Source organism: Macaca mulatta, chromosome 6 (genome assembly GCF_049350105.2).
Source record: "Macaca mulatta isolate MMU2019108-1 chromosome 6, T2T-MMU8v2.0, whole genome shotgun sequence".
Classification (NCBI taxonomy): domain Eukaryota; kingdom Metazoa; phylum Chordata; class Mammalia; order Primates; family Cercopithecidae; genus Macaca; species Macaca mulatta.
Window position 1 is genome coordinate 186,093,948 of NC_133411.1, and position 267,531 is coordinate 186,361,478.

Below are 267,531 nucleotides of genomic sequence, written 5' to 3' on the forward strand. Positions count from 1 at the left end.
TGATCTTAGCTCACTGCAACTTCCACCACCTGGGCTCAAGCGATTCTCCCACCTCAGCCTCCGGAGCAGCTGGGACTACAGATACACGCCACCACACCCAGCTAATTTTTTGTAGAGACGAGGTTTTGTTGCCCAGTCTGGTCTTCAACTCCTGGCCTCAAGTGATCCACCCGCCTCGGCCTCCCAAAGTGCTGGGATTATAGGCTTGAGCCACCACACCCAGTCCTTTTAGTATTTATTGAGCAACTACTGGGTACAAACTCTTTGTCATTCCTCCACTAGCAAGAGCAGTGCTTTCACAAGCTGCTTTTCAGCCTTTGTTTTCATCTGTAAAATAGGATACTATCTTCTCTTTGAAGGGCAACAAGGGGTAGGTGTGGGTGGGTGAGCTATAAACACTAATCCTCACCCAGGAGGAGGTGCAGCCACCTTTCTGGCCACTGGCTGGAGACCTTCCCCTTTCCCCATACTCCTCCTCCCACTCCCTGATCCAAGCACTGCCAGAACCCAGCATTCTCTCACTTTCTCTTCCTCTGTTTTGAATCAGTATGTTCAGAAGTGCTTGGCTTGATGCTGGGAGTGCATCCAACAAAATCAGATGCCTAGAGAAGGAGCAGGATTGGGGTGGGAGAGAGAAGACATAATTGGGTTGAGGAACCTAAGGGCATCCTGAAGGAGGTGCTCAGTGGGCAGTTGCTTTGTGTTGGGCCCAGGGCCAGGTTATACGTACTTTGAATATTTTATCTTCATAACTATCCCATTTGTGAGGCTCAAAGAGCATAAAGGACATTCCTGGTAAGTGGCCTAGCTGCAGTTTGAATTTGTATCCGTCTGACTCCAGGTCACGTAACCTTTTTTTTTTTTTTTTTTTTTTTTGAGATGGAGTCTCGCCCTGTAGCTCAGGCTGGAGTGCAATGGCGGGATCTCAGCTCAATGCAACCTACACCCCTCAGGTTCAAGCCATTCTCCTGCCTCAGCCTCCCTAGTAGCTGGGATTACAGGCGCGTGCCACCACGCCCGGCTAATCTTTTGTGTCTTTAGTAGAGACGGGGTTTCACCGTGTTGGCCAGGCTGGTCTCGAACCCCTGATCTCGTGATCCGCCCTTCTTGGCCTCCCAAAGTGCTGGGATTACAGGCGTGAGCCACTAAGCCCAGTCATAAACTCTCTTATACTTTTATTTATTTATTTATTGGAGCCAGAGTCTCACTCTGTCACCCAGGCTGGAGTGCAATGGCATGAACATGGCTCACTGCAGCCTCCACATCCTGGGCTCAAGCGATTCTCCCACCTCAGCCTGCCAAGTAGCTGGGACTATGGGTACGAATCATGCACCACCACGCCAGGATAATTTTTTTTTTTTTTGAGACGGAGTTTCGCCTTGTGGCCCAGGCTGGAGTGAAATGGCACGATCTCAGCTCACTGCAACCTCAGCCTCTTGGGCTCAAGTGATTCTCCTGCCTCAGCTGGGGTTTCACCATGTTGGTCAGGCTGGTCTCAAACTCCTGACCTCATGTGACCCACCCACCTTGGCCTCCCAAAGTGCTGGGATTACAGATGTGAGCCACAGCGCCTGGCCTACCTTTTGTATTTTTTATAGAGACAGGGTTTAGCCATATTGCCCAGGCTGGTCTTGAACTCCTGGGCTCAAGCGATCTGTCTGCCTCAGCCTCCCAAAGTGCTGGGACTAAAGGCGTGCACCACCGTACCTGGCCTCTTAAGCTTTTTAAAGCATTGTCTGGCACCAAAGGCTGTTTGTTCCTCAAACATCTTCAATCCTTTTTGGGAGGATTTGAGTTTTGTACAACTCATTTGGTCCGTTATTGAAACCACAATTCTGTCTGATGGAGACACAGGCTTGCAGAGGAGAGGAGGGGATAGATAGGCATCATGAAATGTTTCTGGAGCACTCACTCTGAGCCTCACAGTCTGGGCTTGGTCACTGGAGGTCTAGAGTATATACCCTTAGTCTTGTTGGAAGTGGCTCTCCAACTGGATGAGACCAGATTTAGAAGCCATTAGTTACTACTGGGACTCATTCAGGGAAAAATGGCTGCCTGTAGGAGTGGGAGGACTTCCGGAAGGAGGAGTCTTCTAAACAGAATGAATGGAGTTTGCCCAGGGGAAAAGGCAGAGTGACAGACGTGAGCATAGGCTGGACAGGATGTGGCTTGTCCTGGCACTGGGCAGTTGGGGGAAGTGAGAGCAGGAGGGCAGGGATTAGTGGTCACCATACGAAGCTTCAGAAGGAGGTTTAAGAAGAAGAAAACTTGGCCGGGCGCGGTGGCTCAAGCCTGTAATCCCAGCACTTTGGGAGGCCGAGACGGGCGGATCACGAGGTCAGGAGATCGAAACCATCCTGGCTAACACGGTGAAACCCCGTCTCTATTAAGAAATACAAAAAAAAAAACTAGCCGGGCGAGGTGGCGGGCGCCTGTAGTCCCAGCTACTCGGGAGGCTGAGGCCGGAGAATGGCGTGAACCCGGGAGGCGGAGCTTGCAGTGAGCTGAGATCCGGCCACTGCACTCCAGCCTGGGCGACAGAGCGAGACTCCGTCTCAAAAAAAAAAAAAAAAAAAAAAAAAAAAAAGAAGAAGAAAACTTAAAGGTGGATGCTTGAGTCCTTCGGGCTGGGGCTGGGGGTACAGGCTCAGGTTAGCGACAGAACCTGGTATTCGGGGCAGGAAGGAGACTTTGCTGGTGGGCTGCCTGGTCTCAGATGTGGCCAGGCCTCTCTTGATCTTAAGTTGAAAACTGATTCAATTCTGGGGAAATCCGTGGGTGGGGAGAGGAAGGAAACAGCTCCTAGACCCATCAGAAGGCACGGTTCTGGTGTTCACCAGCAACGTTCAGGATTAATTACGAAAGGCCTCCATGCCTCTCCCAAGACCTAACTGTTTAGTCAGAAGGCAGATGCTGTTCCTGTTCAGTGGGAACAAGGAGCTGGAACTAGGATGGGAGTTTGTCTCTGGTCAAGTCATGCTTCCTTTCTGGAAGATAGGGATAACAATAATGCCCATCTCAGAGGAATAAATGAGTGTCTTGCAGGGTAGCTGGAACAAAGGAGGATAAGCTACAACTGTTATTTATTTATTTATTTTTTTTTTTTGAGACAGAGTCTCGCTCTGTCGCCCAGGCTGGAGTGCTGTGGCCGGATCTCAGCTCACTGCAAGCTCCGCCTCCCGGGTTCCCACCATTCTCCTGCCTCAGCCTCCCGAGTAGCTGGGACTACAGGCGCCCGCCACCTCGCCCGGCTAGTTTTTTGTATTTTTTAGTAGAGACGGGGTTTCACCATGTTAGCCAGGATGGTCTCGATCTCCTGACCTCCTGATCCGCCCGTCTCGGCCTCCCAAAGTGCTGGGATTACAGGCTTGAGCCACCGCGCCCGGCCTACAACTGTTATTGTAACAACAGGCAGAGCCCTTGCTGGAGTTGTGTTTCTAGGGGAGGAACCAGTGTCTTCTGGACACAGAAGAGTGAGCTTTCTACTGCTCAGATGCAATCATGTCATTATTCTCCCTCCTCCCTCACCTTCCATGGCTGCTTACTGCCTTCCAGATAAAGCTTAAACTCTTTAACTTGACCAGCCAAGCCCTGCAGGGTGAGGCCCCTGTGTCTGCCTCATCCTTGGTTGAGCCTCTTTCTGCACTCACCACCTCCGCCCCGGGCACATGCACTGGCCATGCTTGGTGTGGTCAGTTCCTCTGAAGCCTGGTGTTTCTCTGGACTTGGCTGGAATCTCTGCCTCTTCCCCTTCTTGCCTGGCTATTCCTGCATATCCTCCAGGACTCTCTCTGGATGTTGCTTCCTCAAGGATACCCCTGAGTTGGTTTCAAGGGCCTTCTCAGCTTCTCCAGCAACCTTGGCTTCTCTCTCAGTACTCAGTTCTCTGCCTTGTTATTACCCGTCTGCTTTTTCCACAAGGCTGTGACAGGGAGCCCCCAAAATATTTATGGAATTAATGAATGAAAAGGGGCAGTTCTAAGAAAAAAAGAGATCGCTGTACATTGGCCAAATGTCCCAAGGTATCTATTATATCTCACCAGTTTACAGATGAGGAAACTCAGCCTAAGGTAGAGTCCCTCTGCCTGTCATTCAAATTCCTGGGCACCTGTGTGTGAGCACCATGCTGGGCTTTTCACAGGCAGTATTTGTAGGCTGGACAGGATGAAAGCAAGCACGTGAGACCCATCACACCAGGTGAGAGTTAAGGTGCTGACACCTTGCGTGAAGGCTTAGTCTCTTGGGCCTCAATTCTTTTTTTTTTTTTTTATTTTTGAGACGGAGTCTCGCTCTGTCACCCAGGCTGGAGTGCAGTGGCCGGATCTCAGCTCACTGCAAACTCCGCCTCCCGGGTTCACGAGATTCTTCTGCCTCAGCCTCCCAAGTAGCTGGGACTACAGGCGCCCGCCACCTCGCCTGGCTAGTTTTTTGTATTTTTTTAGTAGAGACTGGGTTTCACCGTGTTAGCCAGGATGGTCTCGATCTCCTGACCTCGTGATCTGCCCATCTCGGCCTCCCAAAGTGCTGGGATTACAGGCTTGAGCCACCGCGCCCGGCCGGGCCTCAATTCTTCATAGGGCTGGTGAAGGGTCATAGGAACGACTGTATGTGAAGTGCCTAGGATAGTGTCCAGTACATAGTACAGACCCAGCAAGTGTTTACTGATTCTTATCTCGGTCCTAAGGATGGGAGTCACAGGCCCAGAAAAGGTCCCTGGATTGAGACAACCAGCCAGAGGAGAGCTGAGTGTACATCCCAGGCCCCCACCCTACAGGGACACAGTCCTCCCCCTTCTGCCCCCACTCAAGGAGTCAGTGTCCTTGTGACAATCCATGGTGCTGTGGTTCTTCTCAACCTAGTGCTGGCACACATGAGATGCTTGGCTAGGGCCTGCTGGATGGGGAGGCTGGAGACGGGTCTGCTGTGGTTGAGGCCTCTGTGGCCAAGCTTTACTCTAAGAGGCAGGGAGGGTCCTCAGGGGTTACCCCAGAGAAATCTGAGAGGTTTTCCCTGGGGTCTTGGTCTTCTCCCCTAGACCTGTCAGCAAGCAGTTCATCCCCAGCAGCCAATCTCCTTTTGGCCCTCACTCTTCCAGAGGGCAGTGTTGTTCAGAGGTGAGCTTTGGAAGAAACTGTTGTCTCAACCCTATTTTCACACCTTAGCACCTTTATTTAACTGTCTTTTCCGGAGGCCAGGATCTCATCTTTTGTTTCCCCAGCACTCAGCACACTGCCTGGAATGCAGGAAATGGTTGCTGAATAAAGTGATGAATTACATTTCAGCACTCATCAAGTGCTCAGCCTATAACTAAGTCTAAGTGTAGGCTGCTAACACTTAGACCTTTACCTTACAGGATCTTCGCAGCCAGTGCTGTGCATTGGAAGTTGCAGATGGGGAAACTGAGGCTCAGGGCTGTTAAGTGACTTGTTTAAGGCAGCTCTCAGGCCCTCAGGATGGTTAGTGGCAAAGTAAAGGACTGGGAGGAGCATTGATGAATTGGGGCAATTGGCAGAGGAGTAATTGTCAGTCAAAATGATTGGCTCAAATTATTAGGTGTGAAGACGGAACCAGTCAGAGCTTCCCTGTTGAGTCGAATTGCCCAGATGGGATAAGCAGGGTGAGTGACCCTGGCAGAACAAAGGGCTGGCCCTTGTAGGTATAGACCGGACTTTTCTCTGGTTGGTCCCAGCACATAGACAACTGCCCACCTGACTTTGCACCTGGGAATCTTCAGGGTACCTCTGATTCTTCAACAGAAGGAGCCTCCCTGAGGTCACGGCCCTCTCATCACTCCCGTTCCAGTGGGCGCTTTCCCTCTAACAAAGCCCACTCGCCGTCTTGGCGGGGTCTGCATCCGGCACTGGCAGACATGTGCTAAGGGCCTGTTGACTTGGGAGCCTCCATCACTGGACTGTGGGCCTTGGAGAGCAAAAGGGTAAGAGCATCTCGAGCTCCACGCCCGCTGGGCCAGTCGCTGGGTGAAGGAAGGATGGAGTTTAGCTGGCCAGCACTGATGTCACACAGGGCAACGCCAAAAATGGCCTCCCAGGTGGGCTCAAAGTTAACAGAAGGCAGTGAGTAAACAGTCCATTGGGGCAATAACTATGCACATTTACTAAGCCATGGGAAGAACAGTAGTCACGTGGCCCTCGAGGGCGGCGCCCTCAGCTTGAGATGGAGTTAACTCCAAATCTAATCACAGAAGGCTTTCTGGAGGAGGCGGAATATTTATGGCGGCCGGATCCGGCTTTCTCTGAACAGCAAGAAGGCGCTTAGCGCCCTAGGGACTAGGTAACTTCTGAGGTGAGCTTCTTGGTGGGGATAAAGCCCAGGGGGCGACGGAGTCCGGGCTGGGGGAAGGGTCCGAGGAGCTGGAGTCGCAAGTTCAGGCCCAGCTCGGGCTCCCTGTCCTGCCCTTCCGCTGCCTTGGGGGATTGGACGCCACGCGGCCGCGCTAGGGTCGGTGCTGCGGGCCCGGTGCAGGATGCAGGCCGTGAGGCCCCAGGCCGAGGGCTGCGCCAGCCGGCTTGTCCCGGTCAGCCGGGCGGTCCCGTGTGCCGGCGCAGTTCCGCTGGGGTCCAGATGCCCGGCCCTCAGGGGCGAGGCGCGCGCTCCCCGGGGAACCGGGATGCGGAGCAGTCGGCCCGCGCTGGGCGGCGGTGGCACGAGAGGGCCATCTGCCTGGGTGCCGAGAACTGCAACGTCCGCGGTGCGAGGCGCGGCCCGTCCCGGCCCCCAGCCCGGCGCGCACGCACATACCCACGCCGGCCGGCGCCCGCTGCCCGAGCCCCCGTGCCAGGCCCAGACCCTGACTAGGCGCGGGAGGCGGTGCAGGGACTAGAGAACCCCCTCCCCGGGCGTTCCCCTCGCCCCGCCCGAGGCTGCGAGGACCCTTGGGCTCGGGGGTGGTGAGGGAGCTTCGTCCCGGCTGGGCCCGCGCTGGGGACTCGGCCTCCCTGGGCGGGGGCCGCACGGCTGCAGGCCGAGGTGCGGGCGCGCTGTCAGGCTGCAGCCCGGCTCCGTGCGGGGGTGGGCTCAGCGCTGGGGTCGCCTGGCTTCGTTCTCGCGCGGAGGCCGCGGCCGGGCGAGCAGTGCCCGGGCGGGTAACCCGACCCGGCTCCCCGGAGCCGCTCACCCCGCACGGCCGGGCAGGGGGAGGGAGAGGGATGGGGGGAGGGGGAAGGGAAGGGGTGGTGGGTGAGGGGCTGTGGGCACCGCAGGGCCGAGTCCCCGGCCCGTCTGCGCTGCTGTAGGGCGGCTGCCCGCGGCACCCGGGACGATCCAGCCTCTGCCTCGCGGGCGTCGAGCCTGAGACAGGAGGGAGCCCTGGGGCTGCACAGGCTTGGCTCAGGGAGGCAGACCCGAGCTGCTGCCTCCATTTTGTTTCCTGCTCAGCTTGGTCTGTGGTGGTGGTGGTGGTGTGGGTTTGGGGTGCGGCCGGGTAGGGGGGTTCACCTGCGGCCGCGTCTGCTCGGGGCCTGAGGCCTCGAAGACCCCAGCCCAAGCCCCCAGGTGAGCCCTGCGGCAGGAGGGGGGTTGCCTTGGCCTCGGGCCGAACCCAGCGGGCTGAGGGCAGGTGCCCAGTGGATGGGGAGCCTGGGCTGTAACCTAAGATGGAGGCCGGGACTGACGCGGGCCCGAGCGGGGCTGGTGGGGCGATCGGACAGGCCTCAGCCGGGCCAGGTGCCGCCTGGGTTGGGGTTCGAGACGCGTAGGGTGCGGGAACCGTGTGCGGCTCGAGGCCAGCGCTGTGCCCCGAGGTAGGTGAGGGGATCGGAATGCCACCCACGACGCCCGCAGGCCCCGACACTCCAAGGAGGCGCGCGAGGCCCCTGGGGAGCCCGCCTCAGGCCCCGCCCGGGCAGCCGGGCCGGCCCGTAGGCCCCGGCCGCGAGCGGGCGCGCAGGGGGAGGGGAGGGGGCGGCAGCGGCAGCTCCGCTGATTGGGCGGCGCGCTCGCAAGCCCGACTTCACCCGCCCTGAACCCCGAAGAGTGAGGCAAGGGAACGCGCGCGCTCGGTGGGGGAAGGGGTGCGCGCGCACTCGGGGCCCAGCCGCACGCGGGCCGGCGCGAGGCGCTCGGTCGCACGCGCCGCCGCGGGGGCGCGCGCGGTGGGGGTGTGAGGAGGAGGAGGCGGCGGCGGAATAGGCCGGGGCAGGTCGCGCTCGCTGCCTTCTCCCCTGAAGAGAGACGCGGGGGGAGGGGGGTGCGGCGAGCGGCCCCGCTCTCTCCCCACCGCTCCGCTCGCACCCCAGTGTAATGAGGGTCACCCCCTCCCCCCAGCTGGCCCGGGAGGGGGCGCGGGGCACGGTAACTAGTGCGCTGGGGTGGGCGGCGGGCAGGCGCGAGGAGGAGGGAGGGAGGAGGTGGCCGGGCCGGGAAGATGGTGGTGGCCGTGAGGTGAGGGGCTCCGAGGAGGGCCGGGCGCGGTGCGGGGTTGGTGGCCGGCGGCGCTGCAGCCGCCGGCCCCCTCCCCCTCTTCCATCACTACCAGCCGGGCTCGGGCCTAGCTGGCCGGGCTGCCGCGAACTTCCTCCCGGCGCGGCCCGTGCCCCGCCGGCCGCCCGCGAACACCTCGGCCTCAGCCTCCCCTCAGGTAGCAGGCTGCGGGGCGCGGGGCCGGCTGCCCTCCCGCAGCAAACTTCGCTTGCTGCTGAATATTGATGAGAGCGATCGGCTCGGCTGGGAGGTGCTGCCGCCGCTGCGGGAAGGAGCGCGGCCCGGGCAGGCGGCGGCGGCGTCGGCAGCAGCCATGTTTTTCAGGCTGTAGCAGCTGCTGCTGCCCTGACTGGGCTTCGCCGGCCGCCTCGGTTTCTCCTTCTGCCGCGTCCCGGCCTCTGGGCCCTGCAGCTGCGGACCCCAGCAGGCCTGCATTCAGGAAGGCGAGCTCTGGGGTGCACCCGCCTCGGCCGGCTCGCCTGCGGCCTGCGCACCGCCGCTGCAAAGGCTCCGGCGCTGGCTGGGCGCAGGGTGCAGCGCTATTGTGACCGCTGCGCCCGGGCCAGCCAGGAAGGGGGTTACCTTTTTGTGCGGGGTCCAGGAGCCCCCCTCGGACCCCGCAGCCTATTTGCCTTTGAGAGATCCAGTTGCTCGACCCCTGGCGAGGGAGGGGGAGGACGATTCCTGTTTGAGAATTGGGAATTTTGACTGGCAGAGGGGTTTTAATTTTAGTTCAGCCCAAGGTCCACCAGTCTGCAGAGGAGGAAAAAGAGACGGGCTGTTTCTATGGGCAGGATCGGCCCAGCTTCGGGAAAATGGAGTTTTCAGAGGCTCCCCGAGGCCATTTTTTCATCTCCAGTCGGGGGAACTTTTTCTGGCCATAGAAGTGCATCGGAGTGGCATAGAGGCCACTAGGCCTTGAAGTGGCTGCCATTTTGAAGAGTCGAGTCAGATGGCCTATTAACTCAGATTAATTGCTGTGCTTTTGGATTCCAGGTTGATGCCGGCCCAGGATGGATCAGACCTGTGAACTACCCAGAAGAAATTGTCTGCTGCCCTTTTCCAATCCAGTGAATTTAGATGCCCCTGAAGACAAGGACAGCCCTTTCGGTAATGGTCAATCCAATTTTTCTGAGCCACTTAATGGGTGTACTATGCAGTTATCGACTGTCAGTGGAACATCCCAAAATGCTTATGGACAAGATTCTCCATCTTGTTACATTCCACTGCGGAGACTACAGGATTTGGCCTCCATGATCAATGTAGAGTATTTAAATGGGTCTGCTGATGGATCAGAATCCTTTCAAGACCCTGAAAAAAGTGATTCAAGAGCTCAGACGCCAATTGTTTGCACTTCTCTGAGTCCTGGTGGTCCTACAGCACTTGCTATGAAACAGGAACTCTCTTGTAATAACTCCCCTGAACTCCAGGTAAAAGTAACAAAGACTATCAAGAATGGCTTTCTGCACTTTGAGAATTTTACTTGTGTGGACGATGCAGATGTAGATTCTGAAATGGACCCAGAACAGCCAGTCACAGAGGATGAGAGTATAGAGGAGATCTTTGAGGAAACTCAGACCAATGCCACCTGCAATTATGAGACTAAATCAGAGAATGGTGTAAAAGTGGCCATGGGAAGTGAACAAGACAGCACACCAGAGAGTAGACACGGTGCAGTCAAATCGCCATTCTTGCCATTAGCTCCTCAGACTGAAACACAGAAAAATAAGCAAAGAAATGAAGTGGACGGCAGCAATGAAAAAGCAGCCCTTCTCCCAGCCCCCTTTTCACTAGGAGATACAAACATTACAATAGAAGAGCAATTAAACTCAATAAATTTATCTTTTCAGGATGATCCAGATTCCAGTACCAGTACATTAGGAAACATGCTAGAATTACCTGGAACTTCATCATCATCTACTTCACAGGAATTGCCATTTGTAAGCAGTTTTTGGTACAACTTAAATATATACGTATATGTATATATACAGGCCACTTAAAGAGAAACTTGTAACAAATTTGTTTTTGGTTGCTTATCAGTTCACAGCTGAAATCCTATTGCTAATCATAAGCTTTTGGGCAGAATTTTACTTTGATTTTTAAATTCATCTCTGGTATGAGTTTGGTTATTTTAAGCTTTTTACAAATAACTCTTCATTGCGAGTAGGCTAATGCTTTTAAAGGCATTTGATTGAGTTCTGATTTAATTTCTCAAGATGGAGATATACATATGATTAAGAAAAAAAAGAAAAGATGGGTTTTGGCCTGCCAGCACCATGAATGCAGGTGAACCAATTTAGTGCTTGGAGTCCTGTTGCTGTATGTAGCAGATTATTTTTTACTTGATGACTTGACTCTTCAGGTTGAAGGGCATTTTGAACACAGATTAAAGTGACTAAGGTGAGGTTTTTTTGGACATTGTCAAAATCTAAATTAGGCTAGTTTTTCTGAACTATCTGTTGTGAAGGTATAGCATCCTGTGCTTTTGATGAGTGCCACCATCGGCTCTTTTTTTTTTTTTTTTTTTGAGATGGAGTCTCACTCTGTCGCCCAGGCTAGAGTGCAGTGGTTGCTCACTGCAACCTATACCTCTTGGGTTCAAGCGATTCTCCTACCTCACCCTCCCGAGTAACTGGGATTACTGGTACCCATCACCACACCTGGCTAATTTTTGTATCACCATTAGTTCTTGAACTTTTTCTAGTTTTGTTTTATTTTATTTTAACAGAACCGTAACTAAGACAAAGTTTTATATTAATTTATTGTTTAGAGACTGGCCTTGCCATGTTGCCCAGGCTGGCGTCGGAACTCCTGGGCTCATTCAATCCTCCTGCATCAGCTAGAACTACAGTAGTTTCAGATTTTGAAGTGTGTATGTGTATGTGTGATACATATTCTGTGTGTATAGAAATGGAGAGTATCTTATTTGAGTTGCTGTTTTCAGTAATGTTGTCAAGTATTGTTAGAGGGTGATAAATGATAACATTTCTTTTTATTTGAGCTTATGCAGAATTTCTTGACTTCTAGCTAAATGATCAGTTCACTTCTCTTAGCCTCAATTCTATTGCCTCTAAATTCCAAAAGTACTTGATTGCTATAAGATTCCTTCAGCTTTAAATATTAATATTTGATATTGATTTTGTTTCTGCCCAAACACATTGTTTGGTTACCGCCGGTAATGTACCAAAGATAAATTTTTTTTGGCCAAAAAATGTTTCAGAGATACCACATTAAGTTTTTATAAGAAAAACTTTTATGGTATGTTGTTATTCTGAGTTCATTAAACATTCACTTTACCTTATTCCCTGCTGTTCTTTAAAGTTACAGAGGGAGAATGTGGGTGTGTCACTTTTGTTTCTGTTGATTCTTATCTTAATTGTGCCTTAGTACTCCTTGGTTTCTTGGGCAATTGCAGATTTTGAAAAATTTGCTTTAGTGGTTATCTTGAGTCTGAATTGTCCTAGGGTGGGTAGGCTGTTTTGAAAACTTATTGGCAGCCCAGAAATCCTTTTTCTTGAGTTCACGTTGAAATTTATTTTATATATATCGTTTTGTCTTTGTTTTTGCACATAAATTTAAATCTGACAATGGAGATAGATGTTTCTCTAGAAGCATACAAATAGAATTGTAAACCTGTTTCTCATCAAAGATGTTAGTGGAGTATTGGTTCTATTAAACAAAAAAAAATGAAGGCTGGGCATGGTGGCCCAGGCCTGTAATCCCATCACTTTGGGAGGCTGAGGTGGGCAGATCACCTGATGTCGGGAGTTTGAGACCAGCCTGGCCAACATGGTGAAACTCTGTCTCTACAAAAATACAAAAATTAGCCGGGTGTGATGGTGGGCAACTGAAATCCCAGCTACTTGAGAGACTGAGGCATGAGAATCACTTGAACCCGGGAGGCAGAGGTTGCAGTGAGCTGAGATTGCACCATTGCACTCCATACTGGGCAACAAGAGCGAAACTCTGTCTCAAAAAAAAAAAAGACAATAAAAAAACTGAAAATATTGGAGCCTTTAGATAGTAGCTTACATGTCTGAAATGGGAGTTAGCAAATGCACAAATGTAGGAGTTTTTTTTTCGGGGAGAAATTGAAATTGCTCAAAGACTTTATGAGCTCGAAGAAGCAAGTATGTAAGTTTACTTATTTTTATTTTTTTGAGACAGAGTCTTGCTATCGCCCAGGCTGCAGTGTCGTGGTGCGATCTAGGCTCACTTCAACCGCCTCCTCCTGTGTTCAAGTGATTCTCCCGCCTCAGCCTCCCGAGTAGCTGGGACTACAGGTGTGCACCACCACACCCGACTAATTTTTGTGTTTTTATTGGAGACGAGGTTTCACCATGTTGGCCAGGCTGGTCTCGATCTCCTGACCTCAGGTGATCCACCCACCTTGGCCTCCCAAAGTGCTGGGATTACAGCCGTGAGCCACTGTACCCATCCCCTAATTTATTATTTTAGGAATTTGGTTCAGAGTTGTGATTGAAATCTATTGCATTTATTTTTGCCTTTGATATTTTTAGACTGAGGACTTTTTTTTTTTTTGGGACAAAGTTTCGCTCTTGTCACCCAGGCTGGAGTACAAGGCATGATCTTGGCTTACTGCAACCTCTGCCTTCTGGGTTCAAGTGATTCTCCTGCCTCAGCCTTCCCAGTAGCTGGGATTACAGGTGTGCACCACACACCCAGCTAATTTTTGTATTTTTAGTAGAGATGGGGTTTCACCATGTTGGCCCGGTCAACTCCTGACCTCAGGTGATCCACCCGCCTCAGCCTGGCAAAGTGCTGAGGTGTGAGCCATGGAACCCGTTCTTAGACTGAGGACTTAAAAAGTGAGGTCAGGGTGGGCGTGGTGGCTCACGCCTGTAATCCCAGCACTTTGGGAGGCTGAGGCAGGGAGATCACCTGAGATGAGGATTTCAAGACGAAGCACCGTCTCTACTAAAAATACAAAAAATTAGCTAGGCATACTGGCGGGAGCCTGTAATCTCAGCTACTCGGGAGGCTGAGGCAGGAGAATCGCTTGAACCCGGGAGGCTGAGGTTGCAGTGAGCCGAGATTGCCCCATTGCATTCCAGCCTGGGCGACAGGAGCGAAACTACCTCTCAAGGAAAAAAAAAGCCATCCTGGCCAACATGGTGAAACCTCGTCTCTACGAAAAATACAAAAGCTAGCCGGGTGTGGTGGCGGATGCCTGTAGTCCCAGCTGCTCGGGAGGTTGAGGCAGGAGGATCACTTGAACCTGGGAGGTGGAGGTTGCAGTGAGCTGAGATTGCGCCACTGCACTCCAACCTGGCGAGAGGGAGACTCTGTCTCAAAAAACAAAAAACAAAAAAACAGTCAATCTTAGAATGCAAAGTTAGGTAAGCAATAAGGCTTCAGAAAAGTGTAATTAAAAATAACTCTTCTATGTAGTCATATAATATTAACGTATTCAAGCTGTTCACAGTTGATTTAAGTTATTGATGCAGTAGGTATAATTACTATGCTGGGAATTTTAGAAAGTCCGTAGCAAATTGCTATTTGTCTCTTTTTGTCTGTAATCTTGGCTGGGTTTGGTGGCTAACACCTGTAATTCTAGCAAGTTGGGAAGCCAAGACGAAAGGATTGCTTAGGGCCCAGAGTTCGAGACTAGACTGGGCAACATACTGAGATCCTGTCTCTACACTCACTTGGATATGGTGGTATTCCTGTAGTCCCAGCTACCCAGGAGGCTGAGGCAGTAGTAGGATCGCTTGAGCCCAGAAGTTTGAGACTGCAGTGAGCCATGATCACGCCACTGCATTCCAGCCTAGGCAGCAGAGCAAGATCCTGTCAAAAAAAAAAAAAGGAGAAAATTCTCTTGGCAGTGGGTAAGAGTAGTTTTTAGGGTTGTAGATTTCCTGTCTAGAATTAGAGAAAGAAGGGTCATATTTTCAGTTATTTTGTGTATCTACCTCTAAGTGGACTGTTTGTCTCTTGTCAGTTTACCATCATGTGCTCTTATTTTCTCTGCATACAGTGAAGTGAAGTGATTGTCATTACAATTTGTAATTCTAAGCTGGTACTTTAATTGGGTTAATAATTTCTTTTTTTTTTTTTTTTTTTGGAGACGGAGTCTCGCTCTGTTGCCCAGGCTGGAGTGCAGTGGCCGGATCTCAGCTCACTGCAAGCTCCGCCTCCCGGGTTTACGCCATTCTCCTGTCTCAGCCGCCCGAGTAGCTGGGACTACAGGCGCCCGCCACCTCGCCTGGCTAGTTTTTTTGTATTTTTTAGTAGAGACGGGGTTTCACCGTGTTAGCCAGGATGGTCTCGATCTCCTGACCTCGTGATCCGCCCGTCTCGGCCTCCCAAAGTGCTGGGATTACAGGCTTGAGCCACTGCGCCTGGCCGATTTCTTTTTTTTTTTTTTGAGACGGGATCTTGCTCTGTTGCCCAGGCTGGAGTACAGTGGCTGGATCTCAGCTCACTGCAAGCTCCGCCTCCTGGGTTTTATGCCATTCTCCTGCCTCAACCTCCCAAGTAGCTGGGACTACAGGCGCCCGCCACATCGCCCGGCTAGTTTTTTGTATTTTTTAGTAGAGATGGGGTTTCACCGTGTTAGCCAGGATGGTCTCGATCTCCTGACCTTGTGATCCGCCCATCTCGGCCTCCCAAAGTGCTGGGATTACAGGCTTGAGCCACTGCGCCCGGCCTGGGTTGATATTTTCTAATTCTTCCCAGTGTACAAAGGCTTTGTGCTTTGTTGTTATTGTTGTTGAGACAGGCTTGGTGCTTTGGATGTGGAGAATTAAATGAGGGTGGCATTTTCAGAGGATACTTGTTGGAGATTGCTTGGGTAGGATGGATGTAGTCAGGTAATGGGGCCTAGAAATTCAGACTGAAGCATTTGGTGTTGATGTGAAGCATTTGGTGTTGAGAGATTTTAGCTGAGAAGTGATGTAATATCTATTTGGAAGACTTTGACTAGGGGAAATTAGAAGCAAGGTTAGGATGTAGGTGTCTGTTGCAATAGTAATTAAGACTTAAGAATCGGCCCAGTGGCATGTACTTGTAGTCCTAGCTACTCCGGAGGCCGAGGCAGGAGGATCGCTTGAGGCTGCAACGCGCTATGTATGATTGTGCCTGTGAATAGCCACTGCACTCCAGCCTTGGCAACATAACGAGATTCTCTTAAAAAAACAAAACAAAAAAACACAAAAAAAACCATGAGCACAGTCCAATACTCGAAAGAAGGGGTAAATCTAAAAGATTATTTCAAATGGAGAAAATTGGCAGCTCTTTTGGGGATACCTGACCTGGAGGCAGATTGGAGTCTGGATTTGAGGAATGGAGAGAGATGAGGGCAGATGATGTCTAAGGCTTATAGTTTTGCTGCCTGAGACAAAAATGATTCCTCAGAGGTTCCTTCCTCTTTTCTACCCATCATCCCACAATTTTCTATTCCCTCCTTAGGTATCTTGGAAGAAAACTGATCTTTCCACACCTGAGGTTCTGCACTCTATCCGACTGCCTCCTTGCTGGATGACCTTTTCTTGTTGGTTTGTTTTTGTTTTTTTGAGACAGAGTCTCGCTCTGCCACTCAGGCTGGAGTGCAGTGGGGTGATCTCGGCTCACTGCAACCTCCACCTCCCAGGTTCAAGCAATTCTCTGCCTCAGCCTCCGGAGTAGCTGGGATTACAGGCGCCCGCCACCACAACCGGCTAACTTTTGTATTTTTAGTAGAGATGGGGTTTCACCATCTTGGCCAGGCTGGTCTTGAACTCCTGACCTCGTGATCCACCCGCCTCGGCCTCCCAAAGTACTGGGATTACAGTCATGAGCCACTGCACCCAGCCTTTTTTTTTTTTTTTTTTTTTTTGAGACGGAGTCTTGCGCTGTGGCCTGGGCTGGAGTGCGGTGACCGGATCTCGGCTCACTGCAAGCTCCGCCTCCTGGGTTCACGCCATTCTCCTGCCTCAGCCTCCCGAGTAGCTGGGACTACAGGCGCCTGCCACCTCGCCCGGCTAGGTTTTTTTTTTGTATTTTTCAGTAGAGACGGGGTTTCACCGTGTTAGCCAGGATGGTCTCGATCTCCTGACCTCGTGATCCGCCGGTCTCGGCCTCCCAAAGTGCTGGGATTACAGGCTTGAGCCACCGCGCCCGGCCTTTTTTTTTTTTTTAAGATGGATTCTTGCTCTGTTGCCCAGGCTGGAGTGCAGTGGCGTGATCTCAGCTCACTGCAACCTCCACCTCCCGGGTTCAAGCGATTCTTGGTGCCTCAGCCTCCCAAGTAGCTGGGATTGCAGGCGCCCTCCACCATGCCTGGGTAATTTTTGTATTTTTGGTAGAGACAAGGTTTCACCATGTTGGCCAGGCTGGTCTCGAACCCCTGACCTCAAGTGGTCCACCTGCCTCAGCCTTTCAAAGTGCTGGAATTACAGGTGTGAGCCACCACGACCTGCATACCACTTTTAACATAGTCCTTTTTTGAGTGCTTATTCTCTTTTTCTTCCTCTTTCTCTGCAGTCTCATCCACTTTCATTGATTCTGCTGCTACTCTACTCTATAATACTCTATTCTGAACTGACTTCAAACCAAGAAATTCTAATTGTCAACTGAGCTGCTCCTCTACCTTGTGTCATATTCACCTAAAATGTAATATTATTTCCTTTTTTTTTTTTTCCTTTGGACAGGGTCTTTCTCTGTCACCTAGGCTGGAGTGCAGTGGTGCCATCTCGGCTCACTGCAACCTCTGCCTTCTGGGTTCAAGTGATTCTCCTGCCTCAGCCTCCTAAGTAGCTGGGACTACAGGCGCCCACCACCATGCCTGGCTAATTTTTATATTTTTAGTAGAGACAGGGCTTTGCCATGTTGGCAATGCTGGTCTCAAACTCCTGACCTCAAGTGATCTGCTTGCCTCCGCCTCCCAAAGTGCTGGGATAACAGGCATGAGCCACTGCGCCCAGCCTATTATTTTCATTTTGAACCCATCTCTTTTATTGCCAAATACGCATTTACTTCTGTGTTCATGATGACATCATTATCCTGTTCTTCTCAAAGCTGGAAACCTTGCAGTCACTTATTCATTTAAATGATTAAAATACAATTGAATACCTCTTGAGCCAGGCACTGCCAGTATAATAAAAAATAAAAAAATTTGAAAAAGGAAAGAGATAGTCTGCTTTTAAAGAACTTCACTGTGTGGCAAAAACTAGCGTAAACAATGACAATACAGAATACTAAGTGGTCTGGTAGGTGTTATGTATGCAATACTTTGAGAGTGTGAAGGAAGGCATGCCTAGAATAATCAGGGAGGACTTCACAGAGTGGTTATTTATAGTTTGAGCAGAGACATACCAGTAAGAGGGAATAGCATATGCAAGTGGCCAGAAATCCTTGGCTAGCTATCTGGGAAGAGTGGGGTTGTCAGCAGATAAAGGTATAAAGATAGGCTTATATGCCGTGCTGTATAGTTAAATGTTTTTACTATTACAAAATTTTACAGATGCCCTCAGTTTCTCCCTTTATTCATTTTTCTATGGCATCTTTATTGTTGGTCTTCATTTAGTCTTTCCTTCCAGTCTATCCTATATAAAATTACTTCCTGCTTCCAAAATGAGAAATATTGGGTCTCTACTTAAATTTATAACTTAAATGACGCACACCTAATTTTCTAAACAAATAAAGCCCAAATTCAGTGTCCTTTTTGATAGGATCCTGTCCTGACCTTTCCAAATCTTATGCTAGAGCCTTGTGTACCCTGAGTTCAGCCAAACTGAACTCTTTTTTTTTTTTTTTTGAGACGGAGTCTCGCTCTGTCACCCAGGCTGGAGTGCAGTGGCCGGATCTCAGCTCACTGCAAGCTCCGCCTCCCGGGTTCATGCCATTCTCCTGCCTCAGCCTCCCAAGTAGCTGGGACTACAGGCGTCCGCCACATCACCCGGCTAGTTTTTTGTATTTTTTAGTAGAGACGGGGTTTCACCATGTTAGCCAGGATGGTCTCGATCTCCTGACCTCGTGAGCCACCCGTCTCGGCCTCCCAAAGTGCTGAGATTACAGGCTTGAGCCACCGCGCCCGGCCCAAACTGAACTCTTAATGGTCCCTTGCTCCATACTCTCCCCTTGCTCATGCCTTTATTCTCCTGGTCTGATTCATCTTTGCATCTTAACAGCATATAGCATGGTGCCTTCTTTTTACTGGGGACATATCAAGTTAATGAATGAATCATGCTATTACAGAGGTACAGTTTGGGAAGGGGAGTGAGTACATTTTAGCTAGGAAGGTTATGAGCGGATGGTCAGCCTTCATCATTTTCAGTGGACCAAATTTCTAAAACTTTACAGGTTGGTTGGTTTTTCTTTTTTCATTTCCTCATGTACTCAATTTCTAAGGCTTTTTGAATTTGAGCATCTTAATATCTCATGCATTAATTTTTTTCTCCATTCTCAACTTTCACTCTCCTAATTAAGGATAATAATTTTTTTTTTTTTTGAGATGGTGTCTTGCTCTGTTGCACAGGTTGGAGGGCAGTGGTGCGATCTTGGCTCACTGCAATCTCCGTCTCCCGTGTTCAAACGATTTTGCTGCCTCAGCCTCCTGAGTAGCTGGGATTACAGGTGGGGTTTCACCATGTTGGTTAGGCTGGTCTTGAACTGCTGACCTTGTGATCCGCCTGCCTCAGCCTCCCAAAGTGCTGGGATTACAGGCGTGAGCCACTGCACCTGGCCAAGGATAATAAATTATAATGGTTTTAGGCTGGACATCTCTGACTGCATACTGCACTATCTGTTTGGTGGAAGAAGTCCCTTAATGTCTCTGAGGCCCATTTCCTCAGTTCTAAATTATGGCTAGTACCTTCCTCGGAGGGTTGTTGAGTCTACGATACGAGATAATTTTTTTTTTTTTTTTGAGACAGAGTCTCACTCTGGTGCCCAGGCTGGAGTGCAAAATGGCATGATCTTGGCTCACTGCAACCTCCACCTTCTGGGTTCAAGTTGATTCTCCTGCCTCAGCCTCCCAAGTAGCTTGGGTTATAGGCGTGCACCACCACACCGGGCTAATATTGTATTTTTAGTAGAGATGGGGTTTCACCATGTTCGGCCAGGCTGGTCGAACTCCTGACCTCAGGTGATCGACCCGCCTTGGCCTCCCAAAGTGCTAGGATTACACAGGCGTGAGCCATCCCTCCTGGCCATGACACAAGATAATTTATATGAAGTAATGCAGTGCTAGTCCTGAAGTAGGTACGCTGTAAGTGATGCCTACTGCTGCATGCCAAGAGCCAAATGTACATTTGAAAGAGTTGTGAATTTCAAGAAAGATATTTTTGAGTTTTTTTTTCTTTCTGAGACAGGGTCTCACACTTTCGCCCAGGCTAGAGTGCAGTGGCGTGATCTTGGCTCCTGGCTGGGCCGAAGTGATCCGCTGCCCTCAGCCTCCCAAGGTGTTGGGATTACGGGCATGAGCCATTGCATTTGGCTGAGTTTTTGTTTTTTTTCTCTATTTTTCCAAACTTATTTAATTAGTAAGATAAAGACATTAACTGCTGTTTACAGTTTCCATTTTTAATTAATAATCAGGAGCATTTGTATTTTTGTTTGATAATCAGAATAATTTAATTTGTGCAATAGGATCAATAGCTTTCTGTATTCCAGCTGTTAAGTGGTGTAGGATTATTACATTGTCGCTTTTTGCAGGTTGTCCTTTGTCCTAGATAGAAATGTTTTATTTCTTCTTCCTGGTTTTCAGGAGAGCCCATTGAAAGGAGATCCAATCTCTGAAATTTGTGGTAGGATAATAACAATTGAACAGTTATTTCTGAATCTAATTTAAATAATCTCAATTGTAGCCTTTTAAAGCAATTCCTATGAACCTTTTTGAATTTAGAAAAGTCATACTTGGCCGGGCGCGGTGGTTCACATCTATAATCCCAGCACTTTGGGAGGCCGAGGCAGGTGGATTATCTGAGGTCAGGAGTTCAAGACCAGCCTGGCCAACGTGGTGAAACCCTGTCTCTACTGAAAATACAAAAAAAAATTAGCCGGGTGTGGTGGCACGTGCCTGTAGTTCCAGCTACTCAGGAGACTGAGGCAGGAGGATCACTTGAATCCGGGAGACAGAGGTTGCAGTGAGCTGAGATTGTGCCACTGCACTCCAGTCTGGGTGACAGAGTGAGACTTTGTCTCAAAAAAAAGAAAAGGCAAACTTAGAAATGGAATATAAAAATCTCTTGATTTTTGTCACTTTTCATATGCTCCCTCATTTATACTCTTAATATTCTATTAGAAATTGTCTCTTCTCTCCATGCACCCCTTTTTTTCCCTTTTGGTTAATATGTTAAGACATCTTTTCATAGAAGCATGTAACAAGATTTTTTTTTTTGAGGACAGGGTCTTGTTCTGTTGCTCAGGCTGGAGTCCACAACTCACTGCAGCCTAGACCTCCTGTGTTAAAGTGATTCTCCTACTTCAGCCTCATGAGTAGTTGGGACTACAGAGCCATGCCACCACGCCTGCCTAATTAAAGAAAAAATTATTTGGTAGAGACAGGGTCTTGCTATGTTGCCCAGGCTGGTGTTGAATTTCTGGCTTCAAGCAATTCTGCTGTGCATTAGCCACCTCAGCCGCGAATATTTTCTTATTATGAAATTTTTATTTAGATAAATGTTGATTTGCATGCAGTTGTAACAAATTCCATATCCAGGCTGGGCGTGGTGGCTCACGTGTATAATCCCAGCACTTTGGGAGGCTGAGGCAGATCACCTGAGGTCGGGAGTTCGAGACCAGCCTGACCAACATGGAGAAACCCCGTCTCAACTAAAAATACACAATTAACTGGGCGTGGTGGCACGTGCCTGTAATCCCAGCTACTCGGGAGGCTGAGGCAGAAGAATCACTTGAACGCGGGAGATGGAGGTTGTGGTGAGCCAAGATGGTGCCATTGCACTCCAGCCTGGGCTATAAGAGCGAAACTCCATCTCAAAAAAAAAAAACCAAACCCCAAAATAAGGAAATTCCATGGCCTAGGCACAGTGACTCATGCCCGTAATCCCAGCGTTTTGGAAAGCTGAGGTTGGAGGATTGCTTGAGCGCGGGAGTTTGAGGCTACAGTGAAGTATGATTGTGCCACTGCACTCTACCCTAGGTGACAGAGTATGACCCTTTCTCTTACGAAAAAGAATATAGAGAGGTCCCTTGTATATTTTGCCTGGTTTTGCAATGGTAGCATTTTGCAAAAAATACCTAATACCACAGAACCAGAATATTGATGTTGATGTAATTCACCGATTTTTGTTTTTTTTTTTTGAGACGGAGTCTCCATCTGACACCCAGGCTGGAGTGCAGTGGCTCTATCTCGGGGTCACTGCAACCTCCACCTCCCGGGTTCAAGCAGTTCTCCTGCCTCAGCCTCCTGAGTAGCTGGTACTACAGGCGCATGCTATGATACCCGGGGTGTTTCACCGTGTTAGCCAGGGCGATCTCAATCTCCTGACCTCGTAATCCGCCTGCCTTGGCCTCCCAAAGTGTTGGAATTACAGGCTTGAGCCACCGCGTCCAGCCAGTCTTACTAAGGCATTGATGTTCATATAATTTATCCATCTTATTCAGATGTCCTTAAATTTTATTTTTTTCCTTAAAAGAAATGTGTATTTCTATCAGGACATATTCTGGATGTCCCCAGTTTTACTGGTAGTCTTTCATTGTGTGTATATTAAGTTCTTTATGTTTTTAGCACTTGTGTAGGTTAGTATATCCACGACTGCAGTCAAGTTTCTAAATGTTTGCCAGGTGCAGTGGCTCATGCCTGTAATCCCAGCACTTTCGGAGGCTGAGGCGGCTGGATCACCTGAGGTCGATAGTTTGAGACCAGTCTGGCCAACATGGTGAAACCCCGTGTCTAACTAAAAATTTAAAAAAAAAAAAAAAAAAATAGCTGGGTGTGGTGGTTCACGCCTATAATCCCAGCTACTCGGGAGGCTGAGGTTGGAGAATCGCTTGAACCCAGGAGGCAGAGGTTGCAGTGAGCTGAGATCACGCTGCTGCCCTCCAGCCTGGGTAACAGAATATGTCTCTGTCTCAAAAAAAAAAAAAAAAAAAAAAGTCGCTGAACAATTCTAATACCATAAGGATCCCTGCTGTTGCCAGCCTTTTTATAACTACATCCGTCTTCTTCTAGGCAACCCTTCCATCTCTTTTTTGTATGTGACAGTGTCTTGCTCTGCTGCCCGGGCTGGAGTGCAGTAGTTGCATCTCAGCTTACTGCAACCTCTGCATCCCAAGCTGAAGCGATCCTCCCACCTCAGCCTCCTGATTAGCTGGGACTACAGGCGCTTGCCACCATGGCCCGCTAATTTTTGTATGTTTTTGTAGAGATAGGGTTTTACCATGTTGCTCAAGCTGGTCTTAGAACTCATGAGTGCAAGCAATCTGCCTGACTTGGCCTCCCAAACTGCTGGGATTACAGGCAGGAGCCACCATGCCTGGCCTAGTCCCTCCATCTCTAGCCTTTGTCAACTACTAATCTTTATTTTTCTAAAGTTTTGTCTTTTCAAAAATGTTAGATAAATATGAATCATACAGTATGCAGCCTTTTGGGATTGTCTTTTTTTCCCTTAGCATAATTTCCAGGGGATTCAGCTAAGCTGTTGACTATATCAATACTTATTTATTTATTTATTTTTTTGAGATGGAGTTTCACTCTTGTGGACCAGGCTGGAGTGCAATGGCACGATCTTGGCTCACTGCAATCTCCGCCTCCCAGGTTCAAGCGATTCTCCTGCCTCAGCCTCCTGAGCAGCTGGGATTACAGGCCCCTGCCACCACACCCAGCTAATTTTCATATTTTTAGTAGAGACGGAGTTTCGCCATGTTGGCCAGGGTAGTCTTGAACTCCTGGCCTCAAGTGATCCACCTGCATTGGCCTCCCAAAGTGCTGGGATTACAGGTGTGAGCCACTGTGCCCGGCCCTAGTTTTTTCCTTTTTATCACTAAGTAATATTCCATGATACAAATATACCATGGTTTGGTTGACCATTCACCTGTTGGGGGACATCTGGGCCAATGCTACCTTTTGGTGATTAAGGTAAAAGTACTATTAACGTTCATTTATGGGGTTTTGTGTGACTATAAGTTTTCACTTCTCTGGGATAAATACCAGTAGAAAAATTGCAGGATTATATGGTAATGGCATGTTAAGTTTTTTTTTTTTTCTTTTCTTGAGAGGGAGTTTTGATCTTGTTGCCCGGGCTGGAGTGCAATGATGCGATCTTGGCTCACTCCAACCTCTGCCTCCTGGGTTCAACTGATTGTCCTTCCTCAGCCTCCCATGTAACTGGGATTATAGGCGTCCACCACCATGCTCAGCTCATTTTTGTATTTTTAGTAGAGATGGGGTTTCACCATGTTGGCCAGGCTGGTCCTGAACTCTTGACCCCAGGTGATCCACCCTCCTCGGCCTCCTAAAGTGCTGGGATTACAGGCATGAGCCACGGCGCATGGCCAATCTTCAGTTTTATAAGAAACTACCAAGCTGTTTTCCATAGTGTCTGTACCATTTACATTCTCACTATCAGTATATGAGTGTTCCAGTTTCTTTGTTTTTTTTTTTTTTTTTTTTTTTTTGAGACGGAGTCTCGCTCTGTCACCCAGGCTGGAGTGCAGTGGCCAGATCTCAGCTCACTGCAAGCTCCGCCTCCCGGGTTCCCGCCATTCTCCTGCCTCAGCCTCCCGAGTAGCTGGGACCACAGGCGCCGCCACCTCGCTCGGCTAATTTTTTGTGTTTTTAGTAGAGACGGGGTTTCGCCGTGTTAGCCAGGATGGTCTCGATCTCCTGACCTAGTGATCCGCCCGTCTCGGCCTCCCAAAGTGCTGGGATTACAGGCTTGAGCCACCGCGCCCGCCCTCCAGTTTCTTTTATTTTTTGTTTTTTGAGACGGAGTCTCGCCCTGTCACCCAGGCTGAAGTACAATGGCACGATCTCAGCTCACTGCAACCTCTGCTACCCAGCTTCAAGTGATTCTCCTGCCTCAGCCTCCCGAGTAGCTGGGATTACAGGCATGTGCCACCATGCTCGGCTAATTTTTTGTGTTTTTAGTAGAGATAGGGTTTCACCATGTTGGCCAGACTGGTCTGGAACTCCTGACCTCCGGTAATCCACCCGCTTTGGCCTCCCAAAGTACTGGGATTTCAGGCATGAGCCACCGCACCCGGCAGAGTGATTCAGTTTCTATGCATCCTCACCAGCATTTGGTGCTGTCACTACTTTAATTTTAGCCATTCATGTAGATATGTAGTAGTGTCTCATCTCATTGTGTGTTTTTTTTTTTTTGAGACGGAATATTGTTCTTGTTGCCCAGGCTGGAGTGCAGTGGTGCCGTCTCGGCTCACTGCAACCTCTACCTGCTGAGTTCAAGCAATTCTCCTGCCTCAGCCTCCGGAGTAGCTGGGATTATAGGTGTGTGTCACCATGCCTGGCTAATTTTTGTATTTTTTAGTAGAGATGGGATTTCATCATATAAACCAGGCTGTTCTCGAACTCCTGACCTCAGGTGATCCACCCACCTCGGCCTCCCAAAGTGCTGGGATTACAGTTTTGTATGGTGGATTCCATACAGAGAGAGTTTTTGATTTATTCTAGATTAGTAGTCCCTACCCTTTTTGGCACCAGGGACCAGTTTCCTGGGAAACAGTTTTTCCACAGGCGGGAGTGGGATGGTTTGGGGATGAAACTTTTCCACCTTAGATTACAGGCATTAGGTAGAATCTCATAAGGAGCGCGCAACCTAGATCCCTTGCATTCACAGTTCACAATAAAGTTCATGATCCTCTCAGAATCTTTTTTTTTTTTTTTTTTTTTTTTTTTTTTTTTTTTTTTTTTTTTTTGAGACGGAGTCTCGCTCTGTCGCCCAGGCTGGAGTGCTGTGGCCGGATCTCAGCTCACTGCAAGCTCCGCCTCCCGGGTTCCCGCCATTCTCCTGCCTCAGCCTCCCGAGTAGCTGGGACCACAGGCGCCGCCACCTCGCCCGGCTAATTTTTTGTGTTTTTAGTAGAGACGGGGTTTCGCCGTGTTAGCCAGGATGGTCTCGATCTCCTGACCTTGTGATCCGCCCGTCTCGGCCTCCCAAAGTGCTGGGATTACAGGCTTGAGCCACCGCGCCCGGCCGATCCTCTCAGAATCTAATGCCACCCGGATCTGACAGGAGTGGGATCTCAGGTGATAATGCTCCCTTGTCTGCTGTTCACCTCCTGTTATGCAACCCAGTTCCTAACAGACTCAGGACCAGTATCAGTCTGCGGCCTGGGCATTGGGGACCCCTGTTCTAGATGACCCACATTCTTTTAAATGCCTGTATACAAACCATACTTTCTTTCTTTCTTTTTTCTTTGAGACACTCTCACTTGTTGCCCAGGCTAGAGTGCAATTGCGTGATCTGGGAACACTGCAACCTCTGCCTCCCAGATTCAAGCGATTCTCCTACCTCAGCCTCCCAAGTAGTTCAGACTACAGGCGCGTCCCACAATGCCTGGCTAATTTTTTGTATTTGTATTTTTTTATTTTTATCTTATTTATTTATTTTTTGAGTTGGAGTCTCGCTCTGTCACCCAGGCTGGAATGCAATGGCACGATCTCGGCTTACTGCAACCTCTGCCTCCCGAGCTCAAGCGATTCTCTTGCCTCAGTATCCCGTGTAGCTGGGATTACAGTCACTCGCCACCGTAGCCAGCTTTTTTGTATTTTTAGTAGAGACAGAGTGTTACCATGTTGTCCATGCTGGTCTCGAACTCCTGAGTTAAGGCAATCCACCGCCTTGGCCTCCCAAAGTGCTGGGATTGCAGGTGTGAGCCACTGTACCCTCCCACAAACCATACTTTGAAAATGTTGCTTCCATTTTTAGATAATTTGTTAGGGAACCAATAAAATCATATGTACTTGTGATTTTCCCTTAGTAAATTGGAACAAATTTTAGTGTTTGTTGCTGTTATTAGGTGAAATTACTTTATTAATACCTCTAAAGTTCCTTTCATATCGCTAGTGACCTTATATGAAATACCATAATATTCTTTTAGCAATTGCTGGAAAGATAAAATCTATTTTGGAGAATGAAAAATTATATTTACATATTAAATTAAAAGTAATTACTGGTTATGTGATATTCCCTAACATACCAGAATGAGTCTGAAGGTAGTCTTTCTTTGAAAATTACGAGTCTTTATTTCCTGTGTTATCTCTGATTTCTCTTGATGCTGTAATTGGAGCTGTTGGGTCTCCCTGGTGAAAGTAGGTGATGTGCAAGTTGTGTCTGTACCCAGTGAAAATAACAGACGTTAATGCCACACTAATTTGTCATTGGAATTTTACATTCAAAAGCATTTCTTTTCTTTTTAAAAATATGATTGTAAATTCATAATTTATAGTTGTATATACCAAAGGCATTTCTTTCTTTCTTTTTTTTTTTTTTTTTTTTGAGACGGAGTCTCGCTCTGTCACCCAGGCTGGAGTGCAGTGGCCGGATCTCAGCTCACTGCAAGCTCCGCCTCCCAGGTTCACGCCATTCTCCTGCCTCAGCCTCCCAAGTAGCTGGGACTACAGGCGCCCGCCACCTCGCCCGGCTAGTTTTTTGTATTTCTTAATAGAGACGAGGTTTCACCGTGTTAGCCAGGATGGTCTCGGATCTCCTGACCTCGTGATCCGCCCGTCTCGGCCTCCCAAAGTGCTGGGATTACAGGCTTGAGCCACCGCGCCCGGCCTTACCAAAGGCATTTCTTTAACATTGTAGTTGGTTCAACTACAATGAAAATATGTTGTCTGTTTTTATAGTTAGTATATTGGGGAACAGCACTTCCATCATGTCACAATATATTAAGAATTGCCAGCAGGACATGGTGGCTCATGTCTGTAATCCCAGCACTTTGAGGCCTAGGCGGGAGAATCACCTGAAGTCAGGAGTTGGAGACCAGCCTGGCCAACATGGCAAAACCCCTATCTACTAAAAATGCAAAAATTAGCCAGGCGTGATGGCGGGTGCCTGTAGTCCCAGCTACTCGGGAGGCTGAGGCACAAGAATCCAGAATTGAACCCAGGAGACAGAGGTTGCAGTGAGCCAAGATTGTGCCATTTCTCTCCAGCCTGGACAACAGAGTGAGGCTCAGTCTTTTTTTATTTTTGAGATGGAGTTTCGTTCTATTTGCCCAGGCTGGAATGCAATGGCATGATCTCAGCTCACTGCAACCTCTGCCTCCCGGGTTCAAGCGATTCACCTACCTCAGCCTCCTGACTAGCTGGGATTACAGGCATGTGCCACCACGCCTGGCTAATTTTTGTATTTTTAGTAGAGATGGTCAGGCAGGTCTCGAACTCCCAACCTCTGGTGATCGGCCCGCTCCGGCCTCCCAAAGTGCTGGGATTACAGGCATGAGCCGCCGTGCCTGTCCTTATTTATTTTTTATTTTTTGAGACAGGGTCTCACTCTTTTGCCTAGGGTGGAGTGCAGTGATGCAGTCACAACTCACTGCAGCCTCAACCTCCCAGTCTCAAGCAATCCCCGCACCTCTGCCCCTCCGAGTAGGCTGGGACTATAGGTGTGTGCCACCATGCCCAGCTAATTTTTTCTTTCTTTTTTTTTTTTTTTTGAGACAGAGTTTCGCTCTGTTGCCCAGGCTGGAGTGCAGTGGCGTGATCTCAGCTCACTGAAAGCTCCGCCTCTCGGGTTCACACCATTCTCCTGCCTCAGCCTCCCAAGTAGCTGGGACTACAGGCACCCGCCACCACGCCCGGCTGATTTTTTGTATTTTAGTAGAGACAGGATTTCACCGTGTTAGCCAGGATGGTCTCAGTCTCCTGACCTCGTGATCCATCTGCCTCAGCCTCCTAAAAGGCTGGGGTAACAGGCATGATGAGCCTCTGCACCTGGCCATGCCCAGCTAATTTTTATTTTTATTTTTGTAGGGATGGGATCGCACTATGTTCCCTCGGCTAGTCTTTAACTCTGTTTCAAGTGGTCCTCCTGCCTTGGCCTCCCAAAGTGTTGGGATTACAGGCGTGAGCCACTGTGCCCAGCCAGGTTGTGTGTGTATGTATGTATGTAGGTCTGTATGTTTGTATATGCTTTTATTTATTTATTTGTTTATTTTTATTTTTCTTTTTTGAGACAGAGTCTCGCTCTGTCCCCCAGGCTGGAGTGCAGTGGCCCGATCTTTGCTCACTGCAAGCTCCGCCTCCCGGGTTCATGGCATTCTCCTGCCTCAGCCTCCTGAGTAGCTGAGACTACAGGCGCCCGCTACCACGCCCAGCTACTTTTTTTGTATTTTTAGTAGAGACGGGGTTTCACCGTGTTAGCCAGGATGGTCTCGATCTTCTGACCTCGTGATCCGCCTGCCTCGCCTCCCAAACTGCTGGGATTACAGGCATGAGCCACTGTGTGCGGCCTATATTTATTTTTTTGGAACAGAGTCTCGCTCCCTCATCCAGGCCGGAATGCAGTGGCATGATCTCAGCTCACTGCAACTTCTTCCTCCTGGGTTCAAGTGATTTTTTTTTTTTTTTGAAACAGAGTCTCACTCTGTTGCCAGGCTCACTGCAAGTTCCGGCTCCCGGGTTCACGCCATTCTTCTGCCTCAGCCTCCCGAGTAGCTGGGACTACAGGTGCCCGCCAGCAAGCCTGGCTAATTTTTTGTATTTTTAGTTAGCGATGGGGTTTCACCATGTTAGCCAGGATGGTCTTGATCTCCTGACCTCGTGATCCACCCGCCTGGGCTTCCCAAAGTGCTGGGATTACAGATGTGAGCACCGCGCCTGACCTTTTCTTTTCTTTTTTTTTTTGCAAGTGATTCTTGGGCCTCAGCCTCCCGATACAGGAGTGTGCCCTCAACGCCTGGCTAATATTTGTATTTTTAGTAGAGGCAGATTTCACCACATTGGACAGGCTGGTCTCAAACTCCTGGCCTCAAGTGATCCACACTCCTCAGCCTCCCAAAGTGCTGGGATAGCAGCTGTGAGCCACCATGGCCTGCCCAGGTTTTATATTTATTTATTTTTTCTTTTAAATTTTGTGTTTATTTAGGTTTTGTATGTAAAGTGCTTTTCTAACAGAGCTTTGGGGTAAAAGTGTTAGGGCAGGTAATTAAACCACTGAAATTCTTTGGAGGAGAAGATAATTATTAGAGTTGTAAGTGAAGTCTTGGTAGGTACCTTATCAATTTCATAGTAATGTCTGTGGAATTATTATTTTTTCCTTTTTTTAAAAATTATTTCTTGAGGATTAATTGCTGATAGTGGAATATGATTTTACATATAGTTGGCTCTTGATGTACTTATTTCTGGATGGCTTTCCAAAAGGATTTTGCCATTTTACACATAGTTCTAAATAGTGTATGAATTTAGCATTTGCCCCTCACATAGATAACACTGATTTTTTTTTTTTAAATTAAGTGGGTGCAAAATGCTACTATAGGATTGCTTTAACTAGTGCAGTTTTATTGTTGAAAATGATTTCTACTTGTTTACTGTTTGTATTTTTTTCTAGGAGTTTTGTGTCTATATTCTTTGCTGATGTATCTTTTTGGATTTAATGTTTTATACATATTAAACTTTCATCTCATTGGATATAAATATTTTCCCAATCTGGTTTTCATTTTAATTAATGATTTTCTGTAGTTGTATAATCAGTTTCATTTATTATATAGTTAGGTCTGTTTTCGAGTGATTTATTGATTCAAAGCTTATTGTGCTTCTAGATATTTGAAAACTAACTTTGGACTCCTGTAAAAATTTGAAGAACTCATATTTACTATAGTCTTACTGATTTAATAGGAGTTTTAATATCCAGTACTATGCTAATAATTTTATAGTGTTTTTACTACAATTTTATGAGAACTTAAGTTTTTAGAGCTGTGGATGGAATGTTTTCTGCTATATTGGTTATCTCTTCTGCGTAACAGACCCCTAAGTGTAGCAGGTTAGAGGAGTAAACATTGTTTATCTCACATTTTGTAAGGAATTATGGAGTGGCTTAGCTGGTGGTGCTGGCTCAGTCTCTCTAATGAATTTACAGTCAAGATGTCTGCCAGGGCTGCAGTCTCTGAAGGCTGTAGGATCCCTGTCCAAGATGGCTCACTCATATGGCTGCTCACTCTTTGTATGAGGCCTGTTCTTTCCCACTTGGACTTCTCCATAGGCCTGCTTACTTTATGGTAGCTGGCTTTTCCCAGAGTGAGCGATCCAAGAGAGAGGGACAGACCAAGCAGGAAGACGCAGTAACTTTTTATGATGTATTCTATTGACTGGCCACACATACCAAGCAGATAGGGAAGGGATTACACAAGGGCATGAATACCATCAGGCTGGGATAATTGGGGGCCAGCTTGGAATCTGGTTACCATATCCAACCAAATAAGAAATTAATAGTTTTAATTAAAGGAAAATGATTATATTAAATAAACGTTCGTTAATCAGTTTTTACTTTTAAGCTGAGTCAATAGTTTTTCAAATTGAATGATTAAAAAATACATGAAAAGTTAACCAGTGAAGTGGCCTCTGTGCCATGTTTGCTCAGGTAACGCCTCCAATTCTTGTGCTCCCCTGGAGACCACTTTTTTTAAGGGAAAGGTAGTGGACTGTGCATACTTGGTTTTCCTTTTTCACATAATGGTATATGTTGAAATCTTTCCATTTTAGAGCATAGCTTTCCCTTTTAAATTTTATTATTATTATTATTTTTGAGATGGAGTCTCCCTCTGTTGCCCTGTTTGGAATGTAATGGTGCAGTCTTGGCTCAGGGCAACCTCCTCCTCCTGGGTTCAAGCGATTCTCCTGCCTCAGCCACCTGAGTAGCTGGGATTATAGTCACCTGCCACTATGCCCGGCTAATTTTTGTATTTTTAGTAGAGACGGGATTTCATCAAGTTGGCCAGGCTAGTCTTGAACTCCTGACCTCAGGTTATCCACCCACCTCAGCCTCCCAAAGTGCTGGGATTATAGGCGTGAGCCACTGCGCCTGGCCTAATTTTTGTATTTTCAGTAGAAATTTTTGTATTTTGTATTTCTGTATTTCTCCATATTGGTCAGACTGGCTGAGCTCAGGTGATCCACCTGCCTGGGCCTCCCAAAGTGCTGGGATTACAGGGGTAAGCCACTAGGCCTGACCTAATTTTTGTATTTTGAGTAGAGATGGGATTTGACTATGTTGGCTAAGCTGGTCTCAAACTCCTAACCTCAGGTGATCTGCCTGCCTTGGCCTCTCAATGTGCTGGGATTATAGGCGTGAGCCACCGTACCTGGCTTTATTTATTTATTTATTTATTTTAACCTGGATAGTTTTCTTTTGCATGAATGTATAGACATTTTCCTATTCATACATTCTGAAAGTGAATAACTATATATATGCAATTTATTTTTATTTTTATTTATTTATTTGTTTATTTTTTGAGATGAGAGTCTTGCTCTGTCACCAAGGCTAGAGTGCAATGACACAATCTCGGTTCACTGCAACCTCTGCCTCCTGGGTTAAGCAATTCTCCTCCCGTAGCCTCCCTAGTAGCTGAGATTATAGGTGTCCGCTAATTTTTGTATTTTTACAAAATTCACTGAACTAATTTTTGTATTGTTGGTAGAGACAGGGTTTCACCATGTTGGCCAGGCTGGTCTTGAACTCCTGACCTTAGGTGATATGCCTGACTCACCCTCCCAAAGTGCTGGGATTACAGGTGTGAGCCACTGCATCTGGCCTGCATGGGGATTCTTTTTTTTTTTTTTTTTTTTTTTTTTTTGAGATGCTCTGTCGCCCAGGCTGGAGTGCAGTGGCACCATCTCGGCTCACTGCAAGCTCCGCCTCCCGGGTTCACGTCATTCTCCTGCCTCAGCCTCCCAAGTAGCTGGGACTACAGGCGCCTGCCACCACGCCCAGCTAATTTTTTGTATTTTTAGTAGAGACGGGGTTTCACCGTGTTAGCCAGGATGGTCTCGATCTCCTGACCTCGTGATCTGCCCGCCTCGGCCTCCCAAAGTGCTGGGATTACAGGCGTGAGCCACCGCTCCAGGCTGTCAATTTAGAATAATGTTTTAAGGCTCATTGATGTTGTTGTATGTATGCATACTTCATTTCATTTTACTGCTGAATATTGCTTTGTATTGATACCACTTTTTGTTTGTCTTTTCATCAGTTGACAGACATTTTGTTTCTTCCACTTTGTGGCTGTTACAGGCAATGCTACTGTGAACATTTGTATTAAAGTTTTAGTGTGAATGTATGTTTTCAGTTCTCTTGGGAAAATACCTAGAAGTGGTATTGTTGGGTCATATGGTAATTCTATGTTTAGCATTTTGAGGAACAGCCAGACTGTTTTACACAGTGGTTGCACTGTTTTACAGTCCTCCTACTTCAGCCTATGTGGGTTCTAATTTCTTTCTTTCTTTCTTTTTTTTTTTTTGAGAATGGAGTCTCCCTCTGTAACCCAGGCTGGAGTGCAGTGGCATGATCTTGGCTCACTGCAACCTCCACCTCTCGGGTTCAAGCAATTCTCCTGCCTTAGCCTCCCAAGTAGCTTGGACTACAGGCGCCCGCCACTACGCCCGGCTAATGTTTGTATTTTTGGTAGCGACAGGGTTTCACCATGTTGGCCAGGTTGGTCGTGGATTCCTGACCTCAGGTGATTTGCCCACCTCGGCCTCCCAAAGTGCCAGGATTACAGGCATGAACCACTGCGTCCGGCCGTGGGTTCTAAATTCTTAATATTCTCATCAACATTTGTTACTGTCTTTTTAATTTTAGCCTTAATTCTAGCTACTAGGGAGACTGAGGTGGTAGCATTGCTTGAGCACAGGAAGCTGAGGCTGTAGTGAGCCAAGATTGCACCACTGCACTCCAGGCTAGGTGATGGAGTGAGACTACATCTCAAAAAAAAAAAAAAAAAAAAGTAATGGCAAAAACAGGAATTATTTTGCACCAACCTAAATATTTAGGTCTTTAATACCTTTGAAAAATTTTTTATGTATAGTTTTGTGTGTGTGTGTGTGTGTGTGTGTATGTATGAGATGGAGTCTCACTCTGTCACCCAGGCAGGAGTACAGTGGTGCCATCTTGCCTTTCTGCAGCCTCCACCTCCTGGGTTCAAGTGATTCTTGTACCTCAGCCTCCCAAGTTGCTGGGATTACAGGCGCTCGCCACCATGCCCGGATTTTTTGTCTTAATTCATGAAAGATGAATTCAGTCTGCAGTTGTTCTTTTTCCCTTTTTCTTTCCTGTTTTTTTTGTTTGTTTGTTTTTGAGACAGAGTCTCACTCGGTTGCCCAGGCTGGAGTGCAGTGGCGGGATCTTAGCTCCCTGTAACCTGTCTCCCTGGTTCAAGTGATTCTGGTGTCTCAGCTTCCCAAGTAGCTAGGATTACAGGTGTGTGACACCACACCTGGTTAATTTTGTATTTTTAGTAGAGACGGGGTTTCACCGTATTGGTTAGACTGGTCTCAAAACTCTTGACCTCAGGTGAACCGCCCACCTAAGCTTTCCAAAGTGCTGAGATTACATACATAAGCCAGCAAGTCTGGCCTAAGTCTGAATTTTTTTTTTTTTTTTTTTGAGATGGAGTTTCCCTCTTGTTGCCCAGGCTGGAGTGCAATGGTGCAATCTCGGCTCACTGCAACCTCCGCCTCCCAGGTTCAAGCAATTCAGCTTCAGCCTCCCGAGTAGCTGGGATTACAGGCATGTACCACCACGCCTGACTGATTTTGTATTTTTATTAGAGACGGGGTTTCTCCATGTTGAGGCTGGTCTCCAACTCCTGACCTCAGGTGATCCACCTGCCTCAGCCTTCCAAAGTGCTGGGATTACAGGCGTGAGCCACTGCGCCCGGCCGAATTTTTTTTTTTTAAATGGATTCTCGCTCTATGGCCCAGGCTGGAATGCAGTGGTGTGATCTTAGCTCTCTTCAGCCTCTGCCTCCTGGCTCAAGCGATTCTCCTGCCTCAGCTTCCTGAGTACCTGGGACCACAGGCGTGCACCACCATGCCTGAATAATATTTTTGTATTTTTGTAGAGATGGAGTTTTGCCATGTTGGCCAGGCTGATCTCCTGACCTCAGGTGATGTGCCCACCTCCGCCTTCCCAAGTGCTGGGATTACAAGCATGAGCCACTGCACCTGGCTAAGTCTACAGTTTTCTTGTGATGTCTTTGTCTGGTGTTGGTATCAGGGTAATACTGTCTTCAAGATTACCCTTGAATGAGCTTTACTTCATTTTTTATGTGATTTTTTTTCTTTTAATTTTTCTTTTCTTTTGTTTTTTGTTTTTGAGACAGAGTCTCACTCTGTCAGACAGACTGGAATCCACGTTCTAGGCTCGCTGCAGCCTCTACCTCCCAGGTTTAAGAGACTCCTGCGTCAGCCTCTTGAGTAGCTGGGATTACAGGCACGTGCCACCACGCCCGGCTGATTTTTTTTGTATTTTTAGTAGTAACGGGCTTTCACCTTGTTGGCCAGGCTGGTCGCGATCTCCTGACTTCAAGTGACCTGCCTTCCTTAACCTACCAAAGTGTTGGAATTACAGGTGTGAGCCACTGTACTTGGCCTGCAATTACTTTTTAAGTTCTCAATTAATATGTCAAGGACTTTTTTTTTGTAATTTTGCGTTTTGAAAATTGCTAATGTTAACTGGGACAGTCCTTTCATTTATTTTTTTGTCACTCAGTTGTTTTTTTGAGTTGCCCACTATGTCCCAGGCACTGGTAAGATAGGAATATCATTGTCCCTGAGGCAGGGTAAGATGTGCTTCGTTGAGAGGAGCATGATCTAGGATTATAAGGACTGAAATAGCTGCTGCTTTGGGAGAATAAAAAGTTGAGTACAGGCCAGGCATGGTGCTGATGCCTGTAATCCCAGCACTTTAGGAGACTGAGGTGGGAGTCTAGCTTGAGCCCAGTAGTTTGAAACAAGCCTGGCGAACATATGGAGATCTGGCCTCTACAAAAAAAAAAAAAAAAAAAAAATTAGCTGAGTGGAGTGGCATGTGCCTGTGGTCCCAGCTACTTGGGTGGTTGAGGTGGGAAGATCACCTGAGCTCAGGAGTTCCAGGCTGCAGTGAGCTATGATTATGTACTCCAGACTGCGTGACAGAGTGAGATGCTGTCTCAAAAAAAAAAAATTAGTGTGGCATGATTCAGTGTGGCATGATTAGGCTGGGAGGGTGGGGGAGGAAGGGATAACATTGGAGCGGTAGGCAAGGTATAGATAGACCTTTCCCTATATTCTCCTATTTTTTTTAATTAATATTTTTTTCTGAATAGAGGTAGGGTCTCACTATTTTGCCCAGGCTGGGTCTCAAACTCCTGGGCTCAAGCAATCCTTCCATCCAGGCCTCTATTTTTTGTGCAAACGATGGAAATTATATTTTTTTCTTTTTTTTCTTTTTTTCTTTTTTTTTTTTTTGAGACGGAGTCTCGCTCTGTCGCCCAGGCTGGAGTGCAGTGGCGCGATCTCGGCTCACTGCAAGCTCCGCCTCCCGGGTTCACGCCATTCTCCTGCCTCAGCCTCCTGAGTAGCTGGGACTACAGGCGCCCACAACCGCGCCCGGCTAATTTTTTGTATTTTTAGTAGAGACGGGGTTTCACCGTGGTCTCGATCTCCTGACCTTGTGATCCGCCCGCCTCGGCCTCCCAAAGTGCTGGGATTACAGGCGTGAGCCACCGCGCCCGGCGAAATTATATTTTTTTCTACCTGAATTTTTCCTGTGAACATTGGGTTTTGTGTCTATGAACCTGTTTTCCGTTTCTTTCTTTCTTTTTTTTTTTTTTTTGGAGATAGAGTCCAGCCTGGAGTGCTGTGGCACAATCTTGGCACACTTGCAGCCTCTGCCTCCCGGGTTCAAGTGTTTATCTAGCTTCCTCCACGCCTGGCTAATATTTGTAATTTTAGTAGAGATGGGGTTTCACCACGTTGGCCAGCCAGGTTAGTCTCCAATTCTTGGTTTCTTTTTTTTTTTTTTTTTGAGACGGAGTCTCGCTCTGTCGCCCAGGCTGGAGTGCAGTGGCCGGATCTCAGCTCACTGCAAGCTCCGCCTCCCGGGTTTAGCCATTCTCCTGCCTCAGCCTCCCGAGTAGCTGGGAGTACAGGCACCCGCCACCTCACCCGGCTAGTTTTTTGTATTTTTTAGTAGAGACGGGGTTTCACCGTGTTAGCCAAGATGGTCTCGATCTCCTGACCTCGTGATCCGCCCGTCTCGGCCTCCCAAAGTGCTGGGATTACAGGCTTGAGCCACCGCGCCCAGCCTGAATTCTTGGTTTCAACAGATCCACCCGCCTCAACCTGCCAACGTGCTAAGATTGACAGGTGTGAGCCACTGTTCCAGGCACTTGTTTCTGTTTCTTAATTTTGACTGCTACTCAGTGGGAAAAAGCACAGATTAAATCTAATTGAGGCTGGGCTCTGTGGCTCACTCCTGTAATTTCAGCACTTTGGGAGGCTGAGATGGGCAGATCACCTGAGGTCCAGAGTTCGAGACTAGCCTGGCCGACATGGGGAACCCTAATCTCTACTAAAAACACAAAAATTAGCCGGGCATGGTGGCTTATGGCTGTAGTCCCAGCTACTTGGGAGGCTGAGGCATGAGAATTGCTTCAGCCTAGGAGGCAGAGGTTGCAGTGAGCTGAGATCATGATACTACGTGCCAGGTTGGGCAAGAGAGTGAGACTCGGTCTTAAATTAAAAAAAAAAAAAAATCTAGTTGAAAAATGTCATCAGGTCTTTCCAAATTTTTACTGGGAATTTGTTAAAATTAACCAGGCTGGAAGTCATTATAGTTTTATTGTTTGTTTGCTTTTTTTGAGATGGGGGGTCTCACTCCGTCACCTAGACTGGAGTTCAGTGGCAGGATCTCGGCTCACTGCAACCTCTGCATCCCAGATTCAAGCGATCCTCTCCCCTCTGCCTCCTAAGTAGCTGGAACCACAGCCGTGTGTCACCATGCCTGGTTAATTTTTGTATTTAGTAGAGACAGGGTTTTACCCTGTTGGCCAGGCTGGTCTCAAACTTCTGAGCTCAAGCGATCTGCCAGCCTTGGCCTCCCAAAGTGCTGGGATTACAGGCATGAGTCACCTTACCTTGCCCATTATAGCTTTTTTGAGGCTGGGTCTTACTTTGTTGTGCAGGCTGGACTGCAGTGGTGCAATCTCAGCTCACTGCCTCCTGGGCTCAAGCAGTCCTCCCATTTCAGCCTCCTGAGTAGCTGGCACAGGCGCTACCTCGCCCATCTAATTTTTGATTTTTTTAGAGATGGGGTTTTGCCATGTTTGCCCAGGCTGGTCTAGAATTCATGGGCTCAAGTGATCTACCTACCTCGCCCTCTCGATGTGCTGGGGTTACAGGCATGAGCCACTATGCTGAGCCATACCCAGCTTATTTATTTATTTATTTATTTATTTTGAGACGGAGTCTCACTCTGTCCCCCTTGCTGGAGTGCAGTGGCCGGATCTCAGCTCACTGCAAGCTCCGCCTCCCGGGATCAGGCCATTCTCCTGCCTCAGCCTCCCGAGTAGCTGGGACTACAGGCGCCCGCCACCTCGCCCGGCTAGTTTTTTTGTATTTTTTAGTAGAGACGGGGTTTCACTGTGTTAGCCAGGATGGTCTCGATCTCCTGACCTCGTGATCCACCCGTCTCGGCCTCCCAAAGTGCTGGGATTACAGGCTTGAGCCACCGCGCCCGGCCCCGGCTAATTTAAAAAAAAATTTTTCTGGAGACAAGGTCTCCCTATGTTGTCCAGGTTGGTCTCGAGCTCCTGGGATTATTGCTGGCCTTCAAAAGTAAATGTGAAACAATTAGTTAATTTCCCCCTCAGTTGACAAATGCCAAAAGTGATAAAGATGAATGAAACCTTTTTTTTTTTTTTTTTTTTTTTTGGAGACAGAGTTTCATTCTGTTGCCCAGTCTGGAGTGCAATGACGTGATCTCGGCTCATTGCAACCTCCACCTACTGAGTTCGAGTGATACTGCTGCCTCAGCCTTCTGACTAGCTGGGACAACAGGCACGCATCACCATGCCTGGCTAATTTTTGTATTTTTAGTAGAGACGGGGTTTCACTGTGTTGGCCAGGTTGATCTCGAACTCCTGACCTCAGGATCCACCCTCCTTGGCCCACCAAAGTGCTGGGATTATAGGCATGAGCCACTGCACCTGGCCGTGAAATGTCTTAAATAGAAAGGTAACTTGGGATTGTAGAAAGAATGTAGGCTTTGGAGTTGGACAGGCCTCCCTTTGAGACCATACTTGAGTCCCATGCTTGCCTTAGACGAAGAACTTCTCAACCTTAGTTTTTTTTTTTTTTTGAGACGGAGTCTCGCTCTGTCACCCAGGCTGGAGTACAGTGGCCGGATCTCAGCTCACTGCAAGCTCTGTCTCCCAGGTTTATGCCATTCTCCTGCCTCAGCCTCCCAAGTAGCTGGGACTACAGGCGCCCGCCACCTCGCCCGGCTAGTTTTTTTGTATTTTTAGTAGAGACGGGGTTTCACCGTGTTAGCCAGGATGGTCTCAATGTCCTGACCTCGTGATCCGCCCGTCTCGGCCTCCCAAAGTGCTGGGATTACAGGCTTGAGCCACCGCGCCCGGCTCAACCTTAGTTTTTAATCTATATGGTGTTTTGATAATGAATTCCTAGTTCCGTACATGGTACATGGTAGGTATCTGATGCTATCCATAATTTTCTTAGTTAGTATATTCAGTGCCACATGCCAGGCAGCCAGGATCTGTACTAAGCACCTAGTAAGTATTATCTCATTTAATCCTCAAAAGAACCCCACCTGAGTTGCTAGACACAGCCATTATTTCAGGGTTACACATTAGGAAATTGAAGCTTAGAGAGATTTAAGTGGTTGGCCAAGTGACGGTGCTGGTATTCCAACTAAAGGCCATCTGCTTTCAGAGCATTTACTTTGTTAGGCTACCTCTCCTGTTGCAAAGTACTAAGAACACAACTATATACTGTATTTTTAGTGGATTCTTGTCTTTTTGTAAATGGAAGGTTAAAATGAGAGGAATTTTTTTTGTTTGTGAGACATGGTCTCGCTCTGATGAGAGGTAGAAATTTGATTACTTGTATTTCTGGTCTGCATAAAAATTTGGCCTAAAAACGTCAATAGAAAGGCAAGTGTCATCTGCAAATCTGTCCCATCCTGTTCTTCACAGGACAATGTAACATTTTTTTTTTTTAATTTGAGGTGGAGTCTAGCTCTATTGCCCAGGCTGGGGTGCAATGGCGTGGTTTCAGCTCACTGCAACCTCTGCCTCCCGGGTTCATGCTATTCTTCTGCCTCAGCCTCCTGAGTAGCTGGGATTACAGATGCCTGCCACCATGCCCGGCTAATTTTTGTATTTTTAGTAGAGACGGGGTTTTACCAAGTTGGCCAGGCTGGTCTTTAACTCCTGACCTCAGGTGATCCGCTTGCCTTGGCCTCCCAAAGTGCTGGGATCACAGGCTTGAGCCACTGCGCCTGACCGGAAAATGTAACGTCTATCTAGTATGAGGATTTATTTCCTTGTCTGACTTCTGAGTTGTAATCGTTTATTAACAATCACGTTGTAAGTTTATCTATGAAGTAATAAAACATTCTTTCTATATATTATACTGGAAATGAATGCTTCATTCAAAAAATAGTCTTATCTTGGGAAGGTAGCCACTTTTTAAAAATTGAGGTAAAACGGCCGGGCATGGTGGCTCACGCCTATAATTCCAGCACTTTGGGAGGCTAAGGGCATGGTGGCAGGCGCCTGTAATCCCAGCTACTCGGGAAGCTGAGGCAAGAGAATCGCTTGAACCCGGGAGATGGAGGTTGCAGTGAGCCAAGATCCTGCCGTTGCATTGAAGCCTGGGTGAAAAGAGCGAAACTCCGTCTCATTAAAAAAAAAAAAAGTAAAATTTAAATAACTTAAGGCTGATTATATTGGCTTACACCTGTACTTCCAGCATTTTGGGAGACTAAGGCAGGAGGATCACTTGAACTCAGAAGTTTGAGACCAGCCTGGTCAACATAGGGAGACCTCATCTCTACAGAAAAAAAAAAAAAAAAAAAAAAAAAAAATATATATATATATATATATATATATAAATTTAAAAATTAAGTAAGTTACAGTTCACCATTGTAACCATTTTATTTTATCCTATTTATTTTGAGACAGGGTCTTGTTTTGTCACCCAGGCTGGAGTGCAGTGGTAGTATCACAGCTCACTGCAGCCTCCACCTTCCAGGTTCAAGTGATTCTTCTGCCTCAGCCTCTGTAGCTGGGATTACAGGCGCCCGCCACCGCACCCTGCTAATTTTTGTATTTTTATTAGAGACAAGGTTTCACTATGTTTGCCAGACTGGTCTTGAACTCCTGAGCTCAAGTGATCCGCCCATCTCGGTCTCCCAAAATGAGCCACTGTGCCTGTCCCTTAGTCTACTTTAAAATTCGATTTGCCTTTTTTTTTTTAAATTATAAGAATTCCATATATATTTTGGATATTAAATCCTTAACTAGGGATATGATTCACAAATTTTTTTTCCCCCATTGTGTTTCTGTAGGCTCTTTCACATTCTTTCTCTTCCCTTTTTGAGACAAGGTCTTATTCTGTTGCCCAGGCTGGAGTACAATGGTGTGATCATAGCTTACTGCAGCCTCGACTTGTCTGGGCTGAAGCAATCCTTACCTCCCACCTCAGCCTCCTAAGTAACCAGGCCTACAGGTGTATAGCACCATGCCTGGCAAATCGCTGTTGTTACAGTGATAGGCTCCCACTATGTTGCCCAGGCTGGGCTCAAGCAATCTTTTAGCCTTCTAGCCTTGGCCTCCCAAAATGGTGGGATTATGGGCATGATCCACTGCTCCCAGCACACATTCTTGACAATTTTCTTTGATTCAAAAAGTTTTACTGGCCGGGCGCGGTGGCTCAAGCCTGTAATCCCAGCACTTTGGGAGGCCGACACGGGCGGATCACAAGATCAGGAGATCGAGACCATCCTGGCTAACACGGTGAAACCCCGTCTCTACTAAGAAATACAAAAAACTAGCCGGGCAAGGTGGTGGACGCCTGTAGTCCCAGTCGGGAGGCTGAGGCAGGAGAATGGCCTGAACCCAGGAGGCGGAACTTGCAGTGAGCTGAGATCCGGCCACTGCACTCCAGCCTGGGCGACAGAGCGAGACTCCGTCTCAAAAAAAAAAAAAAAAAAAAGTTTTACTTTTAGGGCTGGGCATGGTGGCTCATGCCTATAATCCCAGCAGTGTGGGAGGCCAAGGTGGGTGGATCTCTTGAGCTCAGGAGTTCAAGACCACCTTGAGCAACATGGCAAAACCGTATTTCTACAGAAAATACAAAAATTAGCCAGGCGTGGTGGCATGCACTTGTAGTCTGAGCTACTGGGGAGGCTATGACAGGAGGATCGCTTGAATTGGACTGGAGGCTGTAGTGAGCGAAAATGGTACCACTTCACTCCAGCCTGGGTAACAGAGTGAGATACTGTCTCAAAAAAAAAAAGTTTTAGTTTTTTGGGGCAGGGGATTTTAACTTCACCTATTTTTTTGTTGTTGCTCAGTTTTGTTGTTCAATCTGTGAATCCTTTGCCAGATCTGAAGTTATGAACCCTTATCCCTAAATTTTCTTATAAAAATTTTGTAGTTTTAGCTCTTATATTTAGGCCATTGATACATTTTGAGTTACTTCCCCCACCTCGCCGAGATGGAGTCTCATTCTGTCACCCAGGTTGTAGTGGCCCCATCTCGGCTCACTGACATGGCTACTCCCTGGGTTCAAGCAATTCTCTTGCCTCAGCCTCCTGGGTAGCTGGGATTATAGTTGTGTGCCACCATGCCCAGCTAATTATTTTGTGTAATTTTAGTAGAGGCGGGGTTTCAGCATTTTGGCCGGGGTGGTCTTGAACACCTGACCTCAAGTGATCTGCCCATCTCGGCCTCCCAAAGTGCTGGGATTACAGGCGTGAGCCACTGTGCCAGACCTTGGGTTACTTTTTATATATTGAATGAGGCCAAAGTTTATTAGGTGATCCAGTTTTCTCAGTACCATGTGTTGAAGAGACTATTATTCTTTTTCCATTGCGTTCAAAATAGACTAATTTTTTAAATATTCCTTTGAAATACTGTTCTTTTTCCATTGACTGTTGTTTTTTCCTTGTCAAAAATTCATTGACTATAATATGGCCGGGTGTGGTGGCTCACGCCTGTAGTCCCCAGCACTTTGGGAGGCTGAGGTGGGGATCACCTGAGGTCAGGAGTTTGAGACCAGCCTGGCCAACATAGTGAAACCCATTTCTACTAAAAATACAAAATTAGCCGGGTATTGTGGCAGGCGCCTATAATCCCAGCTACTTGGGAGGCTGAGGCAGGAGAATTACTTGAACCCCAGAGGCGGAGGTTGTGGCGGGTCAAGATTGCGCCATTGCACTCCAGCCTGGGCAACAAGAGCAAAACTCCATCTCAAAAAAAAAAAAAAAAATTGAATATATTTGTGAAGCTTTATTTCTGAGGTTTTAATTTTATTCCGTTGGTCTATATTTCTACTCTTAGGCTACTAATACACAGTTTTTGATTACTGTAGCTGAATTCTGCTTCTGCGAGTTCTTCTGTCTTATTTTATTTTCCAGTGCAGATGGTCTCAGATTTACGATGGTTTTACTTAGAGTTTTTGAACTTCATGGTGGGCTTATCTGGACTTAACCCCACAGTAAGTCGAGCATCTGCAGTTAACAATGGTTCGACTTAAGATTTTTTTTTTTTTTTTTTGAGACTGAGTCTGGCTCTGTCGCCCAGGCTGGAGTGCAGTGGCCGGATCTCAGCTCACTGCAAGCTCCGCCTCCCGGGTTTACGCCATTCTCCTGCCTCAGCCTCCGGAGTAGCTGGGACCACAGGCGCCCGCCACCTCGCCCGGCTAGTTTTTTGTATTTTTTAGTAGAGACGGGGTTTCACCGTGTTAGCCAGGATGGTCTCGATCTCCTGACCTTGTGATCCGCCCGTCTCGGCCTCCCAAAGTGCTGGGATTACAGGCTTGAGCCACCGCGCCCGGCGACTTAAGATATTTTTGACTTATAATGGGTTAATCAGGATGTAACCCCATTGTGAGTTGAGGAGCATCTGTATTGTTTTGGCTGTTCAGGTTTCTTACCGTTGCATATGATTTTTACTTTTTGGTGGAGGTGTCCGGTATTGAATGAACCTAAGGCCTCATGCATAGAATTCCATATGAATTTGAGGTTAGCTTTTTCATTTCTCTAAATAGGCCATTGTAATTTTCATCAGGATTCCACTAAATCTTTAAATGATTTTAGGGAGTATTGCCATTTTAACAACACAGTATTAAAAATTCTAAGTAATGAGCTTGGGATGTCTTCCCATTTCTTTAGGTCTTTAATTTCCTTTCAACAATGTTTTGTAATTTTCACTGTATAAGACTTTTTCACAGCCTAGGTTAAATTTATTCATAGGTACAAACAGTTGTTAATTCCCACAGTTTTACTTAATGATTTTTTAACTTTATGGTAGGGTTTACTGGAGGATTGAATGCATTTTCAACTTAGGATATTTTTTACTTACGATGGGTTTGTTGGGACTTAGCCCTGTTGTAATTTGAGGAGCATCTATCTGTGTGTCTTTCTTTTGGATCCTGTTAAGTGGAAGTTTTGATGTTTGCTTTTTGGATTGTTCATTGCTTTTTTTGTTGTTTTTGGTTTTTTTTGGAGACAGTCTTACTCTGTTGCCCAGGCTGGAGTGCAATGGCATGATCTTGGCTCACTGCAACCTCTGCCTCCCGGGTTCAAGCGATTCTCCTGCCCCAGCCTCCCAAGTAGCTGGGATTACGGGTGCCCACCACCGTGCCCAGCTCATTTTTGTATTTTTAGTAGAGATGGGGCTTCACCATGTTGGTCAGGCTGGTCTCGAACTCCTGATCTCAGGTGATCCACCTGCCTTGGCCTCCCAAAGTGCTGGGATTGCAGGCGTGAGCCACCATGCCCAGCCAGTATGTTTATACCTATAGCATAAAAATCCATGCTTCAGGATTCGATGACTCTTGGAAAGCATTTTCTGCATCCTGCTAGTTGTGGAAGTGTTTTTCCTGCAAAACGTAGTTGAGTTGCTTGAAGAAGTGATAGTCGGTTGTGGAGAGGTCAGGTGAATATGGAGGATGAGGCAAAACTTCATAGCCTAATTTGTTCAACTTTTGAAGTGTTGGTTGTGTAACGTGTGGTTGGGCATTGTCATAAATAATTGGGCCCTTTTAGTTGACCAGTGCCATTGCAGGCACTGCAGTTTTCCTTGCATCTCATTGATTTGCTGAGAATACTTCTCAGATGCAGTGGTATTAGGAAAGCTGTAGTGGATCAGACCAGCAGCAGACCACCAAGCAGTAACCATGACTTTTTTTTGGTGCAAGTTTGGTTTGGGAAGTGCTTTGGAGCTGCTTCTTAGTCCATCCACTGAGCTGGTCATCGCTGGTTCTCGGATAAAATCCACTTTTCATTGCATGCCACAGTCCAATCGAGAAATGGTAAATGATGACTTTTTTTTAGTTTTTGCTCAGCTGATGAGGCACCCACTTACTGAGCTTTTTCACTTTTCCAATTTGCTTCAAATGCTGAACGACCGTAGAATGGTCGACGTTGAGCTCTTCGACAGCTTCTTGGGTAAGTTGTAATAGGATCAGCTTCGATGATTGTTCTCAATTGGTCGTTGTCAGCTTCCCACGGCCGGCTACTACTCCTCATCTTCGAGGGTCTCGCCTCCTTCGCAAAACTTCTTGAACTACCACTGCACTGTATGTGTGTGTAAAGTTCCTTGGGCAAACATGTTGACGTTGTGAATTGTCTCCACTACTTTACGACCCATTTTGAACATGAATAAGAAAATTGCTCAAATTTGCTTTTTGTCTAACATCATTTCCATAGTGTGAAATAAGCATAAAATAAACAGCAAGTAGTAAGTCTTTAGCAAAAATAACATAAAGCAAGATGTGCCCATTAAAATGATATATAACATAACCACGTTTATTTAAGTATGTATTCCAATATCAAATGGCAAATTCCAACAGTACAAAAACTACAATTACTTTTGTACCAGCCTAATAGTTTGCTTGGTGTTTTTATCATGAAAGGGTATTAGATTTTTAAAATGTTTTTTCTATCTGCTGAGGCGATCATGTATTACTTTGCTTTGTTGTATTATTGTGGTATATAATTGATTTTTTGTGTGTGTGGGGATCAGTATCCTTTTTGTTTTTGTAAAGTATGCATGATTTTATTTTATTTTTTTTTAGAGACGGAGTCTCGCTCTGTCGCCCAGGCTGGAGTGCAGTGGCGTGATCTCGGATCACTGCAAGCTCCGCCTCCTGGGTTCAAGCAATTCTCCTGCCTCAGCCTCTTGAGTAGCTGGGACTACAGGCGCCTGCCACCTTGCCCGGCTAGTTTTTTGTATTTTTTTAGTAGAGACAGGGTTTCACCGTGTTAGCCAGGATGGTATGCAACTACTAAGCTCAGGCAATCCGCCTGCCTCGGCTTCCTGAAGTGCTAGGATTACAGGCGTGGGCCACTACGCCCCGCCAACTTCATTTATTTTTTATTTTTTTTGGAAAGTGTACATGACTTCATATTATTCATCCATTTGGAATTGTACAGTTCAGTGCATTACATATATTCACAGTGTTATATAATCATTATTTTCTATACCAAAGTTTTTCAATATCTCCAACATAAACTATCCATTAAATAGTAATTCCTAATAGTTCCTTTTTCCTACTCCTTGGTAACCTGAATTCTTTCTCTCCCTTTGAATTTGCCTATTTTATTTTAGATAATTAATACAAATAGTATCATTTAATATTTATCTCTTTATATCTGGCTTATTTTACTTAACATAAAGTGGAGCCAATTTTAGCACATTTTTTGTCACTTCAAAATGAAACCTTCTTGCTTGATAATTTACCGTGTTGAAAAAAAAAAAGGAAACCGGGCCGGGCGTGGTGGCTCAGGCCTGTAATCCCAGTGCTTTGGGAGGCCGAGGTGGATGGATCACAAGGTCAAGAGATTGAGACCATCCCGGCCAACATCGTGAAACCCTGTCTCTACTAAAAATACAAAAATTAGTTGGGTGCGTTGGTGCGCGCCTGTAGTCCCAGCTACTCAGGAGGCTGAGAAAGGAGAATCGCTTGAGCCAAGGAGGTAGAGGTTGCAGTGAGCCAAGATCACGCCACTGCACTCCAGCCTGGCAATAGAGCGAGACTCCGTCTCAAAAGAAAAAAGGAAACCTTGTACCCTTTAGTTACCATCCTCCTACACCTTAACTTCCCTGCCTCTAAGTAACCATTATACTGTTGCCTGTCTCTCGATCTCTCTATTTGAGATTCATATGAATGGAATTATATAATATGTAGACTTTCGTTCCTGTGTTTTTCTATTAACATGATGTTTTGCAGGTTTATCCCTATTTTAGCATGTATCCGTGGTCACATAATACTTCATTGTATGGATATTTCACATTTTGTTTTCCATTCATCAGTTGATTGTCATCATCCCAAACAAAAACTCTGTACTTATTAAATGACTCTCCAATCCTCCCTTCATCTATTTTGGGCATTTTGTAGTAACTCTATTTGCCTATCCTAGGTATTTCATATAAGTGGATTCATGCAATATTTGCCTATTTGTGTCTGGTGTATTTCACTTAGCATAATGCTGTCAAGGTTTTTGTGTGTTGTAGTATGTATCAGGACTTAATTTTCATGGTTGAAGCTTCCATCATGTAAATAACACATTGTATTATCCATTTGTGATGGACATTTGAGTTTATTTCACCTTTTGGACAATGTAAATAATGTTGCTATGAACATGAGTGTGCAAATATCTGTTTGAATCTCTGCTTTCAGTTCTTTTTGGTATATGCCTAGCAGCAGAATAGCTGGGTTACATGTACATGGTAATTCCATACTTAACTCTTCGAGGAAGTTCACCCCTTCCTTTCTTAAGTCTTTGTTATAAACCTTTGAGGGTTTTCCTAGTTCATATAATTGCTTGTGATAGTTTTCCCCCTATTTATTGACTGTTTCTGGGGAGATGCAGGTCCTTGAAGTTCATGACGACTCCATTTCCTCTGATGTCACTATAAACACTTTGACTGTGGCAGCCTTTGCTAAAAATATTTTTGGATCCTGGATGTGGTGATTCATGCCTATAATCTAAGCACTTTGGGAGGCCAAGGTGGGAGAATTTCTTGAGGTGGGAGTTAGAGACACTTTTGGAGTTTATTTTTTTATAATTGTCTTTTTTTTTCATCTCAGTCTTAAAATTATTTCTTCAAAGACATAATTGTGCTTAGGCTTTGATGCTTTCATCAGGTAAAATGAAATAAAGACTGAATCTGGTGAATAAATAAAACTAGTAGATGACAGCTTGTAAGTGTGACTTTGAAGGAACATGAATGGTTTTTATCATGTTATATGTAGAAATGACTTCTTAGTGGTAATATATGGCAGGATTTGGCAAACTAGCCTGCAGTCCAAATATGACTAACAGCTGTTTTTGTACAACCAATGAGCCAACAATAGTTTTTACGTTTGTGAATTGCTGAGGCAAAATCAAAAGCAAAATATTTTGAGGCTGGGTGTAGTGGTTCACGTCTACAATCCCAGCATTTTGAGAGGTTGAGGTGGGAGGATGGCTTGGGCCTAGGACTTGGAGACCAGCCTAGGCAACATAGTGAGACCCTGTCTCTAAAAATTTTTTTTTTTTTTTTTTGAGACGGAGTCATGCTCTGTCACCCAGGCTGGAGTGCAGTGGCCGGATCTCAGCTCACTGCAAGCTCCTCCTCTCGGGTTCACGCCATTCTCCTGCCTCAGCCTCCCGAGTAGCTGGGACTACAGGCACCCGCCACTTCGCCCGGCTAGTTTTTTGTATTTTTTAGTAGAGACGGGGTTTCACCGTATTAGCCAGGATGGTCTCGATCTCCTGACCTCATGATCCGCCCGTCTCGGCCTCTCAAAGTGCTGGGATTACAGGCTTGAGCCACCGCGCCCAGCCAAAATTTTTTAAAAAATTAGCTGGGCATGGCAGCACACACCTTGTAGTCCCAGCTACTTGGGAGGCTGAGGTGGGAGGATCACTTGAGCCTGGTATGTTGAGGCTGCAGTGAGCTGAGATTGTGCCACTGTACTCTAGCCTGGACAACAGAGTGAGACCCTGTCTCAAAAAAAAAAAAGAATATTTTGTATCATGTTAGAATTATATGAAATTAAAACTTTAGTAACTATATGAAATCTATTGGAACGTGGCCACTCATATGTGTTGTCTGACTGCTTTTGTGCTGTGATGGGAGGATTGAGTAATTTCGAGTGTATGTCTTATATTGCAGAATCTAAAATATTTACTATCTGGCCTTTTTTTTTTTTTTTTTTTTGTGATGGAGTTTCACTCTTGTTGCCTAGGCTGGAGTGCAATGGCACGATCTCAGCTCACCGCAACCTCTGCCTTCCGGGTTCAAGCAATTCTCCTGCCTCAGCCTCCTGAGTAGCTGGGGTTACAGGCATGTGCCACCACACCTGGCTAATTTTGTATTTTTAGTGGAGGCGGGATTTCCCCATGTTGGTCAGGCTGGTCTCGAACTCCTGACCTAAGGTGATCTGCCCGCCTCGGCCTCCCAACGTGCCGGGATTACAGGCATGAGCCACTGCATCTGGCCTACTATCTGGCTCTCATACAGAAAAAAGTTTACTGACGTGTGTGATTGTCACAGGTTATTGATTGGTCTTCTGGGAACAATAGTTGTTCATATGTTTTCTAGTGTGACTGCCAAAATATTATTTCATAAGCACATCTAATATGTTAACTTGTAATGGATGAAGCAGTAATTTGGTAGTTAAATTAACATTAATACAACTCACTCTGGTTAGTGGGAAGGATATTTTAGTGATATTTTCATATTCACATTGTCCTGTTGGTCAGCATTCCTTTTTATTCTCCTCCTTGGTCGTCAGAAAAGAGGTTAAAAAGGCCGGGTAACGCCTGTAATCCCAGCACTTTGGGAGGCCAAGGTAGGCAGGCGACGAGGTCAAGAGATCGAGACCATCCTGGCCAACATGGTGAAACCCCGTCTCTATTAAAAATACAAAAATTAGCTGGACGTGGTGGTGCCCTAGCTACTTGGGATGCTGAGGCAAGACAATCGCTTAAACCCAGGAGGCGGAGGTTGCAGTGAACTGAGATCGCGCCACTGCATTCCAGCTCCGTCTCAAAAAAAAAAAAAAAAAAAAAAAAGAGGTTAAAAGATGTTTAGTGCTCTTGTAATACTGTTACTTTATTTACTTTATTTTATTTTATTTTTTTTTGAGATGGAGTGTCGCTCTGTCGTCCAGGCTGGAGTACAGTGGTTCAGTCTCAGGTCACTGCAACCTCTGCCTCCCAGGTTCAAGCGATTCTCCTGCGTCAGCCTCCCAAGTAACTGGGACTACATGCACCTGCCACCACGCCCAGCTAATTTTTGTATTTTTAGTAGAGATGGGGCTTTGCCATCTTGATCAGGCTGGGCTTAAACTCCTTACCTCAAGTGATCCTCCTGCCTTGGCCTGCCAGAGTGCTGGGATTACAAGCGTGAGCCACCACGCCGGCCTTATAATACTGTTATATAGCTTTTGAAATAGTATGTTACGATTAATTTTGTGTTCTGTAATCCTCACTAAACTGGGATTGTGTTGTCTTGTGTATTATTGGGGCCTACATAGTTCCTGGAAAGTAGGTGTACAATAAGTATTTTAGGAGAAGTGAGTGGTCTGTGAGATAAATACCTAAGTCATTTATTATATCTTGGTTTTCCTGCAGATAGGAAAGCTAAAGTTGTAATTTAGAGTTTTTTTTCTTTTTTTTTTTTTTTTGAGATGGAGTATTGCTCTGTTGCCCAGGCTTGGAGTACAGTGGCGTGATCTCAGCTCACTGCAAGCCCCCTCCTCCCGGGTTCACACCATTCTCCTGCCTCAGCCTCCTGAGTAGCTGGGACTACAGGCTCCCACCACCACACCTGGCTAAATTTTTGTATTTTGTTTAGTAGAGACAGGGTTTCACCGTGTTAGCCAGGATGGTCTCGATCTCCTGACCTCATGATCCGCCCGCCTCGGCCTCCCCAAAGTGCTTGGATTACAGGCATGAGCCACCGCGCCCAGCCTTTTTTTTTTTTTTTTTAAAGGATTACTTGCTGGAGACTGAATTACTGCAAAAATTATTATTTTTTTGCTGGGCGCGGTGGCTCACGCCTGTAATCCCAGCATTTTGGGAGGCCGAAGCGGGTGGATCACCTGAGGTCCGGTGTTCAAGACCAGCCTGACCAACATGGAGAAACCCCATCTCTACTAAAAATACAAAATTAACTGGGGTGGTGGTGCATGCCTGTAATCCCAGCTACTCGGGAGGCTGAGGCAGGAGAATTGCTTGAACCCAGGAGATGGAGGTTGTGGTGAGCTGAGATCACGCCACTGCACTCCAGCCTGGGCAACAAAAGTGAAACTCTGTCTCAAAAAAAAAAAAAAAAGAAAAAAATTTTTTAGTTTTTTTTGAGCGCACGCCACTGCACTCCAGCCTTGGCAACAGAGCAAGACTGTCTCAAAAAAATAAAAAAATTAAAATAATAATTTAAAAAATTTTTTTAAGTAATTTTTTTTTTTTTTTTTGAGACGGAGTCTCTCTCTGTCACCCAAGCTGGAATGCAGTGGTGCAATCTCCACTCACTGCAAGCTCCGCCTCCCGGGTTCTTGCCATTCTCCTGCCTCAGCCTCCCGTGTAGCTGGGACTACAGACGCCCGCCACCACGCCCGGCTAATTTTTGTATTTTTAGTAGAGACGGGGTTTCACCATGTTAGCCAGGATGGTCTCGATCTCCTGACCTCGTGATTCGCCTGTCTCAGCCTCCCAAAGTGCTGGGATTACAGGCGTGAGCCACCGCACCCAGCTAAATAATTTTTAAAACAATCATTTTTAAAAACATACTTTTAAAAAAATCATTTTTTAAAATTAAAAAAATTTTTTTGAGCCGGAATCTTGCTCTTTTGCCCAGGCTGGAGTGCAGTGACGCGATCTTGGCTGACCGCAACCTCTGCCTCCCGGGTTCAAACAATTTTCTTGCCTCAGCCTCCCAAGTAGCTGGGATTACAGGTGCACGCCACCATGCCCAGCTAATTTTTATAGTTTTAGTAGATGGGGTTTCGCCATGTTGGCGAGGCTGGTCTCAAAATCCTGACCTCAGGTGATCCCATCGCCTCGGCCTCCCCAAGTGTTGGGATTACAGGTGTGAGCCACTGCGCCTGGCCAGAAAATGGTTATATAATCAATGCACCATTGCCCAAAATACTTATCTGACTTTTTTTTTTTCAACACGGAGTCTTGCTCTTGTCACCCAGACTGGAGTGCAAAGGCGTGATCTCGGCTCACTGCAACCCCTGTCTCCTGGGTTCAAGCGATTCTTCTGCCTCAGCTGCCTGAGTAGCTGGGATTACAGGCGCCCACTACAATGTCTGGCTAAGTTTTCTTTGTATTTTTGGTAGAGATGGGGTTTCACCATGTTGACCAGGCTGGTATGAAACTCCTGAGCTCAGGTAATCTGCCCACCTTGGCCTTCCAAAGTGCTGGGATGACAGGTAGGAGCCTGGCCTTATCTGACTTTTAAGCCATCGTATTTATTATATCATTGATTTAATTTTGGGCAAATGTGGTCACAGAAGATTTGGACAAATGTCACAAAAAGTTATGCTTAATTTTCTGTAATTTATTTCAGCAGTGAGTAGGAAGAAAATTTGAATGCATATATGTTACAGTCTTTTTGAGGCTGGGCACGTGGCTCACACCTGTAATCTCAGCACTTTGTGAGGCAGGATCGCTTGAACCCAGGAGTTTGAAACCAGCCATGGCAACATGGCAAAACCTCATCTCTAAAATATAAATTAAACATTAGCTAGGCTGGTGGCACGTGTCATTAGTCCCAGCTGCTTGGTGGGGCTGAGGTGGGAGGATCACTTGAGCTCAATAAGTGTAGGTTGCGGTGAGCTGTGATTGGGCCACAGCATGTTAGCCTGAGTTACAGAGTGAGACCCTGCCTTAAAAAAAAAGAATAAAGTATTTGGAAGCCTTCTTCAGAGGTTATTTTTGGAAAAGCAAATAATATTATAGCCTTGAATGTAATAGTGTCGTATCATTTAAGCCATATGGAAAATGATACTTTGTATGAAAATAGTAACATCCAGAGTAGTTTTATTAATAAAATAGTCTCCGGATGGCAAGTGATAGATACATCCTGTTTCGATTTTACAACAAAGCATGTTTGTGATATAAACATTATTCGATTGCAAAAACCTGCCTCGGCCTCCCAAAGTGCTGGGATTGCAGGCCTTGGTCACTGCGCCCGGCCCGATTGCAAAAATCATAACATTTCAGTGACTTCAGTGTTTTGAAATTGAGGGATTAAAATCTAACATACTTGATTCTTCTTCTTTTTTTTTTTTTTTTTTTTTGAGACGGAGTCTGGCTCTGTTGTCCAGGCTGGAGTGCAGTGGCCGGATCTCAGCTCACTGCAAGCTCCGCCTCCCGGATTCACGCCATTCTCCTGCCTCAGCCTCCCGAGTAGCGGGACTACAGGCACCCGCCACCTTGCCCGGCTAGTTTTTTGTATTTTTTAAGTAGAGACGGGGTTTCACCGTGTTAGCCAGGATGGTCTCGATTTCCTGACCTCGTGATCCGCCCGTCTCGGCCTCCCAGAGTGCTGGGATTACAGGCTTGAGCCACCGCGCCCGGCCCCCCCTTTTTTTTTTGAGATGGAGTTTCACACTTTTTGCCCAGGCTGGAGTGCAATGGTACGATCTCGGCTCACCGCAACCTCCACTTCCCAGGTTCAAGCAATTTTTGAATCCCATAGTGCTGTGTTGGGATTACAAGTGTGATCCACCGTGCCTGGCCTTTTTTTTTTTTTTTTTTTTTTTTTTTTTTTAAAGAGACAGTATCTTGCTCTGTGTCCCAGGCTAGAGTGCCGTGGCAGTCATGGCTTACTGCAGTCCTGAACTGGGCTTAAGCAGTCCTCTCACTTCAGCCTCCTGAGTAGCTAGTACCACAGGCACACACCACCACATCCGATCCCATGATTGTTCTATTAATGTTTACAACTGTATAATTAGTATATAATCTGCATTTACCAGAAATCTGTAAAATCTGGTTGTGTCATTACTTTTCCTGATTATTGGTACAGTTAAAACCTGGAAAGGCTCATTCCTATAAGGGATACATTGTGTTGGAAGAGCTTATAACAACTTTGTTTTATATTTTGCCAAAAAGCCTTAGGATTCTTTAACTCGAGGGTGTAGTCCAGAGTCCAGGTCCAATTTCTAGAGTTCTGGAGGAGTGGCAGATATCCATTACTTGGGGGTCAGTCAGAATTGAGCTCAGCAATTAATTGGAAACTCTTTGTTTTGGATGTTTCAGTTGTAAATGGAAACAACACCCCCCTACCAGAATTCTTGTGAGGATTCTGTTATATTACATGTGAAAGAACTGATTACAGGTGTCATAAATTACTTTCTTACTCATTAATTTAATTATGTGCTATGCACTGTTTTGTTTTGTTTTTGAGACAGAGTCTCTGTTGTCCAGGCTGGAGTATAGCTGTGCAGTGTTTTAAGTGCTGGGAGTACTGTGATGAGCAGAATAGACATTGTGTCTGCCCTCATGGATCCTTCAGTAAAGTGAGAAAGGCAAATATCAAGCAAGCATTGGGCCTGGCACAGTGGCTGATACCTGTAATCCCAGCCCTTTGGGAGGCTGAGGCGGGTGGGTCACTTGCTGTCAAGAGTTCAAGACCAGCCTCGCCAAGCTGGTGAAACCCTCTCTCTATTAAAAATACAAAAATTAGCCAGGTGTGGTGGTGCATGCCTCCCAGCTGCTCGGGAGGCTGAGGCAGGAGAATCACTTGAACCTTGGAGGCAGAGGTTGCAGTGAGCTGAGATTGTACCACGCCACTCCAGTCTGGTTGACAGAGCAAGACTGTTTCTCCCAAAAAAACAAAAAACAAAACAACAGCAACAACAAGAAGGATCGCTTGAGCCTGGGAGGTTGAGGCTGGAGTGAGCTATGATTGTGCCACTGCACTCCAGCCCGGGTGACAGATTTACACCATGTCTTTCAAAAAAAAAAAAAAAAAAAATCAGTATTAGATTGTATGTTCACAACTATATGTGTGAGAACCTATATGTGTGGGAACTCTTCTTGCCAACGAGTGCCCAGAGTTTTCTCTCTGCTCTGATTACTCTCTCAAATTGCCTCTTAAAGAAACCTTTATTTCAGTTAATATTTTAGAGCTATTTGTTTTTGCTTTTTGCTTATTTTTTTTTTACATATTCTGTTAATGCAAAAAATTGCATTAAATTATTATTATTATTGAGATGGAGTCTTACTCTGTTGCCCAGGCTGGAGTGCAGTGGAGCAATTTCAGCTCACTGCACCTCCACCTTCTAGTTTCAAGCGATACTACAACCTCCTGAGTAGCTGGGACTACAGGCATGTGCCGCCACACCTGGCTAATTTTTTGTATTTTTAGTAGAGACAGAGTTTCATCATGTTGGCCAGGCTGGCCTCAAACTCTTGGGCCTCAAGTGATCTGCTGACCTTGGCCTCCCAAAATGCCTGAATTATAGATGTGAGCCCCACACCTGGGTGCATTAAAATATTTTAATAGACATGTTTGATTGATTGATTGATGAGACGGAGTTTTGCTGTTGCTGCCCAGGCTGGAGTGCAATGGCCCAATCTTGGCTCACCACGACCTCTGCCTCCCGGGTTCAAGTGATTCTCCTGCCTCAGCCTCCCGAGTAGCTAGGATCACAGGCATGCGCCACCATGCCTGGCTAATTTTGCATTTTTAGTAGAGATGGGGATTCTCAATGTTGGTCAGGCTGGTCTTGAACTCCCAACCTCAGGTGATCCACCTGCCTTGGCCTCCCAAAGTGCTGGGATTACAGGTATAAGCCACCACACCCGGCCTTTAATAGACATGTTTTAAACTTATAAGGATTTTAAGAAAACCCTAAAAAATAAAAAATAAATTTATAATTTATAGTTAAAAGGTTTTGTTGTTGTTGAGACAGGGTCTCACCCTGTCACTGAGGCTAGAGTGCAGCGGAGTGATCACAGCTCAGTGCATCCTCGACCTCCTGGGCTTAAGTGATCCTTGTTTAATGTTTGTTTTTAAGAACATTAAAAAGTGCTTTGTTGAAGGTGTTTGGTTTAGCACATTTTTATTGAGTACTGCGTAGGTGCTGGAGTTTAAAACATCAATAAGACAAAAAAATGAATAGAAAATAAGATCATTGCCTCTGCAGTTGAGACTGTTAGAGTGTGATATTAATGTAATGTGTCAAGTGCAGTAATAAGAGGTATGCACAGGGGGATCCAGAGTCTTAAGTAGAGGTAAAGTAGACCCAAGAGTTGTTTCTTTGAGCTGAGTTATGAAGTATAAGTAGCTATTAGCCAGATAGGAAAATGAAGCGTGCCTTAGATTGAAAAGTATGATCAAGTGCATGGAGGTGTGATAGCATCAGATTTATGTGAACTACAAAGTGTAAATCCTGTGATGCAACTTGGTCATAGTTTTTCCTAGGAGTCAGATTAGGAAGAGCCTTATTTGTCATCCTAGGACCTTGGACTTAAGTTTTTTTTTTTTTTTGAGACGGAGTTTCACTCTTGTTGCCCAGGCTGAAGTGCGATGGCAGGATCTCAGCTCACCACAACCTCCGCCTCCTGGATTCAAGCGATTCTCCTGCCCAGCCTCCCGAGTAGCAGGGATTACAGGCATGCACCACCACGCCTGGCTAATTTTGTATTTTTAGTGGAGACAGGGTTTCTCCCTGTTGGTAAGACTGGTCTCGAACTCCCAACCTCAGGTGATCCGCCCGCCTCAGCCTCCCAAAGTGCTGGGATTATAGGCATGAGCCACCACGCCCAGCTAGTTTTGTTTTTTAAATTATTATGCTTCAAATGAAATCATACACAGAACACAAGTATAAAACGTAGAAAAAAAGATGGAGCTGCTTTGATTTGGAGTGTGGAGGGAGCAGCCAGTTTTCTTATCACCCTCTGGGGTAGCCTGCAAGGGGCTCTCGTGAGCACTATCTCAGAGGAACACAATTTGAAAACTACCTCTGTGATGGAATTTCAACAGAAGGATTTTGAAAAGTGCAGAGGAATTGATTAAATGATTAATTGTAAAATACATTCTTAGAGTTGGAAATAAGTTGGTGTGGTATGTGGGAGATGGGGAAGGAGGCCAATCAGGTATGTCTGGGCTGTTAAGAAATTGTTAATTCTATTCTTTAGAGTAGTCTATTAAGATATAATTATTATTATTATTATTTTTTTGAGACTTGCACTGTCGCTCAGGCTGGGGTGCAGTGGTGTGGTATGGGCTGACTGCAATCTCCACCTCTAGGGTTCAAGCAGTTCTCCTGCCTTAGCCTCCTGGGTAGCTGGGATTACAGGCACCCACCAACATGGCTGGCTAATTTTTGTATTTGTATTTTTTATTTTATTTCTTTCTTTCTTTTTTTTTTTTTTTTTTTTTTTGAGACGGAGTCTTGCTCTGTCGCCCAGGCTGGAGTGCAGTGGCAGGATCTCAGCTCACTGCAAGCTCCGCCTCCCGGGTTTACGCCATTCTCCTGCCTCAGCCTCCCGAGTAGCTGGGACTACAGGCGCCCACCACCTCGCCCGGCTAGTTTTTTGTATTTTTTAGTAGAGACGGGGTTTCACTGTGTTAGCCAGGATGGTCTCGATCTCCTGACCTCGTGATCCGCCTGTCTTGGCCTCCCAAAGTGCTGGGATTACAGGCTTGAGCCACCGCGCCCGGCCCTATTTTATTTATTTCTTAAAAGAAGAAATATTTTTTTGTTTTTTATATTTATATTTATATATATATATTTTTAATTTTGTTTCTTAAAAAAAGAATAAATCTTTTTTTTTTTTTTTTTTTTTTTTTTTTTGAGACGGAGTCTCGCTCTGTCACCCAGGCTGGAGTGCAGTGGCCGGATCTCAGCTCACTGCAAGCTCCGCCTCCCGGGTTCACGCCATTCTCCTGCCTCAGCCTCCCGAGTAGCTGGGACTACAGGCGCCTGCCACCTCGCCCGGCTAAGTTTTTGTATTTTTAGTAGAGATGGGGTTTCACTGTGTTACCCAGGATGGTCTCGATCTCCTGACCTCGTGATCCGCCCGTCTCGGCCTCCCAAAGTGCTGGGATTACAGGCTTGAGCCACCGCGCCCGGCAAATCTTTTTTTCTTAAAAAAAGACAGTCTCGCTGTGTTGCCCAGGCTGGAGTGCAGTGGCTCACTGCAACCTCTGCCTCCTGGATTCAAGTGATTCTCCTGCCTCAGCCTCCCAAATAGCTGTGATTACAGGCACATACCACCACGCCCAGCTATTTTTTTTTGTATTTTTAGTAGAGACAGGGTTTCACCATGTTTGCCAGGCGGGTCTCAAACTCCTGACCTCAAGTGATCCACCCACCTTGGCCTCCCAAAGTGCTGGGATTACAGGCGTGAGCCACTGCGCCCGGCTGATGATGATATTTTAACAGATAAAGAGTTGTATTTTCTAGATGAGCAAAAGTGGTTTTTTTTTTTTTTTTTTTTTGAGACGGAGTGTCTCTCTGTAGCTCAGGCTGGAGTGCAATGGTGTGATCTCGGCTCACTGCAAACTTCGCCTCCCAGGTTCATGCCATTCTCCTGTCTCAGCCTCCCGAGTAGCTGGTACTACAGGCACCTACCTGGCTAATTTTTTATGTTTTTAATAGAGACAGGGTTTCACCATGTTAGCCAGGATGGTCTCGATCTCTTGACCTTGTGATCCACCCACCTCGGCCTCCCAAAGTGCTGGGATTACAGGTGTGAGCCACCGTGCCGGGCCAAAATGTGGTTTCTTAAGGTATAATCTACTCCTGGTAAAAATGATACGAATATTGTTGAAATGACAACAGATTCATTGGAATATCATGAAACTAGTTGATAAAGTAGTATCCAGGTTTGAGGGGACTGACTCCACTTTTGAAAGAAGCTCTAGGCCAGGTGTGGTGGCTCACACCTATAATCCTAGCACTTTGGGAGGCTGAGGTGGGCGGATCGCGTGGGGCCAGGAGTTTAAGAGACCAGCCTGGCCAACATGGTGAAGCCCTGTCTCTACTAAAAATTAGCCGGGCGTGGTGGCACATGCCTGTAGTCCCAGCTACACAGGAGGCTGAAGTATGAGAATTACTTGAACCCGGGAAGGAAGTTTGCAGTGAGCCGAGATTGTGCCACTGCACTCCATCCTGGGTGACAGTGACAGAGCAAGACTGTCTCCAAAAAACACCCAAAAAGAGAGTAAGAAGCTCTATTGTGTGTAAAATACTATCAAATGACGTTGAATGCTACAGAGAAATCATGAAAGGAAGAGTCAATCCATGTAGGAAACTTCATTTTTTGTGTGTGTGTGTGTTTGTGTTTGTGGCAGGTTCTCACCTTGTCACCCAGGCTGGAGCATTGGCTCAGTCTCAGCTCACTGCAACCTCCGCTTCCTGGGTTCAAGTGATTTTCCTGCCTCAGCCTCCTGAGTAGCTGGGATTACAGGCGCCTGCCACCAGGCCTGGCTAATTTTTGTAGTGTTTGTAGAGATGGGGTTTTGCCATGTTGTCTAAGCTGTTTTGAACTCCTGACCTCAAGTGATCTGCCCTTCTTGGCCTCCTAAAGTGCTGGGATTACAGGTGTGAGCCACTGTGCTTGGCCACATTGTGGTCTTACTTTAAGAAATAGTGGGTTCTGTGCTATTTCCTGTAATCCCAGCACCTTGAGAGGCCAAGGAGGGTGGATTGCTTGAGCCCAGGAGTTTGAGGCCATCCAGGGAAACATAAAAATTTTAAAAATTAGCCGGGCGCGGTGGCTCACGCCTGTAATCCCAGCACTTTGGGAGGCCGAGGTGGGTGGGTCACGAGGTCGGGAGATCAAGACCATCCTGGCTAACACGGTGAAACCCCGTCTCTACTAAAAAGATAAAAAACTGGCCAGGCATGGTGGCAAGCGCCTGTATTCCCACTATTTGGGAGGCTGAGGCAGGATAATGGCCTGAACCCGGGTGGTGGAGCTTGCAGTGAGCGGAGATCGCGCCACTGCTCTCCAGCCTGGGTGACGGAGCGAGACTCTGTCTCAAAAGAAACAAGAAAAAAAAAACCTTGAAAATTAGCTGGTCATAGTGGTATGCACTTTTAGTCCCAATTACTCGAGAGGCCAATGGTAGAGGACTGCAGGAACCCGGGAGGCGGAGGCTACAGTGAGTTGTTTTTGTCCAGCTGCATTCCAGCTTGGGCAACAGTTGAGTGAGACTCTGTCTCAGCAAAAGCAAACAAACCAGAAATTGCCACAGCCATTCTGACCTTCAGCAAGCAGCCTTGAACATTGAGGCAAGGCCCTCCATCAGCATAAAGGTTGCAGCTCAGATGATCATTTTTTAGAGACAGGGTTTTGCTTTCTTTCCCAGGCTCAAGTACAGTGATACGACTGTAGCTTGCTGTATGTAACCTGAAAATCCTGGACTCAAGTGATTAAAGTTTTGCCTAGAACTACAAGGTTGTGCCAGCATCCCCAACTAAGACTGGCTTTGTTTTATCCTCCCCTCCTCTCCCCCTTTTTAAAAATTTTTATTTTATTTTTATTTTTTTAAATGGGGACTTGCTCTGTCACCCAGGCTGGAGTGCAATGGCGCAATCTCCGCTCACTGCAGCCTCCATCTCCTGGGTTCAAGCAATTCTCCTGCCTCAGCCTCCTGAGTAGCTGGGATTACAGGTGCCTGCCACTACGCCTGGCTAATTTTTGTATTTTTATTTTTATTTTTATTTTTATTTATTTATTTTTTGAGACGGAGTCTCGCTCTGTCGCCCAGGCTGGAGTGCAGTGGCCGGATCTCAGCTCACTGCAAGCTCCGCCTCCCGGGTTCACGCCATTCTCCTGCCTCAGCCTCCCGAGTAGCTGGGACTACAGGCGCCCGCCACCTCGCCCGGCTAGTTTTTTGTATTTCTTTTTTTTTTTTTTTTGAGACGGAGTCTCGCTCTGTAGCCCAGGCTGGAGTGCAGTGGCCGGATCTCAGCTCACTGCAAGCTCCGCCTCCCGGGTTCACGCCATTCTCCGGCCTCAGCCTCCCGAGTAGCTGGGACTACAGGCGCCTGCCACCTCGCCCGGCTAGTTTTTTGTATTTCTTAGTAGAGACGGGGTTTCACCGTGTTAGCCAGGATGGTCTCGATCTCCTGACCTCGTGATCCGCCCGTCTCGGCCTCCCAAAGTGCTGGGATTACAGGCTTGAGCCACCGCGCCCGGCCAGTTTTTTGTATTTCTTAATAGAGACGGGGTTTCACCGTGTTAGCCAGGATGGTTTCGATCTCCTGACCTCGTGATCCGCCCGTCTCGGCCTCCCAAAGTGCTGGGATTACAGGCTTGAGCCACCGCGTCCGGCCTAATTTTTGTATTTTTAGTAGACATGGTTTCACCACTTTAGTCAGGCTGGTCTCGAACTCCTGACCTCAGGTGATCTGCCCACCTCAGCCTCCCAAAGTGCTGGGATTACAGGCATGAACTACTGCGCCTGGCCTCTTTTTTTGTTTTTTTAAATGAAGATGAGGTCTCACTTACATTGCCAAGTATGGTCCTAAAGTCCTAGGCCCAAGCAGTCTTCCTGCCTTGGCCTCGGAAAGTGCCGGGTGTACAGGTGTGAACCCCCACAACCAGCCTCAGTTAAGGGGTTAATTTTTTTTGTTTGTTTTTTTGGCGATGAATTCTTGTTATGTTGCCCAGGCTGGATGTTCTTTTCTTTTAGCACTATATATTTTTTCCCCCAAATTCATACACTGAATAAAACAAAGCTTCTTAATTTGTTATTTTTAATCTATAATGCTATTGTACACAAACAGACTACCGTATAGTGTAAATCTAACTTATATATGTGTACTGTGAAATTGAAGCATTTTCATTACTCACTTTATCGCAATATTTGCATTGTTGTGGTGGTCTTGAAACTGAACCTATATTAATCTCCAAGGTCTGCTTTTACAAGTTTTTGTGTGGACATGTGTTTTCATTATTCTTGGGTATTGTATACCTAGGAGTAGAATTACTGCATCATATGGTCATTCTATGTTTAAGAAAAAACTTATTTTCAATGTTTGTGTGTACATAGGTATATATATTTGCAATATACATGAGATATTTTGGTACAGACATGCAATGTGTAATTACATTAGGGTAAATGGAGTTACCATCCCCTCAAGGATTTATCCTTTGTGTTACAAGCAATCCAATTATACCCTTTTTCTTATTTTAAAATATACAGTTAAATTATTATCAACTTGATGTGCTATCAAATTCTAGTTCTTACTCATTATTTCTAACTCTTTTTTTTTTTTTTTTTTTTTTTTTGAGACGGAGTCTCGCTCTGTCACCCAGGCTGGAGTGCAGTGGCCGGATCTCAGCTCACTGCAAGCTCCGCCTCCCGGGTTTACGCCATTCTCCGGCCTCAGCCTCCCGAGTAGCTGGGACTACAGGCGCCCGCCACCTCGCCCGGCTAGTTTTTTGTATTTCTTAATAGAGACGGGGTTTCACCATGTTAGCCAGGATGGTCTCGATCTCCTGACCTCGTGATCCTCCCGTCTCGGCCTCCCAAAGTGCTGGGATTACAGGCTTGAGCCACCGCGCCCGGCTTCTAACTCTTTTTTTACCTTACTGAATCATCTATTCTTTTGTTTTCTTTAACCATCCTCACTTACCTCCATCTTTCTACTTCCCTTCCTAGCCTCTAGTAATCATTTTTCTGTTGTCTATCAGCAGGAGTTCTATTGTTTTAATTTTTAGTTCTCACAAATAAGTGAGAACACATGAAGTTGGTCTTTCTGTACCTGGCTTATTTCATCTAACATAATGATCTCCAGTTCCATCTATGTTGTTGCAAATGATAGGATCTCATTCTTTTTCATGGCTGAATAGCACTCCATTATGTATATGTACCACATTTTCTTTCTTTATTCATCTGTTGAACACTTAGGTTATTTCCAAGTCTTGGCTATTGTGAACAGTGCTGCAATAAGCATGGGAGGGCAGGTACCTATTTGAAATACTGATTTCCTTTCTTTTCTCTATATAGCTAGTCATGGGATTTCTGGATCATATGGTAGCTCTATTTGTAGTTTTTTGAGAAACCTCCAAACTGTTCTCTAGATTTGTACTAATTTACATTCCCACCTTTATGCACATCCTTGCCAGCATTTATTATTTTCTGTCTTTTGGATAAAAGCCATTTTATCTGTTTGAGATGGTATCTCATTATAGTTTTGATTTGCATTTCTCTGATGAGCAGTGATACTGAGCACCTTTTCATATTCTTGTTTGCCATTTGTATGTCTTTTTGAGTATTTTCTATTCAGGTCTTTTGTCCATTTTTAGGAAAACTGTTTAATTTGATTGTTACATTTTTCCTTTAGAGTTGTTTGATATCCTCATATTCTAGTTGTTTTGGGTTTTTGTTTTTTTCCCTTGGAGACAGGAGCTCACTCTGTCACTTAGGCTGGTGTGCAGCGGCGCAGTCATGGCTCAGTTCAGCCTTGACTTCCCAAGCTCACGCGTTCCTCCCAGCCTACCCTCCCAAGTTGCTGAAACTACAGGCGTGAGCTACCATGTCTGCCTGGTGTGTGTGTGTGTTTGTGCAAGGATGGGATCTCGCCAAGGTTGATCTTGAAATCCTGGCCTCGGCCGGGCGCGGTGGCTCAAGCCTGTAATCCCAGCACTTTGGGAGGCCGAGACGGGCGGATCACGAGGTCAGCAGATCGAGACCATCCTGGCTAACACAGTGAAACCCCGTCTCTACTAAAAAATACAAAATAAACTACCTGGGCAAGGTGGCAGGGCCTGTAGTCCCAGCTACTCGGGAGGCTGAGACAGGAGAATGGCCTAAACCACGGAGGCGGAGCTTGCAGTGAGCTGAGATGCGGTCGCTGCACTCCAGCCTGGGTGGCAGAGCAAGACTCAGTCTCAAAAAAAAAAAAAAAAGAAATCCTGGCCTCGAGTGATCACCCACCTTGGCCTCCCACAGTGCTAGGATTGCAGGCCTGAGCCACCAGGCCTGGCCTTTTCTTCTTTATAAATAAGATTATGTATTTATACTTGGTTTGATTTGATGACCTTATTCTTAAATATGGGCCGTTTAAGCTGTGGAAAAGTTTTAGTAGGCTTTGGATATCATATAAGTCAAGCATCTAAACAGGTATGTTTTTGTCTTGTATATTGCTGTCATCTCTTTATAACAACTTAATTTTATGGGAGTTTTTGGTAACTAAAACAATAACTGAGTCCTTAGAGTTGCGATAATTTCTATGATAATTGTTATGTAAAGCATTAGTGCTTCCCCCACTTCCCCTCGTCTTTACCTCAAGTTGTGTATCACTATAGATTCTCAGGAAGTTTTTTAAAAAAACTGTGGCTGGCCGAGCGTGGTGGCTCACGCCTGTTATCCCAGCACTTTGGGAGGCCGAGGCGGGCGGATCACGAGGTCAGGAGATCGAGACCATCCTGGCTAACACGATGAAATCCCGTCTCTACTAAAAATACAAAAAATTAGCCGGGCGTGGTGGTGCGTGCCTGTAGTCCCAGCTACTTGGGAGGCTGAGGCAGGAGAATGGCGTGAACCCAGGAGGCGGAGCTTGCAGTGAGCTGAGATGGTGCCACTGCACTCCAGCCTGGGCGACAAAGCGAGACTCCGTCTCAAAAACAAACAAACAAAAAAACTGTGGCTGGGTGCAGTGGCTCATGCCTGTAATCCCAGTACTTTAGGAGGCCGAGTTGGGTGGATTGATTGAGCTCAGGAGTTTGAACCAGCCTGGGCAACATGATGAAACCCCATCTCTACAAAAAATATGTAAATGCCACGTGCTGTGGCTCACGTCTATGATCCCAGCACTTGGGAGGCAGAGGCCGGTGGATCACCTGAGGTCAGGAGTTCGAGACCAGCCTGGCCAACATGGCGAAAACCTGTCTCTACTAAAAATACAAAAATTAGCCAGGCATGGTGGCGGGTGCGTGTAATCACAGCTACTCGGAGGCTGAGGCAGGAGAATCGCTTGAACCCAGGATGCGGAGGTTGCAGTGAGTCAAGATTGCACCATAGCACTCCAGCCTGGGGGTGAGAGCAAGACTCTGTCTCAAAAACACACAAAAAAACAAATATGTATACACACACGCACACACATAAAATATACTTAATATTTAATATAATGTTATATACATATGTAAATCAGTCTGGTGTGGTGGTGCGCGTCTGTAATCCCAACTACCTGAGAGCTTGAGGGGGAAGGATTGCTTGAGCCCAGGAGGTGGCAGCTACAGTAGGCTGTGATCGCACTACTGCACTCCAGCCTGCATTACATAGGGAGACCCTGTCTCAGAAACGAAAAAGAAAAAATTGTTGCACTATGGCTATTTTTTAATATTTAGCTCAACTGTAATTTTTGGATATGTCTGGGAAGAGATTGGTATCCAAGGACTATGTTCAATTTACATCGAAACAGGAAGCATATCCCATATGACCAGGAAATAGTTGAACCAGTTTAGGTTTTTTTTTTATTAATCCTCAGAAGTGCAACACAGGTTTGATTTGTAACTGTTGCTAGAAAAATTCATTAGTGAAAATAAAGATCTCATCTAAAATTCCTTTAAACAGAGCTTTTGGCTCAAGAGCCACTTCTTAGTTAGAGTTGTAGAGATGTGTTAAGCCTTTAATGATTTTCGAAGCTGGTAGTGATGAGCTTTTCTGGGTTAGTTTAATGTAAAGTGATACAACATTGTCAATGAAATAAAGAAGGAATATAAGCTGGCCGCGTTGGCTCAGGCCTGTAATCCCAGCCCTTTTGGGAGGACAAAGTGGGAAGATTGCTTGAGAGTAGGAGTTAGCAGCCTGGGGAACACAGGGAGACCTTATCTCTATTAAAAATAAATCTTCTGGGTGTGGTGGCGTGTGCCTTTAGTCCCAGCTATTCGAGTTGCAACTGAAATCAACATGCCACTGCACCCCAGCCTGGGTGACAGACTGAGGCTGTCTCTCAGAAAACAAACCAACAAACAAAAAGAAATAATGGGAGGTTTTAAATCTAGTTAGCTTTTAGGTTGGATTTAAAACACTTTGCAAACAAATTCTAGCCATATTTATTTCTAATGCAAAAAACATGGTCTTTAGAGTTATTCAGATATGGATTTAAATTCTAATCTTTATGATTGTGACTTAACCTTTTTTTTTGAGATGGAATCTCTGTTGCCCAGCCTGGAGTGCAGAGGTGCGATCTCGGCTCACTGCAACCTCCGTTTCCCAGGTTCAAGCGATTCTTCTGCCTCAGCTTCCCAAGTAGCTGGGATTACAGGCACCCACCACCATGCTCGGCTAATCTTTGTATTTTTAGTAGAGATGGGGTTTCACCATGTTGGCCAGGCTGATCTTGAACTCCTGACCTCTGGTAATTCTCCCATCTCAGCCTCCCAAGGTGCTGGGATTACAGCCATGAGCCACCGCACCCGGCCTGTGACTTAACCTTTTTGAGCCTCAGTTTCTTTATCTGCAAAATTGAGATAATGCTATATTGTAAGGTTGTGAGGGGTAAGCAAGATAATATATGTATATTAGTTTTGGGGGGCTGTTGTAACACAGTACCACAAACTGGGTGGCTTAAACAGCAGAAATTCTCTCTCAGTTTGGGAAGGTAGAAGTACAAACTCAAGTTGTCAGCACATTGTTTTGAGGACTGTGAGTGTTTATCTCTTCCCCCTGCCCCTCTCCTAATGTCTGACCTCAGGCTTTCCTTGGTTAATAGATTGTGTTCTGTCTGTGTTTTCACTTTGTCTTCCCTCTATTTGTGCCTGTCTTTGTTTCCAATTTTCTCCATTTTATTAGGAAACAGTTGTATTGAATTAAGGCCCACCCTTGTGACTTCATCTTGATCAACTGCAAAGACCCTACTTCCAAATAAGATCATATTCATAGCTGCTGGGTTATCTTGTGTGTGTGTTTATCTTGTGTGTGTGTATGGTGGCAGTGTACACAGAATTCAGCCCAATACCATATATAAAAAGGCTTAGCACCGGTATATTATTTCCAACTGAACCTATAGACATATTAGAAAAAGCCATTCTGAAATCTGTCAATCCTGCCAGTCTAAGCCTGGAAGATGCCACTTCTTTACTCACATCTTCTCTAATCTCTTTTTTTTCCCAAGTGTCTTGGGATCTGGAATTGTGACTTATTTGTGTCTCTTGTTGAGCTTTGTACATAGGTGTTTACTAAGTTTGTGTGTAGTTAAATTATGGGCTTAAAAGGGTTTATTTTGGCATCTCTCTCTGCAAGATAAAATTTTTAAGCTGGTCTTAAAGTCATCTTGCTTTTTTAAACCCTTGTTCTTATTTCCACTGTTTTCATGTTTAGAAGCTTTTCTGTGGTCCGGAATTCTTGCCTGTTTCTAAGTTTATTTATTAAGATCAGTTGGATTTGGTTATTATTGTCTATGAATGAAAGTATTAATGTATATTTATGTAGATGTATTTTTCCAGTGGGTTTGCATATATTATTTGGTCATGTAAATTTTTCAAGATAGAAGGAAGTAAATAGGGGTTTGTTAAAATCTTTACTCATGGTACCATCAATTTAACGAAACTTAAAAATTTATGTTTCTCAATGGCTTTGTTATTTAAAAAAATTTTTAAGGTCATCATTATTGCTTCAGCATAATTTATAATGTATCATATAACATATAGTGTATGTATAGCTGTGTTATTATCTTTAATATATGACATCTTCACTTAGCATATTTCATAGAGTTGCCATAGCATAATTTTTTTTTGGTTGTATAGGTGAGAAGTTTCTGTGTTGCCCAGGTTGACCTTGAACACCCAGCCTTACCTCCTTATGCACCAGGACAACGGGCCTGAGCCACCGCAGCTCCCAGCATAATTTTTTAAAACAGATCTCTTGGTGGATGTTAACTTTTGTCATTAAAAAAAACAAAACAAAACAAAAAACTGCTTCAACAGCTTGGGCAACGTGGTTATATTCCATATCTAGAAAAAATACAAAAGTTTTCCAGGCATGTTGGTGAGCATTGGAACGCTGAGATGGGAGGAAGGCTTGAGCTCAGGAGGCAAAGGCTGCAATGAGTGACGATTACACCATTGCACTCCAGCCTGGGAGGCAGAGTGAGAACCAGTCTCAAAAAAAACACACAAAAAAACCAACCAAACAAAAACCTGCTTTAAATATCTTACCCTATAATTAGGAATTATAGGAAATTACTTTGAATTATTTTTGGGGGTTAAAATACTGGGAGCTGAATTACTAGGTATTTGTTTTGATGGTTTATTGTAGAGCAGGTGCTACTTTCCCAAGTTTGTGGCTTAGGAAACTGAGGCCAAGGTGACAGTTTGTGATGGAGTCAGAAAAGAGGATTTATTACTGCTTTCTCTGGTTCTGTGGTTCTGGCTATTGTCTTTACCTGATACCACTGACATATCTGTTGAATGCATGTATTTTATGATTATACTTCCAAAAATACAATGTAATCTTTTTGTAGAAGTTCTCTGAGGAGAAGACAGCCAACACCATGTGCTAGATTGGTTATGGTTAAATTTGTTATAAAGCATATAATAACAATGAGGTTTTATTGTTATTGGATAACAGGAGAGTGGTTTAAGAATTTCCGCTCTGGAGTTATATCTCCCCAGGTTTGAATCCTTGGTTCTGTCACTTAATAACTATGTAACCACAGGCATGTAGTAAAATATGGGTAACAATGTATTTAAGAGGAACAGTGCCTTGCATGTAGCAAACATCATGTTACTTAATGTATTTGAAGTCATTTAGAACTTGAATAAATAAGCTCTGTATTTAGCAGTGATTGCCAAATCATATTTAAATAATCAAAAATCAAATTATATCATAAATTTATTGGAACCTACTCAGATTGCAGTTTTCAGTACAGATAAAATATTTGAGCCGGGCGCGGTCGCTCACGCCTGTAATCCCAGCACTTTGGGAGGCCGAGGCGGGCGGATCACAAGGTCAGGAGATCGAGACCACGGTGAAACCCCGTCTCTACTAAAAATACAAAAAATTAGCCGGGCGCGGTGGCGGGCGCCTGTAGCCCCAGCTACTCAGGAGGCTGAGGCAGGAGAATGGCGTAAACCCAGGAGGCGGAGCTTGCAGTGAGCCGAGATCGCGCCACTGCACTCCAGCCTGGGCGACAGAGCGAGACTCCGTCTCAAAAAAAAAAAAAAAAATAAATAAAATAAAATAAAATAAAATATTTGTCTTTCCCATTGATTCTTGGCATCTCTTAAAGTTTCAAAGTCAATTAACTTTGAAGTCGTATTCTTTTTGAGAATTTACAAATTGATAACCATCAAAATGGTCCCTTAGGTTTTTTTTTTAAGGCAGATCTCGCTCTGTAGCACAGGCTGGAGTGCAGTAGGCATGAACATGGTCCACTGCAGACTCGAACTCTTGGGCTCAAGCAATCCTCCTACCTCAGTCTCCTAAGCAGCTGGGAGTACAGGCATGCACCACCATGCCCAGCTAATTTTTTAATTTTTTGTAGAGACGGGGTCTGACATGTTGTCCAGGCTAATCTCAAACTCCTAGGCTGGAGTGATCCTGTTGCCTCAGCCTCCCAAAGTGCTGGAATTTACGAGCAAGAACCACAGCATCTGGCCCCCTTAGGGCTTTTTATTTTATTTTATTTTATTCTTTTTTCTTTTGAGGCAGAGTGTAACTCTGTCGCCCAGGCCAGCGTGCAGTGGCGCAATCTTGGCTCACTGCAACCTCTGCCTCCCGGATTCAAGCGATTCTCTTGTCTCAGCCTCCCGAGTAGCTGGGATTACAGGCATGGGCCGCCATGCCTGGCCAATTTTTTGTATTTTTTTCTCTTTTTAGCAGAGACGGGGTTTCGCTGTGTTGGCCAGGCTGGTCTCAAACTCCTGGCCTCAAGTTATCTGCCCACCTCGGCCTCCCAGGGTGCTGGGATTACAGACGTGAGCCACTGTGCCTGGCCACTTAGAGTTTTTTAAAATAAAGTAAGACATAGTTCTTGTTTCATTTTCTAGTAGCTCTATATATATGGGAACTAATCCCAGTTTTGTTTTTTTTTTTTTTTTTTTTTTGAGACGGAGTCTTGCTTTGTCTCGCAGGCTGGAGTGCAGTGGTGCAAACTCGCCCCACTGCAAGCTCTGCCTTTTGGGTTCATGACATTCTCCTGTCTCAGCCTCCCAAGAAGCTGGGACTACAGGCGCCTGCCACCACATCCAGCTAATTTTTGTAGTTTTGGTAGAGACGGGGTTTCACCGTGTTAACCAGAATGGTCTTGATCTCCTGACCTTGTGATCCGCCCGCCTTGCTTGGCCTCCCTAAGTGCTGGGATTGCAGGCATGAGCCACCGCGCCTGGCCTTTTTTTTTTTTTTTTAAAAGAAAAGAGTCTCTCTCTGTTACCCAGTCTGGAGTGCAGTGGCTCTCAGCTCACTGCAACCTCCACCCACCGGGTTCAAGCGATTCTCCTGCCGTAGCCTCCCAAGTAGCTGGGTGGGATTACAGGTGCCTGCTAACACGCCTGGCTAATTTTTGTGTTTTTAGTAGAACGGGGTTTCACCATGTTGGCCAGGCTGGTCACGAACTCCTGACCTCAGATGATCCACTCGCCTTGGCCTCCCAAAGTGCTGGGATTATAGGCGTGAGCCAACGTGCCCATCAATCCCAGTATTTTTAATGAGATTGAACTTCTTTTTTTTTTTTGAGACGGAGTCTCGCTCTGTCGCCCAGGCTGGAGTGCAGTGGCCAGATTTCAGCTCACTGCAAGCTCCGCCTCCCGGGTTCCCGCCATTCTCCTGCCTCAGCCTCCCGAGTAGCTGGGACCACAGGAGCCGCCACCTCGCCCGGCTAATTTTTTTGTGTTTTTAGTAGAGACGGGGTTTCGCCGTGTTAGCCAGGATGGTCTCGATCTCCTGACCTTGTGATCCGCCCGTCTCGGCCTCCCAAGGTGCTGGGATTACAGGCTTGAGCCACCGCGCCCGGCCTTTTTTTTTTTTTTTTTTTTTGAGACGGAGTCTTGCTCTGTCCCCCAGGCTGGAGTGCAGTGGCGCGATCTCGGCTCACTGCAAGCTCCGCCTCCTGGGTTTATGCCATTCTCCTGCCTCAGCCTCCTGAGTAGCTGGGACTACAGGCGCCGACCACCTCGCCCGGCTAGGTTTTTGTATTTTTAGTAGAGACGGGGTTTCACCGTGTTAGCCAGGATGGTCTCGATCTCCTGACCTTGTGATCCGCCCGCCTCGGCCTCCCAAAGTGCTGAGATTACAGGCTTGAGCCATCGCGCCCGGCCGGAGATTGAACTTCTATGAGTATTTAGAAAAATACTTTGCTATTTTCTCTGAGGCTTATGTCTGAAAGTAAAGTGTTAGCTGGGATTACAGGCGTGTGCCACCACTCCTGGCTATTACTATTGTTAATATACTAATAGAAATATTGATTTGAAAAACATATAGAGGGAGGGATTGCATTGGGAGTTATACCTGATGTAAATGACGAGTTGATGGGTGCAGCACACCAACATGGCACAAGTATACATATGTAACAAACCTGCACGTTATGCACATGTACCCTACAACTTAAAGTATAATAATAATAAATAAAAAAAAATACAACTAAAAAAAAAAAAAAGAAAAACATATAGAATATCACATGCTGAAGGGTCTGAAATCTCTTAATATTATTAAAAATTCTTTCTATAATTTTTTCTTCATTTTCCCCCCCCCTTTGTGTTTTGATCCAAGGACTAGATCAAGGATATCTTTTCCTTGGGATGATTTTCTTTATTGTGTTTGTTTTTAGTTCTTTAAAAATAAAGCCAGCTTAATTTTATTATCAGAATATGGATAGACTCATTATATAAAACAATTATAAATTGAGAACTATGTATAAAGGGCTATGTTATGAACAATTAAGATGAAATAATTTAGTTGTACTTATTTTGTAATTCTTTTTAGACTAGAGTATTTTCATTCTCAATTTTTCATACATTGCTTTTTCAGGAGGCTAATAAGAATGATAATACTGTTTCAAAAGATTTTGATTCTTACCGATGTCCCATGTTTTGTCTGTCTAAAGTGTCAAGCTAAGAAAAAGTCTACGCCACTGAAGTATGAAGTTGGAGATCTCATCTGGGCAAAATTCAAGAGACGCCCATGGTGGCCCTGCAGGATTTGTTCTGATCCGTTGATTAACACACATTCAAAAATGAAAGGTAATACTTGCAGTGATTATACATGTTAAAGGCAGTTGCTTTTAGAATAACTCAATTTTGTTATCTTTAATAATAATGCATTTTTTTCCTTGGAGCATTTTGTGAATGAATTGGTATTACATGTTTTATCTTTTGGGGCTTTTAAAAGTTTGTTTTACTCTATGATTTAAACCTCTCGTTTTTTTTTTTTTTTTTTTTGAGACAGAGTCTTGCTCTTGTTGCCCAGGCTGGTCTGTGGTGGTGCAATCTCAGCTCGCTGCAACCTCTGGCTTGTGAGTTCAAGGGATTCTCCTGCCTCAGCCTCCTGAGTAACTGGGATTACAGGCCCCTGCCACTACACTTGGCTAATTTTTGTTTTTATTTTTGATTTTTTTTTGAGATGGAGTTTTGCTCTTGTTGCCCAGCCTGCAACGGCGTGATCTCGGCTCACTGCAACCTCTGCCTCCCGGGTTCAAGCAATTCTTCAGGCTCAGCCTCCTGAGTAACTGGGATTGCAGGCATGTGCCACTACGCCCAGCTAATTTTGTATTTTTAGTAGAGACGGGGTTTCTTCATGTTGGCCAGATTCGTCTGGAACTCCCGACCTCAGTTGATCTGCCTGCGTCAGCCTTCCAAAGTGCTGGGATTACAGGCATGAGCCCTGCACCAGGCCTAATTTTTGTATTTTTAGTAGAGATGGGGTTTCGCCATGTTGGCCAGGCTGGTCTTGAACTCCTGATGTCAGGTGATCCACCTGCCTCAGTCTTCCAAAGTATGGGGATTACAGGCGTGAGTCACTGCACCTGGCTGATTTAAACATTCTCAGTTATTCTGTTGATGCCAGGAAGGTGTTAGGCCATTTCTCTAATGTTTACATTGTCCAGAATCACCTTTTAGTATATTTACATATTTCTACTTTAATCAGGTTTGTATCATTTTTGATAATATAAATCTGAAACAATTGTAAATGGTTCTTATTAATAATTTTGAAGTTTAAAATTTTGATTTGGAGTATTTCCTTTAAATGCTATTGTTTATTTTTCAGTTGATTGTTGTGTTTGAATCTCAGGTACCTTAGCTGTAAATTACTCTAAAGGATGGGGCTGAAACTTGATTGATTGATTTATTTTTTTATGTTATGTTATGTTATGTTATGTTATGTTATGTTATTTTTTGAGAAGAATTTCTGCTCTGTCTCCAGGCTGGAGTGCAGTGAGTGGCATGATCTCGCCTCACTGCAACCTTCACCTCCTGGGTTCAGGTGATTCTCCCGCCTCACTTCCCAAGTAGCTGGGACTACAGGCACCTACCACCATGCCTGGCTAATTTTTTTGTGTGTGTGTGTGTGACAGAGTCTCACTCTGTCGCCCAGGCTGGAGTACAGTGGCGCCATCTCAGAGTGGCAAGTTCTGCCTTCTGGGTTCACGCCGTTCTCCTGCCTCAGCCTCCCGAGTAGCTGGGACTACAGGCACTCACCACCACGCCCAGCTAATTTTTTTTGTATTTTTAGTAGAGATGGGGTTTCACCGTATTAGCCAGAATGGTCTTGATCTCCTCACCTCGTGATCTGCCCGCCTGGGTCTCCCAAAGTGCTGGGATTACAAGCGTGAGCCACCACGCTGGGCCAGGTTTTGTATTTTTAGTAGAGATGGGGGTTTCACGATTTTGGCCAGGCTGGTTTTGAACCCCTGACCTCAGGTGATCCTCCCTCCTCGGCCTCCCAAAGTGTTGGGATTACAGGCGTGAGTCACTGCACCTGGCCTGAAACGTGATTTGAGCTGTCCTTTTTTCTGTTAGGATGGCAGTGATTTTATTTTAGTTTTAATATATGTATTTTAGGTTGTGAAAGTCAGATGTTGATGAGATTCAGAAAAATCAGCTTACTCTCTACTTTGCTGTGATCTGCCACATTCTTCACTCCTTTCAACAGGCAACCAATTGATATTAATTTTTGTTGTTGTTGTTGTTTTGTTTTGAGACGGAATCTCGCTCTGTCACCTATGCTGGAGTGCAGTGGCGCAATTTCGGCTCACTGCAACCTTTGCCTCCTGGGTTCAAGCGATTCTCCTCCTGCCTCAGACTCCAGAGTAGCTGGGATTACAGGTGTGTGCCACCACGCCCAGCTAATTTTTGTATTTTAGTAGAGACGGGGTTTCACCATGTTGACCAGGCTAGTCTCAAACTCCTGACCTCAAGTGAACCACTGGTCTTGGCCTCCTAAAGTGCTTGGATTACAGGCGTGAGCCAGCACACCCGGCTGATATTAATATATTTATATATATATATAATGTTTTTTCGTGTAAATTATATTTTTATTTACATGACTAAATATATACTTCTTAGTCATCTTCCACATCTTTCCTTTATCACAGACAGAACACTGTATATTTTGCAGCTTGCCTTTTCCACTTTGTGGAGATTTTTTTCATATTTTTATTATTCATTTATTTATTTATTTTTCTGAGACAGAATCTCATTCTGTTGCCTAGGCTGGAGTGTAATGACATAACTGCGCCTCACTGAAGCCTTGATCTCCAGGGCTCAAACAGTCATCCGACCTCAGCATCCTGAATAGCTGGGAGCACAGATGTGTGCCACCACACGTGGCTTTTTTTTTTTTTTTTTTTTTTTTTTTTTTTTTGCGTGGAGATAGTGTCTGCATATAGTGCCCAGGCTGATCTTGAAATCCTGAGCTTAATAAGGGATCCTCCCACCTTGGCCTTCCAGAGTACTGGGATTACATGTGTAAGTCACCATGCCTCTTTTTTTTTTTTTTTTTAAAGGATGGTTTCTCCAAAGTAGAATTCCTGGATTTGATTTTATATTTTGAATAGTGAAGTGCCTAAAAACCTTTATAAATTTTAGTTTCTTGGCTGGCCGCAGTGGCTCACACCTGTAATTCCAGCACTTTGGGAGGCTAAGGCGGGCGGATCACCTGAGGTCAGGAGTTTGAGACCAGTCTGGCTAACATGGTGAAACCCTGTGTTTACTAAAAATATAAAAATTAGCCAGGTGTGTTGGCATCCTCCTATAATTCCAGCTACTGGGGAGGGTGAGGCAGAAGAATGGCTTGAGCCCGGGATGCGGAGGTTGCAAGTGATCCAAGATCACACCACTGCACACCAGCCTGGGCGACAGAGCGAGACTCTGTCTCAAAAGAAAAAAATAATGTGTTAAAAATTTGATACCTTGAGTAGGCACAGTGGCTCATGCCTATAATCCCAGCACTTTGGGAGCCCGAGGTGGGAGGATCACTTGAGCCCAGGAGTTTGAGACCAGCCTTGGCAACACAATGAGACCCTTTCTCTTTAATTAAAAAAAATTGTTGATACCTTATCCTTAGTGACCTGTCTGGATATTTAAATTCTACTACTGGAAAACTATTTTAGTGCTCCTTTTCTAACCTCCCTGTCCTATGACTGCTGGTTTCTTACTCATTAGGGTGTATCTCTCTCTTCGTCTCTCTTTTGATTTAGGGTCTCGCTGTATTGCCCAGGCTGGAATGCAGTGGCGTGATCATGACTCATTGCAACCATAGCTTCCCAGGGTCAAGCAATCTTCCCTCCTATGCCTTCCAAGCAGCTGGGACTACAGGCATTCGCCACTATGCCTGGCTTAGTTTTAAATTTTTTTATAGAGACAGGGTTTTGCCTTGTTGCCCAGGCTGGTCTGAAACTCCTAGGCTCAAGCCATCTGCCCACCTGGGCCTCCCAAAATGCTTGAGATTACTGGAGGGAGCTACCGCACTCAGCCTATTTATAGTGTTTCTTATGCACACCAGTTCAGTCCATGCTATTTATTTGACAAATAGTAAATACCTTGTATAGATTGAGTACTGGGCTAGGTTTTAGGATCCGTTATTGGGCCATACATCAATACTGCTTGCTGTCATGAGAAATTAGAATCTAGTATAAGGGACAAGACACCAGAAAATAATCAAATGCATTATTACTTAACTGAGAAGTCTGTCCAAGGAATAATTTTGATGCCTGTTCAGTGATGTAACAGGGATAACTGACCTGGACTTTTCATCCAGTGGTGTTTGCTCATAAAGTTATCTCTGATCTGTTACTTGAGAGGATGAGTTGGGAGTTAACTAGGGAAGAGAGAAGAAGATGGTTCCAGGAACATCAATTAGTATGTGCCCCAGCCCTGAGAAATCTGCAGCTCTCAGAGTAATGGAGGGTGGCACAGTATGAGGCTGCGAAGTAGGTATGGGACAAAATGTTCAGTGCCTTGTTGACTTTGTTAAAACTTTTTGTTATTTTTATCTCAGTAACAATGTATATAATTAAAAGGTATTTAGCAGGAACTGCCATGATCTGATCTGTTCATTTTAAAAATTCACTGTGGCTGGATTTTTGAACGTGTGTTAGAGGGGGACCACAAATAAGTAAAAAGAGACGGTTAAAGAAGTCATTATTAGTGATTATGGTGTGATGAAAATTGTGAATAGAAAATAAAAACAGATTAGGAGGTAAAATGCATATGATGTAGTAATGCATTGGATAATGTTGAATGAGGGAGAATGAAGTCCTGAGGCTTTCAGTTCTTAGGTTTCCATATCACAGGATGACTCCCACGTTTTTAGTTTCATCGCTGGATGGATGTGTAGATTGTCATTTACTGAGAGAACACTGGAGTATCTATAACTCAGAAAGGACATATTCTTGTTCATATTAGTTGGAGCCATGGGCAAGGCATGGGTGAGATTTTTTGGGACAGAAGATACTATGAGACAAAAGGTACGTTGAGGAACGCATCATTTGACATCTATATGGAAGAGACTGAGCTTGCTGAAAAAGAATGATGAAAAAGAATCAGATGAAACAGATGGAAGAGGAAAAGTAGTAGAATGTGACTAGAGTACAGTAGTATGTACTGGAGATATGTTCTAAGATTCTCAGTGGATGTGTGAAACTGGGTAGTACTGAATCCCATATATGTAATGTTTTTCCTGTACATACATACCTATTATAAGGTATCATTTATAAATTGGGCATTGAGGCCGGGCGCGGTGGCTCAAGCCTGTAATCCCAGCACTTTGGGAGGCCGAGACGGGCGGATCACGAGGTCAGGAGATCGAGACCATCCTGGCTAACACGGTGAAACCCCGTCTCTACTAAAATACAAAAAAAATTAGCCGGGCGAGGTGGCGGGCGCCTGTAGTCCCAGCTACTCGGGAGGCTGAGGCAGGAGAATGGCATGAACCTGGGAGGCAGAGCTTGCAGTGAGCCGTGATCGCGCCACTGCACCCCAGCCTGGACGAGAGTGCGAGACTCCATCTCAAAAAAATAAAAATAAAATAAAAATAAAACAGGGTCGGGTGCAGTGGCTCACGCCTGTAATCCCAGCACTTTGGGAGGCCGAGGCGGATGGATCGCAAGGTCAGGAGATCGCGACCATCCTGGCTAACATGGTGAAACCCCGTCTCTACTAAAAAAAAGTACAAAAAGTTAGCTGGGCGTGGTGGTGGGCGCCTGTAGTCCCAGCTACTTGGGAGGCTGAGGCAGGAGAATGGCGTGAACCCGGGAGGCGGAACTTGCAGTGTGCAGAGACCGTGTGCCACTGCACTCCAGCCTGGGCGGCAGAGCGAGACTCCGTCTCAAAAAAATAAATAAATAAAAATAAATAAATTAATTAAAAAAAAACAGAACAATTATACTGTAATAAAAGTTATGGGAATCTGTCCCCTACCTTCAACCCCAATAGCTTATTGTACTGTATCACAGGTAATTGAAACCATCGAAAATGAAGTTGCACATGAGCTGGGACCACTCTAGTTCAAGAAGGACGATGTGATCAATTTTGCTGAGTGTTGCCTAGAGAGCAAATAAAATGTCCATTAGGGATAAGAACAATCTTTTTTATTGTTGTTGGTTTGATTGTAGAAGTTAGATTGGAGTGATTTGAGGCAATGGAGACAGAGATAGAGAAGGGAGGATGCTGCAGGTATATAGGATTCTGAAGGATTTTTATTTTTTGTTGTTATTTTTTATTTTAATATTCTTATTTTTGAGAAAGAGTCTTGCTCTGTCACTCAGGCTGGAGTGCAGTGGCACAATTACAGCTCACTGCAAGTTCCATCTCCCGGGCTCCAGCGCTCCTTCCACCTCAGCCTCCTGAGTAGCTGGGACTACAGGTGTGCACCACAACACTCGGCTAATTTTTGTATTTTTTGTAGATCTCCCTGTGATGCATGAACTGGTCTTGAACTCCTGGCCTTAAGTGATCCTCCCGCCTTGGCCTCCCAAAGTACTGAGATTACAGGTGTGAACCACTGTGCCTGGCCAACAATTTATTTTTGACTCTAGAGACAGGGAAGTTTCAAGATGAAGGTGCTAGCCAATTCAGATCCCAAGTAAGGGCTGTCTTCCTGACTTGTAGATAACCACCTTGTTGCTGTGTCCTCATTTGGCAGAGAGAGACAGTACTCACTCTCGCATCTTCTTATAAGGAGGCTAGTTGCATCATGAGGTCCTCTGCATCGTGAGGGATCTATTACTAATCTAGTAATAGTATTTAGTATTCTTAATATATTTAGTGTATAAAATTAGTAAATCTAATTACTCCAAAGGCCTCACCTATAAACACCAACATATGGGGGGTCAAGGCTTCAGAATAATGCATTTCAGGAGGACACAGATATTTAGTCTGTAATAATCCTTTTTCATCCGTCTGGAATGACAGTTTTATTAACTCTGAGTTTTAAATTGTCATCAGTAAACTGAATTCATATCCATAGTGATAGTCTTTATCCTGTTTTTAGGTTTATATACTCAACCCCATACTTGAAGTTTTCACCAGGATATCAATTTGAAAATACATTCATCACCCTAACATGGAACCCCATACTCTTTAGCTTCCTCTGTCTCCATCTTTCCCACACCCATACGTGTTTGCCTTAAGCAACCACTAATGTACTTTCTGTGGATTTGCATATTCTGGATATTTTGTATATAGTAGGTCCCCAATTTGAGTTAGAATTTTTTGACCTTACAATGGTGCGAAAGCGACACACATTAAATAGAAATGGTACTTCGAGTTACCTGTAGAACCATTCGGTTTTTCACTTTGAATGTAGTATTCAATAAATTATACAAGATACTCAGCAGTTAATTTTAAAATAGGCTTGATGTCAGAAATTTTGCACAACTGTAGACCAGTGTAAGTGTTCTGAGCATGTTTAGCATAGGCTAGGTGTATTAAATACATTTTCTAATTATTCTTTTTTTTTTTTTTTAGAGTCAGGGTCTTGCTTTGTTGCTCAGGCTGGAGTGTAGTGGCACGATGTCAGCTCACTGCAGCCTCTGCCTCTTGGACTCATGTGATCCTCTCGCCTCAGCCCCCCAAGTAGCTGGAACTACAGGCAAGCGTCACCATACCCAGCTAATTTTTAAATTTTTTTTGCAGACAGGGTCTCCCTGTATTGCCCATGCTTGTCTTGAACTCCTGGGGTCAAACAGTCCTCCTGCCTTGGCCTCAGAAAGTGTTCAGATTATAGGCGTGAAGCCATTGCGTCTGGCCAGCCTTCATATTCAACTTAATATTTTCAACTTATAATGGGTATGTCATGGAGCATCTGTGATTTGTTTATAACTTTTCTACAAATCTATTGTGCTCCTCAACTTACAATTGGGATAGATTCCCACTAGGAATGCATTGGTTCTGATTTTTCCCATACCCCCATCATTGGTTATTTGACTTTTAAAAAATAGACAAAGCATAAATTTAATTTTGTTGTTGTTGTTGTTGTTTTTTGAGATAGTATCCCATTCTGTTGCCCAGGCTGTGGCAGGATCTCAGCTCATTGCAATCTCTGCCTCCTGGGTTCAAGCAATTCTCCTGCCTCAACCTCCCGAGTAGCTGGGACTATAGGCCTGTACCACCACACCTGGCTAATTTTTGTATTTTTAGTAGAGACGGGGTTTCACCATGTTGGCCAGGCTGTTCTTGAACTCCTGAGCTTAAATGATCCTCCTGCCTCGGCCTCCCAAGGTGCTGTCCTGCCTCGGCCTCCCAAGGCACTGGGACTATAGGCCTGAGTCATCTTGCCTGGCCCAATGTTTTCATTGTTTCACATAGGCAGTTCAGTAGCATTAAGTATGTTAACATTGTTGTGTAGCCATTACCACTTCATCTCCAGACTGTTTCATCTCCCAAATTGAAACTCTGTACCCATTTACCAACATCACCCTAGCCCTTGGTAACCACTGTCTGTTCTGTTTTTTTTTTTCTCTATAAATTTGACTATTTTAGATACCACATATAACTAGAATCAGACATTTGTCCTATTGACCCCTTACTTCACTTACCATAATGTTTTCTAGGTTCATCTGTGCTATAGTATGTTTCGGAATTTCTCTCTCTTAATTTTTTTTTTTTTTTTTCTGAGACAGAGTCTCGCTCTGTTGCCCAGGCTGGAGTGCAGTGGCCAGATCTCAGCTCACTGCAAGCTCCGCCTCCCAGGTTCATGCCATTCTCCTGCCTCAGCCTCCGGAGTAGCTGGGACTACAGGCGCCCGCCACCTCGCCCAGCTAGTTTTTTGTATTTTTTTTAAGTAGAGACAGGGTTTCACCATGTTAGCCAGGATGGTCTCGATCTCCTGACCTCGTGATCCACCCATCTCAGCCTCCCAAAGTGCTGGGATTACAGGCTTGAGCCACCGCCCGGCCCTCTCTCTCTTAATTTTTTTAAAGGCTACATAATACTTCATTGTATTGTAAGTATCACATTTTGTTTTTCCATTCATCCATCAGAGAATATTTGGGTTGTTTCCCTTTGGCCATTCTGAACAATGTTTCTATAAACATTGTGTAAGTATCTGTTGTTTTTGTATTCTTTTTTTTTTTTTGGATGGAGTTTCACTCTTGTTGCTCAGGCTGGAGTGCAATGAGGCACGATCTTGGCCCACTGCAACTTCTGTCTCCTAGTGATTCTCTTGCCTCAGTTGGGATTACAGGCACGTACCACCACGCCTGGCACTAATTTTTGGATTTTTAGTAGAGATGGGGTTTCGCCGTGTTGGCTAGGCTGGTCTCAAACTCCTGACCTCAGGTGATCCACCTCCCAAAGTGCTGGGATTATAGGTATGAGCCACTGCGCCCAACCTAAGCATCTGTTTTTTTGTTCGTTTGTTTGTTTTTCTTTTGTTTTTTGGAGACAGAGTGTTGCTCTGTCTCCCAGGCTGGAGTGCAGTAGCAGGATCTCGGCTCACTGCAACCTCTGTCTCCTGGGTTCAAGCGATTCTTCTGCCTGATACTCCCAAGTAGCTGGGACTACAGGCGTGCGCCACCATGCCCGGCTAATTTTTGTATTTTTAGTAGAGACGGGGTTTCAACATATTGACCAGACTGGCTAATGATCTGTTTTATGTGACCTTTTTTTTTTTTTTTTTTGATACAGAGTCTTGCTCTATCGCCCAGGCTGAAGTGCAGTGGCACGATCTCAGCTCACTGCAAGCTCTGCCTCCTAGGTTCACGCCATTCTCCTGCCTCAGCCTCCTGAGTAGCTGGGACTACAGGCGCCCGCCACCACGCCTGGCTAATTTTTTGTATTTTTAGTGGAGACGGAGTTTCACCGTGTTAGCCAGGATGGTCTTGATCTCCTGACCTCATGATCTGCCCACCTCAGCCTCCCAAAGTGCTGGGATTACAGGCGTGAGCCACTGCGCCCAGCCTATGTGACTTTTTAGTTATGTAATAAGTCTTTTTCAATTGTGGTGTTTTTTTTTTTTTTTTTTTTGAGACAGAGTCTCGCTCTTCCTCAGATTGGAGTGCAGTGGCACGATCTTGGCTCACTGCAAGCTCTACCTCCTGGGTTCATGCCATTCTCCTGCCTCAGCCTCCCAAATAGCTGGTGGCGCCCGCCACCATGCCCGGCTAACGGGGTTTCACTGTGTTAACCAGGATGGTCTCAATCTCCTGATCTCGTGATCCGCCCGCCTCGGCCTCCAAAGTGCTAGGATTACAGGCGTGAGCTACTGTGCCTGGCCTTCACTTGTGTTTTTAAAAACATCTTTCAAATTTTGTTCATCTCATTGCCACTGCCTTAAAGTTCTAGTCATCTCGGGGCCACACTACTTTGGTGATGCTGGTCTATTGAGTCTTATTTCCTCTTATTGTATTGTTTATAGGTCAAGGATATTCATATTTCTAAGATGAAAAACTGAACCTTTTAAATGAGACTCCTCATTGCCTACAGGATAATGGCTAAAGGTTTTGGGGGGTGTGTGTGTTTGAGACAGAATTTCACTCTTGTTGCCCAGGCTAGAGTGCAATGGCGCGATCTCAGCTCACTGCAACCTCTGCCTGTCGGGTTCAAGTGATTCTCCTGCCTCAGCCTCCCAAGTAGCTGGGATTACAGGCGTGCACCACCGTGCCTGGCTAATTTCTTGTATTTAGTAGAAACAGGGTTTCACCATGTTCGTCAAGCTGGTCTCGAACTCCTGACCTCAGGTGATCTACCTGCCTCAACCTCCTGAAGTGCTGGGATTACAGGTGTGAGCCACTGCGCCCGGCTAAAAGTCGAAGCTGCAATGGCTAAGGTCATAACATGCCACGCAAACTCTTACATGTCTGGTTGCTGCCCAACCTTGATTAGTTTCCCTTTTCTTGCAGTTTATGATACACTGTTCTGTAGTTTTGTTTTGTTTTATTCATTCATGCCTTTGAGGGTTCTATGCTCTCATACTATAATTCTATCTTTTATTCTATCTTTAAGTGTTTACTTTTTTGTTTGTTTGTTTGAGATGGAGTCTCACTCTGTTGACCAGGCTAGAGTGCAGTGGTGCAATCTCAGTTCACTACAAACCCTGCCTGCCGAGTTCAAGCGATTCTCATGCCTCAGCCTCTCTAGTAACTTGGATTGCAGGCATGTTGCACCATGCTTGGCTACTTTTTGTATTTTTAGTAGAGACAGAGTTTGACCATGTTGGCCAGGCCAGTCTCGAACTCCTGCCCTCAGGTGATCCGCCTGCCTCAACCTCTCAAAGTGTTGGGATTATAGGCATGAGCCATCCCACCTGGCCAAACTGTTTAACTTTAAAAGTTGTTCAGTCTGGCGTGGTGGCTCACACCTGTAAGTAATCCCAGCACTTTGGGAGGCCAAGGCGGGCGGATCACCTGAGGTCAGGAGTTTGACATCAGCCTAACCAACATGGAGAAACCCTGTCTTTACTAAAAATACAAAAAATTAGCCAGGCGTGGTGGCGCATGGCTGTAATTCTGGCTACTTGGGGGGTTGAGGCAGGAGAATCGCGTGAACCCGGGAGGCAGAGGTTGCGGTGAGCCGAGATCGTGCCATAGCACTCCAGACTGGGCAACAAGAGCGAAACTCTGTCTCAAAAAAAAAAAATAATAAGTTATTCAAGTATTTCATTTGTCTCCTCCCACTTAATTTTTTTTTTTTTTTAAGAAATGAGTGTTTATTTTTGCAGTTGTTATGCCTTTTGTATTGTCATCTGTTTATATATGACTTACCCGTCAGACAGTGAGTTCTTTTTTCTCTTCCTCATGTTACTGGCACATCAGAAGTTCTTATCTGTTAATTGAATTTATTTATGTATTTATTTCTAAGACAAGGTCTTGCTGTACTGCCCAGGGTGGAGTGCAGTGGCGTGATCATGGCTCACTGTATTCTTGACTTTTTAGGATGAAGTGATCCTCCCTTCTCAGCCTCCCAAGAAGGTGGGACTACAGGCACATGCCACCATCCTCAGCTAATTTTTTAATTTTTAGTAGAGATAGGGTCTTGCTATGTTTCCCAGGCTGGTCTTGAACTCCTGGGCTCGAGCAATCCTCCCACTTCTGCCTCCCAAAGTGTTGGGATTATAGGTGTGAGCCCCTGCACCTGGCCAATTCAATGTATTGATTCATGGGAGAGTGATTTATTTCTCAAATTGACTTTAAGAACCTCTATGTAGGTACACACGTGTGTATTAACCAGTTCCAGTTCCTGTGGGTGATTTTTATTGAAGGATTTAATTCAGTAGGTGGGAAATAAGGAGTTCTTTTTTTTTTTTTTTTATCGGAGTTTGTTTTTAAAATGAACGAGACAACACAAATTTTTTTTTTTTTTTTTGAGACGGAGTCTCGCTTTGTCGCCCAGGCTGGAATGCAGTGGCCGGATCTCAGCTCACTGTAAGCTCCACCTCCCGGGTTTACGCCATTCTCCTGCCTCAGCCTCCCGAGTAGCTGGGACTACAGGTGTCCACCACCTCGCCCGGCTAGTTTTTTGTATTTTTAGTAGAGACGGGGTTTCACCCTATTAGCCAGGATGGTCTCGATCTCCTGACCTCGTGATCCGCCCGCCTCGGCCTCCCAAAGTGCTGGGATTACAGGCTTGAGCCACCGCGCCCGGCCGACAACACAAAATTTAACTAAGTTTTAGTTTCATTATTAAGCTATGTTTTTATAGAAAAACTACCATGTGTACACTTTTGAAACCAGAAGTTACCATTGACAGTTCAGTTTATAAATCCCTTCCTTTGTCTTTCTTTTTTCATTTTTCATTTTTCATTCTGAAGGAAGTAGTCATTCCATAATTCTTCCAAAGGTTATTTGGATTCTTTTCTGTGTTTTGAAACAAGATGTGGTTGTTACAAGGGAACTAGATGTGAGTTAAAGTGAATTTTCATATGAAATGATTTTTATTTCCTTTTATTAAAAGTGACAAATTGTTAAACATGTGTTGTCATCTCTTTCTTTTGTGACACTTTTTAATGTAATAGAAATTGCTAATAAAATTGTAAATGTGTGGAAGATAACATATACTAGATGACTTTAATTATAATCTTTTCTATATAGGATTTATGTTTTCATATTTTTAATTGTGTGTATAGAACTTTAGACAGCCAAGAAATTATAGGCTAAACTGGATTTATTTTTGGTTTTATTACTGGTAGGCTTTCCTTTTTCTTTTAAAATTTCCCTAATTTGAAATACCATATTTCACTTTCTTTGCAAAACCAGTGTTTGACCATGCACTTGTTCTCTCTGAAGTTATTGAACTTACTATATCTAAAATATCAAAGCCATACATTATTTTGGGGGTGTGGTTGTGGGGAGGAATCCATGCAAAGCACCTTGTGTGGTGCTTGTCTATGAGTAACTACACTATAAATGTTAACAGATCATACATGTTGCTTTGCTGAAACATTTCTTCCTCTTTTTATTTTAGCCTAGTGTTTTTCATGTTTTCTTGTTGTTGTTGTTTCTTGATATTTTTGTTGCTGTGGGCTTATCGCATGTCTTCTGTATTTTTGGAACAATGAAATTATAGACTGATAGTGAAAGAGACTTACCTGTCTACTGTCTTGATTTCTTCTTTGTAGTTAATCTACATTTAACTGGTTTTGAAGCTATATGACATCATCAGACTAGACTACTGATTCTTTCATAACCTCCTGTGTATTTTCTTGCAACACATATAGAATACTTAAAATTTTCCTTGAGTATGATCTACTCCAGATTTTCTAGTTCAGTGGGCATGTTAGTTGTTTCCAAACAGTCTTCTCTGGCAGCAATGATGTGGCTATTGTCTTAATTATGAGAAGTAATTTCTTTGATTAATGATTCTAATTTTCTTACCCTTAGTTTCCAACCGGAGGCCCTATCGGCAGTACTACGTGGAGGCTTTTGGAGATCCTTCTGAGAGAGCCTGGGTGGCTGGAAAAGCAATCGTCATGTTTGAAGGCAGGCATCAATTCGAAGAGCTACCTGTCCTTAGGAGAAGAGGGAAACAGAAAGAAAAAGGATATAGGCATAAGGTAGGAAAAGAAAAAGGCTTTTTATTGAATGACAGAAGCAAGTAAGAAAAATAAAGAAAATAACCTTTTATTTATTTTCGAGACAGAGCCTTGCTCTGTTTCCCAGGTTGGGGTGCAGTGGCGCAATCTTTGCTCACTGCAACCTCTGCCTCCCAGATTCAAGTGATTCTTGTGCTTCAGCCTCTTGAGTAGCTGGGATTATAAGCGAGCACCACCACACCTGGCTAACTTTTGTATTTTTATTAGAGACAGGATTTTGCCATGTTGGCCAGGTTGGTTTTGAACTCCTGAGCTCAAGCAGCCTGCCTGCCTTAGCCTCCCAAAGTGCTGGGATTACAGGTGTGAGCCACCGCGCCTGGCCTGGCCTTTTAAAAATAATTATCGACTTGACAGTTACCAAAGAGGAGGCAAGGAAAAAGCATTATATTTTTGAAATGTAAGTTATTTCCTTTGGTAGTAGAATATCTGTGAGAAAATAGCTAGGGAGCAGATACAGTGGGCTGAGGCTAGCTTGTGACATATTTATACTCAATTTTTTGATAAATTATTTTAGTTATCTTTACTGTTGTCACTCAGAGTAGTGAAAATTATGACAGCATGACCATTCTTTTGTTATATTTTATGCATGAAGAAAGTGATCATTAAAATGAAATATTCTGCTTCTTGCCCCTTGGACTAATTATTTCTATTAATGAGAATAATACAGTTTTTTGTTTGTTTGTTTTTGGAGACAGAGTCTCACTCGGTCACGTAGGCTGAAGTGCAGTGGCATGCTCTTGGCTCACTGCAACTTCCGGCTCCCAGGTTTGAGCCATTCTTGTGCCTTAGCCTCCTGAGTAGCTGGGATTACAGGTGCCCGCCACCACGCCCTGCTAATTTTTGTATTTTTAGTAGAGACAGGCTTTTGCCATATTGGCCAGGCTGGTCCTGAACTCCTGACCTCAGGTGATCAACTCGCCTCAGCCTTCCAAAGTGCTGGGATTATAGGCGTGAGCCACTGTGTCCACCGAGAACAATAAGGTTTTTAATAATTTTTTTTTTTTTTTTTTTTTTTTTTTGAGACGGAGTCTCGCTCTGTCACCCAGGCTGGAGTGCAGTGGCTAGATCTCAGCTCACTGCAAGCTCTGCCTCCCGGGTTCACGCCATTCTCTGGCCTCAGCCTCCCGAGTAGCTGGGACTACAGGCGCCCGCCACCTCGCCCGGCTACTTTGTTTTTTGTATTTCTTAATAGAGACGGGGTTTCACCGTGTTAGCCAGGATGGTCTCGATCTCCTGACCTCGTGATCCGCCCGTCTCGGCCTCCCAAAGTGCTGGGATTACAGGCTTGAGCCACCGCGCCCGGCCTTAATAATTTTCTTTTTTATGTTTGTCAGTGCCTAAGTCTAAAGTTTCTACTCTAATTATATTTCAACCATCAGTGTTGTGGCTTTTTTTCTTTTGCTTGATGTTTTATGTTAAATTTGGCTTAGAAAAATACAAGCTTATTTTAATACTCTTTTTTTCCTCCAGTTTTTTTATTGTGTTAAAATATATATAGTATAAAAATTACTATCTTAAACACTTTTAAATGTACAGTTAATGGTTTTAAATACATTCATAATGGTGTGCAAAGATCTCACAATTATTTTCATCTTATAAATTTGAAACTCTTTAACCTGTTAAACAGTAATTCCCCATTTGTCCTTCTCCCATCCCCTGTCACCACCATTCTACTGTTTGTCTCTAAGATTTGATATTCTTTTATATTCAATTCTAGAAGGAGAAATAATAGTTCTTAGTTTGGTGTTTTATACTCCCCTGGGTCTAAATACTTTTATTTATTATTATTAGTCTTTGATGCGGGTTTCTCTCTATGTTGTTCATGCTAGACTGCTGTGGCACAGTCATCTTTTACTGCAGCAGCGACCTCCCAGGCTCGAGCCATTCTCCTGCCTCAGTCTCCTGGGTAGCTGGGACTACAGATATGTACAACTACAGTGGCTAATTTTTATTTTTATTTATTTATTTATTTATTTATTTATTTATTTATTTATGAGACGGAGTCTCACTCTGTCTCCCAGGCTGGAGTGCAGTGGCGTGATCTCTACTCACTGCAAGCTCCGCCTCCCGGGTTCACGCCATTCTCCTGCCTCAGCCTCCCGAGTAGCTGGGACTACAGGCGCCTGCCACCATGCCCGGCTAATTTTTTAAGTATTTTTAGTAGAGACGGGGTTTCACCACGTCAGCCAGGATGATCTCGATCTCCTGATCTCGTGATCCACCCGCCTTGGCCTCCCAAAGTGGTGGAATTACAGGCGTGAGCCACCGCGCCTGGCCTATTATTAATTTTTAAACAGAGTCTTGCTCTGTCACCCAGGCCAGACTACACTGGTACAATCTTGGCTCACTGCAACCTCTGCCTCCTGGGTTCGAGCGATTCTTATGCCTCAGCCTCCCAAATAGTTGGGGATTACAAGTGTATGCCACCACACGTGGCTAATTTTTGTATTTTTAGTAGAGACGGGATTTCACCATGTTGGCCAGGCTGGTCTTGAACTCCTGGATTTAATCCTCTCATGTTGGTTTCCCAAAATGATGGGATTACAGGCATGAGATACCATGCTGGCAATACTTGTAGACTATTTTTAAAAATCATAATTAGGATAATTTAGAGTTCATATTCAGGGTCTGCCACTTAAGACTTGAGTTCTCAAAGACTTGGTGTCTTCATGTCTAAAGCTAGTACAATAACTTACACCTTCTAGAACTGTTGTAAACATTAGAAATAAGTATAAAATATTTAATATGACATACGATTGATGCTTTAGAAACAATTAGTATGTGTTGTTAGGATGAAAGAGGTTAATGGCTTCCTTTCAGATATTTCAGCTGGTTGCTGATGGGGATGTATCAGTTTTTTTGTTAAGTCTTTAGGTATGTAGAGTTACCAATCTTTTCAGAGGTGTTTATTGGGACTTTCAGGTTCTGGAAAATTGATTTACTCTGGTCTCAATCATGAACATTAGTGGATATGTGTTTCTGTGTTTAAAAATTAAAAAAAAAAAATTTATATATATATACACACACACACACCAAATTGTCAGTTTGATCCTTTATTTGTAAGAGAAGGCTACTCCTCTAATTACCCTAATTTTTTTTTTTTTTTTTTTTTTTTCTTTTTGAGATGGAGTCTCACTCTATCGCCCCGGCTGGAATGCAGTGGCATGATTTTGGCTCACTACAACCTCTGCCTCCTGGGTTCAACCAATTCTCCTGCTTCAGCCTCCCAAGTAGCTGAGATTACAGGCGTGCATCACCATGCCCTGCTAATTTTTGTATTTTTAGTAGAGACAGGGTTTCACCATGTTGGCCAGGCTGGTCTCAACCTCCTAACCTCAGGTGACCACCCCTCGCCCCCCCGCCCCAACTTTGGCCTTTCAGAGTGCTGGGATTACAGACGTGAGCCACTGTGCCCAGCCGCGTTACCCTCATTATTTTTATTTATTTATTTATTTATTTATTTATTTATTTAGAGACAGAGCCTCGCTCTGTTGTCCAGGCTGGAGAGCAGTGGCATGATCTCAGCTCACTGCAAGCTCTGCCTCCCAGGTTCATGCCATTCTCCTGCCTCAGCCTCCCGAGTAGCTGGTACTACAGGTGTCCGCCGCCATGCCTGGCTAATTTTTTATTTTTTAGTATAGATGGGGTTTCACTGTGTTAGCCAGGATGGTCTCGATCTCCTGACCTTGTGATCCGCCTGCCTCAGCCTCCCAAAGTGCTGGGATTACAGGCGTGAGCCACTGCACCCAGCCTATTTATTTATTTATTTACTTATTTATTTATTTAGGAGAGGGGGTCTCCCTGTGTTTCCCAGCTGGACTGAAGGCATCCTCTTGCCATAGCCTCCCAGAGTGCTGGGATTAAAGGTGTGAGCCACTTCTCCCAGGCTTTTATTTATTTATTTTATTTTTTTAAATTTGAGACAGGATCTTGCTCTGTCATCCAGGCTGGAGTGCAGTGGCACGATTTTGGCTCACTGCAACCTTCACCTCCTGGGCCCAAGTGATCCTCCTACCTCAGCCTACTGAGTAGGTGGGACCATATGCATGCACCATGTCCGGCTAGTTTGTGTGTGTGTGTCTCTGTGTGTGTCTCTGTGTGTGTGTGTGTGTGTGTGTGTGTGTATTTTTAGTAGAGACAGGGTCTCGTTGTGTTACCCAGGTTGGTCTTGAACTCCAGAGCTCATGTAATCCACCTGCCTCAGCCTCTCAAAGTCCTGGGAGTACAGCTGTGAGCCACCGTCCCCAGCAATGACCTTAATGTTTACTTGCTCTGCAGAACATCCCCTTCACAAATATTAAAGTATTTGTGAACACTATGTGGTAGTTAGAATCTTGACTAACGCCTATTGTGTGGAGGTAAGGAAGAAAATAAGAGTGTGAAAAATTAGCTGTATTTCAGAGTCTCAATATTTTCATGCTGTGAGGTATGAAGAAAAGATAACGCAGTACCCATGTGTCTTCAGTGTCATCACTCTGGATTACATGAGGAAGCCTAGGAGACGGGTTGGTTATAATCCAGGTTATATTTAACATTTATAGTCGATGATTGATTAGCCAGGTGGCTAGTGATAACTAGAATTTCAAATTTCAAGTCATGTAAGGAGGTGGATCAAACCTGCTGATTCCTCTTATCCTGTTTTTTCTATATTCATCTTCTTTAACCTTTTGCTTTCTTTTCTTTTTTTTTTTCTTGCTTTTTCTTTTTTCTTTTTGAGACGGAGTCTTGCTCTGTCACCTAGGCTGGAGTACAGTGGCATGATCTCAGCTCATTACAACCTCCACCTACTGGGTACAAATGATTCTCGTGTCTTAGCCTCCCTACTTTCTTTTGGATGCAACTGAACATACGTTTGGCCTTCATATTTGTTAATTAATTAGTTAATTAATTTTTTGAGATGAAGTCTCGCTCTGTTCCCCATGCTGGAGTGCAGTGGTGTGACCTCCAACTCCCGGGTGCTAGTGATGCTCCTGCCTCAGCCTCCACAGTAGCTGGGAGTATAGGTGTCTGCCACCACGTCTGGCTAAATTTTTTATTTTTAGTAGAGATGGGGTTTGGCAACATTGGCCAGGCTTGTCTTGAACTCCTGACCTCAGGTGATCCGTCCTCCTCAGCCTCCGAAAATACTGGGATTACAGGCGTAAGCCACATACCCAGCCGAGTATTCTTTAATTTAGAAATGTAATGTTACCAGTTTTAGTCTGTGTTCTCCTTTGTGCTTATAAATGCAGGGAGGGTAGACTGTTTTGTGAGATCAGTTCTTACTCTAATGATATAATCTTATTAGTAGAAGTATTATTGAGGAAGCTTCATTAGGATGATTCAGATGCTGCTTGAGCTCAGGTGCTAACTACCTGGCTAGTTCCATAAAAGTAGGAGGCCCGACAGGTTTGGAAAAGCTTCTGATTTCAGGCCAGGCATGGTGGCTCATACCTGTAATCCCAGCACTCTGGGAGGCTGAGGTGAGCGGATCACTTCAGGTCAGGAGTTTGAGACCAGCCTGGCCAGCATGGTGAAACCCCGATTGTACTGAAAATACAAAAGATTAGCTGGGTGTGGTGGCGGGAGCCTTAATTCCAGCTACTTGAGAGGCTGAGGCAGGAAAATCACTTGAACCTGGGAGGCAGAGGTTGCGGTGAGCAAAGATTGTGCCACTGCACTCCAGCCTGGGTGACAGAGCAAGACTCTGTCTCAAAAAAAAAAAAAAAGCTTCTGATTTCATCTCCCTTTCCCCCACCCATTTCTTTGATAAGTGATAATTCTTTTTCTCCTTTAAATTTAGGTTCCTCAGAAAATTTTGAGTAAATGGGAAGCCAGTGTTGGACTTGCAGAACAGTATGATGTTCCCAAGGGGTCAAAGAACCGAAAATGTATTCCTGGTTCAATCAAGTTGGACAGTGAGGAAGATATGCCGTTTGAGGACTGCACAAATGATCCTGAGTCAGAACATGACCTGTTGCTTAATGGCTGCTTGAAATCACTGGCTTTTGATTCTGAACATTCTGCAGATGAGAAGGAAAAGCCTTGTGCTAAATCTCGAGCCAGAAAGAGCTCTGATAATCCAAAAAGGACTAGTGTGAAAAAGGGCCACATACAATTTGAAGCACATAAAGATGAACGGAGGGGAAAGATTCCAGAGAACCTTGGCCTAAACTTTATCTCTGGGGATATATCTGACACGCAGGCCTCTAATGAACTTTCCAGGATAGCAAATAGCCTCACAGGGTCCAACACTGCCCCAGGAAGTTTTCTGTTTTCTTCCTGTGGAAAAAACACTGCAAAGAAAGAATTTGAGACTTCAAATGGTGACGCTTTATTGGGCTTACCTGAGGGTGCTTTGATCTCCAAGTGTTCTCGAGAGAAGAATAAACCCCAACGAAGTTTGGTGTGTGGTTCAAAAGTGAAGCTCTGCTATATTGGAGCAGGTGATGAGGAAAAGCGAAGTGATTCCATTAGTATCTGTACCACTTCTGATGATGGAAGCAGTGACCTGGATCCCATAGAACACAGCTCAGAGTCTGATAACAGTGTCCTTGAAATTACAGATGCTTTTGATAGAACAGAGAACATGTTATCTATGCAGAAAAATGAAAAGATAAAGTATTCTAGGTTTGCTGCCACAAACACTAGGGTAAAAGCAAAACAGAAGCCTCTCATTAGTAACTCACATACAGACCACTTAATGGGTTGTACTAAGAGTGCAGAACCTGGAACTGAGACATCTCAGGTTAATCTCTCTGACCTGAAGGCATCTACTCTTGTTCACAAACCCCAATCAGATTTTACAAGTGACGATCTCTCTCCAAAATTCAACATGTCATCAAGCATATCCAGTGAGAACTCACTAATAAAGGGTGGGGCAGTAAATCAAGCTCTATTACATTCGAAAAGCAAACAGCCCAAGTTCCGAAGTATAAAGTGCAAACACAAAGAAAATCCAGTTATGGTAGAACCCCCAGTTACAAATGATGAGTACAGTTTGAAATGCTGCTCTTCTGATACCAAAGGCTCTCCTTTGGCCAGCATTTCTAAAAGTGGGAAAGTGGATGGTCTAAAACTACTGAACAATATGCATGAGAAAACCAGGGATTCAAGTGACATAGAAACTGCAGTGGTGAAACATGTTTTATCCGAGTTGAAGGAACTCTCTTACAGATCCTTAGGTGAGGATGTCAGTGACTCTGGAACATCAAAGCCATCAAAACCATTACTTTTCTCTTCTCCTAGTCAGAATCACATACCTATTGAACCAGACTACAAATTCAGTACATTGCTAATGATGTTGAAAGATATGCATGATAGTAAGACAAAGGAGCAGCGGTTGATGACTGCTCAAAACCTGGTCTCTTACCGGAGTCCTGGTCGTGGGGACTGTTCTACTAATAGTCCTGTAGGAGTCTCTAAGGTTTTGGTTTCAGGAGGCTCCACACACAATTCAGAGAAAAAGGGAGATGGCACTCAGAACTCCGCCAATCTTAGCCCTAGTGGAGGTGACTCTGCATTGTCTGGGGAATTGTCTGCTTCGCTACCTGGCTTAGTGTCCGACAAAAGAGATCTCCCTGTTTCTGGTAAAAGTCGTTCAAACTGTGTTACTAGGCGCAACTGTGGAAGATCAAAGCCTTCATCCAAATTGCGAGATGCTTTTTCAGCCCAAGTGGTAAAGAACACAGTGAATCGTAAAGCATTAAAGACCGAGCGCAAAAGAAAACTGAATCAGCTTTCAAGTGTGACTCTTGATGCTGTACTGCAGGGAGACCGAGAACATGGAGGTTCATTGAGAGGTGGGGCAGAAGATCCTAGTAAAGAGGAACCCCTTCAGATAATGGGCCACTTAACAAGTGAAGATGGTGACCATTTTTCTGATGTGCATTTTGATAACAAGGTTAAGCAATCTGATCCTGGTAAAATTTCTGAAAAAGGACCCTCTTTTGAAAACGGAAAAGGCCCAGAGCTGGACTCTGTAATGAACAGTGAGAATGATGAACTCAATGGTGTAAATCAAGTGGTGCCTAAAAAGCGGTGGCAGCGTTTAAACCAAAGGCGCACTAAACCTCGTAAGCGCATGAACAGATTTAAAGAGAAAGAAAACTCTGAGTGTGCCTTTGGGGCCTTACTTCCTAGTGACCCTGTGCAGGAGGGGCGGGATGAGTTTCCAGAGCATAGAACTTCTTCAGCAAGCATACTTGAGGAACCACTGACAGATCAAAAGCATGCTGATTGCTTAGATTCAGTTGGGCCACGGTTAAATGTTTGTGATAAATCCAGTGCCAGCATTGGTGACATGGAAAAGGAGCCAGGAATTCCCAGTTTGACACCACAGGCTGAGCTCCCTGAACCAGGTAAGGACATCTAAATGTGATAAAAAGAAATTGGAGAAAGTGCTGATAAACATTGCCCTTCTGAAATTGATCTGTTGTAATGATAAAGTGAAGTATAAACTGGGGGGCAAGAATCATCACTTTAATGAAGAAGGAGTTTTATGTAGAAAGGTCTGAATTTTGAAGATGAGATTTCCATATGTATTCAAAAGTTAAGCTTTACCAGAAGCCTTTTCCCCAACCTTTTCAAGTAAATCTCTATAATGTTTTTCTTTCTCTTTCTTTTCTTTTATTTTTTCTTTTCTTCTTTCTTTCTTTCTTTCTTTCTTTCTTTCTTTCTTTCTTTCTTTCTTTCTTTCTTTCTTTCTCTCTCTCTCTCTCTCTCTCTCTCTCTCTCTCTGTCTCTCTCTGTCTTTCCCTCTCTCTCTTTTTTTTTTTTTTTTAATTTTTTTTCTTTTGAGACTAGGTCTTACTGTATTGCCCAGGCTGGTCTCAAACTCCTGAGTTCACGCCATCCGCCAGCCTCTGCTTCCTAAAGTGCTGGAATTACAGGCATGAGCCACCATGCCTGACCTCTTCCCCATTTCTTACCTTTTAAAATCTCCAAGCTTTTTGGGACTCAGTATGTAATTGCAAGTAATTGAGAGGCTCCTAGGATTTAAATCCAGTTGTTAGGTTGTAGAAAGCAAATAGGCTCTATTGGATGGTAGGGTTTTTTTTTTTTTTTTTTTTTTTCTTTTTTCTTTTTTCTTTAGGCATCCTCCACCATACCTGGTAATTTTTGTATTTTTAGTAGAGATGAGGGTTCACCACATTGGCCAGGCTGATCTTGAACTCCTGAACTCAAGTGATCCGCCCGCCAAAAGTGCTGGGATTATAGGCATGAGCCAACGCGTCTGGCTGGATGTTAGGTTTTCTTTGACCACTATTTAAGATAGGTCCTTCTGTTGTGTGGACAATTCGATGAAGCATATGTGCTTTTCAAAAAACTGCCAAGTATTCTACAGTACTTATTTGAAGGTCTTAGGTGTCTTAAATCCCTATTGGAATGAGGATTATGAACAAATAAAAATACCAGAAGTACCCAAGTGTTGTACCTAGCGGCAGATGGAAAACAGAAATCTTTTTTTTTTTTTTTTTTTTTTTGGAGACGGAGTCTTGCTCTGTCGCCCAAGCTGGAGTGCAGTGGCGCAATCTCGGCTCACTGCAAGCTCCGCCTCCCGGGTTCACGCCATTCTCCTGCCTCAGCCTCCCGAGTAGCTGGGACTACAGGCGCCCGCCACTGCGCCCGGCTAATTTTTTCTATTTTTAGTAGTGACGGGGTTTCACCATGGTCTCGATCTCCTGACCTTGTGATCCCCCCGCCTCGGCCTTCCAAAGTGCTGGGATTACAGGCGTGAGCCACCGCGCCCGGCCAAACAGAAATCTTTTAAGATATATATATATATATATATTTTTTTTTTTTTTTTTTGGGAGACGGAGTCTCGCTCTGCCGCCCAGGCTGGAGTGCAGTGGCCAGATCTCGGCTCACTGCAAGCTCTGCCTCCCGGGTTCACGCCATTCTCCTGCCTCAGCCTCCTGAGTAGCTGGGACTACAGGCGCCCGCCACCTCGCCCGGCTAGTTTTTTTTTTTTTTTTTTGTATTTTTTAGTAGAGACGGGGTTTCACCGTGTCAGCCAGGATGGTCTCGATCTCCTGACCTCGTGATCCGCCCGTCTCGGCCTCCCAAAGTGCTGGGATTACAGGCTTGAGCCACCGTGCCTGGCCATCTTTTAAGATATTAACGTCACACAATATAGTTGAGGATAAAGCAGTGTGTGTATATATGTGTATACAAATATATTTTTTCTTTACAGCAATATCTGTTAACATACGATTCTCGAAATTGTGTATCATAATAGAATTTTTTCTAACAGCTTTATTGAAAATACAGTTCTCATATCATAAAATTCACCTTTTAACGTTTTTAATTGAGTGGTTTGTAGTATAGTCACAGAGTTGTGCAACAATCAGTGCAATCAATTATGGAATATTTGCATCATCCCAGACAGAAACACTGAACTCTTATCAATCTGCCTTCAGTTTTTACCTATCTGTAGATTTGTCTGTTGTGTACATTTCATAGAAATGGAATCATACAATATGTGCTTCTTTTGGGTCTGGTTTCCCTTACTTAGTTTAATGTTTTCTGGTTCATCCCTCTTGTAGTAGGTATCAGTTCTTCTGTTTTTTTTCTAAAATTATGGTTAAAAAGCATGTAACCTAAACATACCTTCTTCTTTTTTTTTTTTTTTTTTTTTGAGACAGGGTCTGACTCTGTTGCCCAGGCTAGAGTGAAATTTACTCTTTTAACAGTGTTTACGGCCAGGTGCGGTGGCTCACACCTGTAATCCCAGCACTGGGAGGCAAGGCTGATGGATCACCTGAGGTCAGGAGTTTAAGACCAGCCTGGCCAACATGGCAAAACCCCATCTCTACTAAAAATAGAAAAATTAGCTGGGCGTGGTGACGCGCTCCTGTAATCCCAGCCACTCGGGAGGCTGAGGTAGGAGAATCACTTGAATTCTTGAGATGGAGGTTGCAGTGAGCTGGGATTGCACCACTGCACTCCAATCTGGGAGACAGAGCGAGACTCCATTTCAAAATAAACAAAAAATCAGTATTTAAGTGTGTATTTTAGTGTCATGAATCATGTACCGTGTACAACAGCAGATCTCCAGAACGTTTTCATTTTGCTTGACTGAGACTCTATACCCGTTGAACAACAACTCCTGATTTTCTCCTCTGTTCAGTCCATGACAACTAACATTCTTTCTGCTTCTGTGAATTTCATTACTTTAGATATCTCATGTAAGTGGAGTCATGCAGTATTTGTTGTTTTGTGATAGGCTTATTTCACTTAGCATAATGTTCTCAAGGTTCATCCATGTTGTAGCACATGACAGGATCACCTTTTTTTTTTTTTAGACAGAGTCTTACTCTGTCGCCCATGCTGGAGTGCAGTGGTGTGATCTCAGCTCACTGCAGCCTCTGCCTCGTGGGTTCAAGCGATTCTCCTGCCTCAGCCTCCTGAGTAGCTGGGACTACAGGCACATGCCACAACACCCGGTTAATTTGTTTTGTATTTTTAGTAGAGACAGGGTGTCACCATGCTCCCCAGGATGGTCTCGATCTCCTGACCTCGTGATCCACCCGCCTTGGCCTCCCAAAGTGCTGGGATTATAGGCATGAGCCACCATGCCCTGCCGATAACCTTCTTCTTTTACTTCTGAATAATATTCCAACATACTTTTTCTTTTTCATACAAAAGCATCTTTTCTTTATCAATTCATTGCTTGTTGGACATTTAGGTTGCTTCCATATCTTGACTATTGTGAATAATGCTACAGTGAACATGGATATGCAGGTATCTCCTCAAGATCTGGTTTTCTTTCTTTTTTTTCTTTGTTTTTGGAGATGGAGTTTCACTCTTGTTGCCCAGGCTGGAGTGCAATGGCACAATCTCAGCTCACTGTAACCTCTGCCTCCTGGGCTCAAGCAATTCTGCCTCAGCCTTTCAGGTAGCTGGGATTAAAGGCATACGCCACCACACATGGCTAATTTTGTATTTTTAGTAGAGACGGGGTTTCACCACGTTGGCCAGGCTGGTCTCGAATTCCTGACCTCAGGTGGTCTGCCCACCTCGGGCTCCCAAAGTGCTGGGTTTACAGGCATGAGCAACTGCACCCAGTGGTTTTCAATTCTTTTGGATAAATACCTAGAATGGCATTGGTGGAACATAGGGGAATTCTACTTTTATTTATTTATTTTTTTTGAGACAAGGGTCTCGCTCTGTCACCCAGGCTGGAGTATAATGATGTGATCTCAACTCACTGCAACCTCTGCCTCCTGGGTTCAAGCAATTCTTGTGCCTCAGCCTCCCAAGTAGCTGGGATTACAGTGGTTTTGCCATGTTGGCCAGGCTGGTCTCAAATTCCTGACCTTAAGTGATTCTCCTGCTTCGGCCTCCCAAAGTGTTGGGATTATAGGTGTGAGCCACTGCACCTGGCCTACTTCTAATTTGATGAACCTCTATAGTGTTTTGCATAATTGCTGCATCATATTATAAGTCCTTTGCCCATATACTTTTTTTTTTTTTTTTTTTTTTGAGATGGAGTCTTGCTCTGTCGCCCAGGCTGGAGTGCAGTGGCGTGATCTGGGCTCACTGCAAGCTCTGCCTCCCAGGTTCATGCCATTCTCCTGCCTCAGCCTCCTGAGTAGCAGGGACTGCAGGTGCCCACCACTGCACCTGGCTAATTTTTTTTTGTATTTTTAGTAGAGATGGGGTTTCACCATGTTAGCCAGGGTGGTCTCGAACTCCTGACCTCATGATCCGCCCACCTCGGCCTCCCAAAGTGCTGGGATTAAAGGCGTGAGCTACTGCGCCCGGCCTACATATGTTTTTAATGATACTGGGTCTCGGCCGGGCGCTGTGGCTCAAGCCTGTAATCCCAGCACTTTGGGAGGCCGAGACGGGCGGATCACGAGGTCAGGAGATCGAGACCATCCTGGCTGACACAGTGAAACCCTGTCTCTACTAAAAAATACAAAAAAAAACTAGCCGGGCGAGGTGGCGGGCGCCTGTAGTCCCAGCTACTCGGGAGGCTGAGGCAGGAGAATGGCGTGAACCCGGGAGGCGGAGCTTGCAGTGAGCCAAGATCACGCCACTGCACTCCAGCCTAGGCGGCAGAGCGAGACTCTGTCTCAAAAAAAAAAAAAAAAAATGATACTGGGTCTCTTTGTCACCCGGGCTGGAATACAGTGGTGCAGTTATAGCTCACTGCAGCCTCGAACTCCTGGGCTCAAGCAATCCTTCTATCTCAACATCCTGAGTAGCTGGGAGTACAGGTGCATGCCACCACACTTGTCTAATTTTTGTGTTTTTTTTTGTAGAGACACTTTTCTGGCTATGCTGCCCAGGCTGGTCTTCAACTACTGGGCTCAAATGATGCTCCTGTTTTCGCCTCCCAAAATGCTGGGATTCCAGACATGAGCTACTGTGCATATCCCTTTGCATATTTTTAAATCTTGTTATTTAAAAAAATGAGGTGTGGCCGGGTGCGGTGGCTCAAGCCTGTAATCCCAGCACTTTGGGAGACCAAGACGGGCAGATCACGAGGTCAGGAGATCGAGACCATCCTGGCTAATATGGTGAAACCCCGTCTCTACTAAAAAATACAAAAAACTAGCCGGGCGAGGTGGCGGGCGCCTGTAGTCCCAGCTACTCAGGAGACTGAGGCAGGAGAATGGCGTAAACCCGGAAGGCGGAGCTTGCAGTGAGCTGAGATCCTGCCACTGCACTCCAGCCTGGGCGACAGAGCGAGACTCCGCCTCAAAAAAAAAAAAAAATGAGGTGTAAGTTACTAATATATTCTGGATGTTAACCAATTATCTGATGTATGATTTGCAAGTATTTTCTCCCATTTTGTACCTGCCTTTTCACTCTGTTGATTGTTTTCTTTGCTGTATAGAAGTTAATGTGATATTATTTTCCGTTTTTGCTTTTTAAAAAATTTTTACTTGTGCTTTGGGTTTCATAGCCAGGAAATTATTGTTCATTCCAATATCATGAAGTTTTTCGTTTGTGTTATTCTAGGAGTTTCATAGTTGGAGGTCTTATGTTTAGGTCTTTGATCTATTTTATGATAATTTTTATATGAGTTGTAAGATGAGAGTTCATCTTCATTCTTCGGCGTGTGGATATCCAGTTTTCACAATACCATTTGTTAAAGAGACTATCCTTTCCCCATTGTGTAGTCTTGGCACTGTTGTTGAAGATCATTTGACCATATATGTGATTTATTTCAGGGATCTCTGTTCTTTTAATTTTTAGTAAAATTTAGATGGGATCCAACCATGTTGCCCAGGCTTTTCTTGAATTCCTGGGCTCAAGTGATCCTCCTGCCTCAGTCTCCCAAAAAGCTGGGATTACAGGTGTGAGCCACCACCCTGGCCAGGGATCTCTGTGGATCTCTATTCTGTTCCATTGACTTATATGTCTGTATTTTTATGCCAGTACAATATTGTTTTGATTACCATAGCCTCATGATATGTTTGAAATTAGGAAATGTAAGGCCTCCAGTTTTTTTTTTCTCAAGATTGTTTTGTTTCTTTGGGAGTTCTTTGAGGTTACACACTAATTTAAGATAGTTTTTTATTTCTGCAAAAAAAAAAAAAATGGCTATTGAGATGTTGATAGGGATTGCATTGACTTTTTAGTTTCCTTGGGGTAGTAGGGGTATCTTTTTTTTTTTTTTTTTTGAGACAGAGTCTCGCTGTGTCCCCCTGGCTGGAGTGCAGTGGCGTGATCTCGGCTCACTGCAAGCTCTGCCTCCCGGGATCATGCCATTCTCCTGCCTCCTGAGTAGCTGGGACTAATTGTTTTGTATTTTTAGTAGAGACGGGGTTTCACCGTGTTAGCCAGGATGGTCTCAATCTCCTGACCTTGTGATCCGCCGGCCTTGGCCTCCCAAAGTGCTGGGATTACAGGCTTGAGCCACTGCGTCCGGCTGGGATATCTTAACAATATTAAGTTTTCCAGTCCATGAAAACAGCCTATCTTTCCATTTATTTATGTCTTCCATAATTTTATCCAACAGTGTTTTGGAGTGTACAGCCATTTTGCCTCCTTGGTTAAGTTTATTCTTAAGTATTCTATTCTTTTTTATGCTATTGTAAATGTAATTGTTTTAATTTCCTTTCATATTGTTCATTATGAGTATATAGAAATGCAACTGTTTTTTCAGGTTTAATTTTGTATCTTGGAACTTTGCCAAATTTGCTTCTTTGTTCTAATAGCATGTGGAATCTTTAGGGTTTCCTACATAGAAGTTCACGTCGTCTGCAAAGAGATAATTTGGCTTCTTGCTTGCCTATTTATTGCCTAATTACTCTGCTAGGACTTCAAGTAATGTGTTGAATAGGTTGCTACAGTGAGTATATTTCCCTTGCTCTTTAGAGGAAAAGCTTTCAGTGTTTCACTGTCAAGCATATTAGCTGTGGTCTTTTCATATATAGTCTTTATTATATTTATGTAATTACTTTTTTGTTTGGGTTTTTGTGTTTTTGTTTTTAGACAGGGTCACATTCTTTTTTCTTTTTTTTTTGAGACGGAGTTTCATTCTTGGTGTCCACGACGGAGTGCAGTGGCGCCATCTCGGCTCACTGCAACCTCCATCTCCCGGGTTCACGCCGTTCTCTTTCCTCAGCCTCCCGAGTAGCTAGGACTACAGGTGCCCACCACCACGCCTGGCTAATTTTTTTGTATTTTTAGTAGAGACGGGCTTTCATCACGTTGGTCAGGCTAGTCTCGAACGCCTGATCTTCCCGCCTCAGCCTCCCAAAGCGTAGACAGGGTCACATTCTGTCACTTAGGCTGGAGTGCAGTGGTGATATGGCTCACTGCAGCCTCAACCACCCAGGCTCAATCAATACTCCCACCTCCACCTCCCAAGTAGCTGGGACTACAGCCATGCACCACCATACTCGGCTGATTTTTTTTTTTTTTTTTTTTTGAGACGGAGTCTCGCTCTGTCACCCAGGCTGGAGTGCAGTGGCGCAATCTTGGCTCACTGCAAGCTCTGCCTCCCGGGTTCACACCATACTTCTGCCTCAGTCTCCCGAGTAGCTGGGACTACAGGCGCCTGCCACCACGCCTGGCTAATTTTTTTGTATTTTTAGTAGAGACGGGGTTTCACCATGGTCTCGATCTCCTGACCTTGTGATCCGCCCGCCTCGGCCTCCCAAAGTGCTGGGATTACAGGCGTGAGCCACCGCGCCCGGCCCAACTCGGCTGATTTTTAACCTTTTTGTACAGATGGATTTTACTATGTTGCCTAGGTGGGTCTAAAACTTCTGAGCTCAAGTGATCCTCCCACTTCAGCGTTTCAAGTAGCTGGGACTACAGGTGTGCACCATGGCATCTGACTAATTTTGTAATTTTTTGTAGAAACAGGATTTTACTGTGTTTCCTAGGCTGGTCTCAAGACTCCTGGGCTCAAGCAGTCTTCCCACCTTGGCACCCCAAAAGTGCTGGGATTACAGGTGTGAGCTACGGTACCTGGCATGTAATTTCTTTTTATTCCTAGTTTGTTGAGTGCTTTCTTTTCAGTCATGAAATATAGTTGAATTTTGTCAGATGTTTTTTCTACATCAAGTGCGAAGGTCATGTAGTTATTTATTTATTTTTTTGGTCCTTTATTCTGTTAATGTGCTCTATTCTGTTGATTTTTCTATTCTGTTGATTTTTATTTCTATTTTTGAACCATCGTTGCATTCCAGGATTAAATTCTACTTGGTCATGATGTGTATTTCCTTTTTTTTTTTTGAGATAGAATCTCACTCTGTCACCCTGGCTGGAGTGCAGTAGCGCAATCTTGGGTCACTGCAAGTTCCGCCTCCTGGGTTCATGCCATTCTCCTGCTTCAGCCTCCTGAGTAGCTGGGACTACAGGCACCCCCGGCACCACGCCGAGCTAAATTTTTTTTGTATTTTTTAGTAGACGGGGTTTTTTAGTAGACGGGTGTTAGCCAGCATGGTCTCAATCTCCTGACCTTGTGATCTGCCTGCCTTGGTCTCCCAAAGTGCCAGGATTACAGGTGTGAGCCACCATGCCTGTCCCCCCCACCCTTTTTTTTCCTTCTGCTGGCCCCGACGGGAGCCATATTTCTTTAAATGTGCTATTTAATTTGGTATACTAGTATTTTGTTGAGGATTTTTACGTCAGTATTTATAAGGGATATTGGTCTGTAGTTTATCTTTTCATTTGTATATGCTCTAGTCTTTGTTTCTTTCATTCTGCTAACTTTGGGATTAGTTTTATTTTTCTGGTTTCTCGAGGTGTAAATTTAGGTTGTTGAGTTGAAATCTTTCTTGTTTTTCAATGTTGGCATTTACTGATACAGCCTTCTCTTTTAGTAGTGCTTTTGCGCATCCTATAATTTTTTTTGTTTTGTTTTGTTTTGTTTTTGAGACGGAGTCTCACTCTGTCGCCAGGCTGGAGTGAGGTGGCACAATCTCCACTCAGTGCAACCTCCGCCTCCCAGGTTCAACCGATTGTCCTGCTTCAGCCTCCCGAGTAGCTGGGATTACAGGCGCCTGCCATCACACCCGGCTAGTTTCTGTATTTTTAGTAGAGACGGGTTTCGCTATGTTGGCCAGGATGATCTCCATCTCTTGACCTCGTGTTCTACCCACCTTGACCTCCCAAAGTGCTGGGATTACAGGCGTGAGCCACCGCACCCGGCTGGTATGTTGTTTTCATTTGTCACAAGATATTTTCTTTTCTCTCTTTCTTTTTTTTAGACAGAGTCTTGCTCTGTCACCCAGACTGGAGTGCAGTGGCGCGATCTTGGCTCACTGCAACCTCCACCTCCCAGGTTCAAGCGATTCTCCTGCCTCAGCCTCCCGTGTAGCTGGGACTACAGGCATGTGCCACCACGCCCGGCTAATTTTTTGTATTTTTAGTAGAGACGAGGTTTCACCATGTTAGCCAGGATGGTCTTGATTTCCTGACCTTGTGATCCTCCTGTCTCAGCCTCCCAAAGTGCTGGGATTACAGGCGTGAGCCAACGCACCCAGCCCTGTCAAAAGGTATTTTCTAATTTTCCTTGTGATTTCTTCTTTTTTCCATTGATTGTTCAAGAGTTTGTTGTTTAATTTCCACATATTGGTGGATTTTTCAGTTTTTGTACTGATATTGATTTCTGGTTTCACTTGATTTCACTTGATTGTGACTGGAACAGATACTTGGTATGATTTCAGTCTTCTTAAATTTGTTAAGACTTGTGTGGCTGGGCATGGTGGCTCGCACCTGTAATCCCAGCACTTTGGGAGGCCAAGGGAAGCGGAAGTTGCAGTGAGCTGATACTGTGCGACTGCACTCCAGCCTGAGCGACAGAGCAAGATTCTGTCTCCAAAAAACCAAATGAGAGAGCCACCACGCCCAGCCTGAAAAGAATATTCTTTACCTGTTTAATGGTCTTTGCATTCTTATTGATAGTCAGTTGGCCATAACTACGTAAGAGGTTGGTTCTGTTCTCTCAATGAAGTGGTGGCTCACACCTATAACTCCAGAATTTTGAGAGGCCAAGGCAGGCAGATGACCTGAGATCAGGAGTTCAAGACCATCCTGTCCAACAAGAGGGTGAAACTTCATCTTTACTAAAAATGTCTCTGAAATTGGAAAGTATAAGTTTTTTAACTTTATCCTTTTTCAAGATCATTTTGGCTCTTTTGCATCTTTGGTGTTTCATATCAATGTTAGAACAAGGTTGTAAGTTTCTGCAAAAAAGCCAGTTATGATTTTGATAGGGATTGTGCTGAATCTGTAGGGTAGTTTGCGTAGTGTTGCCATCTTAGCAATATTAAGTCTTCCAGTCCATGAATAATAGATGACTTTTCATCCAATTAGATTTGTCTTTCACTTCTTTCCACGATACTTTGTAATTTTCAGTGTATAAATTCTGCACTTAAAAAAATTTATTCCTAAGTATTTTAGTCTTTGTCCTTTTATAAATGAATTTGTTTTTCTGATTACATTCTCTTTTTTTTTTTTGAGGCGGATTCTCACTCTGTCGCCCAGGCTGGAGTGCAGTGGCGCGATCTCGGCTCACTGCAAGCTCTGCCTCCCGGGTTCCCGCCATTCTCCTGCCTCAGCCTCCCGAGTAGCTGGGACTACAGGCGCCGCCACCACGCCCGGCTAATTTTTTTTTTGTATTTTTAGTGGAGACGGGGTTTCATTGTGTTAGCCAGGATGGTCTCGATCTCCTGACCTCGTGATCCGCCCGTCTCGGCCTCCCAAAGTGCTGGGATTACAGGCTTGAGCCACTGCGCCCGGCCTCTGATTACATTCTCAAATTGTTTATCGCATGTTTTTGAAAATACAAACATTTTGTGTATTTTATCGTGCAACTTTGCTGAACTCGTGTTAATTAATAGAATTATTGATTACTGTTAGTAATAGTTTTTTTTATGAATTCCTTTGGATTTTCTGTGTACATGACTGTGTAATCTGCATGTTTTCTAATCCAGTTGCCCTTTTCTCCCTTTGTTTACTTACCCTGACTAGAGCTTCCAGTGTGATGTGGAATACTAGTGGAGAAAGCAGACATCCTTGTCTTGTTTTTGATGTTAGGAGGAAATAATTGAGTCTTTTTCATGAACTATGATGTCAGCCGTGGTTTTGTTATATTACCTTTCATATTTAGAATGTTCTCTTTTATACCTATTTTGTCACATTTGTAAGATCTTCTTTGTGTCTTTTGAGAAGATAGTTTTGTGTTTCGCCCTTTATTCTATCCATATGATGTATTATATTGATTGATTTTTGTAATTTGAACCAACTTTGAAGTCCTGGGGTAAATCCTACTTGGTCGTGTTGCGTAATGTTGTTGGATGTGTTTTGCTTGTATTTTGCTGAAGATTTAAAAATCTATACTCATAAGGGATATTGGTCTACAGCTTTCCTATTTGTGTGATACCTTTGTCTAGTTCTTTTTGTTGTTGATGTTTTTCGTTTTTGTTTTTTTTTTTTTTGAGATGGAGTTTCGCTCTGGTTGCCCAGGCTGGAATGCAGTGGTGCGATCTCGGCTCACTGCAGCCTCTGCCTCCCGGGTTCAAGTGATTCTCCTGTCTCAGTCTCCCGAGTAGCTGGGGTTACAGGCACGTGCCACCACACCCAGCTAATTTTTGTGTTTTTAGTAGAGACAGGGTTTCACCATGTTGGCCAGGCTGGTCTTGAACTCCTGACCTCAAGTGATCTGGCTGCCTGAGCCTCCCAAAATGCTGGGATTACAGGTGTGAGCTGCCATGCCCAGCTATCTTTGTCTAGTTCTGCTTTCAGAGTAATACTGGCCTCATAGAATGAGCGTGACAGGTAGATTCTTAAGTAGTGCTTTGTTATAACCCAATTGCGGCCTTTCTTACGTATTTCTCCCCTTTTTCCTGACATCCTTTACTTTCACTGCCTTTATATAGGTCTACCTTTGCTAGTAAATAGGGTCATATGGATGTTGGAAATAATCCTTTCCTGTGAATCATTATTAATGTACATGTGAATATTACTGTTAAAGCAGATACTGTCTTTTCCTTAAGAATAGTTCACAATTTTCGTTCATGATAATATTTCAAATATTTTCATATAATTTTATTTTTACTTCAGTTTTTGAATTTGTTTGGTTTTGAGTATGTATTGAAAAGATGCAAGAAGCTATTCAGTAAAAATTTTCCTCCCAACCCTATCCCTCCGTGGCTCAGATCTGCTCTCCAGAGCAGATCTGGAGATGTGGTTTGTATTTGGCAATATCTTGTAGTATTCCAATTTGAAATTTCACTTCATAGTTGTTGTACTGATAAGTTCCTGCTAACAGTACGGAAAAGTACAGGTTGGCATTCTGTTAATTTTTTTTTTTTTTTTAGCATCCAGTCTAATCACCTCCTTTTTCTTTTTTTTTTTTTTTTTTTTTTGAGACGGAGTCTCGCTCTGTCACCCAGGCTGGAGTGCAGTGGCGGGATCTCAGCTCACTGCAAGCTCCGCCTCCCGGGTTCACGCCATTCTCCTGCCTCAGCCTCCCGAGTAGCTGGGACTACAGACGCCCGCCACCTTGCCCGGCTAGTTCTTTGTATTTTTTAGTGGAGACGGGGTTTCACCATGTTAGCCAGGATGGTCTCGATCTCCTGACCTCGTGATCCGCCCGTCTCGGCCTCGCAAAGTGCTGGGATTACAGGCTTGAGCCACCGCGCCCGGCCATCACCCCCTTTTTCAAGTCTGTATTCCCACTCACAATCTAGTAATTTAAAAAATTTTTTGAGTAAAGTATGAAATTTTGTTAAAGGGCTACATATGTATAGTTTTGATATAAATGAAGCTATGTTTCACATGGTTAATTTACTTTGGTTGTTTGGAATTTCCAATGGTTTCTTATTTTACAGAATCCTGCCAAATTTTTAATGACTGTAGGGCCGGGTATAGGGATATTTTTACTGAGTAAATACCATTGCATGTACTAGAGGTATTCTGTTATGTTAACATATCCTATTAGAGATACATGATGAAACACATATGGATGAAATATGGAGTATAAGATGTTGCAAAATAACATGGAAAGACGGGGATACAGATAAAAATAGAATGGCCATGAATTTGTAATCAGTGAGTCTAGGTGTTTATTATACTGGTTTTGTAGATGTTTGTAATTTTCTACAATACATCCTTTTTCAGTAGGAATTCAGAATAAACAAAGTGCTAAACATTTGAGTAAATCTAAATAACAGTTGACTATGAAAATAATAATGCCTTATGGTCTTAAATATATATGGCATTAAAATACACCACAACAATAAAATATCAGTTAGTATGGAGGCAGATGGAAATTAGTTTCCTTTACTTTCTGACAGGATGGTAGCAATCTTGATTAACTTTGGATTTTTATGAGTTAAATATTATTATTATAATTATTATTATTATTTTTAGACAGAGCCTAGCTCTGTCACCCAGGCTTGAGTGCAGTGATGCAATCTCGGCTCACTGCAACCTCCGCCTCCTGGGTTCAAGCGATTCTCCTGCCTCAGCCTCCAGAGTAGCTATAGGTGTGTGCCACCACATCCGACTGATTTTTGTATTTTTAGTAGAGACAGGGTTTCACCATGTTGGCCAGGCTGGTCTCAAACTCCTGACCTCAGGTGATCTACCCGCCTTGGCCTCCCAAAGTGCTAGCATGACAGATGTGAGCCATATACCCAGTGCAAATATTCATATTTTAATTTTTAAAATAACCTAAAACACACAACAGAAAGCAGAAAGCTTGGCCCGGCACAGTGGATCACGCCTGTAATTCCACCTACTCCGGAGGGTTAGGCAGGAGAATCTCTTAACAGGAGGCAGAGGTTGCAGTGAGCCAAGATTGTGCCATTGCACTCCACCCTGGACCACAAGAGAAAAACTGTCTCAAAAAAAAAAAAAAAAAAAAAAGCAGAAAGTTCCCTTGTAATTTATTTTTTTGGAAGATTCATCCTGTAGATTTTCTCAGTTTGCGTCGCGCTGTATGCAGCCTTGTTATATGGTTTTACATGTTTCTCTTACCTCTGCACAGTAGTCTCCCTTTATCTAGAAACTCATTTTTCACAGTATCAATTACCTGTAGTCAACCGAGGTCCAAAAATGAGTACAGTACAATACAGTTATTTTGGGGCAGAGAGGGAGAGAGAGCACATTCACATAACTTTTATTATAGTGTATTGATAACATTGGTCTTTTTTTTTTTTTTTTTTGAGTTAGAGTCTTAACTCTCACCCAGGATGGGTGAGAGTGCAGTGGCATTATCTTGACTTACGAGATGGTAGCTGCAACTATAGACATGCACCACCATGCCCAGCGAATTTTTGTATTTTTATTAAAGACGGGATTTTGCCATGTTGGCTAGGCTGGTCTGAAGGGGTGGCCTGCCCCTCCACACCTGTGGGCGTTTCTTGTTAGGTGGAACGAGAGACTTGAGAAAAGAAATGAGACACAGAGACAAAGTATAGAGAAAGAAAAAGTGGGCCCAGGGGACCAGCGCTCAGCTTACAGAGGACCCACGCCGGCACCGGTCTCTGAGTTCCCTTAGTATTTATTGATAATTATCTTTACCATCTTAAAGATAAGGGAGTGGCAGGACAATAGGATCATCGAAGGGAGAAAATTAGCAGTAAGACATATGGACAAAGATCTCTGTGACATGAATAAGTTCAAAGGAAAATGCTGTGCCTTGATATGCATATGCAAACATCTCCTCAAACCTCTTAGCAGCATTGCACCAGCAAGTCCCGCCAGCAAGTCCCACCTTATGCTGTAAGGCGGTTTTCTCCTTTCTCAGTAAACAGAGCATACAATCGAGTTTTACACCGAGATGTTCCATTGCCCAGGACGGGCAGGATTTTTAACCAGCAAGCTGCCTTCAGGCACTTGTTTAACAAAGACACATCCTGCACAGCCCAAAATCCACCAAACCCGGAGTCACCACAGCACATGTCTCCTGCAAGGACAAGGTTGGGGGCAGGGTCACAGATCAACAGCATCCCAAACACAGAACCAAATGGAGTCTCCCATGTCCACCTCTTTCTACATAGACAAAGTAACAGGCTGATCTCTCTTTCTTTTCCCCACACTGGTCTCAACTCCTGACCTCAAGTGATCCACCTGCCTTGTCCTCCCAAAGTGCTGGGATTACAGGTGCGAGCCACCAGTCCCGGCCTAGGCTGAATGATCTAGATTGCCACTATTAGGAATGATTTTGGGGTTTTTGCCTTTTTTTTTTTGTTTCTTTAAACTTTTTTCTCTGAGGTTCCAGAACTAGGAAAGTCGAGGTATAAATAGGGTCGAATAATCTGTATTGGAGGAGTGATGTTGCTATTAGTATTCTAGTCCTTTGGAATAATTCACCATTTTAATGAAAAGGAGAAAACTGTATGTAGTTCAGTCTTGATGAAGAGATTTTACTTTTTAAAATTAGCTTTATCCAAGGTATAATTTATATACCATAAAATTCATACATTTTGTGTATACAATCGAATAATATTTTGCAAATTTAATGTGTTATGCAACCATCTCTTTAAATCTGTTTTGGAGTGTTTCTGCCATCCCAGTAAAGATCCTTTTAATCTGTATATAGTTAATCCCTATTCCTACCACTAGCCCTAGAGAACCATTAGTTGACTGTCTCTGTAGATTTGCCTTTTCCCTGGACATTTAATATTAATGGAGTCATGCAGTATGTGATCTTTTGTGTCTTGTTCTTCTCATTTGGTATATTTTTGAGATTTTAAAAAAACAGAAAACAAAAACCTACCATCTGTAATTTGTCCTCTTTTTTGCTAAATAGTATTCCACTGTAGGTATATGCCTAATTTTATTTATTCATTCATTCATTCATTGATTAACATTTGGGCTGTTTCAACTTTTTGGCTGTTTTATCATTTTAGTTGATAGTGTATACTCTGAGGTCTATGGCTATTGCTATACTCATCCAGTATTTGTCATTTATCTCTTTCTTCACAATACAATGACATTTTGTAGTTGTATAGTAGGCATGACATACTGGTTGTGTGGTAGGAATTAGGGCGTATTTGCTGAGAACCTTAGGGGTAGTGTGATTTGGCTCTTGCTTTGTTTGATATTTGCTACATATCCTGTATTAAGGTTTGCATAGTTACTCCTCTCTCCATTGACTTGTGCAGTTTTATGGATTTTGATATTTTCTTCGAGTATCCAAAAGGCCATATTCCTCCTTTGTTCCTGGTATATTCTTTATCTTAGCTTGGCAAATCACTTACTTTTTTGCCTCACATTGCTCCTTTGTAGTAACAGTAGGTGAATTCTCCATGCTTTTCTAACTGAAAAGTGCTGTAACTGGGAGAGAACATAGGTAGGGAATTGGCGGGGTAGCTGAGGCAAGAAAGAAAGAGGGGAAACCTAGCAACAGCCAGGAAGCCTCTTTTTATATATTTTTTTATTTTTTTGAGATGGAGTGTTGCTCAGTCACCCAGGCTGGAGTGCAGTGGCACGATCTAGGCTCACTGCAACCTCGACCTCCCAGGTTCAAGTGATTCTTCTGCCTTAGCCTCTTGAGTATCTGCGACTACAGGTATGCACCACCACGCCTGGCTAGTTTTTGTATTTTTAGTAGAGACGGGGCTTCACCATGTTGGCCAGGCTGGTCTCAAACTCTCGACTTCAAGTAATCTGCCTGCTTCAACCTCCCAAAGTGCTGAGATTACAGGCATGAGCCACTGCATCCCACCCAGGAAGCATCTTTTTTAAATTCATTCAGTTGTCACCAAGCTGTTTCACTTACAATATGTTACTCTCTTTATTTTTTATTTATTTTTATTTTTTAGACAAAGTCTCACTCTGTTGTCCAGGCTGGAGTGCAGTGGTGCTGTCTCAGCTCACTGCAACCTCTGCCTCCTGGGTTCAAGTGATTCTCTTGCCTCAGCCTGAGTATATTACTCTATTTTTTATTTAGGGAAAGAATTGGTAGACTTTTATTGACGTGCCAGATAGTAAATTATTTTTATTTTTATTTTTATTTTATTTATTTATTTTTTTTTTTGAGATGGAGTCTCGCTCTGTCGCCCATTCTGGAGTGCAGTGGAGCAATGTCGGCTCACTGCAGGCTCCACCTCCCGGGTTCATGCCATTCTCCTGCCTCAGCCTCCCGAGTAGCTGGGACTACAGGTGCCCGCCACCATGCCCAGCTAATTTTTTTGTATTTTTAGTAGAGACGGGGTTTCACTGTGTTAACCAGGATGGTCTCGATCTCCTGATCTTGTGATCTGCCCGCCTCGGCCTCCCAAAGTGCTGGGATTACAGGCGTGAGCCACCGCGCCCGGCCCAGATAGTAAATATTTTAGGTTTTATGATCCATAAGGTCTCTGTCACCTAGTAGATGTATCCAGTACAGAATTTCTCACTTTAATTTCCAATGTTTTGTGCTATCTGCTGGTTTCATTGTGAGCTGCAAGGAAATAGAGAACTGGAGGATTGAAGCCTAGTCTGAGAAGTTACTCTATGAGAGAAGCAAACCCCAAAGGTAGAGTGGAAACAGCAATTATAAGAGGAAACGTGGCCGGGCATGGTGGTTCAAGCCTATAATCCCAGCACTTTGGGAGGCTGAGGCAAGCAGATCACCTGAGGTCAGGAGTTTGAGACCAGCTGGGCCAACATGATGAAACCCTGTCTGTCTACTAAAAAATACAAAAAATTAGCCAGGCATGGTGGCATGTACCTGTAGTCCCAGCTACTCGGGAGACTGAGGCACAAGAATCACTTGAACCCATGAGGTGGAGGTTGCAGTGAACCGAGATCACATCATTGCACTTCAACCTGGGCGACAAAGCAAGACTCTGTCTCAAAAAAAGGAAACGCAACAAGACTTAGCCTATGGAACATGCCAAGAAGAAGACAAAGGAGGGAGACTGTCTAGGATTGAGATCCAATTTGTGTGAGGCGGGTAGTGATGGAGGGGGAAAAGGGGCATGATATGATAGCATAGGGACCTGTTTTAATGAAGAGTGTTCGTGGGGAGTTTTGAGAAACTTTGGGATGGAATTATGACCTTGCCACCTCAATAATTAACTAATTTGATGGGTTTGTGTAAGTCACCACCCTGCCCCCACTTTGAGACAGGGTTTTGTTCTGTTGTCCAGGCTGGAGTGCAGTGGCACAATCCTAGCTCATTGCAGCCTTGAACTCCTGGGTTCAAGCGATCCTCCCGCCTCAACCTCCCAAATAGCTGGGACTACAGGCACGTGCCACCACGCCTAGCTAATATTTTAACTTTTTGTAAGGATGAGGTCTCACCATGTTCCCCAGGCTTGTGTTGAACTCTCCTGGGTTCAAGTAATCCTCCTGCCTGTCCCTTCGAAAGTACTTGGATTACAGGCGTGGGCCACTTTGCCTAGCTGTTTTCACCATTACTTTGAAGAAATATGTATGCTTTGATATTTTGATCATAAAACACGACAAGATTATTATTTTTTGAGACAGAGGCTAAAGTTCGGTGGCGCAATCTCAACTCACTACAGCCTCCACCTTCCGGGTTCAAGCAATTCTCCTGCCTCACCCTCCTGAGTAGCTGGGACTACAGGCGTGTGCCACTACACAATTTCTGTATTTTTAGTAGAGACGGGATTTTTCCATGTTGGCCAGGCTGGTCTTGAACTCCTGACCTCAGGTGATTCACCAACCTCGGCCTCCCAAAGTGCTGGGATTACAGGCATGAGCCACTGCGCCCGACCCGTGACAAGATTTTTTTAAAGGATGTACCGAAGATTCCATTTTTAATCTTTCAATTTTTTTCTTTTCTTTTGATCCATAAAGCAATTGCATATATATTAAATCTTATTCTCCTGCCTTTGCGTATATGACATACACTTTTGTGTTATTTGGATAATTACATATAATTAATTATATATATTATTATTTTATATTTACAGATAGGGTTTCACTGTGTCATTCAGGCTTGAGTGCGGTGGCACTATCTTGGCTTACTGCAGCCCCTATCTCCTGGGCTGAAGCCATCCTCCTGCTTCAGTCTCCCATGTAGTTGGGACCACAGGTGTGTGCCATCACAGGCAGCTATTGTTTTATGTTTAGTAGAGGCATGGTCTCACTTTGTTGCCCAGGCTGTTCTTGAACTCCTGGACTCAAACCATCTGCTCATCTTGGCCTCCCATGCCTTTTATGTTTTTTGATAATTCTGTTTAGATGTATAGTTCTCAGTTTTTTAGCATGAGACAATAAATACAACCATATGATACTAAAATGATGAATTGTTTGTAAAGTGGTTTTGAAATTTATATGGTAGTGTCAATTATATAATATTCTGTTGAAATGTCATTCTGATATTCTACATAATCCATAGATATATTGTTTTTTTGTTTTTGCTTTTGTTTTTTTTTCTGAGACGGAGTCTCGCTCTGTTACCCGGGCTGGAGTGCAGTGGCCGGATCTCAGCTCACTGCAAGCTCCCCCTGCCGAGTTTACGCCGTTCTCCTGCCTCAGCCTCCCAAGTAGCTGGGACTACAGGCGCCCGCCACCTCGCCCGGCTAGTTTTTTTGTACTTTTTAGTAGAGACAGGGTTTCACCGTGTTAGCCAGGATGGTCTCGATCTCCTGACCTTGTGATCCGCCCGTCTCCGCCTCCCAAAGTGCTGGGATTACAGGCTTGAGCCACCGCGCCTGGCCGATATATTGTTTAAAATGCAGGTTGAGCATTCCTAATCCGAAAATCCAAAATGCTCCAAAATTGAAATCTTTTTGAATATTGACATAATGCCACAAGTGGAAAATTCCACAGTTGACCTCATGAAATGCGTCAGTCAGAACACAGGAACACACAGCACAGTTTATTCAACGTCCCCCAGGGAAAAACTATCCTTCCAGCCCCCTTCAGCTTAGATGTATCTTTTACGTTCATGGCCGGATTTTCCCATGCAATTATACCCGTAAAAGGTGATAAAATGGCACACATGCAGGCTGGATGCACCAACAGAAAGTTTTCCAAAATAACCCACATGGGGCAAAAGCCTCCTTGCATTATTCATTGTGTTTTTAAATTTAAAACAATTTCTTTTCCTGTTTTGTGGTATAAAGATTTTGTTGAACTTTTCAGAAAGCCTGAAGATATCACCATGGATAAGAATAATAAGAAAAGAGGAAGAATTTATGTATTGCGCAGAAAGTAAGTCAGGCTCTTGGAGAAACTAGACAGTGGTGTAAGTGTGAAACATCTTACAGAAGAGTATAGTATTAGAATGACCACCATGTATGATATGAAGAAACAGGAGGATAACTGTTGATGTTCTGTGCTGAAGGTGATTAACAAAAGTTGATGAAATATAGAAAAACACTACATGAAACTAATAATGAAGATCTTCATTGTGTATTGAGAGTGGATCTATCAGCAGTGCAGTGAACACATGCAACTTACTGTGTACTAATCATGAAATAAAGATATATCATGATGAACTGAAAATTGAAAGGAACTGTGAATATTCAACAGGCTGGTTGCAGAAATTTCTGAAAAATCATGGTATTGACCTTTTAAACATTTGTGGTGATAGGGCCAGGAATGGTGGCCTATGCCTATAATCCCAGCACTTGGGAGGCCGAGGCAGGCAGATCACGTGAGGTCTGGAGTTTGAGACCAGCTTGGCCGATGTGGTGAAACCCCATCTCTCCTAAAAATATAAAGATTAGCTGGGCGTGGTGGCATGTGCCCATGATCCCAGTTACTTGGGAGAGTGAGGCAGGAGAATCAGTTGAACCCGGGAGACAGAGGTTGCAGTGAGCCGAGATCATGTCATTGCACTCCAGCCTGGGCAACAAGAGCGAAAAACTCTGTCTTAAAAAAAAAAAAAAGAGAGAGAGAGAGAAATTTGTGGTGATAAAGCATCTGCTGATCTTGAAGCAGCAGAGATTCATTGGTGACTTTGCTGAGGTTATTGTTGATGAAAATCTGCCACTAGAACCAGTATATAATAATGCTAGTGAAAAAATCACTGTTTTGGTGTTACTGTCCCAGAAGGACACTGCCTGCAGTTGATGAGATAGCCCCTACAGGAATTCAGGATGACTAGGACAGAATAACTGTGCTGGGATGTGCTAATTAAGCAGGCATGTGTAAGTGTAAACTTGCTATGATAGGCAAAAGCTTGTGTTCTTACTCTTAGTGATTTCAAGGCGTGAATTTATTTTATTTTCTTTTTTTGGAGATAGTCTCGCTCTGTTGTCCAGGCTTAAGTGCAGTGCTCAATTACGGCTCACAGTATCCTTGATCTTCCAGACTCAAGCATTCCTCCCTGGTGGCTGGGATTACAGCTATGTGCTACTATGCTTGGCTAATTTTTTTATTTTTAGTAGAGATGGGGTCTCACTATGTTAACTAGGCTGGTATTGAGCTCCTGGGCTCAAGTGATCTTCCTGCATTGGCTTCCCTAAGTGCTATGATTACAGGCGTGAGCCACTGCACTGAGTCCCAAGGCATTAATTTTTTTTTTTTTAAAGTTTGGCTCTGTCACCCAGCTTGGAGTGCAGTGGCTAGATCTTGGCTCACTGCAACCTCTGCCTCCCGGGTTCAAGTGATTCTCGTGCCTCAGCATCTGGAGTAGCTTGCATTATAGACGTGAGCCACCATGCCCGGCTAATTTTTTTTCTTTTTAAGTGGAGACAGGCTTTCACCACATTGGCCAGGCTGGTCTTGAACTCCTGAGCCACCACACCTGACCCACAGGCATGAATTTCTTACCAGTTCGTTATTATGCTAACAGAAAGGCATGGGTATCTAGGGACATCTTTTCTGATTGGTTCTACAAACATTTTGTAGCAGTAGTTGGTGCTTATTTCAGGGAAGCTGGACTGGATGATGACTGTTCCTCCTTGAAAACTCTTCGGCTCATCCTGCAGCTGAAGTTTTATCAAAAATAATGTTTATGCCACGTGCTTTCCCTGAAGTGTGACTTCACTGCCATATGACCAGGGAATCCCTAGATTGATGAAGAGTAAATATAAAAATGCTTTCTTGAACAATACGCTGGCAGCTGTGAATAGATGTATGCGTGTGAAAGGGTTTCAAAAGAAGTGAAGGATGCCATATATGCTGTTGTCAGTGCCTGGAACACAGTGACTAAAGGTACAGCTGTGCACGCCTGGCACAACTTCTGACCTTCAACTGTGTTCACTGATGATAATGAACAAGGTGGTGATTTTGATGACCGTCAGTAAAGTGAGAAAAATATGTAACATGCTTACATATGTAAAAAGTATACCTTCAGTTTGTCAGTAAGCTGGAAGAAGTAGATAACAAGAAAGCTTTTAATATTGACAGAGAGGCTCCAGTTTCTTTGTTCAACCATGGTGATAGATCTGAATCAGGGTGATTGTGATAATGAAGATGACGTTAACACTGCAGAAAAAGTACCTATAGATGACATGGTTAATGTATGTGATGGGCTTATTGAAGGACCAGAGCAGTGTTCGTTCATAACAGAAAAAGAAATCATGTCAGTTTATAAAATGAGAGCCTTGGGCCGGGTGCAGTGTCTCGCACCTGTAATCCCAGCACTTTGGGAGTCCAAGGCGGGCAGATCACATGAGGTCAGGAGTTCGAGAACAGCCTGGCCAACATGGTGAAACGCTGTCTCTACTAAAAATACAAAATTAGCCGGATGTGGTGGCAGGCGCCTGTAATCCTAACTACTCAGGAGGCTGAGGCAGGAGAGTTGCTTGATCCTGGGAGGCGAAGGTTGTAGTGAGCTGAGATCATGCCACTGCACCCCTGCCTGGGTGACAGAGCTAGACCCCGTCTCAAAAAGTAAATAAATGAATAAAATGAGATCTTTCTAGACAATACTTGTCAATGAGACAGATGACTTTAGAGGAAACATTTTAAAAAGCCATCCCACAGAATGCCTCTTTATTCCTAGAGGACTTCCTGGCTTCTCAACTGCTGCTGATGATGTTTCTTCTTACCTTATAAAATAAAACAGTATACAGTAACCTTTTAATCAAAACACAGCATCGTAGATGGAGACACAAAGCCTGACGTTGTAATTACTGTTTTTTATGAGCTGATACAAGTATTCTAGTGATGCTCCTGTGCTGCTTAGCTACCCTGAACCACATTACTTTCTCACTGTATTAATGGCATGTCATATTTTTACTGTTAAGTACTTATGTGTGAATAAGTGTAAGAAAATGTTTGCCTGTCAGTAGCATATAAATTCAGAGGCAGTAATGATGGTAATGCCAAACAACCACAGATATTCCACATGGGTGGCTGAGATAATGACACTTTTGCTTTCTTACGGTTCACTGTACACAAACTTTGTATAATGCAGAAAATAAATATTTTGTAAAGTTACCTTCAGGCTGTGTGTATAAAAGATGTATATAATACATAAATGAATTTGGTGTTTCAACTTGGGTCCCATCCCCAAGATAACTTACTATATATATGCAAATATTCCAAAATAAGAAAAATTCTGAATCACTTCAGATCCCAAGCATTTCAGATAAAGCATACTTAACCTGTAACTGAAGATGTATTTTGCCCGTTAACCTGTTCTAGATGCTATTTCTTTTTTTTTTCTTTTTGGTATATATTGGCTTTATATGTACAGGTGTCAGTGACCATAAGACCTGGCTTTAAATTTAACCTTTTCCTCAATATTGGATGGGCCACATATATTCTGTAATATACATATATAAGGTAACACAAGCCCTTTTGTCTCCCCTAGCTCCTTTTGCATATGAGAAAACATAAGCCATTTTGTGCCTTTTGCATCTTAAGCCATAGTCTATTTTACTATGTGGTTTCCCGTCTGGTTACTTTTGGGAGTATCAGATGGTCTCATAAAAACAGTGGGTTTTCCTGAAGCTTTTTGATTAATATTGAATGTGTTTATCATCTTTTAGCTGTGCGGTCAGAGAAGAAACGCCTTAGGAAGCCAAGCAAGTGGCTTTTGGAATATACAGAAGAATATGATCAGATATTTGCTCCTAAGAAAAAACAAAAGAAGGTACAGGAGCAGGTGCACAAGGTATGTTGCAAAATTTCGGCAAACTTTCACTGGTCCTTAGGAAACTGCAATTTTATCTTCAGTGTCATACTTTACCTTCATGAAACAATAATTTGTTTAACTGGGATCTTGTTTTTTATTCTTAGCTTCTAGCACAGTACTTAGGATTTAGTGGTTATTCAGGAAATATATAAATGAGTCTACATATTGTATTTCTTTATGTATATATTTTCCCCTCTTTGCCTTCAAAGAGTATTTAATGACTTAGGAATATTGTTATGATTTAATCTTAAGTAAATATATAGGATATAAAGTGAAATATATATAGTCTGACCCTAATTTCAAAAGTAAATATATCTTATTTGTCTTATTTTTAAATTCAGTTTTTAAAAAATGCAGTATTTAAGAGACATTTTGACATTCTACCCCTACATAGTTTAATATGTAGTTTAAAAATGGAGCATTTGCCAGGTGCGGTGGCTCACGCCTATAATCCCAGCACTTTGGGAGGCCGAGGTGGGCAGATCACGAGGTCAGGAGATCGAGACCATACTGGCTAATATGGTGAAACCTCGTCTCTACTAAAAAAATACAAAAAATTAGCTGGGCATGGTGGCAGGCACCTGTGGTCCCAAGCTGCTCGGAAGCCTGAGGCAGGAGAATGGCGTGAACCCGGGAGGTGGAGCTTGCAGTGAGCCGAGATCAGGCCACTCACTGCACCCCAGCCTGGGTGATAGAACGAGACTCCGTCTCAAAAAAAAAAAAAAAAGAGCATTTTCCTTTATAATCAGTTTAACTTATTTACATCTTATATAGGATCTGTTTATCTGACATCAACTGTCTTTCAAATTTCACCAGTTATCCCCTAACCTTTACCTTTGGATTATTCATACCAGGACTCAGTCTAGGACTGCTCATTGTAACTGGTTGTTATGGTTCTCAAATCACTTTGAATTCAGAATAATCCCTTTTTTCACGATCATGATCATGTCTATAAGAGAGTGACATGTAAAGTTATCTACTTTCTGTATTTGTGTAATTGCTTCCTTATAGGTGTCAGTTAGATTGTTTATCTCCTGTTCTCTGTAAAGGGGAAGATAGAACCTATCAGTTTGATAGATTGAAGTTGAACATTTTTAGCTAGACTATCAGAGATGATGATGTGTAATATAGAATTGCATACTAGAGGGTTAAAAAAAGGAATGTTTTATTCCCATCAGCCATTCCCTGACAGTTTGTTCTTTCTTTTTTAAAATTGAGACAGCGGCCGGGCGCGGTGGCTCAAGCCTGTAATCCCAGCACTTTGGGAGGCCGAGACGGGCAGATCACTTGGTCAGGAGATCGAGACCATCCTGGCTAACATGGTGAAACTCCGTCTCTACTAAAAAAATACAAAAAACTAGCCGGGTGAGGTGGCGGGCACCTGTAGTCCCAGCTACTTGGGAGGCTGAGGCGGGAGAATGGCGTAAACCCAGGAGGCGGAGCTTGCAGTGAGCTGAGATCCGGCCACTGCATTCCAGCCTGGCCGACAGAGCAAGACTCTGTCTCAAAAAAAAAAAAAAAAAAAAAAAATTTTGAGACAGCATCTTGCCCAAGCTGGAGTGCAGAGATGCATAAACACGGTTCACTACAGCCTTGACCTCCTGGGTTTAAGCAGTCCTTCCATCTCAGCCTCCTGAGTAGTTGGGACCACAGGTGCACACTACCACACCTGGCTAAGTTTTAACAACAATTTTTTTGTAGAGGCGGTGTCCCACTATGTTGCCCTGGCTGATCTCGAATTCCTGGGCTCCAGTGATCTTTCTGGCTCAACCTCCCAGAGTGTCAGGATTACAGGTGTGAGCCACCATGCCCAGCTTCCCTGATAGTTTTTTTGAAAACCCCAGTTGAAGATCTTTACCTATATCAATAATATCATTAGAGGTTACAAAATGAAGACTTTCAGATTTTATTACTTTCTCTATTTTTATTAACTGATAGTCTCTTTCATTAACTGGACTCTATTATTGTCCTGAAATACTTGAAAGGCAGAATAAGTGCTTCTTTCTTTCCCATTAATTACCAGTTGTAACATTAAAGAGTTCATTAGTAGTTGTCTTAATTGGAGACATTAGAGCAGTCTTTTCCCCCTGCTTTTGAATTATTGTTGTGGACTTATCAATATTATAGCTTCAGTGTCTCAGTCAACTTCATTTAATTTTGATTTATATATATATATAACACAAATTTTATTTTATTCTTTTTTATTTATTTATTTATTTAGTTATTATTTTTTTATTTTTTTGAGATGGAGTCTCACTCTGTCACCCAGGCTGGAGTGCAGTGGCGTGATCTCAGCTCACTGCAAGCTCCTGGGTTCACACCATTCTCCTGTCTCAGCCTCCCGAGTAGCTGGGACTACAGGTGCCTGCCACCATGCCTGGCTAAGTTTTTTCATTTTTAGGTAGAGATGGAGTTTCACCGTGTTAGCGAGGGTGGTCTTGATCTCCTGACCTCGTGATCTGCCCACCTCGGCCTCCCAAAGTTCTGGGATTATAGGCATGAGCCACTGTGTCCGGCCTATTTTATCCTTTTTTTTTTTTGAGACGGAGTCTCGCTCTGTCGCCCAGGCTGGAGTGCAGTGGCGCGATCTCCGCTCATTGCAAGCTCCACCGCCTCCGGAGTTCACGCCATTCTCCTGTCTCAGCCTCCCTAGAAGCTGGGACTACAGTCGCCCGCCACCACGCCTGGCTAATTTTTTTGCATTTTTAGTAGAGACGGGGTTTCACCGTGTTCGCCAGGATGGTCTCGATCTCCTGACCTCATGATTCGCCCGCCTCGGCCTCCCAAAGTGCTGGGATTACAGGCGTGAGCCACCCTGCCCGGCCTATCCATTTTTAAGTGTACAGTTCAGTGGCATGAAGCACAGTTACATTGTTGTGCAACCATCTCCACCATCCATCTCCATACTTTTTTTCATCTTTCCAAGCTAAAAGTCAATACCCCCTAACCAATAACTCCCTTTTCTGCTCAGCCCCTGGCAATTGCCATTCTATTTTCTGTCTTAAGAATTTTCTTATTCTAGATACCTCATATACTTGAAATCATATGATTTTTGTTCTTTGTGTCTAAGTAATTTCCCTTAGAATACATAATGTCTTCAAGGTTCATCTACTTTTTGTAGCCTTTGTCAGAATTTCATTCCTTTTAAAGTGCGTTATTCTTTTTGACACTTAAATTACAACAGTTTTGGCCTGTGGACTCTATTTTTATTTTTTGTTCTTAGGTAAGTTCCCGCTGTGAAGAGGAAAGCCTTCTAGCCCGAGGTCGATCTAGTGCTCAGAACAAGCAGGTGGACGAGAATTCTTTGATTTCAACCAAAGAAGAGCCTCCAGTTCTTGAAAGGGAGGCTCCGTTTTTGGAGGGCCCCTTGGCTCAGTCAGAACTTGGAGGTGGACATGCTGAGTTGCCGCAGCTGACCTTGTCTGTGCCTGTGGCTCCGGAAGTCTCTCCACGGCCTGCCCTTGAGTCTGAGGAATTGCTAGTTAAAACGCCAGGTAAGGTGGGGTTGGGGTCTCAGTATTTGAGCAGATATGATTAGAGGAAGCAGGAGATTTTAGTATGTTTTGATGTAAAGCCAACATTTTATCTGTATACAATAAACTACCCCCCTTTGTCCTGGGAAATACTTAAAATGATGGCTAATTAGATATAGTTACTAACCACGAATTGTGGCACGCTATCAAGATGTATTTTTAATAAATGTGCTCCTTGCTCCAGTGTTGCTCTTCATGATTGTTGATCAGCCACTGTGTAAATTAACAACCAGGATAACAGGGCTTCAAGAGGGGCACTGCACATTAGTGGAAAAAGCATTATGCTTCAAGTGCTGGCTCCACCAATCCTTGTGTTACTTGGGAAGTTGTTTAATCTCTGAACTTGTTTCCTCATTTGTAAAATGGAGATCATAATGTATTAATGTATAATATGATATACCTGACAACATAGTAATTACCAGTTCATTAGAAGTTAATTACCAGTTACTTCTCACTTGATGATTCTTTATATATCACCTGGGGAGAGTTGGATCTAAACATATTGTCTCTAATTCACCTCGTAACTATTGAATATTATAGTCAGTCAAGGAATGGGAAGAATCCTCTTTTCTGTACCCCTTTACATTTAGATGTAACTTTTTAACATTATCAACAGTAGCTTTTGATGTTACTACTTAAAGAAACGATTCCAATTGTGCTTAAACTAGTTGGGTATAATAAAAAAGATTTTTGAAAGAATAGTAAAGATAGTTATTATTTCAGTACCTACTACGTGCCAAACTCTATTAAGTCAGCTCTTTTATATAATTCTTGAGTGATCCTATGAATTATCTTTTACCTACTGAATTTTATTTACTTAGGGGCAGAGCAGGAACTGTAATCTTGGTCCATTTATGACCATTATCCAAGCTCTGTTTCACTCCACTTCTTATTTTGTCCTCACCAACAATTGGTTGCTATAAAGAGAATTCTGTCCTTTTGATTTCTCCCTTAGTTATTTTGTGATTTAAAGTCACCACACACACATCTCTCACATTAGTTTGTGCTTGCATTGAGAACTATTTACTTGTTTTGTTTACTAATATTTTATAATAAGGAAATTACCCTCCTGCCTCTTCCCATAAGATGATGGGGAAAACATCAAAAACATTGAGATTCATTTTTTGTGGTATACAGATTTTTAAAAAATTAACTTATGCCCAGTTTCTAAACCATCTAATGTAAAGATACATGCATTTCAGGAAATTATGAAAGTAAACGTCAAAGAAAACCAACTAAGAAACTTCTTGAATCCAATGATTTAGACCCTGGATTTATGCCCAAGAAGGGGGACCTTGGCCTTTCTAAAAAGGTATGTTATTTTTGTAAGTTCTAAAAGAAAGAAACTCAGGAAATGAGGAATTTAAAAAATGACATTTTGAGTAGTAGTTATAACATCGATGTATGTACATATAGAAATTAGTGTGTCTGTCAGCAGGCATACATGATCTGAGAGTTCCTACATGAAAGACTGTTTTACAGTTGTGTGATCATGTATGTATATAAACTGGTTTCAGGTTTCCTTTCCAAGTGAAAAAATTTTTTAAATGCATTGAAGATTAAGTTTGTGTTTGTTATGATTTCTTTTCTGGGTTCAAATCCTGTTTTCTACTAAACTACTATCTCAAGCACCACTAGTCTTCTGTATCCTATTGCCGTGTCGTCGTAGCCCTTTTGTTTTGTTTTTTTTTTTGAGACAGGGTCTGATTCTGTCACCCAGGCTGGAGTGCAGCAGCATAATTTTGGCTCACTGTAATCTCTGCCTCCCAGGCTCCCCAGTTAATTTTTTGTATTTTTTTTTGGTAGAGACAGAGTTTCAATTTTTTTTTTTTATGTGATGAATACATTTTGTGTTTTATTTAAGAAATCTAGTGTGATGGCTGGGCGCGGTGGCTCATGTCTGTAATCCCAGCACTTTGGGAGGCCAAGGCGGGCAGATCACTTGAGGTCAGGAGTTGGAGACCAGCCTGGCCAACATTGTGAAACCCTGTCTCTACTAATAATACAAAAAAAAATAATAATAAATATATATATATATATAATATATATATTATATAATATATATATTTTATATATATATATCTGGGCGTCGTGGTACCTGCCTGTAATCCCAGCTATTCGGGAAGCTGAGACAGGAGAACTGCTGGAACCTGGGAGGCAGAGGTTGCAGTGAGCTGAGGTCACGCTGCTGTACTCCAGCCTAGGTGACAGAGCAAGACTCACTCTCTCTCTCAAAAAAAAAAAAAAAATCCCTGATATTTATCCTCACCCTCTCTCAGATTCCCAGTGTCTTTGAAGTATTAGTTATACTTAATAACTCTTTGTCACTGTTGAATTTTTACTTTTGGGGAGGGGGGTTGCCATTGAATTTGGGACCAGAGCAAGAGAAAATCAGAATTATTGGTTATGGCTAGCACTAAACTCTGGAGAAAAGTGTCCTCTTGTCTGTTTGGGAGTCTATCCTGCCATCTGACCTGGCCTACTTCATTGTTGAAGTCCTGGTTACTCTGAGGTATATTTTGTCGTAAGGCTAAAGCCATGATTCAGTTCCATTTTAGTTTACCAGGCACACCACCACACTGTCTGCAGGTGGATTAATCAGTATGTCACAGGTGGATTAATCAGTATGTCAAACAGAATGAGAAATGATCTGTTCTGGTAGTGCTTTAAGGGTACTCTGGCTTAATGTATATCCACACTAGACTATATACACAAAGTAAGTTACTAGCATCTTAGTCACATCCTCTAAGAAGTTCTTTGGTCTTTTTCATTCTAAACAGAACAGTTTGATTTTTATTCATATGGTATGATTGTTGTGTGTGTGTGCGTGTGTGTTTGTGTGCGTGCTGTTAATTTTAAGTTATAAAATTGATCATAATAGAAATGAGAATATTTCCTGCATTATTCTCTGACTGTAGTTTGGGGAGCATTGTAATTATTTTGTTCCACAGCTTTTGGGTAACTGTTAAACAGTGAACTAATTTGTTATCTAAATAAAATGACTGCTATTTTAAAAAAAAGTTACGGAAATGTATTTTGTGGATTTGTCTAGGAGTCTCGTTTTGTTGAATTGGATACCTAACATTTGCCCATTCATTTTACTTGACATGGTTAGACTTCTGATATATACAGAACATGAGGAGAATTGCAGTCTTATGGTTTATTAATATGATAAAATGAGCATTCAGAAATTCACAACTGTATTTTATCTTGTTTAAGTCCCGAACATTAGGAACTCTACAGCAAGAATGGCCTTTATTATTTATTTATTTATTTGAGACAAAGTTTCACTCTTGTTGCCACAGCTGGAGTGCATGGTGCATTCTCGGCTCACTGCAACCTCCGCCTCCCAGGTTCAAGCAATTCTCCTACCCCAGCCTCCCCAGTAGCTGGGATTACAGGGATATGCCTCTATGCTCGGCTAATTTTTTATATTTTTAGTAGAGACGGGGTTTCTCCATAGTAGTCAGACTGGTCTCGAACTCCCAACCTCAGGTGATCTGCCTGCCTCAGCCTCCTAAAGTGCTGGGATTACAGGCATGAGCCACCACGCATGACTAGAATGGCCTTTATTATACTGACTTTTTGTAACCACTAAATGTTGTTTTACAGTTATGATGAAGAATATTATCATTCTTGTAGGAAAAGACATTTGCTTGGGATGGAACTGATTCATACAAGTATTAGTAGTGGGTGAATAAAATGTTTGGCTCTTGATTAGACTCCTGATGTTGAGTATTTGTTTTGAGTTTTAATGTTGCTTTAATTTGGATTGATCTGAAGTCATTTTAGGTTGGCATGCCATTCAGTATTTTAGAACTGTTTAATATACAGTTCACCAAGTAAACAGGTCTGTGTTAAATCTAATAGCTGTGAATACAATTGTAGGAAGATGGATTCTTCTTCTTTTTTTTTTTTTTTTGAGACTTGCTCTGTCTCCCAGGCTGTAGTACAGTGGTGCGATCTTGGCTCAGGGCAACCTCCGCCTTCCCGGATTCAAACAATTCTCCTGCCTCAGCCTCCCTAGTAGCTGGGATTACGGGCGTGTGCCAGCCACTGTACCTAGCTAAATTTTGTATTTTTAGTAGAAATGGGGTTTCACCATGTTGGCCGTGGTTGGCCAGGCTGGATTCAAATTCCTGACCTCAGGTGATCTGCTCTCCTCGGCCTCCGAAAGGGCTGAGATTACAGGCATGAGCCACTGCACTCGGCCAGGAAGATGGATTTTAAGAACAGGGTGGACTGCCATAAAATTGAGCCTGTACATACCCCTTCTCTTTCTCCACTTCAGTCACGGAAAGCATTGTGTATCTAGTCTATATGTTGGAAATTTCTGGCAAGTCTTTATTTTTTCTTAAGGAGTATGTGGTGTTCACAGGTCTGTTGGAACATTTTTTTTTAAAGACGGAGTCTCGCTTTTGTTGCCCAGGCTGGAGTGCAATGGTGCAATCTTGGCTCACCGCAGCCTCTGCCTCCCGAGTTCAAGCAATTCTCCTGCCTCAGCCTCCTGAGTAGCTGGGATTACAGGCATGTGCCACCACCCCTGACTAATTTTGTATTTTTAGTAGTGACGGGGTTTCTCCATGTTGGTCAGGTTGGTCTTGAACTCCTAACCTCAGGTGATCCACCCCAGCCTCCCAAAGTGCTAGTATTACAGGTGTGAGCCACCGTGCCCAGTCTTTTTAAATCTGATTCCTTTCCCCCTGAAGTTTCTGTTCAACCCTTTACTATGGTCATGTTGATGTTTTTAATTGCTAAAACAAGTCAAAATTCAATATCCGTGGCAGCTGACAATTCAGACTTTGGCATATAAAATAAAGGGTTTATTTTTTAATTCCTCTGTAAATGGTGTTGTTTTCACTTATTTGTAGTGCTATGAAGCTGGTCACCTGGAGAATGGCATAACTGAATCTTGTGCCACATCTTATTCAAAAGATTTTGGTGGAGGTGAGTATTTTTGAGATTTAAAAAATGTAATGCAGTAGTAAGTTTGAAGCGCTTTGTCTGTTAACCATAAAAATTGTTACATGTGTAAACCAGACCAGTGAGGTACAAGTTTTAAAACTGGTTTGCCCAAAATCTGCTTCCTCAAACAGATAAAATATTCATAAATTGAACATCTACCAGGGCTTTTAGTAGGAATGCTACCTGTAATCTTGCTAAAGCATTACAGAGAGTTAGGTTATTATCTGTAGTATTCCTGTTTTATAGAAGAAATGTGAAGATGAGCAAAGAGTATCATGGGAATATTATATTTCATGTGGCCTACGATTATTAAATTTTCTAACAAGTAAATCTAACAATATGTTAGCTTATTTTAGCCATGTGGCCATTGTAATCCCATAGGTTGCTCAATTTGCTTGTAAGATTTAAAAATAAGCTGCTTTCAAAATAATATCAGGCCGATCATGGTGGTCCACAACTGCAATTCCAGTGTTTTGGGAGGCCAAGATAAGATAACACTTGAGGCCAGGTGTTCCATCCAGACCAGGCTTGGCACTTAGTGAGACCCTGTCTCTATCTACAATTTAAAAAAAAATAAGCTAGGCATGGTGGTGTATTTCTATAGTCACAGCTACTTGTTAAGCTGATGTGGGAAGATCCCTTGAGCCCGAGAGGTTGTGGCGACAGTAAGCTGTTGCTCACACCAGGCACTGTAGCCTGGGCAACAGCGAGAGACCATGTCTCTTAAAATAATAGTAGTAATAGGGCCGGGCGCGGTGGCTCAAGCCTGTAATCCCAGCACTTTGGGAGGCCGAGACGGGCGGATCACGAGGTCAGGAGTTCGAGACCATCCTGGCTAACACGGTGAAACCCCGTCTCTACTAAAAAATACAAAAAACTAGCCGGGCGAGGTGGTGGGCGCCTGTAGTCCCGGCTACTCGGGAGGCTGAGGCAGGAGAATGGCGTAAAAACCCGGGAGGCGGAGCTTGCAGTGAGCTGAGATCCGGCCACTGCACTCCACCCTGGGCGACATAGCGAGACTCCGTCTCAAAAAAAAAAAAAAAAAATAATAGTAGTAATAATAACATCAGCTCTTTTCCTGTATTTTTATATTTCATTTTTGAAATAAAACCTACAACATGAACTTTATCCATTATAAATTTTGTTGTAAGTGTTCCAACTTATGAGAATTTCAGACCTTTCTGTTGTAATCATACTATCTCTTCTTTTAGTGTTAGGCTGCAAGCAGTTTTGATGGCAGAGCTTCTCCAACTCAATCAGGCAGTCAAAAAAGCTCATTGAGGCAGTCTTCAAAACTCCATCTTTCATATTGTTAACTAGCATAAATATCCTAGAATGTTTTAAGAAATATCTCTTAGATTCCCCTTGATGTTTCTGTAGCACTGTTGAAATGTGTTTAATGGAAAGTGCAGGAGGGACTAGAAGAATTTCTCTCTCTGGTTTTTTTTTTTTTTTTTTTGGTTTGAGACAGAGTCAGGCTCTGCCGCCCAGGCTGGAGTACAGTGGTGTGATCTTGGCTCACTGTAGTCTCCGCCTCCCGGGTTCAAGCGATTTTCCTGCCTCAGCCTCCTGAGTAGCTGGGACTACAAGTGCATTCCACTACACCTGGCTAATTTGTTTTGTAATTTTAGTAGAGATGGGGTTTCACCATGTTGGCCAGGATGGTCTCGATCTCCTGACCTCATGATCCTCCCGCCTCGGCTTCCCAAAGTGCTGGGATTACAGGCATGAGCCACTGTGCCCGGCCTCAACTCTCCATCTTAATCCTTTTTTTTTCTTTCTCTTTTTTTTTTTTTTTTTTTTTTTTGAGATGGAGTTTCGCTCTTGTTATCTAGGCTGGAGTGCAGTAGCGCGATCTCGGCTCACTGCAACCTCTACCTCCTGGTTTCAAGTGATTCTCCTGCCTCAGCCTTCTGAGTGAGATTACAGGCATGCACCACCATGCTTGGCTAATTTTGTATTTTTAGTAGAGACAGGATTTCACCATGTTGGCCAGGATGGTCTCGATCTCCTGACCTCATGTGATCTGCCGACCTCAGCCTCCCAAAGTGCTGGGATTACAGGCTTGAGCCACAGTGCCCGGCCCTTAATCCATAAATCATATAGTGATTTATATTATTGTCTCCAATCTCGAAGTCTAGGGAGTGGTATCTTTTCATGACTAGTAAAAAGCATTTCTCTTTCATCTATAGGATTTAATTCCTTTGAGGAACTACAAGATTTGTCATTTCAATCATATAATTTAAAATTTCTGTGATAACCTGTACACTTATTATTAATCTATATGAGGGAGAAGTTACATATATGTAGCCATTTCCCATCTAGTTATGTCGTCATGAGTTAGTCTCAATTCTTATTTCCCCCGTTTTCCTAATCCACAAAGCTAGAGAATTCAATGAGTTTTAAGGTTGGTTTTTATTCTATCAATAAGATAAGAGATTTTGGACATGTGTGTTATTAGCCAGCAAATAACACCTATTTTCCTGTCATAGGCACTTCCAAGATATTTGACAGACCAAGGAAGCGAAAACGACAGAGGCATGCTGCAGCCAAGATGCAGTGTAAAAAAGTGAAAAATGATGACTCGTCAAAAGAGATTCCAAGCTTAGAGGTAATACTCAGTTCCTGATCTTTTCACCTTCTACAGAGAAGCTACATTTCACACCAGAGGCCACGTCCCTCTTTCCCTTGAGTTTTCTTAAGAATACTGTTCTACTGAAATGGCTGATGGCCATAAGGAATCTTGGAGGGAAAGTACAGCCTTATCCTAATAATGAGGCAAGGCATGTATTGCAACTGTCAATATGGTCTTTTTAAAAGATCATCACATCCTATGCTGTAGATGTCCAATCAGGTATATAATTGTTTCATCGTTAAGTAAACTTGTAAAACCAGAGAGCACAATATCAAGTCAATATGTGATCTGAAGGAACTTATATACTGCCCTATAAAAGTTGAGACTGGCCAGGTGCCGTGGCTCATTCCTGTAATCCCAACACTTTGGGAGGCCGAGGTGGGAAGATAAATTGAGGTTGAGAGTTCGAGACCAGCCTGGCCAACATGGTGAAACCTCATCTCTACTAACAATATAAAAATTAGCTGAGTGTGGTGGCATGCGCCTGTAATTCCAGCTAATCAGGCAGAGGCACAAGAATCACTTGAACCCTTGAGGCAGAGGTTGCAGTGAACCGAAATCATGCCGCTGTACTCCAGCCAGGTGACAGAGTGAGACTCTGTTTTAAAAGAAAAAAATTGAGACTGCTGGCTGGGTGTTGTGGCTCATGCCACTCAGCTCTTTCGGAGGCTAAGGTGGGAGGATCATTTGAGAACAGGATTTCAAGACCAACCTGGGAAATACAGTGAGACCTTGACTCTATTTGGAAAAAAAAAAAACCAAGTTGAGACTGCTGTGATTAGCGGGGAGATTTACTTGCTTATTTCTTGAGACCATGAGCTACTTAATCTTAGGACAATTTTTATGAATATCGGCCTTCAGGAAACAAAAGATTTAAAACGATTTACTTGCAAAGCATCAGTGCAATCATTGATATTATCTCTGGGTTTCCAACTCAAGTTAAAAGAGAGTTAGAAGTCAGGTCAGCATCACACGTTATGATGCAGAATGTTTCTTTCCAGGACAATTTGAATAGAATGCCCAAGAGGGGCATTATTTAGGAAACACTGATCTTGGAAGGACAAATAAGTAATCAAATAAACTTAAGAATGTTTTCTCTCCCTTAGTGAAACCTTAAAATGGAACAGCTCAGAAAGTTCCAGTGGAACATACAGCCTCAGAGCAGTTAGTGGCAGGGCATGAGGCGCCCACTACCCGCCCAATCACAGCAGGGTTAGAACTAACATTGCATGCAGTCCGCCCGAGTGATTGGCTGAACATCTGTAAGTGCTTAATGGCTAGACAAATAGCAGCCCAGAGGGAGGGGGTCAAATGGAAGAGACATCAATAATACAGATGTGGGACATTATTTTTTCTTTGCAAGGGAGAACTAATGCCTCACAGGACGGCCGCAAGCCCCAAGGAGACTGTTGAGGAAGGTGTGGAACACGATTCTGGGATGCCTGCCTCTAAAAAAATGCAGGGTGAACGCGGTGGAGGAGCTGCACTCAAGGAGAATGTTTGTCAGGTAGAAAAATGTTTGCCAACTTGTGTATTCATTGCATGTTCATCTTTAAAGGGAAACCCACTCCATCTCTTTGTGATGGTTTCTTGGTAGAATAACAGTGCTTTTGGATGATCCCAGTGGAGTCACTTTCTTTAAGGATTTGACCCTTTTTTCTCCCCACAAAGAAAGATACTTGGAGAAATAGTTTAGTGTTGGTGAATCACCTGCCCTTAAGGCCCATGAAGGAATATATGCCGTGAAACAAGTCTGAGATGGAATATGCGAATCTCTGGTTGCTTATTCAAATATAATTCTCCAGTACTTCTCATGGTGTCAGAATCTTTGGGTTTGTAAGGAACTTTTCAAGGGTAATTTTAGCTTTGAGATATTTTTCCTTTAATGTGGTGACTTTAGAAAGCCTACCACCTATATTGTTTTATTTAATTAATAAATATTTATACAGTATTTACTGTGTATGAAGTATTGTTCCAAGCACTTTGTAAATATTACATTATTTAGTCATCCTAATAATCTCATAAGTAGAGTTCTGTGATTATCCCCATTTTGCAGATGAGGAAACTAAATTACAGAGAGGATAAATAACTTGCTTATATTCATCAGAGAACCCTGGATTTAAACCTCAGCAGTCTGGATTTAGAATCTCCCTCTCCTTTTTTCTAACCTTTAAGCTCTGTTGGACATTGTTAAAGAGACTTTTAGTCTTTGTGAGTAGAGTCAGTGACCATTTGAGTATTTTTTTTTTAATGGTCTTGATTTACCTATGTAATTCTTAAAGTTTGGTGTATAAAAACTTGAAGATAGGCGATGTGCAGTGGCTCACACCTATAATCACAGTGCTTTTGGAAGCCGAGGCAGCAGGATTGCTTGAGGCCAGGAGTTCTAGACCAGCCTGGGCAATACAGTGAGACCCCTGTCTCTATTGAAAAAAAATTTGTCTTTTTAAAAAAATTAGCCAGCTGCAGTGGCTCATACCTGTAGCCCAAGAGGTCAAGATTACAGACTTTTCTTTTAAGTAAACAAAAACTTGAGGATATTAGTTCTTTATTTATTTATTTATTTATTTTTGAGACCGAGTCTCGCTCCGTTGCCCACGCTGGAGTGCAGTGGCGTGATCTCTGCTCACTGCAAGCTCTGCCTCTTGGGTTCACGCCATTCTCCTGCCTCAACCTCCTGAGTAGCTGGGATTACAGGTGCCCACCATAATGCCTGGCCAATTTTTTGTATTTTTTAGCAGAGACGAGGTTTCACCATGTTGGCCAGGATGGTCTCGATCTCCTGACCTTGTGCTGGGATTACAGGCGTGAGCTACCGCCCCGGCCAATTCTTCTTTTTTAAACTGAAACCATAGGCCGAGCACAGCACTAATCTCAGCACTTTGGAAAGCTGATGTGGGTGGATCATTTGAGCCCAGGAATTTGAGACCAGCCTGGGCAACATGGTAAAACCCTGTCTCTGCCAAAAATACAAAAATTAGCCAGGCGTGACAGTGTGTGCCTGTATTTCCCTTGCTGGGGAGGCTGAGGTCATTGGATCACCTGAAGCCAGGGAGGTAGAGGCTTTAGTGAGCCATGGTTATGCCAGTGCACTCCCATCTGGGTGACTGAGAGAGACCCTATCTCACAAATAATAAATAGCAATAGATAAATAAGTTGAGATCTCTAAAAAAGTAAACTCAGGCCAGAAAATGTTATTGTTGCCAATATAATTTCTTTTTTTTTTTTTTTTTTTGAGACGGAGTCTCTGTCGCCCAGGCTGGAGTACAGTGGCCGGATCTCAGCTCACTGCAAGCTCCACCTCCCGGGTTTACGCCATTCTCCTGCCTCAGCCTCCTGAGCAGCTGGGACTACCGGCGCCGCCATCACGCCCAGCTAGTTTTTTGTATTTTTTAGTAGAGACGGGGTTTCACTGGGTTAGCCAGTATGGTCTTGATCTCCTGACCTTGTGATCCGCCCATCTCAGCCTCCTAAAGTGCTGGGATTACAGGCTTGAGCCACCGCGCCCGGCCGCCAATATAATTTCAATCCAGTTTCTTTGCCTATTATCTTCACTATTACATACTTGGACCAGATCCCAAACAACAGTGTTAATCCTCAAAAACAGTTACGCTCATTATTTACTTAGTGAGACAAGTCAGAGTGTAAACACATTTTACAAAGATCATTTAATGAAAAGATTAAAGGTAAGGTGACCCTATGGTCCTGGCTTGTCTGGATCAGTCTTTGTGTAGGTCCCTTGTGCTGTCATAATTTATTAATAGCTCTTCCTTTCACTCTCAAGTGTCCCAGTTTGAAAGATAAATTATGTGGTTATCCCAGTTGAAGAATTAGTCTATAACATTTAGTTAATGCGAAACTTTTGTTTCTTATTCACATTGTAATTAACGTTTTCCTATTTAAGTGCTGAAGGTCAATTTTTTTACTATATATAAAAACATGTTATTGGTGCTCTGAATATGCAAAGTATAATATATAATACTATTTTTCAATTTTTACATGTGAATAGTAGATAATGGGAATCAGACGTTTGAAGATAGCTCAGACTATAGGTTGATAAAGTCCCTGGGGTCCCCTATCAATTCCAGGCTACCTTTCTAACCTTTCTCCCTAAAGCTGTCCTAGTTAGTTTTTTATTTAACCTTTAATTCTTAAGTGATCAAGACCTATTCTGTTTCTATGAGTTTTTGAAGCTAAAACTTAGTCACCTTTCCCCTTGTTCGCTTTTCATAGTAATACATGGCTTTAAAAAATATTTGGGCTGGGTGCGGTGGCCCACACCTGTAATCCCAGCACTTTGGGAGGCCAAGGTGGGTGGACCACGAGGTCAGGAGTTTCAGACCAGCCTGGCCAACATGGTGAAACCCCATCTCTACTAGAAATATAAAAATTAGCCAGGCGTGGTGGCGCATGCCTCTAATCCCAGCTACTCGGGAGGCTGAGGCAGGAGAATCAGTTGAACCCCGGGCAGCACAGGTGGCAGTGAGCCAAGATTGCGCCATTGTGCTCCCTCGTGGGCGACAGAGCAAGACTCTGTCTCAAAAAAAAAAAAAAAAAAAAAAAAAATCATAAATCTTACATTGTTTTATTTCCTAAGCCCCTGTCTTAAGTGAGGCCCTGTCTTAGCTGAGATTATTTCAGAAAAATGATCTCTCTTTGGGATGGTTCTAGGTGTGTCCCAAAAGGGCTGTTCAGACCTTGGTGGGAGCTCTTTTGGAACTTTATGGCCCAAGTCTAGCTAGCCAGTGTCAGTTGCTTGAACCATTCAGTAGCTTTCTGGTTTATCTCTATGCTCTTTTCTGACCTTTTGACTCTTGAACTCATTTTCCATGTAGCAGTCAGAACATTCTTTTTAAAAATGAATACCTGATTTTAGCTTTCCTTTGGTAAAGTTCTCCAATGGTACACCTTTTTAACTAGAATAAAATCTACAACTACAGGCCCTTGTCTCTTTCTCACCTCATTTTCTGCCACTTTTAACCTTTGTTTACTTTAACCCACTGACACTGGTTTTACCCTTTTTTTTTTTTTTTTTTTTGAGACGGAGTCTCGCTCTGTAGCCCGGGCTGGAGTGCAGTGGCCGGATCTCAGCTCACTGCAAGCTCCGCCTCCCAGGTTTACGCCATTCTCCTGCCTCAGCCTCCCGAGTAGTTGGGACTACAGGCGCCCGCCACCTCGCCCGGCTAGTTTTTTGTATTTTTTAGTAGAGACGGGGTTTCACGGTGTTCGCCAGGATGGTCTCGATCTCCTGACCTCGTGATCCACCCGTCTCGGCCTCCCAAAGTGCTGGGATTACAGGCTTGAGCCACCGCGCCCGGCCTTGGTTTTACCCTTGATTCTCAAACGTGGAAAAACAGATAGATGTTTTCTTTCTCTTAACAGAATTGTGAAAAATTGGGTGAGCTGCTGTTATGTGAGGCTCAGTGCTGCGGGGCTTTCCACCTGGAGTGCCTTGGATTGACTGAGATGCCAAGAGGAAAATTTATTTGCAATGAATGTCGCACAGGTAAAGTAGATATCGAATGGTCTTCCTCCAAAGAAAGTTTGAATTTTAAGTTTTTCAGGAAAGACATTTATTGGAGACACTATTTTGTGGCAACACTGGGCTAGTTGTTACAGATATAGAAATGGTGCTGTGGAGTCACTGCTTTCAGAAAAGCTACCAAGTGAATAATAAATGGGTAGCATAATATAGCGCAAAAAGCATTGTATTGGTGATACATTCAGCGTGTAATGTAAGCAAAGATGAGCTAATGCCATAGAGGAAGATATCTGTGTTTAGCTGTAAGAGAGAAAGAGAAATTGGTGTCGGGAGGGGAAGGGCAGAAGGTCCAGTAATGAAAATGTGTAAAACATTTGGGGAATATAGAATACAAGCCAGTATGTTTAGAGTTTAGGATATTTTAGTTAAGAGGCATAGGCAGTAACTATGAGGGCTTCTTGGTTACTGGTAATGTTTTATATTTCTTAATCTGCATAGTGATTACATGAGCATGTTTACTTCATCAACTATACTCTTAGGATGTGTGTACTTTACGGTGTGTACATCATACATCAATAAAAATATTTACTAAAAAAGTTAAAAGATTATTTGTGAGTTATAATGCTTAGATTGGATTAGAAAATAGGGATAGTCAGCTGAGACCAGCTGGTAAAGCACTTCATAAAGCTGTGCTAAGTAAAGTGTTCTTTTTTTTTTGTTTTTAAATAAGAGATGAGGTCTTGTCCAGGTTGGAGTGCAGTGGCGTGATCGTAGCTCATTGTAGTCTTGAGCTCCTGGGCTCAAGCAATCAGCTTCCCAAGTAGCTGGGACTACAGCCACTTGCCACCATGCATGGGTAATATTTTTTTATTTTTTATTGAGATGGGGGTCTTAACTATGTTGCCCAGGCTGGAAAGTGTTCTCTCACTCTCTCTCTCTCTCTCTTTTTTTTTTTTAAGCATGATATGTAGATGTTACAGCATGTAAACAGTGAAGAACTCAGGGCTGGGGTATAGATCTTATGCCTGTAAGTCATTGAAGCTGCACATATGGATCATACTTCCCAAAGAAAAAGTGTCATTAGGATAAGATAATGGTCAGTGACACTACCTGGGCATATATGCTCTTATAACCAGTTACTGGAAGGAGAGGAGGAGCTAGTCAATATCTCTGAAGCCACAGGAGTCAGGTGTTACCTGTAGGGGCAGATGTAGCAAAGACACTAAAGAGGTTCTGGATTGAAGGGAGGATTTTGTATGTGGCAGTGAGAAAATGCCTCAATTTTTGCCAGAGGATGTCTCATTACACTAGATTGAAGGGTGAGTGGATAGCCGTATATATAACTTCTTGAAGAAACTTGACTTCAGCAGAAAGGAAGACAGTACCTAAAGGGAGGATATTATAAGGTCAAGAGGAAAATCAGTTTGAGTGTGTAAAACAGCTCTATTAAGGCAGAATTGAAGTGCAAAAAATTGCACATATTTCAAGTGTATGAGTTGATAAATTTTGGTATGTATATATGTATGCACCTGTGAAATCATCACTCCGCATTATTATTTTGAGATTCAGTAAGGTTGTTGTGTGTATTGGTAGTTCATTTCTTTTTATCACTGAGTAGTAGTTTGTTGTGTGGATTTACTTGGTTGTTGATCCATTCATCTGTTGATAGACATTTGGGTTGTTTCCTGTTTTGGTTATTATAAATAAAGCTACTGAGAACATTCAAGTTTTTGAACACTTTGTACCCTCCCTGCCCCTTCCCTCCCCCTCCCATTTTTCTTTTTTTTTTCCTTGAGACAGGGTCTCTCTGTGTCGCCTAGGCTGGAGTACACTGCTATGATTCTGGCTCACTGCAGCCTCAACCTTCCAGGCTCAAGCAATCCTTCTGGCTCAGCCTCCTTAGTAGCTGGGACTACAGGTGCCTGCCACATGCCTGGCAAATTTAAAAATTTTTTTTTAAAGACAGGGTTTTATTACATCATTACCGGGCTGGTTTTGAACTCCTGGGATTAAGCAGTCCTCCTTGTTCAGCCTATGAAAGTGTTGGGATTATAGGTGTAACATTAACACACAATTCCTGGCCCCATTTTCTTTTTTCTTTTTTTCTCTTGAGATGGAGTCTCATACTGTCGCCCGGGTTGGAGTGCAATGGCGTAATCTCGGCTCACTACAACCTCCTCCTCCTGGGTTCAAGCAATTCTCCTGCCTCACCCTCCGGAGTAGCTGGGATTACAGGCATGTGCCACCACACCCAGCTAATTTTTGTGTTTTTAGTAGAGACGGGGTTTCTCCTGTTGGTCAGGCTGGTCTCAAACTCCCAACCTCAGGCGGTCCACTTGCCTTGGCCTCCCAAAGTGTTGGGATTACATGCCACTGCGCCTGGCCAACTTTTTCATTTTCTTAATGATGTGTTTGTAAGATTAATAGTTCTTAATTTTTATTAAATCCAGTTTATCAATTTGTTCTTTTTATGGACTGTGATTTGCTGTCATAGCTAAGAAGTTTTGCTTAACCCAGTGTCACAAAGTTTTTTTTGTTTTGTTTTTTCTTTTTAATCTGCGACAGAGTCTCACTCTGTCACCCAGGCCGGAGTACAGTGGCACGATGTCACTCACTCCCACCTCCACCTCCCAGGTTCAAGTGATTCTTGTGCCTCAGTCTCCCTAGTAGCCAGGATACCAGGCATGTGCCACCATGCCCAGCTAATTTTTGCATTTTTAATAGAGACAAGGTTTCACCATGTTGGCCAGGCTGTTCTCAAACTCCTGATCTCAGATAATCCACCCGCCTTGGCCTCCCAAACTCCCAAAGTGCTGGGATTACAGGTGTGAGCCGCTGTGCCCGGCCAGTGTCACATAGATTTTTAGTTCTATGTTTTCTTCATAGAATTTTTTAGTTTTACATTTCACTATTAGGTCTATGATCTATTTTGTATTAATTTTTGCATATGACATGAGGTATAGAGAAGATATAATTTTTTTATTTTTGGTTTTTTAAATTTGTGGTTTTGTTTCCCTTTTTTCCTAGGAAAGTTATTATCTTTGAGAGTAGGAAGTTTTACCAGTTTTGGTACAGTGTAAGAAATGGGAGTCATTTATTAGTGCTCTTGGCTTACCCTATTTTCCTGCAATAGGGTGATCACATCTTTGTTTAGATTGCTCAGGTTTAATAATAGCTACCACTCCTGTAATCCCAGCACTTTGGGAGGCTAAGGTGGGTGGATTATTTAAAGTCAGAAGTTTGAGACCAGCCTGGCCAACGTGGCGAAACCTCGTCTCTACTAAAAATACAAAAATTAGCCAGTCATGGTCGTGGGTGCCTGTAATCTCATGTACTTGGGAGGCTGAGGCACAAGAATCACTTGATCCCAGGAGGTGGTTGCAGTGAGCTGACATCATGCCACTGCACTCCATCCTGGGCGACAGAGGGAGATTGAGTCACCAAAAAAAAAAAAAAAAAAAGCTACCAGTTATTCAGCATCAGGTAGGGTTTTGCCTGTTTAATATTTCTTAAAATATTTATTTGCTGGATGTTCTCAGTGTTTATAGATAAAATGGGTGATTTGAATGAGCTTCCATTTCCAGCAATTGCCTGCAGGAGGATTCATGTTGAGGTCTGTTTGCCTGTCAAGCTTAGGCTCTTTTTCTTATGTTGCACTGCATCTTACAGAGTGATAGAGGTCTGTGTTTTATGTTTTTATTATTTTATTTTATTTTATTTTTTTCTGAGACAGAGTCTCCTTCTGTGGCCCAGGCTGGAGTACGGTGGTGTGATCTCAGCTCACTGCAACCTCCACCTCCCAGTTTCAAGAGATTTCGTGTCTCAGCCTCTGTGGTAGTTGGGATTATAGGCACCTGCCACCACACTCAGCTAATTGTTTTGTATTTCTAGTAGAGAAGGTGTCTCACTGTGTTCCCCAGGCTAGTCTTGAACTTCTAGCCTGGTTTTGACTTTTTATTACAAAAATCTTAAGACATACACCAGGGTAGAACAATGTAAAGAATCTCCATGTATTCAGTTAATTTCAATAGTTGTCAACTTCTGTCTCATTTTCTCCATATATTTCAAAGGGTTTCTAACAGATACAACATCTAATGTATAGCAAGAATATATGATAACTTATTTGTGTCATCTACCAGCCAGTTCATTTTCAGATTTTCTCATTTGTCTCAGGGATGTCTTTTTATTATGTTTTGAATCAAGATCTAGATCCAGAGAGAGGCCAAAAGCTTCTCTGTAGGTTTTCTTAGGGAGATTACCAGCATTGTATGTCAGGTGATTTCCTGTAGTGTAAACTTTTTTATACATCTCTTTTTTTTTTTTTTGAGACGGAGTCTTACTCAGTCGCCCAGGCTGGAGTGCAGTGGCACGATCTCGGCTCACTGCAAGCTCCGCCTCCTGGGTTCACACCATTCTCCTGCCTCAGCCTCCCAAGTAGCTGGGACTACAGGCGCCCGCTGCCACACCCGGCTAATTTTTTGCATTTTTAGTAGAGACAGGGTTTCACTGTGTTAGCCAGGATGGTCTCAATCTCCTGACCTCGTGATCCGCCCGCCTCGGCCTCCCAAAGTGCTGGGATTACAGGCGTGAGCCACCGCGCCCGGCCTATACTAATCTCTTTAGTTTCTACTTATCTATAACAATACTGCCCCCACACCTTTTTTTTGTTTTGTTTTTTTGAGGCAGGGTCTGGCTCTGTCACCCAGGCTGGAGTCTACTGGTGTGATCTCAGCTCAGTCAATCTCCATTTTCCAGGCTCAAGTGATCCTCCTGTGTCAGCCTCTTAAGTAGCTGGGACCACGGGCATGCACCACCACGCCCAGCTAATTTTTGTATGTTTAGTAGAGGTGGAGTTTCGCCATGTTGCCTGGGCTGGTCTTGACCTCCTGGAATCAAGCCAGCCACTCACCACGGCCTCCCAGAGTGCTGGGATTATAGGCATGAGCCTCCTCGCCCAGCCCAACTTAAATTTTGTTGGTTGCCTCCTGGGAGATACCCCCTTAACTTGTTCCTCTGTCATCCATATTTCCTGTAAACTTGTAGTTAGTCCAGGGGCTGGATTAGGTTTGAGTTTTTTCTTTTTTTGGCGGGGGTGCCAGCGGCAAACATTTTCTGTAGACAACATGTACTATCTGTTGTATCACATCAGGGAGTGTGTATTATCAGATAGTTCATTTATAATAATACTAAGATTGTTACAGTGGGGTCAGATGATGTCAGCCCTATCAGTCCATTATAAAATTTCTTACAAACTTTTCAGCTAATGGTTTAGCATTTGGTAGATTCTTGAATTCTTATTAATTTATCTTCTTTTGGTTTCTCAGGAATCCATACCTGTTTTGTATGTAAGCAGAGTGGGGAAGATGTTAAAAGGTGCCTTCTACCCTTGTGTGGAAAGTTTTACCATGAAGAATGTGTCCAGAAGTACCCACCCACTGTTATGCAGAACAAGGGCTTCCGGTGCTCCCTCCACATCTGTATAACCTGTCATGCTGCTAATCCAGCCAATGTTTCTGCATCTAAAGGTATGGATTTCTCATGTGGACCACTCTAACTGTAAAACCTCAGTTTCATTGGCAACAGATATTTTCTTTTTCTTTCTTTCTTTCTTTTTTTTTTTTCTTTTTGAGACGGAGTCTCGCTCTGTTGCCCAGGCTGAAGTGCAGTGGCGTGATCTCAACTCACTGCAAGCTCCACCTCCTGGGTTAACGCCATTCTCCTGCCTCAGCCTCCTGAGTAGCTGGGACTACAGGTGCCCACCACCATGCCTGGCTAAATTTTTGTATTTTTAGTAGAGACAGGGTTTCACCGTGTTAGCTAGGATGGTCTAGATCTCCTGACCTCGTGATCCACCCGCCTCGGCCTCCCAAAGTGCTGGGATTACAGGCGTGAGCCACCGCACCTGGCTGGCAACAGATATTTTCAAATGCAATCCATCATGTCACTTTATGGTGTCTCTCTAGGTTTTATCAGAGAGATTACCAACATTGTATTTGGGAGAGAAGAGGGACATAATGAACTAGTTCAGCAGCCAGGCAGTGCCAGGGCTCCACAGAACACAATGTGGTTATGTGGTAGGGTATTGAATATTTGGATTTCATATGAAATGTAGTTTGAGAAAGTGTTCAGCTGCACGTCCTCTTCTCCCTAATTGATTAGAAAACCAGAGTGTAGTCTTCCCCTGGGCTTTTTTTTTTTTTTGAGACGGAGTCTTGCTCTCTCGCCCGGTCTCGATCTCCTGATCTCGTGATCCACCCACCTCAGCCTCCCAAAGTGCTGGCATTACAGGCGTGAGCCACCACGCCCGACCCCCTTGGGCCATTTTTATATCTCTGGTTTCTATATGTCATATCATTCAGAAATGCATGTCAAGGCAGGATTGGGGGTTCATTTTTTTTTTTTTTAATGAAAACTCTTGTCCTAGAAATTTCTTCTGCTTCATAGTTAAGGTGAAACCTGAGTTTTCCAAAACTGTGCATATAGATAAACTTGAGTTTTGAAATGTGTTCTCTTTGGTAAGACAAGGTGTTTGTTTTTGTTGCTGCTGTTGTTTGTTTTTTTTGAGATGGAATTTCACTTTTGTTGCCCAACCTGGAGTGCAATGGCACGATCTTGGCTCACTGCAACCTCACCTCCCGGGTTCAAATGATTCTCCTGTCTCAGCCTCCTGACTAGCTGGGATTACAGGAACATGCCACCATGCCCAGCTAATTTTTGTATTTTTAGTAGAGACAGGGTTTCATCATATTGGTCAGTCTGGTCTCGAACTCCTGACCTCAGGTAATCCTCCTGCCTCGGCCTCCCAAAGTGCTGGGATTATAGGCATGAGCCACCTCGCCCAGCGTGTTTTTGTTTTTTGTTTGTTTTGTTTTGTTTTAAAACAGGAAGTCTCGCTCTGTTGCCCAGTGTGATCTCAACTCACTGCAATGTCCACCTCCCAGAGGTTCAAGAGATTCTCATGCCTCAGCCCCTGGAGTAGCTTGGATTACAGGTGCTTGCCACCACTCCCTGCTACTTTTTATAATTTTAGTATAGACGGGGTTTCGCCATGTTGTCCAGACTGTTCTGGAACCCCTGACCTCAGGTGATCTGCCTGACTTGGCCTTCCAAAGTGCTGGGATTACAGGTGTGAGCCACCGCGCCTGGAAAAACCCAATACTGTATCTCTGCTGGTAAATTCATGTGTGCCAAAAGAGCCTTAACTTTTTCTATAGAGGATTAAGGAGGCAAAATTTAGCAGTGTTGATGTTTCTTTTAATCAGACTGTCAGTACTTTTTTTAGGATTATTTCCTGGCCTTATGGGTCTCATAAGTAATTTAACTTGTTGGATCAAAATTGCAGTTTCGATGAATATGATGGTGTACACCTGTAGTTCCAGCTTCTTGGGAAGGTAAAGCAGGAAGTGGGAGGACTGTTTGAGCACACAGACTTTGAGGTCACGTCCAGCCTTGGCAACACAGGGAAACCCCATGTCTTTATTAATACAAAGAAAAATGAAAAGAGTTGCAGTTTAACTATTGGCTACTTTCTTATTTTTAATTGTTGTTACAGATTGCATTAGAGGTTTTGGTGGTGGTTCGGTGATGGTTTATAATAGATGAAGTATTTGAGGGGATGTATTTCCTCTGGAGATGGTAGAAAGGTTCGTTCACTTGAAAGGCTTTAAGAATCACAGAGTTCCAGGCAAACATTGTTCTCTCCCCTCTCCCTGTTTATTCTGGGGCTGATTTCCTAGCTGTGAGGACAGTGGTTTGAGTTGGGCTTTCCCTTGTTGAAGCAGGCTCACTGACAGTTATGGGATTTGGTTCCTTTTGGAGACTTATCACATAGCTCCCATCTGAGTTTTCTTGATGGATCAAATGTTTAAGATCTATCATCTTAGTGGTCATTCCTTCTATTTGTGACATTTTTTCAATGCTAACAAATAGACTTGAATAACTCACATTCTTTTTATATTTAATATTTTTGTTTTTCTTTTGCTCGTCCCTGATTTTCCTGCTTTAGGTCGATTGATGCGCTGTGTCCGCTGTCCTGTGGCATACCACGCCAATGACTTTTGCCTGGCTGCTGGGTCAAAGATCCTTGCATCTAATAGTATCATCTGCCCTAATCACTTTACCCCTAGGCGAGGCTGCCGAAATCATGAGCATGTTAATGTTAGCTGGTGCTTTGTGTGCTCAGAAGGTAAGAAATCACTTCTTCCTCTATTTGTAGTCTAAAAAGGGATTAAATCAATGTTTTAATTGGAACAAAAATACTTTTCATCATATTGCCACTGGAAACAATATTAGAAATGATACTATTCATCTGCCATTAAGGAAATGATGTCCCAAATTAATGATTATATAGCAGAACTTGTTTTTTTATTTTTTTGAGACAGCATTTCACTCTGTTGCCCAAGCTGGAGTGCTGTGGCACAATCTCAGCTCACTGCAACCTCCACCTCCCACGTTCAAGCAATTCTGCTGCCTCAGCCTCCTGAGTAGCTGGGATTACAGGTGCCCGCCACCACGCCTGACGAATTTTTTGTATTTTTAGTAGAGACAGGATTTTACCGTGTTGGCCAGGCTGATCTCAAACTCCTGACCTCAAGTGATCCGCCCGCCTCGGCCTCCCAAAGTGCTGAACTGCGCCTGTCCAGCAGAACTTTTAAAACTTGGCTTTGTTGCCCAATGGGGAGAGGTTTTATTTTTCTTATTTTGAATAATGACTTGAGTTTTTTTGTTTTGTTTTGTTTTGTTTTGTTTTTTGTTTTTTTTTTGAGACGGAGTCTCGCTCTCGCCCCGGCTGGAGTGCAGTGGCCGGATCTCAGCTCAACGCCTCCCGGGTTTACGCCATTCTCCTGCCTCAGCCTCCCGAGTAGCTGGGACTACAGGCGCCCGCCACCTCACCCAGCTAGTTTTTTGTATTTTTTAGTAGAGACGGGGTTTCTCCGTGTTAGCCAGGATGGTCTTGATCTCCTGACCTCGTGATCCACCCGTCTCGGCCTCCCAAAGTGCTGGGATTACAGGCTTGAGCCACCGTGCCCGGCCTGACTTGAGTTTTGTTAAAATGATAAACAATTGAAGCAGTAAAGACAAAAATTCACTTAATTCCACCACCAGAAAAAAAAAATCATTGCTTAATATTAAGTGGCATTACTCCAGACATTCATGCATGTCAGCAGATAGGTCAGATACCTAGATAGAAACAATTCTTGAAAATAGTATTATCATGTAATTGTGTTTTAACAAGCAATTTTATGCAAATTAATAGAAAAAGAGTGAACATGATGGAAAAAGTGAAGGGATTTGTGAACTTTAGTGATATATTTTCTCATTATAAGGAATATTAGTTCTTAAAAGATCACCTAGAAGAAAGATAAATTTTCTGTATATTTTATTCTTCGCTCTTTTGCCCAGGCTGGAGTGAAGTGGTGCAATCTCTGCTCACTGCAACCCCTGCCCCCACGCTGCTCCCCACCCCGCCCCCACTGGTTCAAGCAATTCTCCTGCCTCAGCCTCCTGAGTAGCTGGGATTACAGGCGCCCAACATTGTGCCCCACAATTTTTTTTTTTTTTTTTTTTTTTTTTTTTGGTGGAGTTGGGGTTTCACCATGTTGGCCAGGCTGGTCTCTAACTTCTGACCTCAGTTGATCCATTCTCCTCGGCTTCCCAAAAGTGCTAGGATTACAGGCGTGAGCCAGTTTGCCCGGCCATTTTATTCATTTTTAAAACACTTGTTTTTTAGAACAGAGTTAGTGTTAACCTTTCACATACTTTCTTTTCTATGCTTATCATCCCTGACAACTTGATTTTTGCTAGTTAAATGGAAGATTTTAGCACTCATCACCAGTATGTTAACTGGTTAAAGTTCTGAATTCCTTATTTCAGTTTTTCTCTTGGTTGTCTGAACTTTTGTGAGCCCACAGGTATTCATTTCTCTGCTTTGAGGCATCATTTGCCTTTGTACTAGAAGGATATCTAGTACAAAGGTAAATGATACTTTTCTAAGTTCGTGGTAATGGTATTGGTATTTTGTAATGGTATTTTTCTAGGTTCCTCGTGGACTTTGCTCCACTATCTTCTGGTGATGAGGGTGGCACCAGTTCTTCAGTTTTCTCTTTTATTTTGAGATTTTATTTTGTTGATTTAGTAGTTACTTGGAAATAATTTTTTTATTATCTACTTATTAATTATACAATTTCCTGAAAACCTGGCTGGCTCTGAACATTCTGAGGGACTAATTTTATAAAGAGTCAATATATGTAATAGAATGAGCGTTATACTTCGAATCTCGAAGTCCAAGTTTGAATTCTGGCTCGAAGTCCAAGTTTGAATTCTGGCTTGTCTCTTTAGTCAAATTGCTTTACTAAGTCTTGGTTTGCTTGTTTATAAAATATAGGCTCCATTCCCTATCACACAGTCGTATTTATCACATAGCATCAATTAAATGAAAAGATATGATTAAAACCCTTGCACAGTGAGAAAGTAAGTTTAAATGGTCTCTGGTCTCATTTTTAATTCTCTGTAGGGCTGTCTTTTTCCACAGCCTGCCTCATTTTGTTTGATTTTCTTCTAAAAATTATCTTTGTTATTACCCACTTTCCCTGCAAGATGACTTTCTCCAAGAAAACAATACCTTCTTTTTCTTTCCTCTTTCTTAAGATATCACTAAAGAAGCTGAACACGGTGGTGCATGCCTGTAGTCCCAGCTATTCAGGAGGCCAAGGTGGGAGGATTGCTTGAGCCCAGGAATTCAAGACCAGGCTGGGCAATATAGTGAGACTGACCTCATAAACAAAACAAAACAAAAAACAGCCAAAAAAAAAATAGCTATCACTGTGAAAGGAAAATAAATCCCAGGAGCCCCAAATCACTAAGTCAAGGGAAAAGTCAAGCTTGGAACTACATCAGGAAAACCTGCCTCCCATTTTATTCCTCAATAATACAGCTACAGGCCAGGCGCCATGGCTCACACCTCTAATCCCAGCACTTTCGGAGGCTGAGGCAGGTGGATCACATGAGGTCAGGAGTTTGAGACCAGCCTGGCCAACATGGTGAAACCCCGTCTCTACTGAAAATACAAAAATTAGCCAGGTGTGATGGCGGAAGCCTGTAATCCCAGCTGCTTGGGAGGCTGAGACAGGAGAATTGCTCTGTTCTGTTGAATTTCACCCTGGCAATGGAAACCGATAGCTTATCTTCACTGGTGTGGGACAGAAAGTCATCCTATGCTCATCTGAGACAAATGCATACCTGATTGCTTTCTCTGCCCTATTGTTTATGTAAAAATGCAGATTCACTGAGCCAGATTAAATTGTATATTCAGTGAAAGGCTGATGAAGGACTCAAAAGAATGCAACCTTTTGTTTTTTACCTACTTATGACCTGGAACCCCAAGCCCCTCCCAGAACTAATGACAATGTTACACATACTGATGTCTCTTATCTCCCTAAAATATATAAAAGCAAGCTGTACCCCCACCACCTTGGGCACATGTTGCCAGGATCTCCTGAGGTTGTGTCATGGACGTGTTCTTTACCTTGGCAAAATAAACTTTCTAAATTGGTTGAGACTTATCACATCACTAAGGAGATTTGTATTAACAGGTGTATGTTTATGCCAATAATTCTGTAAAAGAAGAATTTTCCTTACTTGCGATATATTGTCTCTGTAGCCAAAGACTGGAGTTTAGTTAATTCTGGAAGCTTTGTTCACTTAGTTGAAATCTGAAAGATAGTACACAGTCAGTGGAAGGGTAAAACTGCTGCCACCTTAGTATAAACCAAGGCAGTACCTCCAAACCAATACAAATAAGCAGTCATTGCGTTCTGTATCATCACCTACTTGCAGTAAAAGCATGGCAGTTTCACCTTAGAAGTTTCTTGAAGTAAAAAACCTTAGTTTTATTGTATCCTGTCCATGAAGTGAACATTGTTTTCCTATTCTCTGTGATGAAGTGGGAAGTACACATAAAGCAGTTTCTTTGCATACTGATGGTTATCATGAGTTAAAGCACTCATGCAACTGAGTTTCAAGCTGAACTATCCACATTGTTCATGGAACACCATTTTTAATTGTAAGAGTTACTGATAAACTGTGGTTATTCATGCTTGGATATGTAGCAGACATTTACTTGAAAATGAACAACTGTGAGCCTGTCAATTCAAGAAAAACAACTGCAAAATAATGGCCAATGATAAAATTTGAGCTTTTAAGTGAAAATTAAAATTTTCATAAACTATTATCTTCTACCTTCAGCTTGACAGCTTCTTAGTACTTACTGATGGGATCATGGTAGTATTAATAAATGTGATTTTAAAAGTATTATAATAGGCCATTTTGAAGATACATATGACTCAATGAACCTTTTTTTCTTTTTGAGACGGAGTCTGGCTCTGTCCTCAGGCTGGAGTGCAGTGGCGTGATCTCAACTCACTGCAACCCCCTCCTCCCGGGTTCAAGCAATCCTCCTGCCTCAGCTTCCCGAGTAGCTGGGACTACAGGTGTGTGCCACCATGCCCAGCCAATTTTTTGTATTTTTAGTAGGGACAAGGCAATATTTTTAATATAGCTAATACATGATGTTAAAAACCTTGCATGTGTAAAAGATCCATTCAAAGTAGAAGACAGATTAATGAATTTTAGTGTAGTTGTTTTAAGTTTAGTGACATAGTTTCAGTTTCCACATTGCAACTAAACTCTACACTATGGAGTTTTAGTATAGTATCAAAGAATGAATATCCATAGTTATTGAACAGGTTATTTTAGCACTCTTTTCCAGCAATATATCTGAGAGGCCATACTTTCTTCATGTGTGTCAAATAACATATTGCAACAAATGCAATTTAAAATATTTGCTAAAATGGGCTGTACACGGTGGCTTATGCCTGTAATCCCAGCACTTTGGGAGGCAGAAGGATCACTTGAGGCCAGGAGTTCAGGACCAGCCTGGCCAACATGGCGAAACCGGTCTCTACTAAAAATACAAAAATTAGCTGGGCATGGTGGTGCATGCCTGTAGGCCCAGCTACTCAGGAGGCTAAGGCAGAAGAATCACTTGAACCAGGGAGACGGAGGTTGCAGTGAGCTGAAATTGTGTGCCTGCACTCCAGCCTGTGTGACAAAGCGAGACCCTGTCTCAAAAAAAAAAAAAACATTTGCAAAAATGGGTCGGGTGCAATGGCTCGTGCCTATAATCCCAGCACTTTGGGAGGCCGAGCTGGCAGATCAGTTGAATCCAGGAGTTCCAGACAAGCCTGGCCAACCTGGCAAAAAAAACCCATCTCTACCAAAAAAAAAAAAAAAAAAAACAAAACATTGGCGTGGCTCGGGAGGATGAGGCAGGAGAATCTCTTGAACCTGTCAGGTGGAGGTTTCAGTGAGCTGAGATCACGCTACTGCACTCCACCCTGTGTGACAAAAATGAGGAAACATATAGTTTTTATTAAAATGTTAATCATGTTTAATGAAGTAATTCTTAGTATCTGTTTGCAGGAACTAGGAAATAAAAATTTTAAAATAATAAAATGAATTAGATACTTAAAATGAATTTAGAAACTTAAAATTTTTTTAGTTTTAAATTTATCTGTGGCAAATACCTGTAGTATATCCTGTATACACAAAAACACTTTGGGTTTCTTTGTAATTTTCAAGAGCATAATGTGGTCCTATAAATTCAAGGAAAGCCTGAGGCCAAAAAGCCCAAGGACTGCTCCCATAAACTAAGATTATCCTGCGGTTAGTGAACAGGGATAGAAAATAGTCTTACAACTGTTTTTCCCCCTTAAAGGTAGTTAATCCAGGTAGTAGGATAATTGGTAAATTTCAAATTGTGAGGAATTGGACCCTTTCAATTTAGCGGTATGTTTAAAACGCATTTTCTCTTTCTTTCCCTCTTCCACCAAGTGTCTCATTTCATCTTCATTTTAATGGCTCATGCAGGTTTCCCTCTTCTCTCTTCCTGGTTTTTCAGCTTTCTCCTATACATTACCTCTAGTGTCGCTAGATAGACCCTCCTTCCTTGCTTCCCATCTATCTACCCAGAGTAGTTCTATTGATTTCTTCCCTCATGTTCTTCCTCAGTTCAATCTGCATTGTGCTGTGTCCTGAAATACAGAGGTGCTTGCCACTTTGTCCCCTCAGCTCTGACCTTTGACATTTATTCAGTGGGTTTTCTTTTATCCAGGTTTCTTTTAGTGTTATATCCTTCTTTGAGTGCCTTTTTGTACATGAAATATTTCTAGTGCATCATGAATGCCAGTTTAATGAAAGGAAGATTTTTCTCCTAAGACTATGTAAGCAGACTAAACAAGTTGTAATTCAGCAAGTGACTAAGCATAGATAGGAATGTTGCAGAAGGTATCCTGCCACTGGGCTAGTTGAATTTATGTCACTGTTAGTGTACCATTCTTAGATTATTTGATTACCAAAATAGCTAAATAGAGTTTGGGACTGTATAATTGTTCTTCAGACTTGTTTTTTAGCAGCAGATACATTTCCAAATGTAATCTTACTCTGAATTTGAGCTTCACTATACAATACAGACAAAAGGTGAGCTTTTCCAGTTGAAGTAGGAGTCTGATCTGAAACACACCCCTGGCCCCAACAAAAGTAAATAAAACTTCCACTCTTATTTTAAGAGCTTGTTGAAGAGAATTAGTAAGTAAAGGTCCTTTTGGCCGGAACTGCCATCTTCCTGTAATTCGCCAAAATGTCAAAACACAAAGGGAAAGAGGAGAGGCACCTGATACATGTTCTCTCAGCCTTTTACAAAACATGGAGTTGTTCCTTTGGCCGCATATATGCAAATCTATAAGGAAGGTGATATTGTAGACATCAAGGGAATGGGTACTTTTCAAAAAGGAATGCCCCACTAGTGTTACCATGGCAAAACTGAAAGAGTCTACAATGTTACCCAGCATGCTGTTGGCATTGTTGTAAACAAGGGCAAGATTCTTGGCAAAAGATTCAGTGTGCATATTGAGCACATTAAGCACTCTAAGAGCCAAGATAGCTTCCTGAAACGTGTGAAGGAAAATGATCAGAAAAAGAAGCCGAAGAGAAAGTTACCTGGGTTCAACTGAAGCACAAGCCTGCTCCACTCAGAGAAGCATACTGTGAGAACCAATGGGAAGGAGCCTGAGCTGCTGGAACCTATTCCCTATGAATTCATGGCATCATAGGTGTTAAAAAAAATAAAAGATCTCTGGACTGTTTAAAACACACAAAAAAAGCAAAAGTCAGCATGGGAATAAATTATATATAAAGTGCCAACAGAAGTATGTTTAGAGTAGGAATTTTTTTTTGGTTCTTTCCCAGCTGAAGATTTATTGGCATAAATGCAACCATATAAAAACATAAGTCATGAAAAACAGTCATGATGTGCCCTCCCCATCCCCCCAGCCCAGGCCCCTAAAGCTTCCTCTGCCGGAGGGAGGGAGAGAGAGGAAGGGGGAGCCCCACAATCGTCTAGGAGCGCTCAGCCCCTGGGCCTGTGCAGGGTAGGAGAGTCGGCCCTCAGCGCATCCTATAGTCTGTGGAGCAGGACAGGTTGCACAGATGGCCCTTGAAATTTAGGTTGACGGTGAAGTCCAGGTCCCAATTGTTCTTGGCGTTGGGCCACATGCCGATGGTGCTGAAGATCTCCTCGCCTGTCTTCAAGGTCAGGTAGTCCTCCATGTAAAACACCATCTGCTTCCAGTGCTTGTACAGGGACTCGGGGCTGATGGAAAAGCCGGTCCTCTTGTGGCAGTGCATAAACTCGATGTTGAAGTAGGCCACCTGGGCGTGCACGTAGTTATTCTGTTTCACTTGCAGGCAGAACGGGGAGGTGAAGGTCAGGTCTTCCACCTTGACGGTGTAGATGTCTACCTCCTTTATGAGGCAGGCGTTGTTGACCAGCTGTTTGAGGTCCACTAGGGGCTCCTTGATGGCCACATCTTTGATGCAAGACATTTCGAAGCCGTAAGCGTTCTCCCACCTGTGGATCTTGTAGGCTTTGTACTGCCGGTCCTCGATGACCGTCACATACAGTGTGGCCCGGTCTGGGAAGATGAGGCTTATTGGGCGCCAGTCACTTGTCAGGGCGTGGAGCACGGTGTTGAGCATGGACTCCTAGAAGAGGCAGTTAGCCCATCCACTTGCTGATGATGATGTCCACCTTTTCCACCGGGAGCTCTACCTCCGCCACCTTCCCCTTGATGATGGTCACCAAGTGGTCTAACTTGTTGGCTTTGACAATCTTCACCGCATATTCAGAGCTAGTGGAACCACTCGATCCCGATGACGTTGCGGGCCCGGCCTTGGCGGCGAACATGCAGAGGATGCTTGTGTCCGTGCCCCCATCCAGCACTACCTTGTCCTTGAAGAGGTGATGGTTGTGAAACATGGAGTTGCTGAAGTGGGCGTAGGAGTCACAGTAGTAATCTTTGGACGTTATGCTCTCGACGTCCGGCTTCTCGCTGCTTTCCGCCTGGCCACAGGACACCTCCATGATGCAGTTCGCGACCTCGGCGGCCGCCATCTTCACCCACGCCTCCTAACTCCTCCGGTCGCCGAGACCCCCGCCTTTTTCTATAGTAGGATTTTAAGAGGTGAAAGAAGCACAGTGAGAACAAGATTAACTCAAATATATTCTTTGCTAAGGCTTTACTCCCCTCTTCAGGGTAAAACTTGGAATTACATGTTTGAGTTTAGCATGTCTGAAGCATGCTCATTTCTGGCAACAGTGTGGCTCATTTCTTTTTGGCAACAAAATAAAATGCCTGCCTATCTGTTGAAACTACTGTGTTTTGAAAGTATTTATATTTTATATATTTATTTATTTGAGACAAGAGTCTTGCTCTGTCACCCTGCTTGGAGTGCAGTGTTTCGGTCTCGGCTCACTGCAACTTCCACCTCCCAGGTTCAAGCAATTCTCGTGTCTCCGCCTCCCAAGTAGCTGGGAATACAGGCATGTGCCACCACACCTGGCTAATTTTTTTGTAGATAGGGGGTTTCACCCTGTTGGCCGGGGTATTCTGTAACTCCTGACCTCAGGTGATCCACCCGCCGCAACCTGCCAAAGTGTTGGGATTACAGGCCTGAGGCACTGCGCTCAGCCCAAAAGTTAGTAATTTTAAAAGGAGGGAAGAAACTAACCATATAGAGTTACTACTTATGTGTCAGCTGCTACTAGGTGATTTATTAGCTAGGTGAGTCCTCAAACAAATGTGGTTATTGTTTATTAGAGAAAACTCCTTACCGCTGAGGAAATTGTAGCTCAGCAAGGAAAGTGAATTTCTCAAAGCCATGTAGTCCTAGAGCTAGAATTCCAATCTGAACCTGACTAGAGTTAAATAAAGCTTATGCTGTTTATACTTTGGTCATTGTGTGTCACTGATAATGTTTTTATTTAGTATGTCTTTTAGTGAAGAGAAAGAAAAATATATATATGTGTGTATGGATCTACACATACATGACTTTTACAGGTTTCCTTGTGACTTCATTGCTTTAACTTAATTTTGCCAATAGGGTCTCATGTTTATTAGCTGTGAATCTAACAAGCTTTCAGGGGAGCAGTGTTCAGGAATGTTGGAGCGGGAATACTTCTTCAGCATAGATTTTCTGGATAACCAGTTAAACTAATAAGCCCTAAGCTGGTTAAGAGCTGAGCAAAAGCTATTTTAACTGGGTTCTTAAATGCGGTATTGTGGTCTGAATGCCACTTTTTTTTATTCCCACAGGAGGCAGCCTTCTGTGCTGTGATTCTTGCCCTGCTGCTTTTCATCGTGAATGCCTGAACATTGATATCCCTGAAGGAAACTGGTATTGCAATGACTGTAAGGCAGGCAAAAAGCCACACTACAGGGAGATTGTCTGGGTAAAAGTTGGACGATACAGGTAATCCTGGAGAATAGCACTCATTTCTTTTACTATCCTCTGTTTCTTAAGACCTCTCAGATACAATGCTTAACGTATTTTCCAATGATCTACTTAATTAGGCGTGGTACTCCTCCCCTCTTCTTATTGATGTTTTTCCTTATAGGAAAAGAAACCTAACTTTATGATTTGCAATTATAGGAATGATACGTGTTCTTTGTGGAAAATTTTTTTTTCTTTTATGTATTTTTTGGAAAGTTTTTTTTAATGAAAACACACTAATAATCTCATAAGGCAGGTACATTGTTAACACTTCAGCATATGTACTCCCAGATGTATCAATCCACAGTTATGTCCCCCCACCATCCAAAATAACTGTCTTTACAGATTATTACTGTTTTGTGTCTTGGGTTGTTTGTTTTGAGACAGGGTATCCTCTGTCACCCGGGCTGGAGTGCAGTGGTGTGATCATTGCTCACTGCAACTTCAAACTTCTGGGCTTAAGCGATCCTGCTGCCTCAGCCTCCTGAGTAGCTGGGACTACAGATACATGCCACTGTGCCCAGCCATTTTTTCTTTTTAAAAATATTTTGATTGAATGTGGAAAGCACAAAGGATGTAACATGCATAATTTTAAAGAATAACAAAAGTGTCACCTGTGTATGTACCTTCCACTTAAATAAATAGAACACTATTGGTACTTTTGAGGTCTGTTCCATGCCCTGATTCCATTCTCTCCTACCCCCAGAGGTAATCACTGTACTAAATTTTAGGTTTTTCATTCCTTCGCCCTTCTGTGAGAGTTTAATGTTTTCTTTGGTATGTTTTAGACCTTTATGTAAAGGAATTATTGTTGATATATTTTTCTGCAACTTTTTTCATTCACTTTTGTGCCCCTGAGATTCATCATAGTATAGTATGCTGGTTCATTCTTAGTTCACTGTTCCTTTATACAGTCACATAATGTCTAGTTCACTTACCCATTTTACTGTTTGGACTGTGAACATTTGGTCAGTTTTTCTTGGTTTATATACTTGGGACCTTGATTATAAGTATATACTTATATACAAGTATATATTTGGTTTATATACTTAGGGCCTTCTCTAGGGCATTCTCTGGAGTAAAGTAGGTAGATAGAGGTTTCCAGCTTTAATAGGTAATAACATATTGTCTCCCTAAAATGGTTGTGTAGTAATTTACATTCTTTGATTTTGTTTGTATATGTTTGTGTTTTGACTTCTTGGTGCTGTTCTTCCATAATTATTGAAAGTTTCCTTTTTAAAGGCCAAATTGTATTTTATTTTGTATAGTATACCATGGGTAATACTATTATTTTCTTGATGTTGAGCATTTATATTTTTTCCAGTTTTTCCTTCTTATAATGCTTCAGTGAATGTTATTGTCATAAATGTCTGCTCCTATATCATTATTTCCTTTAGGTAGAGTCCTTGAAGTTGAATAATTGAGTCTAAGGGAGTGTGTGCCTATATAAGAATGTGGGCAGGGGTTTTCCAACTTCTAGCACATACAATTGTTTGTGTTCTAGTTAGGTTGTAAGAATGCCGTAAGATGGACTTCAATGTGGACAGACAGACATTGCTAATCCTTACTCTTATATGAGTAGATTATTTTCCTAATGCTTTGCAGCTTTCTAGAGGTTTCCCTTCTCCTTTTCACCTTTCCCAGGTGGTGGCCAGCTGAGATCTGCCATCCTCGAGCTGTTCCTTCCAACATTGATAAGATGAGACATGATGTGGGAGAGTTCCCTGTCCTCTTTTTTGGATCTAATGACTACTTGTGGACTCACCAGGCCCGAGTCTTCCCTTATATGGAGGGTGATGTGAGCAGCAAGGATAAGATGGGCAAAGGAGTGGATGGGACATATAAAAAAGGTAACTTTACCCTTTTTGTTTCTCAGGCAAACATATACCTCTGTTGCCTGAGTGTCTGCTCTGTTTTAGAATTCACATATGCTCCATTTTGAAACTGCCTTTGTCCTCTCAGGGTATTATGTGGCTACAAATACCGTATTTTGCAAGGAAGTTGACCCATGTAACTCATTATTTTTGAACCTTAATCTTTACTTAATTAGAATTTCCTTGAGCTTTTTTTTGACTTATCAGTTGCTTTGTCAGCATTCCATCAAATAATGGAGTTTTGAAACTATTTCATAGAGGAAACACTTCAGTTTGCTAGACAGAGGCTCAGATCTCTAGCAGAGCTACATTGGCTCCAAGGAGTTTAGTCTTTTCTTTCTTTTTTAAAGCTTGTTGGAAAGAAACAAAATTCACCAGATATTGTAGAGCAAACTAGTAAAGGTCAAAGCATAAATGCTCTGAATCAAAATAAAGTTTTGTAAACTGGCCTAGCAATGAAGGCAGGGTACCCTGTTATCAGCAGAACTAGTTTTACTACTTACCAGGTGGTCGAATCAACTTTGAACCTGGTTTTCTCTTATCATATAATGGAGAAAGTTTGCTCTTGGAATTCAGTGGGATTACAAAAAGTGTCCCTGCAGAGTACATAATTGGTATCCCCTTAGTGGTAATTACCTTCTTCCTCTAGCTGTCCTTCGAAAGATAATATATCTCTTGCTATTTATTATATTTGGTCCTTAAAGTACAAATGATTCCGAACTCAAAATGGTCCAACTTACAGCTTTACAATGATGCACTTCCATTATGTTCCTCAGCTTATGATGGGGTTATATCCAGGTAAACCAGTTGTTAACATGAGGAGCATCTGTGTAAGATTTTGTCTATAGGGTGAGATGAAAAGGGATTCTAAGCAAGTGGCATGGAAGAAGATTCTAAGCAGGTAAAGCTTCCTGGTTAGGGAATGAGAGTAATGTCGATAGGGAACAAGTTTAACAAAGGTTCTGTTTGCCACATGTTATTTTAGTAGCTCCTCACTTAACCTGTTTGTCTTGTGGTTTCTATACAGAGATATGGGCTATCTATCAGTTCTACTGCTAATACAAAAATACATAATACTGTGCTATTAGTACTAATACTTGAGGAGCTGGGGTCTTGAGTCTTGTAATCTCAGGTGGTCAGGGATCAAGTGACCAGTGTTTTGGCCTGCACAGAGCTGGCCACCACTGAGGTTGGGGGAGAAGGTGGAGTATAAGGAATACCTCAGGTCTGAGCCTGCCTAAGCTCTGAGATTCTGCGTCAGTGAGGGGGTTTCTAGGTGCCTCTGACTTCTTGGAACTTGTATTTTTGCAGGGGAATCTGAAATAGATACCAGCAGTCGAAATATCTGCTGGGATTTGGTATTGTTAATATTGTGGCAGAAGTGTGCATTGTATATGCTGTGGGAACAGAGCAAGAGGAAGCTGGGGAGCAATGTTTGGAAGTCATAGATGATTACTAAGTGACTCTGAGGAATGAATCATAATAATAATAATTACCATTTTTGTTTGCCAGACCCTGTTCATTATTTATTTTCTGCTTTAAGTGCTTATGATAACCCTATGAGGTAGATACCATCCTGATCTTGCAGGTGAGGAAACTGAGGCACATTAATGTTTAAGTACTTGCCCCCAATGTATCAATACCAGTAAGTGATAGAGGAAGGTTTCTCACTCTGATAATAGGGCCAGAATCTAAACTCTTAACCTCTACACTGACTTTGAAGAAGGAAAAGGACTTAAAATGTGATACATTTTATCAAGAAGACATCACATGGGAAAGCACATGTTGAATCTGTTAATAAAATCCTGAGTTAGCAACCTCCAAGTATTTGGGATGGTTTCAGCACATGGTTGAGGGAGTGCTGGGCTATTTTCCTGAAAGGATGAAGATCTAACCAGATCCCTAATTAGAGCAGAGTTTTAAAAACTTCAGCCTGCGACATTGTTGGGCCGTTTAAAAGGTGAGAGGCTGCACGTGGGAAAATCAGTGAGAGGCAGAAATGACGAGACTGTGCTGGGCAAGGTGGCTCACGCCTATAATCCCAGTACTTTGGGAGGCTAGGCGGGTGGATCCTTTGAGGTCAGGAGTTCGAGACCAGCCTAGCCAACACATTGAAACCCTGTCTCTACTAAAAATTTTAAAAAATTAGCTGGGCATGGTGATGCGCACCTGTAATCCCGGCTACTCGGGAGGCTGAGGTAGGAAAATCGCTGGAACCCGGGAGACAGAGGCTAATGCCACTGCACTCCAGCCTGGGCGACAGAGCAAGCGAGACTCTGTGTCTACCCACCCACCCCCTGCCCTCACCACCACCAAAAAAGAAAGAAAGAAAGAAAGAAAGAAAGAATGAGACTAACAGTGAATTGTTCATGGGGATGAAGAATATGATTTATGTTGGATAGATGTTAAGGAGGTAGACTAGGACATGCTGAATAATGTCCTAGTCTGCCTCCTTAGAAGAACACATTTTAGGACAATTTAGATGATTCTCCTGGAAAGGACACATTTTAGGACAATTTAGATGACTCCATGGAACACATACAAACAAGGAAATGAAGAAAAAGGATGGGTCAGAGGGGAGAGTTTCTTTAAAGGATGACAGAGCTTGGAGAAAGGCACAGAGAAAGTGGGAAGAATGGGACTCTCAGAGTTTTTAATGTGGGTGAAGAATAGTGAATTACAGTTTTAAGTGCAGGATGAGAATCTTAAGATTTTGTTGGACTTTTCAGATATTGCAATCTTTTAAGCATGAGAAAATACAGGGGCCGGGCACAGTGATTCATGTGTGTAATCCTAACACTTTGGGAGGCTGAGGCAAACAGATACCTTGACCTTAGGAGTTTGAGGCCAGACTGGGCAACATGGCAAAACCTTGTCTCTACAAAAAAATTAGCCTGGCATGGTGGTACATGCCTATAGTCCCAGCTACTCGGGAGGCTGAGGTGGGAGGATCACTTCAGCCTAGGAGGTCGAGGCTGCAGTGAGCTGTGATTGTGCCCTTGCATTCCAACCAGGATTTTAGAGTGAGACCCTGTCTCAAAAAAAAAGTACAGGACTTGAGTGTAGATTATTTATGAAGGTCTGTGTATGATTAGAGCTAATAGTTTATATTTACAAAACAAGTCTTAGGATAAGAGGCAAGAAGGAGAACAAAGCTTCAACTTTGAATTTCTGCCTAAGAAGTAGCATGTTTCCAAAAGTGCGAGGTTTAGGACTGAGGAAAGAAAGGCCTAAAGGCAGTGACTTTGCTAAGCAGATGAAGTGTAGTTGTTAGGAGATGGTATCTGTGGGCTTTTTAAAGTCATTTAGCTGTTTATTGTTTTCTCATCTAAAGCACGGTTGTCTAATCTTTTGGCTTCCCTGGGCCACATTGGAAGAAAAATTGTCTTAGGCCAAACATAAAATACACTAACAGTAACAATAACTGATGAGCTAAAAAAAAAAAAGAAAAAATCAGTGCATAATTTTTATGATATCCACCACCACAGATAAGCAAAAAAGTCCTCGTATTCAAATGGTTGGACACCCGTGATCTAAAGGGTGGTAGTCTGTATAGCCATTTAGTTCTAGATTATGTTTTGTCTTAATACTATGTCTGAATACCCTTCGGACTACATTACCTGTTTGAAAATAGCTGTTATGTGTTTTCTTTTTCATATAGCGTTGGTCAATTTTTGTGTAAAAAATAGAGTTTCTCCAACTTAAAGAGGAAAAAGTAAAAAATAAGTGAATAAATAAATAATTCCATCCAGAGATTTGAAAGTGACTTGTGCTGTCTGTTTTCATAGCTCTTCAGGAAGCTGCAGCAAGGTTTGAGGAATTAAAGGCCCAAAAAGAGCTAAGACAGCTGCAGGAAGACCGAAAGAATGACAAGAAACCACCACCTTATAAACATATAAAGGTGAGGAGAAAATCTTGGGGGACCTTCTCTGGAGAGAAACGGAATAGCTGGCTCTTCCCACTCTGTTCATGACAAGAATGGAAGCACAAGCATAGTTCGTTTTAGGTAGAGGTATGAGCTTTAAAGAAGATAAGAGATAGCCGGGCGTGGTGGCTCACGCTTGTAATCCCAGCACTTTGGGAGGCCGAGGCGGGTGGATCACCTGCAGTCAGGAGTTTGAGACCAGCCTGGCCATTATGGTGAAACCCCTTCTCTACTAAAAATACAAAAGTTAGCCTGGCGTAGTGGCGGGTGCCTGTAGTTCCAGCTACTCGGGAGGCTGAGGCTGGAGAAATGCTTGAACCCGGGAGGCAGAGGTTGCAGTGAGCCGAGATCGTGCCACTACACTCCAGCCTGGGCGAGAGTAAAACTCCGTCTCAAAAAAAAAAAAGAAAAAAAGAAGATAAGAAACAAGTACCAGAGCACCATTCCTAGCACATTGCCAGGATTACCAATGTCAGGAAAATTAATTTTAAGTGCACCTAGCCTTTAATCTAACTAGTAAAATAGTCATCACCATTATCATCTGGGTCCAGTGGAGCCTTTGTATTTTAAATATTTTTTAAAGAGACAGTGGAGAACAAATTTATTAGAAATGTTAGTGTTATGTTGTTGCTGAAATAATTGCAGTTTTGTCATTACTTTTAATGGCAAACCTCAATTACTTTTGCACCAACCTAATATTTACTAAATCCTTTTTACAAACCTCCTTTTATCAGATAAGTTAGTGGTGATGTTCAAGTATCATAAAACATGAAAGAATATTGTTAGGCCTGTTGAGAAAAGGAGGTTACTCAGGTTGTTCTTGTAAAACATCTTTGATGGCATTGTTCCTGGATGAGAATACCCTGTTTCTTTTTTGTTCTTAGAAATGCATTATTTGTTCACTTGTCCTTTGTGTGTGTGTGTGTGTGTGTGTGTTGTTTTTTGTTTGTTTGTTTTTGAGATGGAGTCTCCCTCTGTCTTCAAGGCTGGAGTGAAGTGGCGCAATCTTGGCTCACTGCAACCTCCATCTTCCAGGTTCAAGCAGTTCTCCTGCCTCAGCCTCCCCAGTAGCTGGGATTACAGGCGCACACCACTGTATGTGGCTAATTTTTGTATTTTTAGTAGAGATGGGGGTTTGCTGTGTTGGCCAGGGTGGTCTCGAGTTCCTGACCTCAGGTGATTGACCCGCCTCAGCCTCCAAAGTGCTGAGATTACAGGCATGAGCCACCACACCTGGCTGTGTGTTTCTGAAGACTGATAATCTGAGATGTTACTTGGAGATTAATTTCACCACCATCTTTAGAATCTAGTATGTTTACGTTTGTCTCAAATATTGGATCGAGCATAGTTAAACTGAAAAACTTTTGTTGTTTATCAGAAATTCAGATTGAACTAGATGACTTGGATTTTTATTTGCTAAATCTGATAACCCTACTGAAAGCAGACCTTCAAGATCGTATCCCCAGTGTTTTATACTTGCTTTGCTTTTTTATTTTTAAACTCCTTTCCTCAAGTGTAGTAGACAGTCTTTTATACTTTTTTAAACGACAATGCAGTACTTTGGGTAATACTGTGAGAAGTCTAAAGTGTGACAGTTTATTTCACTATTTTGTCGTGCTTATATGTGATTCCATTGTGTTTCCCTTTTCTTATTATTTCCGTCTTCCTTAGCATAGTTGTGGATTATGATGAGTAATAATGTGTAATGATGAAGTAGTAAGTTACAAGATACAGGAAATGTAAGAATGTAAGAACACTAAGATTCCATACTGTGTCTTAGATTTCGTCTGATGGACTTATATGGTATTTACAAGACAGAATCAGTTTTGTTCTTTGTGTGTTTCTTTGAGACAGGGTCTCACTCTGTGACCCAGGCTGCAGTGCATTGGCACAATTTTGGCTCACTGCAACCTCTGCTTCCTGGGCACAAGCAATTCTCCTGCCTCAGTCTCCTAAGTAGCTGGGATTACAGACCTGAGCCACCAACGCCTGGCTGATTTTGGTATTTTTTGTAGAGTTGGAGTTTCACCATGTTGCCCAGGCTTGTCCTGAACTCCTGAGCTCAAAGCAATCCACCCACCTCAGCCTCCCAAAGAGGTGCGATTACAGGTGTGAGCTACCACACTTGGCCTGAATTTTATTCTTTTAAATAAGAATGTTTTCTTTTCAAACTTTGGAAGACCTCTAAAAAGGGATAAAAGTCATAAACACTGCTTCTGAAGGCTTTTTTTTTTTTTTTTTTTTTTTCCAATTTTTTTCTTCCCTGAGACAGAGTCTTGCTGTGTTGCCCAGGCTGGGGTGCAGTAACATGATCTTAGCTCACTGAACCTCCATCTTCTGGGTTCAACCCATTTTCCTGCCTTAGCTTCCCAAGTAGCTGGGACTACAGGTGTGTGCCACCAAACCCGGCTAATTTTTGTGTTTTTAGTAGAGATGGGGTCTCACCATGTTAGCCAGGCTGCTCTTGAACTCCTGACCTCAGGTGATCCGCCTGCCTCGACATCCCAAAGTGCTGGGATTACAGGCGTGAGCCACCGTGCCTGGCCCAATTTTTTTTTTTTTTCCTTTATTAGAGATGAGGATCTCACTATGTTGCCTAGGCCGATATCCTGGCCTCAGGTTATCTTCCCACGTTGGCCTCCCAAATTATTGGGATTATAGGCATGAGCTGTCACTCCTGGCCTTTCGATTATTACTTTAAATGTCATAAAATATCCATACCGAGATTAGATTAAAAAAAGAACAAAGAACGAAAAAAGTCATAAACTATTATTCCTTACAAATAATTACAAATTCTGAAATTAAGAATTTCAAAACCTATAATTGGATCTAAATGAGTCTCACAATGTATGTGACATATAATCTCAGAACATAGTTTTTAGGCCTCAGAAATGGAAAATAATTCTATTCACATAGTCCTAAGAGTCAGATAACAGCAAGGTAGGCATTTTAGAGTTACCATATCAACCATATTGAGCTATTGAGACAGCAGTTTCCTGTGAGTGATCTCATCAAGAATTTAAAGGCCAACTTCTTCCCTCCACTTTTTTTTTTTTTTTTTTTTAATAAACATTTCCAGGAAAAGGATCTAGAGCAAGCATTGGCAAACTACGGTTCATGGGCAAATCTGGTCTACTGCCTATTCTTGTAATACTCTTGAGCTACAGGTTGTTTTTACATTTTTCAGTGGTTGGCAGAAAAGAGGTTTTGTGACACATAAAGATTATATGAAATTCAACTTTCAATCAGTATCCAGAAAATTTTATTGGAATACAGGCATGCTTTTTCATTCACATATTACATATGGCTTCTTTTATATTACAGTGGCAGAGTCGAGCTACATATGGAGATATATGGCCTGCAAAGCCTAAAGTATTTACTTTCTGACCCTTTACAGAAAAGTTACTTAACTCCTGATCTATAGTGAGATGTACTTAGAATTACATATCCATGTCTTTGTTCTTAACCATGTGGGATTTCTTTTGTTGGTTTGCTTTTGGTTTATGATATGATAAGTATGAAACTTATTTTTGGGTTAATAACAGGTTAGAGCAGTTGATAAACAATGATTAAAACATATATTTTCCAGCCTGGGCAACAGAGCAAAACCCAGTCTCTACAAAAATTACAAAAAAAAAAAAAAAAAAAAAAAAATTTCTAGGTGCCTGTTGTCCCAGCTACCTGGGAGGCTGAGGTGGGAGAATCACCTGAGCCTGGAAAGTCAACACTGCAGTGAGCTGTGATTGTGCTGCTGCACTCCAGTCTGGGGGACAGAGTAAGACCCTGTCTCAAAACAAAAACATATATTTATAGAGAGAAATATATAGTTCAGGTAAAAATACTTTGAATCAGAAGTGAATGTTCAAATGCCCTATTCAGGTGTTGTAGTCTTGGGTGACTGAGATTAGCTGTTGTCTATCCCCTTAGAATTTGCCTTAGATATTGTAAGCCTTATGCCTTATGGCTTCCAGTTGCATATGTTGAGGGTATTTCTCCGTTAACAAGAAGTTTCCAAACCTCAACCAGTATTTGATGAATCTAGGAACCGATTTGGCAGTGGGGGCAGTTTTTCCCCACTGACAGCATCTTGCTCGTCACCCAGACTGGAGTGTCTTGCAGGCCTACATGATCCTCCCACTATAGTTTCCTGAGTAGCTGGGACCTCAAGCACTTGACACCATGCCCGGCTAAGCTTTAAAAATTTTTTGTAGACATAGGGTTTCATTGTGTTGCCCGGGCTGGTCTTGAACTTCTGGGCTCAAAAAATCCTCCAGTCTCTGCCTCCGAAAGTGCTGGGATTACAGATGTGAGCCACTGCACCTGCCTCCTCCTGTTAAATTTTGATAGAAAAATGGTTTGATGACAGTATATATCCAGATTGTAGATTTTATAATATTAAAGGGGAGCAGGCAAATAATAAAATGCAAGAAATGAAAGCATTTGAAAATTTAGAGGATAGAAATAACTTTTAAGTAGTGATTTTAGCCCGGGCCCAGTGGCTCACGCCTGTAATCCCAGCACTTTGGGAGGCCGAGGCAGGCGGATCACGAGGTCAGGAGATCAAGACCATCCTGGCTAACAAGGTGAAACCCCGTCTCTACTGAAAATACAAAAAATTAGCCAGGTGTGGTAGCGGGCGCCTGTAGTCCCAGCTACTCGGGAGGCTGAGGCAGAAGAATGGCATGAACCCAGGAGGCAGAGCTTGCAGTGAGCTGAGATTGCGCCACTGCACTCCAGCCCAGGGGAAAGAGCAAGATTCCGTCTCAAAAAAAAAAAAAAAAGTGATTTTAGGTGGACTGGAATGAGTAATCTAGAATATTTGATATGAGAGAAACAATCATAAGGACATTATATAAGAAAGGAAGAATTTAATATGTCTACCATGTTTCAGAGGCAGCTAGGTGCTGTACTATACATATATTTCTTATTCTCACAATAGTCTTGCAAGTAATTTATTCAAAATCACACAGTTCCTGAACAGTCCAATTTTTTGTGTGGTTTGTGTCTCAGAAGACTAAATTTGACTGTTTCCACTGAAATAATATGAAATGAGGGGAGATACATTCTCATGCACAAATCCATTATTGTATTAGAACATTTGTTGTCTTTCCTTATTATTGCTAGTATTTGTTAAAACCTCTACATTAATGACTTTGGTATTACAATAACTGTTTGACCTTCATGTTGTACCTTACCAGACTTTCACTATATTTTTGAGCACCAGCACTGCTTCTAAATTAATCCATGAGTGACATTGCTATAGTCCTTTTAAAAGATTTTAAGGCCGGGCGCAGTGGCTCACGCCTGTAATCCCAGCACTTTGGGAGGCCGAGGCGGGCGGATCACAAGGTCAGGAGATCGAGACCACGGTGAAACCCCGTCTCTACTAAAAATACAAAAAATTAGCCGGGTGCGGTGGCGGGCGCCTATAGTCCCAGCTACTCGGGAGGCTGAGGCAGGAGAATGGCCTGAACCCAGGAGACGGAGCTTGCAGTGAGCCGAGATCGTGCCACTGCACTCCAGCCTGGGGGACAGAGCAAGACTCTGTCTCAAAAAAAAATAAAAAATAAAAGATTTTAAATTATAAGCAGGATGTGGTGATACCTGCCTGTAGTCCCAGCTACTTGTGAGGCTGATGCAGGAGGCATAGAGGAACTCAAATTACGCACAGATGATTTCATGCCATTAATTTGCCACTTAAGAATAGTGCTTTTGCCCGGCGTGGTGGCTCAGGCATGTAATCCCAGCACTTTCGGAGACCGAGGCAGGCAGATCACCTGAGGTCAGGAGATCACAAGGTTAGGAGATCGAGACTAGCCTGGCCAACATAGTGAAACTCCATCTTTCCTAAAAATACAAAAATTAGCCGGGCTTGGTGGTGCGTGCCTGTAGTCCCAGCTACTTGGGAGGCTGAGGCAGGAGAATCGCTTGAACCCGGGAGGCAGAGGTTGCAGTGAGCCAAGATCCCACCACTGCACTCCAGCCTGGGTGACAGAGCTAGACTCCCTCTCAAAAAAAGGAAGGAAGAATAATGCCTATTTTTTTGTAGCAGCAAATGTGGCACCACCAGGTGGCAAGAGCAGAAACCTAGTTTATTTATTTATTTTTTGAGACCGAGTCTTGCTCTTGTTACCCAGGCTGGAGTGCAATGGCACAATCTAGGCTCACTGTAGGCTCCACCTCCTGGGTTTACTTATACCATTCTCCTGCCTCAGCCTCCCAAGTAGCTGGGACTACAGGTGCCCGCCACCATGCCCGGCTCATTTTTTGTATTTTTAGTAGAGATGGGGTTTCACCATGTTAGCCAGGATGGTCTTGATCTCCTGACCCCGTGATCCGCCCATCTTGGCCTCCCAAAGTTCTGGGATTACAGGCGTGAGCCACCGCTCCCGGCTCGTAATTTTTTTTTTTTTTTTTTTTTTGAGATGGAGTCTCGACATGTCGGCCAGGCTGGAGTGCAGTGGTGCAATCTTGTCTCACTGCAACCTCTGCCTCCTGGGTTCAAGCAATTCTTGTGGAGTTCATACTTTGTATGTCAAGTGAGGCTCTGTTTTTTATATCAAACTGTCTAAGTATTGATAGTTCAAAGTCATGGGAAATGTGGCTGCAACTTCAAGGAAAAAAAGTTTGCCTTTTTCAGGGTCTTAATTGTCTTATGCTGACTTGTTTTATGCAGTGTACTTTGTGCTACTTTTCCAGGTGAACCGTCCTATTGGCAGGGTACAGATCTTCACTGCAGACTTATCTGAAATACCCCGTTGCAACTGTAAAGCTACTGATGAGAACCCCTGTGGGATAGACTCTGAATGCATCAACCGCATGCTGCTCTATGAGTGCCACCCCACAGTATGTCCTGCCGGAGGGCGCTGTCAAAACCAGTGCTTTTCCAAGCGCCAATATCCAGAGGTTGAAATTTTCCGCACGTTACAGCGAGGTTGGGGTCTACGGACAAAAACAGATATTAAAAAGGTTAGAAAAAGCTAAATTGCCAGATATTTTCTCCTCTTTGCAGTTGGTTGATGTCATTAATTCTTGACATAAAATTCATCATAGAGGAAGATAACACAGTTAACAATTAACCTTATTGTTGTGTTTTGCCATATCTTTCCACAGTTTAGAGGCTCACAAATGAATGGTTTTGATCTCCTAAGTCCTTTTTATTGATCATGGTCACTGTGTAGGAGGATGGAAAAAATGGGACATTCATAGAGATGCTATGGCTTTGTTTGCTTTTTTGTGAATATCCTACAACCAGTAATTAAGAGATGACAGTGAGCACATGATACAGAGACATTGATCCACCTACTAATAAAATATTTTTAGTGAGGAAAAAACAGATCTGGCTTCATGAAACATGAAGGATAAGAAGGTTAAGCCTTATTGAATGAAAATGCAGTAATGTCTTCAACTTAAAACTTGGCAGGATCTTGAAGTTTCTAACAAATAAGATTGTATAGTCTTTTTTTTTTTTTTAATAAGCCTTATTCTGCTTATATTTTCCGAAGAATTTTATTGGTTTCTAGGAAATGTAGCATAGTATGGGTTGGCATTCAGTCATTTACCAAGTAGTTATTTTTATATTTACTGTATGTGCCAGGTGTTGTGCTGGGGATGCACTAACCAAGACGAGAGATATGACCCATGCCTTCGTAAAGTTTACATTCTGGAGGGAGAGAAATATTGAACAAATCACCTCCCAGTGTGGAAGTATAAAGGGCTCTAGAGACATGTGACGAAGTAACTGAAACTAGTTTGTCTCTGATGATATTTTATTTATTTTTTGAGAGAGGGTCTCACTCTGTTGCTCAGACTGGAGCATACTGGTGCCATCTCCGCTCACTGCAACCTCTACTTTCCAGGCTCAAGTGATCCTCCCATCTCAGCCTCCTGAGTAGCGGGGACTACAGACTCGCATCACCACACCTTGCTAATTTTTGTATTTTTTGTGGAGGTGAGGTCTCACCATGTTGCCCAGGCTAGTCTCAAACTCCTGGGCTCAACAGATCCTCCCAAAGTGTTGGGATTATAGGCGTGAGCCATCACTCTTGGCTTCTGAGGCTATTTTAAATTGAGACTTGAAATATAAGTAGTTATTGACTCAGGCAAGGTTACCATTAAAGCCCTGCAGGTTAGGAGTGAACACGTGTGAAAGCCAGAGTTACTGTAGCATAATGAATAGGGAGGATGGTCCTTTGAAATGTGGAGCAGAGCAAGCGCCAAGGAAGATGAACATAGTTTATTCAGGGAAACCAATTCTCAGGCTCTGGGACAGGTAGAGATTGGTCATCCATCTCTTTATAAGGAAGCTCTAGTTTACTTACTAATCTTCCATTCTGGAGGATCTTTAGTATCCAGTGTATCCTAATCTTTGTGCTGGTGACAGTGGTGGGAGTAAAGAGGTGTTTCTCATTATCAAATAGTTGGGAATCGTAAAGTAATTATATTGCATAAAATTATACTCATGTAATCTGCTTTGTAGAATCTGATGTTTTCATTAATTTTTTTAAAAATGTATAAATTTGGATACCAGTGTCCTTTTTGCCATTAAGTCAGGAGATATTTCTTGTTCTAGGGTGAATTTGTGAATGAGTATGTGGGTGAGCTTATAGATGAAGAAGAATGCAGAGCTCGAATTCGCTATGCTCAAGAACACGATATCACTAATTTCTATATGCTCACCCTAGACAAAGTAAGTAATGGGAAGTGCTGTTTTCACTGTTACAAGATTGTAAAATTGGTGTTGTCCCAGCCATAGTATTTGTAGGCATGTAACACAGTTCCCAAGGCAGGGTCTTCTCCCATACCCACTGGGATTGCTGGATTGGGGTTCTGGAGTAGGTAAGAGTGCTCATTTTCTGGGTATACATGGCCAGAGGCAATACAGCTGTTTTTAGCATTGTTTTTGAACAACTTAATGAAAATTGGAGCTTATATCTTTGAGTATTCTACAGGATTACAAGTTTGAACTCAGAAAAGTACATAATTCTTTTTTATTTTATTTTACAGATTGAGAAAATTATTTGTTAAATATTTAATTATTTCACTGATAAGAACATGTACTTTTTTTTTTATTCTTTTGAGACAGAGTCTCGTTCTGTCACCCAAACTGGAGTACAGTGGCGTGATCTCGGCTCACTGCAACCTCTGCCTCCTGAGTTCAAGCGATTCTCATGCCTCATCCTCCCAAGTAGTTGGGACTACAGGCACCCACCACCCCGCCTGGCTACTTTTTTTATTTTTAGTAGAGACAGAGTTTCACTGTGTTGGCCAGGCTGATCTCAAACTCCTGACCTCACGTGATCCACCTGCCTCGGCCTCCCAAAGTGCTGGGATTACAGGCATGAGCCACCGCACCTGGCCTTAGTTTTTATAATAAAACCCTTTCTTGGTATTTACCTTTGTAAACATTTCTAATTGTGCGCTTAGGATTTGTGAGATCCTCACCTCCAGATATTCTGACCTTACTTTGGAATTGGAACTCTGCATTAGTATTTAAATCTTCTTAGGTGATTTCTAATGTGCATCTGGATTGAAACTACCTAAATAGAAAGTGGAACAAGCTGCTGTTTGTAGGGCAGTGGTCCTCAAACTTCAGTATAGTCAGAAACCTCTGGCGGCCTTGTTATATATAACACAGAATGCTACACCCCAGAGTCTCTGCTTTAGTGTATTTGAAGCACAACCCAAGAATTTGAATGTCTAACAAATTGCCGAATGGTGACAGTGCTGGTCCAGAGATCACACTTTGAGAACCAAAGGTCTTTGAGATCTTTTCTCTGAGAGGTTCAATCTTTACAAATAGGAACTCCAGCTTATTAGAATAGTCAAATTTTAATCTGTAGCGGAGGTCTCAGGAAGTCTGATGTGTAGCTTCTTTTGGAATTCTAGGACCGAATCATTGATGCTGGTCCCAAAGGAAACTATGCTCGGTTCATGAATCATTGCTGCCAGCCCAACTGTGAAACACAGAAGTGGTCTGTGAACGGAGATACCCGTGTAGGCCTTTTTGCGCTAAGTGACATTAAAGCAGGTAAGAATCATTTCAGGATTCTGCAGCTGACATCTGAATTTCAGGGCTTTTGTTTTTTACAAACAGCTTCCTCAGATTATAATTTTAAACATTTTTATGTGTACCATTCTCTGGAATTAAGTTCATTTACATTTTTATGCAACCATCACCACCATCCATCTCCAGAACTCTTTTCATCTTCCCCTGCTAAAACTTTACACTCACTAAACACTAACTCCCCATTCTTTTTCTTCACAGCCCCTGGCAACTGCCATTCTACTTTCTGTCTCTGAATTTGACTACTATATGTACTTCATATAAATGGACAATATTTGTCCTCTTGTGACCAGCTCATTTCATTCATTCATTGATTCATTTTTATTGTTTAGGGGACAGAGCCTCGCTCTGTTGCCCAGGCTGCAGTAGTACAATGGCACCATCACAGTTCACTGCAGCCTCGAACTGGGCTCAAGCAATCTTGCTGCCTCAACCTTCTGCGTAGCTAGGACTGTAGGCACATGTCCCTGTTCCCAGTTTTATTTTTATTTTTTTTGGTGGAGACAGAGTCTCGCTATGTTGCCACGGCTGGTCTGGAAATCCTGGGCTCAAGTGATCTTCCTGCCTCAGCCTCCCAAAGTGCTGGGACTACAGGCATGAGCAACCTTGCTTGGCTTGGCTCATTTCATTTAGCACAATGTCTTCAGAACATGGATGGTTTTAATGGAACAAATTTTGACATTCATATGAACTTACCACTAATAGATTTGCTTTAGAAACTACTAGCTCTTCAGTCTCCTTTCTCACCTTTCCTTTCACAGTTGCTCTTCTACTTTATAAACCAAAGATTGATCTCTCACTCTTCCATATCTTATGGTTTATGGACCCAAGGCTGTTTTAAAAATAAGCCACTGGGTGTGGTGGTATATGCCTGTAGTCTCAGTTATTCAGGAGGCTGAGGCCAGAAATCGCTTGAGTTCAGGAGTTTGAGAAGCAGCCTGGGTAGTATAGTGAAACCTCTGACTCTTAAAAACACACACGCAATGACATTTGGAGAATTTACTGCTCTGTCGTGGCTCACCTGGGTACTTGTCTCTCTAACGGGGTAGTGAGATGGTTGTAACCAGGACAAATAGTAAGAAGTTTATTTGAATCGAAAGTAAATCTGGTATGGCTGAGTGGTTTGACAGTAAAGTTATGTGGTAGGTATTTTCCATAAATTAAAGGATCTTAATCTATAGCTTCAAGGTTTTGATACAATTATTTTGAACTATATACCTATGCATGTAACACCCTCCAAATTGCATGATCTTTTAAATATTAAAATTTGTATAAATGTACATTTTGAAATGTACAAGGAAGTATATGAATTTTCAAATTTAGTTTTGCAAGGATATGAGCAAAACAGTTAAAATCAGTCTCCTATACTCAAACTGGGATACAACTGGCCTAGGTAGTCTGTAATATACCATAGTGTAGTCTAATTACCATTGAAGCAGAAATCCCATTTGAACGTTCTGGAAGACCGTAGTTCTCCCTTGCTCAGTCACTGTTGTTGTCCACAGGAAGCATTGATCAAGATAAAAGAATTAGAATGATGTTTGTTCAGATCTTAGTCTGTTTTTGTGTGTGTTTGTTTTTTGAGACAGTCTCGCTCTGTTGCCCAGGCTGGAGTGCAGTGGCATGATCTCGGCTCACTGCGACCTCCACCTCCTGGGTTCAAGCAATTCTCCTTCCTCAGCCTCTTAAGTAGCTGGGATTACAGGCATCCACCACCATGCCCGGCTATTTTTTGGTATTTTTTAGTAGAGACTCCTGACCTCAAGTGATCCGCCCAGCTCAGCCTCCCAAAGTGTTAGAATTACAGGCGTGAACCACCGTGCCCAGCCTGTGTTTTAAATTTAATCTATGGGACTTCTCACACTCAGTGTATTTTTTTCTCTACAATTTAAATGTGTTGCCCAGGAGTCTTTTAGACTTTTTAGGTTGTGACAATTTTTAGATTTTAAAATTTGAGCCACTAGTTATTTTCCCCTGTTTTGCGTTTGTTTCTCGTAATGTTTTACATGATGACACCAAGGACACTTGAGCATCACTGTGCACTGCACTCTGCTTATTTGAGATTGGTTTTTAGTTGCTGATTTATTTCAAATTTTTGGAATGGGTGGCTTCAGAGTATATTGTTTAGATTTCTTCTTTGTAACCGGAGTAATTCAGTAAATGATATGGAATACCAGATACAATTCTAAGCGTATTATTTCATTTAAGCCTTGCAAAAGTGCTGTAAAGTAGGTGGTATTATACCTATGTTACTTTTATCCTTGGATGTCACACCTCTCTCATTCTTTTCTCCCTTTTTCTCTCTAATCACCCCAGGGGTGGAGAGGTTCCTCTATATTAAATCAATATAAATATCATTCCTGTATAATAAATCAGTCACGATTTAGTTCTACTATGTCTGCTGAGTGCTGATAGTCCCATTCTTCTACTTAGAACCTGCAGTTCATATCCATGGGAATGCCCTCCTCTGCCATGTCTAGCCGCAAATTTCTCTTCTTTTTTTCCTGTGTTCATCAGCTCAGGTAGCTTGGTGTTGAAATTCTCAGACTTTGTTCCTCTCCTCACTTGGCTTTCAGTCTGCATAGGTTCAGGATGGGGAAAATGAGACAGGATGTGCTAAGTGACAGGCGGAGTGCCTGTTGGAGCTGAGGCCTTCATTCAACTTCCTGGGCCCTTCACATACCTGCAACTTACTGTCTCCCATGTGTCCCATCCTTACTCTTATTTATCTCTTCTCTCATGTCCTTTGCCATGCTCAGTAACTGAAGATCCATCAAGGATTGCTGCATATTGGACTCTTTTCTATAATGGTATCACTGTTTTACTTTATGAGCACTATACTTTCCGATTAAATTTAGCCTCTCTGTGATTATGCTTACATAGTATATGTCGGTGAGCAGCAAGTTACGGCAGGTATCCTGCTTTCTTTTATCTATGTATAAGGTAGAGCTGTATTATAAGCATGTCGTATCTACAAAAATTTAGTTATCTATTCATAAATCTTTTATTAAGAGAAAACAGTGTGGGGCTGGGCACAGTGGCTAACGCCTATAATCCCAACACTTTGGGAAGCCGAGGTGGGAGGATCACTTTAGATCAGGAGTTTGAGACCAGCGTGGCCAACATGGTGAAACTCCATCTCTACTAAAAATACAAAAACTAGCCAGGCGTGGTGGCAGGCACCTGTAATCCCAGCTACTCAGGAGGCTGAGGCAGGAGAATAGCTTGAACCCAGGAGGCAGAGGCTGCAGTGAGCCGGGATCTCACCACTGCATTCCAGCCTGGGCGACAGAGCAAGACTCCGTCTCAAAAAAAAAAAAAAAAAAAGAAAAAGAAAAAAAGGGAAAAAAAAAAACAGCATGAATTGAACCACCAAAGATTTAATCCAGTTAAGTTCAGTCATGAGGTGGGAAACATGACCCTCCTGTTACATTGGTCAGTCTCACTCAGTTCCTGCACGCTCCTTGTGGCATGAGCCTCTCATCAGGCCATGAATAATTCTGCTATTCCTACAGCACAACCCCTAAGTTAGCTGCTTGGTATTTTGAATATACTTGAATAAAGAAATAATGAAAATAATGATTTCATTTAACATTAGATGAAAAACTATGTATATCAGTCTCACTGATAAAAGGCATGTCAGTCTGCAAAGGGAAATCTTAAGAGTTGACAATTTTTAATATGAATGGTGGTTACTTTATACATTAACTGTAAACTATTACCCCTGTGATAGGCAACCTCTTTACATATTTATATAAAATTCTTAGATTTGGTAGGCCTCTCATAACTGGCTTTTAGTTACGGGCTTTGAGTTTGAATGTTTATTTTATTTTCTCTCACAATTTTGATGTAATGGACTTTGACAGAAAGAAGACAGTTTGTCTGTTAATTTGAGTACCTTTTTTTAAAGTTTACAAATTAACTGCTATGTGCATTATGTCATATTGTCTCAATAAGTTTGTTAGAGTTCTCCATTTTAAAATGGGCTGCTTAGGGTTCAGATCACCCTGCTAAGGCTGTGACATAACTGGATCTACAACCAGTCTGTAATCTACAGATTTCTAGTGTTATTCTGTACTGAGATGCATCTGCAGAGTGCTGCCAGGTAACATGTGTTCACCTGAGAACAGATAAACAAGTTTTCCTCATACTTTTATTCCCAGGGCCTGACACATTGATAAGTTTTTTGTTTGTTTTGGTAATGAATTAACATATTTTGAATCTGAATGGTTAATAAACAAATGAAAAACAACTTGAGGTAATTAACACCTCTGTAGGAAGAGTTATCTTAAATATTACTTGTTAAGTTATTTAAGTTTTCTCTATTAAATTGTATGAGCTGATTATTAATAAGATTAGAATTTATTAAAATATAGGATTAGAGCTAAATCCTTTTTAAAAATTATTTTTAAAATTAATCTGTTCTCTTGGGAGTTGTTATCCTTTGTAATTAATACAGAAATAATGTAATTAAAACCACAGATATTAATATTTTCACGGTCTCTTATGCAGGCACTGAACTTACCTTCAACTACAACCTAGAATGTCTTGGGAATGGAAAGACTGTTTGCAAATGTGGAGCCCCGAACTGCAGTGGCTTCTTGGGTGTAAGGCCAAAGGTACCACCCTTCCAGACTTCTGCTTTGGGATTAGTGGTGCGGTCCTCCCTCCCTAACAGTGTTAGGGCAGTCTTCATTTTAAGAAGAAATTTCCTTTAAATTAATGACATTGAACCAGGCATGGTGGCTCATGCCTGTAATCCTAGTACTTTGGGAGGCTGAGGTGGGCGGATCACCTGAGGTCAGGAGTTCGAGACCAGCCTGGCCAACATGGTGAAACCCCATCTCTACTAAGAATAGAAAAATTAGCTGGGCTGTGGTCGCATGTGCCTGTAGTGCCAGCTACTCAGGAGGCTGAGGCAGGAGAATCCCTTGAACCCAGGAGGCAGAGATTGCAGTGATCTATCACACCACTGCACTCTGGCCTGGGCAACAGAGCAAGACTCCTTCTCAAAAAAAAAATAATAATAATAATTAATGACATTGAATAGGTGTTGATAGGGCCACTTGCAATTCACTAAGCATTCAGCTGATCAATTCAATTACATAAGAGGTTTTTGGGGATGTTGTTGAAGTGTTTTGCGCCATCTGACTTTAATTGGTGATACTTTTCTAACTAATAATGCTGTGAAATAGGACCTTATAAAGAAGGTTAGTTACCTCCCTCGTCTTGATCTCACATCTCCTAATAAGCCACATGGACTCGGTTTATCTGTGTCTGTCCCTGTCTTTCTCTCACTTTTTCTCTTTCTGAAGATACCAAAAAATCTGCAGAAATGTAGTGTAACATCATAGATAAAAGTAGCACTCTTAATCTCACCATTATAACAAAGTATAAGCATTGTTGTGTCTTCCTGTTTTTTTACCGTGTACTTTCTGAATAATTGAATTCTAATTCTGTAACTGTTAAGTATCATTTCCATGTCTGTAGTCTCCTTTTCTTATTTATTTATTTTTTATTTATTTATTTTTTTTTGAGACGGAGTCTCGCTCTATCGCCCAGGCTGGAGTGCAGTGGCGTGATCTCGGCTCACTGCAAGCCCCACCTCCCAGGTTCACGCCATTCTCCTGCCTCAGCCTCCCGAGTAGCTGGGACTACAGGGGCCCGCCACCACACCTGGCTAATTGTTTGTATTTTTAGTGGAGACGGGGTTTCACCATGTTGGCCAGGCTGGTCTCAAACTCCTGACCTCAGGTGATACACCTGCCTCAGCCTCCCAAAGTACTGGGATTACAGGCGTGAGCCACCGCAGCCGGCCAGAAAAGAGTAAATAATTTTGATCAATAGTGTGAAAATGAAGAGCACTCAATGATCGTTTTTAAATCTTGTTAAATAAGGAGAATCACCTCTATATTTTATTGGGTTTTATTTTGACTTTGTTTAGTTTTGTTGGTTTAACGTTATTGTTCCTTGAGATGTTTGTTAACTTGTTTCCTATAAGTTAAAATAGTAACTGAGTTTAATCCGTACTTAGTGGTGTTAAGTGTACTGCAGATGTCAGTTTCTGCGTCCTCGATGTCTGCATAGGGTAGCATTTCACAGGAGTCAGTGAGAGGTAGATGCTAGAGCAGAAACTGAGAAATGAGAGATCACTGTGTGCTTTTAGTGTAGACACTGGTCTGTCAGAATAGGATGGACCTCCATTAAGCCTTACAGATTGGTCCTAGATGTTTCTGGGTTAAAATGAAGATTGTGATAAGAAGATTTGGTGACCAAGGGTGGGCTGCAGGGAACAAAGAGAGGACATCTGCTGGCTCTTCCAGGGTGTGTCTTAGGAGTAGTGCACATGAAGCTAATTTGACTTGATGCATAGTCTTGTTGTCGGCAGGGACCATGAATTAACTTTTTTGTGTCTTAACACATTGCTCATAGTAAGTTCAGTTATGCTTTGTTGAATGAACGAGAAATAGGCGTGTTTACACACACACAGAAGTCTTCTTTAGTTTTGGAAGTAGACAAATATAAAAGTGAAACTTTGGCCAGGTGTGGTGGCTCACACCTGTAATCCTAGCACTTTAGGAGGCCAAAGCGGGCGGGTCATGAGGTCAGGAGTTCGAGACCAGCCTGACCAACATGCTGAAACCCAGTCTCTACTAAAAATACAAAAATTAGCCAGGCGTGGCAGCGGGCACCTGTAATCTCAGCTACTCAGGAGGCTGAGGCAGGAGAATTGCTTGAACCTAGCAGGCGGAGGTTGCAGTGAGCCGAGATCACGCCATTGCACTCCAGCCTAGGCAACAGAGCAAGACTCCGTCTCGAAAAATAAAATAATTAGTTAATAAAACTTATAAAAGGCATGACATTTAACACCAGCCTTATGTATCAGCAAAAACACAATGATTTTTGTCTTCTGTTTTGTTCAGGTGGCAGGAGTAGTTGATACAAAAGTGGTAATTATTGCTACATATCTGTGATGTACCAGGTACCTTTCCTGCATTTTATCTTCATGACAATCACTTTTCCCAGAGAAGAGAATGAGGCTCAGAGAGGATAGTTAACCTGGTTAAGATTGGTACTAATGTGTTGACAGAATGCTGACTGTTCAATATCTGACCTGTAGAATCAACCCATTGCCACGGAAGAAAAGTCAAAGAAATTCAAGAAGAAGCAACAGGGGAAGCGCAGGACCCAAGGTGAAATCACAAAGGAGCGGGAAGATGAGTGTTTTAGTTGTGGTGATGCCGGCCAGCTCGTCTCCTGCAAGAAGCCAGGCTGCCCAAAAGTTTACCATGCAGACTGTCTCAATCTGACCAAGCGACCAGCAGGTTGGTGCCAAAATCCATTCTCTCCATCATACTCAGGGTCTCATGCCATGTGCATCAGCCTTGAAGAAAGTGCCATTTGGTCTTCCCATGCATAATTTTGAGGGGTATGGTCTATTTTCTCATTCTGGAAATAATGAAAACAAAGGCTTAGAATTCTTAGTTATGAAGAATGGAACAGCAATGCACTTGATGTGTTTCAAGTCCTTTACTTACATTTATGTTAGCAACCCATAATGGTTGGTTTTCTTCCATAATGCATGTGAAGAAACAGAATTAGGATAGGTGAAGTGACATTTCACACATAGATCCAGGAGCTGGATTGAGAGCTGGGTTTTTTACTCCAAGACTATTCAATCATGTTGCCTTTCTAGAGAAAGAAAGATTGACATAGTAAAGCCTTTAGGTGGTTCTAGTCACTGAGAGATGGATTGCCACCATTTTAGCACTTTCTACCTTGCTCCCCTACGCCTAGTGTGGTCTCCCCCCATGCAGAGTAGACTGTTTTCTTCTAAAGGAGATGTGATTGTATCAGTTAATACGTGAGAAAGCTGCTCAGGTGGATGTGGTACCCAGGACATTTGTAGTTGAAGAAATTGAGAACCTTTGAGTAGTGATTTAGGGTTAGAGGATTTTAGGGATTTGGATATGCCGTCTATTTTAATGGACAAAAAAAGAGAAACCAGTAGGGAGCTGTTCCAGGGTGAGGAGATTATACATTACTAGTGACCTGCTTCCAAGAATTGCAGAAGGTTAAGAACTTTGGGGTATAAGTAAAAGGAATTTGTCTCCAAATTGGCTTTCCTTCAGTGTATATTGGACAGAGTCATGAAGTAAAAGAAACTGAGATAGAATGAGGGCAAGGCCATCACATTGACCTGTCAGTGCCAGGAAGTAGAATTGTTTCAGAATCAACTGCTCAGGGTCGTCACTGGCACAGGCTGTGATCGAGCCAGTCTTGCCTATGTGCCAGGAGTGGGAGCTGGTGTAGTTGATTTGAAGGTGGAAACACTGTCCCTGGTCCAAGACTCAGGTTTCATGAAATGTGGGGAGGCAGATAAAAGCTTAGGTCAGCTTTGGGTCTTTTCTACTGATTCCATGTAAACAACATATAATCTGCTGTGCTGGTCTCAAGACTTAGAACAAAGGTAAATCTTCATTTTTCATAATTTTATATCTTTTCTATTACTGTTAATAAGCAAATAAGCAGGAATAAATAGCCAGGATATTTCTCTTTGAGTTGCTTATTTCAAAGCTGTATAGTACAAATGGAGATTGCAAAAATATGAAAGTAGTATCTTAAGTTTCATGTAAAAGAAACTTTATGTTGTCCCTGCCCCCCACCTCCTTGCTGGAAATAGTCATAGAAATACCGATTTACTCCTCTGCTTGTATATTTAGTTGATAGTAGTTGCTATTTGATAATTCGCTGTTACTTTATGTATTCTGTGCAGAAAAAGAAGCTGGAATTCTAGGGCAAGAGGTGGCTGGTGAGTGGCATAAGCTCTCTGAACCAGGGGCAGTGTGAAGGAAGGTCATCATCCACATGTTCAGACTGTAGCATAGCCATGGCCCATGTGATATATATATCTTTTTTTCTAAACTTTTGCTTTACTTCTTTGTTTTCAGGGAAATGGGAATGTCCGTGGCATCAGTGTGACATCTGTGGGAAGGAAGCAGCCTCCTTCTGTGAGATGTGCCCCAGCTCCTTTTGTAAGCAGCATCGAGAAGGGATGCTTTTCATTTCCAAACTGGATGGGCGTCTGTCTTGTACTGAGCATGACCCCTGTGGGCCCAATCCTCTGGAACCTGGGGAGATCCGTGAGTATGTGCCTCCCCCAGTACCGCTGCCTCCAGGGCCAAGCACTCACCTGGCAGAGCAATCAACAGGAATGGCTGCTCAGGCACCCAAAATGTCAGATAAACCTCCTGCTGACACCAACCAGACGCTGTCGCTCTCCAAAAAAGCTCTGGCAGGGACTTGTCAGAGGCCACTGCTACCTGAAAGACCTCTTGAGAGAACTGACTCCAGGTCCCAACCTTTAGATAAGGTCAGAGACCTTGCTGGGTCAGGGACCAAATCCCAATCCTTGGTTTCCAGCCAGAGGCCACTGGACAGGCAACCAGCAGTGGCAGGACCAAGACCCCAGCTAAGCGACAAACCCTCTCCAGTGACCAGCCCAAGCTCCTCACCCTCAGTCAGGTCCCAACCACTGGAAAGACCTCTGGGGACGGCTGACCCAAGGCTGGATAAATCCATAGGTGCTGCCAGCCCAAGGCCCCAGTCACTGGAGAAAACCCCAGTTCCCACTGGCCTGAGACTTCCGCCGCCAGACAGACTGCTCATTACCAGCAGTCCCAAACCCCAGACTTCAGACAGGCCCCCTGACAAACCCCATGCCTCTTTGTCCCAGAGACTCCCGCCTCCTGAGAAAGTACTGTCAGCTGTGGTCCAGACCCTTGTAGCTAAAGAAAAAGCACTGAGGCCTGTGGACCAGAATACTCAGTCAAAAAATAGAGCTGCTTTGGTGATGGATCTCATAGACCTAACTCCTCGCCAGAAGGAGCGGGCAGCTTCACCTCATGAGGTCACACCACAGGCTGATGAGAAGATGCCAGTGTTGGAGTCGAGTTCATGGCCTGCCAGCAAAGGTCTGGGGCATATGCCGAGAGCTGTTGAGAAAGGCAGTGTGTCAGATCCTCTTCAGACATCTGGGAAAGTAGCAGCCCATTCAGAGGACCCCTGGCAAGCTGTTAAATCATTCACCCAGGCCAGACTTCTTTCTCATCCTCCTGCCAAGGCTTTTTTATATGAGCCAACAACTCAGGCCTCAGGAAGAGCTCCTGCAGGGACTGAGCAGACCCCAGGGCCTCTTAGCCAAGTCCCGGGCCTGGTGAAGCAGGCGAAGCAGATGATCGGAGGCCAGCAACTACCTGCACTTGCCGCCAGGAGTGGGCAGTCCTTTAGGTCTCTCGGGAAGGCCCCAGCCTCCCTCCCCACTGAAGAAAAGAAGTTGGTAACCACAGAGCAAAGTCCCTGGGCCCTGGGAAAAGCCTCATCACGGGCAGGGCTCTGGCCCATAGTGGCTGGACAGACACTGGCACAGTCTTGCTGGTCTCCTGGGAGCACACAGACATTGACACAGACTTGCTGGTCTCTTGGAAGAGGGCAAGACCCCAAACCAGAGCAAAATACACTTCCAGCTCTTAACCAGGCTCCTTCCAGTCACAAGTGTGCAGAATCAGAACAGAAGTAATACCAATCAATGTCACATGAACAAACAAGCTGCCCCCAGGGTACCATTTGGGGAGGGGAAATCTTTTCTTTCTTTCCCCCTTTAAGAAAAACCAGATCTGCCCCCAACACTTTCCCACTGTTATTCTTTCCTCATATCCCAACACTCAGAACTCTTGTGACATTAGCCAGTGGGGGCTTATGGTTGTGTGAACCATGTTTGAAAATCCAGTGGGCCCCAACCAAGGAGACAGACAGACTTGCGTCTCTTTCCCCCAACTTCTCCACATGGTCATCGTGAAATAAAAAGTCCACTCTGGAGTCAAGTATGGAATTCAATTCCGCTGGTCAGGTTGGAAGGTATAGGGGCTCTCAAAGCGATTTCCCCAACCAGACAGAGCCCCCACTGAGGGGCTAGGAACCCTCGGGAGAAAATGGTGTTCTTTCAAATCAGTGGCGATTTCCTGAGCATTCACGTGTTCTAGGCCGGGTGCTAGTCACTGATGAGAGATACAGAGGTAAATCAGGCCTCATCCCTGTGAGCCTGGATTCCAAGGCTTTCAGGAACCTTTGACCGGGAAGTAACAGGAAGTGCTGAGGGGCTCTGGAGTTTTAGACTCAGTTTGAAATGTCCTTTGTGGCACCAGAAGTGGTTATGTTGAGGAAGTGTCTCTTGGCTGGGATGTGCATGGGTGCGTGTGCAAGCACGCACACTCACAGAGGTCTCCTCTATAGATGGAAGGGTGCTGCATTGAGGCCAAGCGAGGCTGTTGGCTGGGGTAGCCGCTGCTGCGTTTGTCTGGGCTGTGCAGAGTCTGAAGATCAGTCCTTGGAGGAGCAGGTGGTCAGAGGGAGTTGGGCTCTGTGCGAATGTAGATTTCCAGCAGTGGAAGAAGGCATTTGGCAAGCTTCTCTTTCTTTGCTTTTGTTTCTACCTATTTTTCTCTTTATACATGAATCCACCCCATCCCTATTTCCCTAAAACACTCAGGTGCTTTCAGATTTCAGAGCCTCGGGCAGTGGACATAGGGAATCTCTGGCAAGCTCTGAGCTAGACACACCAGCTTCAGGAAGAGTACCAGCTCCTGATGGGAAACTTCTTTTCCCCGATCCTTTTCCCTCCTGAGTGGAGGGAGTCCTCTTCTTCGCCTCCCTGAGAATTGCTGTGCTCTGTATGGAGAGCACCTGCCTGCTGACTTAGCTCAAAGGCAAGCCAGAACCCTTCCCTGAAGACTGGTGAGAGGTGATGTTTAGAGCAACGTCCAGGCTAAGAGATGACTCCTAATAACTGCTGATTATCTGTTACTGCTGCCCTGAGCTGGGGCCCAAGGGCTGGGAAATCTGTTGGTGCTACCCTGCCCTACCATTCACCCAGCTCACAGACTGCCAACAGTAAGTACTGTTTGGCTAGTTTCCTCCCACTTACCAACCCCTCCTTTGTCCTTAGACCAACATGTTTACCTCTCTGCTTTGCCAACTTAGCCAGCAGGCCATCCCCTGGCCCTAACGTCTCCTGGCCATTATCTCTTAGTTATGGCTCTCACGTTCTCAACAGGATTCCATATTTGGTCCCAATTTCCTCAAGTTCTTATTGAGGTTACTCCCATCAATTCCACAGTGGGAACAATAGTTATTATAGAAGCATTTGCGCTTTATCTAAAGATTAAAAACAGAATCTGCTTTTATTTCCCAAAGTCTGTCTCTGAGGTTGAGACACTTGAACTCAGGCAGAGGGACGAGGCTGGGCAGGGCTGTCCTGAGTTTAGGGGCCTATCCCTGCATTTCACTGAGACCTCGGAATCTCCTCTGTGAATTCCACCTGCCTAGTTCTCCCCTTTCATCCTCTCTCTCTTCCCACATCATCAAAGAGGAAAAGCTCTTTGTTCAAAAGGAAGAGAAAACGTAAAGCATCTTATTTTCTTTTAAAAGAATTTTAAACCATGAAAAGGATATTTTTAAAGAAATTCACCCAGAACATTAAAGTTCATTATATTAAGTATTTATCATGTGTGAGAATAATAAGTATATAACTGCAGCTAGTAGGTCCCTTTCCCTAATCTTTTAGGTCATATGAGTAGGGTTTGCTTGGTGCCAGTCCTGTGCCCTTTTCTCTCCGGTCATCTGTAGTTGTGATCAGAAAAAGATATCTGCACTGCACTGTCAGAGTCTCCTTTCACTATGTTGTGTGTTAAATTACCGTAGCTCTTTGTTTCATGAAATAAACTGTGAATTTGGGGTGGGGCGGGGGGGAGGGCGTGCAGGCCATGTAAAAATTTTCAGTGGAGAAGTTTGATCCTAAAGTAGCTTCTCTAAAGTAGGCTTTGGTAGGTAATCAACTTGACAGCAGTCTAGATGTCTCACAGGACAGGAGGGAGTAAGGGAAAGGGGCCATGATTGGCTGCTTTGTGGTTTTGTTTTGGTTCTTTCCATTCTCCGCCATTCACTGGAGGCTTCATTCCAGACCTGCCTGGGAAAACAGCTCCTGAGCCATTTTGGGGAGCAGTTCTTCATCTGAATGGATGGACATCTGGGCTTCCTTCAAGGGCCATTGAATGGAAACTGGAAAACCATTGGAAACTAGAAATTTGATCTGTTGGACCCACCAATAGCAGCATCTGATACTAGATTGTTAAAATCATGAAAGCAGTCACTATCCAATTAGAAGCAGAGTCAGAACAACTGTTAGGAAATGTGACTCTTGGATGAAGGTGGGGAGGGAGTGGCCTTGCCAGCCCTGTGGGACGTCTCCTGAAACTTGTAATAAGACCCCTTTTCCAAGGGGATGTGAATTGGAGTGAAAAGGAAATCTTTCATCTTAGAAAACTTCTGGTCCTTATGCAGGATGGTATTTGGGTATGTGCTTGGAAATTGAGATCTCAAGAGTGTTTGCCTTGGAGCCAGCTCCCCAGGAAGCCTTTTCCAGGGACAAGGCAAAGGTTGAAATGCTCCATAGGTAGCTAGAAAGCCAATATATTTCCTAGCCCTGCTAAGTCAGAAAAAGATTATGAAAAATGTTGAAATTTACATTCAAAGCCTCATTTGCTTCTCTTGCTGGAACCAACCCAGTCTAATAGCAAAATAGCTGTCATTGATACAGAAACATCCTCATTTTTAAATGTCTGCTTTACCCTGTTACTGAGTTTGAGATGACTTAAATCACTGTGTTGACCGTCTTCTGAACCAAATCTTTAGCATCGATGAAAATAGTTATTTTATTCTTTACATCCTTCACCCCACACTATGGTCAGGGCATGAAACATCCTGTTGATCCTTCCCAGGCTCGGCACTGTCTGCTCACTGGAGCTGGACTCCCAGGTTGTAATTCTAATGTTGCCTCCTGAGAACAGAATGGCAGAAGGTTTGGTCCTTGCAGCTTCCCCCATAGGGAGTAATGAGGACAGTGTGAAACTTGGATAGGTTTTACCCTTAGTTCCTATAAGGCAGATTTTCCTAAGGTTTTAAAAGTGATACTGTCATCCTCTTGGGGTTTGTCAGCCAGGTTAGAGGAGCCCAGTGTCCCAGCCTCTCCGAGATCATGGCAGAGAAGGAGCTGCCTCCAGCCCCTTTTTTGCTGAGTCTCGTTTGAGCGGTTCCATGTGTAGACATTCCAGGTCACTGCTTGGTAGCTGCTCTGGGAGGCTGTCATTGGCTATGACCAGTTAGTTCTCAGCTGAGCTTCCTAGGGCCAGTGCAACAGGGCCAGAGGCTGCTATAGTGTAAATTGAAATAAGAATAGATCATTGTTTTGTACACACACAAAAAATGTAATGATGGTGCTAATTTCACGGTATAAATAAGCACTGCCAAGGGTTGAGGGACTGGCAGCTCAAGAAACCCGGGTTCCTGTTTGGGAGGAGATTTTATGTAGAAAAGTTGCTTTGAGGCTTTGTTAAAAGTGGGGAGAAGGAAGATCCTCAGTGAAGCCTGCACCCAACCCTGGAGTGGCCCAGTGCAATCCAGAGGTGGAAGAGATCCTGTATCCAGGTGAAGGTGGCCATTGAGTTTCTCAGGGCTGGGGCCACCTTGTCCATAGCCTCCGTCCACACTGCCTGGAGCAGGTTGTTAGAGCGCTCTGGTTGTTGGGTCTTCCTCAGCTCCCTTCTGCCCCTCTCTACCTCTTCCACTCACGGAAGCACCTCTACTGCTTATGAAGATTAAGGGTAATATTTTCTAAGGAAGTGGAAATAATTAACCTAGAAATCCACAACCTCGGAAGAAGTGTTTCGAGTTTAACATGCGCTGTTTCTGCTTATGTGGTTCCTTCTCTAGAGCTGCTTTCCCATGACCTTCAAAACACCAGGTTATTGTGGGGCTTCAGGTGTAAGGTCCTGGAAGTTAAGCAAAGTTTTGTGGACAAGAGATGGGCACAGAGAGTAGAAGCAGAAATAAATGGTTCTAGTGTTTTCAACTTCCAGGGTTGGGGCAGGCCAGAGCAAGGCGGTCTCATCGAGGTGGGTGCTACCTGTGTGTGTGTAGATGAGTATGCTGAAGGTGGGGAGGGCAGCACACAGCAGCTCATGGCAGAGCCGCCTCCTAGGTCTTGGCAAAGAGGCAAGCTGATAGACATCTATCTATATTGTTAAGAAAGGGGTCGGGGGGATCAGCCAAGGTCCATCATTGTTTTTTTGCCCCCCCCCGCCCCCATAGATTGTCAGCTGTAAGTGAAACTCCTAGTGAAAAAGAGGGGAGCCCTGTGTTAGGAGTCCCCATAAACATGTACTGTAATTCTTTGTATATAGAAAAAAATTTACTGTAAAGTAAAGTTTAACTTTACTCATATATGGCCCTTGCCCTGTGTTTTGTTTTATTGGCTGTGGGGAGTTGTAGTCTAACAGGAGGGAGGATTGTTTGGGGTGAGAGCAGAAGCCAGCCCGAGATAGTACCCGGTGCAGTGGGGGCAGGGATACTGTGGAGCTAAGCCCTACCTATGCACGTCATGGGAGTAGTGTGTTTCCTCCCAGCAGCCACAGGGCTGCCCAAGCCTCTCTCTCTCCTGTTGGGAGTGGCTGGTGTCAGTTTCAGTCTGCCTCCACAGGAAGCCCCATCACTCATGAAGGAAGGGCAGTTTGAGGAATTGGTTTTTAAAAAGGAAGTGGAACCAAAGCACTTTGAGTGAGTCTGTCCATGTTGGCTAAGTTATACAGTCTTCCAAGGCAGTTGTTGGCCACTGCGGAGGACTCAGCCCAGGCCTAAATAAAGGCAGGAAAGCAGAGGCAGAGGATAAACTGTAAGGCAAAGCCCCTGGCCTGCGGCCACACCCTCCATACCGGAAAGGGCTGCAATAAATTTCCTTATGGTTGAATAGCAAGTGTCAGCCCTGTTTACAATAACACCTGATTCCTCAGAAATATCTGGATCTTCAAGGCTTAAGACTGGGGAAAACTTGGAGCTTGCTTCCCTTTGTGACCTAGTCCTGAACTTCCTGCCCTTTCAGCAAAAAGTGCTTGGGAAGATTGGGAAAAACATTTAGTACTAGAATTACTCTTCACTTCACAATGCTTGGGCTGCACAGGAGTCACCTTATTTTACAGATGAGAAACTCAAGGTGAGAGTTTAAGTCTAAATTAGCAGCTGAATTGGAACCAAATCTGGATCCATTAGACCTTTCTGGCTTACAGAACTTAGAACTTTCCTACATTAAACCACACTGTAGGACGTCACTGGGAAGTTCAGAACCTGAGTCACAGGTCTGACATAGGGTCCCAAACATGACAGATGCAGTAGAGCCAGTCAGACCAACCTGTCTGAAGTAGGAATGCTTGACCCTTTTATTTTGAAGCAGCTCATGCACTCTTTTCAGCACTCAGAAGGAATTGTGAGCTTTGTACTACCCCAGCCCCAGTATCTCAGTAACCCTGGGGAGAAAAGTCTTGTTTTCCAAAGGAAAATGAGAGTTGGGAGGAGCCTTAACATAAGCAGTGAGGCCAGCCAGGTGGCCCCAGAAAGAACTAGGTGTCTTGACACCCAATCCACACAGCAGGGAAAGGGGCTGGGTGTGATTCACAGTGCATTCATTTTATTTACAGATCAGAAGCCACTTAAATAATCTGCAGACACAAGTGCTGTCCAGGGCAGAAGCCTGGGGTCCAAATCAGCCCTTATCCCTCCTCATGCCCACAGTCAGCCCAATGCTGTCTCCGTTCCATGGGCCAGCACAGGCAGGCGCCACCTCTGCTGACATGAGGACCTGGGGTAGCTCAGACATTTGACTACCCAAGCCCAGAAAGGAGCTGGGTCCAGCCCTTCTGGGGAATTCCTTTAATTCCCCCAGGCCAGGTGAGTGCTGACTCAGTGATGACAACAGCTGTAGAAGTAGGGGTTTGGCTTCTGGCCCAGATCCACGCCCTTGTCCTCTGTCAAAGAGAGAGGTGGCAGCTCAGCACCATTCTGTTGGGATCAGGTAACTCAGGAAAGGGGCAAGAGGCTGTGGGCCTAGAGTAAGTCTCCATAAAGGCTGGGGAAGCACACACCTGTCATCACCTGGAAGGCAGCCACACTGACGTAATCCTCTGCCACTTTCTGGAAGAGCTCGTCTGGCAGGAAAAATGATGATCAGTGAGGGCCCAATGCCAGTAGCCCTGGGATCTCCCAGTGACCCAGCCCTCTGTGCCCTATTCAGCTTCCTCTGGTGCTCCTGTGTGTTCCTGCTGTGAGGCCCCAGCACAGCACTCACCCACACTCTGGCCTGTCTTGCTGGATGTTTCAAAGAGCTGAGCTTTGATATCTGTAAAGAGAAGTGACTAAAGCCTCATACCTGAGAATTAGATAAACAGACAAAAGGGAGGGCTAGCAGTTCAGGCAGTCTCCTGGACCCCACAGTTCAAGGAGGCCAGGAAGACCTCCTAGAGCACCTTGCCCTGGCAGCCAAGGCAGTCCCTATTTTCTGTGATCCACCCAGACAGCCAAACACTCCCACCCCCCCCAAAGGGCTGAGGAGCAGCTACTGTCTGCATAGTCCTGGACGTCATGGAAGTCCACACGTCGACGCCTCCGGTCTTCTTCCAGCAGGTCACTCTTGGTGCCACAAAGGTAGATTTGGCAGCCCTGAGACAGAAGACAAGGGTCACCCCCACAGACCAACAGAACCCCAGCCCCTAGTCTTCTAGTGAGGTCTGTTCACCTACCTCCTCTAGGCTGCGCAGTTCCTTCACCCAGAACTTTGCTCGCTCAAAGCTGCTGCTGTCTGTGAGGTCTTGGTGTGCGGCATGCAGGAGACACAACCAACTGGTCAAGGGCTGTTCTCTGGCTAGCCTGGCACCCATCTCTTCTTGTGGGACAGGCCAGAACCCCCCCGCCCTTACCATAGCAAACGATGGCAGCCTTGGCACCCCGATAGTAGATTCTACTCATGGCCTCATAGCGCTCAGAGCCTGCTGTGTCCTAAAGAGTAAGGCTTGAGTCAAACTTAAGGCCATGTTCTCCAGAACCCGCAATTTCAGATAAGGAAACTGGTCTATGAGGCCACAAATCAACCAGTAATAGGAAGGACCTACACCTCCTCAGGAATGAGTCTCCCAAGAATAGATGCCCAGGGGACTTACCCAAATACCTAATGTCACAGTCCGGTCTCCGACCGACATCACCTTGGCCACGAAGGCGGCCCCGATGGTCTGCAACGAGAGGGAAGAGATCCGAGCCATAGGTGCAGATTACCGCCCCCCCCACCCCTCCGCCCACCGTGCCTGGCCCCTCCGGATGCACTTACGTTCTGATAGGGCCCCACCAGAAAGCGGTCGTGCACGTAGCGCTCCACCAGGCTTGTCTTGCCCACGTACTCCTTGCCCAGCATCACCACCTTGACGTCCACGCGCTGCCCGCTCATGCTCCTGGGGCCGCTTCAGCCACGTCAGGGTCCTGAGCGGGGACGGGAGGCAAACCCCGATCTCCGCTCGGCCCAGGCAGCGCCCAAGCCTCCGACCCCGACCCCAAACGGCGCCAACCTACGACTCGAGACAGCGCGTCGAGCTCGAGCTCTGGCCGTGGCCTTGCACTTCGGCAGCGCCCCGTGTGCCCCCGCTGTTCGGCTCCGGGCGCCGATTATCTTTCGAAGACCCCAAACCCCGGGGCGGCCTGGAAGCGCGCGGGACAGCGTCCTCAACAGCGCAGCACGCCGCCGTGCAGCTCGCTACTCCGTCATTCGCTCGCCTGCCCGGCTTAAGCTCCGTTCTGGCTGGGAATCCCAACCGAACCCGGGGTCTCCTGCAACCCGGCTCCTATCCGCAGCGCCGCGACTCCCGCGGGAGGGGGCGAGAGGGCGAGGGGGCGGGGCCGCAAGGTCACGTGGCGCGGGCGCCGGAAGCGGTTGCTACAGTGTGACTGCGCCGGAAGTAGCGCGCGGCCGGACAACTTATGGCGGCGGCGGCAGCAGCTGCTTGGGCGCGGTGCGGTGGTGATTGAGCTACGAGCCTGGCGGCGGGTGTGCGCCGAGCCCCGGCCCGGCCCGGCCCCCGCGTGCCTCCCAGGCTCCGCACCCCTGATGCTGCGCGGGTGCTGAGCCCGCTCCGGCCGGGACGATGGTGAAGTATTTCCTGGGCCAGAGCGTGCTCCGGAGTTCCTGGGACCAAGTATTCGCCGCCTTCTGGCAGCGGTACCCGAATCCCTATAGGTACGTGGTATTTGGAAGAGCAAAACTTCGCCATCTCGCTATTTGGAGATCGAAGTATGGGTAATCCCCAAGTAATGGGACCAGGAAGGACTCGACATCGAATCCTACGTAGACCTTATTGGGGAAGCGGCCAGGCCAGGCCTGCAAGGTCCTGAAGGGAGGTTGGGCCTGGGCGGTGGTTTGCTTGAGACTTTAGTATAAGATTCTTTTCTCAGTGTGGTGAGACAAGAAGAGGCGGCAGTATGGGAGTTGGGAGGGATCTTGGGATTGGAAATCCTGTTCCTCTTCCCATGGCGCTTTCCTGGGGTGTAATAAATCATGAGGTCCATTGCTGCTAGAAGGCAGGAATCCAGGTCAGTCAGATGGCGGGAGTTGGAATTTGCCCTGGGATGGGCCCTTGACTCTGGTCTGAACCATAGCACTTACCACCCTGCAAGGTTACAGGAAGGCGTGGCCTCTCTAGGCCCGGAGACTCCAAATGGGAATCCCCTCGGGCAGTCTCTTAGGGGCAGGCTCCTGAGGGTCACCTTCACCCTGACACCTGCAGCAAACATGTCTTGACGGAAGACATAGTACACCGGGAGGTGACCCCTGACCAGAAATTGCTGTCCCGGCGACTCCTGACCAAGACCAACAGGATGCCCCGCTGGGCCGAGCGACTGTTTCCTGCCAATGTTGCTCACTCGGTGTACATCCTGGAGGACTCTATTGTGGACCCACAGAATCAGACCATGACCACCTTCACCTGGAACATCAACCACGCCCGGCTGATGGTGAGACGCCTCCTGCTGTGATTCTGCACCTCCCCTTCTCCCCTCCCAGCCAGATAGCTCCTCAGATACATGTGGCTAGAGAGCCATAAGGGAGCTTTTGTGGTCTGAGGCAGGTCTGGGTTACTGAGGGTTGACAGCTGTAGAGTATGACCTCAGATTTTCTTCTTTTCAGCTGGTCATCCTCTCTGGACCTGTCTTTTGACTCATTCATACAGTAGGGGAGGGTACCTATCTTATTTCGTTGTCGCTCCCATCGGGTACAGGGCACAGATATGTGTTGGACTCACGGGAGTGATGCTGAGTGGGGGAGGGAGTGCTTTTCTTTGTTTCTTTTTTTTTTTCTGTTTTTTGTTTTTTTTTCTGGTGACAGAGTCTCACTCTGTCGCCCAGGTTGGAGTGCAGTGGCGTCATCTCACCTCAGTGCCACCGCCACCTCCCAGGCTCAAGCAATTCTCGTGCCTTAGCCTCTTGAGGAGCTGGGTTTACAGGCGCACACCACCACACCTGGCTAATTTTTGTATTTTTAGTACAGACGAGGTTTCACCATGTTGGCCAGGCTGGTCTGGAACTCCTGACCTCAAGTGATCCGCCCGCTGCAGCCTCCCAGGGTGCTAAGATTACGGGCGGGAGCCACGGTGCCGGGCCAGTGTTTTTATTTGGACTGTCAGGAAGCTCCAGAGCTGCAGTCGGTGGAAGGCGACTAAAACACTGCATGTGTATAGATGCATAAAACAAAATGCAGGAGCAGGACGGGCTGGAAGGCCCTTCGTTGATCTTAAGAGACCTTTTGCCTTCAGTTTTAAGGGTCAGAAGAGAAGTTTTCGAGAGCAAAATGACCTTATTTATGGCTTTGTGCTCTGTCAGTGCTACTTGGTGGTGCAGTCAGGGGAAGGAATGGATTTTCATTGTATCGCTTCGCCTCATGAAAAGAGACAGGGAGTCAAATTTATGTGCAAGTTGGCAAAATGAAAGACTCTTCCACGGTTGTGGTTGGGCTCTCTGCATAGGTGGTGGAGGAACGATGTGTTTACTGTGTGAACTCTGACAACAGTGGCTGGACCGAAATCCGCCGGGAAGCCTGGGTCTCCTCTAGCTTATTTGGTGTCTCCAGAGCTGTCCAGGTAAGCAGTGTTGTTGGGGCTGTTGGGGCCCTGGGACCCAGTGCTTTTGGTATTGGGGCTGGGCTGGGGTCAATGGGCAACTCAGTATCCTTCCCCTTCTCATCTTATGGCAGGAATTTGGTCTTGCCCGATTCAAAAGTAATGTGACCAAGACTATGAAGGGTTTTGAATATATCTTGGCGAAGCTACAAGGTGAGTTTCTGGGTATGTGGAGATTCCTCGTAGGGCGAGGCTCATTCAGCCTAGCAGGTGTGGAGTCTGGGTCAGTCATTGCCCTGCTCTGAGTTGGGACTTCTTGTCTGTACTGGGGGTGGGAGGAGGGTGAATACCACCTTTTTAGTGGAGCCTGGCCCAGGGGAGGTCTGTGGCATGGGGGAGGGAAATGAGGTTGGTCTTTCAGGCATCCTCTGAAGCCAGCCGCCTGCCCTTCACGACAGGCGAGGCGCCTTCCAAAACACTTGTGGAGACAGCCAAGGAAGCCAAGGAGAAGGCAAAGGAGACGGCACTGGCAGCTACAGAGAAGGCCAAGGACCTTGCCAGCAAGGCAGCCACCAAGAAGCAGCAGCAGCAGCAGCAGTTTGTGTAGCCAGCCCACCACCACCACAGCACCCCAGACAGCTAGGCTTAGCCCCTCTGCCCTCCCTCCATTGTACTTTATCATTCAAAATCAACTTCAGCCCTATCTGCTGTCTGGGTGGTGGGTTGTGGGGAGGCAGTTTGGCATCTGCAGGACAGCAAGGCACGTGATTCACATCTGTGCCAGGTCTGCTTATTCTCCCATGGGGCAGCTGAGGACCGAGGCACAGAGGTGCGGTGACTTCCCCGGGGCTCCAGGTAGCCTGCAGGTTAACTGGCGGTAAGTGCTAGGCTGTAAGCCCCACGAGGGCAGGGCTTTTGGTTTTGTTCTCTGAAGTGTCTCAATATCTAGCACATAATAGACACTCAATAAATACTTATTGAATTCAGTCAGCCCCAGCTCTGGAGTCGGAAGGCTTTGGTTTGAATCTTGATTCCACTGTTTTTGGACCTCAGGTAAGTCAAGTCACTCAGCCTCATTTCCACCATCTGTGAAGTGGAGACAGAACAGCCTCCGAGTTGTGAGGATTAAGTGCACTGCCTGGCACGGCCAGCAGTGTCAGCGATGGGAACTGATCTTATTTCCTCTTCCAGTGGGTCTGTGGTTGGGAGTTCCCCCATTTTCATCAGGCAAGACTATGGACAGGAAGTTATGAAAGAGGCTTTTAATGAAAACACTGTACAGTTTATGTGAGGCAAAGGCCAGGGGGCCTTGTCCAGGAAGGGAAGAGGCCCAAGAAGCTTCCTGTCCCCTTGGGGGCAGCAGAGCCAAGTGCTTGGGCTCAGGCCCAAGCTGCCTGCCCTGCAGGGGTCCAGGGAGGTCCTGATGAGTCCTGCCCCTTCCCCTTCCAGAGGGCCTGCCTGGCAGCCAGCAGCAGGGTGTTTGGGGAGCACCTGTTCCCACACAAGGGTCCTTTTAGTCCATTCCAACAGGTGACTCCGAGCAGCCCTAAAGGCTTGGGAAGAGCTCCTGCCTGGCAGGTGGGTCTGGCGTGAGCAGAGGGCAGAGAGGCCACCCCTGGGTGAGGAACATCATAGCCAGGCGCCGCCACCGTGCGAGTAGCTGTGCTCCTGGCCGGCGACGAAGCCCCGCAGCAGCTCGGCCTCACCCCCAAACACCAGGCTCTCCACATCCACCTCCAGCTCCTCTGCGCAGGGAGGGGTCCAGTCAGAAGACCTGGCTTGCCCCAAGGGCCACACAACCCCTCAGCCTCGGGGCACTCACCTTGGTCTGAGTCAGAGCGCTCAGAGGAGAGGCCTGAGGAGTCCAGGCTGTCCGTCCGCAGCCGCTCCCGCTCAGCCGCCCCTGCCAGCCCCCGGAGCTGCTCCAGCTGCTGCTGCAGGCTCTGCTGCTTGCTGCGCAGCCTCTCCTTGAGCTGCCGGGCCCGCTGCTCCTGATCCTCCAGCTTCTGCAGATCCCAAAGGAGCAAGGGGCTGGGGTTAATGGCGTGGGGCTCGGGCTGCAGCCCAACACCACTAAGTACCAGGCCACGGCCACAGGGCCAGCGCCCACTCCAGGCAGGTGAGGCCCCAGAGGGCTGTACCCATATCCTCCAGAAAGCCAGCCCCTTTCCTGCCATGCACACGTCCTGTGAGGGTGCTGCCTAGATTGGGGGTGGGGGGCGTAGTCAAGGATAAAGGATTGGGGGGCTGTGGTGTCCAGTGGCGGGAACTGGGGGCAGAGCGCATTGCTGCGTGTACACTCTGGCTCAGGTGCCAGGCATGTGCTGTCATGGGAAACAGGCCTGGTACTACCAGGTCTCCCTGTTTTTTTTGTTTTGTTTTGTTTTTTTGAGACAAGAGTCTTGCCCTGTCACCCGGGCTGGAGTGCAATGGCACAATCTCGGCTCACCACAACCTTTGCCTCTTAGGTTCAAGCAATTCCCGTCTCAGCCTCACAAGTAGCTGGGACTACAGGGGCCCGCCACCACACCCAGCTAATTTTTGTATTTTTAGTAGAGACGGGGTTTCACCATGTTGGTCAGGCTGGTCTCAAACTCCTGACCTCAGGTATCCGCCTATCTCAGCCTCCTAAAGTGTTGGGATTACAGGTGTAAGCCACTGCACCCGGCCCCCCATTTCTTTACAAGAAGCTAGCTGGAAAGTCAGATTTTTCATGTCAAATGTCTTTTGAGGGGTTGACAACTAATTTAAATTTTTAGAAAACTACTGAACAAACAAAGGCTACCAGTTTGTAGCTCCTGGTCACAATCCCTGCAAGAGCGAGAGTGTGAAGGCGTTAACACCTTCCCTCCCATCCCCCTACCTCCTGCCAAGCTCTGCCAGCCCTGAAGTTCCAAGGACTGGAAGGCCAAGGGCTCTCCCAGGCAGAGCCCTCAGTGGCGGAAGCTTACATTCAGTCATTCAACAAGAAGGGGAGAATGGGGCCATGGGGGCGTTTGGACTGGGCATAGAAAGATGAGTAAGAGCCGTGGAGGCAAACACAGGGAGGAAGAAACGCCAAGGCAGAGCAGAGGGAGCCTGAGGAGAGCATGGAATGTTCAGCTTCTGTGGGGCATGGGGAGCGATGAGGCCAGAAGAGCAGCCTCCTGGCAAGTCCTGGGTTAGGAAGGGCCTTGAGTTTCACAGGCAGTAAGGAGCGGAGGCTTTGTCCTGTCAGGGGCGATTGGCAGGTTTTCAGCAGGAGATGGGCCTGGGTAGATATGTGTGCTGCAGAGATCATTCTAGAGCAAAGTAGAAGACAGCCTGGGGGAGGCAAAACAGGAAACAGGAAGGCTGGGAGGAGGCTGGTGAATTAATCCAGGATGGGGGTGATGGAGCCCCAGAGAAAGAGCACCCCCCAGGTCCTGCCCACAGGCCAGCGAGCCCCTGAGGGGCACACATCATCCATCCGAGAACCAGGCCAGGCAAGCTCGTGCGAGAAACTGGGCCATTACCCAACCAGAGTGTTATTCAGCCACAATGATGGTAAAAACAGACACCGGGGGGCAGTGCAGTTGTTACCACAGCTGTGGTTTATTTACTGACAGCACATAGGTCTATGTGTGCCACAGCCCCCAGTGCCTAGAATAGGGCCTAGCGGAACCAGTGCTCAAAAAACACTTGTCGGAGATAATGCAAGCCAGGGAACTGGGCATGGTTCCTGAATCTGCCTCCCATCAGCTGTGCGACTTGCTGGCCCTCAGCCTAGCTGTGCCTCCATGTATTCCTCTGGAGGGCAGGAAAAGTCCTGTGGTCTCCAAGGCCACTTCTGCCATGGCCTGGGCCACCTGGGCGTTTATTCAGCACATCCACTCCTGTCCACCAGGGGGCGCTGAGCTCAGCCCCAGCAGCAGCAGCAGCAGAGCGGCCCCGGGAAGACCAGCGACTGGCGTCTTCGCAGTCCTTTCCCCTCCTGTCTCTGGAGTTGCCTCCCAGGTGGCACCAGGATAGACTGCCCATAACAGGAGGCCTTGAAAGGGAGAGGGGGAGAGCAAGGACCAACCCTCTACAGTCCCAAGGACCCCCACATACATTCCATCACAGAATTCAACAGCCATCCTCTCCCCTCAAACAGGAGGCAAGGTTAGTCCAGACAGGCTAAGTGACTTGCCCAGGGTCTCACAGCTGGGATCTAAGTGATAACAGCTGTAACAGCAACAGTGAACATTTATAGAGTGAACTCATTTAAGCCTCAACAACCCTCTGAGTTATTGTCTGCTTTTCTTCCCATTAATGGATCTGGAAAGTAAAAACTCAGAGAGCTGTCCCAAGTCACACAGTTCTTGAGCTCTGACTTCAGGCCTCGTTCCCCAGTCCCACCAGCCCCTCCATAGCACATCCCTCCAAACACCAGGGCAAGCCAGTCCGGGCGCAGCAAGGGGCCTCACCTGGATGTGCATCCTGGCGCGGCGCAGCAGGCTGAGTGTGGTGTATCGGGCGCAGTCGGCCCCCAGGGGCATCTGCTGCTTCAGCCGCTCTAGGCACCGCTTCAACTGGGCCCTCCTGTGGGGAAGAGGTCTGGAGGGCAGTGCCAGCCCCACCTTGCTGGCCACAGGAATGGCAGGGGAGGGAAGGTCAGTGGGCGGTGGCCCCTAGGGGCTGGCGCTGTCAGGGCAGGACTGGGACTCACCTACGCTTCTCCAGTTCATTGTGCACAGACCTGCCAACGCCAGAGAGGACGGGGTGAAGGGGAATCAGCTACTGCCCAGGCCCCAATCCCAGGGCCCCCAGTGGCTCAAGAGCCACTACAGATGTCTACCCCAAACAAGTCTCCTGTGGAGACCTCATGCTGGCCTCAGACACGAGTCCCCTGGCAGGGCGAGGGGAGTGAAAGACACATGCAGCCAATGCTTAACAGAAGCCTGCCCAGGTGGGTACGGAGGTCCTAACAAGGCCCTGCCAGCTGGTCAGGAAGGGCTTCCCAAACAGAGGTGACAGCTAAATGCAGAAATAGGTGTTTCCCAAGCCGGTAGTGGAGGGAGAGGCATTCAGATAGGAGGGAACAGCATATGCAAAGGACTGGGGAGAGGAGAGAAAAGGAGGAAGCCAGTGGAGGAGGTGAGTGGCCTGATGTGCGGAGTGCGGGAGTGCGAGTGGAAGCGGGACCCCAATTGCTGTTCGCAGTTCCTGGCACATCTAGAGGTGCTCAAGAAATAGTCCTTGAATGAATAGAAAGGTGTGAGTGTGTTTGGAGAGTGGGGAGATGGCAGGAGGGGTCTGAACGCTTCCTGGAGCAGGACACCTGACCCAAAAGATGCAAACAAGTGGGCAGAGGAGGGCCCGACCGGGGGCGGCGCCCACCCCCACCCCGACTCCCGCCGCCCCGGGCCTCCTCACCGCCCGCTGTCCTGCGCGCCAGGAGCCTGGGGGGGTCGCTTCTTCCTCCTGTGGATGGGGCCCGGACTCCGATGCGGGCACAGGGACGCATAACCATGCTCGGCCTCTGCCAGAGAGAGCCCCCGCCCGCGTCAGGCTGGGGCTGGACCTAGTCCCAGCGGGAGCCCCAGGCACAGCACTGTCAAGGAAAGGCTTTTGGCGCCAGGACCATTTCCCCCACCCCTCCCTGCTCTAACCGCCCCGGGACTCCTCTCGAATTGAGGGCAAGGCGCCCCGGGATTACTGTCCTAGGGCAGTGCATCCTTCAAGCTAGGAGCCAGGTCCAGTCCAGGCCCGTGTCAGCAAGGTCGCCGCCCGGAATCCAGCCAAGGGTTCTTCCTCACCTCTCTCACGGCGCTCCAGGAACTCGGCCGCCTGCAGCAGGACCTGGATGTTGCTGGCCACGGGTTCCATGTCGGCGATAGCAGTCAGCGGGCTGGCCTAGGGTGCGGGCTGGAGCAGCGCCTGCAGCACTTTTGTTTCAAAGTAACTGACACGGTGCAACAAACACAGGGGCCCACCCCGCCCCCGGGAAGCCCCGCCCGCGGGAACGCCCAGCCCTTGGCTCCGCCCCTCTGGAACCCGCCACGGAGCCACAGCCCAACCTCCGGCAGCCGCCCCGCCCCGAGTGGTCTCAGACTCTCCAGGGGCAGGTAAGGGCGCCGGCTCCAGGCCTGGCCCTGGAGGGAACCCTCAGGCTGACGGGTGCTGCTTCTTGCCCGCCTCACTCATCCACCCACGCCGGCTCATTGGCGTCTTTGATCTCAGCTTCCAGCCCAGTGCTAGTGACTAGCCCCGCACTTTGCACGGCGCTTTGGGGGCCAGGTAGTCCCCTGGAAACCCCGGGCCCAGCCCTACACGTGGGCGCCGCGGGGGCGGGGCCCGCCGGCCGCAGCTCGCCCATTCGCCCATGGCTTCTCAAGGCTCGCTGTCGTCATCCTCGGGGCGGGGTCAAGGAGCCTCTGATGCCCTATTGGCTGGCGCTCCGCCCCGCCCTCTCCCGCCGCTGGTCCACACGTTCGGGCGGGAAAAGAAGCAGGTTTCAAATTTGAAAACTCGAGCGGTGGGGCGGGGTTAAGCGGGGAGCTGGGCCGCAACGCGCAGGCGCCAGCGAAGGGGCGGTGGCCCCGGCTCCTGCCCTCCGGCGTCTGTCCCCACGCCTGCCTGCCCTCTGCCCCCGAAGGCCCCCGTGGACCCCAGCTTCCTACTGTGACCAATGGGAATAATCTATCGGCCCCCCTCCTCTTCTGTGAGGAAGCTGTTGTTGCTACGAAAACGTCAGTGGGGTGACAGCTTTCTCAGGCAGGCCATACCCTGGAGGCTCGCGAAATGGCTTTTTCCGGAGCTCTGGTGTCCACGGAGTTGGGGTCCTCTCCTGTCACTGATGTCTCAGCTGTGTATGACTCAGGAGGTGACCTCCGTCTCTAAGCCTCAGGAACCCTGTGACAGGGTTGAAGGATCAGAGCCAATGCCTTTGCTGTGCCCATGACATGAAGGAGCCGCGCATCTCAAAGGCAGTGCAACCAGACGCCGGCGTTTGCCTCCCAGGCAGACGTTGCTTGCCTTACTCAGAGTCCATGAACCCTTCTTGAACCTGACTCTCCTAGCCGGCGGAAGGAGTGGCTGTGATGACTTCTAGCCGCGGCACCAGCAGGTGGGGCCACATCTGGGGACAAGAAGATGAAAGCAGCTGTAGCAGGGTGGAGCATTACTGCCAGCCATGGGCTGAGTCTGTGACCCGCGTAACCCCAAAATAGAGAGGGGAGAGAAGGTGGGAGGAATAGACGCTTTGTAAAGAGACAGTCCTGGCAAACACAGGCACATGTCAGTCAGGCCTCAGTTCCTTTGGAAAAATCTTTTTTTTTTTTTTTTTTTTTTTTGAGCCTTGCTCTATCGCCCAGGCTGAAGCGCAATGACTCAATCTGGGCTCACTGCAACCTCCGCCTCCCGGGTTCAAGCGATTCTCCTGCGTCAGTCTCCCAAGTAGCTGAGATTACAGGCGCCCACGACCACACCCAGCTAATTTTTGTATTTTTAGTAGAGACGGGGTTTCACCATGTTGGCCAGGCTGGTCTCGAACTCCTGACCTCAGCTGATCCACCTGCCTCAGCCTCCCAAAGTGCTGGGATTACAGGCGTGAGCCACTGCGCATCTGTGCCCTGAGTGGAAGGGGAGAAGGGGGACCCCTCCCCCATGCCTTGTCCCAATCAGGATCCCCTGAAGAGGGCAGCCAGCCCTGGGCTCACTGCCCTCCTCCACTCCACGGACAGCATGCAGGAGGAGATGGCCCTGTGTTCCCCAGATCCCTTTCCCCTTCCCCTCTGCAGGGGAGAGTCGTCGGGGGAGTTGGGGGCCTAGCTCTGACCCTGGACCCCTGCCCAGCCTCCTCCCTGGGCTGCCTGCAGCCTCCCTTCTCCCAGAGAGCAGGACTCCCCAGTCACAGAGCTAACCAAGTCACGCCCCACTGAAGGTCTCATGCCCCCGCTGAAGGCCCACACTCCCATGGCCTTCAGGACAAAGTTTCAGCTGGGCCATGCCCCTCCTCCTGCTGTGGCAGGGGACATGCCATGGCCTTGCCCACCTCCCTGCCTCTGCCATCTCGGCTCAATGTCACTTGCTCCAGGAGGTTCCCAGGCCTCTCTCCTTCAGTGCATCCTCCCAAGCAGCAGTGGGCCCTGCGTCCCTCAGGGTCAGCCTCTTCCTGCAGACTACGATCTCAGCAATAGAGCAAACCAATGCGGAACAGGGGCTTGGCCAAGCCATGGGCCAGGGGTAGGGAAGGGCTGGTGGGCCTGTGTCTCCATGCCCACAGGATGTCAGCGGAAGAAGCAGTCAGCAGACCTCCACACAGAGGCCACCTCTGGAACGCCCCCCAGACTGTTGTGGCAGTGCAGCATAATGACCAAGAGTCGGGTGCCAGCCAGTCCCTCGCTTGATGTCACAGGGGCTAAGCCAAGAGGCCAGCCCTGGCTAGACAGGTCTCAGAGGTGCCTGGCAGCCCCTGCTATCCTGGGGGGAGCGCTGCAGACAGGCCTCTGTAGGATCAGTAGTATGGTCATTTTTTTTTTTTTTTGAGGTGGGGTCTCACACTATCACCCAGCCAGAGTATAGTAACACGATGACGGCTCACTGCAGCCTTGACCTGCTGGGCTCAAGCAATCCTCCTGCCTCAGCCTCCCAAGTAGCTGGGACCACAACTGCATGCCACCATGCGTGTCTAATTTTTTATTTTTTGTAGAGACGGGGTTTCACCATGTTGGCCAAGCTGGTCTTGATCTCCTGACCTCAGGTGATCTGACGCCCCTCCCCAGTCTCCCAAAGTGCTGGGAATACAGGCGTGAGCCACTGCACCAGCCTGATTTGCATTTTTTCTAAGCTGAAATTCTTATTTTTCCACTGGATATAATGTATTGTTATCCTCTATGTGCTTTTAATATTTTCTCTTCACCTTTGGTTTTCAACTGTTGGCTGTGACGTGCCTGGGTGTGGTTTTCTTGGTGTTTGCCTTACTTGGGGTATCTTGAGCTTCTGGAAAAGTTTTCAGTTCTTATCTCTTCAAATATTTTTCCTGTCTTATTCTATCTCTACCCTCCTCCTCTAACTCCGATTTCATGTGTGTTGCCCAACTTGGTAATAAATGAAGGGTCTTACTTTGTTGCCCAGGCTGGAGTGCAGTGGTATGAACACAGCTCACTACAGCCCTGACCTCCTAGGCTCAGGTGATCCTCCTGCCTCAGCCTCCCGATTAGCTGGGATTACAGGTGTGCAGCACCACGCCCAGCTAATTTTTTGTATTTTTTGTAGAGACGGGATTTTGCCATTGTTGCCCAGGCTGGTCTCAAACTCTTGAGCTCAAACAATCCGTCCTCCTCGGCCTCCCAAAGTGCTAGGATTACAGGCGTAAGCCACCTTGCCCGGCTTTTCCTGTTTTAGTCAACAAATGTTTCACTTGCCTATTCCACTTCTTCATCAAACCATCACTCTGGGGAGCATGCCTCTGCCACTGTTGAACGCTATGTGCTGTAAAACATATTTCTTGGTCGGGGTCTGAAGAAATGTGACCTGGCAGTCCAAATTGGTATCTTCAGTTCCAGTCCTTTTTTTTTTTTTTTTGAGACGAAGTCTCGCTCTTGTCCCCCAGGCTGGAGTGTGATGGCGTGATCTCGGCTCACTGCAATCTCCGCCTCCCGGGTTCAAGCGATTCTCTTGCCTCAGCCTCCCAAGTAGCTAAGATTACAGGTACCTGCCACCATGCCCAGCTAATTTTTGTATTTTTAGTAGAGACAGGGTTTCACCATGTTGGCCAGGCTGGTCTCGAACTCCTGACCTCGGGTGATCCGTCCCGGGTGATCCGTCCACCTCGGCCTCCTAAAGTGCTGGGATTACAGGCGTGAGCCACTGCGCCCGGCCGACTTCCAGTCCTTTTACTGTGCTGTGAGCCTTTGCAGCTACCGCAGGGAAGCTGAGCCCAGTGTGCAGAGTGACTGTCTGTTCCTGCCACGACTTACACTTCCTGGGGCTACAGGCTTCAGTCTGACTAGCCTGCCAGGCCTCTTGTTGACAGAACAGTTACTGGTGGTTTGTGCCTCAGAGGGTGCAAGGGGAACTCAGTCTATCCCCGCACTGTGGCGGCCCCCATATGACTCTCATGTCATGAGGCCTCCTTAAGTGAGCACACCGGAGTATCCACTGACTGATTCCAATCAGCCCCTGATCCTGGAATGGGGTTCTTCTGATGAGCATCAAACGTCCTACTTTAATGTACCCCTCCGACTCCCATAGAGATGTCCACAGGTCCACGCCCCATACAGGCATCCCACTAATAGGCCAGTTTCCCACTGCCCTTCTGCTGACTGTGCAGGCAGGCTGGCCACTGACATGAGATGCAGCACAAACACCAGTCAATTCAAAGAGTTGATTTGGTTTTACCTTCTTTGACGGTCTTCCAGATAGGAAGCTGTCCCATCACCTTGAAACTTCCATCCATAAACCAGGCGGCTCTTTGCTGGTCAGTAGAGAGCTGTTCACAGGACACTCACTGCCCATGTGGCCCAGGAAACTCCTTAGCTGGCTCTGAAGTTGCCTGTCGAGAAGAGGCCCCCACTTGGGATGGCCTCCTTGCATACCCCAGATAGCACGTTCTAGAAAAATCATTTCCAAATTATGATGGACCCTTCCGGGCACTGCCCTCCTCATCAGAGTATTTCCCCAACATCACCCGAGAAATTTATGAGTATTTCAGGTTTCAAGTTATATTGTGTCCTTAAGTCATAGGGGCAATTGGACTTGAATTAAATCCGATAGCAAGTTAGTAATTTCTGAAACGGAAATTTCCTGGTTCAAAATCCCAGTGGTTGCCACTAGGTGGCACTCACGCTTTTGCCCTCAGCTCCAGTCTGCTCCTCAGGGAGGCTGTCCTACAACACATGAACAACTCGCACAGGCTCCGGCAATCTTACCAGTTTCCAACAAGTATGTCCAATCACTACTGGCGGGTGGGGAGATTCACCTGCCTTCTGCTTTACCATGCTAGGTAAGAGAAACGCCTCCCCCAGACCCGATATCCACCCCCATAGTACATTCAGGTAAAGGAGCTGCAGTCGCTTTGCATAAAGCCTGCTCAACCCTCCCCGTTTCCATTCCATCAGGTATCACATTCCCATATTCTGCCAATCGAACTCTCGCTCCCATTGGACTTCGCAAATAGATTTTGGAATTACAGAGCACGGATTCCACAAAAATGTGTCCCAGTGAAGTCTCTCCTGCAGCCCCTGACCTTTCACCCGCTCGTGTCCACATGGCCTTGGATCCCCAGTGGGTGTTGGTCATTATCCTGCTTAGATTGTGGCACAACTGCCCCAGGTGACTACCTATCAGTTTTCTCCTTGCCATCTTTCCCTCTTTTTTTTTTTTTCTGCTTGAGACGGAGTCTCACTCTGTTGCCCAGGCTGGAGCGCAATGGCACGATCTCAGCGATTCTCCTGCCTCAGCCTCCTGAGTAGCTGGCACCCACCGCCACATCCAGCTTGTTTGTTTGCTTTTTAGACAGAGTTTTGCTCTTGTTGCCCAGGCTGGAGTGCAATGGCGCGATCTCGGCTCACTGCAACCTCCGCCTCCTTGGCTCGGTGGTTCTCCTGCCTCAGCCTCCCGACTAACTGGGACTACAGGCGCCCGCCACCACACCTGGCTAACTTTCTGTATTTTCAGTAGAGACGGGGTTTCACCATGTTAGCCAGCATGGTCTCGATCTCCTGACCTCGTGATCCGCCCACCTCAGCCTCCCAAAGTGCTGGGATTACAGGCGTGAGCCACCGCGCCCGACCATTTTTCTGTATTTTTAGTAGAGATGGGGTTTCACCATGTTGGCCAGGCTGGTCTCGAACTCCTGACCTCAGGTGATCCACCCACCTCAGCCTCCCGAAGTGCAGGGATTACAGGCTGGCCTCCCTCTGACATTTTAAAATCCTCCAAACTAAGGTGAATAAATCAGATTTGTTCAGGGCCCTTCAATAGTGGGGGACCAGCAGAGGCTCCCATCTGTCCACCCAAGGACTTCCAAGGGTGTTGGAGTATGACCTTTGTTTTGATGCCATCCATGTCTACTTTATTCAGCCCATTTCATAAGAACCATTTAAAGACTGCCATCCTGCTGGGATGAGTATCTTGACTCTTCCCTTTGTTTTCCCCATTCTCTTGTGAATCAGTCTAACCATCTTCACTGTTGTTTCAGCATAATGTTTCTTTCCCCTCAAAAGTGCCCCTGGGAATAGCCACAATCCAAGCTTGGCCCAGTCTCAGGACCTGCCCTATCACTACATTTTGCCTTCAGTCCTGCTACAGAGAACAAGAAGATAGTATATTTAGCTTGTGTCTTGTTACTTTGCATTTCCTTATCCGTCCAGTGAACTAACTCCTTGGGAGTTGCATCCATCATTTCTAAAATTCAGTAACAAAACATTTTATCAGGCCAGGCGCAGTGTCTCACACCTGTAATCCCAGCACTTTGGGACGCCGAGGTGGGTGGATCACCTGAAGTCAGGAGTTCGAGACCAGCCTGGCCAACATGGAGAAACCCTGTCTCTACTAGAAATACAAAATTAGCCGGGCGTGGTGGCATGTGCCTGTAATCCCAGCTACTCGGGAGGCTGAGGGAGGAGAATCACTTGAACCTGGGAGGCGGAGGTTCTGGTGAGCTGAGATTGCGCCACTGCACTCCAGCCTGGGCAACAAGAGCAGACCTCTGTCTCAAAAAAGAAAAGGAAAGAAAAGGTCCTTCCGAAGACAACAAGAACAACTACCTGCTAGCGTCATGGGATGAGCCCAACCCACTGACCAGGCAGCACTGGCAAGCGGCAGGGCCAACCGCGTCAGCCACTTGTGTGCAAGTACCCAGTGTCTGCGATGTTATATGTTCCAGCAGGCACTTGATAAACCGCTTCCCCTTTTCCTTCTGGCCTTTGCTAAGTCAAAAGTTTCAGCCTGTTCTCTGGAGTATGGGAAGAGTACTCCACCTGAACGCCTGCTCGCATAGCACAGGCCGTTCCCGCTGTCAGTGACAGGGCGTCCTCTTCAAGGGATCTGGGCACCCTGCAAATGTTCTTGTTCAAGCCACAGACCTCTCCTGTTTTAGCCAGGTCCTGCAACTTCCCTCTTTTAGTGTGGGGCTTTTATTATGATTTATTCTTAAGTCCAAATGTTATTTGGTAGTATGTTTTCAGTTTCCAGATACAAAGGACTTTTTCAGCTATCTTTTGGTTGCTGATTTCCATTTATATTCTCCATTTTTTTTTTTTTTTTTTGGAGATGGACTCCCGCTCTGTCGCCCAGGCTGGAGTGCAGTGGTGCGATCTTGGCTCACTGCAACATCTGCTTGCCAGGTTCAAGCGATTCTCCTGCCTCAGCCTCCTGAGTAGCTGGGACTACAGGTGTGCACTACCACGCCCGGCTAATTTTGTATTTTTTCAATTTTTATTGAATTTTTTTTAGAGTTTCGCTGTCAGCAGGCTGGAGTGCAGTGGCACGATCTCAGCTCACTGTAACCTCTGCCTCCCAGGTTCAAGCGATTCTCCTGCCTCAGCCTCCCAAGTAGCTGGGACTACAGGCGCCCGCCACCACACCAAGCTAATTTTTTGTATTTTTAGTAGAGACGGGGTTTCACCATGTTAGCCAAGATGGTCTCGATCTCAACCTCGTGATTCACCCACCTCGGCCTCCCAAAGTGCTGGGATTACAGGTGTGAGCCACCACGCCTGGCCTGATAAAATGTTTTGTTACATTAGTTTATTTACATTTATTAATATAATTTATATTTCTGGTATTTTGATCTTAACCCTCTTGTACAATGTATTTCATATTTACTCTTCATTGTTTTACTTTTACAGTGCTTCATTCTCTGTATGATTGTGTTTATTTTTATATTTCTTGGGAATGATGGTAAGAGGGGGGGAAAAACCTGAGATCTCAAATTAACAACCCAATTTAAAAACTTAAGGAACTAGGCTGGGTGCGGTGGCTCACGCCTGTAATCCCAGCACTTTGGGAGGCCCAGGCAGGCGGATCACGAGGTCACGAGATCGAGACCATCCTGGCTAACATGGTGAAACCCCGTCTCTACTAAAAATACAAAAAATTAGCCTGGTGTGGTGGCGGCGCCTGTAGCCCCAGCTACTTGGGAGGCTGAAGCAGGAGAATGGTGTGAACCCGGGAAGCGGAGCTTGCAGTGAGCCTAGATCGCGCCACTGCCCTCCAGCCTGGGCGACAGAGCGAGACTCCATCTTGAAAAAGAAAAAAACAAAACAAAACTTAAGGAACTAGAAAAAGAACTAAACACAAAGATAGCAGAAAAAAGGAAATAATGAAGATTAGAGCAGAGATCAATGAAATAGAGAACAGAGAAACAGAAAATTAATGAAACCAAAAGTTGGTTATTTGAAAAGATCAACAAAATTGACAAACCTTTAGCTAGACGGACTAGGAAAAGACAAGAAGACTCTAATTACTAAAATCAGAAATGAAAGTAGGAGCATTACTACCTATTCTACGCAAGTGAAAAGGATTATAAGAGGGTACTATGAACAACTGTATCCCAACAAATTGGATAACCTAGATGACATGGACAAATTGCTAGAAACATAAAACCTACCAAGATGATACCACAAAGAAACAGAAATTCTGAATAGACCTATGATTATTACGGAGACTGAATCGGTAATCAAATATCTCTTGACAAAGAAAACCCCTGGACCCCACACCTTCACTAGTAAATTATACCAAACATTTGAAGAATTCGAATCCTCAAACTTTTCCAAAAGCTTGGAGAGAAGGGAAAACTTCCTCATTCTGTGAGGCCAGCTTTACCCCAGTACCAAAGCTAGACGAAGACACTACAAAAAAACTACAGGCCACTGTTTCTTACTGAGCACTGATGCAAAGATCCTCAGCAGGGCACGGTGGCTCACATCTGTAATCCCAGCACTATGGGAGGCTGAGGCAGGCGGATCATTTGAGTTCAGGAGTTCGAAACCATCCTGGCCAACATGGTGAAACCTCCCCCCCATCTCTACTATAAATACAAAAAATTAGCCGGGTGTGGTGGCACATGCCTGTAGTCCCAGCTACTCAGGAGGCTGAGGCAGGAGAATCGCTTGAACCCCAGAGGTGGAGGTTGACAGGGAACCGAGATCGTGCTACTGCACTCCAACCTAGGTGACAGAGCAAGGCTCCATCTCAAAAAGAAAAAAAAGGCCAGGCGTGGTGGCTCATGCCTGTAATCCCAACACTCTGGGAGGCCGAGGTGGGTGGATCACAAGGTCAGGAGTTCAAGGCCAGCCTGACCAACATGGTGAAGCCCCGTCTCTACTGAAAATACAAAAAAAAATTAGCCGGGTGTGGTGGCATGCACCTGTAATCCCAGCTACTCAGGAGCCTGAGGCAGGAGAATTGCTTAAACCTGGGAGGCGGAGCTTGCAGTGAGCCAAGATCGCACCACTACACTCCAGCCTGGGCGATAGAACAAGACTCTGTCTCAAAAAAAGAAAAAAAAATTTCCAGGTGAGAATGCAGTGGCATGATCGTAGCTCACTGCAGCCTCAACCTCCCAGGCTCAGGCAATCCTTGTACCTCAGCCTCCTGAGTTGCACCACACTCAGCTAATTTATTTTTTTGTAGAGACTGGGTCTCACAATGTTGCCCAGGCTGGTCTCGAACTCCTGAGCTCAAGCAGTCCTCCCACTTCAGCCTCCCAAAGCGCTGGGATTACAGGCCTGAGCCACCGCACCCAGCCTTAGTCTGTTTTTGGAATACTTGAAACTGAGTCATTTATAAAGAAAAGGAGTATCTCGTAATTCTGGAGGCTGGGAAGTCCAAGGTCAAGGGGCTGCCTCTGGTGAGGCCTTCTTGCTGATGGGGACTCTGCAGAGTCTGGAGGTGGCACAAGGCACCACAGGATGGGGGCCGAGCGTGCTCACGTGCTAGTTCAGGTCTCTCTTCCTCTTCTCGTGAAGCCACTGGTTCTTCTCCCATGATAACCCATTAATCCACTAACCCATGAAGCCATTACTCCACGAATGGCTTAATCTCTTGAGGGCAAAGCCCTCATGATCCAATCACCTCTTAAAGGCTCCCCTCTTAGTACTGCCACGCTGGAGATGAAATTTCCACGTGAGTTTTGGAGGGGGCACACAAACCATGGCAACCTTGAAACCATCTATAGGAGAGTTTCTAAAGGAGATACACCTCAAAATCAGAAAGTGCAAAAGACATGCAATATAAGACTCAGAGAGTTAAGAGACCAGGAAAGCAGGAGATTGCACTTTTTTTTTTAATTAACAGCAGTTTGGAACCAAAATTCCAAGTAAATTCTGTTTATTTCCTGTTCTACTCCTTCGGGATGATGGTGAGGACAGGCTACATATCATAGCCCATACAGCATACTAAGAGAATCCAGGTCCAGGATCCCAGATTTCTGGAGATTTCTACCAAGCAGCAGTGCCCAAGATCAGCTGTGACGATGAGGATGTGCCATTGCATGGCACATGGCCCAGAGTCACCAGTTTATTGCATATTGGTCATCTTCACTACCTGACTTCACACAAGTCAATCCAGGGTTTGCCTAGTTCCCTCCTGACGCCTTCTCTCTCCACAAGATCCGCTCCCTCCTACATTGGCTGATCTGTTGGCCAGATGCAATGGCTCACACCTAGAATCTTTGCACTTTGGGAGGCCGAGGTGGGAGGATTGCTTGAGCTCAGGAATTCAAGACCAGCCTGGGCGACATGGTGAAACCCCATCTCTATAAAAAATACAAAAGCTAGGGCCGGGTGCAGTGACTCATGCCTATAATATCAGCACTTTGGGAGGCTGAGACAGGCAGATCACCTGAGGTCAGAAGTTCGAGACCAGCCTGGCCAACATGCTGAAACCTCTACTAAAAATACAAAAATTAGCCAGGCATGGTGGTGTGGGCCTGTAATCCCAGCTTCTCAGGCAGCTGAGGCAGAAGAATCGCTTGAAACTGGGAGGCAGAGATTGCAGTGAGGCAAGACTGCACCACTGCCCTCGAACCTGGGAAACAGAGTAAGACTGTATCTCAAAAATCAAACAAACAAACAAACAAACAAAAACAAAAACAAAAATACCACCAAAAACTAGCTGGGCATGGTGGTGTGCACCTGTAGTCCCAGCTATTCAGGAGGCTGAGGTGGAAGGATCACTCGAACCCAGGAGCCACAGGTTGCAGTAAGTCAAGACCACACCACTACACACCAGCCTGGGTGACAGAGCCAGACCCTGTCTCTAAATAAATAAATAACCTGAGATGTTTCTCCTCAATTTGCTAACTTAACCATTTAATGCTTCCACAGACTAGATTCTCCCTCTGATCACAACTTCCCACTTGTATGAGTTAAGACTTAGGTTCGGCTGTGAGCAAAAGAAAACCTGAAACAGTGCATACACAGTGGCTGATTTCACTCCCATGGAAATGCTGTCCCCAATGCGAGTGGGCCCAGTGACAGTGGAGCTCCACTCCCCAGATGGCTGTGTGCCCAGCAGCCTGCTGCCTGCGGGTTCATTCGCAAGGGTCTGTGAAAATAAGTAATTCAGAATCCGTGTTGTTGGAACTTTAAATTACTTTGAGCCTTAAAGTAAGGGAGGAGACCACCCCTCATATCGTCTTATGCCCAATTTCTGCCTCCAAAGAAAGAAGTAAAAACTAAAAGGCACAGCGGGGCGCGGTGGCTCACGCCTGTAATCCCAGCACTTTGGGAGGCTGAGGTGGGCGGATCATCTGAGGTCGGAAGTTCGAGAGCAGCCTGAACAACATGGAGAAACCCCATCTCTACTAAAAATACAAAAATTATCTGGGCGCGGTGGCGCACACCTGTAGTCCCAGCTACTAAGGAGGCTGAGGCAGGAGAATCGCTTGAACCCAGGAGGCGGAGGCTGCAGTGAGCCAAGATTGTGCCACTGCACTCCAGCCTGGGCAACGGTTTAAGACTCTGTCTCAAAAATAAATAAATAAATAAATAAATAAATAAATAAATAAGACACATCCAGGAGTGCTTAGAGCAGCATCATGTTGCAGAGCAAGAGCCCTAAACCACCTCCGGTCAGTAGCAGAATGGAGAAACTGGAGTCTGTTCATACCTCACAGCGAGAAACACCCTTCTTGAGCCACGTCAAAGACTCACCAACAACGCCGAATTGCAAAAGCTGAGGAATATGTCCATGCACCTCTTACAGCCTTCAGAAATTCAAAATACAACGTATGTAGAGATACATATCCCTGTGGTAAAAATTTTAAGAAAGACATAAGAAGTCAGATTCTGCAGCAACCACCTTTGACAGGAGGAGACAAAGGGATCCAAGTGTGTCAGTGATACTCTATTTCTCACGTCGCATGGCAGGTCCGTAGCCACACATTCACTTTTTTTTTTTTTTTTTGAGACGGAGTCTTGCTCTGTGCCCCAGGCTAGAGTGCAGTGGCGCGATCTCGGCTCACTGCAAGCTCCGCCCCCCCGGGTTCACGCCATTCTCCTGCCTCAGCCTCCCGAGTAGCTGGGACTACAGGCGCCTGCCACCTCGCCCGGCTAATTTTCTTGTATTTTTAGTAGAGACGGGGTTTCACCGTGTTAGCCAGGATGGTCTCGATCTCCTGACCTCGTGATCCGCCCGTCTCGGCCTCCCAAAGTGCTAGGATTACAGGCTTGAGCCACCGCGCCCGGCCACATTCACGTTTAACTTTTGTATGATGAAATACCTCCAAGTTTTAAACACACATGGCAAAAACACAGATTATGGCATCACGGTCCTGCGGATGTGAAATGAGGATATAAGAATACACATGGATCATTCTAGGGAAGTACCCCTAGGTATGAATTTTGAAACAATCAACTTTTCTTGGGTGCAACAAGGCTACGTTCCAATGGAAAGGGGTGCCCACCGTGACAGCCAAGTAGAGACCGGCATGATCACTTTAACACCTGCTGTCACAGCATAAGGCCCAACTCCGTCTCGTGCTCAAGCCTGGGTACGTGTTAAAACCACTGCCCGGGCTTTTGAAACTGCCCTTGTCCCGGCTCCACCTGACTTACTCAGCCAGAATTGGAGAACAAGGCAGGCTCTTTTCAGTTCTCCAGGGAACTTCGCAGCCAAGGTTGAGAAACATCCAGTATAGGACACTAATTTGCCTAATAATTCAGGAACTTGGTGAAGACCAAGTTAGAGCCAAAAGTTAAAGGTCAAGTCTGGTGAATGTGGTGCTGATGGTGTGACTGTAGCAGTCGTGGAGAGCTCCAGGCTCTCGGCCTCGGCCCTAGACACCTGGCCTAAAAGCCCTCCGGCACCTGAGGGGTGAGCCTTACAGATGACATGAGTTAATGTGCCTCAATCGCTCCGAAGCAGGGCCTACCATAAACACACGATCTGCCACCTTTTCAAGGAAAGGAACTGTTTTGGGAAAAGTGTTAATTAAATACTTCAATAAGGAGGATCACGATTACTCTTCAGGCTTCATGAACAGGCTCCCAAACCTGTGAAGGAAGCACAAACTCGAACCTCTCAGTCACTGTGTGGAATTTCTCATCCAACCTGCTGAAGGAGGAAACACAGAGGACACGAGAGGCGGGTGACAGTGGACCAGTGAAGAGCTCTGGAGAATGAGGGACAGAGGGTAAAATCCTGACTCTCACTCGTGTCCCTCTATATTTTTTGCAATAAGAATCTATTTGAGGCCAGGCGCGGTGGCTCACGCTTGTAATCCCAGCACTTTGGGAGGCCGAGGCGGGCAGATCACAAGGTCAGGAGATCGAGACCATCCTGGCTAACATGGTGAAACCCCGTCTCTACTAAAAATACAAAAAAATGAGCCGGGCGCGGTGGCGGGCGCCTGTAGTCCCAGCTACTCGGGAGGCTGAGGCAGAATGGCATGATCCCGGGAGGCGGAGCTTGCAGTGAGCCGAGATAGTGCCACTGCACTCCAGCCAGGGGGACAGAGCAAGACTCCGTCTCAAAAAAAAAAAAAAAAAAGAATCTATTTGATAGTGTTAATTACCAAAAGCCTGGCTACTGCAGGGAGGGCAGGCTAGCTTTTGCTTTTAAGGTGGTAGATTCAAAAGCAACTGAACAGTGAGTGGGAAGGGGACGAGGAAGACATCATCGGTTCAGCAAGGTCCCCAAGGAGGGCTAGAGTCGGGATCAGAGCCAGATGGGTGACTTAGGACGGGACAGGACGTGCTGCTCCACAGTGCGAGAGCTGGCTGGCAGCAGAGGCCACAGCTGGGGGCGATGACTATGGAAGCTGCGGGGGACGGTGCCATGCCTTCAGCAGCTGCCTTTCCTCCACTCCCCGTTACCATCTTTGTCCCCCGAGGTGTCCCAGACGGACTGCCACAACCACCCCACCCTCCTCCTGCCCCCACCAGCCCCTTGCACATCATCGCAGAGCCCTCCGGAGTTCCCCGTCAATGTACCCGCCTGCCCAGCCAAGCCTCCACATGGTGACCCATGCCACCCATCCTTTCACGCAGAGGCCCAGAGCATGTGGGCGACAGCACAGGGCCCCATCACCAAAGCATCACTTGCCAGGTGACACTGGGCAAGTTGTCCTTGACCTCTGAGAGCTGTGTCCCCAGCTGGGAAACAGGGCAACCCATCCATCCTCCTGGGACTCTGCAGGCCAAAGCGGACGAACTGAAAGCTCTACAGCCCTGGTGGGCTGGAAGTCATTAGAAAAGAAAGCAAAGCAAGCCCCTCAGGACAGTCACACGGCTGAGGTTGGGTATTTCACTTTATTTAGCAAACGGTCACACTCGGCCCCACCACACCACCCTGCAGCCTCGCTTGAGCATTTGTCTCAGGAAGCAGCTCAGGGTGAACAGGAAGGCCTGGGTTTCCCAGTTCAGGCCTCATCTGCCGCCACACGTGCCACACGCCACAAAACAAAATCACTTCCCCACGTCCTCAGGAGCCCACCCCAGTGTGGTTCGGGGGACCCTCCAGTGTTCAACAGCTGCCTGCAGGGGCTGCAGCCCAGCTCTAGGCACAGACCCCTGCACTGAGACGCCAGCCCCAGGAGAGCCTCCGTCTCCAGCTGCAGAGGTGCCAGACCCTGAGCCTCGGCTCTGCCACCTGTCCCTGCTGGGCAAGAAGCAAAATGTATGAAAATACTTTAATCATTTATTTGAAACGGTTAAGAAATAAGGTCATCTTGTTCTTCTATAATCCCAGTAAAAAAAAAAGTTCACATTGGCTCCTGGGCCCAGGCGCAGGCCACGCTGGTGCAGGCCCCGCTGGCGCAGGCCCCGCTGGTGGTGCCGCTCAGTAGAAGCGCTTGTTCCGCTCCTGCCGCTTCTGGAACACCACGGCCCCCACCACGGCGCAGACGACAATGCCCAGGAGCGCGCACAGCAGCAGCAGGAACACCCGCCACCCTGTCAGGGGCCCGCTGCGGAAGTTCCCCGTGGGGTCGTCCACGTTGTCTGGGGGAGAAGAAACAGGAGCTGAAACAGCAGCGCGGGCCGGGAAACAAGGGGCTGCAGGACAGCAGTGGGGATGGAACAGGACAGCAGGCGACGGTGCACAGGCCAGTCGCACTCACTCCCCTCACCCGGGAGGGGCAGAGGTCAGGTGAAGCCCATCCCAGCCAGCTCTGCAGTCCCCAGGGCAGGGCAGGGCAGAGAGAGGACCAAGCCCCAGGGACCCGGGACCCCAGCGGCTCAGGCCTGGGCTGCCTTCTGCTGCAGGAAGCCGGTTAAAACCAGAGTCCTGGGCTCCTCCAAGCCCAACTCTGGATAAGGGGAGGCCCAGGAGGCTGCTTTTCCAAGCCCCGCCCCCACACTGTGGTCTGAGGGCCCTATCTGGAACAACGCGGCCCAGGTCACAGGCTGCCCCAGCCCACAGCTGGATACTCTAGGCAGCCCCCTCGGAGGGTCTCCCAGGACCTGAGTCCCACACTCCACCCCAGCCCACAGCCTCTCTCCTCCACACCGGGTCCTCACGGGTCCTGCCCATCCTGGGATGGGGCCCTCTGGTGCACTCCCTTGTCCAGGCTGAGAGAAGACACTGACTCTCCCAAGCTCTCCAGGCTGTGTGCGGAGGAGCTGGGGTCTGGCTGGGCCGTTTCTGCCACTCTGCCTCCCTCCCTGACTGCGGCCCCCGACTCCACACTGTGCAGTCTCCTCAGGCATCCCCACACCCAGGCCTCAGGCCCAGGCCCTGCCTTTCAGCAGTGCACATGCCACCTTCTTGCCAGCCACAAGCCAACCTCCATCCTCCCTTCCTGCACAAGCTGCCACCAGCAGGCCTGCTGGCCACTCTCACCCCCACCTCTGCTCTACACACCAACAGCAGTCACTGACTGAACCGGGAGGTCCCTAGGGATGGCGCTTCCCCAGAAAGCCACTCAGCCTCGGGGCTCCCGCGGCTCCCTGTCTCCTTGTCTGCCTCAGCCCCTAGAATGAGCCCCAGGGTCAGGGCCTGCCTGATCTCCGTGTCTCCAGCACCCAGCCCATAGCTAGGCACAGAGAGCAGCTTTGATCACATCCGAAGGAACAAATGGATTGAATCTAAAAACGAGTTCATCCTGCCTTGCCAGCTGCCCAGGACGCTGGGTGGGCAAGGCAGGTGCCTCCTCTGAAAGCACCCAGCGGCTGGCAGCCCTCTGACCAAAGGCTGCAGCAAGGTTTGTGTGGCCCCCGAAACGTTTTAAAATAACCTGAATCTTTAAAAAGTGAATTGTTGGCTGCACACGGTGGCTCACGCCTGTAATCCCAGCACTTTGGGAGGCCAAGATGGGAGGAACACAAGGTCAAGAGATCGAGACCATCCTGGCTAACACGGTGAAACCCCGTCTCTACTAAAAATACAAAAAAATTAGCCAGGCATGGTGGCAGGCACCTGTAGTCCCAGCTACTCAGGAGGCTGAGGCAGGAGAATGGCATGAACCTGGGAGGCGGAGCTTGCAGTGAGCCAAGATTGCACCACTGGGCCGGGCGCGGTGGCTCAAGCCTGTAATCCCAGCACTTTGGGAGGCCGAGACGGGCGGATCACGAGGTCAGGAGATCAAGACCATCCTGGCTAACACGGTGAAACCCCGTCTCTACTAAAAATACAAAAAATTAGCCGGGCGTGGTGGCGGGCGCCTGTAGTCCCAGCTACTCGGAGGCTGAGGCGGGAGAATGGCGTGAACCCGGGAGGCGGAGCTTGCAGTGAGCCGAGATCAGGCCATTGCACGCCAGCCTGGGAGACACAGCGAGACTCCGTCTCAAAAAAAAAAAAAAAAAAAAAAAAAAAAAAAGATTGCACCACTGTACTCCAGCCTGGGCGACAGAGCAAGACTCTGTCCCCTCCAAAAAAAAAAAAAAAAAAAAAGTGATTTGTCACATAAAACACTGGATCCTGGCTTCTCCTGAAAAGCAGAAAGATGCAGCCAAACTGGCCCATGCGGCATGGGGACCCAAGGCTGGGCTAGGACAGAGCCCGCGCTGTGCACACTTGCGTCACTGGCTGGACCCCCAGGCATGCATCTGTGGTTCTTAGGGTGGACTTCTCCACACACAGGTGCCTCATTCCAACCACAATGTTCACTCTGTGAGGAAAGGGGTAGCTAATTAGTGCCACGGGAAGAACCCAGGCTCCGGGTTTTGTAGAAACCCAATTTCCAATCCTGCCTTCTCCCTCCTTCTAGCTAAGGAATCCACCCCTTGGCCAGCAGCACGACCTCCTTCCAGGCGGCTCACAGAAGGGACAGGGGGGCCAACATAGCCAGCCCCCTGGCTCTGCTGGCCACCGCCCCAGCGCCTAGGGAGGGAGGACGCCGGCTGGTCAGCCACTGCTTGCTGCCACGGCACTCACGTGGCTATGATGTCCTCAGGGACTGACTCTGCAGACTTCTCTTCCACCTCATTCATTTACTCAAAAACTTGCCAGAGCTGACACAATCCAAGCCCAATCCTCGAGGAGCTCAGACAGGGCCAGCCAGTGCCGCTTGCCAGGACAGGGTTGATTCAAGAGCCCAGACCACAATCACCACAACCACGACTGGACCACAAGATCGCCAGGCTGGCTTCACCCCATTCCGGGTCAGGCCGCCCAGGCCCAGGGGGGGCGGGGCCGTGCACACGCACCTTTGGGCGACTTGAGGAAGTTGACGCTGGGCTCGATCTTGGTCCAGTCGATGCTCTCCTCGTCGGGCGTGTGCTCCACCATCAGCTGGAACAGCTTCATGGAGATGATGTCATGATTGTCTGCAGGACAAGAATAAACCTGTGACAGCCTGGAGGCCAGCCTCAGGGCATGTGGCCGAAGCCCCTCCCCTAAGGGAAGCTGCTGCCACAACCAGTAAACCTGCCAGGCCCCCGGGGAGAGGGCTGCCCTGCCCATCTAGGGCCTGTTTTCTTCCCAGCTCCCTCTAGTCCCCAGCAATAAAAAACTGAGGGGAGGCAGAGTGAAGAGAAAACAGCAAGGGCTTTACAAGCAGAATTGTCTGGGTCTAAATCCTGGGGTCTGATGCCCTCTTTGAGGCTCAGTTTCCTCATGTGTAAAGGAGTGATGATCTCCATCTGTGTGGTTGCCATGGCAAGTACATGAGACTACACCACACAGAAGATGGCTTGCCTGCAGAGTACGTGCTCAAAAACAGACCCAGGAAGGACCAGCAGTCACTGTGTGACTGGCTGAGAAGCCTGAGCCTCCCAAGGGCAGGAGCCACCAGACATTCTTGTCACAGAGACCCACATACAGGCTGTAGGGAACAACTCGGCAACCAGCTAAGGGCCTGAGCCTAACGGAGGCCAGCGGCTGTGCCTGAGGAGACTGGGGAAAGGCTCTGTCCAATGGCATGGGCAGGAAAGAGCTCGGGCTTGACACTGACGGATCACTCCATTGTGGAGACAAGGAGGCTGAGGCTCAAAGTCAACACGTGGGTCCTGGTCAGCCTGGGACTGGAATCTGAGGAAAGGCCTTGTTTAACGGAGCAGGAATCTCTGGAGCCAAGGGAGGACCTACTGAGCAAGAGCTCGGCCAGGTGCGCAGTGTGACAGCTGAACATGCACAGCCCTCAGAGACAGCGAATGGCCCTGCAGGACAAGGACCAGCCCTGGAGTCAGGCCCTGGAGTCAGGCCCCAGTTCCCGTCTGGGCTCTGCTGCTTCCTGCTCGTATCTCAGGAAAAATCCCTTCAGTTCTCAAACTCCCAATGGTTGAGTAAAAAGGGAGCGAGACAGCTATCTGCCTAAAAATATATCAGGTGACATCACCCGTAAGGTGCCTGGCACTGATGACCCCTGACCAGAGGTCAGACATGGCTCCCCTCATGGCGCCTCTTCCACTCTGTGCTGGGCTCTCCCAACAGCTGTGAGAGCTGCCACAGGCCACAGCCCGGGTGCTGCTCTGCGCCTATCGAGAACCCTCTGAAGACAAGTGCTGAAACAGTCTGACGAAGTTCCAGGCAACCGTGGGAGGAGGAGAACCAGCCAGGCACGAGCTGGAAATTATGAAAGACAGGAGGGGTGCTTACTAGACCTTTCTCTCCTCTGCTGGGCGTATGACTGAAAAACCCCCAAACAATGGATGTTCTGGGGTTTGAGTGGACCCAAGCACTTCTCTGCTGAGAGGGAGGCTCCTGGGCAGTGGGCAGACTACAGGCCCTGGAATGGGTCATCCTGAGGATAAACCACCCATGTCAGGTCCCCTGTGTCAGGTGCCAGTTCTGGTCAGGAGCTGGCCCTGGGCCTGGCACCTGCTCAGGGACCCAAAGAGAGACCGAGAACCACAGCCAAGGCCACCATGGCCTGGTGACCAGTGAGGCCTGAGCAGGTTAGAGGCACCCCAGTGCTCACCGAGCACCTGCCCTGGGCCAAACAAGAGCCATTTATAGAGCTTACAATTGAGCAGGAGGGCCAGAGACAACAGCATTCATTACTCGGTAGATTCAAAGATGGTAAATACTATGAAGAAAAATAAAGCCGGCAAAGGTGATGGGGAGTGGGTTGGGGACTACAGGAGGGGGCGCGACGTTCCACAAGGGAATTAGGGAAGGCCGCGCTGAGGAGGTGACATCTGAGCAAGGCCCTCGGAGACAAGAGTGAAACAGCTGGGGCAGGAGGGCACAGGCGCATCCAGGGAGCAGCTGGAAGCCACAGTAGGCAGGGGGAGCAGTGAGCGAGGAGCCAGAGGTGGCAGGGCTGGCACAGAGGCCCTGGCCATGGTGCCCTCTGCAGGGCTCTGACCAGAGCAGCAGGAGGCCTCACACCGGCTGAAGGCAATTACTTAGCTGCTGTGCTCAGGGGAGACTGTTGGGGGCTGGTGAAGGAGGGAATCACTTGGGAGGCTCCAGTGAGATATTGGTGGCCTGAAGCCTCCAGGTAGTCAGGGAGGGGTGGGAAGCGGTGGGACATGCTGTGAAAATAAAGCCACAGGGACTGTTGATGGACCAGAGGTGCCATGTGAGAGAAAAAAGGGTCCGGAAAGACAGCAAGCAAATAGAGGAGCAGAGGTGCCACTGACATCCTGAAGGGCAAGACGTGGCCTCAGCTCTGGGCACAAGGGCTGAGCAGGTCTGGATCGGTCTGAGCTGGAGATAAATCTGGGAATCTACGTCACCCAAATCTAATTGACCCAATGCCTCCTGTTGACGGGGAAGGTTGCCAAGGGACTGTTCAAGGACTGAGGCCCGGACAGGCCATTTACAGACGAAAGGAAGAGGAGGAACCACAGTCAGCTGAGTCCAGAAACCACACGAAGGCAGGCAATCAACTGCACGGAAAGCTCCCAGTCCCTCAGGGCGAGTCGGGCTGGGAACCAGTGCCTGGCCCGGCCCACTCACCAGACAGGTCGCCGGTGCCGGCGGAGGCCCCGAAGTAGTAGCCGGTGGGCAGGCGCACTCCCGTGATGTCAATGCAGTTCTTCCACTCGTTCTTGTCCTCCAAGTCGGTCATCACCTGCGGGGCCCAGCACGCTAAGCACCTCGCAGGACAGCAGCCTGCGCTCCTGAGCCTCTCTGGGATCGGCACCCCCCGCCCAGCCGGCTCACCGTCAGACGGCCCCGGGAGTAGCGCACAGCCAAGAAGGTGTCGTGATCGCGGTTGCGGAAGTCAGCCGTGCAGCCCGCCAGCTCGGTCCAGCGCCCATCCTTGCTGTGGTCGTAGGACAGGGAGCCATTGTTCACCATCACCGAGATGTACGGGAACACGCGCTGGGACCAAGACACCGGTTACTCCACAAGCAGCCCAGCCTGTGGGGCGAGCAGGGGCACCTGCCGCCCCAATCCCTGGAGGCTCCTCTCGTGCCGGGACCACGGAAGCCCCAGGGCCCCCTCCTCTAGCCCACTGCCCAGTCCTTCCTCTCCTGCTCAGCAGGAGAGAGCGGGGCCTACCTCGGTGGTCTCATCATTGGGGTAGGTGTCCAGGAAGATGGCTAAGCCGTGGAAGTTATCTTTGCTTCCAAACACAGGCCCTAGAATTACAAGGAGATGCTCTCACAATGGGAGAAACGGGAGCTGTCCCATGGGTACCTGAAAGGCAGGCAATGCCAACGTGGGTGGGGAGCCCAACTCAATGGCCATTCACCGAGAGAGGAGATGGTGAAAGGAGAAAGCTGAGGCTTTCTCCCCAGAAGCGGGGAGTCTAGGCGTGTGACACAGAGGACTCAAGTCTGAAGGCTGAACTGTGAGGGGACTGAGGTAGGGGTCAAGGGGGTGCCTGGCTTACAAAACACAGTGAGCCACAAGAGACAGCCCTACTCCGGAGGCTCCATCCTCTACACCGGGGCCGCAAACACTCTGTGGAGGGCCACTGAGGTGACACCTCCGGGTCTGTGGGCCACCTGCAGTCACAGCCACACAGTCTTCATGTTCGGCTTTTTTACAACAGTAACTGTTTCGAATGGTAAACCCAGGCCAACGAGGGTGTAGGGCTGAGCTGCAGGGCCCAGCTGCTCCTCTCCCCTCAGCAGCCTTCCTTCCAGGGCCAGGCTCCTTCCAGAGGCGCAGGACTTCATCCACGGGAGCAGCACTTTCCTAATGGGAGAGACGCTGGGCCCCACGAGCCACAGGCAGCCCCACGCCACCTCCCTTGGGGGCCAGCAGCCATGCCCGTGCCCACCCCCGGCCTGGGGCCCCGCAGGGCCCACCTGGCACGAGGCGGTCCCGGGTGTACCACAAGGCGATGCCGTCTCCATGGAGGTTCTTCTTCCCTGTGCCGTGGACTTTGAAGTGGACGTGCATTTCCCAGTCCTTGAGGAAGCAGGGCTGGAGGGAGAGCAGAACGGGCTGCTCAGAGCTCCCCGGGGCCTTCCAGCAAGCTGGAGGCAACCCCGGCACGGCCCCTGCCCCACAGACCTCTCTGCCTTCCCCAGCGAAGACTGGGCACTCCTTGGCACAGGGCCACGAGTGCCACTGACCACAGACCCCTAAATGTTCTCAGCGTGAAGGTAAGAGACTGCTGGGCACCAGGTGAGGTGGGGGAGGCCACAGTGTCCCAAGGCTGCCTGAGGCCCAGACCCCGCCCGCAGGCCCCAGGCTGCTCCTGAGCAGGTGGCCGCCACACGGTTCACCCTCGTTACCAGCCAAACCCACCAGCCATTGCCTCTCCATCCCCGCTGCTCTTGCCCTGGAACCTTGTACAGAGGTTACTACTCCTATTTGAGCGACATATTTTACAGGAAAACAAATTCAGAGGTGTAACAACTTGTCCACAGCAGCTCAGTGGACTGTCTGATTCACGCCCAGGGCTTTCTGACTCCGAGAGCTCTGCTCTGCCTTCGGTACTTCCCGGGGCCTGCAGGCCTTTCACATAAATTGCACCAGCCCCTTTCTGGTCACCCACACCCACTGCCTACCCTGCTAACCAGCCTTCCCAAGTGAGGAAAATCAGGCCAGGTCAGTGCTGCTGGGCCTCCAGCCCAGGTCTGGCTGACTCCAAAACCCAGCCCTCCACCAGTTCACCTCCCCAGCCCAGCCTAAGTGTGGTACCAGTGCTGGGGATGAGAGCTGATCAGGGTCGTGCTCTGGGGCTCAAGGGCAGCACCATGTGAGCTGGGGCAGGGATGGTCGCTGCCTACGGCAAGGGAGAAAGCCTGGCCTTCCCCATCTGGAAGTCGTTTGTGAAAACTAAGGTGTCAACACACACGGTGACAAGTATCCACTTTCAGGAAATCTGCAGATGGGTATGTAAGCAAGTGATTAAACAAACACCCATCAGAAAGGCAAACCCAAACAAGATGCTGACCTGTCAGATGGGCAACTGTGAAAAAGACCATTAACGTCCAATGCAGATGAGGATGAAGAGAAATGAACACAGGAGTAAAGGAACATGAAACAGTATTAATGATGGGTAATTCTGGGAGGGGGATTATGGCGACTGTTTACCATGTTTGAATAACGTACAATAAACACATTACTTCTGTGATCACAAAAAAATAAAAAATAACAACACACCGTATCCCGACGCAATATGGTTCATTCATTCACTGATGTCAGACTCACTGCTCCCACTCTGGGCACCGGGAACCCAGATAACAAAACCTAGGCCGAGTCCCCGAGAGCACAAAAGAATGGAAGATATAGAATTGTGGGTAAGAGATGGAGGAAAGAGTGAGAGAGACTAAGACTCATATAATTGGGATTCCTAAGTAAGATGTAAGAGATTAGGGCAAAGGAATATTTAAAGATATCTAAGCACTTACTAAAGCTGATTCAAAGACCTGCCACAAACTTTAAAAGTCCTACAAACCAAAGGAGATGACTAAAAAGAAAACCATAGTTAGGCACAAAAAAAGAAGGGAGGGATAGAGGAAACAAACAAACAATAAAAACAGATAGTTTTTTTTTTTTTTTTTTTTTGAGACAGAGTCTCGCTCTGTCACCCAGGCTGGAGTGCAGTGGCCGGATCTCAGCTCACTGCAAGCTCCGCCTCCCGGGTTCACGCCATTCTCCTGCCTCAGCCTCCCGAGTAGCTGGGACTACAGGCGCCTGCCACCTCGCCCGGCTAAGTTTTTGTATTTTTAGTAGAGACGGGGTTTCACTGTGTTAGCCAGGATGGTCTCGATCTCCTGACCTCGTGATCCGCCCGTCTCGGCCTCCCAAAGTGCTGGGATTACAGGCTTGAGCCACCTCGCCCGGCCAAAACAGATAGTTTTTTAACATGAAAGTATTTTTTTCTAATTTTTTCCCCCATGGCACAGCCCCAGGCAATCCTGAGAACTTGTGCCACAAAAGCATTTTTTCTTTCTTTTCAATTTCAACTTTTATTTTAGATACAGGGGCTCCATGTGCAGGCTACATGGGTATACTACACCCAGGCAGAGAGAACATTACCCAGTAGGTAGTTTTTCAAATCACATCCTCCCCCATCTAGTTAGTCTGGAGTGTCTATTGTTCCCCTTAAAAACAGATCATCTTGGCTGGGTGCAGTGGCTCACGCCTATAATCCCAGCACTTTGGGAGGCCAAAGCAGGTGGATCACTTGAGGTCGAGACCAGCCTGGCCAACATGGTGAAACCCCGTCTCTACTAAAAATACAAAAATTAGCCAGGCGTGGTGGTGCGTGCCTGTAATCCCAGCTACTTGGGAGGCTGAGGTGGGAGAACTGCTTGAACCTGGGAGGTGGAGGTTGCAGTGAGCCGAGATTGCGCCACTGCACCCCACCATAAAAAAAATAATAATAATCATCTTAAAGAAAAAGCAACCAAAGGGAAAAAAGAGATGACCCTCAAAGGAGCAATAATTAGCCTGATACCTGGCTTCACAACGGAAACAGTGGGAGCAAGAAGGCAGACGAATGATATGTTTGGAGATACAGGAAGGTAACAGCCAGCATGGGATTCTATACTCAGCAAATGCATCCTTCAAGAATGAAGGTAAAATTAAGATAGTTTGAGGCCAGGCGCGGTGGCTCACGCCTGTAATCCCAGCATTTTGGGAGGCCGAGGCGGGCAGATCACAAGGTCAGGAGATCGAGACCATCCTGGCTAACACGGTGAAACCCCATCTCTACTAAAAATTACAACAAAAATTAGCTGGGCGTAGTGTTGGGTGCCTGTAGTCCCAGCTACTTGGGAGGCTGAGGCAGGAGACTGGCGTGAACCCGAGAGGCGGAGCTTGTAGTGAGCCAAGATCGCACCACTGCACTCCAGCCTGGGTGACAGAGCAAGACTCCGTCTCAAAAAAAAAAAAGATATTTTGAGACAAACAAACAAAAACCAAAAGAATTCATTAGCAGACTCATGCTTTCATTCTTCAGGGAGAAAGAAAATGATCCCCCTCCAGATGTAAAGTCAGATTCCAGAAGGAATGAAGAACAACAAATACAGTGACTATAAGGGTGAAAATCTAAATATCTGACTACATAAAACAATGGGTTGTGTGATATAAAACAGACATAATTAAAATAAATGACAACAATAAATGGAGTTGAAGTGTGTTAGGATCCTTGCACTGTCCAGGAAGAAAGTAAAGTATATACTATCATTAGATTTTGGTAAAACACGAATGCCTACTTTAAATTCTAGGGTGACCACTTAAAATTGAGAAAAGAAAAGAGCATATAACTTTCAAGCTAATAGAAGAGAAAAAATAGGATAATAAAAATTAACCTAAAAGTAGAGAGAAAAATGAACAGAGAATAGGCACTTTGAAAATAAAGAGTAAGATAGCAGATTAAACCCAAATGTATCACTATTTCATTAAATGTAAATGGACTAAATGCTAAATAAAAAAACAAAACCTAACAGCACCTAGGATCTCTGTATTATTTCCTATAACTGCATGTGAATTTATAATTATATCAAAATAGAGAGTTTAATTTGAAAAGTAAAGAGGCCAGGTGCAGTGGCTCATACCGATAGTCCCAGCACCTTGGGAGGCCATCATGGGAGGCTTGCTGAGCCAAGGAGTTCAAGACCAGCCTGGGCAACATAGCAAGACCCCATCTCTATAAAAAATAGTAATAAGTATATAAAGGATCAGAGATCTAAACTTAAGAGCTAAAACCTGGGCAGTTGCGGTGGCTCACACCTGTAATCTGAAACACTTTGGGAGGCTGAGGCAGGTGGATCACCAGAGCTCAGAAGTTCAAGACTAGCCCAGGTAACATGGTGAAAACTCATCTCTACAAAATAACATGAAAATCAGCTGGGCCTGACTGCACATGCCTGTAGTCCCAGCTACTTGTGGGGCTGAGGCAGGAGGATCACTTGAGCTGGAGAGGTCAAGGCTGCAGCTTTGAGCCGTGTTCATGCCACGGCACTCCAGCCTGGGCAACAAAATGAGAACTTGCCTCAAAAAACAATAAACAAACAAAAAAACCCGTCAAAACTCTTAGAAGAAAATCTAGGGAAAAATGTTCATGACACTGGATTTAGTAAAGATTTCTAGGATATAGCACCAAAAGCACAGACAAAAAAAAAAAGATAAATTGGACTTCACCAAAACTAAAAACTTCTGTACATCAAAGAACATGACCAAAAGAGTGAAGAGACAACCCACAGAATGGGAGAAAATATTTGCAAATCACACATCTGATAAGGGATTAATATCTAGAATATATAAAGAAACCCAAGGCCAGGCACGGTGGCTCACGCCTGTAATCCCAACACTTTGGGAGGCCGAGGCGGGTGGATCATGAGGCCGGGAGATCGAGACCGTCCTGGCTAACATGGTGAAACCCCGTCTCTACTAAAAAAAAAAAAAAAGTTAGCTGGGCGTGGTGACGGGCGCCTCATAGTCCCAGCTACTTGGGAGGCTCAGGCAGGAGAATGGCATGAACCCAGGAGCGGAGCTTGCAGTGAGCCGAGATCCGGCCACTGCACTGCAGCGTGGGCAACAGAGCGAGACTCTGTCTCAAAAAAAAAAAAAAAAAAAGGAACCCTAAAAAATTGACCAAAAAATATCCAACTCAAAAACACATAATAGACATGAATAGACATTTCTCCAGAGAAGACATACAAATGGTCACTAAGTATAACAAAATGCTCAACATCATTAGCCATTAGGGAAATGCAAATAAAAACCATAATGAGATGCCACTTCACAACCATTGGAATGGCTATTTTTAAAAAATTATTATTATTATTTTCTGAGACAAAGTCTCACTCTGTCACCCAAGCTGGAGTGCAATGGCATGATCTCAGCTCACTGCAACCTCCGCCTCCTGGGCTCAAGCAATTCTCCTGGCTCAGCCTCCCGAGTAGCTGGGATTACAGGCGTGCGCCACAATGCCCAGCCAATTTTTTTGTATTTTAGTAGAGACTAGGTTTCACCATGTTGCCCAGTGTAATTCTAAACTCCTGAGCTCAGCCAATCCGCCTGCCTCGGCCTCCCAAAGTGCTGGGATTACAAGCATGAGCCACTGCGCCGGGCCTGAAACGGTTATTATTTTAAAAATAAATAAGGCTGGGCGCGGTGGTTCATGCCTGTAATCCCAGCACTTTGATAGGCCAATGCGGGCGGATCATGAGGTCAAGAGATCAAGACCATCCTGGCCAACATGGTGAAACCCTATCTCTACTAAAAATACAAATATTAGCTGGGCGGGGTGGCAGGCGCCTGTAATCCCAGCTACTCGGGAGGCTGAGGCAGATGAATCACTTGAACCTGGGAGGCAGAGGTGCCAGTGAGTCGAGATCACGCCACTGCACTCCAGCCTGGCGAAAGAACGAGACTTCATCTTAATAAACAAACAAACAAATAAATAAATAATAACAAATGTTGGCAACGATGTAGAGAAATTGGAATCCTTGTGCACTCCTGGTGGGAATGTAAAATAGTGCAGTTGCTATACAGTTTGGTAGTCCTCAAAAAATTAAAAATAGAATGACCATATGATCCAGAGATTCTCCTTCCTGAGTATATACCCAAAAGAACTGAAAGTAGGATGCAGATACCTGTATACCAGCTTTCACAGCAGCACTATTCACAATGGCAAAAGATGGAAACAACCCAAGTGTCCATTACGAACAGATGAATGAATGCACAGAATGTGGTCTAGACACACACACACGCGCACACACACACACACATATGCACACACGAATATTACTCAGCAACAAAAAGGAACGCAGTACTGATATATACTACAGTATGGAGGAACACTGAAGATATGCTCCGTAAAATGAGTCAGACAAAGAAGACAAATATTGTATGCCTCCATTTATATGAGATGCCTAGAACAGTCAAATTCATAGAGATGAGGTAGAATGGTGGTTACCAGGGACTGTGGGGATGGGAGTGATTGTTAAATGGTAGAGAGGTTCAGTTGGGACGAGGAAAGAGTTCGAGAGGGACGGTGGTGATGGCTACACAGCAATGTGAATGCACTTAATGCCACTGACCTGTATACTTAAAAATGGTTAAAATGAGTCAGGCGCAGTAGCTCACGCCTATAATCTCAGCACTTTGGGAGGCCAACCCGGGAGGATTGCTTGAGGCCATGAGTTCGAGATCAGCCCGGGCAGCATAGTGAGAACCCATCTCTACAAAAAATTAAAAAAAAAAAAAAAAAATTAGCCAGGCACAGTAGCACATGCCTTGTAATCCCAGCTACTCAGGAGACTAAGCAGGAGGATCACTGGAGTCCAGGAGTTCGAGGTTGCAATGAGCTAGGATTGTGCCACTGCACTCCAGCCTGGGTGACAGAGCGAGACCCTGTCTCTAAAAAAAAAAAAAGTTTTTTTTTAATTTTAAAAACTGGTTACAATGGTACACTTTGTTACATACTTTTTTTTTTTTTTTTTTTGAGACAGAGTCTTGCTCTGTCGCCAGGCTAGAGTGCAGTGGTGTGATCTCAGCTCACTGCAACCTCTGCCTCCCTCGTTCAAGGGATTCTCCTGTCTCAGCCTCCCAAGTAGCTGGGATTACAGGCACACGCCACTACGACCAGCTAATTTTGTGTATTTTTAGTAGAGACAGGGTTTCACCATGTTGGCCAGGATGGTCTTGATCTCCTGACCACGTGATCCACCTACTTCAGCCTCCCAAAGTGCTGAGATTACAGGCGTGAGCCACCGCGCCCAGCCTGTGTTACATACATTTTATCACAATAGAAATATTTCAGACATTTGGCCAGATGTGGTGGCTCACACCATAATCCCAGCACTTTGGGAGACAGGCAGGCAGATCACCTGAGGTCGGGAGTTCAAGACCAGCCTGGCCAACATGGTGAAACCTCATCTCTGCTAAAAATACAAAAATTAGCCGGGTGCGGTGGCAGGCACCTGTAGTCCCAGCTACCAGGGAGGCTGAGGCAGGAGAATCACCTGAACCCAGGAGGCAGAGGTTGCAGTGAGCTGAGATCACGCCGCTACACTCCAGCCTGGGCAACAGAGTGAAACCCTGTCTCCACAAAAAAAATAAAAAAAACAAATATTTGAGAAACTTAATTGCATGTGCAGATATATAAGTACAACAGTCAAAACATTTTTTTAGATAGCCATTACATCTTTTAAATGCCATTGTTAGGCTGGGCGCAGTGGGCTCATGCCTGTAATCCCAGCAGTCTGGGAGGCCAAGATGGGTGGATTGCTTGAGCCCAGAGTTCACGACCAGGCTAGGTAACATGGCGAAACTCCACTTCTACCAAAAAAAAAAAAATTAGCCAGGCATGGTGGTGTGCGCCTGTAGTCCCAGCTACTCAGGAGGCTGAGGTCTGAGGTGGGAGGATCACGCCCAGGAGACCAAGGCTGCAGTGAGGTGTGATCACACCATTGCATTCCAGCCTAGGTGGCAGATTAAGACCCTGTTTTTTTTTGTTTGTTTGTTTTTAAACAAAAAAAAGCAAGCCACTGCTTCAATGTCAATGTGTAGCCTACTGAAGAAAATAGTTTCATAAATTAATGGATTGAAAGATTTAAAAAAAGGTTAAAATGGTAAATTTTATGTTATATGAATTTACAACAAAAATAACACCTCTGAAACCTAGTAATATGCCATTTATAAGAAAAAACCCTAAAACATAAAGAAATGGGAAAAAGTAAAAGGACAGAAAAACCATGCTATGCAAACACTAACCAAAAGCAAGCTTCTGCTCTTTGAGGAAGACACGGTCACAGGTGGTGCAGAGCTGTGGTCCGCCCGCTCCTGCTCCTGCCTCAGCACTGTTTGCTCTGGCTGAGGAACAAGTTAGTCAGGAAGCCTTGCAGCAGCCATGGCATTTATTTATTTTTTTTTATTTTTTATTTTTTATTTTTTGAGACAGAGTCTCGCTGTCACCCAAGCTGGAGTGCAGTGGTGTGATCTCGGCTCACTGCAACCTCTTCCTCCCCGGTTCAAGCAATTCTCCTGCCTCAGCCTTCCGAGTAGCTGGGACTACAGGCACCCGCCACCACGCCTGGCTAATTTTTGTAGTTTTAGTATGGACAGGGTGTCACCTTGTTAGCCAGGATGGTCTCGATCTCCTGACCTCGTGATCCGCCTACCTCGGCCTCCCAAAGTGCTGGGATTACAGGCTTGAGCCACCGCACCTGGCCTAATTTTTGTATTTTTAGTAAAGACGGGGTTTCACCATGTTGGCTAGGAAGGTCTCAAACTCCTGACCTCAGGTAATCTGCCTGCTTTGGCCTCCCAAAGTGCTGGGATTACAGGTGTGAGCCACTGCACCCGGCCTACCCATGGCTTTAAAAATACCAGAAAAAAACCCACGGAGCCGGAGGTGACAGTTCACTGAATCGGAATCGGTTTAACGAGCTGCAATGTAAAATCCCCAGAGGTGTGTGCTGACTTGATCAAAGGAGCAAAGGGAAACAATCTCAAAGTGAAAGGACCAGCTGGGGTGCCTACCAAGGCTTCGAGAATCACCACAAGAAAAACTCTTTGTGAAGGTTCTAACACATGGGATCTTTTCCAGATGAGAATCCACAAGCAGCTCACTGACCTGCACAGTCTTTCTGAGATTAAGCGGACTCCTTCCCTCAGTATTGAGCCAGGAATTGAGGTGGCAGTCACCATTACAGATATTAAAGTCGACTATTTTCATATTGATTACTGGTTGTTTAAAAAAACAAAAAGCAAGCTTCTGTAGCTATACCAATAACAAAATGTAAAAAGGGGCTCTTAATGATAAAAGATTCCATTTACCTAGAGATATAATAAACCTAAGTGTTTGAATGCACCTAATTTGGCCTCAAAACATATAAAACAGAAACTGACAGAACTACAAAGATGCAGACAAATTCACATACAGAAATTTTTTAACACTTTTTTTTGAGATGAGGTTTTACTATGTTGCCTGGGCTGGTTTTGAACTCCTTGGCTCAAGCAATCCTCCTGCCTCAGCCTCCCCAGTATGTGGGACTTATAGGCACATGTCACCTTGCCCAGCCACACACAGAAAGTTTTAACAAAGTTCTCTTAGTAACTAATAAAAGCGAGCAGACAAAAATATGAGGAAGGCTATAGAAGATCTGAACTCAATCTTAACCCTGGCTGCACGGCAGACCCACCTGGGAAGCTAAAGAACCTAAATGGCACGCTGTAGTCAACAACTAGAGAATCCACATTCATAAGCACAAACCGAACGCTTCCAAAAAACCTAACCATGATGCAATTCCATCAGCTATCTAACAATAATAAACAATTTTAAAAGATAACTAAAATAGACCACATATATTTGAAAACTTTAAAAAAATATATCTCACATATACAAAAGTCAGCCCAGAAACCACATTTCAAATGGTCTCTGGCGCCCAGGAGTTTTCCACACCTGGGGACAACAACCTGAAGACAGACCAGGCTGCTGAGAGGCTGACCTCAGAGCGGAAGGGCAACTGAGTGAGGGAGGTGGAAAAGGAAAACCCACACACCCATTCCCGGCATGTGCACGGGGAAGCTGGCTTCAGAAATGAGCACACTAGACAGTGGAGGACCTGGAAACTGACACCTCCAGGACTATGCAGGCCTTAGAAAGTCTCCATGACCCCAGATTAAAACTGCAGATTAGCCGGGCGCGGTGGCTCAAGCCTGTAATCCCAGCACTTTGGGAGGCTGAGGCGGGCGGATCACGAGGTCAGGAGATCGAGACCATCCTGGCTAACACGGTGAAACCCCGTCTCTACTAAAAATACAAAAAAACTAGCCAGGCGAGGTGGTGGGTGCCTGTAGTCCCAGCTACTCGGGAGGCTGAGGCAGGAGAATGGTGTAAACCTGGGAGGCGGAGCTTGCAGTGAGCTGAGATCCGGCCACTGTGCTCCAGCCTGGGTGACAGAGCGAGACTCCGTTTCAAAAAAAAAAAAAACTGCAGATTAGCAGAGACATACTATGATACAGACAATAGAAGGCCTCTGGCCTCTGGAGGATCTTAAGCAGGCAAGGCACAGGCTGGAAATGATTCGGAAGCTGCTTCTGGGGACAAACATGACATGACCACAGTTCTTAACCCACAGCAAACCCACCTGGGGAGCTCAGAAAGATTAATGCCATAGTTCTACACCAGGCCAACTACATCAGAATCACCTGGCAATAAGAGGCTATTTTACAGTTAAGCAGTTTCCACATCTCTGCTTGCAATGAAACAGAATGCAGATGTAATCAACAGTCAGCTGAAAGATCATCCAAAGTTTTGATAAAAGATCACTGCATGACGTTGGGTTTATAAACCAAAGAAGATCCAAGTATTCAGTGACGCTGCTCTACCAAAACTCCCTCTGTGCCAGGCACAGTGGTGGTGAGCACCTGTGTCCCAGATACTCAGAGGCTGAGGTGGGAAGATGGTTTGAGTCCAAGAGTTCAAGACAAGACTGGGCAAAATAGTAAGATCCCACCTCTAACAGAAATTGAAAATTTAAAAAATAACCCTATCTCCATCTACTACTTAAGAGAACACAGTTTCTCAGAATTCATGTATATAAAAACAAAAAGTGGAAGTGGTACTGAACTTGTCTGACAATAGTATTCATTCAGATGGGGGTGGGGGAGTGACATCCCACTAAGATCTCACCTTTCAAAAAATGTTTACTTTTGTATTATAATTATTCAAAAACTGTGTAATGCATTTACTTTCATCAAGTGTGTACAGATAATTATAATAATCCCAAATAAAATATTAAAACTTAGTTTCACCGTCTCAATGAAATCAAAAAGTTTAAATCATATTTATTTTACTTGCAGAAGAATATGGTAGGCTAATGAATAACATTTTCAAGTATTAAGTATATTGCATTAGGATAAAATTCTGTGTGGAAATGAAAATACAAGTTCAATTAAAAAACTGATGTACTGGCCAGGCACAGTGGCTCACACCTGTAATCCTAGCACTTTGGGAGGCCGAGGTGGGCAGATCACTTGAGGCCAGGAGTTCGAGACCAGCCTCGCAAACATGGCAAAACCTCATCTCTACTAAAAGTACAAAAAATTAGCTGGACATGGCAGTGTGCGCCTGTAATCCCAGCTACTCAGGAGGCTGAGGCAGGAGAATCTCTTGAACCCGTGAGGTGGAGGTTGCAGTGAGCTGAGATCGCACCACTGTACTCCAGCCTGGGAAACAGAGCATGACTCTGTCTTAAAAAAAAAAAAAAAACTCTACTAAAAATACAAAAACTAGCTGGGCATGGTGGTGCACACCTGTAATTCCAGCTACTCAGGGGGCTGAGGCAGGAGAATCACTTGAACCAGGGAGGCAGAGGTTGCAGTGAGCCCAGCCTGCGCCACTGCACTCCAGCCTGCGCCACTGCACTCCAGCCTGAGTGATAGAACAAGATTCCCGTCTCAAAAAAAAAAAAAAAAAAAAAGTGGATATCAAATTGCAATATTTAGATTCCACTGAATGCTTAAAATACTGAACAGTTTCATTTTAAAATGTCAATATTTAAAATTTGCTGTCATCCTTTGCAAATACTTAAACCTAATGACAAACAATTTTTGATGCCAACTTTAAAAAGTTCGCTACAACAGAAAAAAAAGCTTAAAGACTACTGCCGCAGCCTCCGCACGAGGTCCCGGAAAGGACAGGGCCTGAGCAGCCTCCCCAGGTCCTGTGCTGCGGCCAACAGGCACTTAAGAGTTCTAGTCACCTCTGAGCCACTCCTTCATCTAGACCACCCCACCTCCGCACCACAGCAGGGGCTATTTTATGGCTGCTCGGAAGACAGCAGGTGTTCAGGGAATGTTTGCCTGAGTGCACGCCTCTACCCTCTCCCGATAGAGTGAATGAAGGAGATAAAAAAGGGAAAAGTTGAGGAAGCATCTCTCCGGCTCATTAAAGGAAGAGGCAGTTCTTGGGAAACACTGAACAGAAAATTCTGATTTCCAAGCAATTTCTTTCGGGAATTTACAGGAAGCACTCCAAATGTTTCAGGAATATCAGCAGAGTCAAACAGAAAGGTGGAGGAAGGCAAAACAATTGTATTCCAGACTGAAAATTTGATGAAAGCAAGTGCAGAAGCCTCTCAGTCCTGTGACATCTCAAGCCACGGATGATGCTAACCATCAGCTATCTACAACCAACATTTAGCCACTGTCTTAGATGTGTCTATTACTTGTGGCTAATCCTGATTTCCACAGTTCCGGCACTATTTGCACCTTGCTTTTAAAAAATAATAATAATAATGCTACACTGAACTCATTTCCATGAAAAATATAAGGCTGCATTATCATTTCTTTAAAATATCTGAAAGCCCTAAGACAGAATAATGTGACAGAATGTGACTCGGGGGAGACAGGGTGGTTAATGAAGAAGTGTCTGCGTGGGTGGCACTTGAATTGAGACTTAACAGATGAGAAAGAACCAAGCAGGCATGAGGAGCCAGGAGGCAGTGTCCCAGACAGAGGGAACAACAGTTGCAAAGGTCCTGAGGCAAGAAGGCAGCCAGGGAGGCTGGAACAAAATTAACAGAGAGAACTGACTGGAGATGCACCAGGGGCCAGATTGTGCAGACATAATGCATGCTTACCCCTTCACAGGGGACTCCAGGCTCTGAGGATCAGAGTGAAAGCTGAAGAAAGTATCCCCAGATGCCACTAACAGCAGTGTGGAGGCTCAGGGCAGGAAGGAGAGGAGGAGCTGAGGGGACGGGCAGACCAGGCAACACAAAGAGAGTGTGGGTTCCCAGAACTAAACAAGAAAGTCAACCAGCAGGGACCAGAGAGCACGGTGATGGAGAAAAACAGAACACTGGCCAACAGCTTAAGCCATGGGAAGGGTTTTGAGATCAGGCAAGCTGGGGCAGGAGCAGGTCCCGCTCCAAGCTGTAACCCAGCCCCAAATTATTATTCTTTCCCCTTTTTCCTCACCTTGACTGCCTCAGTGTGGAGTCTGTGTAGCAGCTGTCGTTGGCCACTGCTCACATATTACATACTACATACTCTGGGGCAAAGGTCACAGGCAGTAAAACTGCCCACAGGTCCAGTCCCTCCACACTACTGATGACAAGACCCTCAACCAAGCACTGGAAAAGGGGTTCCAAGGGGTTCCCCCACTGTCCAGGTGAAGAGTCAGGTACATCGAGAGAACTGCTGGGCTTAGAGATCAGACAAATCAGAGTTTAAATACTGTTTATGTCATTTGCTAGCTGTGTTATTTTTGTATAGTTATGAAAGCCATCTATTTCAAACAGCTTGTTTGAAAATTAGATGCAGTAAGGCATGGCAAGGTCAGTGCCTAACACACAGCAAAACACCCAATAAAGATCCAGTTCGCTTGGTTCTTCCCACTACTGAGGGGGTTCAAGTCAGACAGCCTGACAGTTCCACTACTTTCTGGCTACGTAACTTTGGGCAAGACTCTTTCAAACCTGAGTCTTAGCTTCTTAGTGGGTAAAATGGAGATAACATTACTCATCTCGCATGGCTTTTAAAGGAAGTGAGGAGGATGAAAATTGTCAAACTCAGCTCCTGACACAATACCCATCGCCTCTCATTATTGGTGGGTGTGACCAAGATGAGGAAAAGGCCAGGGACGGAGGTGCAAACCTATAAACCAAGCTCGGGTCTCTGCTGCTCGGGAGCCAGGGCCTAGCAGCCAACCGAACAGTAAGCCTATCCTCTTGAGAACCACTCACCTGGTGGTTCCAGATAGAGCCCTCTTTGCTGCGCTCGTCAGGGGTCAGACGTACGTACTGGCTAGTGAGCATAGTACTGCCCTGGAAGTCCCAGAGGGGCATAGAGCTGGAACCGACCCCTGTGGGAAAAGACAGGTGCTAAGAGGGCACGCCAGGACTGACCTCGCCAGAGGCAGGAGACCCACAGAGGTGCTCTGCTCAGGAGAAACGGCACGCCTTCCCCCAGCCCTGTTCAGCCTCGCCCTCACCCTTCACTCATTCCCACCACAAGGGCTTCACCTTGGTAGGGCTTAATGAGCGAATGCTCCCGCTTGAGATGTTCACTGTTGCCGTCAGTTATATCCGCAGTCACAGACCCCAGCAACAAAAGAAGAAAGAGAGGTGTAGTGGGGCCAGGGCCGGGGCCGGGAAGCCCAGGCCTTCCCAGGCACCGCCGGCCCCAGCCCCAACGCCAAATCCAGCCTTCCGCCGCCATTCTCCTCGCCTCTCGGCCACTTCCGCCCTAGAAGTTCCGCCTTCCGGGTGTCCCATCTAATGGCCTCCGGCCGGAAGCTCTTCAACTTTAGGGTCACCAGGGAGTCAAAAAGCAAAGCCTCTGCAGCAGAGGGGGCGGCAGCTGCATTGGTCGGGCAGCCTCTCATCCTGGTTGAGCGCAGTTCCATCTCCTTAGAGGATCCAAGGCACAGGCCGGCCAGCCCCAGCAATGGGTTCTTAGGAGCGACAAGAGCTGTAACCAGTCACGGACCAGCACGTTAGGCTTGCGAGCCAATGAGGAGCAGAGGGGTGGTTGGAGCCGGCGGGAGCGCGAGGACAGTCCGCGACTCGCGGCATGCTGGAATTTGTAGTTTTTATTGGTCGCTCTAATGGGCCGGATGCGGGAAGACTAGGATGTCCTGGGCTTCTGGCTGCAAGTTCAGTCTCTGGAATAACCTTTTCTAGTCTTGGAGAAAGGAGCTCTGAATTGAAGGCGGAGTCCTGAATTCCAGCTCTTGGCCTCCCCGGGTGGCCCTGGGCAGCCTTTAAGCAGTGCAGCCCCAGCTTCATGCCTTTGGACACTCAGAATTCCCAGTTATTTGAGGGCCTCCACTACCCTCAACTCCTCAGGCCTAGTCGGGTTGAACCACGAGGAACAGACACAGATCCTGGCCTGGGACCCCAATGATCGCTGGATCATCCCTATGCAAAAGAGTGCAGTGCCCAGTACAGCAAGAAGCATCCGTGAAAGGCTTAGGAAAGCTGTGAATCAGAGGTCAAAAATGTCAGGCCTCTGAGCCCAAGCTAAGCCATCGCATCCCCTGTGACTTGCACGTATACGCCCAGATGGCCTGAAGTAACCGAAGAATCACAAAAGAAGTGAAAATGCCCTGCCCCGCCTTAACTGATGACATTCCACCACAAAAGAAGTGAAAATGGCTGGTCCTTGCCTTAAGCAATGACATTATCTTGTGCCTGGCTTATCCTGGCTCAAAAAGCTCCCCCACTGGCACCTTGTGCCTCCCACTCCTGCCCGCCAGAGAACAACCCCTCTTTGACTGGAATTTTCCTTTACCTACCCAAATCCTATAAAACCGCCCCACACTTATCTCCCTTCACTGACTCAGCCCGCCTGCACCCAGGTGATTAAAAAGCTTTATTGCTCACACAAAGCCTGTTTGGTGGTCTCTTCACACGGACGCTCATGACATTTTGGTGCCATGACTCGGATCGGGGGACCCCCTCCTTGGTAGATCAATCCCCTGTCCTCCTCTTTGCTCTGTGAGAAAGATCCACCTACGACCTCGGTTCCTCAGACCCACCAGCCCAAGGAACATCTCGCAAACATCTCACCAATATTAAATCGGGTAAGCGGTCCCTTTTTACTCTCTTCTCCAACCTCTCTCACTATCTCTCAACCTCTTTCTCCTTTCAATCTTGACACCACCCTTCAATCTCTCCCTTCTCTTAATTTCAATTCCTTTCATTTTCTGGTAGAGACAAAGGAGACACGTTTTATCCCTGGACCCAAAATGCCGGCGCCGGTCACGGACTGGGGAAGGCAGCCTCCCTTGGTGTTTAATCATTGCAGGGACGCCTCTCTGATTACTCACCCACGTTTCAGAGGTGTCTGACCATGCTGCAGGGACGCCTGCCTTGGTCCTTCACCCTTAGCGGCAAGCCCCGCTTTTCTGGGTGATGGGCAAGCACCCCGACCCCCTTCTCTCCCTGTTTCTACCCCTTCTCTGCTTTTCTGGGGGAGGGGCAAGAACCCCGACCTCTTATTTTTGTGCCCCAACCTCTTTTTGCGCCCCAACCTTTTTGCACCCCGACTTATTTTTGCACCCCAATCCCTTATTTCTGCACCCCGACCCCTTTCCTGCTTTTCTGGAGGGCAAGAACCCCCGAACTCCTTCTCTCCGTATCTCTACTCTTTCTTTTCTCTGGGCTTGCCTCCTTCACCATGGGCAACATTCCACCCTCCATTCCTCCTTCTTCTCCTTTAGCCTGTGTTCTCAAGAACTTAAAACCTCTTCAACTCACACCTGACCTAAAACCTAAATGCCTTATTTTCTTCTACAATGCCGCTTAACCCCAATACAAACTCGACAGTAGTTCCAAATAACCAGAAAATGGCACTTTTGATTTTTCCATCCTACAAGACCTAAATAATTCTTGTCGTAAAATGGGCAAACGGTCTGAAGTGCCTGACGTCTAGGCATTCTTTTACACATCGGTCCCTCCCTAGTCTCTGTTCCCAATGCAACTCGTCCCAAATCTTCCTTCTTTCCTTCCTGCCTGTCCCCTCAGTCCCAACCCCAAGCGTCGCTGAGTCTTTCTAATCATCCTTTTCTACAGACCCATCTGACCTCTGCCCTCCTCACCAGGCCAAGCTAGGTCCCAATTTTTCCTCAGCCTCCGCTCCCCCACCCTATAATCCTTTTATCACCTCCCCTCCTCACACCTGGTCTGGCTTACAATTTTGTTCTGCGACTAGCCCTCCCCCACCTGCCCAGCAATTTCCTCTTAAAAAAGTGGCTAGAGCTAAATAAAAGCATAGTCAAGGTTAACGTTCCTTTTTCTTTATCCGACCCCTCCTAAATCAGTTAGCGTTTAGGCTCTTTTTCATCAAATATAAAAAACTTAGCCCAGTTCATGGCCTGTTTAGCAGCAACCCTGAGACGCTTTTCAGCCCTAGACCCTGAAAGGTCAGAAGGCCGTCTTATTCTTAACATGCATTTTATTTTATTACCCAATCTTCTCCCGACATTAAATAAAGCTCCAAAAATTAAATTCCAGCCCTCAAACCCCACAACAGGACTTAATGAACCTCGCCTTCAAGGTGTACAGTAATAGAGGCAGCCAAGTAGCAACTTATTTCTGAATTGCAATTCCTTGCCTCCACTGTGAGACAAACCCCAGCCACATTTCCAGCACACAACTCCAAACGCCTGGGCCGCAGCTGCCAGGGGTTCCTCCAGAATCTCCTCCCCCAGGAGCTTGCTACAAGTGCCGGAAATCTGGCCACTGGGCCAAGGAATGCCCGCAGCCCGGGATTCCTCCTAAGCCGTGTCCCATCTGTGCGGGACCCCGCTGGAAATCGGACTGTCCAACTCGCCCGGCAGCCACTCCCAGAGCCCTGGAGCTCTGGCCCAAGGCTCTCTGACTGACTTCTTCCCACACCTTCTCGGCTTAGCGGCTGAAGATTGACGCTGCCCCATCACCTCAGAAGCTTCCTGGACCATCACAGATGCTTTGGGTAACTCTTACAGTGGAGGGTAAGTCCGTCCCCTTCTTAATCAATACGGAGGCTACCCACTCCACATTACCTTCCTTTCAAGGGCCTGTTTCCCTTGCCACCATAACTGTTGTGGGTATGGACGGCCAGGTTTCTAAACCTCTGAAAACTCCCAACTCTGGTGCCAACTTGGACAACACTCTTTTATGCATTCCTTTTTAGTTATCCCCACCTGCCCAGTTCCCTTATTAGGCCAAGACATTTTAACTAAATTATCTGCTTCCCTGACTATTCCTAGACTACAGCCACACCTCATTGCTGCTGCCTTTTCCCCCAGTTCAAAGCCTCCTTCACATCCTCCCCTAGTATCCCCCCACCTTAACCCACATCATGCACCCCTTACCATCTCATTAAAACCTAGTCACCCTTACCCCACTCAACGCCAATATCCCATCCTGCAGCACACTTTAAAAGGATTAAAGCCTGTTATCACTCACCTGCTACAGCATGGCCTTTTAAAGCCTGTAAACTCCCCATACAATTCCCCCATTTTACTGTCCTAAAACCAGACAAGGCTTACAGGTTAATTCAAGATCCGCACCTTATCAACCAAATTGTCTTACTTATCCACCCCATAGTGCCAAACCCTTATACTCTCCTATTCTCAATACCTCCCTCCACAACCCATCATTCTGTTCTGGATCTCAAACATACTTTCTTTTTTTTTTTTTTTTTTGAGGCGGAGTCTCGCTCTGTCGCCCAGGCTGGAGTGCAGTGGCGCGATCTCGGCTCACTGCAAGCTCCGCCTCCCGGGTTCCCGCCATTCTCCTGCCTCAGCCTCCCGAGTAGCTGGGACTACAGGCGCCGCCACCACGCCCGGCTAATTTTTTTGTATTTTTAGTGGAGACGGGGTTTCATTGTGTTAGCCAGGATGGTCTCGATCTCCTGACCTCGTGATCCGCCCGTCTCGGCCTCCCAAAGTGCTGGGATTACAGGCTTGAGCCACCGCGCCCGGCCCCCTCAAACATACTTTCTTTACTATTTCTTTACACCCTTCATCCCAGCCTCTCTTGCTTTCACTTGGACTGACCCTGACACCCATCAGGCTCAGCAAATTACCTAGGGTGTACTGCTACAAGGCTTCACGGACAGCCCCCATTACTTCAGTCAAGCCCAAATTTCTTCCTCATCTGTTACCTATCTCGGCATAATTCTCATAAATACACACTTACTCTCCCTGCCGAGCATGTCTGGCTAATCTCCCAAACCCCAATCCCTTCTACAAAACAACTCCTTTCCTTCCTAGGCATGGTTAGTGCGGACAGAATTCTTACACAAGAGCCAGGACTGCAGCCTTTCTGTCCAAACGACCTTACTGTTTTAGCCTAGCCCTCATATCTGCACGCAGCGGCTGCCAATGCTTTAATACTGTTAGAGGCCCTAAAAATCACAAACTATGCTCAACTCTCTACAGTTCTCATAACTTCCAAAATCTATTTTCTTCCATCGCTCAGGACAATGCTTATGCTGATAAGTTAGCTAAAAAAGCAGCTAGCGTTCCAACTTCTATCCCTCACAGCAGTTTTCCTCCTTCACATCGGCCACTCCCACCTCCCCCGCTGAAACTTCCACCTATCAATCTCTTCCCACACAAGGCAAATGGTTCTTAGACCAAGGAAAATATCTCCTTCCAGCCTCACAGGCCCATTCTATTATGTTGTCATTTCATAACCTCTTCCATGTAGGTTACAAACCGCTGGCCTATCTCTTAGAACCTCTCATTTCCTTTCCATCTTAGAAATCTATCCTCAAGATCACTTCTCAGTGTTCCATCTACTATTCTCCTACCCCTCAGGGATTGTTCAGGCCCCCTCCCTTTCCTACACATCAAGCTCGGGGATTTGCCCCTGCCCAGGACTGGCAAATTAACTTTACTCACATGTCAGAAAACTAAAATACCTCTTGGTCTAGGTAGACACTTTCACTGGATAAGTAGAGGCCTTTCCCACAGGGTCTGAGAAGGCCACCACGGTCATTTCTTCCCTTCTGTCAGACATAATTCCTTTAATTCCTCGGTTTGGCCTTCCTAACTCCATACAGTCTGATAAAGTACCAGCCTTTATTAGTCAAATCACCCAAGCAGTTTCTCAGGCTCTCGGTATTCAGTGAACTTTTATATCCTTTACCGTCCTCAATCTTCAGGAAAGGTAGACGGACTGATGGTCTTTTAAAAACACACCTCACCAAGCTCAGTCACCAACTTAAAAAGGACTAGACAATACTTTTACCACTTTCCCTTCTCAGAATTCAGGCCTGTCCTCGGAATGCTACAGGTTCCAGTCCATTTGAGCTCCTGTGTGGACACTCCTTTTTAGTAAGTCCCAGACTCATTCCAGACACCAGACCAACTTGGACTGTACCCCAAAAAACTTGTCATCCCTACTATCTTCTGTCTAGTCATACTCCTATTCACCGTTCTCAACTACTCATAAATGCCCTGCTCGTGTTTACACTGCTAGTTTACACTGTTTCTCCAAGCCATCACAGCTGGTATCTCCTAGTGCTACCCCAAACCGCCACTCTAAATTCCCTCTTAAAGTAAATAGATAATGTTTGCTAGCAAGGCTGTGCTGAGCCTCCTTAAGCACTCTCTAATTAGATGTCCTAGGTCCTCCCAATTCTTAGTCCTTTAATACCTGTTTTCTCTCCTTCTCTTATTCAGACCCTGTGTCTTCCATTTAGTTTTTCAATTCATACGAAACCGCATCCGGGCCATCACCAATTATTCTATGCGACAAATGCTCCTTCTAACAACCCCACAATATCGCCTCTTACCACAAGATTTCCCTTCAGCTTAATCTCTCCCACTCTAGGTTCCCACGCCGCCCCTAATCCCGCTTGAAGCAGCCCTGAGAAACATCACCCATTCTCTCTCCATACCGCCCCCCAAAAATTTTCGCCACCCCAACACTTCAACACTATTTTGTTTTATTTTTCTTATTAATATAAGAAGGCAGGCCGCCAGAGAACAACCGCCCTTTGACTGGAATTTTCCTTTACCTACCTAAATCCTATAAAATGGCCCCACACTTATCTCCCTTCGCTGACTCTCTTTTCGGACTCAGCCCGCCTGGCACCCAGGTGATTAAAAAGCTTTATTGCTCACACAAAGCCTATTTGGTGGTCTCTTCAGACGGACGCGCATGACAGAAAACTGGTGGCCTGCAGCAGAATAGAGCTCCGTTTTACCTGCTAATATTCTAATAAATGACTTAACTACCAATATTTTAAAGTCAGAATATAGAGGCTGGGTGCGGTGGCTCACGCCTGCAATCCCAGCACTTTGGGAGGCTGAGGCCGGCAGATCACGAGGTCAGGAGAACAAGACCATCCTGGCGAACACGGTGAAACCCCGTCTCTACTAAAAAATACAAAAAATTAGCCAGGCATGGTGGCAGGTGCCTGTAGTCCCAGCTACTCGGGAGGCTGAGGCAGGAGAATGTCGTAAACCGGGGAGGCGGAGCTTGCAGTGAGCTGAGATCCGGCCACTGCACTCCAGCCTGGGCGACAGAGCGAGACTCCGTCTCAAAAAAAAAAAAAAAAGACTATGTACACTCACATTAGAAATCCAGACTTCCATCTGAGCGGACTGACTCACGCCTGTAATCCTAGCACTTTGGGAGGCCAAGGCGGGCAGATTGAGCTCAGGAGTTTGAGACCAGCCTGGGCAACATGGTGAAACTAAAATACAAAAGAAATACAAAATACAAAAGAAATTAGCAGGGCATGGTGGCAGGCGCCTGTCGTTCCAGCTACTCGGGAGGCTGTGGCAGGAGAATTGCTTGAACCCGGAAGGTAGAGGTTGCAATGAGCACAGATCGCGCCACTGCATTCCAGCCTGGGTGACAGAGCAAGACTCTGTCTCTACAAAAAAAAAAAAGGAAGAAGAAAAGAAATCCAGACTTCCGGTTTTTTACCCCCCCAAAAAAAGAAGCAAAAGATCTAGGCATACATTCCCACAACAGGGCAATAGGCTGGAGCTGAATGGGACTGCCCCTCCACCAATGCCTTCCTTTTCTAAGCTGGTCCTCACCTGGCCACTCATTCACAGCACTTGCCTGGCCCCTCTAGACATCTGAATCAATGACCCCTGTTATAGATCACAGGGAGGGATGTTGGTTGCTTGTTCCTTTTAGAAACTGCCCTCTTGAATGAATGAACTTATTCAGGATTGAGTGCTGAATCTTTTCTTGGTCATATATTTTTAATTCACTTTTTTATTATTAAAGTCACACATTCAGGTCAGGCGCGGTGATTCACACCTGTAATCCCAGTACTTTGGGAGGCTGAAGTAGGCGGATCACTTGAGGCTAGGAGTTCGACACCAGCCTGGCCAACATAGCGAAACCCTGTCTCTACAAAAAATTAGCTGGGTGTGGTGGTGCACGCTTGTAATCCCAGCTACTCAGGAGGCTGAGGTACAAGCATCACTTGAAACCGGGAGGTGGAAGTTGCAGTGAGCCAAGATCTTGCCACTGCACTCCAGCCTGGGTGACAGAGTGAGACTCTGTCTCAAAGAGGGGAAAAAGTCACACATTCTTGTGATGTGTATGGAGAGAGAGAGAGAACAGACATACAAGACACAACAAGCTGGGCGTGGTGGCTCATGCCTATAATCCTAGCACTTTGGGAGGCCAAGGCAGGTGGATCACTTGAGGTCAGGAGTTTGAGACTACCCTGGCCAACATGGTGAAACCCTGTCTCTACTAAAAATACAAAAAATTAGCCGGCCATGGTGGCGGGTGCCTATAATCCCAGCTACTCAGGAGGCTGAGGCAGGAGAATCCCTCGAACCCAGGAGGCAAAGGCTGCAGTGAGCCTAAATCACGCCACTACACTCCAGCCTGGGCAACAAGAGTGAAACTCTGTCTCAAAAAAAAAAGAAAAAAAAAAAAACAAAAACGCAACAAAAGTCTTCTACCACTCCTCTCCCAAGGTGTGTCCCCTTCCAGAGATTTATCTGTACCCATACAGACAAAAACATGCACGTTCCATGAGGCCTCCATGGGGGCTGGGATTTTTGTCAGCTATAGTCACTACTGAATCCCTGGCATCTAAAATAGTGCTTATCACATAGGAGGTGATTAATAAGTAATTGGTGAAAGAATGAATGTTTGTTCTGGAACCTGGAATTGGGTCACAAAGAATGAATAGGAGTTTTCCGGGAAAGGTAAAGCCATTCTCAGCAGAGAGAAGAGGAGCTGCAATCTAGGGAGGGATGTGTGAGAGCAGATGAAATACAAGCAGTTTGGAAAGGCTGAGAAGTCAGAGTTGGGGGCTGGGCGGGAGCTGAAGCCAAAACTCAAAGGGCCTTCAATTCCCAACTAAGGAACATGGCCTTTTCCCAGAACTCAGTGGGATATTTCTAAGCATGGGAGTGACCAATGTGGATTTCTCTAGCTATGGTGAGGAGAAGAGATTGGAGCGGGGATAATAGGGAGACTGAATTCATCATGATCGGGGGAGAGAAGGTGAGGCCTAAGCCAAGGAGTTCTCCACAGAGAAGAAAGATCAGAAGTCCCAGCCAGAGACTCTGTGCTCTGTGGGTGGAGGTACTCCACTACTCTCATGGCACAGAGAAGACTAGATCAGGGCTAAGAGATGGGAAGAGCCAGGGTTAGCTGCGGTGAAGCTGTAGTCAGAGCTGGAACTGGCATCCTTGGTGGAGAGGCGGGAAGAGGTATCTCTGCAGGAGATTATGAACTTCAAAGGGGGTCCCAGACAGAGCCTGTGACTGGTCCTTTGGCAGGAAGAAGATAAGCTATTGGCATCTGTGGTGGCCAAAGCCCAGCTCCAGGCGCCCCAAGCACACTTGCAGCTTAGCAGATCTCTAAGAGGATGTATAGCCTTGGGCAACTCACTTCTCTCTGAGCCTTGGTTTCCTGATCTGTGAAATGGGAATAATAAGTGCCACTCACAAAGTGGTTGTGAGGACTTGGACTGTAAAGCCACCTAGGAAACCACCCAGATCCATGGCGCAGCAGACAGGAAGTCTTCACCCACATCACACACCCTACAAACCCCATAGGCACACGGAAACAGTCACACACCTTATTAAGACCACCATTGGCAATGGTCCAGGCCCAAAAGCAACCCCCACACTAATCCCTTTCACACGTCAAATCTGACTGAATCTCTCTGTCTGTGTGACGTGAACAAGGTGTCTGGAGAGAGGTGAGTCAGGGCTGGGAGAAGAAGTGTATTAACTAGGGCAGTGCTAGCTGCTATAACAAATAGTCCTGACCTGAAAATTTTTTTGGTGATTTTTTTTTTTTTAACTATTTTTACAAGGTTTGTGCATCTGTCAGAAGGCTCAAAAAATTTTGCTTCCCGCTTACATAATGGTCTGAAGCTGGTTTCCAGGTTGATGGGTGGCTTGCCTTCAGGCACTGATACACAGACCCTGCTTTTTCCTTCTTATGGTTCCAGAATCCCCTGGGCCTCCTCATCTTCTCTATCCATTCAGCTGAAGCAGAAAGAGAGAGGGTGGAGGGCACACACTTACTTCTTCAAAACCTTGGCTCAAAAATAACACGTCATCTCACTCATTTTCAATTGGTGGGAAGTAGTCACATGACCACACCTGACTGCAAGGGAACCTGGGATAGTAAAGTTAGCCATGTGCCCAGGAAAAAAGGACATGAATTTGTGGTGGAGAGCTATTCAGTTTCTGCCACTGAAGAGTTCAGGTCACAACCCTAGAAGGGGCAGTGGGGCAGAGGGTAGAACAGGGAGAAGTGGGTATCACCTTGTCCCGACAGAAAGACTAGCTGAGGCTGGGCATGATGGCTCACACCTGTAATCCCAGCACATTGGGAGGCTGAGGTGCGTGGATGCTTGAGCCCAGAAGTTTGAGACCAGCCTGGGCAACATAGGAGTCCCCATCTCTACAAAACAAAACAAAACAAAAAAAACCTAGGCAGGCATGTTGACATGCACCTGCAGTCCCAGCTACTTGGAAGACTGGGGTGGAAGGATTGCTTGAGCCCAGAAGGTCAAGGCTGCAGTGAGCCAAGATCTTGCCACTACACTCCAGCCTGAGTGAGTGACAGAGCAAGACTCTGTCTCAAAAAAAAAAGAAAAAGAAAGAGAAAGAGTAGTTCAAATCAGAATGGTGGGTGACTTGAGGGGTCTTAGCCCACGCTTTGAAGAAAATATAAGTCCTTGTAGTGGGGATGTGCATGTGTGAGAAAGAGGCAAACCAAGGACTCTAGCTAAAATTTTAAAAACTGGAGTTCATCTGGGGCTAGGTCAGGGCCGAGAGGGCAGGATGCCCACCCTTCAGCCAACACTACATGCTATCAAATTAAGTTTATGTCCCCCAAAATTCATATGTTGAAACACTAACCTGCAAGGTGTTATTTGGAGACAGGGCCTTCCAGAGGTAATTGGGTCATGAAAGAGAACCCCTTAGGGCAGGATTAGGGATTAGTGCCCTTATAAGAAGAGACAGGAGGGAGCTGGCTTCCTTTATCTCCACTTGTTATCGTGAGGACACAGCAAAAAGACAGCTGTCTGCAAACCAGGAAGAGGGCCCTCTCTGGACACCAGATGTGCCAGCGGCTTGCCCTTGGACATCTCAGCCTCCAGAAGTGTGAGAAATACATATTTGTTGTTTAACCCACCTGGTCTATGGTATTTTTGCTATAGCAGCCTGAGTTGACTAAGGCAGGATTTCTTTTTTTTTGAGACGGAGTCTCGCTCTGTCACCCAGGCTGGAGTGCAGTGGCCAGATCTCAGCTCACTGCAAGCTCCGCCTCCCGGGTTCACGCCATTCTCCTGCCTCAGCCTCCCGAGTAGCTGGGACTACAGGCGCCCACCACCACGCCCGGCTAGTTTTTTGTATTTTTTAGTAGAGGTGGGCTTTCACTGTGTTAGCCAGGATGGTCTCAATCTCCTGACCTCGTGATCCACCCGTCTCGGCCTCCCAAAGTGCTGGGATTACAGGCTTGAGCCACCACGCCCAGCCATTTCTGAGTGAGTATGAATGCGCTCAAGTCTTTGGCCACAGATGTACCTGATCCAGTCCCCTACCTAGGTAGGTGAGCGTGTGCATACCTGGTTACACATGTCACTGGACTGTCGGAATATATATGTCCTATGTTCAGGTGTGCCTGTCACATGCACCTGTTCAGGGGACTGGGCATGCACATGACTATACACCCAAGTCCCCTTGTAAGGGAGAGCCCATGTGTTTATGACACGCATACCTGAATGTCTGTGTGTGCACAGCCATGCGGGCAAGTTATCCATCTGTCTGCACACCTGGCCACATGCATGGAAGGAGCCTGTAGGTGTCTGGGTCTAGAGGTACCCTGCATACCCACAGCTGAGGGGGAGAGGGCTACTAAGCACATGTTTGTCTGGCACACAGTAGGTATGAGATAAGCGTGTGCCGAGTAAAGTACATGTGTGGATACACAGGTCCCAGTGCACGTGTGTGCATGTCCACAGGAACGCCCCCAGGGTGGACAAAGGTGCCTAGGTATGTTTACTCGTGGTTCTGTGAGCCCAGGCATGAACTTAGAGTTCCCTGCTCCTGGCCAGACCCGGCTGGGCTCCTTGCTGGGCACACGGAAGCCTCTGCCTTGTGTTGGTGCCCGTGCGGGATGCTGCCAGGAGTGTGTTGGTGGCATGTGTGTGTTTGTGCATGAACGTGTGTGTGCGCGCGCGTGTGTGTAGGAAGAGGCGTTCGCTCTCTTAGACCTTGCTTCTTTCTGTGGTTTGGTTTCTATAGAGACACTTCCTGTGGCAGAGAAAAGAGGTAGTGAGCGGTGTTTCAGGATGTGAGGGCCCGCAGGAGCCGAGTCGGGCTCTCTCTGCCGCCTGCCTGCCACCGTGCAAGCTCTGGCCAGCGCTGCCCACAGTCCCCATGGTGGGCAGCCCCCGCGGCAGGGACCCGTGATCTGCAGCGGCATGCCAGGGAAGCCCAAGCACCTGGGCGTCCCCAACGGGCGCATGGTGAGTGTGGGCTCCGGGCCAGGGCCACGAGGAGGGGGTGGGCACACCCAGGGTGGAGCCCAGGAGGCACACCCGGCAGGGCCAGGCAAGAGCCCACGGGCTGCCAGCAGGCGAGAGAAGTTGGGACAGACAGCAGCAGGTGGTGGGACCTGGTGCTCATACCCCAGGACCCTTCCAGATGGCCCAGCTGGGAGCCTGGTACAACCCGGAGGCCAGAGCAGAGTGCGCACAGGCTTCTGGTCCAGCCCCCACCACTCTCTCAGCTGCTGCATCTGGGGCTGCATCCCAGGGTCGCAGGGACACCTGATGTGCTCTTGCCCTCTGCCTATCCCCACAGTGGCTCAAGCCCCTACATCCCACTCGGCCTGAGCCCTCCCCTCCTCACCCCCTGCTCCAGGTGCCCAAGGTCAGGTTAGTGGCAGCTCTTGCTGGGTCAGTGTCCTCTAGCCAGAGCTACTCCGGAGGCCTCCTGCCAGAACTAGCATTGTTTGGGCAGCCCGGGATGGGGCAGCAGGGTCAGACCAGGTTGATACAGCTTCTGCCTGTTCTATTCCTGAGCTTCCAGGAAGGGCCGAGCGCTAGGATCCCCCTGGTTGCAGCTGTCCCACCTCCTAACCCTCTCCCTGGCTGCTTAGCCCCAGATCAGAGCTGCCCTCAGAGGGTCTGGCTCTTCTCATTCATTCGGCAGATGGGGCAAGCTGTGCTGGACCTCCCTTCTCTCCCTAGGGTCCCCCTCACTTGGAAGAGCCCCCCTTAACAAGCTCAGGAAGGCCAGTGTCCTGGCCCACCACCAGGCCCCAGCCTAGTATCATGGGCCAGAGCCAGTGGCTCTAGAGAGACCTAGGTTCCAGTCCTGGTTCTATTCTCTCTTGCTGGAGAGAGGGGTACTCGCCAGCTCTGTTTCCTCATCCATAAAATGAAGAGGTTGGAATGAATTTCAAGGCTTGTTGAGATGATTGAGTGAAATAATGCATATGAGGCCTTTGACCCATTGTGGGGGCTGCATAATTGTCAGCCTAGTGCCCCCTACATTTTCAGCCCCAAGTCAGAGATCTCCTGCCTCACCAAGAAGCTGAGGCACCCCCATCACCACTCTTGCCCCTTAGTTCCCAAGACCTGCCTCTACCTCTTCTTCTTCCAGCATTTCTTTCCTGCCCAGCTCCGGGCTGGCCGACTGGGAGGGAGGCCATCCTTCAAAGGCAGCCCAGCCCCCGTCTCACCGTCCCCAGTACCGACCCCACCATGAAAGTGCAGAAAGAAAACCCACCTCCCTTTCATTCTCACACCACAGGCCTAACACTGGGCTCGCCCTTCCCTAGGCATTCAGGCCAGGAAGACAAGGAGGCTAACCCCAGGCCCACCCCGGGAGGGCAACTGGATTGATGCTTCTGGGACAGTGCCTAGGACAGGGCAGCAGAGGGGGCCCAAAGACAGACCCAGCCCCTGCCTCTTCTGTGTCAGCCTGTGACTTATCTACTCAAAAGTCACCCAGAGCAAGGAGGGTGCCCCCAAGGTCTGCCCCCAGTTCCATCAAGCCCACAGACGCCCCGGCTCCTCTCAGAACTGTCACACACAGGTTATCTTTGCCCTTCCTGGGCCTGTTCTGAACTCTCTGTGCCACCTCTTAGAATCCCGAGGGTCACAGATTGGCTGCCTGCTGGTCACTGAGTAGCTTCCCGTGGCTCTGCACAGCTAGGGCAGGAAGGGCTAGACAGGCACTGACATCTGAGGTAGGGATGTGGATGGAAGGGCGCCTGGGGGACAGGTGTGTCTGGTCCCTCCATGAGTTACCTCCCAAGGGAGGGTCAGAGAAGTAAATGCTGTGCCAAGGTCAGCCGGAGAGTAGAGCGTCAGCATCCGAACCCCCATAACTGCCTGGTCCCGGTCTTCCCCCATCTCTCCTCTCTACCATCATTCCCTGCTGTGGAAGCTTCAGTTGTCAGCCTCGCCTCTCTGCCATTCAGCTTGTCAGGCAGTTGCAAGGAAACCTGTCACTTGGAGACATCTCCCAGCCCCCTTCCTAGGGATGTCTTCACACAGCCTCTTTACCACTTCATTTGTTCATGTACTTATTCATTCATTCATTCAACAACCCCTCCTTACTGCCTGCTTGGTGCTGCCACTGCCCCTATCCTAGACACTCCCAACCCAGGCCCATCAGCCCTAGTCCCTGCCCCCTAGTCTGGCAAGGCAAAAAAGACACAGGTGAAAATACCAGGCAGTGGCTCAAGCCTGGAATCCCAGCACTTTGGAAGGCCAATGCAGGAGGATCGCTTGAGCCCAGGAGTTTGAGACCAGCCTGGGCAACATAGTGAGGACCCATCTTCTTTTGAATTAGCTGAGCATGGTGGTGTGCACCTGTAGTCCCAGCTCCTGGGAAACTGAGGTGGGAGGGTCGTTTGACCCCAGGAGGTAAAGGCTGCAGTGAGCTGTGATCATACCACTGCACTACAGTCTGGGTGAAAGAGCAAGATCCTGTCAATAAAGAAAAAAAAGAAAGATGGAAGGAAGGAAGGAAAGAAGGAAGGAAGGAGGAAAGGAAGGAAGGAGGGAATGAGGAAGGAAGGAAGGAAGGAAGGAAGGAGGGAGGCACGGTTTCTCATACCTGTAATCCCAGCACTTTCGGAGGCCGAGATGGGCAGATCACGAGGTCAAGAGATTGAGACCATCCTGGCCAATATGGTGAAACCCCATCTCTACTAAAAATACAAAAAATGAGCTGGGCGTGGTGGTGCGTGCCTGTAGTCCCAGCTACTTGGGAGGCTGAGGCAGGAGAATTGCTTGAACCCGGGAGGCAGAGGTTGCAGTGAGCCGAGATCGTGCCACTGAACTCTAGCTTGGCAACAGAGCGAGACTCTGTCAAAAAAAGAAGGAAGGAAGGAAGGAAGGAAGGAAGGAAGGAAGGAAGGAAGGAAGGAAGGAAGGAAGGAAGGAAGGGGAATAAAATTCAGGGTTAGGCAAGAGCTGCAAGTGAAGAATAGAGACAGCTTGAGGGAACTAACTTCTCCACTAGCTCCATGCACCGTGTTGTAGGAGATGGTCCCTAAAGGGTCTGCAAGCTGGAGGAGGGAGGGCGTGGCATAGGCCTGGCTGTGGGCAAACACGGGGACAGGGCCCTAGGGGAGGCTGGGAGTTAAGCCTGGAGGGGGCAGTTAGCCTGGCCTGGCCTGTCGGAAGGCCTAGTTAGTCTTCCCCTCCTGGCAGGAAGACCCGCAAGGCAAAACCCATGCAACTCTCTCTTTGTCCCTGGCATCCAGCTCAGGGCACCCGAGTTCAGGGTGGCCTTATACAGGGGCAAGGCCAGGGGTCATCTCCATCCGCTGGTTCAAGTTGAAGGGACCAGACACCCAGGTTCTGTGAGGACATCTCCACACAGGGTCTTGCAGCCCCTCAAGCTAGGATGAAATCAGAGGATGGTAGAGGGTGCCCAGCAGAGAAGATCCTCAGTAAATTGGGCCTCTTTCAAGGTCTGATCCCTCTAGAGGGCACAGTTCAAGAGGAATCCCTGGGCAGATCATGCCAGATTAGACTTGCCCACCTGTGCCCCAAGGTCTGAGGCCCTGGGCCTCCAAGCTTCTTTGGTCCACAAAAGGAGGCAACTTGGCTAGAGAGGCCTCAGGCTCCAGAATCAGGCAAACTTGAGTTTTAATCTCAGTTGCACCACATCTCAGCTACATGGCTTCTTCGGGCCTCAGTTTCCTCAACTGTAAAATAGGGGTAATAATGCCTGCCACACAAGATGTAAAGATGGAGTAAGGACGTGAATGTGTGCTGCCACAGGGTGCCTGCCACACAGTCAAAGCTCAGGAAACTGGGGCCTCCCTCTCATCTTAGTATTTGCAGGTGCCAGCAGCTCCTCCAGGACCAAATTCCTAAGAAAAAAATATGACTAGCCGAGGTCCAAGCCTGGGTCTGTGTGTCACTGGCCACCACACCCTTCCTTGCCCTTTCTTCCCCTTTTTCTCCATTCACTCACCACTTCTCCTCAAGCAGGCTGAAGCGGGGGAGGCCAGCGCTGCTCAACACAACTTCCCCAGGCCCCGCAGTGGCAGCTGGGGCAGGCCAGAGCCCCTGCAGGGCACCTGCACCCCTGCACCTCACTCTGCTGTGGGCTGCTGCTCTGATTGTGGCATGCCTGGTGCTTTCACTCATGGGGCCTCATTCAAGCTTCACAGCAGCCTCAGGAAATTGGGAATGCTGAACCTCATGCTACCCAGGGGGAACTGAAGCTCAGAGAAGTTAAGCTGTATTGTTCCCAAATAGCAGAGCTGGAAATGGACTCCACCCCCATTCCCACCCATCTCCAGATTTCTGTCCCTACTCAATTTCAGCTCCAGCTATGCTATCAACAACTGTCAGGGCAAGAGAGGCTCAGGATGGAGAGCCACAGGTGGCATTCAGGGGCTGAGAGTCCCTAGTGAAGGGGTGCCAAGGCCAGGGCCCTGATGGCTGCTTGGGAACACGGGGCAAGGAGGGTGCTTCTTGAGGAGGGAGTTCAGATCCGACCTCTCTCACCAACCAGGCCAGCCCTCCAGGGGCCACCAGACTGGCAGGGGAGAGAGGCTGGGACATGGGTGGATAAGCACGTGGTGGGAAGGGGCATTCAAGGGGCCTGGTGTTTGGGGATGACTAATGTCAACGGGCAGAGATCGGGGAGCAATTCCAAGCGAAGAGCAGGAGCAGATACCCAGGCAGAGGCAATGGCAAAGCCAGAAGCAGGGGTGTGGGGAAAATAGGAAAGTTTGGTGAAGTGTAGGGTGGAGGTGAGGGGGAGGGAAATGGGTGAAGCTGAAGGGGTTCATTAGTCAGGCCCAGGCAGGGTTTTAGCCGTAACCTGGCAACTGCAACGTGCCTCCGGGGGCAGGGAGAGGGCCCGGGGTGGCACCGTGGGGAGGGTGGGGCCTGGGGAGGATCTGGGAGCCAGCCCCACTTAACGACATTCAGTAAAGCAGAATATGGAAAATAAACCTGTGAGGGCCAAACAAAATTGGAGTGCTGGCTGGCCCCAGCCCCAGCGCCTATCATCCCAGACTTGGGGTTAGAGGGCAGGACAGAGGCTCAGGGTGTGCGCGAGGAGGGCAGGGCCAGGCAGCCCAGCGGAGGGGGCCGAGTCCGGGTGATTCTCGGGGATCTGGGGGAGGGCGATGACTGCGTCTCCGAGGCTGGGAACGCTGTGGCGGTGCAGCCGGGGGAGGAGGAGCCCGGGCGCAGGCAGGTAGGTGCAGGCTGCAGAGGAACCTTGCGGCCGCGCGGGGAAAGACTTGGTCCCGTCCTCCCTCGCAGCCCTCTGCCGCCTCGGAGTGGGGACTTTCTCCTGTAGCCGTGGGAAACACCAACTTTCGTTGGGGGATTTGACTTTGCGGGGAAGGCAGAGCGGGGAGCACGCAGACGGGGCCAGGAGGGGCGGGGCCGGAGACGGGGGCGGGGCGTGCTGGGCCCGACGCCCCGCCCAGCGCGCTCTGCACTAACTCGCTGCCCTCGGCTGCAACTTCTTATCCGGGCTCCAGATGGGAAGTGAAGCTCAGGGAGGAGCCGCAAGTTGTAAAACTGGAAAAAGTCAGGGCTGGGTTTTGAATTCGGGTCTGAGAGACCCCCACCAACACCTGTGCTCTTTCCTTCTATGGCGGGAGTGGCAAATTCGAATGTGTAGCGGGGTCAGCATGAATACCGACACAAGAACAACATTAATGGTAACATTCCTTGAACATTTACTACACGCCCGATAGTGTTCTGAGTTCTTTATATATATTTAACTCATTTAATCGCACCAATCCTTCGAAGTCAGGACCGTTATTTGCTTCGTTTTTAGAGAGGAAAAAACTGAGGCACGGAGAGGTTAAGTACCTTGTCCAAAGTCACACAGCACAAATTTGACCTCCCAAATTTGAGCCTGCCTCCCACTGCCTCCACAAGTAGCATAAATGCATTAAATGGGCCCCAGAGGCCTCTGAGGAGACTGTAAGCCCTTTTGGGGAAGGTGGTGGCTGCTCAATGCCAGACAAGGTTGTCCTGCTGGGAAGAAGCTGGAGCATTACAGTCTCATGGAGCAAGTGGAATTTAAAATCTCTTGCTTTTTAAATGTGGAAAACACCTTTAAATAAATAAATAAATAAATAAATAAACAAACAAACTGTGAGGGCCAAGATAATAGTAATATCCCACATATCTGCAGACCAGATCTGGCCCGCAGATGGCCACCCTGTGACCTGAATATTCTCAGGGTGGGAGTAGGAAACAGAGAGGGAGGTTCCATTTAGAAGGGTGGGGGTGGGGGGCTTTCCAGGGGTAGAGATGTTTGCAGGCCTGTTTCCAGTTGGGATGGAAATAAGGGGCTGGTGGTAGGAACTTCTGTGACAGGGCATGGTGAAAATGTAGGAGGTAAGCGGGAAGTAGGAATTGGGGATGACTCAAGCCCTGATGTTGGAAGCCCAGGTGATGGTAAGAAAGATGGGGGCAGGGAAGCTGGTTTGGTACTCTGTTTTGATGGAGGCAGAGGGAGCTTCCATTTGGGAGCTTGAGGGCTTGTGGGACATTTGGGGGAAGATGTTACTAGGAAGTTGGTTATGTGTGTCTGGAGCTGCGGATTTGTGGATGGGACAAAGTGCCCAGGACAGAACCAGGGAGGGGTTGAGGCCACATTGCATGAGTGGGAGATAGTGGGGAAGCTGGAGGAGCTGCTAGGAAGGTAAAAAGAGAAACAAGAGAAACCACCGCAAGAGTCATTTTGAGAGGAGAGTTTTTCTGTTTCACTAATGATTGGGATTCCCAGAGAAACCAGAGTTGTGCATTGGGGGCAAGGATGGAGTTAGCTACTGCAGCAGTGCTACTAACAGAGTAGTCCCTGAACCAGCAGCATCAGCATCTCCTGGGAGCTTGGCAGAAATGGACAGCCTCAGGCCCCATCTTGGACCTACTGAACCTGAATCTCCAGAGGTGGGGTCCTCCCACTCTGCCCTGAAGTTTGAGAACCACTGCTCTATATTATAGAACAGCATCCTGTGCCCTCCCAAGGTGGGATGGGACCTGTGGTAGACCCTGGGCCCAATAGGAAACACTTGCAATAAGAAGATCACTGGCTGCAGAAACACCTCTCCTTCCTCGAAGACAGCACTTGTTTATACAGCCCACATCACATGCTGGCCCCTGTTCTAGATGCTGTGGATATATTTTTATTTGATTTTCTTTTTTTTTTTTTTTTCTTTTTTTGAGACGGAGTCTCGCTCTGTCGCCCAGGCTGGAGTGCAGTGGCCGGATCTCAGCTCACTGCAAGCTCCGCCTCCCGGGTTTACGCCATTCTCCTGCCTCAGCCTCCCGAGTAGCTGGGACTACAGGCGCCCGCCACCTCGCCCAGCTATTTTTTTGTATTTTTTAGTAGAGACGGGGTTTCACCATGTTAGCCAGGATGGTCTCGATCTCCTGACCTTGTGATCCGCCCGTCTCGGCCTCCCAAAGTGCTGGGATTACAGGCTTGAGCCACCGTGCCTGGCCTTTGATTTTCTTTTATTGAGATGGAGTTTTGCTCTTGTCGCCCAGGCTGGAGGGCAATGACTCAATCTCGGCTCACTGCAACCTCTGCCTCCTGGGTTCAAGCTATTCTCCTGCCTCAGCCTCCCGAGTAGTTGGGATTACAGGCGTCTGCAACCGCGCCCAGCTAATCTTTTTTTTTTTTTTTTTTTTTTTTTTTTTTTTTGTATTTTTAGTATAGACTGTGTTTCACCATGTTGGCCAGGCCAGTCTTGAACTCCTGACCTCAGGTGATCCACCCATCTCGGCCTCCCAAAGTCCTAGGATTACAGGCGTGAGCCACCGTGCCCGGCCAATGCTGTGAATATATTAAACTGACTTGATCTTCATATCAAGATAGAGGCAAATGGTTTGCCTCCATTTGTAAATAGGCATTATCTCCTATTTACAGATTACAGATGGAGGCAAACAAGTTAACTAACTTGCCCAAAGTTACACAGCTAGTAAGTGCCAGAGACTAAAGTCTGTTCCTACCCACCATGCTATGCACACCTGGCTCACCCAGCAGGGGTTGGGGGAGGAGGGAACCAGGGGCTGCTGGAAGGTACCTGGCATAAGTCCCAGTACTTAGTGGTTGGCACAGGATGGAAAGGGAGCCAGGGGCAGCCTGAGCAAAAGCCTGACCAAGTAGAACCTGCCTGGGGATGCCCAGGTAGAGGAGAACACAATTCCACCTCCTGGGAATTGGGCCCAGAACTGTCCCCTGGGAATCCTCAGTGGGCTCCTCTGACTTCCTCTGTTGGGTCTCTCATAGGTTCTGGCTGTGTCAGATGGAGGTAAGTGACGGAATGTGTGGAGGAGGACTGGCTGAGTGGGAGGGAGGAGGGAGGTGGAGATGGGTGGGACACCCCTGCCACCTGCTATCTTTCCAGGGAACATGCCTGCAGAGTGGATGCTTGGGGGAGGGTGGGTTGTGCCAGGGGCTGGGGAAGGCAGCAAGGCTCACCCCGACTTGTCCATCCCCCTGCAGAGCTGAGCAGCACGACGGGGCCCCAGGGCCAGGGCGAGGGCCGCGGCAGCTCCCTCAGCATCCACAGCCTCCCCAGTGGTCCTAGCAGCCCCTTCCCAACCGAGGAGCAGCCTGTGGCCAGCTGGGCCCTGTCCTTCGAGCGGCTGCTGCAGGACCCGCTGGGCCTGGCTTACTTCACTGTAAGCCTGGGGTGGGGAAAGGGAAGGGGGGACACGGGAAAGGGCAGGGCGTGGATGGAGCTTCAGGCTGGCCAGAGTGGGGTCCTCTTGTCAGCTCCCTCATCTAGCCTTCCTGCAGCACCCTCTTCCTCTTCTCCCGGATGGGAACTTTTCTTCCTTCTCCCTGTCCTTGTCTCCGTCTCTCATTTTCTCTCCCTGCCTTCAGATCTGGCTCCATCTGTCTGGCTGGCCTTCCCCGTCTGGCTTGGTCTCTTGGCCCTGTCCCTGTCCCAGTCTCTTTGATCACATCCCCGTTTGGTTTCTGTGTCACTGAGTCTCTGCCTGCCTCCCCCTCCTTCCCCTCCCAGGAGTTCCTGAAGAAGGAGTTCAGCGCGGAAAACGTGACTTTCTGGAAGGCCTGCGAGCGCTTCCAACAGATCCCGGCCAGCGATACCCAGCAGGTGGGAGAAGGGGGAGCTGGGGCCGAGGGCTGGGGAGAGGGGAAATGGGCCATGCTCCCTGACCAACTCCTCCTGCCCCTCCTCCTTCAGCTAGCTCAGGAGGCCCGCAACATCTACCAGGAGTTCCTGTCCAGCCAGGCGCTGAGCCCAGTGAACATCGACCGTCAGGCCTGGCTTGGCGAGGAGGTGCTGGCCGAGCCCCGGCCGGACATGTTTCGGGCACAGCAGCTTCAGGTGGGCGATCCCGGGTGGATTGGCCTTGAAAGGGAGACAAAAGGCGCAGGGGCGGGGTCGGACCCTGGCGGGGAGCCTGAACTACAAAGCGGAAGGGGCAAATTTGGAGGCGGAGCAGAGCCAAATTCCGGGGCAGGCGGGGCGGAGCTCAGAGGGCGGTATCAGAGGCACCCGGGAAGGACAGTTAGAGGCGGAGCCTAGCTGAGGTCCGGGCAGGGCCTGGACCCTGGGGGTGGGTATAGGGACTGACGTCGGGGTGGGGCTCGGGCAGCCCAGCGCCCCCACCCCAGCCCCGGCTCACCTGTCCCGGGTTCGACCCGCAGATCTTCAACTTGATGAAGTTCGACAGCTATGCGCGCTTCGTCAAGTCCCCGCTGTACCGCGAGTGCCTGCTAGCCGAGGCCGAGGGGCGCCCTCTGCGGGAACCTGGCTCCTCGCGCCTCGGCAGCCCTGACGCCACTAGGAAGGTGCGGACGAGGGACTGGGCGAGGCAGGGGGTCCTGCGGATCGCGTGCAAGAGGGGACGCCCCCGGGTGCAGATCTGCGGGTATGTGCCCACGGTCTGCATGCGGGCTGGGGCCCAGCCCGGTGCCAGCGCCTCCCCTGTACCCACAGAAGCCGAAGCTGAAGCCCGGGAAGTCGCTGCCGCTGGGTGTGGAAGAGTTGGGGCAGCCACCCGTTGAGGGTCCTGGGGGCCGCCCTCTCCGCAAGTCCTTCCGCAGGGGTGAGGGCAGGAGCGAGCAACAGAGATGGGGGGAAGGCGGGAGTTTGGGCAAGTTTGGGGAGTACCCGCTTCCTCCTACGTGGGCCACAGTCTGTAAGTCTGTGAAGATTGAGACGCAGGTCCCAGTGACCACCACACTCCCCTGGGTGGTTTGGGTCCTGGGCTAGACCACAGACGTTTGGAAATCTCCAACGGTGGTGTTGCTCCCAGGGATTTACACCTGGGCCCCTGCAGGATGACTCCAAACAAGGCCCACCAGTTGGGGAGAGGCTTCCGCAGAGGATGGGTGAGGGCGGGGGGCTGTTCGCGTCCATCGCTCCCTCTTCCCTAGAGCTGGGCGGGACTGCAAACGCCGCCTTGCGCCGAGAGTCTCAGGGCTCCCTCAACTCCTCCGCTAGCCTGGACCTTGGCTTCCTAGCGTTCGTCAGCAGCAAATCTGAGGTGAGTCGACTGTTGAGGAAGACAAGATGCTCTATGGGCTAGGGTCACTACTCAGGCCTGTTTACGTGGTAGCCCTCATTCCAAGTTGCTGTCCTTACTGCATCTCCCAGCTTGCTCTGCATGGCCAACCCTTCAGCCTCCTTACTTTTCTCCCATCCTCACTATATCGGTCCCCATATATGTCATGGGTGCACATCCTCTGTCGGCAGATGTGTGCACATGTGCAGCACCCAGGTGTGTATACACAGCAGGTGTGTGGGAATCAGCAGGTGGACCCGTCTCTAGGTGCCCATAAGCCTGGGTGTGCATACATGTGTTCCTGCAGGAGGATATATCGTTGCGTGCCTTGGGAGTGCGTGTCATGCTTGAGCCCCAGCAAGCTTACCTGCCTCTGTGTGCCTGTCTGCCTGCCCTTGCATGTGTACACGTAATCTCCCCCGCTCCTGCCCTGAATCAGAGCCACCGGAAAAGCCTTGGGAGCACCGAGGGTGAAAGTGAAAGCCGGCCAGGGAAGTACTGCTGTGTGTACCTGCCTGACGGCACAGCCTCCTTGGCCCTGGCCAGACCTGGCCTCACCATCCGAGATATGCTGGCAGGGATCTGTGAGAAACGAGGCCTCTCTCTACCTGACATCAAGGTCTACCTGGTGGGCAATGAACAGGTGGGAACTTGACCTAGCTCCAACTCTAACCTCCTTCCTGATCCTGACCCCAACTCCATTTCTGTCTCAGATCAGTCATGGCTCCAACCTCAACTCAATTTCTAATCCCCTGGACTAACCCTAATTTCAACCCCATTTCCTATCATCACCTCCTTCCTAACTTCAGCCTCTACCCACAATCCCACTCCTGTACCCACACCCAACTCCAAAGCAACCTCCACACCAACTTTCACTCACTCAGACATCCACCCGCCCCCACCTCACGCCCTTCCAGGTTTCCAGCTTCATCTATCATCCTACCATGGTGATCTTAGGGAGGTAAAACTAGGGAGAACCACTGTTGGAGCTGGGGTTTGTCCCTTATCATTCCCAGAGTCCAGACTCCCATCCCCAGAGACCCATCCTGGCAATGGCCATCCATGGGGTGCCCTCACCTCCTTAGCCTCTAGGGGCACCCGACTGCACCTAACCCATGAACTTTTTCCTTTAGGTGCAAACTAGCTTAAACTTTAAAGAAGACGTAGGGGAAAACTGGCTTTAAAGGAAACCATTCAGTCAAGGGAATCTCAAGGAAGAATGTTGCCTTCCAGGGGGCCGTCAGGATTTCATTTACCTAGTAGACAAGTCCTAAGGTCCTGCCAGGTGTGTGGGGGAGAGGAACCCAGATCTGGGGCTGTCCTCCTGGCCCACAGGCTGGAAGTAAGCCAAGCAGGGAGTGATCAGGGAGGAAGAGTGAAAACGCCAGAGAAGGTCTCTTGGGAGAAGGTAGGCGTTTCTGGCTGATGTCCGGAAGGCTTCATGGAAGAAGCAGCAGTCGATGTGGATGGGGAGGAGTTTGCCTGGCAGAGCTGTGGGGGAGGATATTCCAGGCAGAGGGAACAGCTTAGGCAAAGGCCTTCAGGCAGGTACTTGCGGGGCACATTCGGGGGCCTGGAGTGCAAGGGCGCGAGGGCAGGAGTGGGAGGTGTGCTGCCCACTCTTCTCAGGCCGCCAGGGCGGCTGCCAGAAGCCCAGATGGGCTTTCATACGTGCTAAATATAACTTCCTCACCCACACTCCACCTGCTCCTGCAGCACAGCACAGGCCTACTGCCTGGGAGATGCTGCCCCCAACCCCACATCAGTCTGGAGCAGGCAGTGGGGCCTCTGAGGGTGTCATCACGAGAGTTACTGTTTATGTACCTACTGTGTGCCAGGCATTGTGCCAGATGCTTCACATCCTCTGGTTTCACAGCAGTTTTGGGGGTGGGCCCTTTTTGAATGAGGAAACAAGAAGTGTCCTTAGTAGCGGGGAATGGAAAGAAGTGGACAAATGTCAAAAATGGGACCAGGCCAGGGTGGTTGACCAAAGGTGGGTGGTGAGGGAGGAAATGCTTCCAGTCGGTCTGGTTGGATTTCACACACTTGAGGGACAGGGGGCAGCGGTCCTGGAGGCAGAGCCTGTCCTGGCACAGAAAGAGTAGGCCAGGGATCTGGGACCGAGGCCTGCCACTTATGATTTCATGCCAGCAGATACGTTTCTCATAATTTCTGTCTTTTCCCAAGAATGTCCAGCATTCTTGCCACTTTTCTCCCAGGCCTTGGCTTTCCCGGGCTTGGACTCCAGCTTGGTACCTTAACCCGTTTGCTCCCCTACAGCTTTTCCACCCTCCATCCCTCCCTCTAGGAAGCCCCAGTGGTGGCCATGGGAGGGCGTGAAGTTGTTCTTAGACCCACAGGGATGGCTGGGGGTTGGGGGAGGGACTCTTAGACCCTGCCTGGCATCCACAGAAGGCCCTGGTCCTGGATCAGGACTGCACCGTGCTGGCAGATCAGGAAGTGCGGCTGGAAAATAGGATCACCTTCGAGTGAGTGTTCTGCCCCCAAGTCTGGGTCCCAGGTCCTGACGCTTCCTTCAGGCTCTGTTCTGGCTACCTGGCTCTCCAGGCCCCGCCCCTCATGTTAGCCGCGCCCCCGAGACAAACCCCGTCCCCTACAAGCCAGTCCCACCTTCTGCAGTTCAGGCTCCACCCCTTCGCGTTTGTACTGGGAAGGGTTTGGCTGGGGGCCGGCCCTCTGGCCGCCTGCTGCCCGAGGGTTCCGCGCAGGCTGGAGCTGACGGCACTGGATCGCGTGGTACGAATCTCAGCCAAGCCCACCAAGCGGCTGCAGGAGGCGCTGCAACCTATTCTGGAGAAGCACGGCTTGAGCCCGCTACAGGTGGTGCTGCACCGGGTGAGCTGCGGGCCGCGGGGCGAGGAGAGGCGGGGCCGGGAGGGGCGGGGCCTGGAGGGGCGGGGCCTGGAGGGGCGGGGCCGGGGCCAGGCGGAGGCCTATACCGCGGGCTGCTGACATCTCCCCGCAGCCAGGCGAGAAGGAGCCTCTGGATCTGGGAAAGCTAGTGAGCTCAGTGGCGGCCCAGAGACTGGTTTTGGACACTTTTCCAGGTAGGGGACATTGGCCTTGGGGCTTGATCTGGAACGACTGTGGCCCAGGAGGAAGGGGGCCCGGGTGGGAGGCAAACACTAACTGTGGCACTGTCTGCCGCAGGTGTGAAGATCTCCAAAGCCCGTGACAAATCTCCCTGCCGCAGCCAGGTGAGCGAAAGGCGGGTGGCCTCTTCCACCCTCTACTTCTCCCCTCCCGATTTTGACTCTGACCCCACATTCTCGCAGGGCTGTCCACCTAGAACCCAGGACAAGGCCACCCATCCCCCTCCAGCGTCTCCCAGTTCTCTGGTGAAGGCGCCCAGTAGTGCCACTGGAAAGCGGCAGACCTGTGACATCGAAGGTACATGGTGGATGAGCTGAGGATTAGAGGGACTAGGGCAGTGGGGTTGGGGACCATTCAGGGTGGCATCAGAGAGCCTTGGGCTAAGGCAGGGGGCTGGGTGCCATTGGGCATGGAACAGGAAGGGTGGGGGTTGGGGGATCAAAGGGGCTGGAACAGGGGGCCACAGGCCATTGGTGCTGGGGCCAGGGAGGCTGTGGCCACAGTAAGGCAGCGAGACTGTTGTGGGCTAGCATATAGGCAAGTCTGCTGGGGGGACCCTCATGCTGTGGCTTGCCTCCAGGCCTGGTGGAGCTGCTGAACAGGGTGCAGAGCAGCGGGGCCCACGACCAGAGGGGTCTTCTGAGGAAAGAGGACCTGATACTTCCAGAATTTCTGCAGCTGCCTACCCAAGGGCCCAGCTCCCGGGAGACCCCACCACAGACTGAATCAGCAGCCCAACCCATCGGGGGATCCTTGAACTCCACCACCGACTCAGCCCTCTGACAGCTACCCAACAGTCCAGGACAGCTGCATGGCACCCGGCGGGCCGAGCATGCCACGGGTCCGCTCTGCATGCCCTGTCTGTGCCATGAGTGTCCCTGGCCCCTTCCTGCCATGGGCAGGCCCGCAGGAAGAGCCGGTAGGGGTGGAAAGGGGACTCAGATGAGACACACCCCACAGCCACCACCGCCTTGTCCCACAACAAGCTCACCCCCAGCCCCTTGCAGCCAGGCCACAGTGGGGGAGGTGAGTCTAGCCCCTTGGAACAGGCTTGCCCAACACGGAGGGATGGCGTTGGCAGTGCCAGCCTCCCCAGCCTGTGCCAAGTTTCAACAGGGGCAGGAGGAGGGGCCGGCCCCTCCTCAGGGAGCTGGTATGAGTAAGGCCTGAGGGTGCAGGCAGGCAGCCCTGTACCCCACCCACATAGACTATACTGTACATACAGATTTTGCAGTAGGCTTGGGGCAGCTGGGTTTGTCCTTGATGTATGATACTGTTATTATAATAATTATTATTATTCTGCCATGAGTTGTCTTCCTTGTGTGCCAGACTGTCCTGTGGCTTCCCCCACCATCAAAACACACTGCTTCTGTCACCAAGGTCAGTGCCAGGAAACTCTTGGGGACCTCAGGATGTGCCTCCTGACTTCCTGTTTTCAGAACCTCTCTTCCTGACTGCACAGTATATGGGGTGGTGTGTGAATATCTTACAGTTTTGTTTTTCTAAAAAAAAGAATACGGGAACTGGGTGAGGTGGCTCACACCTGTAATTCCAGCACTTTGGGAGACCAAGGCGGGAGGGGGTGGATCGCTTGAGCTCAGGAGTTCGACACCAGCCTGGGCAACATGTCAAAACTCTGTCTCTACCAAAAATACAAAAAATTACCTGAGTGTGGTGGTGCATGCCTGTGGTCCCAGCTACCCGGGAGACAGGTGGGAGAGGATCGCTTGAGCCCGGGAGGCAGAAGTTGCAGTGAGCTGAGATTGTGCCACCGCACTCCAGCCTGGGTGACAGAGTGAGACTCTGTCATGGTGTGGAGGTGAGAGAAAGGGCGGGGAGAGGTGTGGGGATGAAGAACCCTGTGGGGAGCTGTGCCTCTCTATCATGGTGCTGTTGTACTGAGGTCTCTGTGGATCTGAGTACATCATTCTGGTCACGGTTCTCTGCTTCTATTGGGGACCAAGTGTCTCTGCACAAAGGATTGGGGAATCCTTTGGTGCACCAAAGGTCTACAAGGGGGACACTGATTGTTGTAGCAGGGGCGGGTTCTCACTCTTACCTGCTTTAGCTGGGTGGTCTGGCTGGAAGCCCAAACCCCTCACAGTGGGAGGCAAGAAGGACCTCCCAGAAGGAGGGCCCCAGACTGCGGGAAGAGAAGCCAGATTGGGTTCCAGCCTAGAGAGGTAAGTGCTGCAACAGAGGAAGCCAGGGGGTGTAGGGACCAGGAGAAGGCCCCTAAGAGGGTGGTGGGGTCTCCTGACTGCCTCAAACAGGGCACATTGGCTTCCCCATTGGAATCTTTGCACTCGCTGTCTCCTCTGCCAGGAACTCCCCTTTCCTGCCCCACATTTAGTCAACTGGCTCCTCCTTCTCCTTGAAATCTGTGGGATTTTCCAGCCCTGTCCCCCTATGGGAGCTTCAGCCCTCTGCCCCCTCAACCCATTTTGTTTGGCTGGCTTAACCAGATCCCTGGCAAGCCTGGCTAATCAGAATACTCCATTCTACTGGCCAATCAGGGTACTCCATCCCATTGGCCAATCAGAGTACTCCATTCCACTAGCCAATCATAGTAGTACATTTCCCTGGCCAGAATTTGGTTCAAACATAGTCCTCTGACCTCAGGCATTCCAATCAGAGTCCCAGTCCTGCTCATTTTCTACCATCTCCTGGGGTTTGTAGAAAGGACCCTTAGGAAGCGAACCTGCACGTGAATGCAGCCAACACTGGAAAGCAAGACTAAAAGATGGAAGAAGATTCCTGATGAAATCCAGCCATATCTGAAATAAAACACTCCGTGCTTTTCTCCTTGTGCAAGCCAATAAATCCTTTTCGTGTGTGTGCTTGTTACTGTGAGAGCTTTTTAAGACCTGCAACCACAAAAGTCCTGCCTCATTGAAGAGCTCTGCTTAAACACCTCAGAAGATCCTGCTCTAGTCACCCAGTATAACCAGGGAAGCGCTCCCTGACTGTTCTCTATCATTCTAGTCAGTTTTCTAAATTCACAGTAGTTATCCCACTGTGCAATTACCTTGTTTACTGATTGATACTCATGCTATGATGGTAGAAACCCTATCTATTTTTTTCTTTTTTTTTTTCTTTTTTTTTTTTTTTTGAGATGGAGTCTCACTCTGTTGCCTAGACTGGAGTGCAGTGGCTCGATCTCGGCTCACTGCAACCTCCACCTCCTGGGTTCAAGCGCTTCTCCTGCCTCAGCCTCCTGAGTAGCTGGGATCACAGGCACGCGCCACCATGCCCAGCTAATTTTTGTATTTATTTATTATTTTTTTTTGTTGTTGAGACGGAGTCTTGCTCTGTCGCCCCGGCTGGAGTGCTGTGGCTGGATCTCAGCTCACTGCAAGCTCCGCCTCCCGGGTTTATGCCATTCTCCTGCCTCAGCCTCCCAAGTAGCTGGGACTACAGGCGCACGCCACCTCGCCCGGCTAGTTTTTTGTATTTTTTTAGTAGAGACGGGGTTTCACCGTGTTAGCCAGGATGGTCTCGATCTCCTGACCTTGTGATCCACCCGTCTCAGCCTCCCAAAGTGCTGGGATTACAGGCTTGAGCCACCGCGCCCGGCCAAATTTTTGTATTTTTAACAGAGATGGGGTTTCATCGTGTTGGCCAGGCTGGTCTCGAACTCCTGACCTCAAGTGATCCACCTACCTCGCCCCCAAAGTGCTGAGATTATAAGCGTGAGCCATTGCACCTGGCTGACCTTGTCCATCTTAATCACCACTCTATCCCCTTGGTCTAGTGGGCTGATAAATGACCCTGCAGTCTCACAGAGTCTTAGCAAAGCATGCGGTGGCAGCAGGGCATTGGTGGTCCTGGCAGGGGACTGCATAGCACCATCACAGTGTGGGGCCAGGGGTGGGGGTAGGGAGACCAAGCCAGGTCCCTTTTCCGACCAGCCACAGAACTTTCTCCCTTGTGGTAGGAGACAACCTTCCATGTTCTCCAGGACAGAGAGGTGAGAGATGGGCTGTCTCTCCAAAGTTAACAGATCCTGCAGGCCAAACCCACCCTTCACCCAGTCCTGCACTTCTGTGGGCCTGGCAATAATGCCAGCTGCTGTTAGGGACCGGTAGGATTGCCCCATGATAAAGGGTTAGGGGCCAGGTAGAAGAGCACGCACAGAGGTCAGCCCTGCAGGTGCAGGAATTCACATTTACGGAGGTCCTCAAGTTAGACTTGCTCCATCCTTTATCTCATTTTTTGCCTTCACAACAAAACAACCTGGTGAAGATGAACTCAGGCTGCAAGAGGGGAAGTGACTAGCCCAGGATCCTGTAAGGAGTTGTCACAGGAGCTTCACTAGCACCCAGGCTGTCTGATGGGGACACACCCCAGGGCGGCCTAGATGCTGCAGAAATCCCCAATGGGGAGCCAGGGTCCTCTCCCAGAAGAGTACTTTGTGGGTGTTTTGTTTTGTTTTGTTTTGTTTTGTTTTTTGAGATGGAGTCTTGCCCTGTTGCCCAGGCTGGAGTGTAATGGTGCAGTCTCAGCTCACTGCAACCTCCACCTCCTGGATTCAAGCGATTCTCCTGCCTCAGCCTCCCGAGTAGCTGGGATTACAGGCGTGTGCTGTCACGCCCGGCTAATTTTTTTTTTTTTTTGTATCTTTAGTAGAGACAGGGTCTCACCACGTTGGCCACACCGGTCTCGAACTCCTGACCTCATGATCCACCCACCTCAGCCTTCTAAAGTGCTAGGATTACAGGTGTGAGCCACCACGCCTGGTCCCAGGACGGTACTTTGATATGGCTACTCCAGGGGGACAGTTTGTTGGAGTTTCTGCCAAAACTTAAAAACAGCGTGTGACCCTAGTGGTGCCACTAGAGAATCACTCACTCCCAGGCACAAAGAGGCCTGTCCCTGTAGGGTTATCTGTGACCCTAAAACAAATAACTGTATGTGGCTGGGGGTGGGCATAATAAAACACAGTGTAGCGTGTCCACGCTCTGCAGTACCACACAGCAGATAAAGAACTGGGTACAGCTTGTTCTAATGTGGAAAATCCTCCAAGATGTGCTGTTGTTCTGTAAAATAAAGCAGAGCAACACACATGGCATGATAACTTTATATAAACCACAAGCACAGAGGCACTTACAAGTATAGGGAAAGGAGAGAGAATATTCTCCAAGGATGCAGAGATGTCAACAAACAACAGTGTGTGGGCCGGGTGCCACGGCTCACGCTTGTAATCCCAGCACTTTGGGAGGCTGAGGCGGGTGGATCACGAGGTCAGGAGATCAAGACCATCCTGGCTAACACGATGAAACCCCGTCTCTACTAAAAATACAAAAAAATTAGCCGGGTGTGGTGGCAGGTGCCTGTAATCCCAGCTACTCCAAAGGCTGAGGCAGGAGAATGGTGTGAACCTGGGAGGCGGAGGTTACAGTGAGCCGAGATCACGTCACTGCACTCCAGCCTGAGCGACAGAGCGAGACTCTGTCTCAAAAAAAAAAAAAAAAAAAGAAAAGAAAAGAAAAGAAAAAATTAGCCAGGCATGATAAAAAATTAGCGAGTGTCTGTAATCCCAGCTACTTGGGAGGCTGAGGCAGGAGAATCGCCAAACTAACAAGGAGACAGGAAGCGGACTAGGACTAGGGGTAGTGGTCACAAGAGACTTTCATCTTAGCTTTAATTATTTTTTAAGGATACAGTTTTTTAATAATTACAATAATACGAAGGACTCCCGAAGATCCCCTCTTTGTCCCTGGTGGGCCACCATTCTTTGGTAGAGCCTAGTCCTTCCTTTGGAGGCTAGAGCCCACCACCCCTCTCGGCCCATTTTAGTTGGTGGAGTGTGCCCCTCTGCCATGATTTCCTCTGAGACTCTCTTCCCAACACACCCCCTGAAGCAGCCCTGGGCTGAAGGGGACCAGCTTCCTTCCTCCCAGTTTCTGTGCTCCTAGAATCCTCACCTCCTTGGCCGGCCAGGACCCATCTGCTGGGAGAGAGGCCCAGGCCCATGGCCTCCTCCTTCAGATGTGGGGCAGGGGTAAGGGGCACCAGCTGCTCTGAGCTGACTTCTGGGTGGTCAGAAAAGACAGTGGAGCCACTCCCCAACCCCACCAGGTGGGAAGCCAGGAGGGGCCAGTGCACCCAGTGTGCGGCGTGAAGGAAGGGAGAACACACACAGTCGTTTTTTTGGTTGTTTGTTTTGTTTTTTGTGTTTTTGAGATGGAATCTCACTCTGTCACCCAGGCTGGAGTGCAGTAGTGCGATCTCGGCTCACTGCAACCTCTGCCTCACAGGTTCAAGTGATTCTCCTGCCTCAGCCTCCTGAGTAGTAGGATTACAGGCGCCCACTAATTTTTTCCATGTCCAGCTAATTTTTATCATGCTCGGCTAATTTTTCTATTTTTAGCAGAGACAGGGTTTCACCATGTTGGCCAGGCTGGTCTCGAACTCCTGACCTCAGGTGATCCACCCACCTTGCCCTCCCAAAGTGCTGGGATTGCAGGCATGAGCCACTCTGCCTGGCCCACACACTGTTGTTTGTTGACCTTTCTGCATCCTTGCAACACTCCATTTAGCAGAGGGCACTGGCTAAGAGCACAGGCATGACCTTCTTGAGGACACGTGGAGCCCATGTGGCTCCAAGTCCCCAAGAGACAATCTTGCTACTTGTCTCTGGTTCCCCCGACCTTCACCAAGTCTTGGGGCTGGGGAAGAGGATGGCACAAAATGGGCACAGGGCAAGCATGGGGCACAGTGTCCTGGGTTCTGGGCCAGGGTTCCGGGGGTCAGGAAGAGGCACTGGCTGCTCATCTGGAGCCCCTGCTGGAAGTGCTGATGCAACCGCCCCAACCCCCAAGGGGGTGATCACAACATGCACCCCGCAGGGTGTCTAGCCTGGTAATCAGGTGACCCGGGCTTCTGAGGGGGTGTAGAAGAAGCTGGAAGTCAGCTACCAAGGGGAAACAAAGGCCCAGATTGCGGGGAGTACACTTGGTTCGTTACATTGAATCAGATGCAGCTCAGGCTGAGCACAGGACCATGAACTGGCCAACTTCAGGGGCACCATTCGCATCCCTGATGGTCCTGGTGGGGCCCAGGAAGAGCTGGGAACATGAATATGTCCATGTGGACTGTGAAAACTGCAGGGTCTGGGCGAGGGGTGCTCAGTAACCATCTTAGCACCTGTCTCCAGAGAACTGGCTTGGGGTTAGACCAGGGACAGAAAGCAAAGGGAGGACTGCCATAGAACCAGCATCACCCCTCAAGCTGGCCTGGGTTGCTGGCTGCCAGCATGAAGTCCCGGCAGCTAAGAAGGGTAGGTGGGGATAACCCCACTAGCCAGGGAGGTCACTGTGTTCCTGACCCAGTGCTGGGGAGTTGAAGGAACCTGGAACCCAGACCACAACCTGGAGCTGGGAGCGTGGAACTGGAACTTGGAGCCCAGAACCCAGAACCTGGAACCAAAAGGCTGAAGTCTAGAACCTGCAGTCTGGAATATGGAATCGGAGCCTGGAGCCCAGAATTTGGAGCCCAGTGTCTAGAACCAGAGTCCCAAGCTTGACATCCGAACCCAGAAACTAGGGCCAGGGGACTGGGTCTCAGAGCCCAGAGCCCAGAACCCAGATCTTGAACCTGAGAATTTAGAGCGCAGGGCCTGGAGTTCCCAGCCGGGAGAAGATCCCACAACCTGGAGGTAAGCTCCAGGCCCGAAATACAGAGCCTAAGACCTGAAGTCTAAAGCCAGACCTCAGAGCTTCAGGTCCAGACCCGGACACCAGAGCCGGGGCCCGCCTTGGTAGCATGCTCTCTGGTAGCCTCGCTCTCTGGCCTGCTCCTGAGGCCGGTGTGAAGGGCTGGAGCCATATGAGGAAGCGAGCTGCAGGGGAAGAGGTGACTCCTGAAAAAAGCCCAAAGCAGCCTCAGCTCTTCTGGCCACAGACTTTGGCCTTATCAGTAAATGAGTGACCAGTGCCTTGGCCATCGAGATTAATAATTTACACAGGGCACTTATACCCTAAACAGGCATGAGGTGTTCTCAGGTCAACCAACCCTGCCCTGGACCCATAGCATTTATTTTAGCCCTGGGCCCCTATCTGGAAAATAGAACTTGGAAGCGACAATGTTTCAGGGCCTTGCCTGCTCTGTGCTGGGGCCGGGCAGCTCCGATTGAAGTCCAGGGTCTCCAAGAGAGGACAAAGTCAAGGGGGCCAGGAAAGGCATCACTTTGTTCCCCAAAGGGAACCCACTGGTGAGAACCACTGTTTTGACAAGAGATATAGGGGGGATGTGCCCCTGATGTGTGCAGCGCACACTCGTGACTGTGTGCATGGCCGTTGTGCTGGTGTGAATGCCGGACGAGATGCTCACTGCCATACGCCCAATGTACAGCACCGTGCTGACTCACCGTGGAGCTTAGATGTTTGCTGAATAAATAACATGCTGGTGAGAAGAGGCAGGAACTCTCAAACTATGCTGATGGGAAAGTCTGTTATGCTGTTATGAGGTTATGCTGGTTATTAGTCAGTTTCCCATCCCCCCAAAACAAAAATCCAGGTCATGGGCAGAATGATCTTTCTCTCTCTCTCTCTCTCTCTTTTTCCTTTTTTTGAGACAGAGTCTTGCTCTGCCACCCAGGCTGGAGTGCAGTGGTGCGATCTCGGCTCACCACAATCTCTGCCTCCCGGGTTCAAGTGATTCTCCTGCCTCAGAATCCCAAGTAGCTGGAATTACAGGCATGGGCCACCATGCCTGGCTAATTTTTTGAATTTTTAGTAGAGACAGGGTTTCTCCATGTTGGTCAGGCTGGTCTGAAACTCCTGACCTCAGGTGATCCGCCCGCCTCAGCCTCCCGAAGTGCTGGGATTACAGGCATGAGCCACTGTGCCCAGCCCCTCTCTCTTTCTTTCCCTTTCTTTTCTTTTCTTTTCCTTTTTTCTCTCTTTTTCTTTTTTTTTTTTTTTTTTGAGACGGAGTCTCGCTCTGTCGCCCAGGCTGGAGTGCAGTGGCCGGATCTCAGCTCACTGCAAGCTCCGCCTCCCGGGTTTACGCCATTCTCCTGCCTCAGCCTCCCGAGTAGCTGGGACTACAGGCGCCCACCACCTCGCCTGGCTAGTTTTTTGTATTTTTAGTAGAGATGGGGTTTCACCATATTAGCCAGGATGGTCTCGATCTCCTGACCTCGTGATCCGCCCGTCTCGGCCTCCCAAAGTGCTGGGATTACAGGCTTGAGCCACCGCGCCCAGCCTCTCTCTTTTTCTTTCTTTCTTTCTTTCCTTCTTTCTTTCTTTCTTTCTTTCTTTCTTTCTTTCTTTCTTTCTTTCTTTCTTTCTTTCTTTCTTTTTCTTCCTCTTTCTTTCTTTTTCTTCCTTTCTTTCTTTCCTTTCTCTCTTTCTCTCTCCTTTCTCCTTTCCTTTCTTCTTTCTTTTCTTTCTTCTTTCTCTCTCTGTTTTTTCCCTCCCTCCCTCCCTCCCTCCCTCCCTCCCTCCCTTCCTTCTCTCTCTCTCTCTTTTTTTTTTGATGGAGTTTCACACTTGTCACCCAGGCTGCAGTGCAGTGGCGTGATCTCGGCTCACTGCAACCTCCACCTCCTGGGTTCAAGGAATTCTCTTCCCTCAGTCTCCCAAGTAACTGGGATTACAGGTGCACAGCACCACGCCCTGCTAATTTTTGTATTTTTAGTAGAGATGGGGTTTCACCATGTTGGCCAGGCTGGTCTCTAACTCCTGACCTCAGGTGATCTGCCTGCCTCAGCCTCCCAAAGTGCTGGGATTACAGGCGTGAGCCACCACACCCAGCCTCATTTATTTTATTTTATTTTATTTTATTTTATTTTATTTTATTTTATTTTTATTTATTTATTTTTTTTTTTGAGGCGGAGTCCCGCTCTGTCGCCCAGGCTGGAGTGCAG

General features: G+C 46.5%; 6 protein-coding genes, 1 long non-coding RNA gene and 2 pseudogenes across 20 annotated transcripts; 4 read left to right on the top strand and 5 right to left on the bottom strand.

The window, feature by feature from the left end:
• Positions 1-6,692: 6,692 nt before the first annotated feature.
• NSD1 (nuclear receptor binding SET domain protein 1) lies at positions 6,693-183,687 on the top strand. 7 transcript variants are annotated; one of them, XM_015141502.3, is made up of 24 exons: positions 6,726-7,512; positions 9,436-9,549; positions 10,290-10,379; positions 71,609-71,744; positions 85,319-85,491; positions 91,313-93,869; positions 117,840-117,964; positions 121,209-121,479; positions 122,721-122,830; positions 126,390-126,465; positions 128,976-129,094; positions 130,482-130,625; positions 134,501-134,624; positions 139,925-140,125; positions 142,606-142,785; positions 152,309-152,465; positions 154,131-154,336; positions 158,149-158,261; positions 164,985-165,254; positions 166,858-166,974; positions 168,174-168,315; positions 172,864-172,970; positions 175,472-175,676; positions 177,303-183,687. In XM_015141502.3, the coding sequence occupies exons 2-24, from the start codon at positions 9,520-9,522 to the stop codon at positions 178,928-178,930; spliced, it is 7,281 nt and encodes a 2,426-aa protein (XP_014996988.2). In that variant the 5' UTR covers positions 6,726-7,512; positions 9,436-9,519; the 3' UTR covers positions 178,931-183,687. The 7 variants fall into 7 exon arrangements, with proteins under 7 accessions (XP_014996985.2, XP_014996988.2, XP_028705776.2 ...); XM_028849943.2 differs by lacking the exon at positions 6,726-7,512 and adding an exon at positions 8,147-8,310; XM_077937467.1 differs by lacking the exon at positions 6,726-7,512 and adding an exon at positions 8,337-8,400.
• On the bottom strand, positions 149,032-151,219 carry LOC699121 (protein arginine N-methyltransferase 1 pseudogene; annotated as a pseudogene). The gene has a single exon (XR_001445680.3). The product of XR_001445680.3 is annotated as a protein arginine N-methyltransferase 1 pseudogene (transcript).
• Positions 174,261-176,043, bottom strand: LOC144329608 (uncharacterized). The gene is made up of 2 exons (XR_013395026.1): positions 175,890-176,043; positions 174,261-175,800 (listed from the first exon to the last, which is right to left on the bottom strand). It is a non-coding gene; the product is annotated as an uncharacterized LOC144329608 (long non-coding RNA).
• Positions 183,688-184,902: 1,215 nt separating the features above from the next.
• RAB24 (RAB24, member RAS oncogene family) lies at positions 184,903-187,161 on the bottom strand. Of its 2 annotated transcripts, none has more exons than XM_015141508.3 (9): positions 186,853-187,161; positions 186,614-186,762; positions 186,450-186,518; positions 186,210-186,288; positions 186,033-186,100; positions 185,853-185,952; positions 185,582-185,632; positions 185,379-185,441; positions 184,903-185,261 (listed from the first exon to the last, which is right to left on the bottom strand). In XM_015141508.3, the coding sequence occupies exons 2-9, from the start codon at positions 186,728-186,730 to the stop codon at positions 185,197-185,199; spliced, it is 612 nt and encodes a 203-aa protein (XP_014996994.1). In that variant the 5' UTR covers positions 186,731-186,762; positions 186,853-187,161; the 3' UTR covers positions 184,903-185,196. The 2 variants fall into 2 exon arrangements, with proteins under 2 accessions (XP_014996994.1, XP_014996993.1); XM_015141507.3 differs by having other exon boundaries at positions 186,849-187,161.
• A 184-nt stretch (positions 187,162-187,345) lies between these two features.
• On the top strand, positions 187,346-190,374 carry PRELID1 (PRELI domain containing 1). The gene is made up of 5 exons (NM_001261219.1): positions 187,346-187,513; positions 188,061-188,286; positions 189,294-189,407; positions 189,521-189,599; positions 189,845-190,374. The coding sequence occupies exons 1-5, from the start codon at positions 187,422-187,424 to the stop codon at positions 189,991-189,993; spliced, it is 660 nt and encodes a 219-aa protein (NP_001248148.1). The 5' UTR covers positions 187,346-187,421; the 3' UTR covers positions 189,994-190,374.
• Positions 190,375-190,636: 262 nt separating this feature from the next.
• On the bottom strand, positions 190,637-207,587 carry MXD3 (MAX dimerization protein 3). 3 transcript variants are annotated; one of them, XM_077937473.1, is made up of 9 exons: positions 207,491-207,587; positions 196,365-196,467; positions 196,115-196,241; positions 195,146-195,274; positions 194,763-194,868; positions 194,056-194,085; positions 193,814-193,928; positions 191,209-191,392; positions 190,637-191,131 (listed from the first exon to the last, which is right to left on the bottom strand). In XM_077937473.1, exons 4-9 carry the CDS (start codon positions 195,213-195,215, stop codon positions 191,016-191,018), a joined length of 621 nt encoding a protein of 206 aa, XP_077793599.1. In that variant the 5' UTR covers positions 195,216-195,274; positions 196,115-196,241; positions 196,365-196,467; positions 207,491-207,587; the 3' UTR covers positions 190,637-191,015. The 3 variants fall into 3 exon arrangements, with proteins under 3 accessions (XP_077793599.1, XP_077793598.1, XP_077793600.1); XM_077937472.1 differs by having other exon boundaries at positions 195,146-196,241; positions 207,491-207,586; XM_077937474.1 differs by lacking the exons at positions 196,115-196,241; positions 196,365-196,467; positions 207,491-207,587 and adding an exon at positions 195,407-195,526.
• Positions 207,588-210,069: 2,482 nt separating this feature from the next.
• On the bottom strand, positions 210,070-231,870 carry LMAN2 (lectin, mannose binding 2). 2 transcript variants are annotated; one of them, XM_077937471.1, is made up of 9 exons: positions 231,731-231,870; positions 231,560-231,671; positions 231,281-231,399; positions 217,427-217,544; positions 216,672-216,751; positions 216,330-216,491; positions 216,123-216,237; positions 213,425-213,544; positions 210,070-210,778 (listed from the first exon to the last, which is right to left on the bottom strand). In XM_077937471.1, exons 1-9 carry the CDS (start codon positions 231,809-231,811, stop codon positions 210,618-210,620), a joined length of 1,068 nt encoding a protein of 355 aa, XP_077793597.1. In that variant the 5' UTR covers positions 231,812-231,870; the 3' UTR covers positions 210,070-210,617. The 2 variants fall into 2 exon arrangements, with proteins under 2 accessions (XP_077793597.1, XP_014996995.2); XM_015141509.2 differs by having other exon boundaries at positions 231,560-231,784.
• On the top strand, positions 218,342-226,308 carry LOC106999047 (small ribosomal subunit protein uS10 pseudogene; annotated as a pseudogene).
• An 11,915-nt stretch (positions 231,871-243,785) lies between the features above and the next one.
• On the top strand, positions 243,786-258,960 carry RGS14 (regulator of G protein signaling 14). 3 transcript variants are annotated; one of them, XM_077937469.1, is made up of 15 exons: positions 243,786-244,013; positions 252,292-252,313; positions 252,508-252,686; positions 253,034-253,126; positions 253,217-253,360; positions 253,684-253,827; positions 253,976-254,084; positions 254,416-254,525; positions 254,851-255,186; positions 256,956-257,032; positions 257,273-257,399; positions 257,530-257,611; positions 257,715-257,761; positions 257,840-257,954; positions 258,238-258,960. In XM_077937469.1, the coding sequence occupies exons 1-15, from the start codon at positions 243,969-243,971 to the stop codon at positions 258,438-258,440; spliced, it is 1,833 nt and encodes a 610-aa protein (XP_077793595.1). In that variant the 5' UTR covers positions 243,786-243,968; the 3' UTR covers positions 258,441-258,960. The 3 variants fall into 3 exon arrangements, with proteins under 3 accessions (XP_077793595.1, XP_014996998.3, XP_077793596.1); XM_015141512.3 differs by having other exon boundaries at positions 254,983-255,186; XM_077937470.1 differs by lacking the exon at positions 243,786-244,013 and adding an exon at positions 252,025-252,189.
• Positions 258,961-267,531: the final 8,571 nt, after the last annotated feature.

Coding starts and splice junctions, on each gene's coding strand:
- NSD1 (XM_015141499.3), top strand. CDS start 9,453: ATGGATCAGACCTGTGAACTACCCAGAAGAAATTGTCTGCTGCCCTTT. Junction 117,965..121,208: donor TACAGGAGCAGGTGCACAAG/GTATGTTGCAAA, acceptor TTTTGTTCTTAG/GTAAGTTCCCGCTGTGAAGA. Junction 166,975..168,173: donor ATATGCTCACCCTAGACAAA/GTAAGTAATGGG, acceptor TTGGAATTCTAG/GACCGAATCATTGATGCTGG.
- RAB24 (XM_015141508.3), bottom strand. CDS start 186,730: ATGAGCGGGCAGCGCGTGGACGTCAAGGTGGTGATGCTGGGCAAGGAG. Junction 186,289..186,449: donor CTGTGACATTAGGTATTTGG/GTAAGTCCCCTG, acceptor CTTACTCTTTAG/GACACAGCAGGCTCTGAGCG. Junction 185,633..185,852: donor CGTCCAGGACTATGCAGACA/GTAGCTGCTCCT, acceptor TTCTCTTTACAG/ATATCAAAGCTCAGCTCTTT.
- PRELID1 (NM_001261219.1), top strand. CDS start 187,422: ATGGTGAAGTATTTCCTGGGCCAGAGCGTGCTCCGGAGTTCCTGGGAC. Junction 188,287..189,293: donor TCAACCACGCCCGGCTGATG/GTGAGACGCCTC, acceptor CTCTCTGCATAG/GTGGTGGAGGAACGATGTGT. Junction 189,600..189,844: donor TATCTTGGCGAAGCTACAAG/GTGAGTTTCTGG, acceptor CCTTCACGACAG/GCGAGGCGCCTTCCAAAACA.
- MXD3 (XM_077937473.1), bottom strand. CDS start 195,215: ATGGAACCCGTGGCCAGCAACATCCAGGTCCTGCTGCAGGCGGCCGAG. Junction 194,869..195,145: donor CCTGGAGCGCCGTGAGAGAG/GTGAGGAAGAAC, acceptor TCTCTCTGGCAG/AGGCCGAGCATGGTTATGCG. Junction 194,086..194,762: donor GGCGCGCAGGACAGCGGGCG/GTGAGGAGGCCC, acceptor TGGCGTTGGCAG/GTCTGTGCACAATGAACTGG.
- LMAN2 (XM_015141509.2), bottom strand. CDS start 231,755: ATGGCGGCGGAAGGCTGGATTTGGCGTTGGGGCTGGGGCCGGCGGTGC. Junction 217,545..231,280: donor GCTCTATCTGGAACCACCAG/GTGAGTGGTTCT, acceptor CTCTCCCTCCAG/CCCTGCTTCCTCAAGGACTG. Junction 216,752..217,426: donor CCGGGACCGCCTCGTGCCAG/GTGGGCCCTGCG, acceptor TTGTAATTCTAG/GGCCTGTGTTTGGAAGCAAA.
- RGS14 (XM_077937469.1), top strand. CDS start 243,969: ATGCCAGGGAAGCCCAAGCACCTGGGCGTCCCCAACGGGCGCATG. Junction 253,127..253,216: donor CGGCCAGCGATACCCAGCAG/GTGGGAGAAGGG, acceptor CTCCTCCTTCAG/CTAGCTCAGGAGGCCCGCAA. Junction 253,828..253,975: donor GCCCTGACGCCACTAGGAAG/GTGCGGACGAGG, acceptor CTGTACCCACAG/AAGCCGAAGCTGAAGCCCGG.